Here is a 233,914-nt window from a genome sequence, read left to right on the forward strand (position 1 = left end):
CCTATGTGTAATAGGTAAACCTTGAAACAGATTGACTTAGAATAATTAATGTTTACCCGGGCAGGTTTAGACCAAGGCTGCCATTTTACCCCTTATCGAAAACAAAGGGTGCTATGTACCCATATGATGATGGCCTCGTTGGCGTAATCCCAGACTGCCGGTCTGTTGGTCCCGGGTTCGATTCTCGCAAAGACTATAAAACCACTTGACTGCGCATACAGTGCCCCGACGCTCGCCAAAAGTTAGTGATTTTGCGCGTACTATAAGGCTACGATCAGTACGATCCTTTAGTAGCGACCGTGAACTGACCAATAGTAGCCGCGGATTATGCCGCGTCCCCCCGCCCGCAGTGGTGAGTCGTGTTCTTAGAAGAAATTGGCGAGTGCGCTCTCTAGAGGTTATTTACTTTATGGATTCTCGGTACAGTCAACATTTCTGGGATGAACATGCTTGTTAACTGGTCTGGTTGTTTTAATATGTATTTATAGGTATGTATATGTTGTGTATATGTAGTTCATCACTTGTGTAGGCACCCATAACTCAAGCGGCTAAATAGCTCACCATAGGGCTTAACCTGTGTGAACGTATCGCACTATTTATTTATTTAAAGGTCAGAAGTAGCCTCTTTCAAATAATTTCCTATACATGATTAGTGATTTCTCTCTCTGATGGAGTTTCTCTTTCTAGCCCTGTCTTTTTCGTACGAACACACTACTCAACTGAATTCATTATTTTTAACTTTCATAAGTCCTTTATAGGCCTGTAAAGGCTTTAGTTACTTTACACTATCTACTTATCTACAGTTAGTGACGGCAGGTCTTTTCTACCTTTAGTTATCAATGCAAATACTGGTTCACTCTTTTCGTGAATTATTATTTTTCATGCAGGTGGGGGAAAGACAGAAATCACAGACAGACATACAAAAGTTACTTTATTACATTTGGGTTACATTTACATACATTGATAATATTAAGAAAGAAAGTGAGACTTTTTAAAGTCTGATACTACGGAACAGCTACTTACTCTGGAAGCTCACGTTCATCTTCAACTTCACTAGCCTGTAAATAAACAACATAATGTTAATGTACAAAAGTAAAATAAAGAAAAATACCTTATCATACCTTTTCTAGCGGTTGGACTTCAATGACTAACTCAGACTAAAAGCTTCATAAGAAGACGCACCGGTTTGAAGGCATCCAAAGCATCCGAGGCCGATTTCGGCCACTGAGGCTGGTTTATTATAGTGCACAAGCACTTGTGGAGACACAGGTGCACTGACTATTCCTTCACTATCATAGCCGGATGGGACGGTAATCAGACAGATCAGGCTCATAACTGACATTAACGTGCTCTCACTGCTAGACAAAGGCCTCCCCCAAGCTAGGTGGATTTGCCTACACTTAACCGTGCTGGGAATGCGTGTGTTTGCCTACCTGAAGAAAAGTAATTTCACTGTCCGTGTTCACCAGTAGATCTGCCAGATATTGAGTGACATGATCTTCCCGGTCCACTATATCAACATCTTCGTTCGGGATGGCCAGCCTTTTCTTGGTTTCTTCTGTGGGCAGTGGGACTGCTACGGCAGCCACTGTTGCTCGTGTTGTTTCTACTTCTGAGAAGTTAATTGACGTTGGTTAATTATATTCTTTTTATTCTGCGGCAAAATATTTACTGAACTCACATACAAATATTTACAATGAAAAAAAACTAAAAAACGTCACAATATGCGCCTCCATCGCTGTCTACTGTACTTTACCGTCATGCTAATCCTTTATCTCATAGTCAACCAGACGCCTAGGCAGATCAAAAAGGTCAAGGTAAAAAAAGACATGAAAATCTGCAAAGAGGAAGATGTCCTGGATGGACAAGAAGTGGAAGAAGATGATACGGAAAGCGGACCCCGTCACAAGGTGGGATAAATACTAAGAAAAATAAAAATATTCTATACCATTACTTCAGACAGTTACCTAAACAATAATAACCATGGAGTATCTTATCCGTTCCTCTCCATAGAAAGCTACTTTTGGAACAGGCAACTAGAATCAAACTTATTTGTATTTTTGACATTCATAAGTGCTTGTAAAGGCCTAAATGAATGATAATACAAACCTGCAGAATTTTTGTCGTCATATTTCTCAGCTTTGATCTCGATTTCGTTTCTCTTTCTTGAGTCTCTCTCGAGGTCTCGTTCGTGGTTACGTAGCTGTTCTAAGACATCTGCCGGTTCCTCTTCAGCATCAGACTTCGCCAAGTGGCTTGGTGCCTGGAACTGTACAAGAAAAGATCCGGCTACGGCGACTGTTCTCATATCAGGAGATTAGCCAACTGCGCAGGACATTATAGTGAACAAGCATTTGCTTGGACACAGGTGCACTCACTATTCCTTCACTCTCGTAGCCCGATGGGATGGCAATCCGACACCACCAAAGAGAGATCAGGCGCAGGGCCGACATTTACGTGCTCTCTGATGCACGGGTGTATCAATCACCAACTTACAGGCTCTGGACTGCTTTGTGAAAGTTTCTAAAATTCACAAACCGATTTCGGCTCGACATGGGAATCCAACAAGAGACCTCGTGCTCAGCAGTCGCGTTTGCGACAGCTAGACCAACGAGGCAGTTGTGCAAAAATAAGATATCTTCTTCTTATGTATAAAATGAATTGTTGTTCGGATGTCTCACTAAAACTCGAGAATAGCTGGACCGATTTGGCTTATTTTTGGTTCTAAAATGTTTGTAGAGGTCTAGGGAAGCTTTCAACTATACGAAGTTTATTAGGGCAGGTAGTAATAGATAAATAAACTTACGTCCTGGTCATCATCATTGTCGGGGCTGGATTGGACGTAGCTGATTCTGGAGAGTGCCGTCGCGACCACAAGCATGGCCAACTGTGGGCCAAAATACATTATTTTTGTCGATGGAGCTAGAGAAAGGAAAAAAAAGTATTTATTCTTCAGTGAAAAAGTCTTGTTCAAAGAATTTTTGAAGTAACAAACGACAATCCTTTACAAAGTAAAAAAAACACCCAAACTTAATTATTTGTAATTAATATTTGCAATTAATTATTATTATTTCTTAATTAATTTATAACATTAGAAATAATTTATATTTTAGGAACTGAGTATAATAGTTTACACACTTTACTACGTCAACTGCTACCGCTTACTACTACATTAATGAACAATTTTACACCAAAAAAATCTATTTATCCCATGCCCTTTGATATTAGGACAAATACCAAAAAAAATTGCTAGGAATTTAATAAATCTTACCATTAGAACTACGTCTGTTTGTGAATGCTTGACTCGCTAGTACATCGAATGACAACTGCGCGGGCGATTCACAACATAAAACAAACCGGGCTGCGATTATTGAAAATAAACAATGCTATTCAGGCTGGTTTGTAAATGTGCGACTTTTTTCTGCGATTGTCGCAAGAGTAAGTAGCTACTTATTTAAGGAAGTTTTACCATCTCAAACTTTAATTTTATTTGTATTAATATTGTGTTCTACTTTGTTGGAAATATTAAAAAAATCTCAATCATGGTTTAGCAGTTTAACACATCTAGTTCTTACCCAACTCTTTCTTGCATTTATAATATGCAATTTTAGCAAAATTTGGGTGGAAATGTACGGAATCCGCTGATCTTTGATAAATAATAATCATTTTGTGAAAACATGACTACATCGGATGAAAAAAATAATTGTAAATAAATTAAAACTATATAGCCCACACGAAAAAAAACAAATAATCTACTAGGTACCTACTACACATTACCTATTAAATAACTTTTAAATTGAGGACAAATTGTATAAGGAACATGAAACGAATCCCTTATAAGCCTCTACAATTTAAGAAAAAAATACAAAAAAAAAATAATACCTAATAAATTGTATTAATTTACGCAACTGACATTTGACAAATGAGTTGTACCCAAATTCATCACCAGGCGGATTAGTTACAAAGAAATAAAAACCTTCAATCTTATCTCAAGAGGATTCCTTTGTTATCAAGTTCATTCTCCAGATTTTAAGAAAAGGAAATTTGGTTTACACGCCGCCTGAAAAAGTTAAACAATTTATATTTCTTCCTGTTGGGATTTTGGGAAATGAACGAATTTTGTTGTCAGGTCACGATTTTATCAATTCTTTACTTAGTTTGCAGGCTTGTTTTATCAAGTTCCTACTTATAATAAGACAGCGTTTTTAACTGACTTCATAAAAGGAGGTTCTTGTAACCTGTATGTGTGTTTGTGTGTGCGCAATTCTCTCACGTTCAAATGATTTTGATGCGGTTTTGTCAGATTCGGAGGGCACGAGTAGGTCTCGGCTGTCATTTGAACATCTTTGGCAGTCGTTGCTGGTGGAAGACAGTAACTCTGACCACCAGTCTTACCAAGCTATGGTGTTGGATGGCCGGGTAACTGGGTTGAGGAGGTCAGATAGGCAGTCGCTCTCTGTAAAACCCTGGTACTCAGCTGCATCCGATTAGACTGGCAGCCGACCCCAACACAGTTCGGAAAAGGCAGATGATATTTGTCGGACTTAGGAGGAGGTTTTAGGTAGGTACATACAGGATCGAATTTTATCCAGTGCGCAAACTTTGTCAACTTGTAGTGAAATAAGTTTTATAGATACGTATATTTTTATTTTGTCGTGTTTTAGTACAAAAAAGAAAATTTATTGATAGCGAAAGAGGTTTATTTTGTAACAGATTGTACGGTCAAAGTCGTCATAGTAGGCACGGCGAGCGCTGCTCCAAGCGCGTAAGAATAGTTGGTACCTATCCATATTTTGCTGATTTTAATGCGGACAAAATAATGAAAAATTTTTAAAGGAATTTGTAAGGATTCTTGATTACTAGTCGAATTGTAATTGAATATGAACGGTATTTCACAAACGATATGTTCGCAAATTAATTGTCAATATTCCAGTCGTTATTTGTAATATTCGAGTTTATGGCATTTCTATTAAATACTAAGCTGAACCGAGAAATTAAATCTAAATTCTGAATGGCAGAAATTAATTGCTAAACTGTAAATTATTATGAACTAGCTGTTACTCGTGGTTCCAAGCGATCGCCTGGATTTGTACCTGTAGGTACCTATATAAATCGATCCATCACTCTTAACTACTTAAAACCGACTGAAAATCCGTGCAGTTTTTTAATTTAGTTTATCGGGAATAGATAATCGTAGAGACGTGGCGGAGGACTTCATTATCGACTTCAAAAAAAGGAGGTTTTCAGTTACACACGGTAGGTATAACATGTATGTATGTTTGAGCTCGATTATCTCACTTTTGTTTGAACCGATTTTGATGCAGGTTGCATATAATTTTTCATACTTAGGTATGTTATAGAAGTCGGTGTTATTTTTTGCAAAAAGTGATGTGCAATCATGATAATGAGGATTATTAGGTACATTCAGACTATAAACAAAATTATAGTTAAGTCTATCTAAGTTTAACAGGACAAAAGCAGTTTTAAACTCCAACAATGCCTCTGAAAGTCGTCGAGACAGTAAATTCTTCACTGAGATCGGTTTTTCGACGATTTGTCTCGAAACTTTTTCAGCGTCTGTGCCTTGGTAGACAGATAGACGTAGTTTGCCCACAAAACAATGTGGAATGACAGGTTACAAAGAAATGTCTAAGTCTACTTGATTTACGTCAAACTGTTGTGTTAGCTGAAGGTTTTCAAAACCATATAACGGGTGATTTTTTTGCTGGTATCTTTTTGGGAACACTGTTTTGGCAGATCACGCGTGAATCGTGTCTTGTGTCATTGTCAAACTTGTTCAGTATGGTCTATAATTTAACCATGAATCGACTTACGAACGAACAACGCTTGCAAATTATTGAATTTTACTATCAAAGACGACAATGGCCGAAACGTTACTGTGAATGGCGAGCGCTACCGTGTGATGATTGGCGATTTTTTTTGCCCAAATTGGAAGAATTGGACATGCCTGACATGTGGTATCAACAAGACGGTGCCACATGCCACACGGCACGCGAAACAATGGCCCAATTGAGAGCCGCCTTCGGTGAACAGTTTATCTCACGTTTTGGGCCCGTCAGTTGGCCGTCTAGCTCGTGTGATCCAACGCCTTTGGACTATTTCTTGTGGAGCCAGCAACGATTGACGCACTGGGAGCCAATATTGAAGCATTTATTCGTAATATACCGGCTGATATGTTGGAGAGAGTGCCGAAATTGGGCCTTGCGAATGGGCCATCTAAACCGGAGCCGCGGCCAGCATTTGCATGAAATCATCTTCAAACATTAAATTATATTGATCGTTCTATCGATTCCAATAAAGATTTCATCAAATTTTTCAATTTTTTTGTGTTTTTTTTGAAAATGAAATCCTATACCTCTTAAAAAATCACCCGTTACTTAGGTTTAAGATTGTTTTTTTTTTATATAATGATTCTGATTATGGAATTTGTAGAAAATTGAGTAGGTACTTAATTTGTTTGACGGACTTGTGTCTTCTTAGCTCAATCATCATCATTATCTGCCTAACCTTTTCCCCACTATGGTGGGATCGGCGTCCTGTCTAACCATTGGACACCTACAAGAAGACTGGTTTTCAGACTTACTGGCTTCTCCGTCAAGCCGACAGGCTACACCCTCAGCGGTCATTTGATGATTTCCCTTCAAAAAAATAAGTCGCATCGCATACCGACAGCCTTATGTCTTGTTGATCTTTTACTGGTTTTGTTTACATGCTAATTGTTATTGTTTTTCATAAGCATCACCAAATAATAGGCATTCAAGCTATTAATTTCTAAAATCTCTTATTCTTTGCGCAGATAGATGATGATTATGCCTTTGTTTTAGCCATAATAATAGGTAGATCCTACTAGAAAACTCGCTTTTATTATTTGTTTATTTTAGTATTGTAAAAAGGTAGGTAACTAAAATTATAGGCAGTGCTTCTGTTGGCGGCGCCGGCGCCCGGTAGGTTACCGGCTGCAAAGGGTGTGCAAACGATTTAGGTCTTTCTTGTAAACGGTTAGTTTTTTATTTCTTTCGTGTAAATAAGGCTAGAATCATCATCAATACTAATTTTTACCTAGGACCAACGGTTCGTCGGTACAATTGGCTATCTAAGTCTGAAATATTTTTTTCAAATCAGTAGTGATTACCGAGAAAACACTGGTACTCAGCTACATCTGGTTAGACTGGAAGCCGACCCCAACATAGGTTCTAACCCCAACATAGGGCTCGGACTGTTCAGATAAAAACTCTTCAGCTTTACATGATGTGACCCCAGACACAAAATACATAGGTACAGAAGTCAATCTCATGTATGTACTTTACTTTTCATGCCTAAACTCGGCGGTCGCGCTAGGGTCGTCAACTTTTTATGCGCATAAAACTAACGTGGTAGTGGTACTCGTATCTAATTATTTGATTTATTGTTGAGAATAAAACAGGAAAAATGAAATATAAACCAATAATAATAAAATATTTAATGTGGCATACATGAGGTTAATAAACACTTTCAACGGAAATTCGTTTGAACGAGATAGATAGAATATTCTTTATTGTACACTAATAACAAACAAACAGAAGGACATAACAAACAAGTAGTAAACGAGTACAATAGGCGGTCTTATCACTAAATGTGATCATACCGAACTTTTTCAGAAACCGCAATTTATAATTTTGTTATTCATACATATACTTATAGGTACTTACTTATTACTCTTTACTTGCGAAAAAAATATTTTTGTATGTAATGGGTTGGTACAGTCCCTGATCTAAGCTTGCTTCTACCTACAAAAACCTTGATTTGCGAGTTTTATTTCGTCTACCTTACAACATACTCTCGCCATGAATTATCAACTCCTACTACTTAGTAATAATCTTTGAGGGTAGGTTGGGCGGTTCGCCTGGGCCGACACTAGCAAAACTTATTACGGCATTGGGCCAGAGGCCGCCAGGGCGCTTACCTACCCACCTAACTGTACCTACCTACTGCGTTTATTAAAAGAACCATCGAAATATGAGAAAATAAGTAGGTCCAAAACGACAGTTCACTGTTTATTGTTGTATTCAAACAACCGTCCACAGAACAATTACATATAATACGACTTTTTTTGTTACTCCATTATTACTTTTTCTTTTGTTATTAAAATTAAAAATATTACAGTCAGGTAGGTATCAAAACGCGTGCACATTTATTTACCTTGTGTGTGACGCGCGTATCTCAAGAAAACGGCAGCCCCGCTCGCACTGTTTTGAGTTGTTTTGAGACAGCGCGTCTGTGAACACGCACACATAGACACCTATGTCTGCGTGACTCGAACGCGCTTTATATGTAGATTGACTTCTGTACCTATGTATTTTGTGCCCCAGAGAAGACAAAATATTTATTTTTACTGTAAACTTGTTTAGTACGAATAATCTGGATATTTCTCATAATTAAGACTTGATCATGACCCAGCCTTGTGCAGACTGTGATAACGAATTATATTTATTTACTTTATTAACAAGTAATAAATAACAAATTCAGTTGTCACGTAATACTTAGGAAAACATAATTTAGTAACGTTCCTCGTCCCCCGAACACCCGCATGTTGTCGCGCTACTTTCTTAGGAGATTTTGCGTTATGACATCTCCGCTAGTCATTTTGTTCTCCGAGTTCTAAACATATATACACAATACCTACAATACCTACCTATACGTTCTCACCCAGAAAACAAAGCAAATTAACAGATACCTAACCTATTAACTTTCTTCTACATTAAGATATTCTCTTGCAAGATAGTTTATGTAATGCACTCTATTTCACTCTGATTTCTCAAACAACATATTTACGATGTCTCATAAACAGTATTGTTTTGATGGACACACGTAAAGGCCAGTGAAAGATTGCATTCCTTAATTAAAGTTGAGTTTTCCTCAATCAGAGAGTAAAGAGACTGTAATTGACTTTGTTATATCTTTCGCAAGCTGTTTCACCCGTGTCTTGTGAGAACTGCTCCACGTACCTATAGGGTTGCCAACTTTTTTTACAAGAAATAAAGTATATTCAGGTCTATGAAGATTATTAAACAGTATTTTAGCAAAACAAACAGTATTTATTTATTATTTTAAAAAATATATATAAAAAAAAAATTGTGAGCGTCTAAATGTAACACACAATAATGTGTCTGCATTTTGATGCTGAAAACAGTATTTTGTATAAGTACTTTTTTTTTTGTTAAACAGTAAAAAGTATAATTTAGTGAAAAACAGTATAATACTGTTTAAAACAGTATAGTTGGCAACCCTACGTACCTACCTACCCAGATAAAGTAGCCCTAGGCACTTCCTCAATACAAAGGATACAGATTATAGAAACAATTTTTCAAATCTGACTTGTAGTTTTTGAGATTTATTTATTTATTTAAACATACATACACCATCATTACATGAGATGAGAATTCTTCTGCTTTTTAATATATGTAAGTAGGTATAGGTATCTTGATATATTACGTAATTATCAGGAGCCTTTTGGTAGCTCCACCGAGGATCAAAAAGACTTACTACCAATTTTTCAAAGCCAGTTGGACAAATGAAACACCAAAATGTATATCGGTTTTCTTTATAACATAAAGTTAAATTACAGATATATAAATAAACTTCTTATTTTTACTATTAGGTAATGATAACATAAGAGTCCTTTCACAGAATAACAGATATTCGGCATTAACTTCACTTTTAGCCGAATCACTTCACATCACTCAAACAACGACGAAACTTTTTTCTTCAATTTCTTCCCTTTCCCATCATTTGTCACTTTACATTTTCCATAATTTGGTGTTAAATAAAACAGTTGATCACTGACTGCATCATAATATATAACATTATTGTAATTATCGAATACTGTTCTGAATGGCGAGCCGCTACCAAAAGCCCCAATTTCGGTCAGTCTGCCCGTTCGGTAATCAATTTTGTACAACCCTCTAGTTTCACTCTGAACAAAATAGGCATTTTCATTAATATCCGTAGTCAAAGAGTATATAATATTCGAGAAAATTGACGGCTTTTTCTCTCCTTTACCCAACTTATAGACGGTAAAATTGCTCATGAAATAAATATCATCTCTCTTGTCGACTATAAAATCATCGATATTGTAATCTTTCAATGCCGCTATGGTCTTCGATTGTTTCTTTTCAAAAGTATACAAGCCTTTGGTCATAAAAATAGTGTAGTACACTTTTTCTTTGTACTGCATATGCCAGATAGTCTTATCAGAAAGACCATATAAAGTAGTCTCATTCGTAGTAGGGTTGTATTTGTAAATGCCATTCGCTCCACCGATATAAACATCTCTAGTTGCCTGATCAACAGCTCTAGCAAAAGAAAATTGAATATCTGGTATAAAAAGCAATCTTACATCGTCTAAATCGAAAGCAACACTGTGGTCTGAAGGCCGTGTATCTTCATAGTGAAAATAAATAACGTTGTCAACTCTGTCAATAGCTAATTGTCCGGATATTGGATAGTTTTGAAATATTAGAGCTTTGGAATAACAAATGCCGTCGAAGCAAGCGTGACAATGGCTTTTGCCGGATATTAGAGTCGTTAAAGCCGAGAGACTAAATAGGATTATGAGGTTTTTCATTTTCTTTCTGAAAGGAAAATAAATAAGGTTTAGTGCGTGGGTCTTCGTGCTAAATCATGTGAATGGGGTGTTTTAGAAGTTGAATAGTGTAAAGGTACATTACTATTACTTAGATCTATTAAGCACTTAGGTACAAAAGATTTTCTTTAATATTTGAAAAAACCGTGGATATTCGATATTATGTATCATCAACCAATTATATTCACAGTTAATCTGAGTCTAAGGCAAAACTTAATAGTTAAAACTTACTTGTATTATCAAATGTTTATATAATTACCTACACATATAAACAACATAAGAATATCATAAAAAAACAACGATAAAAACAATGGTCACATATTATCTCGTTAGTTCACATTAAGAATTTCTAGAACTTTCGATTAACTTTGAACTTACTTTATTATAAAACCATACTCGTAAATCAGCCAAACTTTTTAATTGTAGTTTTTACAATTAAAACACTATAACAGTATTTTAGCCAAACTTAACAGCTTAAAACTTTGGTTTTAATATAAATTCTCGGTTAAAAGTCACAGTCCCACAGTTTTACGTATTTACTACACAAACTTTAACATAGAAGTGATAAATATGAGTTATTTCAAACATATGTTGCCTTATCATTATCAAATTGAGAAACAGTGTCACAGTTTGTAAATAGAGGCGTATATGCTAAAGTTGTAATTTCCAGTTTGTTCGGATTTCGGACTAGATGTGAATTTAATTTTGGATGAGAAGGAAAAGATGAGGTCAGCTTTATGTATGTAATGAAAAGGGATGGAATACCTAAAAAGAAGTGTCAAGCTTCGTCAAGTATGAAAATAAATTACCCCTTTGGTCGAGTGGTCGCAAGTCGTGCACAGGGCTCCGGTTCCATTCCTGCGACAGGCTGTTTTAAGATACCTCCACAAACCAGCCTAATCTGGAAGTTGTGGTATTATCTACAGTTGATCCCACAATCTCAGTCTGGATGTGTAAAACTGCTATTTCGAGGCTATGAGAGTGAGGTACAGATTGTTTGAAAATGGATGGATAGGTGAAGATGTAGAGAAGGTAGCAAGGCTATATGAATGAACGCAAAGAAAGAGATATAACGAAAACCACTAATAGATTTTGGTAAATGATAGAAAGCGGGTGGATTTCAATTCGGACTTACCTACGTAGGTACAATGGTCGTCCAAACAGCTTGAAGAATACCGTAAAATAGTAAATATTGTGGGTAGCAGGTAATTATGAAGGTCTTAGAATGATGTATCGCGTTCACGCGTTTAACACGCTCTGCCGTTCCTTCCTATGGCTTCTATGAAGGTAGGCTTCGCAAGATTATTAGTTGGGTAAATAAATTGATAGGTAGATGCCATACTTTTCTACATATAACAAGCAGATACCTACTATAGTTTCCATCCGCGTCCCGAGGGAACGGTTTCCATGAACCGGTTCAGGCGTTTAGAGCGACAAAGTAAGACAGGGAGATATATGTTATTATTTTACTTTCGTATACAGCTGAAGAATATAAATACCCCTTTTTTTTAAACACGTCAAAAATCATCAAATGATCCCTCCCGCTGACTCTTACTGACTTAAAAACCGTCGTGTTCCGTCGTAGGCCTTTTATGTACCAGGGCCGCGGTAACTCTCGAACAATCCCGCAGCCCCGGCAGACCTTGGCCCCGCTGTTATGAATACCCCTTGGTAGAAAATAAATAGCTGTCAGACTTTCTGGCTTCTTAACGTAGGTAACGTGACATCCAAAATACGGGTAAATTCGAATTAAATTATGATTGTTAAAATGCAGTTTCGCCACAATTAGCTACGGCTGTGAAGTGTGCACTTTATATAATGAGACCTGACCTTTGCGACCTCATGATTTGCACTCGATATATTCACAAGAGAAATGTAGGTATCAAACCTTTGAACCCTAACAATATGGGCTTACTATGGTTCTATGTCTTTTGGCATAGGCTATATAGTGTTCCTTGGCATAAGGAATACCCAGTAGGTATACTTGATGACGATTAAAAATATAACTTAACTGTATCATAATAAAGGTGAAATTTCAATAGCAACAGTTGTTAGTTAAAAATCCACTAAGTTTACAACAATAAAATTCAGCCAGCGGCACAGGTGCACTCACTATTCCTTCACTGTGCTATGAGAATAGCCCGATGGGACGACAATCCGACACCAGAGAGAGATCACAAGCAAGACCGATATGATCTCAGTTTCTATCAATGTATCAATCACCAACTTTAACACTCTTGCTTTTACAAAGTGTATAAGGCTTAGTAATAAAACAACAATGTTCCATATTAACTTTTATTCTAAAACACTTTGAGCGTACAAAGTAAACTTGATAATAAAATACAATAAAAACACCCAATTCTAAACGTATACATATTCATAAAGGTAAAAATATAAATGGAAAATATCTTAAAATTATCAAATATATTGAAAAAACTTCTATAAACTCTGGGAAAGTATGTCAACTTATTATAATTTAAGTAAACCAACATTTTATGTACTACTGATCAAATTTTAAGGCATATACATAATGTAATTCCGACATCTATACAATATTCAATTCTTTTAACGTGTCTGTGGAAAAAACTCAAACAAGGCATTTTAATTAGGTAACAGGCTTGGTCTATGGTCAGTAAAATAGACAAATGTGCTCAGAAAAGGACATAGTGGTATCATTTGACAATTAGATAATATTTTAATGTTACTAAATGTACTTAAAACACAACTATCTCCGTCATGACTGACGCGACAGTCAAAACTTCACTTTGCCTTATATGAGAGTCTGAAAAGCCTACAGACAAAAATATTAATAAATAATGTATTTTTTTGCGTTTCAAAAATTTTAAATAAAAAGCCTCCATTTTAATTTGGTATAACAATACTTTTATAACATAGCCTTCGTTAAACCTTAAAGTTAATTAGGCCCAATTTAAATTCCAATAAAACAGTCTTATAATTTACAAAAAAACTATTTTTTTGGGAAATTCCAGCCAATAAAAATGTAAAACAAGAATAAAATTACGATATAAAACTTAAAACTAAGGTCGACAAAATATATCGATAAGGGACTACACTATTATCGATATATCGACAAAATTATGTATCTCAAAAGAAAAATAATCAAAATTATATCAAAGAGAATATAATAGAAAAATTATGTTTTTTTCACTTGCTATCTTATAGACAGATGATATTAGACTTTTTAAGTATTATAGAACATTATAAGCTCAATCTAGACTCGATATTTATTTATTTATTTATGAAACTTGATAAACATTTTAAATATTTATGAAATTACTATTTTATGATACTTGTCTCAGTTCAGACGATATAAACTTGGTTTCAATTTAAATATTTCAGTACCAACTTTTTTTCTTTTTTTTTTTACTTTAAATTTTGCAAATATTTAACAACAAACAAACACCGTCTGAACCAGCATTACTTACAATATTTTTCATATAAAGATTTAAATAGTTTACGATATTTTAACAAAGTCTTATAAAGTTACAAGAAAATGCAATTTGTCATGATATAAGTTTACGATAAAGACACCATTCACCAAAAATAGTACGTTATTATTTAAAATACAACATTTATATGTTTAAATATAATTCAGTCCTTTATTACACGATCCATTGACGACTTTAATTAATTTACAAACTATGTTAAAAGCCTCTTTTCCAAAAAAATATACCTAATGTCTTTGTCTTTTAATATAATACTTGCGATTTTTTTTCACAAAACAATTTGTCTTTTATAGAGCCTCAATCAAAAACAAATAAATGTAGCTTCATTATTTTTAAAACACATCTTTCATTCTAATTAGAAAGAAAAAAAACGTTTATAATAAAATTCGCTGCAAAAAAATACAAACAGCTACAAACAAAACAAAAAAAAATACTAATAATTTCTACAGCCCGTCCAATACGGGTTTTTCAGTCTCATAGTTACAAAATGTTATACTCTATCCACGGAAGCAAGAGCTAAAAGGTAAACAAAGAATGACACTTTTTCAAGATGGCGGTATAACCCGACCGATAACAAAATCACAGATACTGCGAACATTTTACACAAAAATGTGACGTTTTGTCATCGGTCGGGTTATACCGCCATCTTGAAAAAGTGTCATTCTTTGTTTACCTCTTAGCTCTTGCTTCCGTGGATACAGTATAGTATAAAATTGTCAATGGATTGCGTACTAAACCCAAGATTTTTGCAGCTTACATCGCCGATCCATCCATATAGAGTGAATAGGGGCGAGGGATTGCTTCTGCAGGGTCGCTAGCCAAGGCCTAGGGCTTTGCTTCTGTCTGAAAAATTGATAATTAGTGCAAAGTCAATTAGTGAGTCTAACTACGATGACGGCTACGTATAGTGATGGTTACTCTGAAATATAAAGTACGATAAATTATTACACTAAAACTAAGAGCTTTGTTTTAATACTACTTATTATAAAGATACTTCATTAAGTATTTATTTATTTAACAGTTTATGTACACAGTATATTAGGTATACTATAACAAATATTTTGTGATAACTCAAAATCTAACAAAAATGTGACTCAGGCCCTCAAGACTGGCCAATTAATATAAAAGTCAATATTTTTAGGTCAATCACTGATAGTCGTAGTACAAAAAAGTTAAACAAACGTTTGTGAAGTTTATAAGAACATGTTATATGGAGAATTTTCTTAAACACGCGACGAACATCTTTTTAACTTTTTTTTAATAAGACCAAGAATGTCTAACAACTAACACATCCAAGTTCTATACTTCAACCAACACTATCCTGATATTTCTATCGATATATTTACCGCAACACTACTAACCTACTCCAAACATGATTATAATGTCAATTTTCTAATTAATCGTAATATTTAAAAGACAATACGTACGGTGCACTCTTTTTCCTCTGGTTTCTTGTTTGCCATCGTCTCCGGGTTATACTCGTTCTCAAGACCGAAATGCTGGAACATAAAAAAGTATCTTTAAAAATAGTTTAAGTTTAAGCATCGAAATACAATTTGCTTAATCAAAAATAGTGTTTGAAAGCTTGAGATAATTTCTACTAAAATAGTAGTTAAGATCTACCAATCCTACCCTATCACAAATCTTTAATCATTGTAAAATTATATAATGATAATAATAATAAGCCCCGCAGGGCATCTGAGGCGGATGACGGGGAGTAGCGACCCCGCGGGGCTATATATCCGAGTGCTCCAGGGAGAGTACTCTGTCCCCCATCTCCGGCTTGCCGGAGTGAAGCATGACGGGGGATAGGTCTCCCGCCTCTTGGCTTGCCTTCATCGGCCGGTCAGAGTGGAGTCGCTAGAGCAAGGTTAGTCCTGCTCGGAGGGTAGGTGCCTCGTGGTAAGTGGCGAGTGGGCCGGTGATGCTGGACCCACAGGGAGCGCGTGATCTGCGTTTAAAGTCCGCCGAGGTATCCTCACCCTTCTCAGCCGCTCATGTACCTGTTGCCCTCTTGTTGCTTTTCAGTGACTGATTCCCGGGGGCCCAGTAAGTGAGTTGGCGAGTCTCCACCTGCCATTTTTACGTGTATTTATTACATTGTTATCGGCAGGTGCCATAGTTCCCGTAGTTTCCCCATTCCTAGTCCATTAGCATCCCATCACAATAGCCCAAGTAGTTTTCATCCATAGTTAGCAATAGTTTAGCACAGAACCGGGGATTGTCCTTGGGTACATTTCTATAGTGTATACAGGGATAATCGTCGGTTTGTGTCACCATTTCATTAAAGTTGTCTCAAAAGGGCTTCAGCGTGTTGGCTTCGGCCCCACGTTCGCCTCCCAAAAATCCGGGACTCTATAGTCCCGAGGTCTGGTAGAGACATACAAGATAATAATAAATAATAAAAACTTTATTTCGGACAAGTCCATATGAGCGATACAAAAACACATGTAATAAGTTACATAGCAGTATGTAGGCTAATCCAATGCCTCAGTAATGGTGAATCCCACCTATCTGTTAACACGTTCAGGATACTATTGGAACTGGTTCGCACTCGGTGTAACAAAGAAGCGCATCGCTTTCTAATGATGGCATGAAACCCGTCAGTGTGCGCGTCTGCGAACATGCCCGAGGCACTACAATACCGGGGCAGGCCCAACAGTACCCTGAAAGCGTTGTTGTATTGCACACGCAGGGCGCTGTACGTCGTCCGCGTATAGTTAACCCACAAGGAACACGTGTACATTGACTGGCAATACGCTTTAAAAAGCGTCACCTTAACCGCGTTACTGCATCGTTTGAACCTGCGGGCCAACATATTGCATCGAACCGCCAGCGCCCTACGTTCCCTCTCCATATCTCTATCATCCTTCAAGTCTTCTGAGACCCAGTGACCAAGATATTTAAAGTGAGACACTTGCTTCAGCTCGTTACCACTTAAGGTGATAGGTACTGGGGTATAGCTTTATTACCGGCTTTGAATACAAGTATCTCACTTTTTCTTGAGTTATATCTCAGTCCATGACACTCCGCATACGTCTCACAAATTCGGAGTAACCTTTTCAGGGCTGAGATTGAAGGACTCAGCAGCACCATGTCGTCCGCGTAACTAATGTTGTTGACACTGACTCCATCAATATGACACCCGACGCCAGTGCTGCTGAGTTCACCAATAAGACCATTCATGTACAGGTTGAAGAGGCGCGGTGAGGTCAAGCCACCCTGCCTCACACCACAATCCAACCTGTACACATCTGATGATGCCCCAGCCCATCTTACAATATTTGTTTGTCCATTGTACCAATATTTTAACATATTTACAATTTCTTGTTCACAAGATGTCTCCCCTTCCAATTTTTCCCATAGTTTCCTGTAGGACACAAGGTCGAATGCCCTTGACAGGTCCAAGAAACAAGCATAAACAGGCGTCTTTCTGTTTACATAGTACTGGACAGTCTCCTTGAGACACATGATAGCACTCTCTGTTGATAAACCTGACCTAAAGCCAAACTGCTGATCATGAAGGTTTATATGCTCATTCAAGTGTTTATCAAGAAGACTGTCCAATACCTTGGCTATAATTGTGGCTAAAGATATAAGATAAGATTTGGACATCTTTGGCAGTTGCTATGGGTAGTCCGAAGCCACTAACCTGACAACCATTCTTACCAAGGGATATTGGATTGCCCCAGTAACTGGATTGAGGAGGTCAGATAGGCAGTAGCCTTGTAAAACACTGGTATAACTGGAAGCCGAACCAAACATAGTTGGGCAAAGGCTAGGCAAATGATGATAGGAACACAAACCTGCAGAATGTCCTTATTGGACAAATGATCACCGGGTCCAGTCTGAACAAAATGGCGGAGCAACTTCCCGCCCTTTTCAACCAGCACGGCGCCTCCAGTTTGGACCCAATCGCCCTTCAAGTCGCCCCCTAGGCCTAATTACAAAAAAGAGAAAAGAAAAATAGACAAAAATAGACCTCTAAAATGTCCGTATTTGGATGTCTATCCGCCGGACCGACTTGCACGAAGTGGTATGACAATTTCCCGCCTTTTCTGACGAATAACGCGCCACCATTTTGTAATCCGTCGCCGATTAGGTCCGTTTCGAGGCCTGCGATGTATTTCAACGTTATTTTTATTGTGAGAAGAATTTTCTAATAGTTCTAGAATTTAATTACGATGATATTGGATTGGTGTATCGGCAACGGATTTACAAAATGAATATTAGACAAAAGAGACCGATTAGTTACACGGCGAATCGCATTGACGGTAGAACAACATTTGTATTAACATTTACTTGTGCAGTTAGCTTTCTTTTTGCATTCACTGAAAATTTTCGCGAATAAAAAAGGTCAGTTTTGTCTAATAGCAACTAAGCTATATGAATTTAACTATTATGTATGACTGTCGCTAAATATTTTACGTTTAGTTCACGCCAACCTCGGAGCTTGTAACTAAGTTTGACACAAACTATACTTACCATACCAATAGTCTCCTACGCCCTGCCTTTATACAGGTTTAGGGAAAACTTTACTATTTTGTATTTGTCAGTTTCCACGGAAATAACGAAAGACTAACAAAGGACATTTATGATAAACAAAATGTATGTACAGAACACTACTGCGCAAATGTGAGGCGGCTAATAGCCCACTTCAGAGCGGCAAACTTATATGACGAACTCTGTACGTTAGCTAACCACTAACACAGATGATTTACCAACTATACTTGGAATAATCTCCAATCTTACCCATTCCACGGCCTTTGAAGATGGCGTCTCTGGACTGCTTCCAGAATAGAGACGTGAGTATGGTGACCACGTTGAATCGCTTGAAGCCAAGAGTCTGGTATGTTGAGATGTTTTCCACGTAGTATAGATCTGGAAACATATTATTAAGGCTTTAGGTTTTGTCAAATTAATGCAAATCAAAATACCTTTTTATTTTCAGGCTACATTGGTCCATAGATGTAGGTACAGGTTGTTACAAAAGGACCCATAAAGCCGAAAGGGGGTTAAATGGCCCCTTATATATAGTGAAATAACCATATTTTACGCACTTTACGTTACGTTCACAAGGATACTTCAGTTGCCAAGTTTGATCAGATTTTTGCAGGAACGTTTATATAGATTCAAGATATATTGTGGCTAAACCGTCGACATGGTCTTAAACTTCTTGAGTACAGTCAAAGGAGAAAAATACATATTTTTAGTGAAAGATTAAGGATCTTTACTAACCACTTCTGTACTTCTACTTCCTGAGGAAACTACCTACTAATTAAATAAGATAAAAAGAATATTAATTGTTACCTCCATCAAAGAATTTCCCGTTGACAAACTCCTTAGAACCGGCCTCTTCTACGCCAACGCCGATCAGCTTTATGTTGTGTTTGTTCAGCACTGGAGCTATTTCACCAAGCTGGAAAACATTAAATATTCGTTTCAGATAGGAAAAATTACGTATAATCGACGCCTTAGAAAGAAAACTTCGTAAATGTAAAAAAATATAAACATACACACACATAGGTAGTGGTGAAGGGTGGGCGTTTTTTAAGAGCTTTTGTCTTTTGTACATTTTGACCTTAAAAAGTAACGTAACAGTTGAATAAATAATTTAGAGTTTGAGTGTAAATACGCAACATTTACGTCGGTTGGACCATTTAACTACAATAACGTTAACTAAACGTTCAGGGCTGAAAAAAAAAAACTATTTAAGCAAAAATGCATTTCCCACGTTGTCAATCTAAAAGATAGGTATATTATGTCGTTTAAAGCGCTAAGCATCCTATATACTTATTCGGCGCGAGTCCACAGCTGGAATGCGTTTACGAACAAAAGCAGCAATTTCGTGGATATTTTACAAATATTTGCACGAAATAACATTAAATTAAATTTGCCATTGATTGCTAATGATTAGACTAGAAGATACATCTGTGTGCGACAATGCCGCACGTATCGATTGAATCTCGCCTTTACATCTAGCTTCAGCATTTAGTTCCAAAGTACATTTTACCCTAACGCGTCTACGGTCTAACGATCTTGCTTAACATAGTGAAATCTTATCTACACCTGATAACATGGAATATTTGGACCGATAAAGTCAATCCGCTATTATCGGGCGTCAAACATCGGGTTCATGAGATAAATACATATATGAAAGACGAAAATATATTTTATGGTAGGCATCACGGAATTCACGGACTACTAAGTACAACCAACTTTTCAAAGTATATCTTGGCTCCAATGACTGATTAAAAGTGAAGGAAAACATCTCGAGGAAACCTGGACTATGAAGTCGGAAATCAGCAACCCGCACTGAGCAAGCGTGGTAATCAATGCTCAATCCTTCTCCGTGTGAGAGGAGGCCGCGGCCGAGCAGTGGGACGATAAAAAGACTGATGATGAATGATGAAGGATCAAATTTTAAAAATAAAGAACTTGGAGGTACCATGACGTGAAAGTATAGCTCCTCAATTATTTTAGACTTTAAAATGATTGTTTTTGCGATGATGTTTTATATTTTTTGTCCTTAATTTAAGACATAGTTTATTTGCTTCCGTAGTTCGGCCTTATTTAGGTACCATTTATCAACATGAAAGATAGGTTAATTACTTCCATAGTCTAATAACTACTAGACTAGTATTTTTTTATCTAGGAAAATAATTATAGCACACGCAGATACAACGTGTAAGTAGTTAAGTAGGATTGAAACCTATTTACTATATTTATCTCGAAATAAAATCACGTAACATATATCAATCAACCTAGTGACTTTTCAAAAATTTTATCATTATAAGTTATAGGTATAAATAAATGATATTTATCACTTGGATATAGGTAGTCAAGATGAAATACCTATTTAGAAATACAGGGGCCCGATTCTCCTAATTTTACTTTAGCGCCATTCGATTCACGTTCGACTGCGATCCAATCACGCCTCGATTACGATTGAAGCGTATGTGGCATTCCGCTATTTTTTCTTTGAAATAAACGTTTTTATCCTTTTCTGTCATTCAATTCGATTGTTGTTCGATTCAATTTCTATTCGATTTTGATATTATTAACATAAGAGAATCGGGCCCCTGGAGTCTCGTAAATTCTATTTCATTCAAAACCCCCAGTTCCTCAAGTATAGAAAAACAAGTGCGAATCGGATTCGCGCAAGTTTCCGTACCATTTTCTAAAATGGACACAAAATCACGCCTGTTATGTGGAGACTTGGGGAGTCATAAAATTTTATTTTAATTTATTACAGTTTTCTTTTCAATACTTGTTCTTATCGCAGGAACACATTTACATCATCTGTGGAAATTTTAACTGTCTTACTATTCCTGTTCATTCATGAGGAGGACAGACAGACAGCAAAGTCTTTGTAATAGGGTAAGTTGTCCATTTGGATACTGTAACCCAAAAAAATACCTAGATTCAATCTGCTTAGCCTCCTATGCCATAGAATATATTTAAAAGTGTTGGAACCTACCTCCTTAGCCCACAATCTGCACAGCATGCATCCCCATCGTCGGAAAAATATGATCGCCACATTCTGGTCATCCCAAAAGGTTTTCAACTCTACGCTCTGAAAAATAAAGCACATTTCACTATAATACTGTACTCTGAAAACTATAATAACCAATACCCTAATTAATATCAATATAAACAAAGCATTATCGATATTACTAAAAATACTTTCGCTTTTACTCATTAAAAAGTTATGCATGGTTGAACGTAACAAACAACATAACATTTATTTATTGCAAATACTTCTCTGCTTTATAATAAACTCCTGAACACAGAAAGAGTTGTCTAGGAAATAAATACAAATATAACTTCACTTCCTACACATTCCAATTTGAATGTATGAATATAGATGGATGGAGAGAAAGAGGAAGACCTAGGAAAAGATGGATTAATTGCCTGAAAGATGACATGAATAGGAAGGGAGTGAGTGTCAGTATGACAAGTGACAGGGAAAAATGGAAGAGGATGACATATTGCACCAACCACAAATAAAATTGGGAACAGGGCAGGAGGAAGAAGAAGAAGGTGCCCATCCGAATTTAGACTGATAGTAGTCTAGGAGAAAGATGGAAGATACACATCAACAGAAAGTTTTTATGCAGATTTAGGCCCAGACTTCACCAAAGAGAAGAGCAGAGAAGTTTTTAAGCAACCAATATAATATCTCCACTAAATGGATAACATTATGTTTGAAAAACAATATGCTATTTGTTGTGTCCAGTCTAACCAAGGGGTATTGAGGTTCCCTGGTAACTGAGTTGAGGAGGTCAGTTAGGGCAGTCACTCCTTGTAAAGCACTAGTACTTAGCTACATCCGGTTAGACTGGAAGCTGACCCCAACATATTTGGGAAAAAGGCTCGGAGGATGATAATATTTGTTGTGTATAGACTTTACAGCGTTCTGCAAGTATTAACTTTAAGAAACCATTATAAAAAAATAAGATTTTTTTATATCCAAGCCTGTTTAATTCCACTACAGCAGAAAGATAACCTTTTAAACCCTACAATAATCTTAATGTTTTAATATACTGTTATTGTACTTTTAATGCAGGTAATAATTATTGTTTTATTACAACAGTAGCCTAACAAGTTCAAAATAGTGCAGATATTCAATACCAGTAATATAAAGAGTATGTTTCTGGACATTCTAATGTTAGGACTAACTAACTAAGAGAAATTCATTAAGGAACACTACATTTTATCCAGGTCCAGGCGCTGCGTAGTTCACATGGAACGCAGGAAAAACTTTCATGGTACCAGTCTACCAGTTACAGGCTAATCTGTTTTTGTTTGAAAAGTAACAAATCTATACAAATATTGTAAAGCTGAACAATTAGTTAACTTGAACGCACTAATCTCAGGAACTACTAGTGTGATTTGCAAAAAAACTGTGTTAGATAGCCTATTCAGAATATGCATATGCAGAAATTCCCATGGTATACGGATGAAAAATTTGCAGAAGCTAGTGAGATAATATTATCAAATCCATTCACAATACTTAATGGTCAATCCAGTTATGAAAAAAACAGTGATATTAACTGAACAATCAATGTAATTGCTATCAACTATCAGAAGTAGTTACAAATAATTATAGGTGTAATTAATGTCGGAAATTGAACATATGTTCTGAAGGTAGACAGAGTAGGTATAGGAAAGTATATATTACTAGTATTTCATATATTTATTACTAGCTGTTTCCTCACAGTTTAACTTGTTTACTGGGAGAACTTCGTCCCGTACCCGGATAAAATATAGCCTATGTTACGCGGGGGTAATGTAGCTTCCTATCAGTGAAGGAATTTTTCGAATAGGTTTAGTAGGTTTGGAGACTGTAGGGTAAAAACAAACAAACTTTCCTGTTTATTTTACTAGTATATGTAAAGTATAGATTTATTGAAAGAAATAGCCTAAAAATATTTGTAACTGCTTTACAACTTGGATACTGTGTTTTTGTACATAAGTATGTAACATAAATTCTATTTATAGCCGAATCTTCCACATGACTGGTTCTATTATTGCGAGATACAGTTACGAAACTATTGCTAACGTACGCCGGTTGTTTCATACAAAAACTTATTGTAAATTGTATATAAGTGTAGTACTATGACGCTTTTGTCATGCGATCAAGTAATCCGCAGGCGTTTTCCCTTAAAAACTTTATATAAAGCGCAAAAGCAATTTATTTCGTAAGTTAAATGCGTCGTAAATAAAAAAAAATGTAACAAATCTACAATGAGGAAAAAGTAAGCTTATTTACCTCACCGGTCGCGATGCTCTTTACTTTTTGTGATCCAATATCGTTGATATCTACAGACATTTTTGTGTTTTACTTTTCTACAAACTGTTAATAACTTTTATAATTTCAGAAAAACTCAAAATATTGCAATGAAGCAAGCGAAGTGAACAACATGAATGAAATGAATTGATCTTACTTGTCAAATAGATTGAATGAGTGAAACTGACCTGTAAAGAGGGAAGAGGAGAAAAACCATTTTAGCAGTTTCTCTTTTCCTCACAATTATTTTTACGTTGCGTTGCGTTGTGTGCCATACTTATTTTTCATGCTACTGCTCCATCTGCGTTATATGCTCCTGCTCCATCTGCGTCTTAACGCTTAAAATTTTGGCATAACACAGATGTGGCCAACGTTTTAATGGCATTTTATACAAATGGCATTATTAATAGCATTAAACGTTAAGCGATAACTCGGGTGTCGGTTTTTTGGACACATCAAAGGGTTTTAGTGCGTAGTTTAGCGCGCTAAGTGATGTTGGCTACATTAATACCATCTCATTCATTCAGCAGGAGCATTACATCTTATACATATATTTATTTTTTGTGGTTTTATAAATTTTGGTGAAACATAAGAACACCTGCAATGTGACTGCAAATTAAAATATTATATTCAGTACCTATATTATATTTTATATTATTCATAAACGTTTAAAACTGTGCCACAGTCAGAGTGACATCGGTCTTAAACATCCCCTTGTCAGCGAGATTAAAAATTCATTATAGTGCTCTGGGAGTCAACCCAATATATATTAATTTAAAAGTTTGCTCCACATGGTGCTGAAGAAAATTCTTCTTATGGTGCTTGAAAAACAGTGTACCTAATATCAAGTAAAGCAGTTGCAAATTTTTACATCTCCTATTTTTCTTCTTCCTAGTGTTAGTCCCGTCTGATGACGTCCGTTTTCGTATTCTCTTCGATCACTTCGGTCTGTCCTGGACATCTTCTTCCATTTCACACCTTTCCATATATCTTTACACCATATTTTCACCATATCATTCATTTCAATATGTAGAAATTACCTTATTCTCCAACCCCACTCAAAACTCCGCGATTTTTGTATTGGTGGTTAAAAATACCAACTTTTGAATTGAGAAAATCCTCTTTTTTAAGAAGTTGGTTAAAAAACTCGGTACATAGACCTCCAAGCACACTCTACCTACAAACTCCTGGCACCGCCTCTGTCGCTGGTCACTGTTCTATTGGCGATGGTGAATGAGAACTAGAATAATCCAATCATTCTTTCATTCATTCTATTCTGCCTTGATTGCTTGTCACCGCGTGTTTCACCGTCACCGGTCGGAAAACTTTAATATTTATCTCCACACCTGGTAAGTTTTCTCTTTACCTGTCTTAAATTTAAGGATTCCAACATATTTCCCTCGCACCTGTGCAAATTTTCTTCAACATACTAACGTGTTAATTAGCTGCATTGACCTTGTAGTTTCGAGTCACTACGATTGATTTTTTGTTACGTGTATTAGTCAGTTTTAAGCATTTTATTGCGTTGTTTGTTCGTTTCCCGTGTGAAAAAAGTTATCAAAGTTTCCGGATACGCCTGTATCTCGTTAACAATCGCTCAAACTTAAGTTTTGACGTGAGTGGAGCACCTACCCAGCGAAGTAGGTATGTATGTAGGTACTTACAAGGATTGTTAAGATTCTAATAAGCTTTATTTTACGCTTGGTAGCGTCTAATGTCCACAGTTAAACTAGCTCAAGCACGTACTCACTGATAGTGTCATTTTCGAAAGTGGCCCTACTTTTGAGTGAATTTTAATTTTGAGTTTGAAAATGGGGGCAAGACTTAATGAACTTAGCTGTATGTAATTACAATCAACAGAGAAAGAATTGGGTCATGAAATCATGGCATTTAAACATGTTTTATTATCTGTGAAGGAAATTATTAGGTTCTAATCACTGTAAGGTAGATGATGACATACTTTTTTAGGTCAATGGCACACAAAAGGCCTATTAACACTAAGAATGTGTTACAATGTTTTAATTAAGCTTATATTATGCATTTTGATGATTTATAAGTAACAAACAACAAATAACTGCTCTAGATATCAAATTATATAAAATATAAGCATGTTCTTAGTTTTTTTTTCTTTAAAATGTAGGTACAAGCTTACACAGGTACTACTATTAGGAACTAAATAAAAAGACCTTGAAAGTAATAACTTCATTACCAATCCACTTAACCGTGAATAGTGAAGTTTACGTTTGTGAGTCTTATTAATTTCAGCCTTAAATTTGTTCTTTCCTTGCTAGAAAACTCAAAAACTGTCTAATTGGAAGAATATTTATTTTTGTTGAATATTTTTTTCCTAGTTCTTTGCACACCGTTTGCTACACTCTGAAAAGGCTTGGTAATGAGTAAATTTTACTTGTCAAAGATCTGTCTCATTCCAATCATATAGCAAAATCAAAAGTCATTTATTCAAAGTAGGCTGAAAATCAGCACTTTACGAATGTCAAATTTACAAAAGACAGAAATTTACCAAAACGCCCGCCCTTCACCACTTCCTATGTGTTTTTGCTGGGAAGAAGAAGTGGTGGAACAAACTCCCCAGCAACAATTCTGTCTGTATGGTTTGAAGAACCGTATACAAAAAATAACTTAGCAAAAAATAACTTGTACCATTAATATACTAACACAATTAAATCTGTAATAATCAACATCTAATCAGATAACTTTATCGGTAGATTAATAATGTTTGAGATAGTTTATCAGTTATCGCACAATTGTTCTTGTAAATACCGATTTGATAAGATGTAAGTACATGTTGTGCAATTACTAACATATATACTAGTTAATAAAGGGATCTACATCCTGCACATAGATAAAAAGTAGCCTATATCCTTTCTCAGGTTCTAGACAGCATGTTTACAAAATTTCATTTAAATTGGTTCAATAGTTTTGATATACAAGCGCAATAGAGACTTTCGCATTTAGACTATTAGAAGGACTGCCTCATTGTCGGTCTAGTAGTCGCTAGCACCGCTGGTATGCACGAGGTCACGTTTTCGATTCCTGGGGCAGACAGAAATTGCTAACATGTCCTGCGCAACTGACTGATCTCCTTATATGAGAAGCCCGAAATCGGCCTTGGACGCCATTATTAAGGATGACAATTAATTTGCAAATATACTAGGATTGCTTACAGTCATGACATGGCATAATATGAAAATCTGTTACACCATATTCCTCATCTTTTGCTACTTATACTCAGCTCCACTTTTAGAAGATAAAGTATTTTTATGGTTTTGAGATAAATTGCTAAAGGAAGATAAGATATCCGTGATTCTGCTGTTATTTGAATATCTTTGACAGATTAATTATTTTATTTTTGCAATTAATTATTAAAATTTGATATATTATGCTATATTTTGTACGTCCTTGACGGTAAGTTGTCATGAATAGAATTTTTCAAGCCAAAAATTACCTACCTAACTGCTAATTTAATGTTATGCTAGTTATGGTACTTGGTCACCTTTTCCTAGTACTAATATGAAGATGTTAGCCGGAAAAGCTGAGTAACAACATAAGTACATTTAATCAGTTCAATTATTTCCTCGTACAAGCATTTAATTGCAATTTGCACCCTAAGTTGTTTCAATAGAGTTGATAATTGAATGTGGTATACACATAACTTATTTATACATATGATGACAACTTCAAGTAAATGTATTCACATACACGTTGAAACAATGATTGCTAATAATTTATTCTTGTGTAAAAAAGTATAGTATTGTATGAACAGTTTGTGACGCTTTATATATATTTTGTTTTGAGTAAGTTTTATTGGAGACAACACCGATAAGTACCCTTTCAAACAAAAAAGAATTGTTCCAATAGGTTGTTAAATAATGGAGATATGCGCGAACAAACATACAAATAAGGAACAAAAAAATACAAACACTCCAATTGAGAACCTTCTCCTTTTTTTATTTGACTTGTTCTGTATAAATTCTGGTTCTTCCAACCTAACAGACAGACATGTGTTGCTGGGGAGTTTGTTGCGCCACTTCTTCTTCCCAGCAAGAACACATAGGAAGTGGTGTAGGGCGGGCGTTTTGGGGGCTGTCTTTTGTTTTTGACGTTCGAAAAGTGCTTATTTATCAGCCTAATTTGAATTAACGTTTTTGACTTGAGTTTGAGTTTTTGAGGAAGTTGGTTAAGTAATATTGATTTATTTTTAAACATTATGCAATTTTGTTTTTATCGAAAAACCGTTGCGTGTGAATTGTCGCACCAGACTTAAAATATAAACGACCTTCCTTAAAAAGTACGTATATTTGGTTTGACCTTCACCTGCAAAAGTAACTTTAAAATGTTGTCATCTTTACACGGTGTACGCGACAAAGTCTTAACAATATGACGTTTAAACAACAATTTTGTAAGTCACGGTTAATTCTACTTAATATTGAAGAACATTTAATTTATTGAATACCTATCAAAAGTTACTCATTGTTTCATGTAGAAGCCCAAGGTACTCGCAGTGTTTACTTCCAGTCTTATAAACAGACTCCTAGCTAACGTCTTAGATCGGCTGCGTTCTAGTTTTCCGTAAAAAAAAACAATGAGAATCACAAAATATTGTCATGTCGTACCCGTAAAAAATTCCTCAAGAGAAAATAAAATAATGACATGAGTTAAAAGAAAAACTTTGTCAGACTCTAGACCAGTGGTTCCCAAACTTATTTTGTCTAATGCCCACTTTGAGAATAAATATTTTTTTAGCGCCCCCATTTTTAGCCATTCCGTACCCAAAGGGTAAAACGGGACCCTATTGTTTTCGCAGTTAGAGAGTAAAATTTTTACAGATGATGTATTCAGTGCCGGTTTTAACACTACCAGCGCCCTGGGCGAGATTTCTACGGCGCCCTCCAACTGCAATTCAAACCCATACGAAAAACAGAGACGAGAATTTTTTTTTATAGTTAACAAGTCAAAGCAAAAGTGACGTAAAATGTAGCCCAATCGTACAAAAGTTATTGCTGGTTGGTGAATGCAAAACACGGGAACTTAGCTTCTGATTGCGCGAGCGAAGCGAGCGCGAAAATTTTTGAGATTTGGGACATAAAGTAGTGTTTGTTCGAGAATTTCCCAATTAAACACAAATTAAAAGAAACCGTGACTGAATCGACAGTCAGCTATATGTGTCTTTGTTTCTTCGGTGCTCCAACATTCCGAGTTTGAGCAATCTTTTAATTCATATTAGTGATGTTCACAAATTGTTGTTGAGAGTAAATAAAATTACAAATGACCCCCCAGGCCTCTACACAATGCCCCCATTTTCTTTCTGGGTCTCTTACCGCCCCCCTTGAAACCTGCAGCGCCCACAAGGGGGCGTTATCGCCCACTTTGGGAAAGACTGCTCTAGACGTTGGAAAAATCTTCGAAAATAACGAAGGAGACGTAAATAAAAATAAGAAGTTCCGTTACATAGTCGTAATTGTAACTAGACAAGAGACATCTACAGTTATCGGCACGGAAATTGGGCTATGACCTTCACCTGCGCAGAAGCGATTTATTGGTTTATTGCCTTATGTGTACAGTGCGCAAAGCGATCCCCACTCTTCCGCCGAGAGCCCAATATCCGTGCCGGTAACTATATCAAGGGATTATAAACTTGCGATTGGCATTTGCTATTCAAATTCAAGATCCTACCTTTAGCCTTTTGTCTCATGCGTTTACCCTACTTAAATTGTTGCCATGCAGACATTAGGTAATAATTAACATACCTTCCACACTCCCCATTTTTAAATTAGCCAAAATAGGTTTCCTTGATATACTACAATATTCAAAAAAGTTGGTGAAACTTGGCATAACTTGTATGAGGCCAATGTCAAAATTCTATCTCTAAGTTAGCAAAACCACAGATATTATTATAATATTGGGAGCAGCCGTTTTACTCGATTTAAAAAAAAATTGAAAAAACATACCTTCAACACTCCAGATTTTTGAATCAGCCAAAATAGGTTCCCGATAGACTAAAAACTCAACATAGTTTGGCAAACAGCCAGTCCGCCACGTTATTCCGCAGATCAATAACTAGTGTGTCTGGTTTTGCAATGGCGCTGCCGCCGTGATGATGTCACGTCTTCGTTGGCCCAAGTCCTGAATGACCCCTCAGAATGTATGAATATATCAACCAGTGATACAAGGTCACTGGGGATTCCCAGTTTTTTTAATTGGGTCCTGTATTTGTGTTTTGGACTTCTTCAATAAAAGCGCTGAAGTTTTCAAAAGTATCTCATCTGTGAGGCATTAAAATGTTATTTCATTTCAAATACCCATCTAACTTTTTAACGTTATTCGGCCGTGCCTAGAGGGTGCATTTTTTGTATGATTATAGCTATAAAGCTGGAACTTTCACGAATGATGTATTTCTACCGCTTTAACAACAAATACTAAAAACTATGAATAACAAACACGTATTTTTTCTCGCTTTATACATAGATAATGATATGGAACTCTTCGTGGTGAGTGCGACTCGCACTTAGCCAGTTTTTATCTTTACAAAGCATTGCGTCTGGTTTGTTTTTGTGCATCGAAAGGTGAATTGCTAGGTCATTTAAGATTTCCTTTATCAATAACAAGCTGTTTTCCTGCGGTTTCGCCCGCATCCCGTGGGAACTACCGTACCGGGATAAAATATACCCCATGTTACTCGGGAAGAGTGTAGCTTTCCAACAGTGAAAGAATTTTTCTAATCGGTTCAGTAGTTTCGGAGCTTTTTGGGTACTAAAAACAATCAAAACATGATTCCTCTTCATTAGCATAGGTAACTCATACTGTGACCTTTATCGAAAACATGTGACTAAATGTAAAACTGTAGGTGACCACAACTTTATCTGTTTACACAGGTCTCGGAGTACGGTTCTCGTTTAGGGTTGCCAACCCTACTAAATTAAGGGATCAAATACTATAAATGGCGAAACTACTATATTTTGTGTAAAGCGGAACGCAACCTTTCGCACGAAAGTAAAAGTAACAAATACACAAAAAAGGACATACCGTCGAATTGAGGACCTGCTCTTTTTTTGAAGTCGGTCAAAAATAAAGTACATATTTTAGCCATGTACAATTTTTTTTAAATTCCTATATTTTTTAAGATTTATCTTAGACACTATTGACTGTGTTTCGGATGGCACGTTAAACTGTAGGTCCCGGCTGTCATCGAACATCCTTGGCAGTCGTTACGGGTAGTCAGAAGCCAGTAAGTCTGACACCAGTCTAACCAAGGGGTATCGGGTTGCCCGGGTAACTGGGTTGAGGAGGTCAGATAGGCAGTCGCTTCTTGTAAAGCACTGGTACTCAGCTGAATCCGGTTAGACTGGAAGCCGACCCCAACATGATTGGGAAAAGGCTCGGAGGATGATATTTTTTAAGATTAATAACTTCAAGAAGACTTACATTGGTAGAAAAAAATGGGGAACCCTATTCACTGTGCGTCATTGTGTGTATGCACTCGCGCGCATGATTAATGTTACAATGAACGGTCATGTTTTATGAAACCGATGCTGTCAAACCTGTTAGGTTATAAACAGATTATTATCATCAGCTTGTTGTCCCTCTGCGATTCGCAGGTTTTTTGTAATAAAGAGGAAAAACATTTCTTAGCAAGTAGGTTAGTCAGAAGCATAAAGTAAATAACCACTAGAGAGCGCACTCGCCAATTTCTTCTAAGAACACGACTCACCACTGCGGGCGGGGGGAAGCGGGATAATCCGCGGCTACTATTGGTCAGTTCAAGGTCGCTACTAAAGGATCGTACTGATCGTAGCCTTATAGTACGCGCAAAATCACTAACTTTTGGCGAGCGTCGGGGCACTGTATGCGCAGTCAAGTGGTTTTATAGTCTTTGGTCAGAAGCCAGTAAGTCTGACAACAGTCTAACCAAGGGGTATCGGGTTGCCCGGGTAACTGGGTTGAGGTGGTCAGATATTCAGTCGCTTTTTGTAAAGCACTGGTACTCAGCTGAATCCGGTTAGACTGGAAGCCAACCCCAACACAGTTGGGAAAAGGCTCGGAGGATGAGGATTTTTTAGTAAGACGAATCGGGCTATTCAAGGGATTTTTTTTTTTTTTTTTTATCGACGTAAAATCATCAAATGACCCCTCCCGCTGTGGGTTAGCAGCGGTGAGGGAGTGTCAGACTCTTACTGACTAAAATCGTCGTGTTCCGTCATAGGCCTTTTATGTACCAGGGCCGCGGTATCTCTTTCGAACAACCCGCAGCCCCGGCAGGCCTTGGCCCTGCTGGGCCCCGCTGGGGTTGCTGACATCTCTTTGAGGAGCGCGTGGAACAACGCGCGCCGTCGACACGGGTCTGTCGTCTAGAAAGACAGAGGGACGATGAGCCACCCGAACTCACCGCCCACAGACCCACGCCTACGGTGGCCGGGAGTCATCTCGCGACACCCGGCGCCCATGGTGTCTACCTGGTCCAGCGCGGCGGCCGGGATGAGAGGTGCGAACTCTCTGGCGTTCCGCCTCCTCCTTCTCGAGCATGACCGCAGAAGGAGGCGACGGCATCCCATTCCCTCTCGCCCCGGACCATGGCCTGAACCAGGGCCGGACGCGAGAGGTCGCCGCCGCCCAAAGCCTCGACGAGGACCCGGCGGTGCCCCTCCCATGGCTATTCAAGGGATGACCCGGACAATTGGGTAGAGGAGGTCAGATAGGCAGTAGCTCCATGTAAAACTGGAAGCTTAGATCATAGTTGGGAATGACTAGGTGATGAATGATGACAAACTGATAATCTTGCAATGAAATAACCGTTGTTTAGACATCATCTTTTTATGGGTTATTTTGCATTTACAATTTAAACTTTGCCAGTTATTTGCAAAGGGAAAAAGGCGTGCTTTTCGTTTAAAGAGTTTTTCGCTCATTTTCCTCATACATTGTTGAATCATCATCAATTGTGTCATCTTTAATTTCGAACTATTTTCTGTCGTTAAAATCATTTCTTCATATAAACTAGTATAGAACAATAATGTCATTAGATTGTCAGTGATTGAATGTGTTTCTATTTTTTTCTTTATTATATGTATGATTAATATTAGCTAAGAACAGAAAAATATGGATGAGAATAAGTTCAGAATTTTCGTCCCTAACACGCTGACATAATGTCCCATTTGGACACCAATTTCGAAAAGATTAAGAGAAGAAAAAAATCGGCCTAATATGCTAACGTCTGATATACCTATGATGTCCACGTAGGTATGGTTAGTACATAGATAGGTAGGGTTTTTTTATTTCTGCTCACCACAAACAAATGATAACGTCCACGATAATTAAAGAATAAGAATAATTTATTTGATACCAGTTGACCCTCACTTGTTTACATATTTTGTTTGAATTCCATAGATATTGAGTAGGTACCTATTCCCTATTCGTCTTTCCGAACTTTTGGTAAAACTACGTTAAGACATTTGACGGTTCCGTACCCAAAGGGTGAAACGGGACCTTATTTGCCATTGCTCTCATCACCAGTCCATCATCTCCCGAACCTACAGTTTAACGTGCATCCGAGACTCTGTGATTGGTGTCCAAGACATACTTAGAAAGTACATACAAACTTAGAAAAGTTGCATTGGTACTTGCCTGACCTGGAATCGAACCCACGCAAGTATGAGCTTGAGTGGTTGGTTCTTTTCCCGCTAGCTCATCACGTCATTATCACTTGTACCTACCGATCGTTAAAAAAACACGCGGATCCGTACTATCTACTGCATTGCAACTTTTATCTAAATCAAAATAGACACTAGTCATGCACTCTACATATAATTAATCATAATGACATTGAAAAATACAAATACTCTGCTTCCCCTGAAAAATATTTTCCGATCCGGAAAGACGGGCCAGTCATGATGAAATATCCTACTACCTACGATAATATTTTCTCGAAGCGATGACACTAAACCCGCACCAACTACCACGCTGATTATGTATGACTCAACGAGCTTAATGACGTCAGAAGACACTGTCGAGTACAAACCCAGATGAAAAAGCCACGCGCCTCTACGATGTTATGTTATGTACTTATCCTTGTCACAAAACCAGAATTCGTCCACGCGAAAAAGAAACAGCAACTAGCTTTGGTATCACACTGATGTATATTAACGTATCCGACGTTGCAGCTTAAACTCAGTGTTCTGTAGAACGACAACGAGTGCGGACGTGAGAGTACATAAAAGACGACAACTTAGTGCTTAGGCCGTGTGGTCAGATAAAATCTGTGATACTATTTTGTAAGAAGTAAACGGTGAGTCAAGTGGGACATCTTCGTAAATATTTTTCAACATTTTTGAAATTTTAATACAATACATCATTGTGATTCTTATGTCGCGTCTACAAGTTTTCCATACTGAGGCAGTATAGTTTACAAGTATCTTTAAGCCGGTGTTTGTAATTAAAACACGCTATTTGTCCGTGTAGGCAATACAATGTGATTCTAGTCGTGTCGCGTTATAAAATATCTACGTATTTTAAAAACCCACTCCAGATTTTTCTTTAAAACACAAAACGGTTACTTAAAAACTTAGGTTCGTGAGACGAGTTCATAGTTTCATCAATGATTTTCAAAACTTTTTGCTGTGTTAGGCATTACGAATGTTTGTCTTTGCCGAATTAAGCGGAGATTTTAAAAAGTTGACGACAGTTTTTGTGTTCCCGCCAATATTTTCATTTATTTTATTTGCAATTTTATTACTTTTAGATTTTATTAATGTTTTCGTTATTTCATGCATACTTCATTATTTTATTTTTGTGGGAGGTTCAGAGTTTCATCAATGCTTTTCAAAACTACTACCTTAGGCATTATGAATTTTTGTCATTTCCGAATGAAGAGGTGATTTAAAAAAAAAGTTGACGACTGTTGTTCGCCCGCCAATACCGTACCAATTTGTCATTATTTTATGAATTTTATTTTCGATTTCATTACTTTTAGTTGTTATTAATGATTTCGTCATGTCATGCATACGTTCTATAATTTCAAAAGATTGTTTTTTGTGTTACGTTACTATACTGTTACTCATACAAATTCAAGTGAATGCTGGTATGTGACTAATGTTCAGTTCATATTTTAAGTAGGCGATTTTTTATTGAGTTTTGATAAATAATTAAATTCGAATAGAGTTAGCACTACTTCGCGACGTTTTAAAATGAGGCAACACTTATTAATAAATCGGTTCAGTGTTAGTTATTGTCTAGTGTTTGAAACTATTTTGACAAGAAAATCAGAAATAGGTTATGAGTAATTTGTTTGTAACTACGTTCTTGTCCTTTTATCTTAATTACATACATTTTAGAAACAATGTTTACTCAGAACTTCAGAACGAAGTTGAAAGTAGCCAAACTGACGGGATTTGGAACTTGACAGAATTTTGTGTTGTGTTTAAAAAATGATGATGTCTGACAGAGTGCGATACTTTTATGTCGTGTTCCAGATAATGTACCATATTTTATTGTTTTTATTAAACTAAGAAATAAAAAACTGCTCTGAGTGAGCAACATAGCCATCTAAAAGCTTTATTGCATCACAACAATGATTATGCACATGCTTGATGATAAAATTTCCTTGTTCCAGCTAAAATGTCGATCCACATCAAGGACTCCGATGACCTCAAGAACAGGCTGGTGGAAGCCGGTGACAAGCTGGTAGTCATCGACTTCATGGCCACTTGGTGCGGACCCTGCAAGATGATCGGGCCCAAACTAGACGAGATGGCCAATGAGATGGCTGACTCCATCGTTGTTCTTAAGGTAAGGAAGTTACCTGATAAAATGTGAAAAAGCTGCTTGGGTTAGACTGAAAATTTACACTTTTTGAAAGTCAAGTAATACGCAAAATGGGTAAGGCCGACTAAGGCCGAACGTCATACGCCTTACAACAAATTCTATGGGTTTGTTTTACCGAAAATCAGAACTTTTTAAAAGTAAAAACAAATATATATTTTAAAAAAATCCATTATCTATTCAAACGTCAGAAAGTCTGACGACCAGTCTCTTACCCAGGGGTATCGGGGTGCCCAGGCAACTGGGTTGAGGAGGTCAGATAGGCAATCACTCCATCTAAAACACTGGTACTCAGCTGCACCTAACCCCAACATAGACGGGAAAAGGCTAGACAGATGATGTAATATTCAAACGAATAGGTTTCATAAACTTCAGTACCTATGCATACCATTCATAAATTCAACAAACATGGTTATCGTTTCCTTCCTTTTGAGGTTAAATAATTTTCCATTAGGTAAATGAATTTAGTAGGAAAACACACTAGGTACAATACATACAATGTGACAGAAGTTCATAAATAATAGTGTTAGTCATGTGTAAAATAATATCATCAACATAGTACATTAATTTTAATTTTCCAATTTTCTTGATCTTTCTAGTATATTTTGTTAACTAGCTGTTGCCCGCGACTTCGTTTGCGTGGGCAATATAGAATTTCCAATTTCGTTTATTTAATCGTTCATTGCTCAACCCCCGTGGTTGATAGCGTGATAATATATAGCCTATGTGTTGAACCGGCCCCCAGGTAATAGTCATGCAAAATTTGATTTAAATCCATGCAGTACTTTTTGAGTTTATCCGGGACAAACATACAGACAAACAGATAAACAGACATACAGACAAAAATTCTAAAAACTACATATTTGGGTTCAGAATCGATTATGGATCACCCCCCAAGTATTCTTTAAAAAAATATTCAATGTACAGTTTTGACTTTCCTATCATCATTTTATTATATTATTATGTGTAGATAATGTAAAGGAAACTTAGTAATATTAAAAAAGATCATATTTGTTCGTCAACCATGAGTGAACTGAAACTTGATGCATTTTGTATCCTTTTATTCAAATGCGAGAAGTGATTCCCTAAGAAGTATTCCAAAAACTAGAGAAATAATTTTTCTATACTTTACGAACAATCTAGGATGACTTGAAAATATATTTTTAAGCTATTAATTCTGAAACAATAATATTATGGAGAAGTCTTCATACATTAGGTTTCTTCATAAAAATACCATAACTTATGTAGCAAGCAATAGTCACATAGGTAATCTACTTCAAGAAAGAAAAATCCATCAACACAGTACTCGCACACTGCCAACTTTTAGTCGGCCGATAGTTTATTCGGACTCCTAAATCAGTATGAAGATGAATGGTAGTACGCACATTACCAAGATCATGTATTGAGCTGGTATCAGACCGACCCGTTTTGAAATTTTCAATGAAAGTTTCGTGAATTCAGTCAAAGTTTTTAGTATGTCTGATACTGGTCTAATACCTGATCGTTGTCACGTGTGTACTCCCATTCATCTTCATACTGATTTATGAGCCCAAACAACTATCGGCCGACTAAAAGTTTGTAGTTTGCGGGTCTTAACTGTACGTGTTTCTTAGTTACGGTAGAACGCAAACAAAGATATAAATACCGCTCAATATTGCGGTATTATGTTTCTACCGCATTGACCATGCATCTATACATTCAAGGTTTTTATGCGGTATGTTATATATTTTATAGCATACTTTGAACAAGATTTATTTAGTTTAGATTATCTATTGCCGGTAGCTCCGTTGATGGGTATATTAAATTGACAAGCCTGTAATTAAGATTTATTTATCACTGTAGTTAGTAATAATTATACTTTAGAAATTCCTTCTTACACAGAAGGTGCAAATTCTGATGAAATTTGATGGCAATGTGTAGTGCAGTACATAGCTTTATTTAACCGACTCCAAAAAAGAGGGTTCCCATTTTGACTCGTATGTATGTTTATGCGCGATTATCTGAACTGATTTTGATGTGGTTTTCAGCAAAGTATTTTAAATAGTAAATTCTTCCCACCATTTTCAAGTCTGAAAACTAACTTTCTATGTACAAGTTGTAAACTAAATAGAATTAGTTTAATCGACGCCTTATCTTTGTATCAGATAGGAATGTTTATATACGCCTATAAAAGTATAGAAATACTGATAAGACCAACCTGTAGTTTAATCGATGGAACGAGCAAATTGCTTGAAAATATGTTTTATTGTTAGTGTGGGCATTTAAACGGCTGTTCCACGAATATGCCAAGAAAACTGCGTAGTTAGGTAAAAGCCTTCAATTAATGCCTGTTATTATTTAAACGACCCTCCTTGAGGTTTCTATCCCAAAAATTCATAGTTTTTAAAATATCCCGTACCTACTGTAAAAACTAGATTTTTTGTCCTGTACTGTAAAGGACGAAGTAAATAGTGAGTAATTTGTGGTACAGCCAAAAGGCTTAGAAATTGGTCTATGTCTTCCGATGCCGGAGCAAAAAGTATCCAATCTAGACCAGAAAATAAGTCTTTAAAACACCTAAAAATAAGAGGAAATGACGACCAAAACCTGCATGTCTCTTAATCCTTTTTAGCAAAGTTATTAAAATTCAAGGTGCATTCTTCTAATCTTACTGTGTGGTCGTTCCCCTAATTTCAAGTTTAATACGGTCAACTTCAGATGTGAATTGGTTATTAGGTAACCACTCATGATTCGTTGTGAATGACTTCATATTATGAGAAAACCGCAATAACCGGTTTCTGTTTTATATAAAAAATATGGATCGTTTGTGTGTAGGTTTTTCTTCTGAATGATATGAATGTCTTAAAGGTCATTTGTAAGTTCAAAGTTGTTTTTGTGTAGACAGGGAAAAAATGTTTGGATATCGTTTTTAGGTATTGTAATTGAAAGTTCTAGATGGTTCAGGATATAACCAAGATTGGATGTTTTAGCGGCATCTTCCAGTGAAAATTTTGTCCTGACTATTTTAACAGCTTCATCATCCCCCGAGCCTTTTCCCAATCCTGTTGGGGTCGGCTTCCAGTCTAACCGGATTCAGCTGAGTACCAGTGCTTTACAAGAAGCGACTGCCTATCTGACCTCCTCAACCCAGTTACCCGGGCAACCCGATACCCCTTGGTTAGACTGGTGTCAGACTTACTGGCTTCTGACTACCCGTAACGACTGCCAAGGATGTTTAATGACAACCGGGACCTACAGTTTAACGTGCCATCCGAAACACAGCCAATGGTGTCTAAGATATACTTAGAAAGTACATACAAACTTAGAAAAGTTGCATTGGTACTTGCCTGACCTGGGATCGAACCCGCGCCCTCATACTTGAGAGGTTGGTCCTTTACCCACTAGGCCACCACGACTTCCTATTTTAACAGCTTCTGACCAGTTAAATATTTTTTCAAATTGGTCCAGCTGTTTCGAAGCTTTTTAATGCAAATTTTAGACATTTTTTATTCATTTAAATTAATTAAAGATCTACGAAAGGACTGTATTCCAAGTCTTTTTCAATCATCATCACAAATGATTATTATTTGCGGAAAACCCAGCAATTTTCTAGAACCCCATAGAAGAAATATTCACTTATAATACCACAAGAGTATGGTATTCGGGGGATTATTTTTCCGTCCCAAATGTCGGCCACAACCTGTCAGTTTGACATAGCAACGACCAGAGAAAATATTCAAAAAAAATTATCACTTATAATACCACAAGAGCTTCAAAATTATCGGGTATTTTCCGATAGGTTCGTTGCAAACAAATGAAGGAGTCAAGTTTTTCAGGTTAAAAAATCACGAGCGCGAAGCGCGAGTGATTTTTCCTGAAAAACTTGACGACTTTATTTGTTTGCAGGGAACCTTGAGGGAAATGCCAGATAATTATGAAGCTCGTGTGGTATTCGGGAGATTATCTTTCCGTCCCAAATGTCGGCCACAACCTGTCAGTTTGACGTAGCAACGACCAGAGAAAATATTCAAAAAATTTTCAGTATAATACCATGTAGGTTGTACCACGTGACGTCGAATGGTGCAATTCTATTGGTCGATATTTGGGTCGGAAAAATAATCAGTATAATACCATGTAGGTTGTACCACGTGACGTCGAATGGTGCAATTCTATTGGTCGATATTTGGGTCGGAAAAATAATCATACCAATACATTACCAAACTATCCCGATATGTGCTTATGAATAATTTATCGATGACGCATTCGCACACAGGGCTAGGCATAGACTGTACTCATAACTTTAAATAGGTACTGACTCAGTGATAAATTCAGGAAAATATTATCTAGTCAACGGGAAAGCCCAAACAAAAATCTTGGCACCAACTTCGAAAAATAACAGGGAAAAATATGTATTTTTTGTAATTGTTATTCTTCAATTGATAAAAAGAAATAGGTAGCCATTTTAAATTGCATATTTTACTAGTGCAAGTGGTTTTCGTCATATGTGTATACTGTTTTCTAAGGTCCCGTCTACCATCCCAGTTTCTTTAAAATTAGGTAGCTATCCATTGCAACAAAAATGCATTAGATATTTTAATTATTTGGCTGATTCTCATCGAATGGTACCACCGGAAAGGTATCGATATCTGACCAAAACATAAAAGGAAGCTTAAATTAATGTTTATTATTACATATGTATATGATATGGTTGACTGCGTTTAATAATACAATAATATACTTACCTACAAATAAAGTTGTATAGCATACCAAGTCACACATATTATGTTTTATCACTTCAGAACATGAAATATTATACCAATGACTGTGCAGGTGTTAATTATATACGATTAGCACCCAGAGTACGCATTTATGTATTACATAAATGGATTATCAGACTAGGAGGGGCGTTGTTAATAGCAGGCCCATCCCTTTTTGAGCACTGTAACTTAACGGCGATCCCAATAATCTATCCATGAGTTGTTTTGTTTACTTATAGATAGGAATTTGACATCGTTTTTAGGGGCTAATGTCAAATTGTATCGGTAAGCAAAACAAAAGGGGCTCGATTCTGCAAATTTTACATAAGCGACGTGTACGTACGATTCACATCCGACTGAGATCCAATCACGACTCAATTACGATTGAAGCGTATGTGGCTTTCCGCTATTTTTTCTTTAAAAAATAACGTTTTTATCCTCTTCTGTGATTCAATAAAATTCATATTGTCTGCAAATGATTTACGATAATGAAATGTCATAGGAATACGATTGGTCTTATATTAGTAACAGAATGCCCACTAAGTTTAGAGTGCTATTGCAATTAAATTTTGTCATTATTAACTTAGCGAATCGGGCCCCAGATAGATAGACGGCTGTTAAAGGTGACAAAATACATTGATGCAAATATCATTGAAGGTCGCACCAAACAGATCTTTATGATAAAGTAACTGCTATTGTTTTGGTTAGTAAGAATACGTGTAACTGCATCGCTCGAGGCCACGCATTCGATTTTTGGTCAGGCCGTCACCGAGACTGACGAAAATAGGCCGATGATGTTGTTAATAAAAATAATTAGGCTTTGTCATGCACTTGTTCAATCAGTAATGGTTCTTACTGAAATAATCCTAACTTAAAGTTGTTGGTCTAATAATCATCTGCCTAGCCGCTTCCCAATTATGTGAAGGTCGCATTTTAATCTATCTAGCTAGATACAAGAGAGTACCAGTGATTTACAGTGAGCAACAGCCTATCTGACTTCCGCATCACAGGTTTAGAAAGTAGACACAGATAGCAAATCATAGATATTTTTGAAATACTACCCACGGTCTTATTTAGCATTTTTTATGCCCACACGTTTGCCAAATGTAAGAATGACAGTCTTTTATAGTTTTGCCTGAATTAAAATCTGGTATTCTAAATCATGTTTGTGGGAAAAATATAAGACATCGTTTGGTGCCAACATAAGTTTTTTTTATATGAATAGATGAGTCAAAGAGATGAATGTCATTTGTCGATTATGAGATCACTGGCCATTGTTAAATTAGGTATCCCACACAGATCCATATTTTCTTTGGATTTAAGAGATATTTTCAAAATTTGTTTAAAAAAATATGGATGTATGTATTCACAGTACTTAATTCATTAAATATTGTTGGGAGTTTATTTTCCAGGTAAATAAAAATGTTTTTATAAGTGACATTTACCTAATTAGCTCATAGCGTTAGAATTTGCAATGAAACGGCAACAAAATGATCGCTTGGCGATACTTAATGATAAGACCTTATCAAGCTAATAAATGAAACAAGAGGCGTATTATTAGGAAACATACTAATGTGCTTTAGTTACAGTTAATTAGCCTGATTACACGACCGGCTTGTTCAGACTTTTATTTCGAGGATAGAAAAGTCGTAAAAACAATATTTTTTATTGGAACGTCTAGTCTGGCGACCTTGACCGTGTTACAAGCGTGACTTATCTCTCAATAAAATGCTTTTTACATAATTAATTTTGTTTTTCTTGTTTTCAGGTCGATGTTGACGAATGCGAGGACATCGCTACCGAGTACAACATCAACTCCATGCCTACCTTCGTGTTTGTCAAGAGCACGAAGAAGGTCGAAGAGTTCTCAGGCGCCAACGTCGACAAACTGAGGAACACTATCCTGAAACTTAAGTAGACCTGAAAGGAGCATTGTACGCTAGCCAACCTCCGCGGACAAACCTTGGCATTTTAACGCATTTTTTTCCATAAAATTCTATTTATCTATCGACTTTTATATCGGCATGTTTAGTTGCTGGTTGACTAATTAATACCTTTGTACGTAATAGTTTCATACAGAGCTTTAAAGTGTAGCCGCTGCCCCAATTTGAACATCTAAAGACTGTTTCGCCCGTTCTGTATGCAAACTTATAAAATGCCGGTTTTTTCAATGAATTATATAATATTTGCGAGGTTTACCGTCGGAGGTATTGCAGTTGGAATAACAACTTATTGCACACGGCACTAATGCATAATAATGTTAATTTCTCAGCCATCAGAAGGATCACAATTTTTTGTTTTAAATAGTTTTGTTAAATGAAATGTAAGTAGATGTATTTTTGTAATGCGAGTGTCTTATTAGCACTGTGTGCTTAAAATTTAGCACGTTTTACGTCGGTTTAGCGTACAAACTCTATTTTCGTATTATTTGCCGTGTATTTTTCATTATATGTATGTTACAGAGTATTGTTACTTCAATAAAATATTGTGTAAAGTATGAATGCTGTTTTCCTTGTTTTACTAACCTACAGAACCACTAAAATCCAAGTTTGTAATTTGGTATAGATGTAGCCACGTTGGTAGTCAAGTTTTTGTAGGAATTTTCGTGAAAAATCAAAATTTCTCTTTTCCAAAAATCTTAGTTTATAGACATCTTGCTAGGCGAGACGCTTCTTATGAGGTATCGCACTACACTCTAGTCAGATGAGCCACAAAAGGCGTCGTAAGTTAATTAGGTACTTGACACGAAAAGGGATTGGAGAACAACACGGCCATTCAAATAAAACACTAAATAATTGAAACCAATTTTAATCGAAATAAAATTGCTGAAACCATAATTACATATCTATAACTTAAAATAATTGCGTGACAATGTTCTGTACAGTACAAAAGCATATGTCCAGTTTCTTATTGCTATGTGAACATAATAACTAGCGTACTTACTATACACCTTGGAAATCTGAAACAAAGAGAGATAGAAATTAGTTATAGAAAAACATTTGCAGTAGGGAACGTCAGGAATGAAGTTTCTTATTGAGTATCTAAGTAGAACACAGAAAACGTTATTTTACTACTCTAATCATAGCTCTTCATTCAAGTTGTGAGCATTTGTGAATTATTAAAAGTTAATATGAGGAATTTAATTTTTTGTAGAGTCGTTTTTTAGTACCAGTAACTTCACACTAATACAAGGTACAAATTGAGATTTAGTGATGATAGACTTTCTGCTTAGCCTGAGGGTGATTTTGGATTGGATATATTTTTTTTTTAACGACGTCAAAAATCATCAAATGACCCCTCCCGCTGTGGGTTAGCAGCTGTCAGGGAGTGTCAGACTCTTACTGACTAAAAACCGTCGTGTTCCGTCATAGGCCTTTTATGTACCAGGGCCGCGGTATCTCTTTCAAACAACCCGCAGCCCCGGCAGGTTTGGATTGGGTCTGACTTTGAAATATTGAGAACCTCCTGCTTTTTTGAAGTCAGTGAAAACTACATAATCACCTTTAATCCCTGCGCTTCTTGCCATGAGTGTCGTGTCTGTCGTGGTGGTCACGTTTGCGGGTACTCTTGTCGGCTCGCTTGGCCTCGCTCAAGAACCGATCCAGACCGAACGGATCGAAGTCTGCGTCAGGCTGGTTGCGGGATTGTGACTGAAAGAGAGGTTAACAAAGATCTGTGAGATTGGGAATATAGCATGGTGTCCTAGCCGATTGTCGGCCACGGCGGCAGTTCTCATAAAGATCAACCAGCTGCGCAAGACCTGTTATAGTGCACGAACATTTGCGCAGTCACAGGTACACTCACTATTCCTTCACTCTCATAGCCCGACGAGACGACAATATGACACGGTCAGAAAGAGACCAGTCACAGGTCTGACATTTAAATACTCTACTATGCACGGCTGTATCCAACCATGCTGATGTAACCAACTTCCAGACTCTAAGCAGCTTTCTGAAAGTTTATCAACCACACAAAGCGGTTGCCCAACCCGAGAATCGAACTCAAGACCTCGTACTTAACACTTACTGACTACTAGACCAAGAAGGTACTTTGTAAAGTAAGTATAAACGATACTAACGGGTTCATCTCTGCTAGAGTGTCCGTCCTTCTCAAACTGCACGGGACCAGCTCGGGTGTTGCTACTGCTGGTGCCTGCGAATTCCTTGTCAGCCACGAATCTGTCGATATAACACGAATACTAATGTTATTAACAAGATATATTTCACTGGGCTAGTTAGTTATCTTATAGTTAATGCTATCTGCCAGATAAAGCCTATTATTTTATAATTTCTGTCCGATATTATGTGTCAGATAAAAAAGTTGTTTGTAATCATGAGCAGAATCACGTGTTCTCGTATCGGTCACTAATTACACTGGTCAACAAGTTTTTTTCCATATAAACCAGGCTACACTTTTTGAAAAATTTCGGTCAACTGAATCTAAATCTGACTGCAGAATTGTTCTATTATTAGCTCATGATTTTGAGATATTCTAACCTAAAAGTGCGAAATACACATGCTCATGATTTTGACCATTTTTAAGGCCTATGTAGACAGGCAAGTTTTTTTTACCTGAAAAAGTATTCAAGGGGTCTCAAAGACCCCTCTTCAAGGGCTCTCGCCGGTCTACATAGGCCTTAAAATGGTTAAAACAGTGTTTTTCTCACTTTTAGGATAGAATATCTCAAAATCCCGAGCTAACAGAACAATTCTGAAGTCAAATTTGGATTCAGTGCACTGAAAACTTCCTAAAGAGTGAAGACTCATTTCTGTGGATGGAAGTTGGTCTAATTTTGTTGATCAGTGTTACCAGTCATCCTTTTAGTTTCGCTTATTTATTTATTTGTGAGAAATGTACATGTTGAAATTAGTAGGGAATTGAAAAGTAAATATAGAAAAGGTGTAATTTATGTGTCGACTGACTGCAAGTTAAGACAGTCAAGAAGATGTACTGAGTACACCATCTCTTGGTTCGCCGAGGCTTCCGGGCCGTGCTCCAGAACTCCCTTTCTAGAGCCAGTTTTTCATATACATACCTCCTAGTATTAACGATAGCATCAATATCTCCGCCGTAGTTGTCTTTGTCAGCATTCCGTGAGGGTCTGTAGATGTGGGCGCCGACGTTGTCCTGGTTGCGCCACGGCTTGTCGTACACATTGTACGCCTCGTCGTCGCCGTAACCTGGGAAATTGTGATATAAAGGAAAATTAATTATGTATTCTATGTGATGCAACTGTAAATTATATAAAAAAAACGGTATTTTTTATCATCTTAGATTTAGTACTAACAAATATTACAACACGTACATCTTAATGTTAAATACAATAGTTCTCGTTAAATAATTTTGTTGCTTCCAATTATTATTTTACGCGTGAGTTCAGTAAGTTTATCAATTTACGAAAATGTGGACGTAAAATATTACAATTTATCTCCCGTTTAGTTTAGAATCTTACGAAAGTTTATAAACTTCCTAGTAAATTTATAAACTTACGGATCTTGTTATTTTCCGGTGACATATAATATGTATCGAAAATGTTTGTTAGGTATAATAACGCCATCAGACTTTCAGATATACAGTTTCATTTTAATATACCCATAAAAACAATAACTAAACACTACTATTTCTGTGCCTACATCACCAAAAACGAATTATAATTTATTCGAAATTAAGTCTCCAAAATTAGCTGAATTACTCCAACAAGTAACAAACTTACCGCTATCCATTCCCTTGCTGTTGTTAAACAGTCTCTGGTCGAACATGTTCTCAGCGCCCTGGTTGGCCTTGGCGGGCAGTCCCAGCGCGATCTGCTCGGAGATATCACGCTCGCGGTCCTTCACTAGCTTCGATCTGAAAATATTCATATAAAGAATTATATTTTTTGTCAAAAATAGGTGTTTTTAGACAGGTTTACTTGACTATGTAGGAAAAGGGAATATAATTACAAATGAATCTTTCAACTGTGTATGTGAAGTTCTTTTGTGAGTTCACGTTTTTCGTAGATTTTTGTCAGTTATCATTGTAACTCTGACAACCATTGCGACAGACGGTAACAGTTGACAGGACTGTTCCGACCACGGGAGTGTCACTAATGACCTGGCCAGCTCGTTACTGGGCCATTTATATCACTTATTTAAACTATTAATTTACCGCTCTGGGTGTACCAGGACTGCGTAACTTGTGCAAACAATTCCACAACTCTGGATCTAAGTCATCCTTACGTAACAGATCAAAACTACACAAATTTGGTGCCTAAAAATATCCATTTTTGTACATGACGGCGCCACCGTCGATGTGTCAACCGTCGATCTGTCAACGGTGGAGCTTATATAAAGCGGCGCGCGCGCACGACTCGGGTCATTCGTTCGCCGACCGTTGCCGAGTGCACACCTCCCACAAATTCGTGATAATTTATTTCGTTAATATTAATTGTAGTGACTAATATTGTGTTAATTGGAATAAACCAAGTGATTGTGTGAGAACCCCTTTGTTTTATTTAACGATGTCGGATCCTGACGCCGACATATACATATTTCATCATTAAATAGTATATTTACCTCTTATCAGGTCCTGCTCTGGCCAGGTTACGTTCCCTCTGCCTCTCCTTGTGTCTGTCAGCTCTCAACTTGTCTCTCTCAGCAGCGGTCAGACCACTCTCGTCTACTTCATTGGTCTCTGTATCATCATCAGGGGCTCGGATACCTGCAATGTGAATGCTGAATTGAGATAATGAAGTATGTTGGTCTGGTATATATGTATATATTGTTGAGTTTATATGTTACATAATATGAGGTGTTGGTAAGTATAAGTACGTATGACTAAACATTGTTTTTCTTAGCCAGACTACATAGTAGGTACCTAATACACATAGGTAAGACTACATAATTGAGATTGGATATTTGACTGGTTGATAAGCAAAGGAAAGGAATGTTGCAAACATAAATATTCTTCAATGTTTGTTACTGCAGAGGCAACAATAATATATTGTCTGTGAAAATTTAAACTGTTATAATATTATCATGGTTCATGAGACCTGTGAGACGCACGTACCGACGGACAGTAAAGTCTTAATAATAATTTTCCGTTTTATCCTTTGTAGGGTACAGATCCCTTAAAAAGTGCATTTACTTTCACCCATACCAGCATTTGATTCACATCAAAAAACACAAACTAACCAGCTCTATGATCTCTAGCCCTCTGCGCCAACATTCTCAAATGCTCTTCTTTCTTCTCCTTCTCTCTCTGCGCCAATCTCCTCTCAAGCTGCGCCCTAGCTTCCACCGCTTCTCTTGCCTTCCTGTCGGCTATGTATAGGGCTTCAGCCAGCTTGGAGAAGTTCTCATTGATGTGGACCTGTTGCAGGCCTCGGCCGTCCGCTGCGAGACGCTTGTCGAGGGGTATTGTGTAACCTGGAATGGAATTATGGGTTTGGGTTTAAGTGTGTATTAAAAGTTGTAAATAGATAATGGAAGAATAGGGTTTATCTTCAGCTTTACAGCAGCTGTACAGTTTTAACTTAGGAAACAACATCTTACTGTAGGAAACCTTCCCATGTAAAAGTTGAGTTTTAGAATGGAGGTTTGATAATCAAGTTTGTTGAGCAATCCTGAACATTAAACATTTTGACCTCTACTACACATTTTGAATTTCCAAATGATGTTAGTTTTGTATAATTTATCAATACATAGGTACATATTTTAATAAGTTTTAACCCCATTGTACATACATAAACTTCTTTTAGGGATAGTTAATCATTATCTTCATCATCCTCCGAACCTTCTTCCCAACTATGTTGGGGTTGGCAATAAACTTCTAGATGAGTCTCGGGGTATCTTGCTGGTTCATCTTCATAACATTCTTGGAATTGTGCTAGCTAAATTAGCTTGAGTTTTTACATGCTTAATTGCAAATGCATATTCCAAATAACTTTAAACATTCTTCCAGTGTGAGACATAGGGCGGCACATATGGGGGTACATAGAGAGGCCTTTATAAAGGACGTAAGTAATGTTACCTTTAGCGTTCTTCCAGTGCGACACACAGGGCGGCACCTTCCAGTCGCGCTGCTGCTTGACGGAGACCCGGCGCGGCGGCGAGTGCAGCACGGGCGCGGGCGGCGACGGCGCGGCGCGGGGGATCTTCTTGTTGATCTGGAAGCGCGGCGGCTCCATTGGGTCCGACTGGGCTTCTACCATCCTGGGAGAGTATACATCAGAATAAAAACCATAGTTATGATGGCCCAACTAAATGAGAATGCCGACATGAAGTGTGTTCATTAGAAAAAATATTGATATTCTTAGAGATCTGACCTTAACAGGTTGCCACTAAACTGTAAACTAAAAATTCCTTGCTATTTTTATAAATGAAAACAATTTTGTTCATGTTCATAGTTTATGTAAAACTTTTTTATGATCTCTTTGAGTGAAATCTAAGAAGTAGAATAAAACCTGGACAGCTGGACTTGATGATTAAATACAAGTAAAACAACAGTATGAATCTTATTACAAACCACCACAGGAGGCAGATTTTTGTAGGTCTTATTGGACTTGATTATAGGCACAAAAAAGAGCTGTTACGAACCTGATAACCCTCTGCTTAGCTCCAGAGTTGAACTGTCCTCCTTGCTGCGCAGGCGTGTACCTGATGTATTGTGCTGGAGCCTACGAGCAGAAAGTACTATCAGAGTGATTGATAAGGCTGTGTTCTTCTCTGTTTGAGAAGATTTGCAGGGTAACAAGGTATATAATTATGATTTGCTACCTAATAGGTGAACCAATTAAGATAAAATTTGGTATTGGAATATGGATTCACTTCTTGTTTTGTGCTACTAAACACAAAGTTTACACTTACTTTCACTGTTTACATATTACTTATGAATAGGAATTCAACTCACAGCTTTGGGAGCAGCTTTCACGGGCAAGGCAGCAGATATCTTAGCATTGGTAAGTTTCTCTAGCGCCTGCTTAGTTTTCTCTGTGATATCCTGTATGTCTTCATCATCTGGCTTCTGTAGTGTCGGGTCATCTTCTGCCAATACTTCCGATGGTAGCAGGTCTGTCAGTTTTGAGTATATTATCTGGAAAAGATAGATAGATCTGTTATTTGGAGAGTAAATAAATATTGTACTGCTGAAATCAATGTATTACAGACATAAATAGATTCCTACATAACATAGATCTGTATCAAGATATGTGAATTAAGACAACTGCTTATGTAGACTTAAATATTATAAAGCTTAAGAGTTTTTTGTTTGTAAATACAAATTAATCATAGGAACTAAAAGTTTGATTTGGAATTTTTAAATGTCAGAAAGCCTGATTATTATGAAATACATTTTATCCAGGCACAGGAAAGCAGCAGCAGTTTGTCAAGTAAAATAAGTGAATACAGCATGGGGACAGAAGTTTATATCAAATATTCTTAATTATAAAAATCCACTTTTTATTATGTGGATAGTTTTTATAGTCATTTATGTAGACCACCCAATCTTACCTTATCAGCGCTATGTCCTTGTCTAGCTATAGCAGAATATTTAACTCGTCCAGACTCATCGAGCTGGACCGCTAAGGCATTGGAAGTGCTCTCCTTGCCCCTGGCTCCCATACCCAGGGGGTACTGGGCCACGTGTATCTCGGGGAAGGCACCTCCATCTGGAAAGATGATAAAAGTTAGTTTACTAGTGTTGTGTAGTGAGAAATTAAGTTTGTGTATAGTTGTTTTGAGGCTGGTGTGGTAACTAACACTCATTCCTTCTCTGTATGAGGAAAGCCTGTGCCCTGTGTTGGGGCAATTAAAGACTGATCATGATTATAGTTGTGTGCTCTTTACTATCAGAATAAAATATGCATTTAGTCTATAGAGAAGTCTGGAAAACAAGTTCTGTATTCAGTTTAGACATGTTACCAACTAACCATACCATAATTCCTTTAAGATTAAGAAAATTAAGCACATGAATCCACTGGTGTCTGGTTTTTGGTCAGTGGGTCATCTTAAGGGCGTTTAAATGATTTGAAAACACTACTACACCACCATCGTATCGCATATACTAAGTTCTACATAACAAAGATAGTATCTGACCTCCAAAGTCCTCCTCAGCCCTAGGTATCCATCCTTTCCTCTGTCCATAAGGTGGGACACTGGTTTGTGACACCACCAAGGCACTGCCGACGCGTTTGGCCTTCCTCTCGTCATCACGGTCCCACACCTGCTGTGTGGGGGCTGGTAGAAGGCTGAAAACGGAGACATCATGAAAATAAATTTGAAGTTTATATGTGAATGTTTTATTCGCTTCTGATTAGGTTATCTTCAAAATTAAATAATAAATCTGCTGGATTGGGGTTACTAACATGTGTTTTAAAATTCGTGGCGTTGCCTCAGTGTCGAAATTTAGATTTCACAAGCTGTATTTACAAAGGACAACAAAATTTTATCAACACGTTATAGTTTGCATGGTCCCAATCGTCGTTCACGGTAGGATATTAGATTTAAAATATTATCGACACTGTAGCTTTGATTTAGAATAACTTATTTATAGTTTCCATTTGGCATATAATTATTAATTTAAATCAAAAATAAATAAAAATCTGCACAACTCACCTCGATAACGACGCCATCTTATTTTGTGACTTCTTAAGAATTTCGTCCAAGAATTGCATAAAACATAAATATCGTTGATGTGCTTGTTAGTAATTGAAATGTTAATAAAATATGTACTATTCTATTCTTTAACTTTTATTCGAAACAAAGATTGTATAATGAAGTTACATAAACATTTTTTAAATTAAGGAAAAGCATGGAAAATGATTCATTTCAAAACGAAATGTGATAAACTTTTTAAAATTAATATCAACTCTGACCAAGTTCAAATTCATTCAGCCAATTTAATTATAAACAAGGTTTGAAATGGAAATAAATTAAATACCCAATGAACTTTCCTTGTTTAGACTTTGCGATAGTTAAAATGTTGTTACTCATTATTTAATTCACTCATCACTATTGTGGATTACGTGGATAATCATAAATTGACCATAAAAAATGGTGGAGAAACTGTCAAATTCGTATATAAATGAAGTGGGCAGCGAACGTCCCCCTTTTCTAACCTCAAAAATGCGCGAGAAGTGTTAACATTCTGATGGTGAAGTGAGCTAATTTTATCATTTAATTGGTGTTAAAGTGAACGGATTGCCACAATGCCTTCCAAGAAAAGAAAATACAATGCAAGGTTTCCAGCCGTAAGTTAAAAAACCTTCAAAAACGACAGTAACAAAGAGAAAATTGGTTTTGTTTTCGTCAATAATTTTGAGAGATTGGTGATATCATGACATTGTTTGTTTGTAGGGGCGAATCAAGAAGATTATGCAGACTGATGAGGAAGTGGGGAAAGTTGCCCAGGCAGTGCCAATCATAATCTATATCCTTTTTAAATAGCACTGTTATATTGTTGTATTAGTCGTTTTAGAACACGTATGTATTTACATTGTTGGAATGTTCATTTACTCATTTTGGCTTTCATTAGCTCCATACGTTACAATTTTAATTACTAAGGACAAAATGTTTAACTTGTCCAAGACTACAAAAACCTTTAACCAACCTATTTGGTGGTTTACATAATCACAAACTAGTTTTAGAGAGGTTTGTTTGTTTTATCTTGGCTGTATGAATTCAATGTTGTTGACAGTAAAAAAGAAAATATTCACATTTCTCACATTCTCTGGGTCTATGAAGCTAAATCTTATTGGATTTTTAAACAAATTGAAACTTTATTTATGAAATGCTGAAGATTTGATAATATAAACAAACACTGACCCTAGCAGGATTAATACCAATAGCTTATTATGATTCAACTATGCATTATTGGTTACAAATTAGTCTAGGTTTTAAGACAAATATTACTAAAAAGTAGGGGGAATATCGTAAAGAGTTATTATTATACAATCAAAATCTGTTACAACGATATTGAAGGAACTGCCCATATTTACTCGTAGAACCCAATAGTTGTAATAACCAGTGAAAGGAATAGCATCGAGCTAGGACCTTTGGATATGGGTCAATTTTACCAGTATATCGTTTTAAATGATGTTGCCATAAACAGTTTGACTGTATTTAATTTTCATAAATAAATTGTCTTTGCGCGTAACTTGGTCACTGGTTTCCCTTTTTAGGTTTTGATACCCAAAGTTAAATTATGTGTTTCAGAAACATGAGAAACATTAGGTCCCGTCTATCGTTTGAACATCCTTGGCAGTAGTCACAGTTAGTCAGAATCCAGAGAGTCTGACCACCAGTCTTACCATGAGGTATTGGGTTCCATGGATAACTGAGTTGAGGTCAGTTAGGCAGTCACTCCTTGTAAAACACTGCCTTTCTGCTGCATCCCAATAGACTGAAAGCCAACCCTAAAACAGTTGGGAATAGGCTAGGCAGATGATGATGACCTAGAGTTTAATTACGAGACCCTATTCCTCCGATTTCACTTTTAAGTGGAAGAAACTAATCCACGAAATAATATAATATTCGTTTTTCTGTGAATCTGTAGATATCCAGGAACTATGCTCGAAAATTATGAATTAGTAGCTCTTTTCATGCGCCTCCCATGGGGGATAGTGAAAGTATTTTTCAAATCAGTCGACTAGTTTCGGAGTCTTTACAGTACAAATAAACAAAAAATGTTTCCTCTTTATTGTAACAGTATATTTAATTATCAATTTATCTACTTAACTACTAAAAGGAGAACAATATTTTTAATTAATTAAATTAGTAACATATGAGTCAATATTAGCAGTCTGCTTCATTAATTACATTAATTGAGATGGCTTTGCCTCAGTGTTTGATTAACACAAATAAATTTAGCCAATTGTATGTCTGTGTTTGACCTAGGGCTGCGTTGCCCATATTCAAAAAGGTTCAATTGAGTTAATATAGATATTGTTATGATGTACATAATGTACTTTTGTATTTTCTATGGTCCTGGTTGCCTGAAACAAAGGAATAAATACAAAGGTCGAGAAGTCAGTCCCACTTTCACCATTACATTTGCATTGGCTGTCGGTGTTCTGCAGGGATCGATCCTGGGGCCGCTCTTATTAGATGTAGGTCATGACAGCCTTAAATTGTGGGTCAAGGTTACGTTTAGAAAATCACTACGAAGCCAGAAAGTCTGCCAACCTTTCCAAGGAGTCAAAAGCTAGATGGATAATGATTCTAGCGCGGGAAAGGAATAACGCTGTTATATATTAGTTGGTATACTCTGTGACGTTGACGACGTGACGTGAGACGAATATTGATATATATTACCCATCCAGAAACTGACTGCACAAAGCGCATTTTAACCTTTGACCTTTTGCTTATTAGCTTTTCTCCTGTACCTGTGCGATTTTTACGAGAAGAACTGAAACTTACATAGTAAATAATATTACTTATCTAATTACACTGATTCTTGACCTTGCCGCAGAAAATTCTAGAACAATGATGAGTGCCCAAGTTATCTCTGAAGCTAACCTCATGCCCTATAAAGGATGCAGTACATTTATGTACTGATGTCATCGCAAAAAAGGAAGTTAGAATTACGTGTGTGCATTTTGATGTCTGCTGTATATTTTTGCATCTATATGTACCCAATTATAGGAGATAAAGAGTATTCTATTTCGAGCTTAGCAACTCATGTTTCAGTGTTTGCGTAGGTAGGAAGTTTAATATGATATGTTAGCTAGAATGGAGTAAAAAAATGTATGAATCCAGTCAGTCTGAATTAGCTTATCTATTTCTTATACTGCATAGCTATTCGTTACAATGTCAAATTATGGAGTGAATTATTCAGGATTTCCATTTGATTTTCCATATGAACATACTCTTGGCCTATGGGCTCACAAGTTCTCCATGCTAAGAATAAGTGGCTTAATTTCCACCTTGCCAGGGACCTTTCCAAATTCAATCTTGTCCACCCAAGTATGGATGTGGATTTTTGGAATTTAATATCTGGAAAATCGAAGAAAATTTGTCCCGAGACAGTCATACTATATCTCATATCCTGAGAGCGTCAATATGCCCCAAAATAGCCTTGTCTTCCCACATATTTTCATCCTGCATGCAAGATATAAAAATGTACAGTGAACAGTGCAGCGATCCTGTCTGGCAATGAATCGTGACGTCAGAGGCGTCGCACGGATGATACAATTAGTCATGTGTACCAGAATAGGACTATTACACTCAATACAACACGAATACAGTTCGAGATGTATCACGTTGCTTCTTCCTTGTGCAGGATGAAGATCGTCTTAAATGGCCGGTTTCTGAGCACTCTTATCGATGGTTCATTTTAAGGGATATTGGACTTATGATCATCATCATCATCGGCCTAGCCTTTTCCCAACTATGTAGGGGTCCGCTACCAGTCTAACTGGATGCGGTTGAGTACCAGTGTTTTCAAGGAGAGGCTGCCTATCTGACATCTTCAACCCAGTTTCCCGGCAAACCCAATACTACAGTTTATCGTCCTATCCGAAACTATATTGGATGATCTCTGGGTTTCATGTGGTCAACAGCCTAATGCCTGTAGCACACCTCCGCTGCGAAACCCAAAGGGCGAAACCGCCATAGTTTCGCTGTGAGTTGTGAGTTGTTGGGCGGCGAAACAATAGCGAAATTCCCTGCTCTAACGTACAAAACTGACTATGACGTTTTCTCCTTCTAACATGATTTCGCTCATTTGCTTAGGCGCCGTCTACATCTCCGCCCTGGCGGACAACTGGCGGACAACGGGCGGAGATGTAGACGGCGCCTAAGCAAATGAGCGAAATCATGTTAGAAGGAGACAACGTCATAGTCAGTTTTGTACGTTAGAGCAGGGAATTTCGCTATTGTTTCACCGCTCAACAACTCACAACTCACAGCGAAACTATGGCGGTTTCGCCCTTTGGGTTTCGCAGCGGAGGTGTGCTACAGGCATAAATGAGCCATCAAAGGATTTCCTTGCACCAATGCACTTTGCATTTTAATTGTCATCCAACCACATTTTAGAGGTTCACAGGAGTGTTTTTACACCCTATTATCTTATTTATTTCTGCGTTATCATTTATCACGCAAAAATGCGCTGTATGCGTTGTTCGATGACATGCTGAAAATATGTTCCTTTGTTCGAGTAGTCAACACAGATTTAGTTTTTGATAAAGCTTTGAAAGTTTCGTTGTAGGCATAATGAGAAGAATGATGTTGACGAAAATTATTGATTTCTGATGATTTAAGCGGGTTTTTGATCCTGTAGGATGTTTATTATAATAATATAAGTAGTTTGCCTTGCTTAAGTGGTTACTGGCGTTATTAGACTTTATATTAGAGAAAATGGATCTGTGGTTAAGATAGTTATCAATAGTCAAGGAAAAACCCCAGATTGTAAACATTAAACTTTGCTCTCAAAACATATATTGTAATGTATTAAAAATTGACCACGAAACGGAAGCAATCTGTAATCGGAAAAACCGTCAATTTGTGTAAATTCGGTTTCTCCGGTTTCGGTGATAGTTATCATGTAGGTATTTAAATCAAGAACAAGAAATTATAGTATGTATGTAAATTGCCTTAGCTGTGGTACACAGTAAAGAAAGGTAGGTATTTTGAAAATAAACTAAAATCTGGAGGTCTATTAATTTTCTTCCTATGGTTCAACATTCTGAAATTAAAATATTTGTTACCACAGCAGAAAAGAATTCCTCACAATAATAAGTCGTTCGTAAATAAAGTTGAGAGTTTTCAACTGCAATGTTGGAATACATACTCACTGCACTGGGCATGAGTGCTGGTGAGCGCAATAGGGGATACTTTTAAGGTTCGGAGATGTTGTTGCCCTTTCTCCGAAGACATCTACAGACAGACATGTGTCATCATCATCATCACCTCAGCCATAGGACGTCCACTGTTGATCAAAGGCCTCCCCCTTAGATCTCCACAGATACCTGTTGGAGGCGACCTGCATCCAGCGTCTTCCGGCGACCTTTATAAGGTGACATGTGTCACTGGGGACTTTTTCACACTTTTTCACTTAGAAAGTGGTGAAGGGTGGGCGTTTTGGGCTGTCTTTTGTAAATTTTTGACGATCGAAATTGCTGTTTCGCAGCCAAGTTTGAATAAATTATTTTTGACTTTGATATTTAATACCTATTCCACTAGGCCGGCACCAAATGGGATATTGTGGGATTTTTGTATAGGTGTATTTTCTTCAAAATTGTTCCCAAACTCCTTAACTCAGCCCTATTATAACCAACACCGCGAACATTGGAGCTGTTTGTGGAGTCTCTGCTCAGCAAGGCAATGCAGGTGACGATGGCGCGGCACGCGAAGACCCTCAGCCCTTCGCACGTTAAGCAGTGCATCCTGGCAGAGTCCAGGTTCGACTTCCTTAGGGATCTGGTGAGTAACTTGGAGAAAATCTTGTAATATTAGGGAAACTTTATTCTTATTTTTTCTTAGTTCTGTACTATCAATAAAGTCCTTTTGGTGGACCATTACTTGTCCTCAGAATTATTTCTATATTTACAGTGAATTTCATGAGTCCTATCACAGCGCCACAATTTTCTTTGTTTGCGAAGCCTATTAAATTGTCTTTGTTATTACATTATTTTTATGAAACAAAGAAAGAGTCCTGGGTAATTAGCATAGCCTCCCTTAACAGATATGCAATAGAGAGTGAACTAAAACGCAATGTTTTATCATTTCCAGGTGAAGAATATCCCAGATGTCTCAGTGGCGGAAGAAAAAGAAATGATGAGTGCTGAAAGCTCTCCGAATTCTTCTAGGTAAGTCTTTATAGCTTAGCACTGTATTAAGTGGCAGTAAATACACCTTGAACCTGTAAAGGATTGCAACATTTTCTTAATTTCTCAACAAACAAACTCATGTCTTCAACAGATTTTCGGACATGCCCGTCCCTCCCCGGCGGATAGCGCGGGAAGATTCCAACAGTTCGAGCAGTAGTGACGTCAAAATAGTACCTTTACAACCGCCCCGGGACCCCGTGCGGAGAGCACTGTCCACCGAGACGGAACCCCCAAGCAAACTAGCGCGAACCGAGACCGTCACCTCAACCTCACTAGATACAGCCATAGACCTATCAAAGAAGTCAACAGAAGAAAAACCGGTTGTTACCGCAAACTTTTACCAAGAGACGTTATTAACCGACGAGGTCCAACACAGAAGTGTGATCAAGCTCAACCCTACGTACTCAAGTCCTCAACCGTCAACGAGTTACACTCCCGAACCTCTTAAAATAGACATGGTGCCAAAGCCAGCGGTGATAGAGAAACCAATTGTAGCACCTAGGACTCCTGTCACGCCAATCACGCCTATACTAAATATAGATTTTACGAAAAATTTAACAAATCCAGAGATAAAGTTGCTCGACACTGCTGCTATAGTCAGTGTACCTAAAAAAGAGAATTCTTTACGACAAATCCATAGGCAAAACTCCAAATCGGGTAGGCCCGAAGTGAAAAAGATTGAAATTAAGCCGATCCAGGCGCCCCCAGTTGATATAGACAGTTTGAATTCTGGAAATCTACAGATCGATGAAGACTATGATACCTGAGTATGTATGTAATTTTGTTTTTGTTTTACGTTTTTTTTGGTGCGATATTTGTTGTCCGTATTCGATGTTTTAATGTTTAGGTTTTAACTAATAGTTATGTACTCAACGACTTATGATTTGACTTGTTGACACGGAGTATTAAAGAATGGAGTGCCAGGTTCTAGGTACATGATATTTTGTCTTGAAAATAAAAACGCCTTAACTTTTCATTTGGTGTTAAAGTCGAACACTATGTGTCCATAAAAAGCCCAATGCGTTAAGTAAAATAATAGTTTCTCATCTTTGACTTTAATACTTTGCAATGTATTTTCATGATGGTTGTCAACAAGCTTTTAAATCGCTCTATTTTATTTCGTCATTCACAAAAGGTATCGAATATTTGTATAATGTTTATAAGGATTTTTATTATCATATTTGTAATGTGTTATTTTTTTATTGCAACAAATAACATGATTGTTATTAAATTTATTTTAATTGCGGATAATGAATATCGCGGTCCAGTCAAGTTGTTTACCAATTTAGATTTATGAATGGTAAGTTTTCAAATGTAATATGTTTTTATAGGCGATAGAGTGGGGTATTCGTAAATATGTGATTTTCAGTTTGCCTAGTCTTTTAGTAGAAGCATTAAAAATAAAGTTGCTTATTTGAAAAGCACCTTTTGCACTATCAGTCGTAAGATTTCAATATACTGCGATCGCTCAAGTTAGGGTTAAGCAAATAAACATGGGTCTTTTTTTGAAAAAATAATAAATTTTACGAATACCCCACTTTTTCGCTATTCGCGTGAGTAACGTTTGTTTTCTCTGTCAGATTGAGATTGTTTATTTTAGTATCACATTATGTCTAACGTATATGTTTCATTGTAAAATATTATATGTCATATGTGAGCTTGATTATGTAACGATGACATTAAAAAGGGACTGTTATGTAATTTATGTGTAGTATGAAAGATAAAGTAAGCAAATGTGCAAACATTTCAAAGTCTTAAAACCTAAGAGACAACTTCCTGAAAGTTGGGTAAAAAAAGTTTTGTAAAGGCGAATTTTTTGCCGATTGTACGTGCTGCATTGTTAAGCTGGCAAAATAATTGTAAATAAAGAAATAAATGCTATAACAAAATTTTAGTTTTTTGTTTATTAAGCCACAGAGTAGTTAACAAATGGATGGTGCAAATACTTGGAAACAAATAAGTAAATGTGAATCTGTATAATACTGTTGATTCCATAGTCATACATTTAGCTTGGTAAATACGACAGTTTCCATTGAGCACTCCATTTGTTATTTATTCCGTGTTGGTAGAAATACAAAGAAACTGGAATTATTTTTGTCTCGAAATATTTAAAGTGATTGAGACATAATTCACATTAAAGAAACAAGCGCCCAGTTTTATAGAAGGTTAAAATAAATTGTAATGCGAATGAGAGTGAAAATGTTTATAAAAGAATGAACAAGATTGTGTCGACAATATATTGTGCAGTCAGCATCAAAACCAATAGTTTTAATGTCAACGAAAACTTACTAATAATTATAAAAAAATGTATTTAGAACAACGATTGCTTCCTACTAAAATCTTCAAAAATGCAAAAAAATGCTGTTGACTGTACAGAGAGATAAAATATGAGATTGGGGAAGAAAATTGTTGGAAAAATGTGTGATTAAAGGTGAATTTTCAGTGTACTATGCAAAGCCTAAACTTCTCGAAAAGATAATAGATACAAATTACTGCTAGTCCTAATTTGCATCACAGGCGAAAATTCGTGTACATGTTTGTTACATGCTGTTGTGCAAACAGCTGAACGGATGATGATGATGATTGGCAGTAATGTAGCTTATAAATCAGAATAGTATATTGGCTACTATTTATCCTGCCAGAGGAAGTAGTTCCCTCAGGAAAGCGTAAAAACGGCTGGCGAAAGACTAGTTTATCAATCGAAATAATTTCCTAACTCTGTTCACTTTGCATAGTTCTACTGAAAACTCACAAACTGCCGAATGGTCTGAACATTGTGTGACAAAATGTATAACTATTGTATATTATACTGTTCTGAACATAGTTTGTATAACAGAATGTTAGAAGAACGTGCTTTACTGATTATAAAATTCTTACCTGCTGCGAGGCCAAATATGCACGAATACTTTTTATATTGCTATACAGCATAGCTTTTTCATGAGACCACAGACTTAGGGTCCGTTCAAACAGACCGGCTCGGAGAGCATCGGCGCGCATTTTTCTTTTCACACAGACCGGAATCAGCTGAAAGAGCATGCAATCGGAGCCAGACATCTGAAAGACCGAGAAAAAGTACGCGATCTGAGCCGGTCAGCTTCTCTTATCATTTCACACCGAGCGCCTTGAGCATTCTTAATGACAAAAGCAGTGCACATGCAAAAATAAACCTTACTACAAATACTAAGTACCTACTCAATTTTCAACGTGTTAAGAATTTGCTCTCCTCTCCGAGCCTGTCTGTCTGAATGGACCCTTAGGCTGCATTCAAACCAAACTGACTGTCAGTCGCCGAATGTCAGCGTCTATGAATATTAGGTACGCATAACATAGGTATCGTCGGTTAGATATGAACGAAAAAGTGAATATGTATAGAAATACAATAAATTGCGTAACGTTCGCTCACATTCGTCGGCTGTTAGTCAATTGGGTTTGAACATCCTTAGCTGTATTTTTGTCATAGGAATGACCTATCTGTTCAATTTCACAAAATACCTACTAGGCTTATGGCTGGTGTATTCTAAGAAAAGCTGTGGTCTTATTTTCGTATCTAAATGTTGTAAAAACATGACTTATAAAGGCTACTTTTAGCTTCTTAAGTATTTGAGATTTTTATCACGTTATTGCGTTTTCATTTTTGCAAATATCCAATTGAATGAATTATTTGAAAGATTTTCATATTTTAAAATGATTCTTGCATGCTTTTTGGCATACATTTTCCCGCGAAGTTTTCACTTTTTTACAAATCTTGTGTATAAAATAGGAATCTTTACCTTAAACCCCGTTTTGAATGGGATCTGCGTCCAAAAATAAGCAATATGTATAAAAGTGTGATTGTACGAACGTTAGACTTTGTGTACAATGCTAAATGTATGTTATATGTTGTAAATTATGATTAGAAATACAATTGGTGATACGTATGTACTTGTGTTTTTGTTTCAATTCCTTACAATTTGACGTTTTTTCTGTTAACAGGAATCATCGTTAATTTGACGCTTTGTGGTTGAGCAGTAGACCTCACGTATTATTCATACAGTTCGGCTATCCCATTGCCACTAGTAACTTACACGGACAAGCAAGCTTCAAGACAAGAATAACTACTTATTCAACATGGGTCCAAAGATAGTACCTTGAGGAACTCCGAAATATCAAATTCTTGATTTTAATTAGAATTTATGGAATCAAATGAATAGGTTCATTTGTATTTTTTTAATCGTGCATTTATTTAACGGGAGCTTTTTTACCGGCCATAGGTGCCCGACTTGTGTGTTCTGGCCTCGAGAAACCTTATCAAAGGCTTGACATAGATCCACCACTAAACATAAGTGGCTCTTGTATAAATGTCGGAGATATAAAATTATGTAATTGTACATTTTGTGATATGGTTTATTGAGTGTGGGGGTGAGTATGAGTATGTGTCAAGATCAAAATAAAACTGAAAATTTCATCATGTACAAAAATATTTCATTTTAATGTCGTTATTTAAATTAAATTATTGTTACTTAACAATAACAAGTACTTAAATTACTGCTTATAAATACAAAATTTGAATTTTTGCTTAGTTAACCTAAGATTTAGAATACAAACGAAAGCCAAAAAATATGGAATATATTCATTAAACATTTATTAATGAAATAGTTGTAATAAAGTATCAGGTAAACTAAAATGCATGATTCTTAGATAGTTCATTATGATCAGCCTCTAAGAATGGCCTGGGGAAAGGGAATCTAAAATTGACTGCTATCAAATTTTTAATACTTAAAAAAAATACTTTATAATGTGAAAAAGTATTCCATGATAATAATACTTATTTTCCGGTAGTATTATTGGCAAGATCAAGGTTTAATTATTTTAATAAAATACTTACTATAGCACTGAATTTCCAATAATATTTTTGAAATTATTTTTTTTTACTTTTTAGCCAATTTTTAAATAAAAATCCTGAAATATTTATAATGAGACTTTAAACTGTTCGCAGATTTAAGAGGTCCACAATTTTGAGATTCAGTAATCATATCAATTAACCAATGAAAAAAAAACACTAAAATAACATCTTAATAGCTACATGGAAGTAACAAAATGGACACATTTATACCTACATAACAGTCTGTTGTCGTTCTATCACTTAAAGCTATTATATAATATAAGATCCCGTAGTCGAAGCATGGTTTGTCGCTTAGTAAACTTATTTATAATATTTTTATGTTGTATTTTTGTATGAAAGTTTATTTAAATCTGTCCAGCAGTAGAAGATTGATTGATTTTCCAATTTATTATGCAATTATATGATATGAAGAATTATTTCGAAAAAAATCAAGTTTTCACACTGGGGAACTTACATGAACATTATAGTTTTTTTTAAATGATTATGTTAAAACTCAATTAAGGTGATGTTTTACAATACTTATATTCAATGATATTAAAAATAAGTTTACCAAACAGCAATAATATTTTATTAATATTATAATGTTGATATAAATTAGGATATTGTATTAATACTGATTACATTTACTTATAAAATGGTAATTGATGGCATTTATGTACATCATTGTGGCATGGAATATAATTTAGTTTTAAACAAAATGTATTAGACCCGCATTTTATATGCAATATCGAAACTAAACATATGTATAATACAACCGAATAACTAAAAACTAAAATAAATTAATTCTAAAAATCATCTTAGACTACTGATAAACGCTATTATGCAAAATGGTTGCACTAAATATACTATATAAATATTTTCTTGAAAAGCACTTTATTTCTACATAAAAATATTATTACTGAGCACCCTATTTTACATAACGGTAAGGCACATTATTGGGCATTTTTTGGAACACTGCATTGCAAAATTTTCAGCACAAAATATTTAAAATATCAAAAATATTTTTCCAGCACAAAAAGTTTAACACCAAAAATATTTTAGTTTAACTATTTTTTTGTACATTAAATAAGCACAGTGTCCCAATATTTAATCATATTGCATTAAAGGAACATACTCTAAAAGGAAGACTGAGTAACACATAATTACAGATTAAACTAAAATTACACATAATATTACAAATGTTACAGCACTAAAAGTTAATATAAATTAATTATAGCTAACTACTACACATAACTAAGCAAAGTTTGGAATGTTAAATGAGTTGGCAGTCTTTGTAGATAAGATAGTTTATTTCAATGTAAGAATGGAATGCTAGACCTTACTTATGACGTCATATGTCATGAAATTATGATTTCGAGATTTCTAAGGTCAAAAAGTTCGAATTGTGTTGTGAATTAACAACAAGAAGTTGTTTACTCAATATGCTTGCAAAATCCCATTTGCTGTCTAAAATCGAAACATTCAATTACAGATGGCAACATTTTAAATCATATCTCGTCTAAGTCTAGCATTTCTTTAAACTTGTAGTTTGCTGTGAAAAATTCAGGACATGATTTATTGAATATTCAGCTAAACTCATTACCTTCATACAAACTTTCGCAGACCTCTAACAATCTTAGCACGGGACTTATATTGTATGGGAACAGAGACTTTGAAACCAGTCTGCTGATCTGTAACCTCAATCGGATCAGAACCCTCATCGTATCATCCAGACCTCTGCTGCCCCCAGAGTCCGCTTGCTGGCAAGTCTCCAAAAACTTCGGCCAGTTCCTCCTCACGTATTTCAAGAATCGCAACAGATATAGCAAGAAACATGTCTCGTTGCTCACTAAATAATCAAGTAACACATCGCTATCATGTGACACAACCTTCAGGAATTCTATGAACGAAGATATAGGGTTCAGCATTGGTATTAGGTCAGGATACATCGAGTTTCTGTACACAATACCAACAGTAATATCAAGAGTACACACCATTGATTCAATCAAGTAATCATCCTGCTCGCTAAACAAATGTATCAGCATTTTCGTAAAAGGAGTCTCTGGATGGAATTCTAAACTATTTCTGATAAAAACATCAAGCTTTTTAAGAACATCGCGAATAGATCTTTCGACAATCTGCATATCTTGTATTGCATTGTAGTCTGAAGAGTCTATTGAGCTGTCAGAGGAATCACATCGCATTTCTTTTACAGTAACAGCTACAGATTTCAGTACTAATAGTGACATTCTCTGTAGCATTGTTTTATCAACCTCACTCCTTGATTGCGATTCGTCATGCTCATCCTCATCCTCCCCATAGTTCTGGTCTACCAGTTGTATTGAAGACGACAAAGGTGCAATTGCTGGTGCTAATGAATAATCTCTTAGAATTGTGCACTCATGACCTAAGAATCCAAAACCACTTCTACTTGTTTGTACCCTTACATCACTTAGTAACCTGAAGTCTTTGACAAATCTCACGATAGAGTGTGCCAGGCAGCATATCTCCTCAGGCAAAATATCTTGAAGTGCTAAAGTAGAGCCATAACACAGAACTTCATTGAACAAACTTAGTAAATGAGTATATATTAGACTGGGCAGCACGGTATTTCTTAACAAGTCTACAAAGCCCTGCAAGTCAGCATAAAACGGTTTAGTGTCTATAACTGAGAGATTCGCTTTCACACTTATAATATTCTCCCATAACGAGAAAAAGGTTAGTATACAATTTTCAGCATTTGCTAAATTCAGGTACCTTAGAAGAAGAAGCTTCATATTTTTTACTAGCACAGGCCAGTGATGCTCTAGCGTTTTTATTGTTAGGCATTTTATGTGAGACGTGTCAAAGGATTCAGAGTCGGTGAGTATGACAGTGACACAACCATGTTCGTTCACTCTTTCTATCCTTGACTGAGGAGGTTCAGGTGACTCAGATTGCTCCATCTCTCTTTGGTCAGGAGATGACAGCTTTAATACTGGCTCGTTTAGTCTGAACGTTGATGAACCCTCCTGCTCTGAAGATGTGGATGGTGCACCATGTGTTTGTAAATTAGAAAATGCACAATGCAAGTTACTGTGGGAACTTGAAGGCATGTCACCACTGCTGCTACCACCATAACCAACACTACTCCTAAACGGATTATCTTCTTGAACTTGCATGGTCCCTGCTGAATTAATATAACTACTGTCTTCTAAAGGATGTTGTTCCACATCCTTCCACTCAACTATCCTCTTTATAATATCTAGACTGAAGTTAATTTTTTGTACTGTGATCCTGTTGATTCTATCAAACAGGTAAATGTTTTCAGCAATTTGTTGTAGCCAGTTCTCATCCACCGTGTCCTTGGAGACTATTAGAAAGCTAGCTAATACCCTACAAGCTACAAATGTTATGAATTTACTCTTATGATCTGCCAACTCAACAACCTCCGTTATCCAATCGTGCCTATTTCTAACAAATATGTCACATGCTTGCATTATTTTTGAACAAATGGTGCCTGTACTGTTTTGTTTTAAATATATATCGAACATAAGCTGCATCGTAGATAAATATGTGAGCGAACATGTCAGAGGCCAAGAAACAATATTGAGTTGTCTGTCAAAGAGTTGAGTTACTGCAGTATCATTAAATCTACATAAACACTGACCAACAAGAGCATCCTGTAGTATTCTCAACTCGGCAAGCAGTTTATCATCTTCCGAGCTCCAATGTGGAGTTGAATTGGAACAGGATGGTATAATTTCCACATTGGTGTCACTGGGTAGTCTCAGGAGGCTGGAACAGTCAACGGCATCCTCGCTGACGGTTCCGCTGTCAGGTGACTCACCATTCCTGGATGGGAACTCCTCAGATGTTTCCGCTGGGGTAGTCTCAGCATCAAATATGTCAGTGAGCACATCCTCTGTGGATCTATCGCTACCCTCGTCGATATCTGGCGCGTCTATCCTCTGTTTCTTCTTCACAGGTTGATCTGAGGCCATACCTTCATCTAACTGTGGTCCACAGAGATGCCCCCTCAAAACCATTAACACTTGTCCTGGTTCGCAGCCAAAACTATAATATGCGTTGCTCGCGCACCACAATTGCTTTTATATAAAGACGATCATCGTTCTGAAAACAAAAAGGTGAATATGAATGCATGACCTTTCCGTTTTGCTACTCAATTACGCGGGCGACAAAGCCTTCGGATTTTTGTATGATTACGACATAGCACGTTGCAAATAACTTATGGGGATCACTATTTGAGACGTAATTAAGGGTATTCACGTCAGATTATGCACTTATATTAGATCTAAAAGATAAATTGAACGAACTTTCCAAAATATTTTGATGTCACACATACCATTGATAAAACGAGGTTGTTTGAAAGCTTAATAACGCTTATGGTATCCATATATTATCTATAACCATTCACTGCAATCCAGTAATACACAATAACAAACAGTTTTATGTGATATTTCGTCCAAAATTATATAATTATTTCAATTACAACTTGTCGAAAAGAACATCGACTCCATTACGTACAAATGACGCTCGATCAATGGAGCTACTTTTTACAAAGGAATTTATTGCATTTTGGTAAAAGTATCGCTTTAAATGTAAACATTTGTAATCAACAATTACTAAAATAAATTATAAAGTAGCATTTTCTTCATATAATTGATAAATATTAGCAATTAGTTTAAATAGTAAATTAAAAGTTTTAGTATTTTAAGTATTTCCGTCTCTACATCCGGTAGAGACGTTGCCAGTCTGACGACTTCTGTGTTTAGCAAACAGTGGCACATTTTTGAGTTAATTCTTGCTCGATTTGTCATTCTTAGGATTAAAATGTTATTATCAGTGAAAATGATACATAAATATTTCGCAAAGAAAGCGAAATAATTTTAATCAGTGCCTAAACTTTTATAAAGCATAAGGCACGATCCATTTATTAAATTGCATTTTTTATATAATTTCAAATGTTTCAACTTGAAGAGATTCGATATTCATTGTATTTCATTTTTTTAGTCTAAATTAATTTACTCGACCATTATTTACTTTGTTATGAATGTAAAATTGTACAAAGTAAAAATCTTATCTTGTAGATAATTTCCATTGGATGAACTTGTTTATTTTTACAAACTTCTCATTTCTTCAACATAGCAACACTGTCAGTGTCCCGAGTAAAATGTCTGCTTCGAAAGGATCGAAAAATATTTTAAACAAAATGATTTAGTAGCCATAGCCAAAATCAATTAAAGTTAACGGAATATCCAGGTGAATATTATAAAGCTGTTGTTGTGGTGTTGTATAAAAGTGTAAACGATGACTCATCTAAGTGTTTTTGCATAACAATCGATAGAAAAAATATAGGTTAAGATCTCAGTGGTATTGTGTTCGGTTCCGAGCGATATAAAAATATAATGAAAATAGAAATGCATCAACGGGGTGCTGCATTAGCTGCACGCAAGTACATGTTATTGTTTATTTATAGTCGCGATGCGGAAATCGTATCGATATGTCACGGTATTCATTATTCTTTTTTTGGTATAAAAATGTACATAAAAGTTCATTTGTAAGGGATTGCGAAAGCGCTCTGGTATTGTGTGACACCCGCAACCTTGCAATCAATGAATAGAAAGCAGTTGTCGCCTTTTGATTTGTTAGACAATGGCTAAAATCGGTTTTAATTTCCTGTTGACCCTAGGCGAGATCGTTAAAGGAGTTGCACTCACGGCGCCGATACTAATAAACGACTTACAACTATTTATACTAGTTACTGTTTATTTTCCTGTTTAGAACTAAACTTAGCTTTAATTAAGCTATTTTGTGAGTCAATTTTGCGCAAAGAGAAATCTTAAAATAATTGTTTATTTTAAGAGTCATACAAAGAAATCGTCTCGCATTTTTATTGGTAGACTTATTTCATTTTTTCTTGAGTCATGCTCCTTGAAGTGCAAGATATAAAGATTGCATGTATGTGTGCATAAAAAAGTAAAAAAATATAAACAATCACAATTAGTAAATAGAATACAGTAAACACCTTATCAGCAAGATAAACCAGCTATGTTAATTTTTTAGATAACAATAATTAGATATGAAAGTTTCACAATTTCTTGAATGAGGACAGTATTACTACACACTAGGAATCTATTTTTATGTTATTAAAACATGGAACTATTTATAATATTGGTGACCTTCTGTCTTGATGTGAAAAGCTTCAATAAAATTCTATTTTAATATTATTTTAGATTCTGAAGTTATACATTCCTAGTTTTTTTGTTAAAATATGTACCTTCAAATATTTAAAGTAACTGGAGGTACAATAAAAAACTCTATTGTAGGTACTTCTGAATAGGAAAAAAAATATACCTACCTGCAATCGCTTTTAATAAAATAAAAAGTTTCTTAAGCACATGTACTAAGTCTAAATGAAATAAAAACCTTTGACATTGAAAAGAACAAGGCTCTTCTATCAAAAGAAGCAACCTTTTAATTCTAGAAAAGCTATTGAAATAACATCATTCAGCCAACACAAAACCTCTTTTCCAGATGCTGAAGAAACAACAATGGAACACATTGACACCACAGATAAAACAATAAGCTGCATGCCTTAACTTGTTTAAAAAAAAAGTAGATTTTGTACATGAATCTCTTAGGACATAGTGTTAGTGTAATATGAAGTGTTTTGTCTCCAAGTGTTGACATTTAGTGAGTGATACTCATGGTTGATGGTGTGAACGGTTCCAATATGTCTGACGAGGAGGACTCTTCACCGGATAGGGCTTTAGGCCCTTCCAATAATGTGCCAGGTAATTATTTTCTTATATTTTTTAGCAGTTTTGTATATTCTGTGTAGAAAAAAAAAAAAATTTCACTATGTACCTTCAATATATTTTTAAAAATCTTACTTTCATCACTATGGTAAGTAGATCAATTAGAAATAAGTCTGAATCTCTAGTTTTTGTAATTTTGGAACACAGTTGAAAATTATCCATTTGAGATCTTTTTACACAATACATATAAAACAAATAAACTATTGCTTTATGCTGCTATTTATTGATTAAGCAATTCTTTGCATTTTTTATGGACTGAGTTTTGAAATAAAAAGTTGTATCCCAATTTTAAGTCCCTCAAATCAAGTATGGTAAATACATAGGTATATCAAATGCAATATCAATAAGTCTTCAACTAACATTTGAAGAACTAAGTATAAAATATGCAACAACTTAAAATAATATAAATGTACCTGCAAGCCAGCCAGACTCACCCAGGCATGTTAACTAGATAGAAAGTAAGTGTAATTTACAACTACTGATCTAGGTGTTAATTACTTACCACTGTCTCTTATTTAATTTAGTCTAGTCTCATCCTACTGAAGTTATTTTGTAGATAGAATGTCTAGTTTGTATTTGGTGGCTTATATTTGGTCATACTATCAACGGATCAATTCAATTCAGATCGGAATATACTCTCTTCTATTCTAAAGATGATGATGCTGATGAAATCCTGTTAAGCCTCAGGGACATAGGGCTACTTCTTATCTAATATCAAAATGAAGTTTATAAGTTAACTACTTAATGGGTACTTTTTGGAAAGTTATAGTAAAAAATGTTCATTACTTTATTAGCTTGCATAATTAGTTAAATATTTACTATTAGAAAATTGCATTATTCAGTTTTCGTTATCTGTCTTTACTTATAAAAGTAAAGGCGAAACACAAGCCAAGGAAGTGATCCTGCTCTAATAAATACTATTCGATAAAAAAAAAACTTTATTTTAACAATGCAATATCAATTGTGTCTATTTTAACCAAATACTATTTTAGCTAGCTGTCTTATACAATATTTCCGAGATATAAGTTTTATCTCCAAAACAAATAATAGTTGGTCATCAAATAGTCCTATTTGTTTTACATATACATATTATTTGCATAACAGTTAACTTTTTTTATCAATGATCAAGAATTAGAATGAATTGAGTAAATATTAATGTTTATATTATCATGGCTAATATCTCCCATTATTTGTATTGTAAACATAAATGTTTGCATTTACATAATACGCCTATTTAGTTATCTTTTATTGAAATAGGATTTTAATTTAGTATTTTATACATAATCTTCACTTTCCATCAGAATAGTGAATGTTTAGTCTTAAATGTTGAATAAAAAATACTGAATGGATTTGGATAATATTGTTTGGAAAACACCACTTTTATTGTTATTTTTTTTTCACCATTGGCACAAAAAGAGGGGCGTTATAAGTTTCAAGTGTATTTTGTTGCTCGGGAAGACTGGGTCGAGAAGATCACTTAGGCAGTTGAAACATTTTTACTCAGTTGCATCCAGTTAAGACTATAAGGGGACTCCACAACATATTTTAGCTAAGGATCAGTCCTTTTTAGGCCGGCTACCACAAACGATTTTCATTATGGAATATGCTAAAAAACAAACAGAATTTACAATTGGCACCTTTTCCAAGGCTGCTTCAGTCATACAGCCAATTATCTATCCCACCATTGTAAACTAATTAGCATTGCAAGCGTTGATTCATAGTGTTACTATGTGCGTTTATGATGTACATATATGTTACATACTTTTTAGTAATGGGATGTCCTTTTTAATTTAGCCATGTTGCTTCCTGTATGATTGTTTGTCTAATGAAGTTTTTTTTTATGTTAACGCTCTGTGTTAGTTCATCGACTTTTTAATGGGATTGTATCATATTCTATACTAGTTGTGTCCGCGGTTTCGCCCGGGTCCTGTAGGTATTATTTTCCGCACAAGTATAAACATAAGCTTATAAATACTTCAATCTACAAAAATCCATTAAGTAGGGTTATTTTGAATGAGTAACAAACAAATATTAGGTACAAAGCAGAAGAGTTTGTTTGATCGCTTGAACACGCTAAAACTGCTGGAAAGATTTGAAAAAAATAAATCAGTATAAGATAGCCCATTTACCGAGCAAGACTACTTTAGGTGCGTGAGGTGGTTTCCGAAATATGTGGGTGAAACTGCTGGCGGAAGCCAATTTGTTACATTATATTGACAAAAACAAAAAATTTGGTCACTCTAGTTTTCAATATAATGTCGTCCACTACCTTCATTCTGCATCATATTTTGGCATAAAGCTCTGACAAGCTTTTGGTTTGGGGTGTATCCAAATTGGCATTTTACCCTTCATGTTGTAAAGCCTTTGGGCGCCAGCCAATTCGGTCATTTACCGGCCTCCTGAAAAATGGAACACGCTTTGCCGTTTAAAGAAAGGAAACCCATTTTACTCTCTTTATGCAACTTGGCAGTTTGAACTAATAAACGTAGGTTGAATGGTTTTAAGCATAACACATTAAATAAGTCCCAAGAGGGCGTGTATTTTATATTTGGGTGTACTACGCCGAATCGAATAACAAATAATCGAATATCAATTGATCGACCACTATAAATCGAAATTCTAAATACTCGAACATTCATAATATCGAATGGTTATTAAATCGAACATTCAATACATCGCGCAGTCAATACATCGAGTGTTCAAAATATCGAATGTTTGCTTGATCGAGCGTTAAATGCATCGCATACTCATCCTATCGAAAAATCTGTATTTTTTATGATTATAAGAAAAACTCAAAATTTTATAATAAAACAGATTTTAATATAGTTTTTATTATTATTTAATATTTTTTCAATCGCATTATCATCCCTTTTGCCTCTTCTTTGTAAAGTAGGTCTTCCCAAACCCGCGTTTGCCTTTTCAATTCATACAAAAATTTAAAATGTACCTTTAGAAGATAAGAATTAAAGATTAAAATGTGATTTATTATAAAATTTTGAGTTTTTCTTATAATCATAAAAAATACAGATTTTTCGATAGGATGAGTATGCGATGCATTTAACGCTCGATCAAGCAAACATTCGATATTTTGAACACTCGATGTATTGACTGCGCGATGTATTGAATGTTCGATTTAATAACCATTCGATATTATGAATGTTCGAGTATTTAGAATTTCGATTTATAGTGGTCGATCAATTGATATTCGATTATTTGTTATTCGATTCGGCGTAGTACACCCTTATATTTAAGAAAAGGGGTAACATAAGATCACTTTTTGCCTTCATACTACTTACTTTTAAAATAATTCCGTAATGATTTAATTAAAATAAAATGGTGCACAGATAGCCTGTAACATGAGAAAGAAAATTGGTTACTTTTATCCGGATGTCTGATGCAGTTCCCTCGATATTCTGTGTTAAATGTAGCTAGGTAATTAAAGCTGAATAGAAACCGCGGGCGGATCTTAGTAAAAATATGAAACTACATCGGAACCCCCATTAGTCCGGATAAGGACATTAGTGGCGCGAAAAACCAATGCGTAAAGTGGCAAATTGCACATATAGGAATATTATAGTGTTCAATAGATTCGCGGAAGGAAAAACGTTTAGTAATGCATCGGATATTGATCCTATTGTTTCTGATATCCTAGTACCTATACCTAACCCAATATTATAAACGCTTGGAATGTCGTCAATTTTCTAATTAATTTGACTGTTCAGAGGATAAATGACGGTAGCTTTTTGGAAGACCAGAAAATGTTTCTACATTTGCAACTCCAAAAAAAAAAGGATTTCAAAAGTGCAAAGTTATTTGACGATTACATTGCAGTCTTTCCAAGAGTTTAACACGTACCAAATCTGGCTTTCATAAACCATTTAATCCTATCGTAATCTATTGTTTGTATTAATAGAGTAGCTGATTCACCTCGTGTAAATATGCCACTGCGTAGTCTTATCGGTCAATCTATATCTTCGAGTAGAAATTAATCATTTTATGGCTATTGTTTCACAAGTGTCGTATTGAGGCGCCTACTTAAAAACTAATAAAAGGATTAGATGGGCTTTTTAAATCTGTGTATTTTTGAAAGGACAATGGGCGATTCCGGTCCAAATGTCCACCACGAACGAGACCTATATGGCTAGATAGCCCGTTAAATATAGAACATTTTTTGTTATGAAAGTAAAAAAAAATATAACTAATGCCAGAAAAAAGTTATAGCAAAATCAAATACAACATTTTACAGATTTTTTCAATTTCATTTTTTCAATTACTTTTCGTGATGTTCGATTTTCGTACTTTCTGTAACTTCTGACAAAATAGAATTGTTCATTATTAGAGAGAAGACACCACCAGTTACCGCTGGAACCAGGAACCGCTGAGTATAGTCAAGCACTTCTAGCGCCTCAATTGGTTAGTGATTCGTACATCCATTGGGCAAAAATATGGACTGTTTATATGCAAATGTGTCTTACTCATCTTAGTTTTAGATAAAGTGCGGAAATGGAAGTGGAATAAAATAAAAAATTATAATGATAACATACAAAAACCTCCGAAAATTGAGAATACATTTTTGGCTATAACTTTTTTTTGGCATTGTTTTTTTTTTTACTTTCTTAGTAAAAGTTACTCTAAATTAAGTGGACTATTTAATTACATAGGTCTCGTTCGTGGTGGACATTTGGACCAAACTTCATACATTCTTGCCCAATCTCCTTTCTTGGTTTCGAGACAAAAGGGTGACTGGTCCTTATGGAAATAAGTATTATGTTCAGCAGTGAGCGTCGTAACTCTGAGAAGATGATGATGATAGCGCCAGTGGGTTTAATGTTGTAACGAAAGATTCAGAATATTACACTTTAAGGTGCTCAAAGCTTAAAGCTTCTGCTCGGGAGGAAGAGTTCAGAATTCAGACTGGCAGTTGCTCCATGTAAAACCGGCCCCATAGTTGTGAAAAGGATAGCCTGATGAGTGGCATATTAAAGAATATACTATTTTTTGTTTGGTAATTAGGTAATTTGAGGTTTATATTTATGAGAAAGCGCCATGATGTCACAAAGGAATCAAACTCACATCGTCCTTCATACTTTTGTTGATTTAATCCGAATTAAACGGAACCAGAATAACAGATGTTTTCTTTTTAAATAAACTGCACAAATTCAGCGCATTTGAGTTATTAGTAAACAGGCCTGTGTTTACAGCGAATACGAGGAAGAATGATACTCAAAGTGATATGTTCACTCACGTTTATAGATGCGAGCGTTCATTTGTGTTCGTAAATCAGCCGTCTAATGGTTAGGCTGTCAATCAAATTGTAGACTAATATATTTGTCTGGAATCGTATGTTTAAGATTTAAAGAAATTAGTTGATTCCCGCGATTTTGCACGTTGTTCGGAGAAACTGCTTTGCAAACCCGGCTTTTTAACTAAGTTCTTAATAAATGAGCTATCTAACACCAAATCATTTTTTTTAATCGACCAGTTGTATCTGACATTAACACGTTGAAACAATCAAACAAAACAACTCTTTCGTTTCAAAATATTCGTATCTATATTTCATCTCTCTAATATACATCTGCACTTTGCAATTCATTAACTACTTTCTCCTATTACCTTTCGTCATTAGCCCGTTGAATAAGAACCCTGCCAAGTCGATCTTTTACACATGTACCATATGTTACATCGCCCGACCTTCAACTTTGCAAAACAACTTATTTCTGTCGGCCTTCCTTATTGTTCTAGCAAAAATACAGCTACGTTACGAGTTTTATTTTTAAGGGAAATCATCAAATGACCCCGCTGTGGGTGCAGCGTGAGTGTCAGACTCTTACTAACTAAAACCCACCATGGCCCTTTATGTACCAGGGCCGCGGTAAATCTTTCGAACAATCCCGCAGCCCCGGCAGGACGTTACGAGTACCTACAATCAAAAGTTTTATTTTTAATCATTGTATAGGATTTATTGTTCATAATAATGTAGGTATTTGTTAATTTTTCCTGTGTACCATTTTCCTATTAGCTATATCATCCGCGATTTGGTTTAGCGTAGTTACCATTGATTGATGAATAAATAATGTTTAATATCCTTATTTTAAATAGTTTAGCCAATTTGGTCTGAAATCCGGTATTTCCTGAGTCTAGGTACTATTGTTAAACTTTTGTTCAGATTTTAAACTAACTATTAATATTAATGTAAAGGGTATATTTTCAACTGTGTTCCTACCTATATAATTTTAATTAGGCTAATTACTTAAAAAGTCGTGGTGGCCTAGTGGGTAAAGAACCAAACTTTCGAGTATGAGGGTGTGGGTTCGATTCCAGGGTCAGGCAAGTACCAATGCAACTTTTCTAAGTTTGTATGTACTTTCTAAGTATACTTAGACACCAATGGCTGATAAAAAGGTGAAGGAAAACATCTTGAGGAAACCTGGACTATAAAGTCTGAAAGCACCAACCCGCATTGAGCAAGCGTGGTGATTAATGCTCAATCCTTCTCCATGTGAGAGGAGGCCTGTGCCCAGCAGTGGGACGATAAAAAGGCTGTAACAGTAATTACTTACAGTGTACACACCCTAAAATTGATGACCGAACTCTCAAACACAGTCCGATGTTGACATCGAACATAGGTGGTACATCGCGTTGAATGTATGGAAGTGCCTTTAGTTTCAAACCTAGTTCCAATTTTTCTAAAATTGATCCTTAGTTCCTATAATCAAACAATTTTAGAGTACTATAAAGTAGATTTTAATGTCTTCTTTTTCTCCCCAGTGCTGGGCATCAAACGCCTCAAACAGATCGAGACGATGTTCATATCCCGGCGGCTGCAAGCGCCCCGCACCCACGGCCTCAGCGTGGAAACCCTCGTGGATATGCTACTTGTCTTGTACGATGAGTGCTGCAACAGTAGCCTCCGGAGAGAGAAGGCCGTTGCTGACTTTATATCTTACGGTAAGTCTTGAATAAACCAGAAAACCTCTTACCTAGGGGTATCGAGACGATATTCATATCTCGGCGGCTGCAAGCGCCCCACACCCACGGCCTCAGTGTGGAAACCCTCGTGGATATGCTGCTGGTCTTGTACGATGAGTGCTGCAACAGTAGCCTCCGGAGAGAGAAGGCTGTTGCTGACTTTATATCTTACGGTAAGTCTTGTATAAGCCAGAGAACCTCTCTTACCTAGGGGTATCGAGACGATGTTCATACCCGGCGGCTGCAAGCGACCCGCACTCACGGCCTCAGTGTGGAAACCCTCGTGGATATGCTGCTGGTCTTGTACGATGAGTGCTGCAATAGTAGCCTCCGGAGAGAGAAGGCTGTTGCTGACTTTATATCTTACGGTAAGTCTTCAATAAGTCAGGAAACCTCTTACCTAGGGGTATCGAGACGATGTTCATATCCCGGCGGCTGCAAGCGCCCCGCACCCACGGCCTCAGTGTGGAAACCCTCGTGGATATGCTGCTGGTCTTGTACGATGAGTGCTGCAACAGTAGCCTCCGGAGGGAGAAGGCTGTTGCTGACTTTATATCTTACGGTAAGTCTTGAGTAAGCCAGAGAACCTCTCTTACCTAGGGGTATCGAGAAGATGTTCATATCTCGGCGGCTGCAAGCGCCCCGCACTCACGGCCTCAGTGTGGAAACCCTCGTGGATATGCTACTGGTCTTGTACGATGAGTGCTGCAACAGTAGCCTCAGGAGGGAGAAGGCTGTTGCTGACTTTATATCTTACGGTAAGTCTTGAATAAACCGGTCTTATCAAGGGGTATCGGGTTGCAAGGAAAACTGGGTTGAGAACTTCAGATAGGAAGTCGCTCCATGTAAAACATTGGTACTCAGCTGCTTATGTTTAGACTGGACCCTATCATAGGGAAAACGCTAGGCAGATGACGGTGACTCTTAGAAATCTTCTCCAGGTTCTATTATCGGCTAGTATCTTATATCATCACTAACCGCTTTCCCGCGGTTTCAACCTCGTCGTACCGGGATAAAATATGGCCTATGTTACTAGGGAAGAGTGTAGCTTTCGAACACTGAAAGAATTTTTCAAATCGCTTCAGTAGTTTTGGAGCTTTTATTATTATAGATTAGACATACATCATACGTTTATATGGGATTGGAGGGTAATTAGATAGAAAGATGCGTTGCTTCTTCGTCTGTGGCTCCTGACTTGATGATGTTACATATAACTCAATAGATTTTTCTCGCACTTTGTGAAGTGAAATACAAAAGTTGTCGACACTATTGTCAAGTGGTGCTATTCGATCTCTATTTGACCCATTTCCACTGTCACGATGCGCGGCGATCAATTGTGCTATCAATTGAAAATTGTGTCGAGTTAATAGACAATATTATGTGTACACCCTTTCTGTGTCATAATATTTATAGGTAGGTCTTAATTTGAAAGTAAAGTATGGCCAGGAACGTGACTTCTAACGGGAAAAGTTTTGCACCCCTTCACTGGGTCCGAAATAGTCTGAGTACGAAGTTATTTTTGGTAAAAGAGTTACGAGAAATTTAAGATTTTATATAACCATCTTGTTGCTTTAAGTTAATGGTTTCGAGTCTTCCAAACCCAAGATCCTGAGTTCGATTTTCCGGTCGCGCTTAGTTTTGTATGTTTATCAGGAGCAGTTTTTAATCTGGTATTAATCCCAATGTATGGAATGTGATTCACTTAAGAACTTTTTGAACATGTTTCATTGCCCTTCGGGCCGTGATATTATGGTTACTAAGCTAAGTAAACAAGCTCGAAAGCATAGAATCTAGGTCGGTTACATAATAAAACTTAATACATTCTAAGTTATGAATGTAAGCCTTGCGAAGTAAACAAAAGTGTATATAAAGGCTGTTTACTTGACGGTAGTCCAAATCTAGGCTAATATATTCTATTTACATTAAGTTATTCTACATAAACAATCGTTTTTATAGTTCGTATTCCATTTAATAGCTGATTATGAATAATGAATACCAAAATTCATTGGAAAAGCTTAATTAATTGTCAAATTACATTATAGGGGTTAGTTTAATAATTCCCGTGTTCAATTTCGCGAACTTTCGTTCCAAAGTAAGTAAGCAATCTTGATAGAACTTTATATACAAATGCATATTTAAAAAATAATAAGCAATCGAATAAGCAATTTTTACTATTGAATTTACATGATTTTTGGCTACATTTTATTTCTAAACGTGAGTTTTTAAATACAAAGTCCTATCAATATTGTTTGACTTTAGTTAAGTACCCACTCAAACGGGGTGTAATAACTTCTAAATCGATCACAGGTAAACTAGGAAGTTCTATGTATGAATAGGTTTCTAGTGTCTACGGCGCATCCTCAATGGTTATTGATTGATAATATTTATAGGTAAACCCGTATACTGCTTGTTACGTAACCAGACGGTTTGACTCGGCAGTTGCACCCTTGCATTTTACTCAGTAATACGTTTTCGAAGTCTGGGGTTTTATTCGATTCTTTTTGTTATAATGGCGTTGATATTTGTGAAAAGTTTGAAGTGGATACGAGTGTTAGAAATTGAGTTGTGTCGGTTTTGGTTGCATTGGAAGTTTTTGAGATACGCCAAAATGTTGGATTTCTGGGTGGTTGGATTTTGTCGTAATGGGATAAAGAGGTAAGTTTGTAATGTTATAAGTTGGAAGTGAATATATGTTACGTCTAAAGCCAGAACTGTTTCTACACTTAGGTGCAACATCACTCCCGGTTATGTTAAGGATGACCTATTTTTCATTGGTTAGACCTAAATTTTCGATTCAGTTAAATATTTCAGCTTTGCATTGAAAAATTAAAGACAAGGATGCTTAAGTGAAATTTTCGTAAAGGAGTACGTAGGACAGTAAACAAGGGTGGTGAATATAGGCAGTACATAAGGGAGTACATTGGGTAGTACATAGAGGAAGTAGGTACATAAGAGAGTCCATAACGTAGTGAATTATATAACCACGATTAATTACATTGTCTTGTATGTTTGTTTTGCACAGTGAAACCTGTAGCCACAGCGTTGAAGAGGCTCCGTCTATCCCGGGACGACTTCGAGCTGGTGAAGGTCATCGGCCGAGGGGCTTTCGGCGAAGTGTGCGTCGTCAGGGCGTCTTTTATGCAGGTGTGTATTGTGTTTTAGTTCTTTTGACTCAACAGTAAGGTGGATTTGGCAAAACTCTGCCACCATGGCTGGTTAGGTGATTAAAACATGCCACTCACTCGATTAGATGGAGGGAGTGGTGAAGGGTGGGCGGATAAGATGGAGAGAGTGGTGGTCTCTCAGCTTACTTTGAATGAACACTTATTGATTTTGAGAAGTTCTTACTAGAAATGACATCATCGACGTAAATTTTGCAAATCTTAGATATAAGTACTGTATAATATAAAGTGTAATATGTATATTATTTTGCACCTCAGGGCACGGATGGCGGCGCAAATATGGCGGCGGCGACCGCCGGGACCACGGGCACTGGTGAACGAGTGTACGCCATGAAAATACTCAACAAGTGGGAGATGCTCAAGGTAAGTTGTGTCATCATCATCCTCCGAGCCATTATCACAACTATGTTGGGGTCGGCTTGCAGTCTAACCGGATGTAGCTGAGTACCAGTGCTTTACAAGAAGCGACTGCCTATCTGACCCCCTCAATCCAGTTACCCGGGCAACCCGATACCCCTTGGTTAGACTGGTGTCAGACTTACTGGCTTCTGACTGCCAATGATGTTCTATGACAGCCGGGACCTGCAGTTTAACGTGCCATCCGAAACACAGTCAATGGTGTCTAAGATGTCCTTAGAAAGTACCTACATACAAACTTAGAAAATTTGCATTGGTACTTGCCCGACCTGGGACCTACAGTCTAACGTGCAATCCGAAACACCCCTTTCCCTTGTTAGTGCTACTCTCTGATGATGTATATTGTTGTTTGTGTTTGCAGAGAGCAGAAACAGCATGTTTTCAAGAGGAGCGCGATGTTCTCGTGTTTGGTGATAGAAGGTGGATCACCAATCTGCACTATGCCTTCCAGGACGAACACAATTTGGTAAGAGAACTATTTTAAAATGTTGGTTGTTTTCTATTGTTGCTATTTCAGCCAGATCAAAATTTGAAGTTCCGAAAGCTTTACCTAAAATCTACACTTTTGCTGAATGTTATTGACTTTTAATCGAAGATATCAAATAATCTATGGCGAGTTTTGATGGATTAGAAAATGGTGGTGTTATTTTTAATAAAATATAATTCAAAATTATGATTTCATTTAGTAACATTCGTTTTAATTGTCACCTCCTTAGTCGATTCTAAGCAACGGGTTAAATAAATTGTACATCTGATTTTATCTATGTAAGCATATGAACTGCACGCAAATCTATATTTTTTACCTTTTACTGGCAAAATAAGGAATAATAGATTTTTACTCTAATCCCAATAAAAATCAAGCGTGTTATTTACCTCACAAATACCATTTCCAGTACCTAGTAATGGACTACTACTGCGGAGGTGACTTGCTGACTCTCCTATCAAAGTTCGAAGACCGTCTACCGGAAGATATGGCCAAGTTTTATATTGCGGAGATGGTGCTCGCCATACAGAGCGTGCACGAACTTAGATATGTGCATCGGTGAGTTTTAAATAATAGTTTATATTGTAAATATAGGGAAAATAATACATAGAATATGTGTCAGTATATTTAGGACTAAGTTGGCGGAAAAAAGCACTAGAATAGTAGTTATTTTCTTTATGCTATTTGCCTAATTTTCGACGAGCTATCCTTTCGTAAGCGAAAAATTGCCTAAAAAAATCCCACAATAGCATATGATGATGAATTTGCTCAGCAACTTTCCAAATCAACTTCTGGATTAACAAATTTAAATACGGCTGAGCCGAATACAGCCTCAATCCAGTTACTTTGGGAATCATTTATCCCTCGGCAAAAGCACTTTCAAACGAGTGAATTTTCCGCCCAGTTTTTGGCAGTTTCCACTGTGGTAGTGTCTGCGCTATATTATAACTTTTCTTTCTTTCCACAGAGACATAAAACCAGATAACGTGCTATTAGACGCGAGCGGTCATATCCGTCTAGCTGACTTCGGCTCGTGTTTACGCCTGGGTGACGACGGCAAAGTGCAGAGCAATGTTGCTGTCGGCACACCTGATTATATATCGCCGGAGATATTGAGGGTATGTTCAAATATTTAGTCTAAACTTCTATACTAATATTATATTTATTTTTTTTGGTTTCATTGTACCTAAAGGTCCCAAAAGTACTTGACGAAATTGAGAAATTCTTTTACTTTTGGGAAGCCAGACTAAGTAAGAATATGTGGTCCCGTAAGTAGGTATATGTGGTCCGAGTACCAAAATAAGTTCCCCCAGGACGCAGGTGAAACCGCAAGAAACAGCTAGTGAATGAGCGAGCGAAGCGAGTTATGTGATGGTCATTTTAACTTACTTCTTAACCGTTTTACAGGCTATGGAAGACGGTCAAGGCAGATATGGTCCAGAGTGTGATTGGTGGTCTTTAGGTAAGTTGGTTTAATGTAAATTATCCTATGTCACTTGCAGTCTAAATGTGAGCGGTTTTTGTCTCTTACCATTGATTGGTGATTGTTTTAGCTAAAACAAGGTTGAGGATACAGTATGTCTGCTGTACCTTACCAAATTTTTCTTTCAATTGGTTCATAATTTTATTTCTCACTTATTTGCAGACAGAGGTCCATAGTGTTAGTAAATACATTAAAACTTATTAAACTATGTATTGTTAGTAGGTTCACATACAGAAACAAAAATAGCTACACAATAAATATTTTTTAAATACACTCTCATCCAACTCCGACCTGTGTGTGCAGTCTCACCCATCGGCCTAACATTGGACAGTCCCACCGATCGCTCAATGCTCTGAGTATGTATTTAGAATTTTACTTTATTTATTTCCTTATTTGTCCCCAGGTGTATGCATGTACGAGATGCTGTTCGGCGAGACTCCGTTCTACGCGGAGTCGCTGGTGGAGACGTACGGCAAGATCATGAACCATGCCCGCTCCTTCCACTGTCCGCCGCCCGATGAACATGCTGCACAGGTATTGTAAATAATAATAATAGAATAAAATTATGTTAAAGTACAAAAAATAGGGAGCAGGGTCCATGTTGTTACCGGTAGTTAGGAATCCAGAGACAGAAACCTTTAAAATTATCTGCGCAGCCTTCTCCCATTTTAATAAAAGCCTGCTTTCGATGAAACTGGATACATATAAATAACATTTGATAATGTTGTTAGTCTTTTTGACTTGCATTCCCGGAGTAAAGTAGGTACTTGTTCATAAAGATTGGAATAAATAAGTAAAACATGAATACATTAGTATACAGTTACCGGCGAATCTTGATATTTTATTATTTTTCTTACATATCTTTAAAAACCACAATTGTTTTTCCATCAGGTATCGGAAGAGGCGAAGGATCTAATTCGCAGACTGATTTGCTCTTCAGAAAATAGATTAGGAAAAAATGGACTGCAAGACTTTAAGGTAAGATTAATCAGATATTGTATTGTGGAGTTTTCATACTTTAAGTTAGTCGTGAAATATTTCTGGTAGAACTGAATTTCCTTCAATTCTGTTTTAGTACTTGTTTACAGATTAATTTTGGATAAATGCCCTCATTGATACTGCAAATTTACAGCACATTTATTTAGGCAGAGTTCACTAGTGTGGAAACGTTCTACATGTTTTGGCATTAACTGTACTGCCTGCGCTAATAGATATTTTTTTCTGATCGAACAGACTTTTGAGATTTTCTAACCGGTTTCATTTAAATAAACTGTATATTAACAGGCCCGCCGCTAGCTGTTTGTTCGCCCGCGTGCAAAACTGATTATGCCGCCCTACGACTACATACGTTTTGTCAAAAAATATAGCGGATCCAGGTGCTCCTGCCTATGTAGTTTCTAAATGCGCGAGCGAAGCGAGCGCGAAATTTTATCGGACTTAAACCAAATATGACGTAAAATTTAGCCCAAACGTACTTAACTTTTTGCTTGTTGACAAATGCAAAATTAAGCGCCTACAGTTTCTGAATACGCGAGCGAAGCGAGCGCGAAATTTTAATTATTTTTTATTTAAGACTCAAAACCAAAATTACGTAAAATGTAGCCCAAACATACATTTTCATAAATGGGGGGGACTAGGTACGACACACTCGATATACGTCCATGCGAAAACCCCCCTCGCAATTATAAGTCTATAAAAATAAAGTTAGATAACGTCGTCAAAGTAGCAACGTCGCGAAGCTAAGCATCGCGGACCACTTGGAATGCCTCCAGGGACCACCGGACCACCACGGTTAAGAACCACTGACTTAAACTAACGCACTTAAATATCTATAACAATGTTTAAAGTCAGTAAAATATGTTATTTGGTGGGTTTCCCGTTGAAAAATCAACTTATAAGACATGTAAGGAAGCGCGAGGGGAGCGAGCGCGAAAATTTTTAGTCTAAGGACACAAAACAAATAAAAACCACTGTAAATTAACAAAGCAAAGTCAAAAAGTAAGATATGCACAGAAGCGAAGTGCAAAAGCCGCGAGCGAAGCGAGCGCGATTTTTTCCTTAGAGTTTTCATGAAGTAAACATATCATAAAAAGCCATAACGGAGGTGCGCGAAAAATATTTTTTCGGAATTGAATGCCTCAACAATTAAACAAAGATAAAACGCGATATCTGACATGGAGCCGCGAGCGCAGCGAGCGCGAATTTTTTTGGGGATGCAAAGGGTGAAACAGTCAAAATTGATAGGAGACGACCAAAGCTAGGGCGGCTTTTTCCGAAATTTTAATGGTTTAATTTTGCCGCCCCCTAAATAGCATTTGCCCCACGCTACGCTACTGGTTGATCTTAAATCGTTTTTAAGAATCTTTAATTTTGAAAATGTCCTTTTAACAGATGTACCTAACTGAAACCGGCAGTGTAAGTAATATTCCTAGCTGTGTTCGGAAATATTGAAATCAAATCATTAGTAAAAAGATATTGTATTTTTTAAATATTACGTGATAAGTCGCTCGATTTGCCGCCCCCTATGACGTGCCGCCCGCGTGCGGTGCACGCGCTGCACGCCCGCTTACGGCGGGCCTGTATATTAATATAAAATAATTATTTCCCTACTAGAATCACCCGTGGTTCGCGCAGCTGGAATGGGAGAGCGTGCGCGAGATGCAGGCGCCCTTCGTGCCCGACGTGTCCAGCCCCACCGATACCTCCAACTTCGACGTCGATGATACTGATATCAGGTTAGTTTAACTATGTAGTGCACTGACTGTTTTCCCGCGGTTTCACCCATGTCCCGGAGAACTACTGCTTGTTTCGGGATAAAATATAGCCTATGTTACTTGGGGACAATGAAGCTTTTGAACTGTGGAAGACTTTTTCAAATTGGTTCAGTAGTTTCAGAACACTTTAAGATACAAAAAACAAAAAAATATCTCCTTATAGTATATTAAAAAAGATGTATTTCATTAACCGTATTAGGTCGTATACATGTATAGCGTACGATACGATAGTACAATACTTTGTTGATCCCCAATCTACATCTTTAACGAATTCCAGCTTATTCCGTTGAGCAGTTAAATTATGATTTGTTTTGTTGCGATTTTTGGCTGTTCTTCTTTCTAATGAACATTTTTATTCCTAAAATTGTGATGTGTCTCCCATTTGCAGACTATCAGAAGCCGTCCCCCCTCCTTCAGCATCGTCAGCGTTCTCGGGCCTGCACCTGCCGTTCGTGGGCTTCACGTTCACAGCAGGCTCGCGGCTGTCGGACCTGGGCGCCGCCGCCAGCCCGCTCAGCCCCGCCAAGAATGCGCCGAGCCAGGTCTGTGGAACATGTACCAGTATGTGCTAGTGGGCTTCACGTTCACGTCGCGACTGTCATTTGATCATCATTGGCCGTCGTTACGGGTAGTCAGTAAGTCTGACAACCAGTCTTACAATACAAGGTAGGTTGCCCAAGTAACTAGGTTGAGGAACTCAGGTAGTCGCTCCTTGTAAAACACTGATTGATACTCAGCTGAATCCAGCTAAACTGGAAGCCGACCCCAACATAGTTGGGAAAAGCCTAATTTATAACCTTATGTATTTATAAGAATGTAATAATAATATTTATTTGCAGGCACCATCAAACGCCGGCGACCGAGCAGCGTTAAAAGCGTTAGAAAGAGAAAACGCCCTTCTCGCACAAACTATTGCTGAGTTGAGAGCGGGTGGATCTGCGGTAGATGGCGGTAGTGGTGAGTTGAACTATTATTTAATTTCTTTGAAACCTTTTGAACCAAAAAACAATTCATTATTTAAAAAAAATACATCTGAAACAACAACCAAATCAAACCATTTACGTAGAATTTGGCACGCAGATAATTTAAACTCTGAGAAAGGATCCTATTAATATTATAAATGCAAAAGGAATGTATGGATTTCCTTTAGTTAGTTCCTCTTTTACGAAGACTTAGTAATAAATAAGTAAAATTTGCGTTGTGAGATCATATAAAATGTTTGCTTTTGGCAGTAATTACTGAGTTTGATAATTCACGCCATTAACCATTATTTACATTATAATGATGTTAACTTATTACTCATGCATCAAATAAAAGCACATTAGAATATACATTTTTGAAATTGGTGCAGTAGTTTCCGAGTTTATTCGTTACAAATGTTCTGTGAGCTGTTTCCTCTATATTGTGTTAGTATAGATATAATTTTGAGTGCTCATAGTTATTGTTTTGCTGTAAGTGTCACTTGAGATAACAATCCAATCAATCAGTTGTAACAAAATTTCAATCAACATGAAACAAAAATTTACCTGTAAAATAATACATTTAATATTAACAGCACAGCAAACTTGTAACGCCCGTATCGTTTAAAACTTCCGAGGACCAAGATTTAAAATCCAAAATATACCAAACCAGTCCAACCGTTCTCGAGTTTAGTGAGACAAAGGAAAGTAAGAAGACATTATTATTAGACTTAAATATTTATATTCGCAGAAGACATACTACAGTTGAAAGAAGAAATGGCGGCGTTGTCCAAAAGGAATGGCGAGTTGGAGGCGCAAGTACGCTGTTATGAACAACTTAATACTGGCATTGCGACACAGGTATTTATTAGTATTCGATTATTTTATTTGTTTTGAGCTTTTTATCATAGTTTAAAATGAGGTTTGTGAGGGTTATTCCATTGTGTAGGGAAAACAATAAGCTTTCACATATTTCTCTTTAAATTTCTTCACTTATGCCAAATTCTATGTTTCTCATATTTCTTATCAGGTGAGTATTTTGTCTGTAATTTACTTTTGTGTTGTCTATGCGTCATGTACTCGCCAACAAATGCATTTTCTTACTTTCTTATGGCAAGCCCTGCCTGTCGGCCTGGTTGGAGTTTTTTGTATAGTGAATCGTAAACGACAATGACGTGACTATGGTCACACTTATTAGAAAATAAAAGTTTATCTGTACAACAATATGTATACAATACAGTTGCTCTAAGTTTATAGTATTTCATATAGATATATAAATAAATATAAATCATGTAATACCAGGACATGCCAGCGACGCCACAAGAGATGGCGACCCGTATCCGGGAGATGGAGGTCATCATACAAGCTCTCAACTTGGAGAAGGAGGAACTCTTGAAGGATAAAACTGACTCCGTTGAGAAACTTAGACTGCAGGTATGTATAGCATTATGATATAATGCTGAAATATTAATTCCATCGTCATCATCCTGCCCTTATTATAATTTTAAATGATGTCGGCGCAGAATGTTTTCTTCTTCCATACTTTTTTGTCGGCCGTAATCTACCAAGTAACATTATTTCTAGCCATATAGATTAAATATAAAAATGCTGAAATATTAATTGCAATTCATCATTATCTTGTTTTTAACTGTCCCTCTTTGAGATACATTTCTCTTATTTTGAGAAGGATTGAGTTTTGTAATTGCATATGATTACTTGGCAAAAAAAGCATTTTTTTGGAAAGGAACATTCTTTTCATGAAATTATGCTCTTTCAAGGTCTATTTTACAAAAGACTACTTATACCTTCGTGCTTGGAAGAATAAATTCAATAACATACATTCATATCTTTTTCTTATTTTCTAGGACAAAGAGCTAAAAGACGCGCTATCACAACGCAAGCTAGCCATGACTGAGTACAACGAGGTGACGGAACGCCTGTCCGAGCTCAGGCAACAGAAGCAGAAGCTTTCACGGCAGGTATGTACAACAACTAGGAACTATTCAACGCACTTGGATAAAAAGTAGCCTAAAGCCTCGATAAATGGGTTTTTAATGGGTTAAAACTAACTTTTTCCTGCGCTTTGAGGGAACGAGTATCCGTACTTGGGAGAAAGTAGCCCAAATGTTGTTCTGATACTGATACTTATATCCAACCAGTAGATATTTTGAGTTTGAGCTTGAGTTTAGATTTGAGTGAAAAAGGGGTAAATAAATCCATGCATAGAAACTTTGCAGTTTATAAATATTAGTAGAAAATATCGCCACTGTCAAAGACGTGTGCATGTCAAAATATTGGACTTCCAAAACTAAAGTTTTATCTCCAATCGACTCCCAAAAATAAGATTATTTTGCATACCTTTTTCCCATTATTTTAATCTGTTATCAAGTAACTAAAGCACTAAATAAATAACTTTATTCACAGGTCCGTGACAAAGAGGAAGAGTTAGAAGTAGCAATGCAGAAGATTGACGCGCTAAGACAGGACATACGACGCGCGGAGAAGGGACGCCGGGAGCTAGAGGCTAGGCTTGATACCGCCATTTCTGAGGCTACTAAGGTAATATACAGTTTGTGTTATTTGAAACTAGCAATAAATGATAAATTACGTTTTATGTTCAGACAGAACTGTATTACGATTTGCATCGTTTATGTGTATTTATCAGGTGATAGGTACATGAAAAAAGACAAGTACAAGTACAGGTACAAGTCGTGGTGGCCTAGTGGGTAAAGAACCAACCTTTCGAGTATGAGGGTGTGGGTTCGATTCCAGGGGCAGGCAAGTACCAATGCAACTTTTCTGAGTTTGTATGTACTTTCTAAGTATACTTAGACACCAATGGCTGATAAAAAGGTGAAGGAAAACATCTTGAGGAAACCTGGACTATAAAGTCTGAAATCACCAACCCGCATTGAGCAAGCGTGGTGATTAATGCTCAATCCTTCTCCATGTGAGAGGAGGCCTGTGCCCAGCAGTGGGACGATAAAAAAAAAAAAGGCTGTAACAGGTACATGAAAAAGATTTAGAATGCTAGAATGTTAGTTGTGAGATTATGGCAGATAGAAGAGTATGAAAGGAGAAAAAAAAAGGAAAAACACACTGCATCCAAAATAAAATGGAGATGAGGGCAGGAAAATGATGAATTATCAAGGGCAAAGTCAGTTTCAACATCAACACATTTTTGACTAAAACATTTGTTTCACAAAGCCAATTTAAAAAAATCCTCTGCGTCATTCTATGGGTTCTTATAAGTTGAACATTCACAACACATTTATTTAAAATAAACTTTTAATATGCACAAAAAATACCTGTACGTAAACCGTACATATATAAATAACTAAGTAAGGAATAGTTTGTGTAAATATGTGTTATTATCTCCCAGGAACGTAAGCTTCGCGAAGAGACGCTACGGTCGCAGCGCGTGGAGTCGGGCGGGCCGCCCTCCGCCGCCGCCGACGTCGCCCGTCTGCAGGCTGAAGTCGAGACGCTAGAGGTAACTACTTGTCGCATGTGGATATAATATGATATAGACTGTATGTATAGACTGCTAGCCCACGTCGGATAATCGGTGACCGATTTTTTGTAAGAGGAAAATAGAACATTTTGATAGCAATAGTGCAACACATACGTCCTAGAAAAGGTCGGTCAAAAAATCCTAGTCGAAAAGTCCTACAAAAATCGGCCCGATTATCTGTCCTACAAGAAGTTTCTACAAAAAGTATCTTCAAAATCCGTTCAGCTGTTTACACATGAAGAAGTAATCATAATTATATGAAAAAAAAGTGTGGTAAAAGCCTACTATAGGGATTAACTGCAATGAGCACCACAATTCTAAAATAGATGTTCAACATTGTCTTGACTTGAAAGTATGTTTCAAAATTGACTGGGATTTTTTTACAGACTGGAGTAACTTCATCTGCTTGTCCCCAATTTAATCACAAAACTTATCATTTTAAGAGGAATTCTATGCTAACATCTAAATGGTATTGTGACAGATGCAGTACAAAGAGTCTCTAGCACAGCAGCAGGCGCGGTTCCAGGCGGAGTTAGCCGCTCTCAACGATCAGCTGCAAGAGGGAGATGCGTTGCGCAATGTTCTTAATAGAGAGGTAAATATTATATAATAGATATATAGAAAGAAAAACAATTGATTACACTAAGGACAAGGTAATATCTGTCTAGCGTTTCCCCAACATAGTTGGGCAGTTTGACAGATGACAGATGTTCCCCAACTGTATTGGGGTTGGCTTCCAGTAGTCGGACAAGCTGTGTACCAGTGTTTTACATGGCAAACTATAACCAGTGAATGACTAACCTTATCTCCTTAACTATGTAACCCGGGCAACACAATACTCCTTGGTAAGACTGGTTGTTAAACTTGCCTTCTGACTATCCGTAACGACTTCTAAAGATGTTCAAATGATAGCTGAACCACCCATTTAACTTACCTTCAGCAACAAAAAAATGTGGCTATGATTAACTCTTTAACTCATTTACTGGTAAACAAATCATTCTAAACTTATAATTGTTTGTTACAGCTACAAACATCAAAAGAGAAACTCGAAAGCCGTCGCATAGAACAGATGTCGGACAGCGAAGACAGACAGATGCTACTCAACGAGAACCGGAAACTGGCCAAGGATCTGGACGCTGTGAATAGCAAAGTTATTGTCTTGTGTTAACCCTAGTTTAGCGACCAGTTCCCAGTTAACTTACCTGCCCCTTTGTGTCTGTGAGATTCATTGTTTTAGTTGGGTTATGGGATACTTTCATATGTTTTAAAAAACTATCTTAGATGCGGTATCAAATGACAAAATGTCAAGTTTGTAGATGGTTTAAAACTTTAATAATAATCATTAATTTAAAAACCTGAACGAAATAGAAAATTCAGAGGAAACAGAGCGTAGAATAATTTAACCAGCAAAACAACATACATACAATTTTCAAATTTCGAATTCTATAATTTCGCGAATTGCGCAGTATTTCCATTTTAACGGAGCTGATAATTAAAACAAAGTGAGTTATAAATTACTTGGTCTAAAATTGTAAATAAAAGTCGTTAGTATATGGCATGGCATATTATCTGCATATTTTTATATCGTTGATAATTTTTCCAAAAATTGCAAATCATGTGTCATCTAAACCGACAAACACCCGTGAAGCAAAAATAACAAAAAAAAGGATGTTTTACCTAACAAAAGATTCTCTTGCCAGTTGGCAGAAAACGGCAGAAGATGGCAACAAGAGAGAAGACAGATGGAGATTGAGTTGGAAGAGTTGAGAGCCAAGAGAGAGACGATGCAGCACTGGGAGACACAGGTCAGTGATGTAAGTTCAACCCTCACTTTATATACCTTGTTACACTAATTGTTTGTTTGTCAAGTATGTGTGTGAAAATCCCGGTTTGTATGTTACCCCAAGCTGGTTTGGAGTGTACTATTCTGCTGGTTTGTAAGTAATTCAAAACCATTTGGCTTGTATTTTACCCCACTGGTTTGTATGTTACCCAACCGGTTTCTATGTTACCCCACCAGTTTCTATGTTACCCAACCAGTTTCTATGTTACCCTATCAGTTTGATAGTACCCTATGAGTACATATGATCGGATTTTCTTCTCGTCTTCCTATAGATAGCAGACATTATCAGATGGGTGGCTGACGAGAAGGAAGCTCGCGGCTACCTGCAGGCTCTCGCTACGAAGATGACTGAGGAATTGGAGTACCTTAAACATGGTGAGTTTATTGTAGTAGAAAATATTTTTATAGGCTAGGTGTTTTGATCCGCGTTCCGGGGGAACTTCTACCAGGACGCGGACAAAATATTGCTTTAATGTAAACAAATATGTACTCCGTTATATACTCCCCTTATATGCTATGGTATATAGTCAAGGGAGTATGTACCACTATAATAAGGATATACATTCCTATAGTCCCTCATGAATGTACCTGAATATAATCAATATGAATATCAGATGAACTGGTTCCGCCTCTGTTAATGTCAGGGTATTTTTTATAACTTTCTGTTTTGTCCCCACTTTTAGGCTGCCCGTTCACCGCCAATTTTTGTAGGAGAAAAATAGAAAACACTGATAGCATAAGTGTTACTTCAGAAATATTGTCAGAAAATATTAGTTCGAAAGTCTTATAGCAGATTTTTTTCTGCCCGATTATGCGTCCTACAAAAGGTCTGACATACGCGGGCAGCCTTGCTGCTATTGCTTAAGTCTTGTCAAGATTGTTGACATGTTTATTTGACATTCGACGGGTTTCAATGACTTTTGTTTCTGCGTTATCATTAACACTTTGTTGTATCATCCTCAGCGAGCGCCTCACGTTCCTCGCTGGTGGTGGCATCATCCCCGCCATCAGGTCCGGGCGGCCCCGCGCCTCCGGACGGACGCGCGGGCGGCTGGCGCAACCGCCGCTCCCAGAAGCTGGACAAGATGGAGATCCTGACGCTGCAGTCGTCGCTGCACTCCGAGATACAGGCCAAGCAGGCCGTCGGCGAGGAGCTCAGCCGCACCAGGGCCGAGCTGCTGGCTAGTCAGAGGTATGTCACCATGCCTACTGCCCACAGGCGATAGATGTCCACTGCTGGACAAAGGCGTACCCCGGACTTCGCCACCTGCTCGGTCTTCAGCAACCCCACTTCGTCGACCCAGTTGAAAGACCGAGTTGTTAGAGGTTCGGTGCCAAGTGGTAGATTTACCAGTGAAAGAATTCTTATTTGACTCCATGTACATGAGTATATTACTTAATGAAATAGACAAACAAAAAGTAAATTATTGCCTACAAATTCGTATAAAAAAACTCTTCACTTTTGAAGAAAATGTACTGATTTTCTGTTTTCTGTAGTTATGTTCCACCGTGGTGTCGGGATTCTCCCAAGTAAGCCTATCTACGTAACACCAATAAGCTTCTATATTGCCCAATCTTCTATTTAACTACAACTAAGCTTCTGAAGCGTAAGCAAATAAAATTGAGTTTTCTTGGACATGATACTGAGGCATGACACATTTGGATTTCTCATAATAAATTATACAACTTGTGACAGCTGTCAAAATTTATGACATTTGACAGTTATTAGAATGGTTGACAAAAAAACTGAAAGGCATATTTTTGAATTACAGATTTCTAATTTTTTCTTGTAACGTATGTAATGCAGTTGGTTCATATCATAAAATGGATATGGAGTGACGAGCGCGTTGATTGAATGACATTACATAGTTAGTCACATTATTAGAGATATTATGCCTATATTATAATTATGTAGTTTCGTCATTTGTTTGAGAGTAAGAAGATATTAACAGTTGAAGAGTAATTTTTTTGGTTTGTAAACTTCATCAAACCTTTTGTTTTACAAAGTACAGTGTGTGGGGTTCTTAACGTTTGTTTTTCGTGAATATTTTGTCAGTTTTTTTAAACATTTTGTGTGAGTTTGAAACGGCATTTTTGGACTTGGAACTTGATCATTCACGAAGACATCAATTTTAGAATTTTAATAGATCAACTTCTCCCAAAAACGGGGTCAATAAACTCATGTTAATTGTTCCATTCCACCTTCACCTAGTTTTACAAGATGATAGGCCTAATTTTCTCCTAATTTGCGCTAATTATAGGTTAATTTAGGACTTCCATAGTTTGAGTTCAAGTATTGTTTATTGGAATTTTATGGAGTTGTGCCGTGTAAAGAGTTATTTTTCTCTCAATTTGTAGCACTATGAATTCAGGTCAGTTTTAAACCAGCTTTAGAATTATATTGTTATAAGTTTTTAGAAAAATTACTTAGTAAAAAGTCTATCAAGATTTTTTTTAATCTTAGTATTTTTCAAATTCAAAAATTATTTGCATTTGTTAAAACAGTGTTAACAAAATATTTAAGTAGGCAGGCAGTGATTACATTTATATACTCGTACTCTTGTATTTACTTTTTCCAAAATAATTCCTTGTGTGTAACAAATAAAGTTCACACCAAAATAACCCTTATTCCCATACAAATAACACTCACAATTCCACAGAGAGCTACACGAAACTCGACAGCGGTTGGACACCCTAGCCCACGACATGAAACGCAAAGAGCAACATATACGCGACATGCAGGCGAGACTCGACGCGCCCCACCAGCCCGGCAACTCCTGTGAGTATAACATGTGTGTTTGTGTGACTGTCTGTTTGTGTAGCCCGTACGGGGTAAGCAGAAAGATAGGTCATGCTAGTTCATGTCTCTACTGTATGTCGGAGCGCAAATATACGCGAGACACAGTTTTTCTATTGTTTTATAATTTGTGACATACAAGAGGTTCATATTAGTTCATGTCCCCGTTGTATGTTGGATTGCAGATATACGCGAGACACAATTGATTTTCCATTGTTTTATAATTGGCGGCATACAAGTAGTTTATGTTCGTAGTTGGTTCATAGAGAACTGTTCATTTTGTTGAGATGAGTTGGGATAATTTTGGGGCTGTGTTTTAAATGTGTTTGAGTACAGGGGGGTAAGATCTGTCTGTAAAAAAGGCCTTTAGTGTTATAGTTGAGGATAAATATGAAAGTTAGCATCAGCGGTAGATTTACTTAGTATTTTTCATCATATGCGCCATTTCATTATACTAAATTGCTATAGCAGTTGGTATCGTAAAGCTAACATCGTTTAAGAAATATTCGAACTTATGCTTACCTCGTACGGGATAGAAGGGGATACTATTAATTGGGAATTTATTTTATTTGAGACGAAACGGAGTTGAAAAGAGTATGCTATGTATTTAACAAAACATGCTTTTGGGTCGCTTCGTTTTACACGTAACTGTCAAGTACGGTCAGTTCCAAAAATATTATGTTATCTTTATGTGGGTAAAAATACACGCTTCAAATTGAATGCACATTTATTTGGTGTCGTATTATGCATGAAAATTGCGTAAAAATAATATTGTCTCTTCTCAACTCCTTGGTATTGCTATAAAAGTGAGAAGTTTCTAAGGTAGAATAAAAACAGTTTTTTTTTTATATATTTTGTTGTGTGTAATCTTCTTATTTTTATAGCGCAAAAAGATACTCAAGCACCACGTATCTTAAATGGTTTTCTAAATACATTTGCAGCACAAATCTTCTATATATAAATAAATATGTTTATTTAGTGCACCATTTCTTTTTGTTTTCGTTACATGTAACCGCACATTCCTACCCAATACACATATGAAACTTACCGTGACAACACTTTTTACGACGAACGCACTTTTATCGTCCATGGAAACTTGGCTCCCACCACAAAGTCCAACGTCGTCCGCGACGAAAAAAACGGAAATAAACGAAAAAATAAAAAAAAAACGCACATCACTATTTTCTAAAAAAAATGTGAATATGGACCCTATTGTGTTTGAAATTGGAACTGTGATTTGTTATTCCAAAAAACTAAAATGTTAACGAAATTTTAAATTCGGAATTCTTCACCTTTGTTAACGAACATGTATTATCTGTGGCATTTAATGTTTTTTTTTTTTTTGTATATTACTGTCGCGTCTAACGCTACACTTCTTTTTTTGTTTAAAAACTTATATATTTGTGTTTTTTTTCGTGTATTTTATTGTGCTGTTGGTATTTCTGTTCGATGACAGTTCGCATCTGGTTGAGGAGCAACATACCACTGTTTCTAGGCGTGACCTCCTGTATATGGGGTGTTGCTATACTTGTGTATCACCATATATACGACTGATACATGGTGATTGATTTCTATAGTCAAGGCTTATGTAGGGATAATGTTTTATGCAGCTATTTATTTTTATTTTTTAAGTTCTACCAGTGTCCTTTTATAAAATGGTTTAATTCTACAAAAATACTCTAAATAATCTCAACTTTAATATATATTTTTTTCTAATCATTTTAAAACTTGGAGAAATCAAGACATATACAACTGAATAGGCAGTTTAAAAACGTATTTTTTAAATAATTAAAAAGGTAGCTCGACGTCTTGGCTATGGATTTCAATTCAAATTATACGTAATACAATTTTTGGTCAAAAACTAAATGTAAATGCCAAAATTAATCAAGTCTATATTATTTGGAAGAAATGACAAAAATATTAGTGTTTGTAGACATTATTAGTGCTCAAAATTTTTACAGATATTTTTTTAACTTATTTTTTTCTAACTACGCCCAATGCTGTACTTTAATCTGTAAGCTCACCAAAGTATATTTATTTCTAGTCTTCAGAAAAATTTGTCTAGTCGAAAAACGATGATTGCCAAAGATTATTTAGCGATAGTGTTGTGCCTTAACCGGTCGAACTAGTCATTATTATCGATACGGTCTTATTACGTGCGTGAATACTTTAATGATTAACGACCCTTCCAATATTCTATCTACTGTTAATTTGCTTGACAGAGATAGGTTTGCGTCATTAGCCATAATGTCATCCTAGCCGATTATCGGCTACGGCGGCTGTTCTCATGTAAGGAGATTAGCCAACTACGCAGGACATATTATAGTGCACAAGCATTTGCGCAGACACAGATGCAATCACTATTCCTTCACTCTCATAGCCCGATGGGACGGCCATCCGACACGACCGGAGAGAGATCAGGCGCAGGACCGACATTTACGTGCTCTCCGATGCACGGGTGTATCAATCACCAATTTATATCTAGATAGATTATTGGAAACGGTAGTTAATCCGTATAGTGCGTTAGACAGAAATGTCGGGTTTTTTGAAAAGCTTTTGCGGGATTAATGCTTGGTTTATCCATATTTGTATAAAGTTGTGACGACATACGACATCATATTTAATAATAATTAGTTTTTTATTCTTTTTTTTTGTAGAAACAAGTAAAAATGTTAAGAATTTCATTACTGAATCTGATTTTGTGTTTTTACCTGCCTGTCAGAAAGGGTATGTTTTTTATAGATTATATCATTTAACATATATGACATTATGATCTGAAATCGTTTTAAAATAAATAGTCAACGCACATGACATGTTTCGATAACTTTTTTTATATCGATAAACGATCGATTGACAGACATATTGACAGCACAATTGAGTTTTTTTTTATTATTATTTATTGCTTAGTTTTAGTTTTTTTTTTCTATTAGATCAGTTGTAGAATCTCAACCAGTGTTTTTTTATTATTACTATGTTAAGTTTTAAGACCGTATAAGATATTAAAAAGTGATTAAATTATATTAAGAAAATAGTAAAGTATTTCCTAAAAGTTGGCATCTAATATTTAAAAACGTATGGTCTTAAAACTGAGCGAGCGAATCTTGACTTTTTTCGCGTTTCTTTTTTTTATGTTATTATTTTTTAAGTTACTTGTCAGCACATTTAATCTGCATTTAACTTTTTATGTTTACTGTTAGGTTATATTTCTCTCAGTGCATAACTGTACGTGTCTAAGTGATAGTACATTGTTTTGTACATAAGTTATTAAAAATTCTGTTGTAATTATGTTTTTTGTTATTTATTTTTAACGGCGTTTCTTCTGAAAGTTGGTAAACGGCTATATTTTTACACCGCTGACATTTGGTACTGAAATTCAACGCTAAAGAGTACCTGGCAATAATTCTTGTTCAAGCACGTGTTAATTATCTACATATGGTTTAACTAGATACTGCCGAACTACCTTGGCAACAGAACAGGCTAGTTTCACTTGATTTTTATCACTAATACACACAACCATTTTCGGCCACACAACCATTCAAAATTGAACTCAATTTCAATACAATTAAAACACAAAGTTATGCGCAAGCAGCGAGGCAGGGATCGGCGAAATCTTCGACGTATTGGAGCGGCAAAGAAGAGAACGGTTCGTTTGTCTTAATATTAGCTAAACATCCTAATTAGAAGTAGACTCATCGTATGTGAACGTGTAGAGGTGGGTGGTTGCGAATCGAAACATCGATTTTTTATCGATAGTTTTTTTTAAACTTTGTGATTGACTCGATCTAAACTCTATTAAAAAAAAAGAGTAAAAACTATTATTATTTCAATATTAAATTGTTTCTGCAAATAAAACTTAATTTTATAATTATTCTGTTTCATTTTCAAAGTTCGATATCTATTCGATTGCGATTCCGATGAATCGATTCATTGGGTTGACGTGTAATATCGATATTTCGATTCGCAATCGTCTTCCACTAGATTGTGTGTTATTTTGTCCCTTTAACATTATCTGTTGTTATTAGAGAACGCTTTGCTGTGAATAACGTTATTTTTTTTTCCAAAAATGCTTCTTAAATCATCTTGTGGTGATTGGTTTTCTAATTTCCTAAACAGTTTCCTAATATTTTTTCTTATGTTTAAAAAAATACCGTTTGTGATATTTTTTTGTATTTTTTTTTAAATAGTTGTGTAAAATGTACAGTCAGTGACAAATGTTTGTGCAAAGCATTTTTTTAAATGTTTTTATTTTTTTTATCAATAAAATATAACGACAGATATTGTTATGTTTTTTAAAGGTGTAAGTTTTTAGTCTTTGTGCTGCGTACGTAGTTTTCTATCAATTAGTTTCATTTTGTCTATGAGGCGTCCATTGTAAATACGAGCAAGTGTAAAGGGAAAAAGTTTTTTTTTTATCATTTACTAAATTGTGTCACTGTTTTGTGGGTCTTTTTTTACTAATCAGTTTTTGGAATATTTTTGTATTGGTAAGTTGAAAAATAAACTTCCCGTATTTTTTTTTTTTCAAAAATTATTCAAACTTTTTTGTCTTTAAAATTACAAAAAAACGTGGGTGGTGTTTTGGAAATAAGTTATAAGATGAGAATGATTGAAATTAAAAAAAATAATGTGACTCCGAAACAGTGACGAACCAACATTTAACAGTTTTGTCAAAATTTTGATAACAATATGAAACGATTCTTCTTTTTTATGCAAATCGCTTCGCTTTTGCTTGAGCTTGTTGCGGTGGCATGGATGTGACAAAAAACTTGCGCTCTAGTACTCAATTTTTACATCCATTGCTCCTTTACAACTGAAATACTTCAATTATAATAATGTACTCAGCTGCATCCGGTTAGACTGGAGGCCGACCCCAACATAGTTGGGAAAAGGCTACGCAGATGATGAAAATAATTTGGAAAGTTGAAGTAATATTCGTCAATGTTTAATAAAATTGATAAATTGTGTACTAAAGCTTTATTGAAAAACCCTGGTTTTGTGAAGTCCATGCACCACATAATGCCCTAAAGCGATTGGTTTTTTCCTTTAACACTTGTTTGTATACGCACATAGGTATTTTGACTAATCTGTTTTGTTTTTCTCAATTGTAAAACTACTTTTCTACCGTAGTTTTTTTTTTGTAAGCGTCCTACGTCAGCACACGAGCCGACATTTTGAATGTTTTAGTTATAAATTTAATTTTTAAATCTTAAATATAAGTTACTCAATTTACATTATTATTTATATTTAATGTAATATTAAATGGAAAGGGAAATAATATGGATATATTTTGGAGCCTGTCGGGATTCACCATTTTTTTTTCGTTTCTAAAATGTCTCGGTGTCACCTATTTTAGATATATTATTTAATCATATTTCCATATAGAGTTTATTTATACAAATAATATTATGTTGTATTTATTTATTTTTATTTTAATAATGAAATGTTCTCGTGTGCTGAAGGGTATAGTTTGTACAGAGTCAATTGTATTCGTCCTATGTGCATGTCATAGTCCCGGTCTTGTGCTGACTAAATGTGTTCTAGTACAGTCGAGCACAAACTTACAAAAATCATAAAAAATATAAATTTAATAAGAAAAAATGATAAAAAAAAATTGTGTACAAAAATTTTTGTCCTCGACTGTACACAAAAAAAATCTAATAATTGTAACGTTTTTTTATATTAATGTTTTGTGAACGTGGTTTGGGTTGGGATTGGTTTATGTGTTATTTATTATTCTATCTACATATTTTTACATATTCCCCGTTTTTGTCATAGTGTTTCTCTATATTTTTAAGGGTTTATTGATTTTTCTAGTGTCTCGTTCTCCTGCAAACATTTTTGTACAATGTGGAACAGTGTTTCTTGATATGTTATTTACAGAAAAAGATTAATAATTATTAAATAGCTCATGGGAAAAAATATATTAAAGAACGAAACACTAGAACCAAAAATCCCAATATTTTCTACCACAAAACTGACATTATCCTTTTATTTTTCAGTCCTGGACCGGCCGCCATCTCAAATGAGCTATCTAGACCAATTTCTGAAGGAAGCGCCGACGGAGCGACATTACGACAATGTGGCTTCTATCAACGAGCAGAAGGTAGGTTTTGCAATGGCAAATGTGACTGTAGTGTTAAGTAGAAGACGGTAGTCAGAAGTATGTATGCAACTTATGTAGGGAGATATTAGTCACCTTTTCATGGGATTCATTTATTTTGTAACTTATTGATTACATTTTTATTCTAATTACAAAATAATATTAAAGTAACTTGGTTCATTATAAGGTACACTTCTTGTCAAATAACTTTGCTACTTCGAAGTTAGTTTTTTTTTTAATATTCTCATAACAAAATAATATTAAGTAAAGTCGGTTTATTTTTATACCTACTTCTCGCCAGTTAACTTTACTATTTCGAAGTAAGTTAAGTGACACGAAAACAACACTACTTACTGCAACTGACAAAATCAAATAATTTTTAACAACTTTTTGTAAATACACATATTTTGTTAGTTTTCGACCAGCCTTATTTTCGTTTTCATTATTTACATGTAAATAATGCAAATAAGACGTATAATATGTCTCTGTTTTTCAGCTGTGCGTAATAAGTGTTTTATTTAACAATGCTTTTGTCATTCATTCATTTATATCACTTTTTTGTTCCATCATTATTTTGTAGAACGTGGTCCAGCATTGAAATAAAAAATGCAGCGATTTAGAACATTTTTTTCTTGAATATAGGAAGCTGATATTTTAATTCCTGTTGGACTGCGTTTTAAAGCTTAAATTATGTGACTAATTTTGTCATCAAGGTGAAAGTTTAATTTCAGTCACTGAACTGTATTTCATCAAAGCCTTTTTAACCGACTTCCTATCACTTGTCATACTGAAGTCACTCCCGTTCGTGCCATCTTTCAGGCAATCCATCCATCTGTTCTTAGATCCCTTTCCCTCTCCATCCATATAAATTCATACTTAGCATACACCTTGAATACAAAAAAAAATAGGTATGATAAAGTACAGTCAGTGACATAAATTCATGCAGCTTTTATGTTTTGTTTAGCCATTTTGTTTGTTTGCTTATCTGTCAGATGTCGCCGCAGTACCGTTACAGAAACCAGCATTGTTGCAATGCAAAGGTATTTTATATTTGTTTTTATTTATTATTTGCTTTATTTATTTTTACAAATCCTTATTTAAAGTTAACTTCTGTGCATAATTTTGAAAAAAATTGTTGGTAATAAAATGCACTCATTGGTACAATTTATTTCATTTTCTTGTACATAATACGCAATTGCTTACTCCATCACTAACCTTTCATTCGCCATTTAAATTTCACTGAACATGTATTTATTGTAAAAAGAGTTCCTACGTCGTTCTATTGGCATAATTACCATATTTTGACATCAAAACTAATTTGTTACATCTAAATAATATAAGGATATATTTGAATTTGTTTTTAATTATTGATTATTTTTAGTATATTATTTTATTTACTACTGTTTTAACTTCTTACACAATTTGTATCACACAGCTAATGTACGGGTCCCAGCAATCGGCCGCACTAAGCGGGTCCGTGGAGCTGCAAGATGAGCTGGAGCCCCGGGCGTCGTCGCCCGCCTCCAGCAAGAGCTCGCCCAGTGAGATGTCCACTGTTAGCATAGTATGTATTGTGTTATATTGTATAGCTAATGTACGGGTCTCAGCAATCGGCCGCACTAAGCGGGTCCGTGGAGCTGCAAGATGAGCTGGAGCCCCGGGCGTCGTCGCCCGCCTCCAGCAAGAGCTCGCCCAGTGAGATGTCCACTGTTAGCATAGTATGTATTAGTTTATTTATCACTTTATTATTTCTTCTTCAATAAGGACCCATTTAATCATCAGTCAACTTCTATCTTGGGAATAAATATGGCGGTTTGACATCATCTGTCAAAACGACATGTCGGTGACAGGTAGGGTTGCCAACTTTTTTTACAAGAAATAAAGTATATTAAGGTCTATGAAGATTATTAAACAGTATTTTAGCAAAACAAACAGTATTTATTTATTATTTTTATAAAAATAATATTTTAAAAAAATTGTGAGCGTCTAAATGTAACACATAATAATGTGTCTGCATTTTGATGCTGAAAACAGTATTTTGTATACTTTTTTTTTGTTAAACAGTAAACAGTATAATTTAGTGAAAAACAGTAGAATACTGTTTAAAACAGTATAGTTGGCAACCCTAGTGACAGGTGTCAATCTTGATTTTTAATATTCACAGGTGTTTTAACTCATGTACCCCCCTGTAAGGTAAGACATACTTGTACTACAGTGGACACTCCCATCTTACCAAATAGGATAGTAAAAGAGCAGTAAGCGCCGTTATTATGCAAAAAATCATCAGTGGTCAGGTGGAAAAGTCCGTGGTAGTACATAAATCGTGGGTCATGTGGAACAAGCAAAGGTCTGCCATCTTTTTAATCCATCAAGTGACCTTGCTTGCTTGTTCCACATCTATAGTCCCATGCAGCTTTTCCTCCCATTTACCAAGTATTTCAACAACTTTTATCTTCCATTTAATTTGAAATTTTGTACGCCATCATAAGGTAAAACATGAGTTAGTACTACTCATTCTAAGACCTATACTTTGTACCATGTTTTACTTAATAAAGTATCTTTATCTCTTTCACCAGGACCCGTCACTCGGACCGTCAGTGCCAGGCAAGCAGAAAGTCCACCAGTTCCTAGTGAGGACGTTCAGCAGCCCCACCAAGTGTAACCACTGTACGTCGCTTATGGTGAGTATATCTACGTTTTTGTAGTTTTGCTTAATGCAGGTTGTAGATGACAATATGGTAGTAGTATTAAAATTAAGTGATGATTTGCTAAACCCACATGTTTGTTTGTAATTTTTTTAAATATACAATTTTGGTATTTCTTTCTGATTCGGATTTCGGAATGCCATTTTTACATTTATGTACGCCGTGTTATTTGTAACGTCAACTGTGGCAATTTTGTTCTGGCGATACGATGGATCGCATGCGTTTTAAATAGTCCGTAAGTAAAGATACCGTCATTGCAATAGTCGCGGGGCGGGTAAATGGATGGTGGGTAACACGAATACGTTGTTCTTGACATTGGCGCATCTTGTGCGATTGGGGCGCGTGAGCGGGACGAATTCGTGCGGCGTGAATGGAAACCATGTCGCGTTACCCGCTAATGCTCGCCCCGCGCACATTGCAATTGCGCCTTATTGTTGCACCTCGCGCGAATAGCATTTGATGCGTCGCAGATGTAAGTAATTAAGCCTTGAGATGGGTTGTCGAATGAAATGGAGAGGTTTTTGATGTTTTTTTTTTCTAGTTTGCATTTCCTAATGTGTTTATTTCTTCGTAGATTGGTCTCACCCGACAAGGCGTGGTATGCGAGACCTGCGGGCTGGCAGTACACACGTGGTGCTGCGGGCGCGTGGCGCCGCGCTGCCCGCTGCCGCCCGAGCGCTCGCGCCGCCCGCTCGGCATCGACCCCGCGCGCGGACAGGGCACCGCCTACGAGGGATACGTTAAGGTGAGTGTGCTCGCACAGGTACACACGGTGCTGCGCGCTGCCCGCTGCCGCCCGAGCGCTCGCGCCGCCCGCTCGGCATCGACCCGCGCGCGGACAGGGCACCGCCTACGAGGGATACGTTAAGGTGAGTGTGCTCGCACAGGTACACACGGTGCTGCGCGCTGCCCGCTGCCGCCCGAGCGCTCGCGCCGCCCGCTCGGCATCGACCCGCGCGCGGACAGGGCACCGCCTACGAGGGATACGTTAAGGTGAGTGTGCTCGCACAGGTACACGGTGCTGCGCGCTGCCCGCTGCCGCCCGAGCGCTCGCGCCGCCCGCTCGGCATCGACCCGCGCGCGGACAGGGCACCGCCTACGAGGGATACGTTAAGGTGAGTGTGCTCGCACAGGTACACACGGTGCTGCGCGCTGCCCGCTGCCGCCCGAGCGCTCGCGCCGCCCGCTCGGCATCGACCCCGCGCGCGGACAGGGCACCGCCTACGAGGGATACGTTAAGGTGAGTGTGCTCGCACAGGTACACACGGTGCTGCGCGCTGCCCGCTGCCGCCCGAGCGCTCGCGCCGCCCGCTCGGCATCGACCCGCGCGCGGACAGGGCACCGCCTACGAGGGATACGTTAAGGTGAGTGTGCTCGCACAGGTACACGGTGCTGCGCGCTGCCCGCTGCCGCCCGAGCGCTCGCGCCGCCCGCTCGGCATCGACCCCGCGCGCGGACAGGGCACCGCCTACGAGGGATACGTTAAGGTGAGTGTGCTCGCACAGGTACACACGGTGCTGCGCGCTGCCCGCTGCCGCCCGAGCGCTCGCGCCGCCCGCTCGGCATCGACCCGCGCGCGGACAGGGCACCGCCTACGAGGGATACGTTAAGGTGAGTGTGCTCGCACAGGTACACACGGTGCTGCGCGCTGCCCGCTGCCGCCCGAGCGCTCGCGCCGCCCGCTCGGCATCGACCCCGCGCGGACAGGGCACCGCCTACGAGGGATACGTTAAGGTGAGTGTGCTCGCACAGGTACACGGTGCTGCGCGCTGCCCGCTGCCGCCCGAGCGCTCGCGCCGCCCGCTCGGCATCGACCCGCGCGCGGACAGGGCACCGCCTACGAGGGATACGTTAAGGTGAGTGTGCTCGCACAGGTACACACGGTGCTGCGCGCTGCCCGCTGCCGCCCGAGCGCTCGCGCCGCCCGCTCGGCATCGACCCGCGCGCGGACAGGGCACCGCCTACGAGGGATACGTTAAGGTGAGTGTGCTCGCACAGGTACACACGGTGCTGCGCGCTGCCCGCTGCCGCCCGAGCGCTCGCGCCGCCCGCTCGGCATCGACCCCGCGCGCGGACAGGGCACCGCCTACGAGGGATACGTTAAGGTGAGTGTGCTCGCACAGGTACACACGGTGCTGCGCGCTGCCCGCTGCCGCCCGAGCGCTCGCGCCGCCCGCTCGGCATCGACCCGCGCGCGGACAGGGCACCGCCTACGAGGGATACGTTAAGGTGAGTGTGCTCGCACAGGTACACGGTGCTGCGCGCTGCCCGCTGCCGCCCGAGCGCTCGCGCCGCCCGCTCGGCATCGACCCCGCGCGCGGACAGGGCACCGCCTACGAGGGATACGTTAAGGTGAGTGTGCTCGCACAGGTACACACGGTGCTGCGCGCTGCCCGCTGCCGCCCGAGCGCTCGCGCCGCCCGCTCGGCATCGACCCGCGCGCGGACAGGGCACCGCCTACGAGGGATACGTTAAGGTGAGTGTGCTCGCACAGGTACACGGTGCTGCGCGCTGCCCGCTGCCGCCCGAGCGCTCGCGCCGCCCGCTCGGCATCGACCCGCGCGCGGACAGGGCACCGCCTACGAGGGATACGTTAAGGTGAGTGTGCTCGCACAGGTACACACGGTGCTGCGCGCTGCCCGCTGCCGCCCGAGCGCTCGCGCCGCCCGCTCGGCATCGACCCCGCGCGCGGACAGGGCACCGCCTACGAGGGATACGTTAAGGTGAGTGTGCTCGCACAGGTACACACGGTGCTGCGCGCTGCCCGCTGCCGCCCGAGCGCTCGCGCCGCCCGCTCGGCATCGACCCCGCGCGCGGACAGGGCACCGCCTACGAGGGATACGTTAAGGTCAGTGTGCGAGCACAGGACAGGACATTGGTCATTTGTCACACCACCACCCCCCCATTTTGTAACCCCTTATGTTGAACATACACCTCCTCTCCCATTTTGTAACCCCTTATGGTGTAAGTACACCTGTCAGAAGCGACCGCGACCAACAATTCTCTGAGTCGAACGCGTTAAAAAATTCTGCCATACACACTGTCAGTAACTCGAATCTGGTGACGTCCCGTTGTAACAAATCAATTAATGTTCTTTTTGTAAACTCTGTCCCCTATTTTACTGGTTTGTAGCTCAGGAATAGGATCTTATTTCTCGTAAACTTTTTTGGATACCGTCTCAGTCGAAAGAGGTCCAATGCTTTACATAGGCCTTTCCCGAAATTCTCCACTTTGCTCGATCTTTAGCAACCCGTCAACCGTCAAAAAACCCTAAAAGACCAATCGTCTATGCAACTTGTGATTCTTTGATTATAACAATGTTTAATATTGTGCACAGGTCCCGAAACCCGGTGGCGTGAAGAAAGGCTGGATGAGACAGTTCGTGGTCGTGTGCGACTTCAAACTGTTCCTCTACGACATATCACAAGACCGGTGAGTACACCTACACAAGTTAAACGGCTTGAAGAATAATGTCGTCAAATATCTGTGTACTTCATAAGTCGGCTTTTTGACTTCGATCGCATTTGCTGTAGTGTTTTGTTTATATAATACGTCATGTGTTTTCTATCTGGTTGTTTCTAGCGGGATTCGGGTTATACGTAATGTGTGTTTATATTTTAGATTTTACGAAGTGATAGTATATAGTTTCAGAAAATATTTATTTTGTTTATAATTAGAGAGTTACAAAGCAAAGTCGCCTTTAGTGGTACAGAAATGAGGTCGTATTTCAAGCAAAATCGAGCTGTTTTTTTAGTAGTTTGTCATATAGTATTGTTTTATAAGTATTATATAATGATACATTTGTTACAGGAACGCGTTACCTTCAGTATGCGTCAGTCAAGTGCTGGACATGCGCGATCCGGAGTTCAGCGTGACGTCCGTCAAGGACTCTGACGTCATACACGCCAACAAGCGAGACATACCTTGTATATTTAGGGTAAGTGTGTAACACTCGCGTGTCCGTCAGTGTGTGTCCGTCAAGTGCTGGACGTGCGCGACCCGGAGTTCAGCGTGACGTCCGTCAAGGACTCTGACGTCATACACGCCAACAAGCGAGACATACCTTGTATATTTAGGGTAAGTGTAACACTCGCGTGTCCGTCAGTGTGTGTCCGTCAAGTGCTGGACGTGCGCGACCCGGAGTTCAGCGTGACGTCCGTCAAGGACTCTGACGTCATACACGCCAACAAGCGAGACATACCTTGTATATTTAGGGTAAGTGTGTAACACTCGCGTGTCCGTCAGTGTGTCCGTCAAGTGCTGGACATGCGCGATCCGGAGTTCAGCGTGACGTCCGTCAAGGACTCTGACGTCATACACGCCAACAAGCGAGACATACCTTGTATATTTAGGGTAAGTGTGTAACACTCGCGTGTCCGTCAGTGTGTCCGTCAAGTGCTGGACATGCGCGATCCGGAGTTCAGCGTGACGTCCGTCAAGGACTCTGACGTCATACACGCCAACAAGCGAGACATACCTTGTATATTTAGGGTAAGTGTGTAACACTCGCGTGTCCGTCAGTGTGTGTCAGTCAAGTGCTGGACATGCGCGATCCGGAGTTCAGCGTGACGTCCGTCAAGGACTCTGACGTCATACACGCCAACAAGCGAGACATACCTTGTATATTTAGGGTAAGTGTGTAACACTCGCGTGTCCGTCAGTGTGTGTCCGTCAAGTGCTGGACGTGCGCGACCCGGAGTTCAGCGTGACGTCCGTCAAGGACTCTGACGTCATACACGCCAACAAGCGAGACATACCTTGTATATTTAGGGTAAGTGTGTAACACTCGCGTGTCCGTCAGTGTGTGTCCGTCAAGTGCTGGACGTGCGCGACCCGGAGTTCAGCGTGACGTCCGTCAAGGACTCTGACGTCATACACGCCAACAAGCGAGACATACCTTGTATATTTAGGGTAAGTGTGTAACACTCGCGTGTCCGTCAGTGTGTGTCCGTCAAGTGCTGGACGTGCGCGACCCGGAGTTCAGCGTGACGTCCGTCAAGGACTCTGACGTCATACACGCCAACAAGCGAGACATACCTTGTATATTTAGGGTAAGCAGAAATCTAGCTAAAGCAATAATGAAAGAAATTCTGGGGACTAAAAATGCACATATTTTAGAAAAAATATTGTAAACAAGGGGGAAATTTTATGCTGAACAATGTGCTACTTATTTTAGCCGCATAATAAAAATAAACTTCCTTTTTAGGAGTACTGATTTTTGTGTGTTACTTCTGCATAAAATAAATAAAAAATATATTTTATGTAAAGAAGATATGTAAAGCCACTGCCGTTGGCTTTGCTAAAAGCTAGGCATCCATTTAAAGTCGTATGTCATCAACTTTTCAAAAACAATAAGTTGGTTTGCATTTGGAGGTGTCGTAAATAGATCGTCAATGTAATTTGCCACGATTAAGATTTATGTGTATTTATTTTGAATAAGATGCTATATTTAAGTACATTGTGTAATTAATTTAAACTTAGGTAAATTACTTAACTAAAAACAATATTTTTCTATTAGATATCAACGTCACAACTGGAAGGCGGCAAGCGGTCTCACACACTCATGCTCGCGGAGTCGGAATCAGAGAAGACGAAGTGGGTGGTCGCGCTAAGTGAACTACACAGGATACTTAAGCGTAATAACTTGCCGGACAAGTGTGTAAGTTGGAGTTTTTGTTTATATTTTGTCTTTGTGTGTGACTTTATTTTAGGGAAATAGGACCCATATAAATTAAAATAAATCTATTATGACTACTACCGCCCTTATGCGCTTTCTTTAGAACCTGCTTAATTTTTGTGATACCAAAAATCTTTGACTCAAAGGTCCCGAACGTCGCGTTAGTTTACTCGTAACAAAACGTTTTGTTTAGTCATGCCCAGTGTACGTATTTGACCTAGGGAAAGGTGCTTGACCCTACTTATTCTATGGCATCTCCGCTCAATTTTCCCTCCTACGAAGGAATGACGCTACGTCTCGAGCTCGTCACATTTGTGACACGAGGCAGGGATGAGCTGCAATTGTTAGACACACGTCCTCCGGGGCCCATTAAGCTCCCATGTGTCGAGTGGTCTCACCGTTTCTTTACATCTCAAATTCGGCGATCACACTCTAGCCCAAATATTTGACCTAACATGTTACTTTCTCTCTAGGTATACAGCGCATGCGTAGTCCTAGACTCGACGGCAGCAGCCACCGTCCGCAACGCCCTCTGTGCCTGCGTGTTAGAGCGTTCCCGTATCTGCGTGGGCGGTGAAGCGGGATTAGCGCTCATAGACCTGGAGCGAGGCGAGGTGACGCCTCGACGTGCTCACGCGCCGGTCTCCACCATTGCTTATGTGCCCCATGAGCAACTGCTGGGTAAGTGTACCAATATGGTCGCAAAACTCTTGTACTTGAATGATCTTTATATCCATACCGTCATAAGTGAAAGCTTCTTTAAATCTATTGCTGTCTCTTCCTCTGTCAACAAGATAAAAAGTGTTAGCAATAGATTTAATGAAGCTTTAATTTTAATGGAGCTTTGTGCAACTGACGGATAATGCGTTGCCTAAAACTATACATCCTTTAATTTAGAAATAAATGACTATGTTTATGTACCGTCTATTATTATATACTTTCTATATAAATATTTGTATCACTAAATTGTTAATTTTTACTCTTTTTCAAAACTGTTGTTGTTATGTATGTGGTCTACGATAGTTCATCATCCTCCGAGCCTTTTTCCCAACTATTTTGGGGTCGGCTTCCAGTCTAACCGGATGTAACTGAGTACCAGTGTTTTACAAGGAAGGATCTATCTGACCTCCTCATCCCTCCCTCCCTCCCTCCTCAAGTGTACCAACATTACCGCAAAATACCCTGAAAACTTGTAATTGGCTATATTCTACTTATAATAATTACTATTGTATTACCTAGCTGTAAGATTTCCTAAAAATGTAAAAGAAAATACCTCAAAATATCCGAACTCTGAAACACAAGGAAACTTCAGAACGTTTCAATCAGAAAGTGTCTGACCTTCTTCAAAATATTTACCTCATTTGTACATGTTTTAGTCACTTTTACAGGTTATAACATATTTATCTCGAACGAATACCGGAAGATACTCCATTATATTCGATTTCTATACGTAGAGGCACTCATGCAGTACTTCCCCAATGGGATTACTGCATGAGTACCTTTAAATATAGATACTTCTTCAACAAGATCGTCGATATAGAAGGTTCAACGTGAACGTCGTGCGGGTTCGGTGAATGCCAACGGATTTCATAGCTACTAGCTATGTGAGGAAATCCGTTGATATTCACCGGTATCGCGCGATGTAAATCTACGTGTCATCGAAGACCAAGATCAAGAACGCCCAAGAAGAATTTATAGTTTTATAAAAATTATATATCATCATCCAGTCCTTATCCCAATTTTATTTGTTTCGGTTTCTGTTGCTGGGGAGCTTATTCCACTATTTTATCCTCCTAAAAAAAAAACACTTATGAAATGGCGGGCCTTTTGGGGGCTGTTTTCCTTCGAAAAGTACTGATTTTCAGCCTTCTTTGAAGAAATTATCCATCCATCTTTTCTTCACTATATCCGTCCACGTTCATGCCCAAAACCTTCCTTACAACGTGACTTTTAATTCCTCCGCATCACATACCATGACAGCCTATGCCATGATAGAATTTAAAATATACATACAATGAACAATCTGAATGTCTTGAATATATGCCTTGCTTGTTAGAACATAAGATACAATTTTGTTTGTACTATGTGATGTGCCATTAAAGGTCCATTTCCAAGCGTGTCTGCGAACGGCAGTGTGTGTCGTTATAATTTTCATACTCTTATTATTTATCCACTTGCCACATGGCTTGGAAATGAAGCTTTACCAATATAATGATGTATGTGTGTTGTTATTTATTCTGTAGATTGTCTTTAGATATCAAATTATATCGTGTTACTTGTAAAGTGCGAGTCACTTCGCAGAAACCATTTTTAGGTGTCAATAGCTGAGAGGTGCAAGGCCACTGTGCTTTGGCTTTGAATTTGTCATTGAGTTTTGTAAGAACTATGTATGTATTATGCCATGTACATGTGTAACTATACTTGTATAATACCTATATTATATGTTTTTCTTGCCTTGTGTAATCTAATGATGTTTGTCATAAAGAATCACATCACACACAGGAGGTGGTGAATCGCGAGCATTTTGGGGACTGTATTTTGTAAATTTGACCTTCAAAAACTGCTGATTTTCAGCCCACTTTGAATAAATGACTTTTCTGTATCAAATATTAACATACCTTCACCATTTTTCTCCACAGTGGTAATCGCAGGCCGCGGCCGACACGTCCGTCTAGTCCCGATCCGAGCACTGGAATGTGCTGAGGTAGAATGCGTGAAACTAGCTGAAAGTAAAGGCGCTCTCGCACTCGCCGCCGGCCCCCTGTCTCATGCCGCTCACGGCTTCGCTGTGTTGTGTAAACGACAGGTAAGTCAGAAAAGTGTGCCAATTTACAAAAGTTATAGTATTTTTTTTTTCACACACGTAATAAAGAAAGACGGCAGGAAAGAATAGATATAATATACAAAGGTGATGCTTATTTCTAAAGAAATCTCTTCTAGCAGGTATTTGTGAAAGGAAAACGAGAATAAAAGAGATGTAGACAGTGTGTAAAAAGAAATGGAAGCAGAAATTAAAATGAAAGAAAACAGCTGTACATTATACCTACATAAACAATACGTGCATATTTTGCGTGTTTTTAAACTGTTATTTTTATTTTATACTTTTTCGTATTCCTCACAGCAAACCCTTTCATTTGATACTCAAATCATGGGGGTGGATTTCAAATAGCATTTTGGGGAGGCCGCCATATTTGATTTGTAATGATGTTTTCTAGATAGTCAGTTAAAAACTGCTTATTCTGAGTTTATATGTTGGATTTTTGTATGTGTGTCCTCTAGAACGCGTACGTAGTGAACGTGTACGAGATCACCCGCACTGTAGCGCGTCGTGTCCGCGTGGCGGAGCTGCGTGCTGCGGGCGCGGTGTGCAGCGTGCAGCTGTGCGGCGCGCGCCTGCTGCTGGGGTACCGCGGCGGCTTCGCGGCGCATGCGCTGCCCGACCCGCGCCGGGCTACGCTCGACCAACCTGCCGTCTGTGAGTATCTTAGTCCTAGTGAAGGTTTAAGATCACGCGCAAGGTGCCCGTCTGTCGGGGCTGCGGGTTGTTCGAAAAAGATACCGCGGCCCTGGTACATAAAAGGCCTACGACGGAACACGACGGTTTTTTAGTCAGTAAGAGTCTGACACTCCCTCACCGCAGCTAACCCACAGCGGGAGGGGTCATTTGATGATTTTTGACGTCGGTAAAAAAAAGGTGCCCGTCTGTATGAACCTTACCTACGTCGTTACTGCCTTGGTCTAGCTGTCGCAAGCGCGGCTGCTGGGCACGAGGTCTCGGTTTCTGGGTCTTAAAAACTTCGGTGGGTTTTAGTAACCCGCATAGCAGCCCGGAGCCTGGAAGTTGGTGATTGATACACTCGTGCATCAGAGAGCATGTAAATGTCGGTCCTGCGCCTGATCTCTTGCCGCTCGTGTCGGATTGCCGTCCCATCGCGCTATGAGAGTGAAGGAATAGTGAGTGCACCTGTGTCTGCGCATTTGCTCATGCTCGTGCACTATAATATCTCCTGCGCAGTTGATCTCCTTAGGTGAGAACAGCCGCCATAGCCCATAATTGGTTAGGAGGTCATCAATATAAACGTAGAATGCCTAGAAGCTGCAAGTAATGGTGGTGCGGAGCACTGTGACCAATAGAAATGGAGCTAACTGAGGGGGCCGAAGGAATCGCTTACGTGCACTGCGCACTGTGACGCTGTGCGGACGTGAGATGTGCTCGTTACTTTCGTACTTTTATATTTTGGATGTCTAAAGCTGCGTCTACGCTAGGAGAACCGAGCACGAGCCGAACACAATTCGTCTAATGTGGACCGACTTACAAGCCTCTAACGAGCGCGCTGCAAGCATTTCGTGCGTGCTCGGCTGCGTTCCGCCTGTTGTCGGTTTTTGACGAACACAAAGAGATTTGCTAACAGTGATCTTTGTAGGTTCGTTGTACGTCCACACTTGACGCCGCGAACGACATGCCGAGAACGGCTCCTCTTGTGCTCCGCTCGTGCTCGGTTCGTCTAGCGTAGACCCGCCTTTATTTTCAATGACTTCTGAATTCAATGACTAATTGTTAATATTGTTTTCACAGCTCTAGTCCACCCCGAGAACCAAGTGAACGTGTTCCTGTCCCACTCGGGGGCGCGGCCGCTGTGCGCTGCGCCGGTGCCGGGCTCGGGCGACACGCTGCTGGTGTTCAACTCGCTGGCGCTGTACGTGGACCGGCACGGGCACCGCGCCCGCGACACCGAGCTCATGTACACTGCTCATCCGCAGCACCACGGTGAGTGTAGTGTGTTCCTGTCACACTCGGGGGCCAGGCTGCTGTGTGCTGCGCCGGTGCCGGGCTCGGGCGACACGCTGCTGGTGTTCAACTCGCTGGCGCTGTACGTGGACCGGCACGGGCACCGCGCCCGCGACACCGAGCTCATGTACACTGCTCATCCGCAGCACCACGGTGAGTGTAGTGTGTTCCTGTCACACTCGGGGGCCAGGCTGCTGTGTGCTGCGCCGGTGCCGGGCTCGGGCGACACGCTGCTGGTGTTCAACTCGCTGGCGCTGTACGTGGACCGGCACGGGCACCGCGCCCGCGACACCGAGCTCATGTACACTGCTCATCCGCAGCACCACGGTGAGTGTAGTGTGTTCCTGTCACACTCGGGGGCCAGGCTGCTGTGTGCTGCGCCGGTGCCGGGCTCGGGCGACACGCTGCTGGTGTTCAACTCGCTGGCGCTGTACGTGGACCGGCACGGGCACCGCGCCCGCGACACCGAGCTCATGTACACTGCTCATCCGCAGCACCACGGTGAGTGTAGTGTGTTCCTGTCACACTCGGGGGCCAGGCTGCTGTGTGCTGCGCCGGTGCCGGGCTCGGGCGACACGCTGCTGGTGTTCAACTCGCTGGCGCTGTACGTGGACCGGCACGGGCACCGCGCCCGCGACACCGAGCTCATGTACACTGCTCATCCGCAGCACCACGGTGAGTGTAGTGTGTTCCTGTCACACTCGGGGGCCAGGCTGCTGTGTGCTGCGCCGGTGCCGGGCTCGGGCGACACGCTGCTGGTGTTCAACTCGCTGGCGCTGTACGTGGACCGGCACGGGCACCGCGCCCGCGACACCGAGCTCATGTACACTGCTCATCCGCAGCACCACGGTGAGTGTAGTGTGTTCCTGTCACACTCGGGGGCCAGGCTGCTGTGTGCTGCGCCGGTGCCGGGCTCGGGCGACACGCTGCTGGTGTTCAACTCGCTGGCGCTGTACGTGGACCGGCACGGGCACCGCGCCCGCGACACCGAGCTCATGTACACTGCTCATCCGCAGCACCACGGTGAGTGTAGTGTGTTCCTGTCACACTCGGGGGCCAGGCTGCTGTGTGCTGCGCCGGTGCCGGGCTCGGGCGACACGCTGCTGGTGTTCAACTCGCTGGCGCTGTACGTGGACCGGCACGGGCACCGCGCCCGCGACACCGAGCTCATGTACACTGCTCATCCGCAGCACCACGGTGAGTGTAGTGTGTTCCTGTCACACTCGGGGGCCAGGCTGCTGTGTGCTGCGCCGGTGCCGGGCTCGGGCGACACGCTGCTGGTGTTCAACTCGCTGGCGCTGTACGTGGACCGGCACGGGCACCGCGCCCGCGACACCGAGCTCATGTACACTGCTCATCCGCAGCACCACGGTGAGTGTAGTGTGTTCCTGTCACACTCGGGGGCCAGGCTGCTGTGTGCTGCGCCGGTGCCGGGCTCGGGCGACACGCTGCTGGTGTTCAACTCGCTGGCGCTGTACGTGGACCGGCACGGGCACCGCGCCCGCGACACCGAGCTCATGTACACTGCTCATCCGCAGCACCACGGTGAGTGTAGTGTGTTCCTGTCACACTCGGGGGCCAGGCTGCTGTGTGCTGCGCCGGTGCCGGGCTCGGGCGACACGCTGCTGGTGTTCAACTCGCTGGCGCTGTACGTGGACCGGCACGGGCACCGCGCCCGCGACACCGAGCTCATGTACACTGCTCATCCGCAGCACCACGGTGAGTGTAGTGTGTTCCTGTCACACTCGGGGGCCAGGCTGCTGTGTGCTGCGCCGGTGCCGGGCTCGGGCGACACGCTGCTGGTGTTCAACTCGCTGGCGCTGTACGTGGACCGGCACGGGCACCGCGCCCGCGACACCGAGCTCATGTACACTGCTCATCCGCAGCACCACGGTGAGTGTCGGCCTAGGCATTTCCTAAATGGGTTGGTTTTCAGTGTCATTGGATGCAGCTGAGTCCACACTGTGGGTCGTCACCCGGTGAGAGCAGTGGCCTCGCTCGCAGTGCGCATGCATCGCACGCCGCGTACGCGCCGTGAGTCCGCGCTAACCAGACACAGCGCGTCCAGCCCGCTCTACACTGAGCCCGCTAAACGCGCACGATAACAGCAAAATGTGTTTCGAAGAATACGCGAAGCGGCGTGCGCGGCAGATCGTGGGGCGGCCGCGAGCGGTTACATGACTCGCTCTGCCTATACTGTTCACACTGATATAGCATCTGCATTATATTATATTATATACAGGGTAGCCCTTGAAATAGAAGATAGGTTTTTTTTTACTTTTACTTTTAAGCTTTTTTCAAAAATTACTGAAATTTGTCATATTTTAAGCCATCATTATTTTTCCACATTCTCAAATTCATAAGCCTCTGTTCTATTCTTACAGAGACAGTTTTATATGACACTCATTCGGACCCGCTAGTCCAATTTGTTTGAGGCCTAACACGTGTCCACAGTTCGGAATAATTGCCACTAATTATCCCATTAACTAATAAGATTAATTATTTCGCAGCGATCAACGAGACGCACTTGCTAATATTCACGGCGACGCACATCGATGTGTACGACATCGAGACCGGAGACTGGGTGCAGACTATGAATATACGTGAGTCACATAACTGGATTTATCTATATTATTGAATGGCCTTTTAGTTGTCTGTTGTAAATAAGTCAAAAAGTGCCCTATGTGAAGTATACTATGTAACTGTCTAACTTGTAAATTTTTATTCAAGCAAAATTGTACATTATTTATTTAAAAAGACCTTAAACTATTTGAGACCTAAATCATGTAATTTTAATAATTATTCACAAAAAATAACAAAAAAAGAAAATTCGAGCAGCCATTTCATTACGTAGCAAAAACTCCTCAGAAAAAAATCGAGAGTGTGTGTAAAATTTCATCCTAATCGAAGATCGGGAAGTGGGTCAAATTCAGATTCCAAGATTTTCGTACATACATAGTTAGTTACAAGTGAAGCGTTTTTTGACAGATATCAAATGCATTTATTATTTGTTATTTCTTTTAATAACTATTATTCCTGCTGTACAGCAAACTTACCATCATACAAAAACTATAATTTTGTATATATTTGCAGCAAACGCCCGACCTCTGGACGAGTCTGGCTGGATCTGCTGCGTGGGCGGCGGCAGTGGGAACGGCTTCCCCTTCTCCAGCGACGCCGCGCCCTTCATCATATACCTGCGCCCGCTCATGTCACGTAAGTTATCACCTAACTCGTCAAATCAATTGAACACGCCCGTCCAAGACCGATTTCTCTTCACTTCGCATATTCCATGAGAGATATTTGATTACCGGTGGAAAAACCCCAGGCTTTTTGTCCGATATTAAACTGTATCAGCATGTATCCACATTCTTCCTTTAGGAAAACATCAGGAAAACAATTTTTTTTTGTTGGTCTAAGTGGTAAAATTTTATGATGTGGTTTTAAATACCTATGTGTCCTGTCCTAAAAATATAAAGTACAGTCAACGACAAAAGCCATTAAAACAATCAAAATTACAAAATACACATTAATATGCATATAACATTGAAATCTAAAATGAAAAAGGTACATCCCACCACCTCTGTTCTCCAATTTTATACTGGTGATCGTTGCTTAGGTCTTATTTTGGTAATTTGTATACCATTTTGTTTTGATCGTTTTAATGGCCCTTCTTACATAATCTTCTTTTTCCCCCTGCCCTGTTTTATTCTGGTCTTCTGGAGTCCTGTCACTTGTCATACTGATACTCACTCCCTTCCTATTCATGTCATATTTCAGGCAATCCATCCATCTTTTCTTAAGTCTTCCTCTTCCTCTCCATCTTTCCTCATTACATTGATCTTTGATTCTTGCTTAATGCATGACATCATGATGCAAAAAATAGCATTGACTTCCAACAGATCCCCGAGCTTCAGACCCGCCGATCTGCGTAGATACATCATTATGGGGCACGAAGCGACGGTTTTCCGTACGAGAACAGTCGCACCAGGCTATTGAGGCGCATAACCGATTGTGAGTAATAACTTATTTTTATTTTAGCAATATAATCGCCCATTGTACTATAATTAGTGTATATTTTTTAATGATGATGTAAAATAACGACTGACTGATTAGCATTGTTTTCATTCTCCAACTTGGATTAAACAAACAGCTAGGTTTTACCAATAAGTAAAATTGGTCAGTCAAATGACATGTCATAGAAGCCTTGTGGCAGCACAGAATATTTTAATATTTTTTAATCGGGCAACACCGAATTCAGAATTATTGACGTTTCTTGGATTCGACTTTTTTTTACTATGGTTTTATTTGTATGTACCTAACTACACACGGGAAGGGATAGGACGCGCGGGGGTACTCAGCAGTTTCGATGCGCCTCGCGCGGCCGCAGTGGAGCGGAAACTACAGACAGAAGATTTCAGTGCGTGGTCAAGCAGTTGCTCTTTTCGTCTGTTTTGCCCAAAATTCCTCACTAAAACATCAGCTACATAATAAATATAATTTACCGTTGTGCCAACAGATCAGAGCGTCGTTCGCGTCTAATATCGGCCCCCACGAACTTCGCCCACCTGTCGCACATGGGGCCGGGCGACGGCATCCGCTCGCAGCGACTCCTCGACCTGCCCACCACTGTCGAGACTGCTGACGAGCATCCACAGGTAAACAGTACAGTAACAGGACCAGAATTATCCCACTAAAAAATCATCATCATCAATATTTTTATAAAATGCATATTTAAACAATGAGGAATAATCGTTTGCCAGGGTAATTGGGTTGAGGAGGTCGGATAGATAGGCAGTCGCTCCTAATAAAACACTGGTGCTCAGTTGCATTCGGTAAGGATGGAAGCCGACCCCAACATAGTTGGGAAAAGACTTGGGAGATGACGATTATCAACATTTTTATCGTCTCACTGCTGGGCATAGACCTCCTCTCACACGGAGAAGGATTGAGCAACTTTTCTAAGTTTGTATGTTTGTACTTTCTAAGTGTATCTTAAACACCATCTTAAGGAAACCTAGACTTGTAAGTCTGAAATTACAAACCTACATTATTAGTAACAAAGAAAATCATCATGAACTATGTATTTTAGCGAGATGACTAAAGTGTGTGATTAAGACCAGTAATTAATGTACGTTTTGTTGCATTTTCTAGATGTACAGCAGTCGAGAGAGCAGTAAACGGACGTCACCGTTAACGATATCGCACGGCACCGGATCTTACAATGGTACGTATAATTTATATTAGCTTAAAAATACATTGAATGGTATACGCCCACAGACTACGACCGCTTGTACAAAATAGGTCGAATATTCACCAGCCTTTGGCTATTCCCTTTTCTATGATATATCTATACTAATATTATAAAGCTGAAGAGTTTGTTTGTTTGTTTGTTTGAACGCGCTAACCTCAGGAACTACTGGTCCGATTTGAACAATTATTTCGGTGTTACATAGCCCATTTATCGAGGAAGGCTATAGGCTATTTTTATCCGGGTTCGTGCAGAGGTTCCCACGGGATGCGGGTGAAACCGCTGGCAGAAGCTAGTAAAATATATTGGTATGGAAATTTTTTGATTTTATTTTTGTGTTCCCAGGGTCATGGCGGCGCCGCGAAGCCCCCGGGTCGCCGCCGCCGTCGCCGCCCGCGCGGCCCATGGACCGGTCAGTGGGCGGCGGCTCGCAGGGCAGCGGCTCCCTGCTGCTGGAGCGGTCCATCACGCCGCTCAGCCTCGGCAGCATGAGCTCGCTGCACGACGTGCTCAAGGTATGTACACATGTGTTGTGTCACAAACATACTCACCCATGGAGCCCTGAGTCGCAGGTAGCTAGGGAGATTGTAGCTTTTACATCTCAAAGATTTCTATCGTCAATATCAGTCGATTTACTCTACTATATTTATTTTAGATTTATAGTACTAGTCCACCGTTGGAAATGAGATATCTTATATAACTCATCATATCCTGCCATTTTATTTTGTATTTGAACTCAGGTAGGCTTATAACCGTGTTAGAACTTATAATTTATGCTAAATATGGTCTGCAAAGTTATATATATTAAATTCCGAGCACAAAAACACACTCGTGTTCCATAATGACACAAGTTTGGCGAAAAATATCTCCTTTCAGTATAAGGGTCAATTCCTACTGAAAGAGCAGCGGCCGGCAGCGGCCGTAAGAGCAAGTAACTGCGAGCAAGTGAGCGCGAGCGCGGCGCCGCGCTCTTACATTGTCCGTGCTCTTACGGCCGCTGCCGGCCGCTGCTTTTTCAGTGGGAATTGACCCTAAGACTCCTGTTATTTTCATGTTTCTCCAAATTGACACTATGTCTATATGTATACTAACCTGACAAAGTATGTCCCGGGCCAGGTGGGCACGGAGCTGGGCGACGCGCTGCACTCGGAGGACAGCAGCTGCGGCGCCTCGCCGCCGCATCCCATGGATCCCTGATGGTGAGTATGTGTGCTAACTTCTGACAGGCTTTACATGTATCCCGTGGTAACTGCTGCCCGTACCGGGGTAAAATTTGTACGCGTTACTTATGAAGGGTGCAGCTTTCCAACCATGAAATAATTTATCAAATCGGTCCAGTAGTTTTGAAGGATACAAATAAACAAAAAAAATCGATCTTTATTAGATTGATATAGTATAGATAGACTACCCTACCTTCCGTCATCGATCCGAGAGAAAAACTTTTCCGTCTTCGGATGGGTATATTAGTTCTATGTTAGTTCCTGGTTTTAGCTACATCCCCACCAATTTTAAGCCAAGTCAGTTCATCCGTCATTGATTATCCTGTAAAAATCGATACTCGATTAATTGACGCTTTAAATAAATGTAACGAAAGTAGTAAAAATGGTGAAGAATCAGATAAAGTAACTTACAAAAATTTCTATTAAAAAAAAAACAACTTTAAAAAACTTATTTGTGTATATTTCTCCGTAGAAACCAACCGAACTCATCGTGGACACAGGACATGTGTCGTTTCTACGCTTGCTTCTGTTGAGTAGTATAGTTTGCGGGGGCCGCGCGAATACATGCCGTGTGTCGACCACACAGAGTTCAGTCTGCTCTACGACATGCTTTAAGTATTTCATTAAAACGCCTGTATTTATGACAAATATCATCACTTCAAAAATCGACAAATAATATATCGATATGATGTCACATCACTATGTTGGTGTTTGTCATAAACACAGGCGCAATTAAATTATAATTAATTATTATCAACATATTTGGTTCCTAAAAGAATTATATGGAAGATTTATTTTGCAATGTTATTAAATTATTTATCAGAAAAAAAACTCATATAGTTAAAATGTAATGGTTTTCTGCATGAGTAATACTAAACCTTCCATTAAACGATAATAACAAATTTAAATAGATATTATTAAGCTAAGTGCACACTGGTAGGATATTAGGCGTTAGGAAAAAAATTAGGAATTTTTAATTATTCGCGTTTTCGACTGGTATTAGTAATTTTATTTATTGAGTGGGTTTTAAGTTAATTTTTAATTGTGTTGTAGTGAAAAAAGGCAATGAAAATGTAAATAAATTAATTGACTTTTTTGCCACATTTTGGCTACATTTTATGACTTCCAAAAAAGTATGAAAATTAGGCTATTATTGAAAAAAATGCAAGTATTACAATTTTGCCAAGATTAAAATTCTTATGACCATTATTTTTTACTAGTGACGTTCAAAAAATTTTGAAAATCATCCTAATATTAACTAGTGTGTGCTCCGCTCTAGTTATATAGACCCAATGTGGCTTGTAGGTCAATTAGATTCCTCTTAATATAAACTACGTGTTTTATATCCCGTATGTAAGCCGTTGCCGAGTTTGTGTCTATAGTTTATTGTAGGATTTCAATGTGCTGTGAAAATGTCAGAAAATCTCTTTAGGTACTTGGACATTCAATAAAATATGGTAGAGGGAAATTAATATACTTGAGTTAAAATTGCATTTTGAAAACTGGAACTGATTACAATCATTTTTCATTATTCTGAACGATCAGACTTTTAACTTTACAATTTACTAGGGGACTGTTTTATTTACTAGGGAAAATCTTATGTTCCTTATTCACTTGTAATATGGCTATATGAAAAAAATATTAAGGACCTTTTCAAAGCACATTCAATCCTGACAATAAACTATAATCCACCGATGAGTAAAGTATATAATATATAAATAAATAGATTTAGGATTTTATTAACCAAAATGTATTTAATTGCTTTTATTTTTAATACTCTCTACGCCATCTTAATGACGTAAGCAATCCGCCGACAAACCCGGTCCGGGTTTTAAGTTTTAATGAATTTATATTAAAATAAAAAATAAAACATGAACAATTTAATATGTGATGTCTTAAAGTAATAAAAAAACTGTGACTGTGACGTTGTTAAAATCTATAAAGCCAAATGTTTTCATGTGTATTTGTGAATATTGCTTAAAATTTTGATAATGTCAGACATTTTTACATTCGCCCAAAACTTCGTATTAAAGTAATAAGACAGATTAATATGATAAAGATTTTAAATAATATTCACAAAATAAACTAAAACAAACACTGCCATTCCTGTATAGGTAGGTAGTCTATAACTCCACAGTGGAACAAATAGTAAAAAACTCTAGATTTTGTTACCTGTCTCTTCGTGTTTATATCGATATGTAATTAAATCGACTACTCGTCGTTTTAAGCGCTTATTATGTCGACAATCTTCAAGATAAATATTCATTTGTGTTAAATACGACGATTTTAAAAGTCGATAAATCAGCATATCGATAAATGGAAGCCCTATTTATCGATAAGGTATATCGACTTTCAAATTGTAATAGGATATAGATTGATAATCTATAAAATATTATTTCTAACCCTTTCGCTAGAAATGTATACTGTATACATAAGTTTTGTATATTAATAAAGTAATGTGATTATTTCCATTTTTAATGAAGTTATAAAGTATATTACCAAAATAATCGTCACATTTAATGTTTAAGTTAATTATTTATATACCTTCATACGTGAAAATGTCGCTTTATTTTAATGCTTTGTGTGTAAAATGAAGTTCATAAACTGTATCACAAATGTCGATGGATAAACAGAATTAGAACAAAGAAATACAATGCATTTTCCGTAGATTTTGTTTGTTTGTACTTAGAAATTTCAATTTCTGTTGCATTTTCTCGAGAATTAGCAATCAAATAAATTAATCTATACTGCTTCTAATTTAACTGCATTTTATTAAACTAAAACTCTGGTTTAAATTAAGCTACCATATTTTTCTTTAATATCTATCGACATTTTTAGATACACGTAGCTTTAGGTATTACCTTATATTTGTAACAAATCTCATGATTATTTTGTGATTATTCATCCCTAACCGTAAGCAATATTTTTTTTTGTAATAATTGTTAATTTTTTAACAATCTAGTCTCTTTTTTTTGTTTGTTTATGACCGTAATGTATTATCGCGACTATGATTTTGTCTTCAATGTATTTTTTAAGATTAAATTAGTTGGACTTAGACAATGAGATTTTTTTTGTAGGTTAGATTTTTATATGTTTTTGTCTATAGGGCTGTACCTATAAAAAGGTTAGGTTAATTATGACTAAATTTCAAAAATAAAAATGTTTGTGGAAGAATCTCGGAAAAAAATGAACTGATGTGAGGAGTTTTGACTGAAATTATTTTGAAATCCTATGTTAACTTAATGAAACTTGTAATTTAAGAAATGTTAGTCATGAAATACCTAACCTAGTGTAGCGCCCTCTATCTTCGGATTTACTCCATTTTGTATTTTTTTTATAAACTTCGATGAAATATAAGTTTTCCAAAGATCTTTCTATCGAAATACCTATGTATGTTTACTTTCAAAATTGAATGCGTAAATTACTGCGCAGTGCAGTAGACTGAAATATGAAGTGCTTAAAAAAGTATTCGCTCATCTTATGAAGTGTATTTAGAAATAATAGTATTTCTACTGGGCTCTGTAGTTATTTACGATTTAAAGAGTAATTTTTACTACTTACAAAAATTGTAACAAATTATTTTCGCATTTAATTTTGAATACAGATTAATTTATATCTAAATTACCACTGATATGAATGTCCAATTTTAAAATGTTTATTTGGTGAAAAAAAAAACTTATATGCACCAGAAAGAACTGAATGTATATTGTTTTTTTATATAATTGTGTATATTAATGTAATCGTATGAACAAATTTTGTGTAATACCCGCTTATTTGTAACCAATTTTGTCGACAATATTAAATGAATTGTTGCTTATCACGTTAACGAAATCAACTTATTCACTATCAATATTTAGTTCCATGAAATATCTTCGTTAAAGTAATAAACAACAATCAAAATTAATAAGTATTAAATCAAAAACATTCCGTTGGTTTTTATATGACTACACAGAAAAATCGCATATCGGTAGTTTCGATAACTCGCTAGGTGAACTATCGACAAGTGACAACACTACGCATCACAGCATTTACCCTTGTCAATTGATATTAATTAAATTATTATCGAGGATACGTAAATTAACGATTGGCGTTGTATAACCTAATAAATTGTATATCTCAAAAATTTGTTGATCGAGAAATACGCTAGACTAAGATTATATGAAAATTGTATTTAAAATAAAATCCCCAAAATAATATGCAACGGGTTTAGAAACGTAGATTTTGCTAAAATTGATATTTATATTAAAATACGCTTGTAATGGTCGAAATTGTATCGTTTTTTATTCACATTTACTGTTGCGATGTATAACATAATTGTTTTAGACAGTAACTCTTTTGGCACTCCCTAGCTTTCGAGTTTTATAATCTGAAATATTAAAATGAATATTTTACGATTATCTCAATTTTCTAGCCTGTTCTTGGGTAACATATCAAAAACCGAACTGTATTATACATATGCACTTAAAAACCTGTTTTTATAATAGCAGATCTCAATGCAATATCCAAAACCAAACTTCACATTGCTATATCACGGTATTTTGCGGTAAATATTCACAATACCCAGCAGTTTAGACCACTAACCCACTAGCTAGTGCTTACAATAACCAATGTTTATAAAATATTAGCCAAACATATTTTATCCAGCTACAGCTCTATAAAGTTTATTATTTCATTGTAAATCTAAATTATCGTCTAATATTAAATTGCATTATGTGAATTATCTCAATACTTAATTATTTTATGTAAATATATCTGAATAAAGAAACATTTGAATGAGTTTTGGATTTGATTTCCTATTCCCTCTAGATTGAACGATGTAATTTCAAGTTTTTTTAAGGATCAGAATAAATAAAACAAAGCCAATACAAATACAAATTTTATTCAGCAAGTCACTAGGTCAATAGTTAATATAAACGCAACACTTAAAACAATCTTAAGTCTTTGTACAAGGCAATTTTCATGTTAACAATGACAATACCACACCGAGCCGGGATAACTGAAACTTTGAATTCCAACCATAAAATTCTACGCTGAAAATGGAATATTACAAATTCAGAAGAAAAAATAATGATTATATATTATATAAACACTTGCTACTCGTATTTGCAGTCGATATAAAATACATAATACTCTGAAAAACTATAGTTTACTTACTACTGACAACTTGCTTCAATCGACTCTGATTTTAACGAGTAACAGTTATATATCGCATATGGGCTTATGCTGTCTTATAACAGTTACAAACTCAAGTTCTAATTAAAATTAGAGCCCTAAACTAAAAAGCTAAGCTCTAAATAATATACTTGAGTGTTATAATTCTGTAATATAGACTTTAATAATACAGTTTCAGTTATCCCTTCTCGTTTTCGATACAAACCACCACAGCGCTCCGTTCGTTACAATTTCAATAACCCTAATGTTTCGTGTATTCAAATAATGTATAATATAATCATCATAATACATAAAACCATAATAAAATATAAGCGAACATATAATTTGAGTATTGCAACAAATAAATAAATATTACTTTTTGTAGAACTTTTAGCATTGTATGTGTAAGAATCGTTTTTTTTTCTTCACTTTAGCTGTTTTACTGTCTTGTAAACGTTATTTATATATTAGTTCTTCTTTATTATAATGCTAAAAGTGACACAACGTGAGGCCTAATACATAATTCTAATCTCAATAAGTACGTAGATCGATACATTGTATATTATTGAGCGCTCAATTCATTACTCGCAAGAGGAATGTGATTTTCACCGCGCTTAGAGCGAAGAGGCGAAGCAGATTACATATAAAATTAGTATTATCCTTCAATTGATCGAGAAAATAATATTTTTAAGGCTGTAAAATAATTGTTAGCCTCCATAAAATATATAAATGATATATTAGCCTCGTTATATAAAAAGCGATAATATAAATACTTATAATAATTATTACTGCTTCACCACTCAACTCAAAACACGATGGGCATGAATAAAAAAATCTTGAATGAATATTTTCACATGATTTCGTTTAGTCTCATTCCATCCAATTTTCTTAAACTTTCTGTAAAAAATAAAATAAAATCGTTGGCGTAATTGCTTATGGAAAGTTAACTTTCGTTGTGGTAATTTCATAACTACACATTTAGGGCTTTTTAGGCTCAGTTGGCAATAGGACAATGATGTAGCTTTCTTGTTGACAGTGTTGTGTATTTTTTATTGTAATAGGTACCCCTGTATCTACATAATATAACTTATTCTTGGCCATAAGTAAAATACTCTATTATCCAAAAACTAACAATACATAAGCAAACTACCCAATGAATACAAAATTACGTTAAAAATAAAATATACTTATATAATACTTTGATGAAAGTCTCAAGTTTTATGATTTAAATAAAAGTAAAATTACACTAAATTTGGTGCAAACTAAACACTCTGTGATTGATAAATGCTATGTGAAGGATTTTTATGTAGTTTTCTGTAAATAACTTTAGCTAGTAAATGGTCGATAAGTCGAAAGTATAGATCAAGACATGATTTTTTAACAAAGAAAGTGTTGAAATATTCATAAGATAAAAGATGAGATAAAAAGATATAGTGTATGTAGTCAAATATTGCTCAGTCAGTCGGTGGTAGCAGGCTGACTGATCAAAGCAAGCTTGATACATAGTGATTTAATTTTATGATCTTTTTAACCGACTTTCCAAAAAGGAAGAGGTTTTCGTAGGAAGAAATAGTAGTATTGTTTTTTAAAATACTATATAATGCTAAAGTTATTTACCAAAACTACATCAACCTTCACTATAAAAGACTGTGAGATTACAAAATACTAGTGAACGTCGAAATGCAATCAAATTGAGCCGTAACGACACTCATTCATACACTCACACCAAACACCCGAACAGTAAATAATATAAAGTAATAATTTCGATTTAAATGGTCGTTGAAAATGAGGACATTTTGGAAAAAGCAACGAAATACAATATTTTGTACACTCATATTATATTGTAATAAGAACAGTTCGTATTTTCGTACATATTTATATGGAAAATTAGACCTTTTTGGAGTTGAATATTTTTCATATAAAACTTATGCCAACATGTTTCTAGTATGTGAGAAAATACGAATATATCTTGTTTAATGCTTTTTATGGAATGAAATACTATAAAATATATGAATAAAAAGATTCAGCTTACTTGAAAAGCAAAACATTTTTATAGAAAAAATATTGAATAATAATAATTATTAAATAATAAATGACAGTTAAAAATAATGGGAAGACAACACAGATAGAATAATTTTAACATATGTGAATGTTGATATTTAACTACTATTACTTTCCAAGCATTAACTCAATAGTTTATATCTAAGATGTTGATAATGCTAATAAATGCATGTAAATGGCAAAAAATTAACGCTGAATACATAAGATACCATATAAAATTATGGAATTAGGCGTCACTGAGGGAATCCATGACATAAAATGTTAGGAAAAATATGTAGCGTTAATTGCCGCGAGACAGTTAATCGAGGGTTTGGGTACTACATATTTTTCCTAACATTTTATTATATAGTTTCTAGCCATTTTTTTGTGCTGATGTATGTTTAATCTTCATTACCGTTTAAAAATAAAAATGAGTTAAATATCAACACACTACAAGAAATACAAATGGTATGAATCGAGCACTACAAACAATCTTTACTTTTACTTTTCTCATACCATAGTGTTATAGGCCGGTCGCGAATTAAGATACCAGTGTTGCCAATGTTTCAATTATTTTATTTCATGCCATGTTAATAGTGTTGCCAGATATTTCATGTACATTATAAATGCGAAAGTTTATATGGGTGTACGTTTTTATCCATGTGCGGGAAAGTTTCCTCGGGACGCGGGTGAAACAACGGGTGGAAGCTAGGTGATATTTTAAGGCAGGCTTTTTTTTATCTGGCAACCACAATTAACATTGCAAATACTAAAATAAAGATTATTTCGTTTAATTGAAACTGATTACTCAATTCGCGACAATTAGTGACCTTGAAGGTCAAGGGCAAATTCTCCTTGCTAATAAGAAACCGCTATAAGGCTTCGCTTTTTTTCTGACCTCTAAGGCTCAGGAATTTTATATTTACGCTCTAAGAGGTCTAACCAACTTTATAATTCGCTTGTTGTAAGTCGATTTCAATATTTTCCGATAGTGTAAGTAAATTATATTATTTAGATTTTATAATTTATTGTGTGCGTGTTTTCAATATTTTGTATATTTTATAGTAGATAAGAAATTCACATAAAAAAGGGTTCATGACCTTACGAAGTCATATTACGGAAGGCGACGACCCCCCGAACCTTATTGGTATATGAAATTAGCATAAATAGAATCTCCTCTAGATACCTAACAATACTTAAACTGACCAAACAGTGTTTTCGTTACATATTTTTTTACTAAAACCAACATTTTGAAAAAGCACACTATCAGAAAATACGTTAACCGGCGTTGTCTTAGTGTTGTTGTGTAAAGCCGGCTACAGACCTTCAGTTTTAACTATGATAGTTAATATTGATAACGTTTTGTCAGTTTTACTGTACATTTCTCAATTTTGGCTTAACAGTTCGAGTATTTTGATTACAGAGGAAGGAAAGATTAGCGGAGATGTCATATCAAAACCATCAGAGCAGATCGAAAAAGAAATCAGTTACTAGAACCAACGAAGCGTTCTACTTCCTTGTCAAACTAAGACCAATCTGTCAAAGATTGCTCTTGATTGAGAGGTGATTTGGTTCCAAAGAAGGCTTGTAAGGGCGGAGCTAGTAACGTTCCTCGTCCCCCGAACACCCGCATGTTGTCGCGCTACTTTCTTAGGAGAATAATTTGTGTTATGACATCTCCGCTAGTTATTTTGTTTATTTTTTTATCTCTGCAGTTAAAACTGTAGGTCCCCGGCGTAAGCAAGTGTGTGGGTTAGACCCGGGCGGTCGCCTAGTCGGCCTTGCGGGGCCTGCGCTTGCGGACCTCGCCTCGCTCGGCGCCCGCGGGGGCGGAGTCGCCGCCCGCTGCCGCCGGCTTCTCTTTGTCTTCCTCTGATGACTGTGGAAGAAAAATAAAATGTTATAAGTGATAAGGGTTAAGGATGTTACCGTGGTGCAGTACGATAGTTGTCTACGTTCGTTTTAAGTAAGCATTAAATTAAGATAAAAAAATTTCGATGTGACATATTATTTAAAAAAAGGACGATTATTTCAAGCTCTAGTATATTCTTCAGTATGTATTTGTGTATGAAGACACTCAGGATTATTTGGAGTGGCTATTAAAATGGAGTTTAGCTACTTTACCATATAGAAATCTTTCAAAAAATTAACAATTGCATCAATTAACGTTGCTCGTATGCAAAGCCCCTGAGAATTAGGAATGTATCAAGTTCATTAACTTTTAAAACTATGGTTTACTCACATCGCTGGGTGAATTCTTCTCTGCATCGCTGTTCTTTTCATTGTCGTCGTCATCCACGATGTCGTCGTTGATCAGCTCCTACACAAATAACAATTTTGGTTAACAACTCATAAAGTACCAATAAAAATATTTTATTCTTATACGAAGCAAACAGTTGTATAATTTGCATGAATATGTCAATAAAACTATGTGGTAAGTCCCTTGTTGGCACGTCATCTTTCACGACGATCAAAAAATTTTATTGTATTAAAGCAGAAATTGCAATTAACAATCCAAGGGTCTGTTTCTGGATTATAAAATGAATCACCTGATTTTCAGGGACGCGAGGTCCCTTAAGCCGAGTGCATATCAATGCCAGATAGTCTGACAACCAGTCCTACCAAGGAGTGATGGATTGCTCAAGTAACTAGAGGTTGTGAAGGCCAGATAGGCAGTTGGATCATGTAACTCCATCGTGACTGGAAGCCTATCAGAAAAGAAAAGGCTGGGCAAATGATAAAATGGCTGCATACCTGATCATCATCGGACTTGTCCTTAGCATCCTGGTCGCCCCTTGCCCGCTTGTCGAGCTCCTGCTGCGAGACGAACACCTTCTCCCCGCGCCGCGGCGGGTACAGCAGGTCTATGATGCACACTAGGATCTGGAAGATAAATCATCATATTACAAACTAGCTGGTTTCCAGGCAAATACTGTCCATACAAGGATAAAATATAGCGTAAGGTACAGATAGCGCGCGAGTTGAATGCAGTCGGGGTCTGAGGTAAAGAGCGGGAGCACCTCCCCCCGCCATCCGCACGCCCCACCTCACGCGCCTGCAGTGTAGTGCTGTGCCATCCTTGTCAACTATCATACCGCATTCCTAAGCTCTGCATTCAACTCGCGCGCTATCTGTACTCAGGAACATTGTAGCTATGTATCAGTAAAAGAATTTTGGAAATCCGACCAGCGGTGCCAAAGATTACCCCCTTCATATGAAGTTACAAATGTTACCTCTTTTTAATATTAGATAGATGATATTAAAAGTGAAAGATTGTATGTATGGATGATTGTTCTCCTTTCACGCACAATCTCTCAAAGGATTTTGATGAAACTTTGCAGTAATATAGCTTACTTACGACCTGATGATGGAAACCCTGAGAAATCAAAGGCAACTCTCGAATATTTTAGGTTTCATTCAAAAGCTAAAAATAAAAATACATAAAAAAATGTGCATACCAGTCCGAGTAGTGCTCCAATGAATATGGTGGCTAATGCGAAGATCAGATAGGAACCCCATGTAGGCAGCCCGTATGTTTCCATCAGCATGTTGTGCACACTCTGAAACATGACATATTCAAGAGGTTTAAAGCAGTTTTAATATTATTTTTTCAGTATTTCTGCAGTAATATGATCTTAGTGTTGCTAGTAGCTCTGCCAGCGGTTTAAAGAATTTTTTAAATCGGAAAAGTACTTACTGAGATTAACGCTGTCAAACCAAGTCTTTAGCTTTATAATATTATTATAACGAATTACCAGAGATATAACACAAGCATCAACAAAAGTGCAAAGGATATTAATAAGCCACGTACCCTGAGCGCTTGACTTAGTTTAAAGAACTCAGCGACCAGAGTCATTTGTATGGAGTTGGGCGCCTTCCACGATGGGACTGGTTCCGTCTGCTTCCAGCGCTGGTCTTCCACGTAGCCCAGCATGGAATCCACGTCCCGGGGACCCTTGTATTGGCGGAATTCACCGTCGATCACACTGGAAATAGAAGAAGAGCGGGTTATTGCTATTTAAGCGCATTGTATGTAAGGTGGTTAGATAATGTGTAATTGGCGCCTGATCTCTCAACAGTCATGTCGGATTGCCGTCCCATCAGGCTATGAGAGTGAAGGAATAGTGAGTGCACCTGTGTCTGCGCAAATGCTCGTGCACTATAATATGTTCGCTGCAGCTGGCTGATCTACTTATATGAGAACAGCCACCGTGGCCGACAGTGGGCTAGTACCCCATTATGAATAGTAAGTATAATTCTCGGAAAACATTTTGTCATCAATGAAGATTTTATTTTGATTTGAATTCTAGGGTATCAGCGGGTAGCAACACATTCATGGGCTCGTTTGGACAATTTAGTTTCAGAACGAGAACTAAACCAACAGGAACCGTACAGCCTTCTCCAGTGTCCCTCTCCCCAAAAATCTTTACGAGTAAAATCTTTGAAAGGCAAAAATAACTAATACTTACTGGAAGATAGTAGGCAGCGCAGTGACCACAAATCTCCCGCTAAGTCCAGGAGACTTGGTAACGTCTACCGCCGCAGTCCGCACGCCGAGGGATTTGCGCGTGGCTCGCGTTGATAGCTCTCGCCATGCCGGGGATAGGGCGTTGCACGCTGGACACCAGGGGGCGTAGCTGCGCAGAAATGGGGAAATTATTAAATGTTAGTGAAGGTTTTATGGATGTCTTTGAGGGTGAGACTACAGGGTTAACTAGAAGATCTATACTCCACTTGAGCACTCGCGTAAATACGGGATCCTATTACTAAGACTCCGTTGTTCCTCTGTATCCATGCAGATTTGCAGAAGAAATCACAGACGATGTATTTCTTTTGCTACTATAACAACATACAATTTGTTGCCATCTCTTAGTTATTAATAACACTACAAAAACCAGATGTTTGACAAGTTTTTTGCATTGTGTTTCATTACCATATGTTTATATTTTTATATCATAAAATAGAACAGGTATAAAAACAGCATGTAATATTCTAAGACAAGAGAGAAAACCTACTATGCACTTTATACTAGTGGAGTTTCTTAATCCTAAATTCATCGTCATCTTCCGAGCCTTTTCCCAACTGGCTTAGGCTTCCAGTCTAATTGGATGCATCTAAGTACCAGTGTTTAACAAGGTGCAACATTAATTCCCTATCTGATCTCCTCTACCCAGTTACGCAGACTACCCAATACCCCTTGGTAAAATTTGTTGTCAGTTGTCAAAGACGTTTAAAGAAAAATATTAGATTCAGAACTCAATATATCAAAAACTAGGTGTGGTTCATATTTATATAGCAAAGCATGATGAAATGGTTGTTGTCATCACAAATGACATCATACCTTTATTGTTTACTTTTAACAACCTGTTGACTGGTTATTGCTTTTTTTATCTTTTCTCAGTATTGTCCACATAGTTGCAAACATTATACAGTGTAAGAGAAACTAGATTTTTTACGAACAGTGTATTTAAGCATGTATTTAAGTAGCATAGTACTTCTTTTCATATCCAGACTTTTATAAATACTCATAGATGTCTTCTAGCTATACTGTAAAAATAATACTCAATTGTTTATTAGCATTCCATATGCTTTATATTGTTATTATTTTACAGTGCAACCAAACATACATAAAAGAGAAGCATTATTTATTATTATGTATCAAATTACAAATACCAAGTAACATTATTGGTTCAGTGGCTTTGGCGTGAAATCGGGAAAGACACACAATATTTGAAAACATTGGTTATGAGAAACAAAATATTTACCCAATTATAGTTATTTATTTATAGAGTTCATGATACTATACAATTTTCCTGAAGAAAATATATGAAGTATCTATATTATCCATTTAATTCTTTGTACATCATTAAATGATTCTTTTGTAAAAGGATACAACTATTTATGAAAACACAATGGTCTTTATCAAAATCACATCCAAAATCACTACATGTGACATTCATTATGATAAAATATGCAAGTCTGCATCACAAATTGCATTGAGCATGTTTAATAATGCATTAGCATACATGTATGGGCTAGTGATGCAATGTTTGTGCATACAACTTTCAAAACTATGACTCATAGTTCCAAATTGTCTATTATCTGTCTATGCAGCCAGTAAGTAGTTGTATTAGACTTTTTTGTATAAATCTTGTTCTTCAAACCTAATAGACAGCCATGTGTTGCTGGGGAGTTTGTTGCGCCACTTCTTCCCAGCAAAAATATATAGGAAGTGGTGAAGGGTGGGCGTTTTGGAGGCTGTCTTTTGTTTTTGACATTTGAAAAGTGCTGATGTAACAGCCTTATTTTAATATACTTTGTGAGTTAGAGTATTTTCAGATGGTCTTAATTGAATGAATTGATTTTGGTTAATGGTAGTAATAAAACAAAAATATTGTTTTTTTTTTTAAATCAGAGATGGTGCTGTAAGAAAACTTGACAACAGTCCATATTTCATCAAGGTTTAGAGATCTTCTAAGTTTAAGTTTAGGGTTTCATGAAATAAATTTAAAGTAATACTAGGCTGAAATTCAGCACTTTTAGAACATCAAAAAATATATACAAAGACAGTCTTTTCAAATGCCAGCATGTACATGTCTAATCTGCCATCACCTGCTAAACAGTTATTTAGCATAGAGATAATTAACTCACTTGTGTAATTAACTAAGCAAAGGGCAATGACCATAAATTATGTGTCTGCTATAAACCTCTTTAGAGTTAGTTTATGCCTTAGAAATATATTTACTTAATTAATTATGTACTTTTGAATTTGAAATCATATAAGAAATTATAAGTTCAACCTAGAGAGAATATGTAGTAGGGATGTATTAATAGGCAGTTACTTATACTTAAATGTTTTAGTTTATATTATATTTTCAAGGATAAAATGAGAATAACAGTCCATTCTGTACATTGTATTATTTTCCTGTTTCCTTTTGACCTTTTTGTCACGGTGTACTACAAAATGGAAGCTGAATTTCACACGTAATTTGAGTACTTAGACATGTAACAACAATAGACAATGCGTCACGGTTTTCAAAACGGTGCTTTTACACAGACCCTAACGACCTTGTAGTGGTTAATGAACCCAAACGAGTGGGTTGCTCCTGTCGCTAATTACGCCATAAATAAACAGCTTCTCAGATAAATAAGGCGACCAACACCTAAAAGAGGTCTTCCAGCAGCTTCACAGCCAATTTCAATGAGTAATACCGATTATTCACACCTAAATAATGAATGAAAAAATTTGACACGTTCCCGTAAATTGGTTGACACCGGCTACAAGGAAAAGTACTCACAATTCGACCATCCATTCTCCCTCAAGGATTTCTATCCAGTTGTCTTCATTCAATTCGCGATTGGCACTCACAAAACCAGTAAAACAACATAAAATAAATGAGAAATAAATGAAAAAATGAAAAATTTGCGGAACCGTGTGTACGCGCGCCATGTTTGATTTTGATTTAATGTTGCCAATTTCCAAACAGTTTTTATTACTTAAATCATTGCAGTGTTCTAGGGCTAAATATTTTATTCTACCTTTTATGAAATAAATTTGAAAAATATTATTTATTATAAAGAATACAGTCATAGTTTTTGCTAGTAAAAAGCTTCAAATAAATTTTTCCTATTTTTATGCACATAAAAGCCCCTCCTGCTGCCATCTATAACGCGTCACAGTACATATCATAAAGGTTAGTTTTTTGGGTTTCACATTAGATGTCGCTAGTAATCCACAACAGAGGCTGTTCCTGATGATTATCTTTTCTTTCTACCCTCTTTTTTAGTACACACAAACTTTGCATAAAATCGTAACATGTGATGGTGATTATATTCTTAATAAGCAGATAGGCTGTTTATTATTATCAATAACCTGCTTTCGAAACTGAGGAGTTTGGGCCTTCAGCCACTGACTTTGAACCTAGGAAACAGTTTTCGATTTTATTTGTGTTTCGTGGAACTACATAAGTATGATTTAAACTTACCTAGCAAGGAGGATCTATCACATTCACTTTTAACCATTTAACCCATTGTATTTACGTAAAAGTTTCGATGTACCACCCTGTTCCTCTCTTTTATGATTATTTAATAAAATTTTAAACAATTTCGGCAGTGGCGGATTTACAAATTTGCCGCTAGTAGGCCATTAAATTTTTGCCGCCCCTAATGATTGTGAACTTAATGATATTTCTGTCAGTTCCTAGATTATTTTTGCAACCCGCTATGTACCGAAGAGTTTAATGTTGACATAACAAGTTTATTTGACAGCGACTTCAAAGCGTAAAACCTCTGTAACTTTTAAACGGCTCAATTGATTTTCATCAAACATGTCTAAGAACAATCGCCCGTAAAACACCTGTAATACAAAAAAAAAACTAAATTGAAATCGGTTCATTCGTTCGGGTGCTATGATCAGTGGCGGCGTAGCATCGGTTGGCACCCGGGGCGGACTACCTATTGAGCACCCCCCAAAAAATACGACGAAATATAATAAGGGACTACAATTGTAATTGAAGTACTTAAAAATCGTGTAGCAATCATTCATGGTGCTTTTTGCTAGGTTTTACATAAAGAAACCGGAGACAGATCAGTGCAAAATTATAAAGCGCTAGCTAGTATTATAAATACCAGTGTGAAGTGAAAAAGCCGCGAGCGCAGCGAGCGCGAAATTTTTTGATTTTGGACCAGTAAAGTATCAAAACGAGTTTAAAAAAACCGCCGTAAAGTAAAATGTCGCGAGCGTAGCGAGCGTAGCGAGCTCCAAATTTTTTAGTTTTGGGACACAAAAGTACAAGTGTGAGTAAAAACCTCTGCAAAGAGAAAAAGCCGCGAGAGTAGCGAGCGTGAAATTTGTGATATCAGGGACGCAATGATACCTAAAGAAATTAGAAAATAGATACTGTCAAGTGAAAAGCGCGAGCGCAGCGAGCGCGAAATTTTTGAGTCTTGGAACACAAAAATACTCAAACAAGTTTGAAAAAAAACCAGTGTAAAGTGAAAAAACTGCGAGCGCAGCGAGCGCGAAATTATTGAGTTTGGGGACAAAAAAGTCCTCCACCTCCTAAACATCTTAGAAATCGTCAGCGTAGAGCGTCAGTTGTTTTTGCTACTTCGGTGCTTTAACTTTTTGTTAGATTGAGAACTCAAAGAGCGCAAAATAAACCAGAATTATTAAATTATTGAAACCCTATTGGAATATTTTAAAATTCATGATCACATAAGCCTAAGTACCTATATATTACAAGGCGTTTATTAATCGTTTATTTACATATGGATTGTGTACAAAAAAAATCTGAAAAAAAAAGTAGCTAAATTTGCCGCCCCTCTAAATCTGCCGCTCTAGGCACTGGCCTACTTGGCCTATTGGTAAATCCGCCACTGAATTTCGGAGTACCTAAATTGAGTAGCATTTTCTTGGGACCACTAATTTCTTGCTCTATTTCCATTTGTCATAATGACAGAAGATCCAAATAATATGTTTTCCTTGAGGTAGAAGGTTTAATTTCTTTCTTTATGTATGATGCGAAAGTAACTCTCTCTGTTTGTCTGTGCAGATACTCTACAGCCTGAGAAAGGAGATAAATAGCAGGATACTCTTTATAAGGCTGCAAGAAGTAGGTACGTAAATACCTCGGGACGCGTATGTAATCGCGGGAAACAATTAGTTTTCTGATAAATATATTTTCTACCCTGTTGGTGAAAATGGGCCTCACGTTTATTAGGTACAATTTACAGCAGACGTAACAAATCTCGAAAGACACAAAATATCTTTTCAACTTTAACTATTCCCCGTCATAAAAATAGAAACAACAAATTCCCCACTAATTTAACTAAGTAAGTATAAAACGTTAAAAACGGTCGTGCGGCGCTCACTACAGCGGTGTGGATGTCACACTGCTAGGGTTTCGCCACGGCTTCGTCTACAATCGATCGATTGTACGTCCTCTGTAGAAGTACTAGGTTGGGTTCTAAGGACAAATGTAATTGTTGTAAAAGTAGTTTAACAAAAAATTATGACGAAAATGCTCAACAACGAAAAGTTTCTTAACAAGACAATACCAAAATTCTAATTTTAATTGGAGTCGGCACAGCGTGTTTCCTTCCAGTGTGACTTTTCTATCGGTCGTCTACCTATATGCCACAAGTAACATTAACTGAATAAGTTCATTAAGTGAATACTTATTTATGTAAGTCTTTCGTGAAAAAAATGTTGTGGACACTTTAGTGGTTAACACTAACATTTGCATCGAGATCAATCATAAAACATCTAATTTGAAAGGACTCATATGAATAAAACCTTTTTTCTACTTCTTTTGCCTTCAGTTAGCACCGAAAAGTACCTACTAGGGGTGAGTAGAACTAGTTCACAACCAGTCCTACCAGGGTTTATCCTGCTATCTTCGTTGTTGAAGTCAGATAGGCAGTCCCTCCACATAAAACTCAAGTAATCACTTAGGTTCGAGTTTTGCCGACCTCGGGAGAAAGGATAGACCGACAATGAGGAACCAACAAAATACTATCTCCAAAAACAAATTTAGATCTAGCTACACCGTTTCAACTACAATAGTTACAAAGCAGAAGTAAGTTACATTAAAAAAAAACATGGAGTCCGCTCCGTAACGTTACGTTTAAGCATTTAAATAAATAAATAGATATCGATCAAATCCGCCGTGACAGTTGTCAAACATCAAAATATTTTACGCGCGCTTTTTTGTGACACGCTGTCTATGGTCAGGGTTGGTATTTAATGATTATTTTTTTATAGTGTTAATTATTTTAATACCTTATCGTCAGATTTTGAGAGGAGAGTATTAAAAGGTAGCGTTATATGATAGGACTGAGTTGTTTTTCAATTACTGGTATGGTACCGCATATGGCTCTAGACATACGGACTGCATTTCGACTGCAATCCAAATGCAATTTGCAGTTCAAGGGCAGTTTGAATGCAGTTAACACGACTGCAATAGAACTGCAAATCAACTTCAGAACACGACTGCACGCAGACTGCATCCCAACTGCAATCGGAATGCGCGTTTGATTTGCAGTTCTATTGCAGTTATATCAACTGCATTCAAAGTGAAAGAACTGCAAATTGCAGTCGAAATGCAGTCCGTCTGTCTAGAGCCTAAGTGTAATAAAGACAAAGAACTAGTGGCGGGCGGCATAGCCACCACGAACACCAGGTAGGATATTGATATTTGAGTAAAGTGGCAAACCTTGGGAGAGGCAGCAGCCATTATGACGACTTTCTATCAGTAGGCATCTCAAAAGTTTGAAATACCTCTTTATATCTCTCCCTTATTTTTAGAATTCTATGTCTATCCCTTAGTAAGGCAAAATCCTTGCAAAGCACTGCCACACGGAAAAACCATTAAAAGTTCTATAGCAATTAAAAACACGACGAAACGCTTACGAAAAACAAAACCAGCACGAATTTCCGATACTGGCAACTGACAACCCTAACTGCTGCCCTAGTTTTTCGAAATTCGAACGCCGTCGTGTCTATGAGCGTTTTATTTTTTCAATTTTCAAATATCGAACGAATGGAAGCTTCGAATCAGTTGTTTATTTTCATAAGTATAATGGCATTGTTTGTGGACAAGATTATTTCGTATCTCGATCAATATATGGCGCATTCATTTTTATTTTCGAGTGTTTGATACGTAACATTGATTTTTTTGTCGATAACTGGACGTTTTAGGTTTGCTGTGCCGTCTTTGATGTGGTGATAAGTTTTTGTAATAAATATCTTCCTGTTTGGAGTGCATCTGTGTGAGGTACTTTCGAAATGAGTATAACTTTAACGGAAATGTCTATTTCATGATAAAAGCTTATTAGAAATATCTATAGTTATCTAGTTTTCCCACTATTTTCCAATTTTCTTTTCAAAGAAAACTTCGGTTACAAAATAGCATCTTTTTGCAAATCACGCATTACTTTTTCAGGATTTCACATTACCTATTAGCCATTTAAATCACATACATACTACGTCGAACGTTTTTCTAATTGAGTCTAAGGTTGTTCTAAGGTAAGCGCATGCACGCTTAAATTACCGCCGTAGCTTTTTCAACATCAATTTACTGACTATAAAATAGAGCACTGTCTCTGCCTAGCCTTTTCCCAACTATGCCGTTGTCTACTTCCCTGAGACTATAGACAGCATGAAATTCCCAAAATTCTATCGCAAAAACTGTCCAGTCACTTCAAAAACAGAAGGAACGTAGATCTGTTTATAAAAACAATTCGATCTACGATACGAGATCTATGGTCACATCGCTAGTCATGGGATTAATACTGTGTGGTCTATGACGTGGCGTGCGTGTGCGCATGGTGATTGGAACACGGGAGAGTGTATTTACATGTACATATTGTCGTCTGCATATACCTAATATTAGAAAGTTAAAGAGTTTGTTTGCTTGAACGCGCTTATCTAGAGAAGTCCTGGTCAGATTTGAAACATTCTTTCAGTGTTAGATAAGCTGTTTACTTATCGATACGAAGGCTACAAGTTTCCAAATAACGGTTTTTTGAGTGCGAGGTGTAGTTTCCACGAGACGTGGATGAAACCAATATCGGAAGGTAGCGTTGAACATTTACATAGAATTCAGTATTCCTAAAAACAAGTCTTCAAAAATCTCAAATTCCGTAAGTCTGTACCTTAATGATCATCATACGAATAAGCAAATAAGGGGGCTTCTAACAGCATTCTACCCCTATCAGCACCCTATTCTACGGTCCAATTGTACCATGACTAAATACTGCAATCACTTGTGTTCTACCCTCAGGATTATAGACTTTGTCTTTGGTACGAGTGGACATAATATCGCTCTTGACTTTTAGAGGTCTGAGAATGATTATGATGATTGTTGAAATTCAATATAGTTTGCTAGACATCGGGTTTATACATATGTACATGCATTGTTAATTGACTGCATAAGTTCATGCACAAAAAATGGTCTGCACAAAATATGCGCGGGATATCGATATGCACCATAAAAATTAAACACAATTATACAAATACAGAAAACTACTAAGAAATTATATACGAAACCAATATTCTTAAAAATATGTACTGTGAACATCTATCTGTCTGCCTCACTGCTGTTGTACCCGCTGTTTATAGGTTAGGTTAACGTTGCTAATCTCATTTTAAGTGAACCATGTTCTTATGAGAAATACAGTTCTTTAAACCTAAAATCTACTATTTAAATTGTTACTTAACCTGTTATGTATCTACTTAGTTTAGAAAAAAATGCCCTTGGATTAGTGTTTGTAAGATACACAACACAAGAACATGCGTGATACAGTTACCTACTGAAATGTGTACGATTAATAACAAACCACCAAAAGTATGCCTGTTTTATGAATTTTCATATGGCTGCCTAATTCGATATCTTTTTAATGCCTACCTTTCTACATTTATGTGTGAAAATTACTGTAGGTCCAACATACATAATTGAAAGTGAGTTTACATAACAGTTTGATTTTTACAAGAATGTCGGCATTTGCAATGTTTGAAATATTAGCCTTGTAGATATTGTCCGAAGAAAAGTGTCCTACCGTCCCTATTTTATCAATTTTACTAGATTTAATGAACGCTTGAAAAAATTAGACAAGTGATGATTGAGATGATATTTAATCTATGTACGTATATATCTTGATAGTTAGTTAATTAAGCCCGATCAGTTTTTTCTTAGTATACAAAATAACAGCGCATGCAACAAACAGTCTAATCCCCGAACCAGTTGAAAAATATTTGTGTAATCAAAAAAACAAAATCTAATCATAATTTTCGTTGAAATTCTACAATGGAGCATTAAGCCATTTCATCGGTGTACCTTCGTATCGAAACTGTCAAATATATGAACGGAAATGTGACACGAATGTCAGGTTTTTTGTCATTACAACATGCAGAGGAAGATTGGGTGTTGCTATGCTTTGGGGTTTATTTTACCATTGTTTTTTGGTAAATTAGGATGGTGTGTAATCGTGGTGGCCGAGTGGTTAAAGCTCTCAAACCAAGGCAAACCTCAAACTTTCTGGCTTCTGGCTACCCGTAACGACCGCCAAAGATCGAAAGAAGAAGAAAGAGAAAGAGAACAACCGTATTCACCAACCACTGTCTGAGAAAAGGTGAAAGAAAATATCTTGAAGAAACCTCGACTTTTCAAAAACTGATTCGCCGATCCGTCTTAAGCAAGCGTGATAAGAGCTTATTCCTTCTCTGTATGAGAAGAGGCCTGTGCCCTGCAGTGGGACAGTAAATGCTGAAGAGTATCTACTTTGTTTCACTAAAGATCACTATGTATGTCTGGAGTCCCCTGTAAGGGGGTAAACCCTCATCAAGCGGAATCTGGCAACACCATCACAATTTTTTCATGCAACCGCAGTTGTCAAATTAGACGGTGTTCGATATTTAACACTTTGACACTGGCAGCTAATCCTCTCGGTCACTCCTCTTTTTGTCGATGGTCTCAAGTGTCATGGCCGCCTTGGAATAATCCTTTTAAACGCGCGCTCTTATTAAATAACCTGTGTCGTATTTCTGTGCTTATATGCTCACATTTTATGTAAAAAATTGTAATCGGAAACTTTATTTTTGGGTTTCTTATACGGGTAAGCACAGAGAACAGATATAGATAGCATTAATAGGTAGGTACTTTCATCATTGAAGTCCTAACAATAGATGTAGCAATTACATTCTATAAAGAGCAAAACATAAAACTTATGATAGAACAGATACTTCTATCGATTTCGATATTATTATGCTACTCTTAGATTAGAAACCTAGCGAGTTTATTTATTTGAAAGCGTTTATCTCAGGAACAACTGAAACAATTTGACAGCCCTTCTTTCACGAATTTAATCCGGATGGGGAATAGTTTTCATGGGATGCGGTTGAAACTGCTGGCAGAAGATAGTAGACGCTCATATCTCTAACGATAGAGATACATTACATGCCTCTTGTTTGCACAAGGTGCAACTCCCAACTCCCAAGGCACGATCTTAGAGGATTCACATCAAAAATCCTTATCATTTCTTTGAAGACAAAGTTAAAAGGCGTGCGTGACATTTTCACATGCATTTGAACGATCAAAATATAGTTTTTGACAAGTCATACGTAATATTCAAAGGTTCACCCATGTCAAAAGTAAAAATGGCTACCCAAGTAGTCCATTGTCGCGTTTATTGCTAAATCATTGATCGTCGATAACTGTGGATCATTCACGCGACGCCCGACAGGTGGCAGCACTTGCTATGTCATAGATAGAATCGTCTATTGAATTAGATTCCTTTTTTGAAAAAATGTCATGTGTCATGTCGGTTTGGTTCCGTGAACCAATTTGGTCGAAAACTAAAAGTTTGTAAATCAGCTGCAAAATGGGCCGAATATTTTTGATAATTTTAACAATAATAAGATAGGTAGCAGTACCTAGATTAATTGGACACAGTAAGTACTTAGCTAGTTCAGGATATTGGTTAAGAAATCCAAAGAATAAGTAATTTAGGTGTAAGTGCCAGTATTCTGGCATAACTAAAAAAAATATTCTGACATCTTATTCAGAAAGTTGTGAAAACCCTGAAAAGAAACTGGCTCTATGTACCTACTTCATGTTAAATAAGAACCTATGTATTATTAACTAAAACATAGCTTGCACGGTTCGCCAACAAAATTATTTATTAACTCACGGAACTCCAAAAGTAGACAGTAACCAACGACAAATATTTTGTAGGTGCGTTCGACGTTGTTTTTTCGAAATTTGAATTTGGAAGCCCCAGGTTCAGTGTGGCCAACCAAAATGCGTTTGTCGTGTAATCCTCTAGGGATATGGATTATTTTTTTATATATATTCCTTTTCAATCAATTATTATTTTTTTGGAACATTGCTCTTTGCGTGGGATATTGAAACGAAGGCATGTTGGGAATTTTATACGGTTTATTAATTTTCTATTAGTTATTGTAATCTTGTTTTTTTTCTTTAAAAATGTCACGTCGATCGAAACCAGAGATAATATTGAAGATGCAAGACGAAAGAGCATTTATTGTGACGAGACTTTTTATATATTTTTTAGACTTATACTTAATAGAATATAATTTTAAACAGTAATTAAACACGCATAAATTAATTTAAATGCAGTTAGAGTTTACAAAGTAAATAAGTCTAAAAGTCTAAATTGTATGTTAATCTTTTTCCGTTTTTGGTGTGCCATAATGAGTTCCAGTTATAATTTCGCCGGCTAAATACTTTTTTTTACACTGCGTACTCTGCCCGTGTCAGACTTTGTAGGGCATATAAATAATCAGGTTCCGATATTTTGCAGGACCATGTCTATATCTATAGGATCTTCTGTTTCGGAGGGCACTATAAACTGTAGGTGCCGGTAGTCATTTGAACATTTTTGGCAGTCGTTACGTGTAGTCAGAAGCCAGTAAGTCTGACAACCAGTCTTACTTAGAGGTATTGGGTTACCCGGGTAAGGTTGAAGAGATCATATAGGCAGTCGCTAGTCGTAAAACACAGCAGCATCCTGTTAGACTGGAAGTCACAACATAATTGAGAAAAGGCTAGGCAGATAATCAACACAGGGCCAAAAACATCCTCTTTATTCATTAATTGCATATCCAGGACTGATTTCCAACTAATTTCCTTCACAAGACGTTAAGCTAACGTTTCTCCATTAATAATGTTCACCTACTATTAATGTTCTTGAGTAATCCTCAAAGCATCTGTCCGTTAGGTTGGCTCCACTGGGACTGTTGTGTTCGCTTTGTTATGTTGGTAGTTAAAGGTTGGAGCTGTTTTGTTTAGTTTTGTTTTGGAGCAAAGGTTGATTATGCCAGTTTTATTTGGACTGATTTTCAGTGTTCCTTATTGACCGACTTCAAAAAAATGAGGTCCTCAGTTAGCTTATCCTGTAGCTTAAGCGGTGTTCAGCGTAAAGATTAGTTAATATAGTAGAGAAGGTTTTAGGTACATAAAATGTATTATAGAATTGTTATTCTTTTTTGAAAAGTTTATGTTTATGAGTCGTTTCAAACGAGTGGTTCCGACCACATCATGGACTAAATTCGCTGTAACTATGTACTGCAGCATATAAGTTACCTTCTAAATGTTACACTCTGTCTCCAGTAAGTAAATAATACAATGGCTCCACTAAGTAAATAATACATACATAAATATACAATATGTAAAGTTTTTTTAAAATCAGGCAGGCACAAAACAATAGCGTTCCTACCTATATTCTCTTTTCAAATACAAATATCGAACGATCTGCACCATGGAATAGCAAACAAATAGCATTTGAAAATTTGAAAAAAGAATCAGTAACGACCGTTTACACGCAAAAGCTTAAATCTGTAAAAAAATAAATTTGCTCGATGGAAAAAAAGCGGCGATGGATTAAGGAGCACGCTCCATTGCCGATTATAATTTTCGCTCGGAAGAATCGCCATTCCTTTTTTATTTTTAGACTAGGGCTGCTTTTGGGTATGCTTGCGTTTTCGAAGAAGATTTTTCGAGAAATATAGTGTTATGTTGTACTGACATTTTTACCGAGATTTAAACTACATATATGTGAGGTTGTATTAGTGTAGCTAGGTTATAGGAAAATAATATTAATTTTTCGACATCAAAAACGCAAAATGGAGAAATTTTAATGACACTAGGGATATTAACAATTTTTGACGTAGTATATTTTTATCGTAGCGCGTAGCAATGCTACGCGTGCTACGAAACCTACGCAAAATAATACCGATTTATATTACGAACGTTTGTACCTAGTATATTTGAAAAAGGAACAGACAAACTGTCATTCATACTTTCGTAGACCATAGTGTCTTCGCGAAACTTTTTTTTTCAACCGCCAGGTGGGCACAGAATACTTTTTAATTGGGACGTTTGTGCACAAAGGTTGTGCAACCCTTAAGATATTGTTAAAGAATTTGTGACAATAGCACTACGTGGTACTATCTTGGTGCTGGTGTTAACAGTGGGAGGTCGCAGTTGAGGGTTAAACTAGGTTTTTTATTGGAAATTTTCGAAAAAGAAAAAACATCGTTGTCTATTTTCTATACATTGATATGGGTATATGTGTGTAATGTGATCTCTTTATTATTAAAATATAATGAATATTTAAATGTTGATTAGAAAAGAACCTTAGGGCTAACATAACCCTTTTATGGACGTCATATCAGAATAAAAAAATAATTAAGTCATTTTTTACCTATTGTGTTCTAACGTAATTTAATTAAATAGCTCACTAATTAGCACAATGTAATTTGTTCACAAATTAACTAAAGATTTTTTAAATAACACAAAAATTTGCTGGAAGTCTCTTACGCCTTATTTTTGTATAACGTCATAAAATGAGGAATTCGAACCTACACAGCTACCATAACTATTTCATTGCTTAAATCCAAATAGCTACTGCTTTTGCTCTATTTCCTGTCCAAAACAATTAAAAACATCAGGGCATCCGTTTTATTATATTTGTAACATTAAAGTTCCGTCCGATTATCCCGAACGACCTGTAACTGAATCAATTATAAAAAAATCTATCCGAATAAATCCCTAGCCATAAAAAAATATAACAGTGACCTTCCGATCGGTCGGGAAACCAAAAAAATCCTTCGAAAAAAACTATAAAAGGCCATAATTCACAATTAAAAACGGCTACTGGTCATGGCCAAAAGTATACATAATAAATTTCTTCCTTAAAAAGGTCGAATGAAAGAGGCAGGATACTGGCACAAAGGCGGGACAACGTCGGGCGCAGCGAGAAAAAAATAAAAGTTGTTTATGGTCATTTTGCCGCCAACGGCCGGAGTTTTAAATTTAGAATTAAAAGTTTTGAAGCGGTAGCGATGTGTAAGTATAATTCTGTATTCTGTTGTGATTCATATTATAATTTTATTCTTTGCTCCTGTGATGATGTTATTCAGAGGGAAATACATATTTTAGCCTTATCGAGTTCAGTGTTGTGTACCTATTCCGTCTTTGTATCCTAAAGACTATCCTACCACTTTTTAGGCAAATAATAATGATTTCATTTCATAGATACCTAACGGTGTTGCATTTAATAGCTGGAGGATCTCATAGGTCATCATCTCCCGAGCCTTTTTCCAACTATGTTGGGGTTGGCTTCCAGTTTAACCAGATGCAGCTGAGTACCAGTGCTTTCAAGAAGCCACTGCCTATCTGGCCCAATATCCCATGGTAAGACTGGTTGTCAGCCTTACTGGCTTCTGACTAAGTACTCGTAAAGACTGCCAAGGATGTTCAAATGGCAGCAGATCAAAGTATCAATGATGTTATCCGTTTAAATCAACAAACTAGACTTACAAGTCTATTCGTAACAATATCAAAATGTTTCCCATATTTATTTAGCTACCTTCAAATAACTATACAGTGACGGATCGGGCGTTTTACAAAATACCAAATAAATACACCTGTGCTAACATCGATTCGAAAAAAAAAAACGACAAAACTCCATTCATAGAGAACGGAACTGACAAATCATGGACAATAGATGCGTCTGCCCGTAGACAAGTTCTCGCGTTTTTTTTGACAATGACCACGGTAGCAAAATTTATGATGTCTAGGTGCGAAAAGGTTATGAAAGGAGGTTAAATATGGCTTTTGAAAAATTGTGTTTTGTTCTGTTTTTCTGTGCTAATGATTATTGAGGATTGCTAGTTTTGAGACAATGGTATTATTTATAGTTCTTAATTATTATTCGGCTTAATTTTATGGGGGTGAAAGTTACTTGTTTTTTTAAAAATAAATATTTGTAAAAATAGAGAGTTTGGAAGAAGTGTTTTCAACTTTTTACATTTGTCATGCATGATTTATGTTTATGTTTTGCAATTTTCCCTAATCAGTCAACAGACAAGGAGTACGTACTCATGGGGCTCTTCTTCCCGCACCTGGATAAAACATAAATACATAGCACATATTCAGCGTTGAGGATGTAGCTTCCAAACAGTAAAAGAATTACATATTAAAATCGGTTTAGTAGCTCCGGAGCCTTTTCGATAAAAATCAAACGAATAATCAATCTTTTCTATTTATGTACATCAGTACGATACTATTCAGTAAAAAATAAGATATTCTGTAAGTATCATTAGGTATCACTGCAAATTAGTTGCAAGCAAAAAGTACCTATATATCTTACATACCTACGCAATCTTGACATGTAGGTAATACCACAGATTATATAATAGTTACTACGGTAATACAGACTGATACATAATAAAAATCACCTCGTAAAAACCCTGATAATCGTTAATTACATTAAAGATTAATGATAATAACTTAATCAAGCAGTTTTCAGTGCATTCGTTCATGAAATAGGTGTAAGTATTGTCAATTGCTGATATTGAATATCCGGTCTCTGTCAATTTGGGATTTACAGAAGATTTTAGAAGATATAAAGTAGGTATTTTCCGATTCAATTCGTGCATTTGTTGATTTTAATATATTTAGGGAATTGTAGTTATTTGTTACAATTGAATTATTTTTTATGATGTTTGGCTCGTGCCTCAGTAAAAGTCGCAAGGGATGACCGATCTTAGGAAAAGAAGCAATTCTTGGGGCAGTCAAAACCAGAAAGACTGAAAGGGATGTTGGGTTGCCCGGTTGAGGAGGTCAGATAGGCAGTCGCTCCTTGTAAAACACTGGTACTCAGCTGCATCTAGTTAGACTGGAAGTAGACACTTGCAAAGTTGGGAAGTAGATAAGTCGATTATGATGAGGAAATTGTAGTTATTTAATCAATTAGATTGGTATTAGATAGATAAATCATACCAATACTGATCTTCACAAATACTAATAAAAAGTGATACCTAATTATTGAAATTATCTTTCTCACAAACCAACGATTAATTACCAACCATATTAAATATTTTTTTTACCTCCCATTCAAACACTACAATAGCGCGAAAAGTTTTCATTCCAAAGAGGTTCATCGCATAGAGATAGCATAGACAATTGATAGAGCCTCGTGCGAGGCACGCGGCGGCAGCAAGTGGCGCAAATTGAGTGCTCCAATTACGGTGTCGGGTTGACATTATACAGGGTGATGTGGTTTAGAATTTGTCAATTTTGACAAGTATCTGTAATTGTGCTGATTCAATATTAAAAGAAGTATTTTCTGTTAACTTTGTAACAGTTTTTTAACCGACTTCAAAAAGGAAGTTTTCAGTTTCAGCAAACATACATACATACAGGTCACGTATGTATGTCATACAGGTCATGTATGTATGTATGTTCATGCCCGTTCACCTAACGTTTGGTTGGACCGATTTTGAGCATATTGCATATTTCAGCGTACTATTTGTCAGACTTAGGTTCTACATATGTTCTTGTAGAAGTTTTTTTTGGTAAACCACTTTTCAGCATTGTTTAATATTTTCAACATTTAATCTTGATGAAGTGAGTAAAATAATAAATCAAAATTTTTCGTGTTTTAGACGTAAACAACATTGTAAAAATTTGAATTTAGTTGGAATGTTACGATAAAAATTGAATGATACATTATATGACGATTATAAAGATAAAGAGATATTAATTATTACCTTTATTAATTGTCTTTTCTATCCAGTTTGAATGTCTCTAAAGAGATAAGAATTTGCACGTAATACTAATAGCTCATTGTTTATCTGATATTATTAGAAATACAAACAGCAACAAACAGTTGAAAATATTCAAGTAACTCTGACTGTTCCTGTCTTGCCATCACGCTAAAACGGCTGAACCAATTGATTGAGATACAGAGAGAAGTGGTACTGAAACCTTAATTTATTGAAAACTAGCTGTTTTCCCGCAGTTTCACCCGCATCCTGTGGGAACTACTGCCCGTACAACTAGCCGTTTTCCCGCGGTTTCCCCCACATTCCATAGTAACTTCAGTCCGTAATGGTATAAAATATAGCCCATGTTAATTGGGAAGAGTCTAGCTCTCCAACAGTGAAATATTTTTTTTGAAAATCGTTTCACTAGTTTCGGAGCTTCTAGGGTACAAAAAACAAACAATGAAACATTTGTTTCTTTATTATTATAGTATAGATTAAACGATCTTAAAATAATAAGGAATAGTTAAAAATACATTAATACCTAACTCTAAAACGGCAGTTAGGTACAGATATAGGCTATATCTTGGCGACAGACTGACATTTTGACCGCGAGTGAAACCACGGCTGGTTAAAAACAGTACCAAAACCTCAATTTATTGAAACATTACCCGTTACAAATTCCCCACACACCCTGTACACATATTTCACCAACTTTTCCCAACAATGGCGGCCATATTTGCGAAGCGCACGTGCGTTGTAATGGCGCCGTTCGGAAATCGAATAAATCAAGAGGATTGGCGGGTAATCGTGCTAAAACATCCGTTATGGGTAACGAAGTGTCTTGTGGTACAAATTAAATGTAAATAGAGGGTAGTTTTAGGTAGTTAGTAATTGGTGTTTAATTGTAGAATTATTATGTTGAACTTATTTCTAATTTTATGCTACGCAGAGACGCTTTTTTGCATGAGCTGAGTGACCAATAAAATAGAGAGAAAGAAAGGTGAAAACCGCATCAAAATCTGTTTAGGCAAAAGCGAGATAACTGCGTTCAAACATACATACCTACAGGTCAAACTGAAAAATTCATTTTATGAAGTCAGTGAGAAACGAATAACTACTAGCATAGTGGAGTTAAACTAGTGACTTTTCAGTTGTGTGAATTATCGAACTGTCTTCAAGAATTTCTTTGAACTGGGATCAAATGCTTCGGGCGCTTCGATCACAAACGGCTCAAAAGAATAGGTGAGTACGTATTTCAAAATGGTTTGAAAATTCTTGTTTCGAAGTTTATACTTTTCTAGGACTGTTGTTTGACCGGGTATTGGGGTTGCCCGGGTAACTGGGTTGAGGAGGTCAGATAGGTAGTCGCTCCTTGTAAAATATTGGTACTCAGCTGCATCCGGTTAGACTGGAAGCAGACTCCAACATAGTTGACCTTATAAAGATCGCCGGAAGACGCTGGATGCAGTTCGCCTCCAACAGGTATCTGTGAAGATCTAAGGGGGAGGCCTATGTTCAGCAGTGGACGTCCTATGGCTGAGATGATGATGATGATGAAGGCAGATGACCAAGTTTCCATTCTGAGGCGTCGACACATGTTTTTTTTTATACCTAAAGGTCAGAATACCTACTTGTAAAGCAAATTGCCAAAAAATATCCTTCATTAATAAAACATTTATATTCAACGTGCTATTTAATTAGCATATTGATTAATTCAATCTAGATAATGATGCAGTTTATATTATATTTGGTTGTTTGACCACTTGTCTTATGGGCGGGGACTGTTTTGGTATTTTTTTGTTTCTGTCTCTTTTTGGCTGTATAAGTAGTTTTTAAATAGGTAGGTAGAGGTACCTATTGGTTTTCAAAGCAGTGTATTTTTAAGAAACTGAACGACGTGGACGAGTTTTCGTCTGAAATCGATTAAATATTTTTATAGGAACATGAAAATATTATGTAAAAACCTAAATATTCTCGTAAATAATTATTCTGAAAAACGAATGTAGGTACCTAGTAAAACACTTTTAAGAACATATACCTACTCAATTTTTAAGATTTTTGAAAATTATTCCTGTCTTGTTGAAACACACGGTACTTTCTTATAGCAAATCATACTTTCTTATAGCAAAAGTCAATATGTTTTGTTTAAATAATAGTTTCGTAAAAAAAAACAAAAAGGCAGACACATTGGACAGTTCCCCATGGTTTCAAAAACCTTATGCCACTAAACTAAAATAGAAAAAGTATGTCAACTAACTCAATTTATTAGCCAACGACCCCTCTAACACACAAAGTACCATCCCTATACATTCTCTTTACTAAATCAAGGGCCTAAACATTCCTAAACGAAATTATATATGCCAAGTAACCAGTTTCTGCTTACACCAATCATTTTAGAACTGATAAAAGGGGGAGGCAAATTGAAAAGTCTCGTTCCGTGTAATCGAATGATGAATATGAGGCCACATCAAAGAAATTTATCAATTTAATTCGTAAATCGACTAAAAATTACGTTGACAGCGAATTTGGCGCCAATCTTGACATGGAAACGTCATTTGGGGTTTTGTTTTCGCGCGCTTTGCTGGAGTTTGAATTTGGAAAGTTTAGTGGCTTGAAAGAAAATGATCCTTGGAGGGAAATTGTTTTTGTTTAAAACATCGAAGACATTTTAATTGAATTCGTATAGTCTATGATTGCAATATGAAATTGGAAAAATTACGATACGAAATTACCACATTTTAATGGACAAATAAACGCAATATAACCTAGCTACTTATTTGAAAACTTATTCAACAATTTATGGTGATTGGTATCAATTAAATTGCGAATAAGAAATCGAATTTAAGTAAGTAAGTACCAACCAACATTTCGATTAAGGAATTCGCAGTTCGAAATTCAGCATTAATGGCGGGCGTTCGTTAACCATGGAGAACAAAATGACTAGCGGAGATGCCATAACCGAAAAACTGCTAAGAAAGTAACGCGCCAAAATGCGGGTGTTCGGGGAACGAGGAACGTACCTAGCTCCGCTCTTACACGTCTTCTTTCGACCTGTCTATTATTTGTAATACCAAAAACCGTTGACAGATGTCTCAAATGACCGAAACTCTTGTAACTTCAATAGTAATAGTAACTGACCGTTTTGATCGTGTCCACCGCATGTATTTGACCTAGAAGAAGGCACCCGACCTACCGTCCTTATAGCATATCCGCTCATCTTCCCTAACTCCGTGGTTAACCGTTACGATTCGATTTGTCGCCATGTTAGGTTAAACCGAGTCCGAAAAGTAAATTTATTACATTATTCGCGCGTCGGTACGCCCTCGTTTCCCTTCTTTGATCTACAATTTGAATTTTCTCTTTTTTTTCACCACAAACGGTCTGATTGCTTTTTATGTCATCGAGAATTTTCTAATTCGAGCTTGTCTATGGTTAGGTGGAGATATTAACCTTTTTGGAAATTGATTTATGGTTTTAGTAGTGTTCTTGAGACTTTTTGGGGAGCCTACTGTTTTAAATCGATATTCACAAGTACAGAAAATTAGAAGAATGCTGAGTCATAGATAAATCGTTAGTGAATTTAAGTAGCCGTGTGTAGTGTGTTTATCCACTCTTCGGTTTTAAACATAAGCCTTCCTACTGAATCATTTTAATTATTGCTGAAAACTACTGGTTCAAACAACTACCTATGTTGATATCCTTTCTAAGGTATTAGGTACATATGAAGACATTATCTTTCTTATGAAAAGTTTTAATATCCCTTTTCTTTATATTCTATACTTTTTGTGGCAGCAATAAACCGCGAAAGAATTTCAAACAAATAATTATTCAATACTCCAAAACGCGACCCCAAAAATAATTTCGCGTGTAATATCGGTAGAAAAAGCTTAAATCCCTCTCTATGGCCACCGAGGCAGAAGAAACACTTCCTAGGACCAAATGTCCGATTGAAAACTCCCCTACGAAACTACCCTCTTTCCCTCTTACATGTTAAAGAATCCATAAATAATAGAGTTGACGTGCGCACGGATTGTGTTACCGAATCACCCCACCCCTAGTAAATAGCGATTCTTGTCTATGCGCCTAATGCCTCTATTGTCTGTGGTGCGGATTTATTATTCATTTTCTTTACATCTGACGGTTATTAGTTTCGTATTGGCGATTTTGTTTGTAATGTGATCCGTCAGTGTTGGGGATATTTTCTGAGATGCATTTTGAGTAGCTTCAAAGAATGGGTTTTCTTAAGTTATCTCCTAAGAGACTCCATACACTGCAGACTAAACTGCCAGCCGATAGTTGGCCTGATAGATGACTGAATATACCTAAACGTGAATCCAAACCAACTTTTTAACTTATTTTTGATACTGGCCGGATACCAGATCTTTGTGAAGTGCTTACTGTTGTCAATCATCTCTATAATGATATGTACGAAACCAGATCAAACTATCGGCCACCTGAAAGTCTACCTTATGTAATTTCCAACGTAGTTTTCTCCTCCGTGGCAAATACCTAATTATAGAAAAATATATGTGTAGGAATAGGTAAACAAAAGGATAAACAAGAGGCGTTTATTAAATAATTCAAAACAAAACGAGACCGAGGTAATATGAATTTAATATAAATGAAACTGTAATGTCATGATTTTTTAATATTAAGTGACCTTTAACTTGCGGAATAATGATAAAAACCTTGACTTTTATCTTCATTTGAATTACATTTATCTACCTACGTGTGTCACGAAGATCACTGCCTACAATAATAGGTACTTTGTACATGGACTAGCTTCTGCCAGCGGTTTCACTCGCATCCCGTGTGAACTTATACACGAGCTCGGATAAAAAGTAGCCTATAGCCTTCCTCGATAAATGGGCTGTCTAACACTGAAAGACTTTTTCAAATTGATTCAATAGTTCCAGAGATTTATCTTACGATAGCGGTTGAGCCATATACTTCGGTGTAGGTACATTGTACATGTATCTACGCCTGAATATTTCCTGAGATATATCATCTGTAAGTACTTATTAGGAATCTACGTCATACTAGTCTATTGAATCTTAAGTCAGGTGATAAAACCCATATAGGTATACTTGTGCCAACAAAAACTGATGCCTAAGTGAAACTTTTGTAATAGGAACCTTATCACAGAAGGCTATTTAAAATATCATCGTCACTAAGTTCAAGCAAAGTCCAAAACAAAAATAAACCAAATCGGTTTAGTGGTTTAGTAGTGAAAGTAGAGCAAACATACAGCTTAACTTCGCATTTGTTAACAGGGCAGGATTTTAAAATATGATTTGGTATATGGGATCAGATCGCGTATGGTTTTCTTTCTTTGAGGACCCCTTATTTTAGGCAAGACAGAAAGACAGAAGAAAACCTTTCTCGGGTCGTGTCAGATTTCCGTCCCATCGGACTATGAGAGTGAAGGAATAGAGAGTGCACCTGTGTCTGCACCTGATAATAAATACCTGCATAGATGGCCATGCAATAATATTTATGACCCCAATATGTCCGAAAATCCTTTCATCATCATCATCATCAGCCTATCGCAGTCCACTGCTGGACATAGGCCTCTCCAAGTGCACGCCACTGAGATCCTCCTAAAATCATTTAAAACTGTCAAAATAATAGGGTGGAAAAATCCTCTATAGTGCATGCCGAATTTAGATTTTATTATACTCAATAGGGTTGTTTCCTAGTATTCAGTCAATTAAAAATAGGTATATCCACCGAAAGTTCACAACACTAGAAACACAATAAGCTATATTATATTAATAATAACTGACCACATATTTTTTAAATAATTTATGAAATTTAAATTTATCGTCTATTACGTCACGCCCTTGAAAACGGCGAATCGAGTCCGATGTCGTCACTTTACATTGACAATGACAAGTATTTGACAGTGACAGTCTATGACAGGTATAACCTGAGAATTGATGTGTTGTTTTCTTCAGTTTTTATTTGTATTTGAGCGAAAGAAAGTTAGAAAAGAATTATGGTGAAAGGATTTATGAAAGCTGATAGTTTTGTTGTTGCTCAATTCTTTGCTAATAACCAAGATGACACAAATATAACCTAAATAACAAACACAAACTTTACGTTCCTTTGCACAGTTTTATTTTACCGCGTACACAACTCAAAATATTACAGGTATTTTCTTTTCTGCCCAATGTTTAAAAATAATTTAAATGTTTAAAATATTTGTTTTTGTGTCTATATTATAATAATACATTATTAAAATTTAAAAATCTATGAGTTCTTTCAATTAGTTTATTCTCTTTAGATGTGCAAAGTGTAAAGGAATACATAGTATACTCTGACGTCACAGTCACGTGATCGAGCGTTTTCTGGACAATGTTTTAAGAAAAATAGAAAAAAATCGAATACATAAAAAGTAAAGAGATTTAAGACGCAAAATTATAGGAGGGGTGATCTTTAAAGTATTTAGAAGCTATTTAAATAGATTTTCGAAAATTGGAAACAACCCTATTGTCGTAACCAAAATTTGCTTAGCCTGCGTCATAAGTCACAAATGTCATGATCATGAAATTCAGCGTCAAAGACAAGATTTACATTGGAAAATTCCATCCATTAATAACTTTCTTTTGTGATATACAAAAGAAAATGAGCACTTTGCAATGAAAAAGAAAAACATTATGTGGGTACCAAAATACCCTAGAAGCTACATGGTGGGTTTTCATGACGTCACAACTTTTTATATTTGTGGTAGATAACTTCCCACCACTTTATAAAGGAGATTTTAGTCGCAGTGGAAAATTTTGGAAAGCATAATGAAAATGAAATCTATTGTTAATTTTGATCTGTATACAAAGAAGAATTCTCGAAATACTTTTGAACAGTTAATTCATTTGACCTTTAAGAGATCCTTGTCACGATTTTTGGATCAGGTTTTTTTTTATTGGTAATTCCTATGTGGTTTCTCAGTGTTTTTTTAAACATCGTCTGCCTTTCAGTTAGTCACTCTGACAATTAAATGCTTATGAATCTGATCCCGAAGAGCAAAATTGCCGACTTTTTGGCTACCATTAGTTTGATCGGGCTCATAATCTGTATATGAATATGAATGACAGTGCACACATTACAATGACCAGGTATCCGGTTAGTATTTCCTTCAAAATAAACTGTCAGTGTAAGGGGACCCTATCTTTTGAAAACATCAAAATAACATGTTTGACATTAAGGCGCTTTGCCCACGGAGCAACTATTGGAGCAACTGGCAACTGGCAACTAGCTGTTTACATATATTTCAATTGAACCGCGCACACATAGCAACTCGAGTTTCGAGTTCCGGTAATCGTCAACAGTTTTCAGTTGCTGTAATCGATGACTAAGATAGTTCCTAATTGCCGCAACTAGCAACTGTTAAATATTATTCCGTCTTTGTTGGCGCCGTCGACGGCGACGACGTAATAAAATGAGAGCAAATGCTGCTTCCTCGATATCCACTGTCACACTAAACGCTGATCGCTGCGTAGATTTAGCAACTCGGCTATGAAAGTTGCTCACAGATTGCCATAAAATTGCGGCAATCGTAAACGTTATAGCAACTATCAACTTTTTACAAGAAACTTTTAAAATGTTGATAGTTTCCTCAACTTAAGTTGCTCCGTGGGCAAAGCGCCTTAATATTACAAATACAACAATGTTTTAAATCAAAGCCTAGAATCACAATAAAAAACAAAAGCCAGTCACTCCCAAAGGCCAATTACCGCCACTAACATCCCAAGTGCGACCCATAGACAATAGAAACCGGTGTCTGGCTTGCGAAATGTCAGGCTGCGCGCCATTTGTTTGAATTGCCATAGACTAGAGTGGCGCCATGCCGGCGTTTATAAAACAAGCGCCATGACACCCACTTGAGGTTCTAAAGAGGTTGGTTTCGAATGATGTATATTAAATTTTTGTTTGAACGGCATGGAGGGTGCTTGAGGTTTTAGTAATTAAAACTTGACTTGTTCTGTCCTTATAGTTGGTTAGAAGCTAGCTGTTTTAAGCAGTTCCATTCTAAGCGAACGAAGTATTTGTTAGGTAGTCACTGGAGAAGAAGCCATAAGTCCTTCGATTCCAATTTGGGTTTTCCATGCGATAGATTCGATATCCGGAAATCGATTTTGTCAATTTATCATGTAAGTGTTGTAATAAAATATCTATTAATTTGTTAGTCTAAATAAGTGCTATTTAATATCTAGGGGTCATATTTTATTTTCTTTAAGCACCAGTTGCTTTTCGTACTTTCACGTGCATTCTGAAGAAATTTGTCAGACAGATATTTCACAGAATGCGGAGATAGATACCCCTGTCTCCCGACAGTACGTAAATGAATAAGAGCTATAGAGAAAAAATAATCGCTGAAGAACTGCTTTGTTCTATCAATCACTTTTAACCCCCAGAAAACACATAAACTACATACGAAACTCCCATAACATTAACCCAGTGACCTGCACTGTATGCACACTAACTATTGCAAGGTATTATTCCACCATATTGTGCATCGGTAATGCTGGACTGAGGCGCAGATTATCTCGAACAGTATGGCCGACATTACAATGATTTATAGTGGTGAATATGCTTCTGTCTTTGGGTGATGATGTTGTAATCATTATGTAGTGCTGTAGGGCGTGTAGGGTACATTTCGTAGAACTATATTGAGAACTAACTGTTTTTATCCATAGTTTCGGAGGGAACTTAGGTACAGGGAAAATATAGCTTCTTTTCCAAATCTATTCAGAAGTTTCACAGCGTTTAGGGTACAAACGAATAAAGATAGAAGTATAGATTAAGACAAAAAGATGCATCTGTAGAAGAATTATCAATACAGAGCTTTTGCCAACTACTTATGTTGGGATTGTTTACCAGTGTTTAATATAGAGCATCTGCCTATCAGATCTTACCCGGGTATTCCGATACTACTTGGTATGACTTTCTTGCTTCTGACTATTTGTACCTATTGCCAAAGATGTTCCAATAAAAGCTTGTATTAAGCGTGTATTTAAATTATTTTGTTTATTAACATTCGCTGAGAGTATTAAAGTTTTTATAGCTGTAATAAAACTATTGATTTAGAATCTATAAAAGCTTTTATCAATAAACAGATCTTTCGGTAAGTGTTTTGACATTATCTTAGCAAAGATTACCTATATTAAGGTAATATTTCATTGTTAAATAGATGTGAACTTTAGTTGAATTTATCCTATTGTTAATGTTTGCACCTTTGTTTGTTACTTATCTTTTATATAAATACATAAAAATTGAGATTAACCTAAGTTTAGCGCAGTCGTTTCGTGGATGGATCTTGAAATGACGAGTTACCTACGTATGCACGTTAAATTGGTGGGTCCTAGCAGTCATTTAAACATCTTTGGCAGTCGTTACAGGCAGTCGAAACAAAGTAAGTAGTTTTAAAGAACATTGGGTTGTCCGGGTTGTTCGCAACCCAGTTGTTGAGGAGTTCAGATAGACCGACACTCCATGTGGCACACTTTGATTATATAAAAGGTGACACATTGATAGTCAGCTGCTTATGGTTCGACTGGAAGCCAACCCCAACATAGTTGGGAAAAGGCTCGACAGATGATAAGTTTTACTATCTTGCAGTTTCTATAGCATAAAAATATTTCCAAAAAATGTGTCTACAGCCTGGATATTGGTTTGAAATTCAGTGTTGATCGATTGTCCTTATATAAGGCGCGTATATAGCTAGTTGTATGTATGCGAGACGGAGAGCGAGTGCGCTTGGACGCTCTTCTTGTAATATATAGCTTGCGGGCGCATTCTGAAACATTTTTGAAAATGGGGACTTTTAGGTAAAACGTGGTTGAGCTTTTAACTTCAAACTTCAACTTCAAATATTTATTGCAATCATGAGTGTTACAAGGTGTTATAAAATGTAGAGGTACATACATGATACCCTGTTAGGGCGCAGCAATTTTAATATACAATTACTTACAAATTATTTAGATAACCGATTGCAAAAAAGAGGTTTTCAGTTTGTGCCAGTATGTATGTACTTTTTATATGCGACTGTCTCATGTTTAGCTCATTGTTAGATTTTCTAAAAACTTTATTTATTTCTTCTGAATTTATTATTCATCGACTTCTATAGGTATTCAAGATGATACAATTTTGATTTGATTATCATAATATTTGCTGTAATCTGACATTTCGCAACCAATCAAATTAGGCTAAACAGATACAGTTAAGACATAATTTATTTGACAAAAGACGTAGGTAAGTATTTGTTTTTCAACCGTGTTCTTCAAAATACCAAAAATGTATTCCAAACTAGTTTATTTGGCCTCTAATTTTGTAGTTGCCAGTAATAATTACAAGCTCTACAACAATAAATCAGACGCATTTTACGACTAACTATTATAATACAAAATAAAAAATAATGAAAAGCAAACGGATTGCAGAATGTGACGTTACGCGCAGCAGCCGGGGGGAGGCGCGCGGCGTGCGGGCAGCAGATAAGCGGCTTAACTCCGCACCCGCCTGAGACAGCATCATACGACCAACCAACAAGCTAGAAAGAGACACAAATAGTTTACTATATACAGCTGTAAACGTTACTGCGTACGCTCGGAACGGGGCGTTCTCAATTCAAACGTACCAACTCCACTTTCCCGCCATGTCATTTTGACGTTTAACGTCAAACGGTAAGCGCCATTTTTGTTTGAACGCTCTCAGTAGGTTCGAGTAACCGGGGTGGCCACAATAAAATAAAAATACATTTTCCAGGGAATATCTACGTGGGTACAAGTAAAGTTTGCGTTTGTAACGTATAGCTATGTGTCGCACAATTCAGGCCCGTCTAAACAGCTAATTTTAAAGAAGTCCAACAGTGTTGGGGGCGAATTTCGACGACATTTTTTGTGTGACAGTAGTTTTTGATATGTCTTTGAATAACACTTGCGGGGTTATTAAAAAACTGGGGATGTCTATAATATGAAGATCTGCTGGATTTTGGGAATACTTTTATTGCAACTGCTGTTATGCTTCAATGAATACTCCAATATTCATTTTTAAAACATTCAATTGATTCTAGTTTTCATTTTGTCATGTAGGTAATCGATTGTTAATACACTTATTTTGTTTCTAACACGCTCATATTAGGTCGACCTGTATTTAACTAACTATGTAATGGAATCTAAGGTAACTTATTTAACCATCTTCCAAGGATGGCAGCGTTATGAAAATTGGCAGCAGCTGTACCTTTGTACATAATTCAGATGACAATACAATAACATGGTACTTTCGAACTGATCTGATGATGGAGCCGGAAGATATGTAGTTCAACTTCATATGTGTTTGATCTTGTTAGAAAAGTCTTGTAATGATTTTTACTGTTACTGTTACAGCCTTTTTATCGTCCCACTGCTGGGCACAGGCCTCCTCTCATACGGAGAAGGATTGAGCGTTAATCACCACGCTTGCTCAATGCGGGTTGGTGATTTCAGACTATATAGTCCAGGTTTCCTCAAGATGTTTTCCTTCACCTTTTTATCAGCCATTGGTGTCCAAGATATACTTAGAAAGTACATACAAACTTAGAAAAGTTGCATTGGTACTTGCCTGACCTGGAATCGAACCCGCGCCCTCTTACTCGAGAGGATGGTTCTTTACCCACTAGGCCACCACGACTTTTTAATGTAATTTTTACTTAAGTTTATAAATGCGTGTCTATCTAGTGCTTCTTAAACTAGATTTACATACAGCTCTTTATACTCCTACACTTAACGTTAACTTTAAATAAAGGTAACTACAAACATACACTTCTGTCTTTAACCGAGAAATAAAACATGGAAAATTCCCATACTTACCTACGTACAATTTTTCTGAGAATTTCAACTGGGTCTTGTTTCTAAGTATTCACGTTTGTTGCTACTACGTCAAGGAGTCAGTAACTTGTTAGGTTAAAGTAACTGTATGGGTTAGGTTTTGAGAATAGTTTATTATACTGTAGTTTAAGTGAGTAAGTCAGTTGTTATGTTATGTCATATTGTAGGAGTTAGCTGTATGAGTCAAAAGGGTAATCTTTTGCTAAAGTATAGACGATATGACGCCTGATTTTTGTAAATAGGTACTCGTGTTTTGTAGTCATTGTTTTTTTTAATTATTTTAACATTTTAATTTTGATAACTTCCCTGTCCCTCTCTGCATCGTGCACAGCGAAGTGATCGATTTGAAAAAATCTTTCACAGTTCTGAAGATAGGCTATCCTTGAGCAACATAAGTTATATATGTTATCTGGATGCTGGCAGCATTTATGACGGGTTGCAAGAAAAAGCGCGGAAAACAGCTGGTTTCCAAAACTTACGTTCACTAATAGATAACCATTATCTTCTAGCAAGCTATTGAAGTTGGAGGAATATATCTTGCGCAAAAACTCAATCGATTTAAATAATATTCGGTAAATATGGTTCTATAAAAAAGTGTTATCCTTCCTTCATTCTTCAAGTGAAATCGAGGGATGTAATCAATTGTTTTGATAAATTACACCTAAGTAATTAACCAGTTGATAGCGAAAACGCATACTTACGATACAACGAATCTTGCATATTATGTTAATTAATTTTGTAATCTATACGACGGAGGAATAAGGACGGATTTTTTTTTGTTTGTTGTAAGGACTTCGAATCTATTGAACCGATTTGAATACTTTCAATTAAATATTTTATTCCGGTACAGGGAGGAGTTCTCTCAGGACGCGGATGAAACCGCGGGGAAACAGCTAGTGGTATATACTTGTGTGTAGAAAACGATTTCAAGCTTTATATGGGTACCTACTTAGGTTCAAGGCATTGTTTAATAATAAATAACTAACTTTTAATTATTTTTGTTGTATTGGTAAGTATAACATTGTCTGGTTTGGTCCAAGATATGTATTAGGTTCTTAGCCGACGGGTTTATTAATTCAGGGTACATATTTATTGGCATCTTCTGAACCCACTTATTATTCTTCATTAAATACCCGCTCTATTTTTTGATTTGTCAGATCAATGCAAGCTTTAGCAAAAATCAGACTTTGACTAACTATTAAACATTACTGGTTTGGGTATACAGACCATGATTTCACATTTTATTAAATCATAGATACTTACGATCAAAAACCGGACGAGGTAGCTATTAACGTACTTACGAATGTTTTCCTACTGTTTTGGAAAATCCTTCAGGCAACCTACGACATAAGTTGCATACAAACCATGCATTATCACCTTCACCATTTACCAGATTACCTAAAAAACGTTCACCTTCACAAATTACGTCCAATTACAGTAATTAGAGAAGTCTTTTCGTCCTAGTGACGTCATGATGCTTCGTCCTACAGCCGACAGCGGGGCTTCAGTCGACGAACTCGGCTCGAGTTACTCTACCGCAGTGAACGAAGCACCGGGTGGTTTGGAATTTTATTACGTTTGTCCGATACGTTGTTTTTTTTAAGGGAAAATCTATAGTTGTGTGTTTAAGCGTGGTAATGTCTGGACTGGCCGGTCTAGTAGTTAGATATATATGTATATAGTGACGAATGATGTGCACGGGGTCTCTGGTACCGTTTCCGTTTTAAGGCACTTTCTCAAGTCAGCACGGAGTCTGGAAGTTGGTCAGCATTGATTTGACTTCCGTGTGTCGGAAAGCACGTTCAATCTGTCCTGTGCCTGATCTCTCTCCAGTCATGTCGGATTGCCGTCCCTTAGTACTATGAGTAATATGTCCAGCGTAGCAAGGTGATCCCCTTTGTTTCAAGAACAGTCACCGTGGCTGAAATTCGGTTACCTATCGGACTATCAGTCCGGAAACTAAAGTTTGAAGAAACATTTGTTTAAGCCTCCATTACTGTTTTTTTTTGTAATTTTTCAGCTAATCACATTATTACCTAAATATGTTTTTATAAAGCTTTTAAGAACGTTGTGATTTTGTTTGTAAATTATTACAGACCACTGCGACAAGCGTGGTAAATCGTGATTTGTAAAAAATTTCGATTTTCCCACGTTTTCTTAGCTCCTTTTTGTAACAGAATGCTTGTTTTAGTTTTTATATCTTTGAAGCAAAAGTGATGCATATTGCAGACAAACCATTTCATTCAAATAATATATGTCTAATGTCTAGCTGACGACACGGTTCAAAGTCAATAGAGAAAAATACTGCAGTTTCCCTGTTTATCCTACAAAGGATGTTATAAGTGTGACCAATATGTGTGTTTGTAGCAACGTTGTAAATGGATGCACCGACTTGGATGCGTTTTTTTATGAATGCTGGTAAGTATTCTAGCGATGATTCTTGATTTTTGAATATGTTTCATTAAAATCGTCTCAACCGTTTTAAAGTTATTTGCTGTTTTCTTGTGTTTAATTGTGAAAGCGTCATACACCTTTGTTTCTTTTAGTTTTTGTATCATTGATATAAATATTTACATTATCTACTTGATTTATTTTCTTGTGTAAGTGTAGTCGGTGATTTGTAGATATAATTCATACCACCTATTCTTAATTGTAACAGGTTCAAACACAAAATGAAACACAAAAACGTGTATTTTATATGCATATATTCGGATTCAATATTTCAATAGCTATCAGTTAATAATTAATACAACTTAACTTAAAAAAAATACACTGACTCTTCATAGAACGGTACAATTACTGTACTTAACTAATTTAGCTATGTCCAAGCTTATTATTTACTATAAATTACAATTTCATTACATTTAAAAACTACGACGGGGAGTTTTGTTTTCGACGCTGGTATCACTCAAACATCGATTGTAATAAAAAAATAAAATTATACTACTCTTGTTTAAAAATAAAATTAAATAAAGAATTTATTCTGTTTTAAAAGTAAAAATAAAATACTCTATGATTTTTTCGCCTTTATAGGAGTTAAAAATATCGTGATTGGTGGAAAAATAAGACGATATTCGACGTTATAAATTGTTCTTGTTTACATTTAACGTAATTATCCGTTATCAGAGGTAAAGGCGAATTAACATAGAAGGAAAATAAAATAATATGAACAAAAATATTAAGAGCTTCAATGTTTAAGCAATTCCAATCGCGCGGTACTTTTAGTCGCTAATAAATTAATTAGCCGTTTTATTCCCGCTCAAAACTTTCCCATTTTATTTGTAAAATAATATAAATTAACTAATAATCTCATTAAATTACTCTCGTGATTTCATTGGGCTCGAAAACGCGGTCATCGAGCAATAAACATTTTTAGTATTTAAGCGCCATTTTTGTCGGCAACTGTCATGGATGCCAATTTTTCTCAGCCGCCATCTTCGTTCAGAATTTTTATATCTTTATTATTCGAACAAATAAATGTTAAAACACCACTCGATTGTTCCATAAAAGACTTTAAACATAAATTATAGTGTTTTTGTAATTTCAAATGAAGTAATTTGCAATTAAAATCAGAGTTAAAACTTTATAAATAAAATCCCGAATCCAAGATGGCGTTGGAAGTTTATTTTCATTGTTTTACGAATTAAATTATTTGTATAACTTATGGCAGGGTTGTCACTGGTCTAAAAAATAATAAAAAATACGATCGCTTAAAACTAGACAATAATAACCCACATATACATTCGTAGCACACACATATACAAAATAAAACTCTTAACGTACAATTTATTTACAATATAACTATGTAGCGTTACTTATATTAAAACGTTTAGGTAACAAAGGATCGTTAAAATAAATTACTTGCTAAAAACAAATAGCTTCTTTAAGGTTTTTAAGATTTTTTTATTTTATTTTTATAATTAGGTAGCCATTTTGCTAAAAACCTCAGCCAAACATAAGTTTGTTGTCTTATTTTTGTAAAAAATTGATGTTGTTTTTTATTGGAGTGGTTTTAATATAAGTAACGGCATTTTATTTCGTTAATTTAGCGAATTCCGTCACTAAATTTAGCCTAAGTTAACTCGTTTTTTTTTAAATATAATAAGTGATATGATTTTGGGTGGTTTTTACACAGGCGCGGGGAAGCAAATTGTTGAAAAAAAGTTATACACTTCAAAAGTTTTTTTTTTCGAATTTTTGCAACGGCAAAAACGAAATGATGACAATTAATAAAAAATGTGAAACCCGTTTTTGGGTTAGAATTTATGATAAATTATGTATTTTTTTAATAAAATGAATATTATTTTTGGCGTTTATAAAATAAGAAAATAATAGGAAAGTCTACAACAACGTGTCTTTCGATACAAACACTTAGGCCTCTTGACAGTTTAGTTTTCGTTGAAAAACATTCGATAGCGTTTGATGTAAAAAACTTTTTTTAGTTATTTTTGTAAATTTTAATTTCAACAAGACTTGAGGTCATATTTAGTTTTATAAGTCGTTGTTTTTTAGTTTATTGCTATTTTAAATAATAAATAATTTTGTTTATTTGTTAAAGATCTCCAAAATATGATGGCAAGTCTTGTTAAAATCTTTATTTACAATACATAACGCTTTCTACATTTCGAAGTAAATACAGGCGATTTGAAGAGAATTTGTGTGTTTTGTCAATGTATAAATATGTATACGATTTTCTTTGATATGTACTTACATCGTATTTAAGTAAATTTTCACATTTTATTGTATAAAAGTGAAAAAAAAAATTCAGAACCTAAAAAAATATAAAAAAATAACAAAAATACGAGGGGAAAAGTATGGACAGAAAAAAATATTAAACGAAAAATGATATTCAATTACACAACAACGCAAATCTAAAACCATTTCCCATTTAACACTCTAAAAAACAAAAAAAAAAACGCAAAAATAAGTACCAAAAACACACAAAATCTCCACAAATCGCCCTCACACCTATACAAGTAAAAATATTTACAAACTACAAACAAAAGACTAGATAAACTAAACCATATTTATGCCGTATTTCTCAGGAGCAAAATAACTGTTCCCCGAATTTGAAAAGTTCGTTATTTGCGAGGCCTGAAGCATGCTCAAATGGGGGGAGTTTTGGGACTGGTTTTCCGGGGACTCGGGGCCAGAAGACAGGATGTTGTGGTGGGAAGCCCAGGCTCCTGGAGGGGATGGGTTGCCGAAGGAGACCTGGTTGTAGAGCTGGTTGCCATTGGCGGTCAGGTTGTGGCCGTGGTGACTGCCGTGCGTTTGGTTCACTGATGAACCGTTGAAGTACTCCATCTGTGGGAGAACTTGGTATTAGATTTTGGTTGTGACGTAAAAATACGAGAATGGTATGTTTTTGGGCTTGCATCTTTGTATTATACAATGTGAATAAAGTAAATAAAGAACTAAGAACTCAATTGAGTTCACATTTATTTCTAATACTGTTGTGCTCCCTCTATCTCTGACCATTCTATATTTTTATAAGTCTTGCCACGGGGCATTTAATTATTTTTTAAACGTACCTTGCAGCTGTTTTAAAGAAATGTCAGTCTATGTTATTAAAGTATACACCCCAAAGAAAATATTAATAAAGTAAACCATCTTAAGCTTTGCTTTTTGATTTGCTCGTGCATAATAATTAAATATAAGATTTTATAAGTAGTTATATCAGAAACTCACCTGACTAGGATAATACGGGGAATTATACGCGCTCTGCCCGTAGCCCTGATGATGGTGCGACGTCGAGTAGCTCCGGATATAGTCCGAACTGCCCGGCCAGTGGAAACTGTTGTAACTATCCGGGTGATACACGTTCCCCGGCCCATTGATGCTCTGAGGAGTGATCGGGGGAGAAGGAGTCGTCATGATTGAAGAATTCGACCCCAAGGGCGTCAGATTCCCCGTTAACCGCGAGCTATACTGATCCTTCACCAAGTTGCTACCGAATTTCTCCGTATAATCCAACTTGCTAGCGTAATCCAACCTCTTTGGACTACTATACAGCTCCTGTTTCGGCGTCACACCATAACCATGTATGTTTGACACAGGATCGGAAGGCGACGACTCTTTGCCGCTCAATCTGAGCTCATTAGAATTATAATGAGTTAAGGATGTTAGGCTATTGTTCTTGTTTAGAGGAGAACTCTCGTAGTTCGATCCTGCTGACTCCTTCTTGCATATCACATTAATAGGAGGACTGACAGAAGTTGTGGGTGTTATCGGCAGATTCGGAGATGAAGTTGTGATGCTAGAATTCTGTGTTGTAGGTACATTTGAAGAGCTGGTCAGGGCTTTCGAAGTGGTGATCTTAGTGGAACTGGTGGAAGCCTTGATGCTGCTGTTGGAGACTGTAGTCTTGGAACTGGAGGTGGATTTACTGGATATCTGCGTGTTTGTTTGCTGTTGAAGCTGCTGCCGACATTTCGCTCTTCGGTTTTTGAACCAGACCTGTTGGCAAAGAAAGAATGGTTGGTTTAAGTGACAGTATCGAATAGGTGAGAAGCAAATGGACTGAACATGATATGGAAAATAAAGGGATTAACCGCTGGAAAGTGAGAAGGGTAGCATTGAAAAGCTTAGATATTGAAGTAGATACTATTAAAAAATAATGCAATTGTTCATATATTTTCGTTTTATTGTCTTATTTACTTTCAAATCACAAACCAAGAAAACAAAAAATCTCTAACATACAATTATTTATATCACTGGTATTTGGTGTAAATTTTATATTACCGATATAGGTAAATTTTACCTAACCAACAAAACCATTTAACCAACCAAACAAATACAACTGAACCCTACTACGACTACATACTACCAACTTCCCGCATCTACACACCACTCATGCGCAGCTACCTCTCGCGTTCGTACACCGCGCGGATTACAAATGATTTATTATAAGTACTTACTTATAAGTAAACGTGATTTTCGCACTATGTTATAAGTATTTGTAAGTAAGCGTGAGTTTTGCACTGTTGGTAAGGGTGTTTTCTAAATGGTCCTTTTTGGTTTGTGTACTAAATTGTGGGATGAAAGTTTTGGTTGGGTTTTTTGAGTTAACAGCTGATTGTTATTGTGAAAATTTGGTGTTTTAGACGTGTTTGCTAAAACAGGATTGTAATGAGTATCAAAGATTCTTTGTAAATTAGCGTTGTGTTGTCAAAATTAATAAAGTAATAATTTTCAGGTTTATATGTCACTTTTTCAGTCCGCTATAAAGACAAGAAAAACTACACTAACCGTTGCGCGTCGTTTATAAATTTCATAGTTCATTATTTTAATTGCCTTGTAAGTACATATGTTAAGTTTAGGCACTCAAAAAATAAGGACATGAAATAAAGCTTTTTACGTTTCAAAACATATTTTTTTACAGTCTGCATCTATTTGCAATTTTAGCTGTTTTTATAATTTTACGAATTTGTAACATCACACTACGCAACAGGAGGTTAAGCATTAACTTAGTGCACTATTGTTCGTGCTTACCCAAGTAAACTGCGGCTTACCGCCCTCGTCTAATAATGAGTTAATAACGTTTTTTATATAAAAACTAACCAAATGTAGACAGATGTTATACTCATATTGTTAGGTGGAACGTTTATAGTTCTTTTGTGACGGTGAATTTGGATGCCATTAGGAAATCGCACTAGATAATAAGTATTACAAATGGAAGTTGGGTTGTTTGATTGTTACTCTTCTATGTAAAAGCTACTGAACGGGTTCTGGTGAAACTTTACAGTAATTAAGGGTATACCTAATTACCTACATATATCAGAATCAAGTATGTTATTTTAAATCGGGTGGGAAATGAAGGCTGTAGGCGGGTGAAACCGCGTTTGGAATGTTATGACTTTAATTCAGCTTTTCTTTGTTTAAGTCCTTAAGGATAATAACTAGAGGAGTTACGTCTAGTTATTAAGAAATAGTCAGTCAGTCACCTTAACTAAAAGACACCTATTTTTTTATTTACTTTTTCCTACCACTTTTTAATAACCAGCATGGGCACTGGGCACTACACTGATTGTCACAAGACACCCGTCGGCTAAACGACAGTCGCTTAACTATACGCCTAGCCGGCTCATTAGCTAGCAAATAAACAGATCACCCAGTGTTAAGCTCCCTTTGTGATAAAGGCCCTATCAGACGGTTGCATCTAAACGCCCAATTATAATGTTTGAACTTTAATGTCTGTAGGGACATCTAATGGTTAGTCTTTTACGGTGGGTAATTGGTGATGGGTATAGAGATAAATATAATGAAGATTTTGGCAAATGATACTTTGCTTAATTGAAATGGTTAGTTCTAGATTACTGGTAATCTATCATTCTAGCTTTTTTTGTCAATGTCAATGAAATATAAATCACTTAATGTGGAGAAAATATATAAGCCTCCTTTTTATTAAGTCGGTTAAATAAGCCCTAAAGTTAGACGGACTTGTAGTCGGGAAAACTTGATCAATTACTTAAGTCTAGAGTGACCCAGGCCTTACTACTGGTTGCTAAATCTTATACTTGATTGTTTTACAAAGTAACTCTTTGTGAGCAAAGTTCATTGCCCTGTAGTGAAACATTAGCGTATTATGTACTTGATTTAATATTCCAGTTTGCTGCCCTTGGACAGAAAATATAGAAAATAGAGATAGAAAACAAAATTATGACCAGCGGAGATGCCATAACGGAAAATCGCCTAAGAATATAGCGCGCCAAAATGCGGATGTTCGGGGGACGAGGAACGTTACTGTCTCCGCCCTTATACGCCTTCTTTGGACCCGCCCATTATTTGTAATACCAAAAATCGTTGACAGTTATCTCAAAGAACCAGAACTCCCAGTTAATACATTCATAACTGATCGTTTCGGTCATACCCATCGTATTTATTTGACCTGCATTATGGCATCTTCGCTCATTTTTCCTTACTCCGTGGCTAAAAGAAAAAACCGTTATGGCAAAATTACCGTTCCAATTTTAACACGAACATAATTTTTCAAAAATTCACACCCCGTTCTCAAAACATTCCATTTTCGAAATCTCCATTTTACCGCCATGTTTATTACAATCCTTAAAAGCTTCGTAAGTACTCGACAACACCCGTCGACGCAAAACAATCGAATCATTCGATTTTCAAATTTGGAACGTAATTCGATTGGTAGCGCTAATGCTCTATCCGTGTTGGTATAAATTGAACGTTTGAACGAATACGGTAGTTTCCAACGAGTCAAATTCATTACTTTTATTTAACTGTCAAAAACTGTCACTTTCTTTGCAATATGTATGAAAGCGCAACTTATGACGTCACAGATTTTTCACATCAAACTGGATTCTTATTTAGCTTATATTATCAATATAAAAATTTAATCAATTATTCCATCAAAACGATAAATGGAAGTGACATTATTTTTAGATGCTTCACTAAATGAATATGACAACGTAATTTATTTTTGACCTAGTCATCCACCCAATTAGAAATCAGTCGAGCGTTGGCTCCCGTCTACGGAGGCCGAGGTTCATTTTTTAATGGCGGTTTGGGTGGCTCACATTATGATGGATTATTCACGTATTAGATGCGCTATCTAGAGTTAATTGAAAGTTAATAATCTACGGCTTTTCTCCGCTTGCTTGATAAGACTGATGGTAATTTTATAATGTATTAACTAGATTTTGAATAAATTTTTGTTGCGTAAGCCTGATGGAATGTTGATTTAGTGGTTAAATATGAAAATTTTGTTTAGAATTACGTGTCTTATGTATTGTTAGCGAAGGTTAAGGCCTTGAATTAAAGAATGTTGAGGTAAAATGGATAACCTCATTACTTTAACATTACACAACGGTAGCCAAAGAATCTCATACTATTGAGGTCCAAGTTCACCGACAACACATAGTCAGTTTTCTTAAAACAACTGTTTACCTAATGTGAATTTCACGTTAAATCTTCAAAGTAAACAGTCGTTTTAAGGAAAACAAATATTTATGTTACTGGTGAAAATGTGCCCAAGTGTAGTGTGTTTTAAATCAGTTTGATTTTAAGCCTATCGGTTTCTCCACTCATACTAGAGCTTTAGGTAAATTTTTTATGTTACAACCATCCCTAAGTACAATCGACCCCGTTTACTCCTAATAAGAAATTCTTTTTTTTTAGCCGACTTCAAAAAAAGAAGGTCCTCTGTTTGACCCGTGCGTTTGCATGTCACGTTTTTCAGAACCGATTTTGATGCAGTTTTCAGCACAGTATTCGTCGGACTTGCGAGTTTTATTTTATTGTAAACGTGTTTTTACCCATACCTGCACTCTACTCTCAGGAAGGTTAATCTTCAGAGCCACCTCCTCTCTCATGAAGATGTCAGGATAGCGCGTCTTGCCGAATAGCGCTTCGAGCACGTCGAGCTGCGCACGAGTGAATGTCGTGCGCTCTCGTCGCTGTTTGCGCGGGTTTACGCCTGTGGACAACGGGAAATGAATTAAATATACATATATGTAGTATGGTTTAGTTGAAGGAATTAACTATACTTAAAAGAAAGGGGAAGAGTTTGTTCGTGTATTTAATAAGATTTGAATGTTTTTGTCAGTGTTATAGTATAGCACAAGGAAGGCTAGGTGTAGGTTATTTGTCCGGGTGCGCAACGAAGTTCGTATAAGTTTGCTAAACATTATGCGTGACATCAAATAATGACTAACTTCAAAGTGGTGAAATTATTTGACGAGACGTTTAATTTCAGGTTTCCTTTCGATTTTAGGCTGTAAATATGCCAGATATTAAATTTTGATGAATTAGGTAGCCGGACCCTTACATTAAATCACTTGCAAATCCCAATAAAATGTGAAAACATATATTTAAGAACTAATTAAGAATTTTGATTACGAACATTTTTGCGGTCACCAAATAAAATTAAAATCTGAAGGTTTGATATTCTCACATTTGAATAGACACATAAAAATCGTAAAACTAGAGGTGTAAAACTAAAATATGGCGACAGGCATAAATAATGAAGACATATGGTACTAAAATATTTGATAGATCGCCGGAATGTCGTAGATAGGCATAATTATTATGATAATGTGTGATTCCACCACAGATCTAGGGGACTATGTATAGGTATTCAAATACCTGTACATACTGTAAAATCCAAGTTATCAATAACTTGCATTTTCTTGTTTATGAAAGAAATTTTATTTCCCCAACCCAATTAATTGTGTTTCGGGAGGCATGTTGAATTGATTGATCCCGGCTGTTATTTATCAGTCAGTCGTTACAGAATTCAGAAGCTAAAAAGTCTGACAGCTAATCTTAACAAGGGGTATTGGATTGCCCGGGTACTTAAATGGGTTGAGGAGGTCGCATAGGCAGTCACTCCACGTAAACACTGGTACTCAGCTACATCCGGTTAGACTGGAAGCTGACCCCAACATAGTTGAGAAAACTAGGCAGATGAATTGTAAAGTAGGCTTCCTCATATCTTGGGATATAGAAATTGATCCAGCGTTTCTTAAGTTAGAACATCAAATCAAATCAAATCAAATCAAATCAAATCATTTATTTCATGTAGGCCTTTACAAGCACTTATGAACGTCAAAATTATAACTAAGTTTGATTCTAGTTACCCATTCCAAAAGTAGCTTCCTATGGAGAAGAACGGGCAAGAAACTCCATGGTTACTCTTTTTAAAAACATAATAGGTGTTACAATTTGTATGTATTGATACATACGACAATAACATGAAAAAGAAATGTTTACAATATTTTTTGGGTTGACTTTGAGAAAGTTATACAATGCAAGTTGAACTAGGAAGTTATTAGAGAAAATTATTATACAAACTATTTTAAGAAGTTAATAAATTAAACAAACCAAGTTATATAAAGCAAAAGAAAAAAAGAAATAATAATAATAACAACGTGATAAGAGCAAGAACATTAATGAGGACAGAGATATTCCTAGACAGCCTGCCAGTCGCCAGGGAAGCCACTTGTGCAATATAGGACTAACGCCATACATCCTTGTCGTCAATATAGTCTTTGATTTTATAGTATGCTCTCTTAATAAGAGTAGACTTGACGACATTCTTGAATTTTTTATCAGTAAGGTCTGTTACACATTTAGGTAGCTTATTGTAAAACCGAACACTATTCCCTAGAAACGATTTGTTTGTTTTGCTTAATCTAAATTTTGGGACGACTATTTTATGCTTATTTCTAGTATTAATATTGTGAATGTCGCTTTTTACCTCGTACCGGTGTAAATTTTTTCGAACAAACATGATGTTTTCAAGAATATAGAGAGAAGGCAACGTGAGAATATTGATTTCTTTAAAAAACTCTCTCAGTGATTCGCGAGGTCCCATATTATATATAGCTCGAATTGCCCGTTTCTGAAGTATAAAAACAGATTCTACGTCAGCCGCTGCCCCCCACAGCAAAGTGCCATAAGACATTAGACTGTGAAAGTAGGCGAAATATACTAGCCTAGCCGTTGCTACATCCGTAAGTTGCTTTATTTTTCTTACTGCAAAAGCTGCAGAACTAAGTTTAGCCGACAAGGCGGTAATGTGGGCACCCCATTGTAATGTTGAATCTAAGGTTATGCCCAAGAAAGTGGTTTCTTTAATTAAGTCTAGTTTATTACCCTCAAGCGTGATGTTGAGATCAGCTTGGGCTACATTGGGTAACGCGAATTTTATACATTTTGTTTTGTGCTGTTTAGTAATAGATTATTGGCAGCAAACCATTTTGAAAGAGTAGCCAGGCAATCATCTACATGTACATGGCTAGATTCTTTTCTATTAATTTTAAAAATAAGGGAAGTGTCATCTGCAAATAGAATTACATCTGCCAAGTCAGACATCATGTACGGGAGATCATTAATATACGCAAGAAATAGAAAGGGGCCCAGTATTGAACCTTGAGGCACGCCCATTTTAACTAATGACCCTGAAGATGTTGATCCGTTTATATCTACTTTTTGCTGTCTGTCTGACAAATAGGATAAGACAAGTTTGAGAGCTTTACCACGAATTCCGTAATGGTTTAGTTTACAAATAAGAGTGTTGTGATCCACGCAATCAAACGCCTTGGAAAGGTCACAGAATACACCTAAAGCGTTCTGTGAGTTCTCCCAGGCTTCTAGGATTTGAGTCACTAGCCTGACACCTGCGTCTGTAGTACATCTACCCTTCGAGAAACCAAACTGGTGGTCATGGAATATATGATTGAGGTTAAAATGACTGGACATCTGATCTAGCATGATCCGTTCAAAAATTTTACTTAGCGCGGGAAGAACAGAGATCGGTCTATAATTAGAAGGGTTTTTCTTACAACCTGACTTGAAGATTGGAATAATTTTACTGTGCTTCATGAGGTCAGGGAAGATACCACTGTCAATGCAAAGATTAAAAATATCACTTAATATGGGGGCGATGCAGACTATAATGGAATTAAGGGCTTTCACAGAAATTCCCCATAGATCTTCCGTACTTTTTGAGTTTAAGCTCTTAAATGTTCTTAAAATAGTGTGCTCCGTAATACGATTAAATTTAAAGTCGGGTAGATTTTTAGGAAAATTTGTTTTTAGCATTGATTCAGCCGTGTGAGAGGACGAGTTAAGTGATTTTGTTACCTCTACCGGGATGTTTGAGAAATACGAATCAAACGCGTTGGCAACTTCTGCTTTATCGGAGACGATAACATTATTAATAATTAATCGGGGATCATTGTCACGTGATTTAGTTTTACCTGTTTCAGAGTTTATAATACTCCAGACAGTTTTTATTTTATTGTCAGATTTCGCAATTTTTCTACTAAGTGATTTGGATTTAGCAAGGGTACATACTTTTTTGAATATCTTTGAGTAGTTCCTTACATAGTTATGGAAAGAAGGATCAGAAGTCATTGATTTTTCGTGGTATAAGTTGTATAGGACATCTCTACTTATTCTTATTCCTTTGGTAGACCAATCGCAAAATTTAAGTTTCTGTGAAATTGTAACTTTTTTTCATCATAAACAGTCAAACAAAAATGGTAGCACACTTTTTAAAACTTTTACGACCGATATTAATTTATGACAAATCTTCTAAATTCTGATATTAAACAGTATTAAGTTATGCAACAAAACAAATTATTTATGCTACATTTTATGTTTTTAACGATATCAATAAAAAGTTATAAAACTTTTCTAGTTATTTGTATTCATAGATTCGAACTTTAGTGATGTGTGCTACTGGATTTTTTTAATCTGTGATATACAGTTTGATATTATAAATGAAAATATTTTAATGACAAATAAAATTAGACTAAGCTCCATTATGTAGAAGAAAATATTAGAAACGAAGGTTTTATTTGTACTAATACATATACTCGTATAAAAGGAATGATTTTACTGTTTGTATGTTTGGCTTCGGATCTATTGAAATGCTTTGAATAATTATATCAGTGCTAGAAAGCCACATTTACTGCACTGAATATAGGCTATGTTTTCTAAAATTTCTTGGGGATGCGGATGAAAATGCATGAAACAGCTAATTGTTTTATATTGAAAATGTACTGAGAGAGATTTATATCCTTAAAAAACTGTAAAAGATGATATTCATATTTTTTCAGTCACTGTATGGTTATTAAATTATTTATGTAATACAATGTGTTTAATAATTCATATTCACAATGATAAACTAAGACAACCAATAGAGTTATCAACAATAACCTTCAATAAGAAAATCATAATTTACTAAAGATATCAATTAAAATTTTATATGAAGCGATAAAAATCACTATCTACAACTTATCGATAATAATAATCGTATCGATCTTTTAGTCGATAATCGCGTCCCATCTCTATGGCCACTGGTTTTTCCGTTTCCCATGAATATTAATTAAAATATGACAATAATTGTTCCACTCATCGCAACTTAATAAAATGAAACGGGTTTTAAAAAGCTTTTTAAATATTCTATCAATCAACTCTCTTGAGTTTATGGCGTGAATTAATATAGTATGGGAATAATATTTAACGTCATGCCTGAGAAATGTATTTAATTTTATTTAAGTAAGGAAATTAATTATATGGTGTATTCTCTCGTTTTGTGTATTTCTAAGTACCAACCCGCATTGAGCAAGCGTGGTGATTAACGCTCAATCCTTCTCCGTGCGAGAGGAGGCCGCAGCCCAGCAGTGGGACGATAAAAAGGCTGTAACATCATCATCATCAACATCAAGTAGGTACCTATATCTTGGACACCAATGACCGCGTTTTGGCCGGCACGATAAACCGTAGATAGGTCCTGACTATCATTTAACATCTTTGGCAGTCGCTACGGGTAGTCACCAGTACACCAGTTTTACCAAGGCATATTGGGTTGCCCAGGTAAATGGGTTGAGGAGGTCAGATAGGTAGTGGCTCCTTGTAAAACACTGTTACTCAGCTGCATCCGGTTAGACTGGAAGCCGACTACAACATAGTTGAAATCAGGCTAGGCAGCTGATGATGGTGTGTATTCTCGCTTTATAGGAGTCATAAACATTCTTTGTGGATTAAAAACTATTGCTAAGAAACAGCATTATGTCTAAGTTGAAACTTGACCCACTTTATAGGCTACCTCCTGTACCTTTACAAGAGGCGTAACAAAACAAGATGTCTTCAAATATATGTCACATAACAGCCAAAAGGAATTTATCCCCCATTACTCAAGTAAACAGAAAGACAAAGAAAGGAGGTCAAACCTTCATAATACCTTGTAATCCCCATAGAAATTAAAAATCATTAACAAATCCTGCCATTACTCATCTCCAAATTACATCTAACTTAAAACTTTAATGATAAATTGGTTTGACGCATGTTAAACTAGATGTTCTCTTGTGAATGGTCAGAGATAGACTGCGTGTCGCGCGCTCGTGTACGCCGCTTTTGTTTGCCATAGACAACGAGAGTGAGCATAGAGTATTAGAGCAATTGTTTATTTTTGGTTATGGAATGTTACGTCTTTTGTGGTTGGGATTAAAATGTTTGTTTTTTGAACTGATTGTAGAGGTTGTAAGATATGTTTCTGTCAGTCCAATAGACGTAGTAGATACTTAGATGAATGGAAATAACTGAAATATCAAGGAGTATTTAAGTCATAAGTATAGCCTCTTATTGTTTTTCATACGACATGTTATTTTCATAATTTTCCACCCTAGGGCATGATTAAGGCCGTGTTTGTGATTTTGACACTTAAAACCAGCTAATTCTATATTTATTAATCGAGCTAATTTTTATTTTAGTTTCTGTTCAGCTCTTTAGATTAATAGGTACTATTGCATGTAATACAGGTACAGGTGTATTGTAGGTATTATTACATACTACGATTTAGCGTTTTAAATGATTTGTTATAATAGCAATTAAGATCGAGCGATAATTTTGCAGTCATTTAAAGTGTTACGTATTCGAACATATCAATACTGTCAAAGATAATAACATTAATTATAAATGCATTAAGATATTCTTGTTAGGATCTGTACCAAGTCCTACCTGTATGAAAGTGGACTAACTAGACCGGTGCAAGAGTCTGACAGTTCCTGTTTCATATATGTTGCAATATTGGAGATATTTGCAAGGAAAATGTGTATTTGGTTAGATATACTACTTAGAAACTTAGGTATATCTTTTAATATGGGAATTGTGTAAATCATAATAAAGTGCCTGTACCGAATATTTTCTGCAGTTGACAGCTGTCAATTTTCAGTTAAATTTTGACAGAATTCTCACCATCATCATTATTCATCAAAAAAACGATCGGTGTATAATTATTTTGCTAATTTGAGGCACAATAATTTAGTTAATTTGAAAATAGGGCCTAATTACTAGTGTCAGTATGTCCCAAATATTAAGCTTAGACATTTAGTCTAAAAATAACTATTAAAATCCAATAAGAACTACATACCTAACTGTGACAAATTAAAATTCAAAATAAAACATCACATATTTCATAGAACTATCATTTGAATTCGCAAAATCGGAACGCATTTAGAAATAGAATTCGGTATCAAATATCAAAATGCACTTTTTGATATCGCGTTTAAATATCATACAAACAAAATTCAATCTAGTACAACAATTCCACGAATATTGATAATAGCTCTCTCCGTGACGGATTAAAAATACAAAAATAATACAATATCCATTTTGAAACTCACTCGCGCCATTGTGAATATCCAAACAAATACGAACGATCTGTCACATGTTGAAAAGTGAAAATGTATTCGTATGTGCGTCTCTTTTACTCGTATGAAATAGGGTCGTGGAGGAGCAAGTTGGATAGATTTCAATTGTCATTTGACAATGGGTATCGCTAATCCTTGTGACATGGCCGGGTTTCGGGGTTCCGTAGTTGGAGACTTTTAGAGATCCGCACATGGTTTGTGAATATTTCTATTTTGTAATGGCTTTTATTGTAATGAATGTGGGGCACGTATGTTTGTGATACTTCTCTTTGTTGTCAGGTAAATAGGTTGTCAGGGAACGGGTTAAATATTGCTCCTTTCTGTGTATTTTAGGTTGAAATCGGTTTTAAGTTAATGTTTCTATTAGAGAGTTACCAACTGCTCAAATGTAGGATTCTCAGGTTTGATTTTATATTAGGTATTTTTATTTCTCAAGTTTACCTTTAGTTATAAAAATCTTTAAGCTGCATACTGAAATTGCCATCGCAAATCCCTGTATTTCATAAAACTACTTAAATGAGAATCTTCTGTTTTTGAAATCGGTTAAAAATCGTCTCTATTCACACATCTGTATCCTTTATTTACTCCATATTTGTTATACTTATATTTTTTCTTTCCGATCTTATCACGACTACTGGGTTGATTTCCGATAGCCACGGCCTAATGGTGGAGTCATGTTTGGGCTCCTGTGTCTAAGCTTAAGAGATTGTGTTGATAATCGCTCACTTTTTGTAAGGTGGTCAAATTACTGGCATTTTTGGTGTGCGGGTGAGAATTTGGAACATGTTTTTTTTTGTATATTTGTCAATGTATTGGGAATTATTGATGCTAATATGATGACGAGGAAACATTTTTTCCTTTGTTTGTTTTTGTATCCTAAAAGCGCCGAAACTACTGAACCGATTTGAAAAGTACTATTACAGCTGAAAAGCTATTAAACTCTTCCCGAGTAATTTAGGCTATATTTTATCCGGATACGGGAAGAAATTCCTACAGGATGCGGAAGAAATTGTATATTGTAGCTATCCTGTGGTTTAATATACTTGATTAAAGGATGTGCTTAAACAAACAACTTCGATTATTTTTTTACTAAAAACTTAGTTTTTAATGCACACTTAATTTAATTTAGTTCAATACGTGTAAAAATCTCTTTTTAACTTATCCAAACACAAAAAAAGGTCTTAAAAACAACAGCAACACCGCACCACATAAAAATAAATGGTTAAGCTAATTTGTTGAGTACATAAAGGGGAGTAACGCATTATTTTTCCGTTTTCCACGGCATTTGACCCTCAACCCTGGTGTCTGGGGAGTAGGGACTCCTAATGACGTGTAAAATACTTTGAGGGCACAGCTGCAGCGGATTATAGGATGTCATCATTGAAATCTATAGAATAGAAGCTGTTTTAGTGTCGCCATTTGCATTTTTAGAGCAAACTTTTTAGTTAGACGATAGTTTGGATCGGGCGCTCGGTAAGTACAAAGATGTTATATAACAACGATTGGGTATTATTTGACCAGTATGAAATCGTCTAAAACTATGATTAAATTCACGGTATTGACTTAAAAAAAAAAAACAACTTTTTTTTAAGTCAACTTTCAGGTCAACTGTTGGCCGACTGTTTAATATGCAATGTGCATTTTAAGCTAAGGGTAATGGTCAGCTACCAAATCTATTGTTAGTTGTTGTTAATAAAAAAATAGCGACAAAATTAAGTCTACTTTCTATTACCATAATTAAATTAAAGATAAAAAAAAATCAATAAAAAAAACATCACAACGAAAATAAAGAACGGCATTCAAAAAGCTTTCTCAAAATGGCGGGACGCGTCAACTGTCAGTTTGACATTTCGGAGGGGTCTTTAATGGGCGCGTTCGGATTTAAACCGGATTGTTATTTTAGAGGAGTATTCTAAGAGAGGGTAAGTTCCTAACATCCTATTTGATTTGTAACGTTACTTTGCTACAATGATTTTGATGCGTGAACAACAAACATTATTGTAATTGAAAAGGATAATTTATTTATTAAGGCGGTTTTAATCGTTTTAGAGGCATTGTGGGACGTGTTTTTTGGTGGAAAGAAAATGGGAAATACTAAATTTATAACATAAAAGCTCTTTCGATACGTCAAGCTAGTTGCACCGTTCCAAGGAGTGGGTCTCATGGAGAAGAACCGGCAAGAAACTCCATGGACACTCTAAATGCTAGTAAAGGCAAGTACTTTATTGAGTTTGGACGTTTGTTTCTCAATCAAGCCTAAACGGCAAAAGGGGCTTTGATGAAACTAGGCAGTCATGTAGCTAATACACTAGTGTAACATTAGGCTACTTTTTATTCTGGCACTGAAAGTAATTCCCCCGGTACGCGGGTGATCTTGAAATTCATTACATTATATATATCACACATACATTACTTACCTACATAACAAAATAGGTAGCAACACCCACTGAAACGAGGGTTGCCAGCCTATAAATCATGTTAACACATAAATTGCGCTGGCAACACTGCCACAGGGGCGCGAAACATGACAAGTTGTGATAGATTACCACGGAGGGAAAATAGCAAACTTTCTCGTTCAATTTTGAACCTTAAGACTTGGAAGTTAAGGGTCATGGTTGATGTTAATGTGGAAAGTATGCGTTGAGTTATTTTATTAGCATGATAATGTAGCAACCCTGATGCAGGGGTGCTAACCGAATTGTAGGAGAATTGAAATATATCCAATAAATTATTGCTTATTTGTTGCAAGGGTAGATGGACGGTAATAAATATATTTCATGGGCGTGAACAGTTAGTGGTGATTTCTGTAATTAATTGAATAATTCACTTGCAAAGGTCTTTCTGTTCCATAGCAGTCTCATAGAACTATTGGTTGAAAGCACAAACTAATTGTTGTAGATACTTGGATGTGAGTTCTAGGTGCATAATAATAGCTTTTCAGGTTTGTTATTAAAGAACCTACTTTTCAAATAGATAGTGTTATATAGCAACGTTAACCTTAACATTTCATCATCGGCTGACTTGGTAGTAGTAGTTTTTCAGTACAATTCCACTACAGAAGCCGTCAGGCTGATTTGAGAAAACTTTGACATTAGGGCTTGTTTAGAAAATCTCTGCTCACGCTTTAAGCAAACTTATAATAAATGTGCCTTTCGAAATATGGCACCCATCCACAGACTGACCTTGATAAGCGTTGCTTAACCTTCAATCGTTTGACAGTTCAGCTGTTACTAAGCCACGACCACCTAGATTCTTTCCACTAATTTTCAGATCTTACTTAAACTTCCAAGAAAAGACTACTACTTTAAGGGCAGAACAAAGAGATCGGATACGCCTATCTCCTTCTCCCATTGCGTTAAGGATTAACTCGACGATAAACATGTTAGGAGTGGCCAGTCGAGATAAGGGGGTTCGATGCTCGGTTACAATTTATTTCTTTAATGACTGGGGGGCGGTTTGTTTGTCTGTTTGCGATGTTACGGATATGGAGCCATTGATTTAAGTTTTTGGTTATTTTGGTGGGTTGATATGATTTTTTGAAAATAATTTCGGATGTCTTTGATTGTCAAAAACGAAAAATAGAAAACTACTATTTCTTAAGGAATAATTAATTATATTGTTTAAAATTATGTATAAAAAAAATGTGAGATAATCTTGTACCTAATAACTATCTACAAAGGTAAGTACCCTATTATCAAGCATTCAATAATATAAACATGGAAAAATTGCTTGATATTTATATTTTATTTACGTACCACTTACGTATGCCTTTTCATGGTGAGTAACACTACCCTCGAGTACCCACATAAATATTTTCTCAAAATTTAAATTTCGAAAACCGAAACCTCATTATCTATGGTCGTTGTCGTCAGTCGTAAGTGAGCGAGCGTGGGGCGCGCACGTGTCCGCCACGCTTGGCCTTTTTATCTGTTTGCACAGCAATTCGCACTGAATATATTAATATATTTACGGTTAATAATTAAGAGGATGACTTGATTATTGATGTGGAAACGCGCATGCGTAAATAAACAACTATATGTGTGGATGATTTTTACCGTTTTTCAGAAAAATCTCAAAAAAGAATATTCTGATAGAAAAACTTATTTATGTTAATCTATACTTCTTTATGTATTACTACGATTACTGTAATAAAGAAGAAAATATTTTTGTTGGTTGGTTTGTACCCTAACGGCGCCGAAACAACAGAACTGATTTGTAGGATTCTTTCACTGTTAGGAAGCTAGAGTATCCCTTATTACTGAAACATAGGCTATATTTCGTCCTGCTATAGGAAGAAGTTCCACCGGGACGTGGGAGAAACCACGGGGAAACTGCTAGTATATATAGCAGCTTCAGCTATAAAGCTGAAGAGTTCGTTTGCTTAAACGCCACTATTACAGGAACTACCTACTGATCCGATTTGAAAACTCATTCAGTGACAGATACCTCGTTTACCGAAGCGGGTTATTTTATCCGGATGAGCAGAGTAGTACTGGATGTACCTACCCCCAAGAAATGGGTGACACCAATAGTGGAAGCTGGTTAATAACGACTAGCGCTTCAACACAAGTGGCTACTTATTGGCACGTGTCGTGACGTACCGTGTGACCACTCGGGGGGATTTGTCTAATTGAATTATTGTTCATACATAAGAACTTATATTTACTCGTGCTCAAATTCATATTATGTGAGAAGAAACCTTTTGTAAGACTATTTTTATTATATTGGAAGTAGCTTTTGCAACGAAAAGTAAGATAGTATATTTCTTGTCAAATATCTTTGCTGCCCCGATGTCATCGAATGGCCGTTCCTTATGAATATAGCAATATATTGTTTTGTTTACTAGGTCTAGAATTGTGATATTAGCCTCATTCGAATAATGTTAAAGTCCTATCTCTGGTAAGGAAAACAACTGAATACAATATTGGGAACGGGGGTAAATGACGATAGTCTAAATACTTTTGCGTATGCAAGTGGTGTTAAAAGACTAATTTATAATTAGTAAAATTAATTGTGGATAAGTGTAGTAAGTAGTTCTCAAGAAAAAGCTGGTTAAAGTTGTGTATTAAAGATAGATTAGGTAACCATGCATTTGGATTATCAAGAGTGAATAAAATATCCTATATGTCAGGCTCTTTGAGATTTGGTTAAGGATTATTAAAACCTCTTATGATTGCTTGTTTAGGTTAAAATTTGGAATGAGTTATAAAAATATGAAAAGATGGTGCAAAAATTGAATTTGTTAGTCAATATTTTGAAAGCAAGGGAGTAAAATTATTTTGAAAGGCTGAGGGTATTGAAATAAAATCAAAATGAATGAAATGACTTACTCCAACTCCAGGGCTTTTCATATTGATCTGAGGATGAAGGAAAAATAGAGATTATCTTCTGGTTTTAATTACTGTATTAAGTAAATTAGTTAATTTTACATCTAAATTTAGATAACTTTGAGGAAGATTAGACTTTATTGTTAAAAAAATGGAAGTTAGTAAGTTAAAACATATTTGGAGACAAGGTAAGTAGTGGAGTGAGTTAGGATTTTTTTTTGCATAAGAGAGAATAATTTAATTAAGTATGATATAAAACTATATAGAGTCGTTAGGTAGGTACTTAGAATATTAGAAAAGCTGCTCAAAGACAAAGCAAAAATATATGTTGTGTCCTAAGAGATGGTTGGCAAACATTTTAAAAAAATCTTGATTCCGATCAGTTTTCAGTCGGTCTGATACCGGCTAAATACCCGACCTCCGTAATGTGCGTACTACCATTCATCTTCATACTGATTTATGAGCCCAAACAAACTATCTAATAGGCCGACTAAAAGTTTGCAACGTTCTCCTCGATATACCACTCAAAAATATTGTCTCTCACTTCACACCCTCTCCTAACCCTCAGGATGCACTTCCCAAAAAACACAAACAATCACTAAAAACAGTTTTCTGAGTAAACAACGTGTTGACTTTACAATTAGCAGTCGAGGGTTGGGGTATAAAGTAACCATAGCCTTGAGGGTTGACTGAAATGTTTTTCGCTTTTTGGCACGTGTGTGTTAATTGTGGATATTGTTTGTTGTAATTTTTGATATAGTAAGCTAAAAATATAATGAAATTACTTAAAATACAATTTTCCGGTAAATTGGAAAAGACATAATTTTCTCATTTTTTTCAACTATCCGCGACAAGTGGAAACTACTGACCGTACCAGGATAAAATATAGCAATATGTTACTTGGGAAGAGTGTATAGCTTTCCAACAGTGACAGAATTTTTCAAATCAAGTCAGTAGTTTCGGAGCCTTTATGGTACAAGCAAAACACTCTTTATTACATCAAGTAAAGATATTGAAAGTTCAAGAAAAAAGATATGTATATCTGTCCAAAGTCATCATCATCTTCATCTTCAGAGCCTTTTTCCCAACTATCCATAGCGACCATAGCTGAGTACCAGTGTTTTATTTTATCTATCAAAGTAAATTAAACATTAATATTGACCCAAAAACCACCAACTTATTTTTTTCACTCCAACATAACCCGCGCGTGCCGTAGGTGGGTCTTCTAAGCCCAGAGCATAAATAAACAAAGCAAGTGTTAACTTTCGCACAGCGCCCCCTATAAACAAACTAGATGTTTAATTGAATAATAATGAGTGGGTGATGATTTGTTTTCTTAGTTTCTGAGTGGATATATTGTGGGAGACAGTTAAATATTGATTTCAATTGGTTAGTAGATGTTTCTCACACTTTAGCTCGAAAGGTTTGTGAAATATTTCGCGCAATCTGTATTTAATATTGAATTGTGAAGCTAAAAAGATTATCGGATTGTTTGACTGAACGCGCTTATCTTATGATTGGTCTGATTTGACAAGTTCCTCCAGTGTTAGTTAGGCTATTTATCGAAGAAGGCTACTTTTTACCCGCGTGCATGCAGTAACTAGGTATTTTACAGTAGTAGTAACTAGTTAAAACAACACATAAAATATCGAGGTTTAAGTCTATCTCTTATTTTGTTGTTTAGATATTATAGTTTGGAACTGTAACAAGCAAACACAAAATGAAAAACATTTACGAAGTTTCCGTCAAGCACTTTGCAGAATTCTAGCGTCAACACCATGTTTAACGTTAAATAACATATAATAGAAAGATGTGGGCGTCACTCAGAAAAAAAATACATAATAGATTTTTAATAGACAAAGAATAAAAAATTATAATCTTGTTTCTTCTGTTTTATCGTTATTAACGTGAAAATAATGAGGATTTTCCCTAAATCTAGTATTGATGACATAGTGAACGTATTTTTGTAAATTATTTAAAAGCTCTTTTGTGAAGCAAATCATTTAAAGTTAGGTATGTCATTTTATGAGGGAACAACAAAAAATATACTACATATAATAAAAATACACTAAAAGTTTTGTGCTCTCATCGCTACCACTTTTCAAGGAAAATACCGTTATTTTAGCAACTGTCAACTGTGCCAAAAATGGTCAGATGTAAGAAAAATATGACAACACAAGTCATCTTACCATTGAGTAACAAAACAAAAAAAATAACTTCCAAGCAACAACAACCGTTTCCCTTTAAATTATTCAAAATAACAAAACAATAAGTGCGAAATCAGGCGGAACCAACCCTCAGGATGTCGCTGCGACAAATGAATTAACCCTCCAAACGACAGGGACGCGACGGGGGCCCCAGAGACCCGACCGTGAAAAACCCGAGTGTCGGTTTTCACACGGTTTCATTTGTGTTTTTCTTTTCATGCATAAAAGATTTTTGCTATAGAGTTTGCTGTGCCTAGTGGATTGAATTTTAGTCATCTGTATTAAAGGAAAAATGAAACGGTTATTTTTAGAACGCAATATTTCTGTTTAAATACTAGCTACGAATATAACCCGCGTTTTGTGGGGAACTACTGACCATACTGAGATAAAATATAGCCTATGTTATTCAGAGAGAGTGTAGCTTTCCAACAATGAAAGAATTTTTCAAATCGGTTTCAGTTTCGAACCCTTTTGCGGTACAAAACAAAACAAAAAAAAAATTGTAGGTATATTAGCATAGTTTATGTTGATTCTTATTCACACGCGTTTTATTTATAAATTGAATGTTAATGTGGACTTTGATTTCATAATCTTATCGACTCGATATCGATATAATTTACGTAACCACATACTTAATTATTTTTATGCTTGATATTGTAATGTATGTCTTTGTTACTTAGGCAGAAATTGCAAAAATAACCAAAACTCCGAATAATTTATCAAAGCGGAAATGACTAGATTTTTCTTTTTCTGACTTTAGTACAGCATGAAATCTTAGCGATAACAAACTTAAAATAACAGTAAATTAAAAAATAAATTAAAAAATCAGCCTGACATTTTGAGTCTGGGTTTAGGAGGTCAGATAGGCAGTCGCTCCATGTAAAGCACTGGTACACAGCTGCATCAGGTTAGACTGGAAGCCGACCCCAACATAGTTGGGAAAAGGCTAGATACATGATGATCAGTCTGATGCATGAGTTAGCAACTCATAAAAGCATCTGGAACTACATATGTCATGCATGGCGACAACCATTAAGCATTTGCAATAAAATAACTATCAATAAAACCTAATATATCATATACAATGACAAATTAATTACCGACAACAAAAAAACATTAATTTCCATAATCGTCAAGTTAACTGAACTGCGGTTTAACTCACAAAGTTATCTTAGAACCACTGTTATCGGGAAGGAGGTAGCAAAATTTTTTACTTGTCATTTTAGTGAAATGACAAGCTTGAGATAGGAACTGACGTATACAGGAGCATTGCATTAAGTTGAAAAAAGGTTAGGTGTATTAATAACTTAGGTTATGGTTCCGTAGGATTTAGGTTGAAGTATTAGGAACTTACCTACTTCCTTATACTTTATTAAAAGTAATTAGAAAAGTAGGAAAAATTACAAGTACGAAATACCTAATTTGTGGAAACTTTTGCGGTTTTATTATATAGATTTAATTACGTACAGATAGAGAGTCTTAAGATCAAGAGAGAAAAGTCGTGGTGGCCTAGTGGGTAAAGGACCAACCTCAAGTATGAGGGCACGGGTTCGATCCCAGGTCAGGCAAGTACCAATGCAACTTTTCTAAGTTTGTATGTATATTCTAAGTATATCTTAGACACAATTGACTGTGTTTCGGATGGCACGTTAAACTGTAGGTCCCGGCTGTCAGTGAACATCCTTGGCAGTCGTTACGGGTAGTCAGAAGCCAGAAAGTCTGACACCAGTCTAACCAAGGGGTATCGGGTTGCCCGGGTTTCTGGGTTGAGGAGGTCAGATAGGCAGTCGCTTCTTGTAAAGCACTGGTACTCGGCTGAATCCGGTTAGACTGGAAGCCGACCCCAACATGATTGGGAAAAGGCTCGGAGGATGATAGAGAGTCTTAAGATATGAAGGTTTAGATCAAATAAACCATCTTCATTAGGATAGGAGCATTCTTTAGCATGCTGCTTTAGCCTAATTTCTCTATTAAACTATAATTTGTTAGAATAGATAACATACCTAGGGCAAAAGACAATCCTTTCGTTGCTCTCTCTAAAAAAACTAGGTTAGGATTTATCACACGTGAAGATGAAAAGTCATGTGTCAACGTTACACACTCAGCTACTTAGAAAGTAAACGAAGAAAGTTTTATAAATACACCTACAACTTGAAAGGTTAAAGTTGATTACATTCTAAACTTTACATATAAGTCCTACTTGGTTCCAAGCTTATAGCATCGCATTCGAGTCTAAAATGATCATAAAATAAATGTTTAGCCGTTAATATTTTACGGAACCCTAAAAAAACAAAACAAACATGGCCGCGGCAAGATGGCGGCGCGTCAAAGGAACGCCGCCGGTAGCCGCTCGCCGCTACGGAATTCATAAATGATAAATTTAATATAATTTATTACTCTTAGTCCATAATTGGAGCTGAGGATATGTGTCCAAGTAGCATTTTGGTGTGACAATCTATATTTTTTTTTGATACCAGTAGGACGGTAGTAAAATTTTTATAGCGATATGTAAATTCTAGATTACCTATTTTGTATTGAAATGTGCTTATTAAGTTCGTAATGTGAATGTTTTATGTTTTTTCTTGAATTATGTTTGAGAGTATGAGGTACCAGTAGCATTTGTAAGCATCTACTTAGCTTATAAAATTTTATTTTTATATTTTTTACAGAGTAATCGAAACATTTACCGGTTATATTATACTTTTCAAACCCGATTACGACGAACATCAAAAATGTAATGTATTACTTACGGCGATACTTGACACCCATTGCAAAGTTCTTAAAAACTTAATACTCAATTAATTATGAATAATTCAAGAGCATAAACATTTCAACGTTTCTAATGGGCGGTAATTAATCAAGCAATCATTAAGAATGAGAGGTAATCAGATATAAGTATCAACAACCATTTTTTTTGACAGTTGACCCCGGCGTCTATAAATTGGGTGTCAAAAATCAAAACGCTGACTGACATTACAAACTAACTAACAAATCAACTGACAGATTATAAATAACACACAAAAATAATATTTTAAAATACAGTTTTACGTAATACGTTTATTAATCAAGAGGTAAAAACTAAAAAGTGGTGTCAACAGCTCTGTATATTTCTTTGGTTTAAGGTTATATAAAATATGATGGTTAATTTAACTGGTCTTGGCGACACTCGGTGACCTCGATGGTGGTGTGAAGGAACTCACGTTAATCGCACCTTCGGTTTTGTTAAAGCCTCCAAAATGACCATATTTTTAGATTTTTTCCTTTTGGGAACTGGGAACTGAGAACCGTAGCACAGCGGCAGTGAAAGGGTTAGATTGGAAGTTTGTTGCTGTATCTGTGGACGTTTTTTTTTGTCTGGTCGGTTTTTGGTCTAAAAATCGTGTTTATTGTGGCTTGTTCAGTGACTATTTTTAGTTGGTAGAGCTTAGGATTCTTAAGGTAGTGTAAAAAATAACTTTGGTAGGCCTTGCCAGGATTGAGACCAGCTGATGATTATGAAATATTTGTACCTAGATCTGAGCCTAATTCTCAATGCAGAAGAACGAAGATAAAGCCAAAGTTTGTCGACAGCATGCAAACGACAGTTTTCTTTTCTTAAAACAACTGTCTTTTCTTAAAAAAAAAAAACTTTCATAGTAAACAATAGTTTTTTGATCTATATGATCTTTCACAAATCAGGTAGGTTACTCTATCTACTGGCGCATAGTAGGTAAACCAGTTGCGCAGATGACTCATCTCATTTCAATCTGAATCTGGACCTCGGATCGTATTAGTCATAGTTTTGGATTTACATACTGTGTGCTTTATCTTATACATCTTCATAATATTTAATCTACACAAATGAATATAGTAAACACAAACGTAGTGTAGGACGTCCTCAGGCACGGTGGAGTGATGACTTGCGCAAGACGGCTGGCAGGAGCTGGATGCGAGCAGCCGAAAATCGATCTCAGTGGCGTGCACTTGGAGAGGCCTATGTCCAGCAGTGGACTGCGATAGGCTGATGATGAAATGAATATACAACAATTTAATTTGTGGTTTTTTTGTTGATTATATGATAATAATAAGAAATCTATACAAATGTAAAACGGTCAAAACTTTATACAAAACACTATATTATATAATAGGGAGACGAAGATGCATACTATGTATTTCTTTTACACCTGCCTTAATATGCAATTGTCAGCCATGTCCAATCTAATAATGACATCAGAATGGGATATTATAAATTGCATATCAAATAAATAATCGCCTATCAATAAATACTCATCATTTATATTCTTTTTTACATCAAATAACTTACTTCACTAACAAATAAACTAAATGTTTAACAAAACTCAAACTGCAGATAATTCGAAATTATACATCAATATGACATTACTTTTTTCTTTATAATGCAATACAGTTAAATTTATTCTTGTACAAAAATACTACATACAAGCATTAAATACTGACTGCACAGCAAATTTTCCATATTTCATAGCTAAATAACTATCCCAGTCGCATATTAACCAGTAAGTACAACAAAACCTGTTCATCATATTTGTCTTAATTTTCAAGAAGCCATGCTCGGCAAATTTAATGATTATTATAACAAAAAAGTCCTGTCACATTGCATTATTTCTAAAAGCAGAACAAATTAACTGAAAAATTGAAGCTAGTAACGAAAACGAATCGCTGCAAAACCGACTCCACGTAGTCTTGTTTGCCCTACCCCTAGAGTGCAATTCAAAACCGCGTAGGCGCGGAGGGGCGAGGCGGCCTGCGAGCTGAGGCGCAGGTAGTTTTAACGCTCGCCGACGCGGTTGAGGCTGGCCGGCTCTGCCGGCCAGTAAGCCGAAGCTGCGGTGGTGAGCGTGATAACCATCTGCGACGATAAGCTCGCATGGGACCGCCGGAGCCACGAAGCGCCGGAGCCGTGACAGAAGCCATGCTTGCTGCATGTTGCATGCTTGCTTCCATGTTGCATGCCTGCTTACATGCTGCATGCCTGCTTGCATGCTTCAGGCTTGTGTGCATGCTTCTTACAGGAAAAAAATATTCCAAAACTATGCCAAAAAATTATTCTGACTATAAACATTCTGAAATATGATAGTTCTGCGTTTTAATGACTACTTATGAAATGTATGCCAAAAGGAAGTACTGACAATGACTAAAAATGCACCTGCCCCATTTTTTTAAGAACTATATGTGCAAGCATATCATCGGACTTGCGATCCGACTCAAGTACGTGGCGCCACCGGCAGAAGCTAAAAATGTGCCTATTGGGCAAAAAAGGAAGCGTGGACGCTTATTAATAATTCAAAAAATTACAATTTTGTATTGAATTTTATATTTTTTTGCTGATCTCATTATGTGGTAATTAATAAATAATAAGATGACTGTGACTAATAAAATGCTGTTTTATTCAGAAAAAATGCTGTAAATTATATAAAAATAGAAGCTATATTTAAAAGAAAAAGAGTTAACATGTATAATGTGCATTAAGATTGTTAGCTGTGCATTGATGAAAAAGTTTTTGCTTTAGGAAAAATCGCTGTACGCTGCGAAAATAAATTGTAGTGTGTTTAGTGATATTTTGAGTTGAATATTTTGCTGTGCAATCAGTAATTTTGATGGGAATTCGGAATTTTATTGCATAGAAAAAGGATATTTTTTGATTTGCGTTTAAATACTACCCCATCAGAATTCGTCCGTTGTTTCTTGGGCTCTTTCAGATTCAAACAATTTGATCGATTTGACGCTAGAAAGTGTGCTAGATTTCACAATATTTCATGAAAGGAATTCTCAAATTCCGCTTTATTATAAATGCCCTAATTAATTGTTCTTCCAAGGGTATTTTCCTCCCTGACAAAAGTTAAGCTTGATCGTCAAAAAGTGTCGATCCACCACCATACGGCTTCAGTCTTACTGACACAATGGCCTCTATATCGATTTAATGCGAGTATATCGAGTATTATATTACACTCGATACTAACACTCGATCGGCTGTTTGGGGTTTAACTTGCTTTGTGAGATGCGGTTAAATCTGATAATTTATATATGAAATCATGGATGGTATCCCTACTTATATTATAAATGCGAAAGTAACTCTGTCTGTCTGTTACGCTTTCGCGTCTAAACCACTGAACTGATTTTAATAGAATTTGGTACAGAGATAGAGTTGTCCTTGAGAAAGAACATAGGATAGTTTTTATCCCGGACTTTTGAAGAATTCTCTTGGAAAAGCGATATAACCGAACTCTACGCGGGCCAAGCCGAGGGCTAGAGCTAGTGAGTAGATAAAAAGAACAGAGTTTATAAATAAGTGGTCCAGGCTGTCATTTGCCAGAAGTCAACCAAAACTGTCTGACAACCAGTCTTACTAAGGGGTTGCTCAGATAACTGGGTTGAGGAGGTCAAATATGCAGTTGCTCCATGAAAATTATTGTTACTCAGTTGCATAAAGTTAGACTGGAAGCAGTTTCGAACATAGTTGGAAAATTTTTAGGTAGATGACGTCATAAGTTGGCATAGTATCATCAAAATATGAAGTTTGTAATGTCATGAATTTTTAATTAGACTAGAGTCTAGTCACTAGACTGTCATGAACTTGTTATTTTCATCAATGCTGACTATTGGCTATGTGCGCGACGGTGGCGACGCGTAGCGTTTACAACATTTGCGGAAGCTGTCAAATAATAACCATGTAAACATTATAATTTTCTTTGCGAATATAAATAAAACCAAGGATTAAAATAGTGTTGTTGACATTATTTAAGTGCAATTTATTCAATAGTTTTACTGTAAAATGAATATAATGATAAAAACCGGGTTTGAAACATCCGCATTTGTTTCCAATTTCTGCCGTGTTGTGCGTTGCGGTCGTTATTGTCCGCCGCTGCTCGCTTTGCACATAGCCAATAAATGAATATTGAAAATTAATCAAATCAGTAGCATATTTTATAGTGTCGGATATTTTAATCTTAATACACTGGATTAAGTGATAAATCAATGTGCTGTGAGTTTGAACGTAAATAATTGTAAGTTCTGATACATATTGATTTGAAATAACTTTTGATTATTAAAGAATTTGCTGGGCAGTTTGTTCCACCACTTCTTCTTCCCAGCAAAAACACATAAGAAGTGGTGAAGGGCGGGCGTTTTGGGGGCTGTCTTTTGTTTTTGACGTTCGAAAAGTGCTGATTTATCAACGTAATTTGAATAAAGGTTTTTGAGTTTGAGAATAAAAAATGGTGACAAGATTACATGAAAAGGAGCTCATGGCTAAGTAATAGCCATATGGGTTGATTGATCATAAGGTTAAGCAACGCTTGGCGCGGTCGATCTGTGGATGACCATCTTGTCATGACGAGTTCTTCCGTGTGTCACTAGCACGTTAAATTAGTGGGTCCCGTCTGTCATTTGAACATCTTTGGTAGACAAGCCACCAGAAATTCTGACAACCAGTTTTCCCAAGGACCATTGGGTTGTCCCGGTAACTGAGTTGAGGACGTCCGAGATAAAACACTGGTACTCAGCTGCATCCAGCTAGACTGGAAGCCGACTCCTGTACACTTGGGAAAAGGCTAGCCAGATGATGGTAGACCGCTTGACATCATCTTCTCCTGAGCCTTTTCCCAACTATGTTGGTTTTGACTTCCAGTCTAACTGGATGCAGCTGAATACCAACGTTTTACAAGGAGCGACTGCCTATATGATCACCTCAATCCATAGGCTACACATATTACCCGATTTTTTAGCTACATCAAGTTACCTATTCTATTCTTTCTTTCGATAGTAAAACATTTAAAAGCAACAACCCAGCGGCCATATTGATTAAAGAAACCTTCTAAGTATAATCCTGTCACGGCACAATGTCTGCGTAGCTTTAGTTTTTATACCGCGTGAGGTTACAACCTCCTTTGGGAAAATAATAGTTTGTCTATGGTTTGAATAGCTTCCCGCGGTTTTATTAGATGGCTTGAAGAAGGTTTATAGTGTAAGGTTGTAGTAGAAAAGTATTCTGTGTTTTCATCCTGTTTATGTTTATGGAATCATGTTTATTTGTTTTTCTGTTAATAGACAAAGTTCTATATAATAAAATTTATTGTGTAAATATGAACTTCTTCATACCTGCTACGTACAAAAAATAATCTATTTTCTTAATAAGATTTTTTAGTCTTTGCATAATGTAGCGTAATAGTATCTATGAAATGTGTGATATCATAAATGATATTGAATAGGTATTTTCGCTATGGAATAAAATACTCCAGGTGAGTAAGGAAAATAAATACCTATGTACCTAATAAATATTGCTTAGGTTCTATTGTAAATCGTATTTCAAGATAAAATATTTCCGAAGTCCAAATAACTAAAATCGGACCCAACGCTACAATCTATTCTCCTAAGCTTCTAAATAAATACATTTACTCAATAAATAGATAAAAATCAACAATCTAACAATAAGCATTATATTCTATATCCGGCCAAAGTTCCGATTACTATAAAGCGTAGAAAAAAAAAAACAAATTAATTATGCCCGCTAAAGATTAAAAGGCAACTGGCCATAAAATTCTAAGGGATGCCAATAAAAAAGCTATACAATAAAAAAAATGAAATTCAAAAAACGAATGGCCAGCTGCCATCGAGAGCGAGACAGCGCTATAAGAAAGAAAGGGATGGAAGTAAGGATTAAAATTGGAAGGCGGATTAATTTTATTGGAAAATTAAATTTACAATATTGCGTTTAGTAGGTCGCTAGCAAGTCGTGGTTGCGTTTAGTTTACAGATTTTCTTTTTTATTGGTACTTGGATGCGTTGGTAGAAATGTAGTAGGTTAATATATCTGTAATTAAGATGTACCTAAGTAACTGAACATAAGGAGTATTAATAACCTACATAATATAATGGAGGCATATTAAAATATACGCTTCAAGTTGTATGAGTGATGTTACTCAATTGATACTTTAAGATTGATATTTTAAGGGGATTTTAAATATTTAAGAACACGTTTTCTACTACTAGTGTAAAATGTATTTTTTTCATGTAATATATTATTAAGAAAACACGTAGATAAGATATAAAAAGTCGTTGCGTATCTATCGAGATGACAAAAGTACCTTAAGATTATATCCATTATTTTTTTAACAAAAAAAATCTGTCTGTCAAATATCTTTCACAAATAATGTCGTAGTGAAAAAAAAAACGGTTTTTTAAGAAAATAAAGATGGCTACCTGAATCCCACACGCTAAAATATCGCCGAATATTTCCTGGAACAACCCTTTTCGGGATTAACAACCCATTTTTTTATAAATCAACGAGACGTTAGTACTTACTTCTTGTACTTTCAGAATTCCTTTTACTTATTTTACTTCGGTGATTTCGTAAAAAAACTTTGTATTTTTTTGCAAAAAAAAGTTAAAAAATAAGGATAGAGATTTAGTTTTTTTTTTACTTCAAGATTCTGTCAATTACAGTAGCAAGATTTCTTCAAAAATTACATTGATTTGACTATATTGACAGTTCCATATTATATAGGTACCTATACTAAAGATCAATAAAATATATTGTATCAATAAAATATCTTTACTTTACCAAAAAAATAAAAAGGACCTGAGATAAATCCTTGTGGCACACCGCTTCATTTACTGAAAATTTTTCCAACAAGAACTCAAAATGTTGAACAACAAATGTAATTTACCATTTTCTTACCAAAGCAATATTTTAACATATAAATAAACCAAGTTACTTGTAGCTAACAACAGTATTTTTATATTATTTCTATGTACAACCAACGGAAGAAGGAAAGATAGCGGAGATACCATAAGGAAGGGAGGTCAGGCGCCTTCTTGTAGGTCAAGCAACGTGCGGTAGGCGTGATCAGTTGCTAGAACTATCGAGACGTTCGGATTAATTGTCAAATCAAAACCAATCTATAGAAGATTGGTCTTCAATAATTGGTGATAATGGGCGGGTTCTAAAGAAGGCATATAAGGGCGGAGCTAGTAACGTTCCTCGTCCCCCGAACACCCGCATGTTGTCGCGCTACTTTCTTAGGAGATTTTCCGTTATGACATCTCCGCTAGTCATTTTGTTCTCCATGGTACAGCCATTTCAAATGCCAGTATCAAAACGTTTTTTTCCAAGAAGCGAAGGGAGTTTAATCCTCAAGATGCCTCCCTTCTGAATTAAAAATGTCTTTCCATTTTCTTTTTTTTTGAAAATTTAAATCTCTGTTGTGATTGGTCAGTTTTTTTTTTCATAAAGACGACGAGGTTTTAAAGCAATTTAGAATATCTTTTATTGCGTAGTTTTTTTTGTTGATGGATTCATTTTCTTTAATGGGAAGGTTAATTTTAGGTGTTCTCTTCAGTTTGATATTGTTACTAGCTTGATTTAGTATTACTAAAGCCTAATCTACTATGTACAAAACTAAACGTTTCACCCGCGTTCCTTGAGAACTGTTGCCAGTACCTACCGAGATAAAATATAGCTTATGTTTCTTGGGAAGAGTGTAGCTTTCCAACGGCGAAAGAATTTTGAAACAGGTTCAGTAGTTTCGAAGCCTCAGTAGGGTACAAATAAAAATGTTTCCTATTTATTTTATAAATATAGACAGTACCTCGACAGCAAGATAATGATAAAGTTAAATTGCACTAAGTTCCGCAAAAATACCATCAAAGTAAGTCAAAAACTTTATCCAAAGAAACGTCCATTATCCACCGGAAAATTCCTCACCAAAAACGTTTCAAATCGAAAAAGGGTCTAAAAACACAAAACGCTAAATGTTGCCAGCATCAAAACTCAAACTTGTTACTAATTAAAGCGAACTAACAAGCGACTTCCCGTTTCTCCCACATTTCGGGGGTAGCGTGGCAACACTGGGGGTGGGGATAAGCGGCTTATGGAGGGAGATGGGGGGAAAGGGGCCTGTTTTGATTATTTCGCAAGGATGTCTTCTTGGTACGTAAATTATGCAACGTTCCTTCTCGTTGTTTTGAGGAAGCTTCGCTTGTCAGGCCGGTACTTGTTTGTGTAGACACAATTTGTAATTTATGTTAGATAAATGAGTTATGTACTGTGGAAAGTAATTGGGTTAGATTTTATAACGATTTTGTTGCAGTTTCTAGAATATACAAAGATTTACCCAGTAGCTCGTTAAAAATCACAGAAATTAATATGTTTAAAAGGTATTTACCTTTTAAACATATTAATTTATTAATTTATTTAAAAGTGGGTAAAGATCCAACCTCTCAAGTATGAGGGCGTGAGTTCGATTCCAAGTCAAGCAAGTACCAATGTGACTTTTCGTACTTTTCTAAGTTTATATGTAATTTCTGAGTATATCTTGGACACCAATGTCTGTGTTTCGAAGGGCATTTTAAACTGTAGGTCCCGGCTGTCATTGCACATCTTTGGTGGTCGTTACAGGTAGTGAGAAGCCAGTAAGTCTGACAACCAGTCTTACCAAGCCCGGGTAACTGAGTTGAGGAAGTCAGATAGGCAGTCGCTCCTTGTAAAACATTTGTACTGAGCTGCATTCAGTATGACTGATTGCCGACCCCAACATAGTTGGGAAAAGGCTCAGGAGATGATAAAATAATTTATATACTGTAGAGAGAGTAACTGGGTTAGATTTTACACAACGGTTTTGTTTCTAGTACATAGAATGTTTGTTCAACTGAATTATTCGATAGAATACGTAAAACCTTTTTGGTATCGCAAAATATTTGATAGAGGTCAAATAAAAAGGCATGTGAACGAAAATACGAAGCATTTTTCGATGATAGATTGCAACAGATATTTTAAAAGTAAAATTGAACATTAACGTTTAAATATTAGAATACGAAAATGCAAATGGCGTTGTATATTTTACACGTTTTGTCAAAACTTACAAATTGTGATCATTAGTTTGACAAATTGAGTAGGTATCGCTTTTATGTTGCCGAATTTAACTGGATACGAATTCTCATATTTTATCACCTTGGTTTTATTCTTGATTTTAATACGTTTTCTGTGTAAATTCGTGAGAATCATAATTATAAATTAAAATGTAAACCACTGTATTTTTAAGATTGTAACTTTAAGTAATTACTGTACTAGTGTATTTTAAGTAATATTCACAGTTAATCTTAAACTAAGAACTTCTATTTTTTTTAGAAATTAACATTTAATAATTTGCAAAAACCTAATCAATAATCGTGTCTACCATCTAGGAAAGGTTTCTGAGTAGCTACTGACTGAAATAGGTTTTTTCGATTTTTTATTCTGTTTTGGTCTTCTTCGATCTTGTCAAATATTTTAGTCTGTCATAGATGACTTAAGTTATTTTTAACTTGATTTATTTATTTGTAAAATCTTTTTGCATTTCAGAGAACCTAATCCTTTGTTTGCATAAAATATGACGTAGGTAACGTATTTACAGTCATTGTTAAAAAACAAGTTTTATAATTGGAAAAATCTTTTGCGTATTATTATATGGCATACTTAATCATAAAAGTGTTAAAAATAAACTCAAGGATCGATTTTATAAAGCTATTACTTATATTTAGACAGTTATCTAAAATACGCGAATTCAATTTAGTGAATATTACATAATAAAAAACTGTTTAGACTGATGAATGATGATTAAGATGGACGTTTTAAATATTATTTAATTTTGAATTTAATGCTGAAATATGTCAAAATTGTTAGAGGCCATGATGATGATAAAAAAAAAATCTTACCTTGAGGAAATCCGACAGCTTCTAATCCGTGCGGCGTTAACCCAAATGGGCCCAAGCCTCCTAGGGGCCCGGGGCCCATCCCCATGTGATGGGCGCTCGAGTGATGAGCATAGGGGTTCTGAGCTAAGGGAGATGGCTGTTTCAAGTAGTGGAAGTAGTGATGTAGCGGCGTCGCCGAATGGGCCTGGGGCGCCGTGGGCCCGCCGGCCGTGGGGCCCGTGGCCGACGCCGAATTCGTCAGCAACGCCATTTTAGTTTTTGACGAAAAGTTATTTAGTCACCGCATCAGCCTTTTTCGTGTGTGTATTAACATTTTTGCGGTTTGGCTGTTTTGTTCACGCTAGTTGGCCGGGTGACATTTTGTTTTTTTGTTTGTAATCTGTAACAAAGAAATGATAGGGTTAGTATGTATAGAAAAGCTGAACGTTTTTAAACTTTGGCAAAAAAACAGTATAACTAACGGGATATAATTGTTTGTATAATTGGGCTTGTTACAGAAATGATTAATTGTTTCGCAGTATAATGTAATACAAATTACAGCTGTCTGTAATTCATAAACACATAGTTATAGTCATTAGTTCGCTAAACGCAGACGCAATACAAATGCGAACTTAAAGCGTCTATCTTTTTTGCTGAAATGTAACATCAATTTAATAAAAGATACATTGCTATTTGATGAGAGTCAATACGTCTTCAATTTTCTCGCACAACTGAACATTAAACGCAACAATTATTTACGGCTCATACGTTCATAAATAAACAGTTTACGCACGTCTATTTCAATTAAAAGCAATTCCGATAGATTTTTTGTAACAACCTACTTATTTTTCAATTACCCGTAACAATGGTAGATTTTCTGCATTATTGCAACACTAAAAACTAAGTCAAACACGTGGAACGCCTTCCAAATTTGATATTTGAATGAACTTCGAGCGTTCCATTCGTCACGATTCGGGAGTTCCAAATTCAAAGGTATTCTTTTTTTGGTTCGTTGAAAAAGGTTTGAGCATTGCAAAAGTGATTCATTCTTTATAATAATTTGATGGCAAAAAATAGTGTATGGGGTATCCTTTTTGAGATAAAATCCGTTTGGAATTATTCTAGGTACTGTACGTCACAGCTAAAGTAGTGGGTTTCTGGACTCCCACGATTTGCTAATATTGTTTGCTACACTACACTATTCAGGAATTATAAAAATACCTTCCACCTACTTACATACCGAATGACTACATTAAATACGCAATATGAAGTGAGGTAATATAGTTATAGCAAATCTTAAATACAGCAAAGAAACCAATAATTTCAGTAATACACAATAAACCCTAACGAAAGCAAACGCACACAAAATTCATACATTTAACTAGAGAAAAAAAAAATGCATAGACCGTGTTGTACCAAAGGATATTTTTTTTCTAATGTTGGCAAAGGTGTAGTAGGTACATGTTTAACATCATTTTGTCACGTATAGATACTTTTTTGCTTTTACCTGAGTTCTGCCAAATTGAGGGGCTATCACGTGTTCTCTTAAAAAAAAGGTGACGAGTGATGACATATGAAATGTTAAGAGTATGATATGTGTTTGTATTGTTAGGAAGACTGGATAATAGTTCAATTGGGTGATTTTGTAGGTAAGGTAGGAAGATTATTTCATGATGGTATAGCATCATCAACTCCCGAGACTTTTTCGAACTATGTTGGGGTCGGCTGCCAGTCTAACTGGATGCAGCTGAGTACCTGTGTTTTACAAAGAGCGACTGCCTGTATGACCTCCTCAACCCAGTTACCCGGCTATTATTATATTTTTTTGATGATAAAGCTATGAGTTCATTTAAGTCTGATACAGAGTTATCTTTTTTTAAAGGGGCATAATAATATTTTTCTTTTTGCAGTTAGGTACTAAAACAATACTTAATTCTTAGGGCCTTATATTTCTTCGCCATGACAAATAATGTTATCAGAAATCGTCAATGGTGTCCCAAAACCACAGTTTGCATAGTAAAAGTGAAATAAAAAAACTATTTGTCACTTTCAATGTCCTCAGCATTAGTTCGTGGAAACCACACAGTCCTCTCACTTAATCTATCAACAAAAGATTATCTTTAATCCTTCTGATACTATCTACAGCATCCAAGAATTAGCCTCTTGAATAACCAACTCTATACTTTACATTTTAAAGTTGAGATTTCTTTAGTTTATTTCGTCATTTTTGCAAAAGGATTTCCGCTTAGGTGTTATGTTAGTTTGCCGCCCAAAACCCTTAAAAGGTGTTCAATTGTGTAACTTAATGTAAATTTTTGAAAAAATCGTTCGTCGGCAGTTCTGAAGAGTTTTCACGTCAACGATTTTTTGACAATTACTTATTCGTACTTATTTGAGAGTAAATATACCTACCTATGTAGTTTTTTTTCTATTTCGTCGAAGTTAACAATAGGTTGAAGCAAAACCTCGGTTTTGCCAAGTAGAAAATTGGTGCGCGGTAGACTTTCGCACGTACTTAGAAAGTTTTTTTGGACTGGTTTGCAATAGTCGTATTGAGAAATAGGAATGTAAATATAGCTTTGAAGTTATGTCACATATTATGTATCTAGCCTTGAATGAATTGGGCATGACGATCTAGAAAGAGCATAGTCAAAAATAATGATGGCAGATTTTTTTCTTGATTTATAGCTACCGAATTTAGTGTGCCTCCTTTTCATAAAACTACGCGGATCCTTTGTGGCCACAAAGTGAAACGTGTTAATTCTCACAAACTTCCCTTACGAAATAAAACTAACAAAGCCATTTAAAAATACGGGTGTCGATCTCCGTAAATCTATTTGTCAAAGCGCAATAAACGCCATAAATAATAACATTGCAAACATCGTCCATATTGTGTGAAGGAAAACAAACATTCGCGCCCTTGTGTTTGCACAGTTGGCAACACTGACTGTCACTGTGACAAATTGAGAAAGCGCGCGCATTGAGGGTCAAAAGTCATAGATATTGTAGGAAAAATGATTTATGTTAGCCATTTTTTATGTACTTTGTGATATTTCTTCATCAACACCAAGTGTAGTTATCGTCGTAAATGTGTTTCATGCTTATTGTAATACATTTATTTCATCGACTATTTAACACTCAGCTGCAATCGTTTAGACTGGAAGGCGACCGCAACATAGCTGGAAAAAGGCTCGAGAGAAAACGATATTTGATCGACTATTATTACGACTGAAGTTTCTTATGTAACTTTCATACAGATTAATACAAGTATCGCATCTGAAAATCGAACAATACCGCTCTTACTTCTCTTTGCTAAAATCTTCCCATTCCCTCATAAAATTGATCTAAAAACTTCCTAGCCCATCTATTTTCATTGCCCGTATCGCAACCAAGCTGCGACCACGCCATGTTTTGACAAAGACATTACACACGGCGTGATAATTGCCTGCGCAGGGGCACCCATTGTGACAGATTTCGCGCATCGGAACACACTATTAACTATTTCTATGGCAGACATGTATATTTTTTCTGAGTAACCATTTGTCAGACCACAATGGATCTGTCGGCACTTTTTGTGGTGGCTGTGGGATGATGGTATCTAGGGTTTTTGAAAGATTTTAAAGGGAAATTGACGTAGGAAATAAGAGAGGGCGTGATGATAGTAATGTACTTAGAATTCCAGTTTGTACAATAGGTGTTGACTTCAATCATATATAGTTATAGCAAAGGTATGAATTCTAATAATATTTCTCAAAAAAATTATATGAGTTAGTAATGAGTACAAGTAAACATGACAGCTTTCCTATTAATTGTGATTATTTAATTAGTGAAAAACGTACTATGTACTTGTAGAAATACTCGATGACTTAAAAAAAAGAGAGATTGTTATAAAATAGACAGCGTTAATATTTCAGAACTGAATATAGCTAGAAGGCATTTCAAACTATAAGACTAAATTTGTATAATCGTGACTAATCTATTCCAAGACAAAGTGTACTCTAAGTCTAATTTTAAATACTTAGATTAAAAGCTCAATCTAAAATTAAGTTTGGAGCACCTGCAAAGCTTTTAATATCTTCAAAATAATTCAACAATCAGTTCTCAGAAATTAAAATATTTTAATTTGACATCCAAATCAACGGATATGTCACTGGGCCTCAAATATTTTATTTCTTGTACCCAAACATCAGAAAAAAAGTTATTGGACGCATGTTTAGGATGAAGGCACAACGTCTCCTATTGTCCAACATGACAGTTGCCAAACATTCTATATTTGAATGTAACTTTATTTTATATTGTTGGGTTGGTAGCAATAGTTGAATAAAATGTTTGGTTATTTAAAACTAAGTTGGAATAGTTTGTTTTGTTGGGTTTGCTTTTAACAATATCATCTCCCGAGTCTGTTCCCAACTATGTTAGGGTCGGCTTCCAATTTAACCATATGCAGCTGAGTACCAGTGCTTTACAAGGAGCGACTGTCTATCTGACCTCCTCAATCCAGTTACTAGAGCAGCCTAATACCCTTTGCTAAGGGTGGGTGACAGATATACCGGCTTCTGACTACCCGTAATGACTGACAAAGATATTCAAATGCCAGCCGGGACATAAACACGGCACCAAAACAGACAGTTTACAATATCGAATCTAATATTTCATAATCAAAATCTAAAACTTAGCTAATCCCAATCAAACAGAAATCAGCCATTATTTTACATTCTTCTACAATTATAAGATAGCCAAATTGTTTTTTTCTATTCAAGGTCAAACAATCTCAAAGATTTTATTCAAGATTACTTATATTCATAATTATCTAGATTATAATCTTAGTTGCTACTTGTGATACGTAGATTGGATCAACTCTGATATTATCTGCATCAAAGATAAAATATCAATCTTTCAGTAGAATCTAGAATGCCTGACTCATTGCATGGTTTTTATCAAATACTTCTAGTTTGCAATGTGCTATCTACCAACGTTGATATCGTGCGTAGATCAATGATACATTCATATCATGACTTAAAAGTAAACAGAATGAGTAACTGTGACAAAAATATACAATGTTTTCCTTAAATTTTAAGAAATTTTGCAAATAATGCCGTATTTTTTATACATAGATGATGTAACAGTATTGTTTTTTTTTATTTGTTTATTCATAAATTCACTTTTAAGTAAGTCATATCTGTAGCGACTATCTATAATGTTAAAAGCCATGTAATGATGATATTAAATACTTAACGAGTAATTTTCATTGCAGATAGTTATCAAATCATCGACGTAAAGATACGGCAATGTAATTAATTACAATTTGAAATCCAAAATTACATAACATCAATCTGTTCTAATATAAAGAGGATTTTTTTAGTTTGTTTGTACTCGAAGACTCTGAAACTATTTCTCTGAAACTGATTTGAAATATTCCTACACTGTTGGAAAGCTATACTCTTCCCGTATAACATAAGCTATAGGTATTTCATCCCTGTACTAGCAATAGTTCACATGGGACGCGAGTGAAAAATACCAAAATGTAATTAATAACAATTCAATCAAAAGCCAAAATTGCATAACATCAATAACAAAAACGTTTTGCCAAAAGAGAGCAATTCCCTTGGGTCTATAGAAAACAATTACCCGCACAGTGGGTCGAACATAATATGCACCAGACAAAAAGTAAAAGCAGTTGATACTCAAGGGACGTAACTCGATACAGTCATTACTTGTTTGATTATTGCTCCAGTTTTGGGGGATGAAAGATTTAAAGAGGGGTGTGGTAGAACTGATAGATGTTTGATGAGCGTAGTTTTGTGCGTTTTTATTGATGAAGCTCGTGTTACGTGTTGGACCAATGTTTTTAGTTTGAGTAAACAATGATGTAGTCAAACTGTGCTCTTTCACATTTTAAGAAATCTGATTTCTTAAAAAAAATATTGTATATTTTCAAAAGTTTTTAACAAAAAGTGCTATAAAATAAAATACAAGAATTAAACATTTGCAGATAAAAACATTGCTACATGAGCACTGTTTAAATAATGTTTCGAATATATTTTACTAGCTGAAAAAATTGATATTATTTAAGAATGATACGATTATCATCGTCGTGTGTTACCTTCAAATATCACGCGTAGTAATTGTTTATTTCTTAGAATTCATTCAAGCGTTATCAAACATGATATTAGAAAGAGGACTATTTGATAATGATAGCAAGCGTATGCGTATTATCAAGATTGTTATGTTCTGCTGTTGAATTGAGGAATGTCATCATAATTTCATTTTTTAATACATTTATCAATAAAATTATTGGAACGTTTAAGTTTATAACACCTGTTAAACTTATCACTTGAAAAAAAAATCCAGACTACAAGATAAAATGAATTCCGAGTATGTACATCATTTTTATTTTATTTTATTTATTTGGCTCACCAACAATCGTTTACACGATACAATTATTGAATACAAAAATCATAAAAATGATAGTAATATACCATCTCAAAAAACCAACACATGGCCATATTAAAACACCAAAAAACACAAGTAGCAAACACTTACGGACCACAATTCAATTTCTAAGTTAACATCTGCATTTAATAACATACAGGGCCAATATCGGGCATATTTCAACAAAAACTGCTACCGCAGACTCTAATTGCGGCGAAGCCCCGGGGGGCGGAGTCCCCGGGGAGTTGGTAATGGCCCGTGTTAGCAAATAGCCCACTGTGCGATGAGCGGCCTCTTGGCTTGGCTTTTTGCGTTTAAGGCGGGGTTTGACTAATTTGTATTTTGGGAGTTGTTAATGTTTTTTTGTATTGGTAATAGGTGGTTCTACGAAGGTAAATATCGATACTTGTAAATATGTGTGTGTGTTATCGATAAACTCAAAAATAGGTACCTAATTTTTTTACGATAAACTCAAAATTTACCGGACGAAATATCATGCGTTTTCCTGTTTAAATGTAGTGATTCATGAGGAAGGTTTAGGTATCGCTTTTTTTCGTAATATTGTTGAAGGCTGAGTTTCTTTGTCTATTTATTTCATAACGATGACTGTGCATAAGGCTAATCGGCAGCTCAGTAACCCGGCGATTTTGTAACTGTAGGTAAGACCAATCCAAATTAAAAGTTACTAAATTCAGGCAAATTTACAAAAATTGATATCAATTCTCGGCTACCTATAACTCGACCCAAAGATATCATTACAAAAATAATACCACCAAATTCAAACAGCTAATATTCCATACATTAACATGATTACAATCTCAATACCATAAGGTTTCCCATACAATTCATATCAATACGTTTCATATTTTCTCCATTGTAATTTTGGCGGGCGCACGCATTGAACAATATGCACGTGGCCGCCATTGTTACTAACCAGTGTTGCCAATTGATTATACTTACTAATTTGGTAGAGTGCTCTTGATTTTTAGGGTCTTATTTTGGGAGTAATTTTCGGTTTGAGGACCGTGGTATTAGGAGCTAATTTAACAGAAAGGTTTAAAAAAAGTTATCAGCGGGTTTCCGGGTCGTCGTGAATGGAAAGTATTGTATAAAGTATCTTTATTTGCGATAAATGTTAATACATATTTTGATTATCTTACGAAGCAATTCAGGGCAATTCATTAAAGTTTGAAATTAACAAAATACATATAGTTTGCTGCAGTGGGTCTGCAAAGTGCATAAATTTCGTATTATTTGCAAACGAAGCTTGCTGATTTGGTGTTCAGACAAAGCCTAGTTCAAAATAATAGATGTTAACACCTAAAATAACACAAAATGTGTACCTTTTGTGTTTGCACTGTTAAAATTCTTTTTTAGCAGAATTTCAGCTTGAATTTCAACAATAAAGGCCAATAATAATATTTTTACTGCCTGTTCGGAGGTAACTTATAATATGATCCTGTTTACTATTGTACTTTACCAATAAAATCGTATAACGTTTTATAATCCACATATCACAAACAGCAAAAAAGTTAAAAAGCCTATCATATTTCATAGCAAAACTGATACCTGAAAAAAAAGTTACGTAAAAAACGTCAAAAACACAATTACGCATAACCCTGCCATGTGCGGTACACACAAGTTATTACAACGTACCCAACTAAATATAGCTACGGAATTTGGTCGGGTAAACAAACTTCAGTAAATCGATAGTGGGAGGGAGACAGCAGCACTATTTATTCGAGATAGAAAAAGATAGGTGCAGAGGGAGTTGGTAAGGCGTGGTTACGGGTCTGTGAGAATGCTATGAGAGTGAAAGAGACAGGTATAAGTTTGTCGTTTCGTTGGTTTTGTGCAAAGAAAAGAGGTTTTATTTGAAATGTGAATGTAAATAAAACATATGACTTATGAAACTGTTTTTAGCTTCGCGTCTGTTATTGGAAAATGCTTTTTTGAATTATTATTGCCAGGTTGATTGGTTTACTTACATAAGTAGGAGAAATGTATAATGTTTTTAAACAATTGATAGTAAAGTACATATTCTGTGGTGTTCTAAGATGTTTCAAGTTGGTTCTATGAAAATATGTAATACGATAGAAAACAGTACTTAGGTACAAATATGTAAATAATAAAATCTTTATTCGAGTAACCATGACAAAGGCAGGAGGTTTTGTTCTTTACAGTAAAACTTAGTTAGAACTTTGTTTCACAGCACGGTTTTGGAAAATTGAAAAGCCATGTTGGCGGTGTATATTGTGAATCAATCTAAATAACGATGAACCAGTTCTAGCTTAGGACGCTGGAATTCTGGTAATTGATGTCGGAAGTTCTCAATTCTTTTTAAAGTACCTACTTATTCAAAACCAAAATAACTTAGAAAATAAAGTCATTGCAGGCATTGAAGAAACCTAACAGCTACACGCTAACATCATTCTACAGTCAATTGAAAGAAAGTACAAACAAAAAATATCCATTCAAATCAAAACACAACGAAACTTTTTTCACGACTAAAATTTTAGATTGGCAACCCGATTCATGCGTACCAACACGCACATTCTAATTAATGCATCCTCTACGTGACTTTGAAAATAGAACACTAACAAAAGTTAATTTATAGCGTCGACTTTGTGTTCGAACGCTTGTACGTGATTATAACAAATAGTTAGGTTTTATTGTGTAGTGGCTACGTAAAAAACCTTTTTAATTTCGATCGTTATGATTTTCGACGTGTGTGGGAGGTTTTGTGAAATTAATGATTGTGAATGGGAGGTTTTAAATGCTGAATTTTTGGTGGCAGGATTGGCAATTGTGATAATAATTCGTAGCGACTTATCTTAGTATTTTATTGAATAAGTATCGTATAGTAGAGTATTTTCTCTGTACTTACATGCTGGGCTCATTGTGCTCACGTTGATTGACTTAAATATAAATGATTTTAATTACATATTCTATATTGAAAACAGCCTTTTGTTAAATAATAGTTCCTAGTGATTGGCGGGTCTACAAAAACAGACTTTCTTTAGCCTTACATACGAGCATGATCATGTTGCATAAAATTGAAAAAATATACCTACTAGAAAGAACAAAAAAATCATCCAAATACCATGACTTATCTGTAGATCTATCTATCTTGTCAAACCGCTATAATTATTATGATTACAGTTAACGAAACGGGTGTTGAAAGTTTTTTTCTATTATATATAAAAGGGGCGTAATCTCACCCCTGTTTTTGAAAAACAGGACTACTCATTGTCAAATTGGCTATGTGCCATATAGGCATTATGTGTTCGGAACATCTGCCTGTTGAAAAAAAAACTGCAGTTGTTTATGGACATCAAAATGGCGGGCTTTTGTTTAGGTTATAAACCCTTTCGTAATTTTATTTTGGAAATGACAATGCTGCGGGGTGATATTGTTTGAAATGATTGCGTATGAATTACAAATGGCTTTTTGTTCTACAACGCTGCCTAGAGTTTGCGTCAACCAAGTCGACCTGAGATTTATACCAATCTCATAGGATGTGAATTAGGTATATTTACAAAAGAAACGTAGGTACCTAATGTTCTTCCAATCTGACAGACAGACATGTCATGTTTCTTAGAAGTTAATTGCGCCACTTCTTCGTTTCGTTCGAAGGGTGGGCGTTTGGGGTCTGTTTGACGTTCAAAAAATAATGCTGCTAATATTATACGATTTATACGTATGGATGTTTGTTCCTCATTCACGCAAAAACTACTGAATGGATTTGTTTAAATCTTGGCAGTAATATAGTGTAAGGTAAACGTGCCAATAGTCGTCGGATTTCGGAAATCACTGAATTTGAAGCGCTACTGTGTGTTAAATATTTAATAGAAAAATGAAAATTTTTGCATGACGTGATAGAGTATTTATTCATTATTCTAATTAACTAATGTTTTTTTAATCATTTTGATGGGTTTATATACTTATTAAGGCAAAAGTAAAAAAAGGGCGATTTGTACCAATAGTCGTCTGATTTGTACGGATACTCGTCAAATTATCCCAGTACTCGTCAACTTTTAATGCTAATGTAAACTCTCTGCTCTTGAATATAAGGTTCAAGTTATGTACATTTTTTTTGTGCTTGAATTTGTTAAGCGTACTTGTGCTTTTGAAACATCAGGTAGGTAGATAGATAAAAAACCAAATTCCTATTTAGAATAGCAGGTCATAATCTGTTAGAAGAGCAGGTATTCAATAAAACAGATACATGGTTGCATTTTAATTTATATTCCTATCTATCAAACGCTTGGAATCACAAAACCAGTCTATGTATAAAATATCTATATAGTTATCGGCACGAATTTTGAGCTCTGACCTACATCTGCGCAGAAGTGATTATTAGCAAAGAACCAATCCCGAGGGCCAATCACCGCTTTAGCCCGTCCCCGCGCCTCACTTCATACCACAAAAGGGACCCAATAAATACTTCTGCGCAGGAGTAGGTCAGAGCTCAAGATTCGTGCCGATAACTATACTAATATTATAAAGCTGAAGAGATTGTTTGTTTGAACGCGCTAATCTCAGGAACTACTGGTCCGATTTGAATATTTATTTCAGTGTTTGATAGCCCATGTATCGAGGAAGGCTATAGGCTACTTTTTATCCCGGTACGGGAAGTAGTTCCCACGGGAGCGATGAAACCACTGGCAGAAGCTAGTATGTTATATTTTTAATCATAATAACGATGCAGTCATGTGCATATGTAGCACGAGTAAAATAATTACTTTTAAAATATTTAAATTGTAAAATAAAATAAATAGTATTCACAAAAAATAAAAGCCACATTCATTTATATAACCGTTCAAACTCAATAATAATAATATCTAATAAGCCCCACAGGGCATCTGAGGTGGATGACGGGGAGTAGCGACCCCGCGGGGCTATATATCCGAGTGCTCCGGGGAGAGTATACTGTCCCCCATCTCCGGCCTGCTTGAGTGAAGGTCTCCCGGCCATTGGCTTGCCTTCATTGGCCGACCAGAGTGGAGTCGCTAGAGCAGGGTTAGCAGCCCTGCTCGGAGGGTAAGTGCCTCGTGGTAAGTGGCGAGTTGGCCGGTGATGCTGGACCCACAGGGAGCGCGTGATCTGCGTTTAAAGTCCGCTGAGGTATCCTCACCCTTCAGTCGCTCATGTACCTGTTGCCCTCTTGTTACGATTTAGCAACTGATTCCCGGGGGACCCGTAAGTGAGGTGGCGAATCTCCACCTGCCATTTTAACATGTATTTTATACATTGTCATCGGCAGGTGCCATAGTTCTTCATCATCATCATCCTCCGAGCCTTTTTTCCCAACTATGTTGGGGTCGGCTTCCAGTCTAACCGGATTCAGCCGAGTACCAGTACTTTACAAGAAGCGACTGCCTATCTGACCTCCTCAACCCAGTTACCCAGGCAACCCAATACCCCTTGGTTAGACTGGTGTGAGACTTACTGACTTTTGACTACCCGTAACGACTGCCAAGGATGTTCAAGGATAGCCGGGACCTACAGTTTAACGTGCCATCCGAAACACAGTCATTGGTGTCATTGCAGGATATACTTGGAAAGTACATACAAACTTAGAAAAGTTGCGTTGGTACTTGCCTGACCTGGAATCGAACCCGCGCCCTCATACTTGAGAGGTTGAATCTTGGCCCATCAGGCCACCACGACTTTTTTCCAGGTGCCATAGTTCCTATAGTTTCCTATATCCAATCAACATCCCTCGCAACGCAATAGCCCAAGTAGTTTTCCTCCATAGTTAGCAATACTTTAGCACAGAACCGGAGATTGTCCTTGGGTTCATTTCTATAGTATATACAGGGATAATCGTCGGTTTCGTGTCACCATTTCATTAAAGTTGTCTTACAAGGGCGTTTTAAATTTTTTTGCTGCATCTGATGTTGTGTGTGGGCCCTTGATTTACAGCTTTTATGACTTTTAAAAGGCCCTCTTGCTTGTAGTTTCTTTCAGTCATGATCTGCTATTAAAATTACGATCATGCAATCACTAAATACAGACAATTTTAAATAAAAAATCTTACTTAAGATTGCTCAAGTAAGATTTTTTATTTAAAATTGTCTCTTTACCCATCAATATCGAATACGACAAGCAAAGAAGTGACAGCGATGGAAGCTATGTCATCTTAGTTTTAAAACTGATTTTAGATTTGTAGAAAGTGCATACTTATAGAAAACAGGGGATTTAACCATTAAGAAACATATTAATTGAACCGAATAACATGAATGTGTACGTGCATCTAGAACCAGCAGAGTAAAATTTACCCCTAAGAAAAAGCTTAAAAGAAACGCAGTTTTATGAACAAATGTAATCTTAATCTTAAATATGTTTGTTCTAGACAGTTATCAATTTTGTAAAAGTCCCGATATTAGCTATTTATTCGCATTTTGTACTGTAAAACACAAAATATCCTCATTATGACGAGTTTAGGTGCAACTTTTGAGCATGTCAGTAGTCGTCATAATAATTGTAAAATTGACGGGTTTTGGGTCAAATGGGAGTTTTGAAGTACCAATAGATGTCACATTAAAAAAATATATCTTCTATGTTAAAAGTATTCCAAATTGCATATTACATCGCTAGCAAATAAACTTAACTATCTAATTGAACAAAGAAACATACCACAGACCCCACTGGAGTTATGTAAATCAAAACACAAAACCACGTGCTGAGTTTCACTTTTGACAGCTGAACTTCACGAAAAAACGATTTTGTTAGGGCACACACGTTTGAAATAACATATCTTAGAAGCCGTGACTGTTAAAACCCCGTATTGTTATTTCAATTGTGCAATATATTATCAAGAATATGTTGATATATAAACCGGCCCATTTTAAGTTCAGTAGAAAATAATAATAAAAGTTTTAAGATTAATTGACGACTATTGGGGCATGACGACTTCACCCGCGTTTACCTTACATAACATAGGTACATAACGTAAAGGCAACTTTTTTTTATTAATATGTGGTAATTAGTTCCTGCGTGATACTGTTTTCCCAATGTTAGTGTCCACACTAAGACCGGTTAAACAATATTGAAGGCAAAATCATTTGTCTGGCGCCATGTTATTACAAACTTCCTTCAAACCAAAACATGAATGACGAAGCCCAAAGCACAAACAAAAATACACATACACATACATACATTATACATTCTATTGTGTATCTCTAAGCCAACATACACGTTTCTCTAATTGGTAGTCGGTAGTGATTCAGCAGAAACCATTGTTAGCTACCGTGTTACGTACAAACTTGTTAACGATATGTTTTTCAAAGTTTTTTTTTTGTGTTAGTTTGGACACGGAGGAAGGAAAGGTAGCGGAGATGACGTAAGGTAGGTCAGGCACCTTCTTGTAGGTCAAGCAACGTACAGGCGATATCAGTTTTTAAAATCCATTTCACAAAAGAAGTCCCGCCGACGCAGCGCTAGTGTCTATGCGATAGCTCAGTAAATACACACAAAAATATATAGTTCCACAATTTTCCCCGGGACTTCTTTCGTGAAATGGTCTTTAGAACTAACTTTAGGTTCCTTGTCAAATCAAAACCAATCTGTTAAAGATTAGTGATTTTATTTTGAAAATAATGAGCGGGTTTCATAGAAGGCGTGTAAGGGCGGAGCTAGTAACGTTCCTCGTCCCCCGAACACCCGCATGTTGTCGCGCTACTTTCTTAGGAGATTTTGCGTTATGACATCTCTGCTAGTCGTTTTGTTCTCTATGGTTGGAACCTATTTGGTGAATCGACAGTTCTGTTTGAACTAGCTGTTGTTCCGTGACTTTGTTTGATATTAATGGTTGTTTAAAGTAAAAATAATACTCTGTATCATTTATGTGAAAAATTTTACGAATATCTTCTATGTGGGTTTCAGCGAATGGTTCAAAAACTTTTGTTATTGTAATTTTGTTTTTGTAATAAATCAATTTTCGAACTATTCCTTATTTTCACTATCTTTTGCAGAAAATATAAATTTACTTTAAGATGACTTTCTATGAATATCCCACAAACAATTCTTTAAGAACAAAGTTTACACCGCAGAGTTTACAAACAGATAAACAGTAATTAAACTTCACATAATCTGTATTTTATATCTAGTCATAGTTATAGCATTGGTTGCTTAATGCTAGACAATTTTATTATCATTAGGAGTTATGCTTTGCTACACTAAAAGCTACGCGCTACGAGCTACGGGCTACGATTCGTAGCAAAAGACGTAGGCAAATATCTTTTGTCTCTAGAGATTGATTCCACCCAATAAAAACGTATCTAAAATCTACTGCCTTTTCCCAGCTATGTTGGAGTCGGCTTCCAGTCTAAATGAATGCAGCTGAGTACCAGTGCTTTACAAGGAGCGACTGCTTATCTGACCTCCTCAACCCAGTTACCCGGGCAACCCAATACGCCTAGGTAAGACTGGCTGTCAGTCTTTCTAGCTTCTGATTACCCGTAACGACTGCCAAAAATGTTCACACAGTTTACCTAAGGGAAAAAAAATACCTATCGACAATAACTTTTTGATAGAATAAATATTGAAATCAAACTGAATTTCTACGTCCTTATCGAAGTTATCATTTGGCGTGTTTCATTTGTAGGGTTTGTACCAGTAGTATTATTTTCAATGCGATTCTACGAGCAACCATGGGATTCCCAAAAAAACTCGCTATAAATGTTCCAAGATAACAAATTGGCTAATCTTTGTCTTATCAACGACACCAATATTGACGTAAATCCACATTAAATTACTAAAAATTATCACAAAACGAACCGGATTTAAACATCGGAATTTAGATACAAAATACCCAATTAAAATCAAATTGTTCGTATATCCGTGCTGTAAATAAAAGCTATAAATATTGTTTTGTTTATCGCTTTTCTTTTAGTGGATTACATAATGTGATTGAATTTGAATTAAGATAAGTATGGTAGTACATTTGAGTTTTGAATCCAATATGGCGTCTATAGAAAAGGCTTGGGAGATGATGATGATAGCGTCTGTGGGTTTTTGTAATTGAGAGTTAATTATCATTGGAATTGCATTACTATTTTGCTAAAAGTTTGGGAAAATGGTAAGTTTGTTGTCTTATTAGAAAATGTATAAGGTAAATCATAGCGATCGTTAATGTGACGAACCGGACCGAAATAGGTACATAGAAGAGATAAAACCTAAAGATATACATAATACACAATAACCTGTATGTATTGTGTACCTATACTTGATATCTATATAAACAAAATTACAAAACTACTCTATCGTATGCATAGAGTTTTTTTATTGTTTGGTTATAAGGAGTTACTTCTAACTAAATCTACTGAACTGATATTCAAAATAGTTTAAAATGAAGAAGTAAATTATTAACACCAACGTAATGAAACCGCTTTTATATCAAATTGTAGGTAGGTATACTTATATTTACAACCTTTGAATATACCTACGGGTAGATATAGGTAATATAGATAACCAACGTTTTAAGTTTATATGTACTAATTTCCTTGAGCCTACATACCTTTAAGTAATTCTCAAGTAAAGAGGACTGTATGCCTAACAGTTGTAAAACTGAATTGTCATAGAGGCCATTACAATAAGATAGCAATTTTATCTGTGAAATAAACTCATGAATGATATGGCATTTGTTTATGAAAATTATGTGCCAATTGTTAAATAGAAGACTGAAAGTCATACCTACTTATACATATAAATTATGTTCCAATTTTAAATAAACTACTGAAAGTCATAGGTACTATACATGTATTTTGTTATGCATAAGGAGAAAATGCGATTGCATACAATATGTTACGATAGGCATATTAATCTATTGAATCGAATATGACTAAAAGAACTTAGGTATAGGTATTATACCAGGCGTTTTTCCACGGTTTCACTCGCTCACAATTGCTTCACACACCTATTTCGGGATAAAATATGCCTATGTTTCTCGGAAACAGTGTAGCTTTCCAAATGTGGAAGAATTTTTCAAATCGTTTCAATAGTTTCGGAGCCCTTTAGGTTACAAACGAACACAGAAAAAATGTTTCCTCTTCATTATTTTTATTTTATTTTCATTCTTTAGCATAGATCCTACTAATATTATAAACGCGAAAGTTTGTATGTATGGATGTATGGATGTTTGTTACTCTTTCACGCAAAAACTACTGAATGGATTTTAATGAAACTTTACAATAATATAGCTTATACATCAGAATAACACATAGGCTACAATTTGTAAACATATTGTTCGAAATACTAAACCTGCGCAGACGAAGTCGCGGGCACCAGCTAGTTAAGACTATATTTATTAAATACAAAGGACATATTAAGGAATTATTTCTGATAAAAATAGACAAAGGTACAAAAATATATATTTTTAATAGTTTCAAGCAATGTCACATACCAAAACTAGTTCCAAAAATTATCTTTAGGAAACATACAAGCATTGGAATACAATTTAATACTTGACTCGGGTGTTCAATCATGATAGCTTATCTGCGCGATACTGTCCAAATTATCATGTTTTTTAAACGATTTCAGCCTGAACGTGACCTCCTTGTTATTTTGTTGATTAGTTTCAGAACGAAACAGGATAGAAAAAAAATGTTTTCTTTTTTGGAAGCAAAAATTATAGGTGCAAGTCTCAGTAGCTGCCCAGCCTTTTCGGCCTTGTTGGGGTCGGCTTCCAGTATAACCGGATGCAGCTGAGTACCTACACCAATGTTTTACAAGGAGCGACTGCCTATTCGACCCAGTTATCCGGGAAACCGTATCCGTAGATCAGACTGGTTATCAAAATTAACCATATGTATAGAGTTCATATTTAATTCTTCACTCTATTAATATTTTTTTTATAATTGATTGATAGTCTTGACGATCCCTAAGACCGCTCACATATTGCAAACTTGTAGTCGGCCGATAGTCTCACTGAGCTTACAAGTCAATATGGTGATTGCTACAATTTTAATTGATTTAAATTAAAGATTAGCAAATGTATCAGCTGCTAGTATTGAAGCAATCGTTTAAAAATCGATTACGTCAAAATTGTTGATAAACGTGACTGATTGTACTACTATTTATACATATTAATTAATCGAATTCTCAAAAAGGAGGAGATTTTTAATTCGTCTAAATCTTTTTATTCTTTCTTACAAAACTTCATTGAGAAAAACTGATTGGTATATAAGTATAATACATATTTATATTTTGATTACTAACTATATATTTTCAGCACCTATTCGTCAATCAATGCATCATTTTATTACTAAAAGTTAAAAATGCATCATTCTTTTCTGATATAATATAACTTAACAAATATGTATATTGTAAGTTTATCGTAAATGGTATAACCTAACTTACTGCATTTCACGTTCTATTGCAAGATTTCTGTCCATCCTCTTTTATTTAAAGGCCATATCAGATCTAATCGTGTAAATAACCTCTATATCAACAAATATCAAGATTAAATACATTAAATTTATCGTAATTCAAAGAAATCTAAATTATCATGCGGAAATTGTAGAGAGTAACTCAACAATTATTCATATTTATTACACTTTATTAGCATGCAATAATTTTAGATACGTAAGCCATTTTATGACTGTCTTATCGTATTGAAATAAATTGGTGGTTCTTATCGCATTTAAAGTCATACTTTTTCTTTAAGTACAGCTATTTATAATACCTACTTCAATATTTGAGTGGTTTAGTTACAGTTGCATGGTTCGATCAATCAGAAGTTGCAACGTTACGGAAGGCACGTTAAAATAGTGGATTCCGGCTGTCAATTGAACATCTTCGGAAGTCATTACGGGTAGTCAGAAGCCGGTAAGTCTGACAACCAGTCTTACCTAAGTGCATCGAGTTGCCCCGTTGTCCGTATAACTGGGTTGTAGAGGTCAGATGGCAGTCGCTCCATGTAAAACACTGCACTAACTCAGCTGCAGTTAGATGGTAAAAGGCAGATATCACACATACTGAGATAAAAACTATGTTTATATCGACACCGTTTTCATCCTAACTGACGACCGATCGGATTAGTTTTCATTGCCATTGAATCTTTTTCAGAATTTCACAATTCAGGTGATATTCTAGTGGGTTTTACATTTCAGGACTAACGGTCTATCTTGAACAACCAATCCGACGTTTGAAGACGTATCTACGAAGCTTCTGATTGGCTTAAATTCTTGCTTGTCAGTGCAGCTGTCAAATTCAAATCTAGCCAGTCGTAGACAATTTTCTAAGTTGAAGTTTTCAAAAATGGGTATGATTTCTGACTTTGTAGTTACAGAGAATTGTATTCAATAGTTTTATACTCTCCATCATCGTCAGACTTTTTATTTTCCCACTGCAGGGCACAGGCCTCTTCTCATACAGAGAAGGAATGAGCATTAATCACCATGCTTGCTAAAGGCGGATTGGCGATTTCAGTCTAAGTACAAGTTTCAAGATGTATACCTTCACTTTTTCTAAGTCATTGGTGTCTAAGATACACTTAGAAAATACATTGAAGTTATAAAAGTTACATTTAATGGGTTCTAGTGTACTTATTATGTGGAAATACGCATTATGAAAAGACACGCCGTAGGAAAAACTATGACCAGGAATGTAAGTACATTTTTGTCGGTATCCGCAATAATTATAGGACCCAATAAACTATTATATAATATCGTAAATATTTATCAGCTTTAACTGTAGATTAGATTGCTATCAGTAAATTGTATCTTGAGTTTATCTCTAACTGAATTACTCCATTCAACTGGTTTTTTATTTGGTTCGTTTTTCCTTTTGATTGTGGCTATTTCAATTACCGATCTATTGGGATTTGATATTACTTGTGTTGGTCTTATATGTCAAACTGCTATGTTTCTTTAAGAAGCAAGAGACAGGTGGGGTATTGAAAGTTTTCTTTACCTAATTTTTATTAAAAAAAATCTCAATTTTTCCATCATCTGCCTAGATAGTACAAAAATATTTATCATAGATTATGTATGTATGTGGCTGATTTCATTGTATGTATTACATGTTATATATCGTTAATAATAAGTAGGTAATTAATAAATTAAGATATTGAGATAAGGACTATTTTAAAAAACCAAAAAGTAAGTACATAGCTTATGCAATACTGAAACGAAATCACCAAAAATCCCACCATAGACAATTAACAAACTTTCTTAATCTAAATACCACAAAATAGGTTTTAATCTGACAATATTACAGAATTACGCGTGTTATTTGTTCAAATAATAAAAATAAATCGTATCACTGAAACAGGTATATATTTTTTTATCTGTAATTACTGAAAATTCTCGATAAGACTACTGATAGGGTATGTAATGCGTACAGATAATATCACAAGTGTCAGGATATAGATTATAACTTGAATTGATGATTTATTTTCGCTAATCTAATTACGAAATGAAAATCCAATGTTAATTTTGATTAGGTTTAGGTATTTACTTTATGGGGTTGAGTCACGTGAGTTTCATTGAGTAAAGTGAAATAATTGAAAAATCTATTTAGCTGGTTCACTGTTTTGTAAGTGTAAGGTAATATTATAAAGCTGAAGAGTTTGTTTGTTTGCTTTCAACGCACTTATGTCAGGAGCTACGGATCCGGATTAAAAAAAATATTTCAGTGTTAGATAGGCCATTTATCGAAGAAGGCTATGGGCTTTTTATCCGGGTTCATGAAGAAGTTCCGACGGGACCACATGGTTTTGTATCTCAGTAGGTAATTAATTAAAGTTCTTTGTTTTGTGCTTGATATTAGCATAGATAGGATTTAATTAAATTAGTAAATAAATACCTAGGTATAACATTAATCAATCTAGACAAGCAGGGTTTTATTGAATAGGTACTTATTACTTACCTATTATGATACCTATGTATTTAATTTTAAATTCCTACTTGATCATTATATACTGAAAATGTGTGGAAACGCAAAACGTTACACCAAATAATAATTCGAAAACGTTTCACCTTTCAACCGAATAATTGGCAACATTTACCAAAACGAAATTATTTCACGTACTTAGGTAAATTACGAACGTTATTACCATTGAAATTGTTTGTTTAATTACACAAATATTCAATATTAATTAACGTGTGCCTCTAAATTGTAATATAACGTAACTATCATTAGTTTTGTAAGCTGCTTGCTAATTGGCGGTAAACGAGCCGTCAGCCATTTTGTGCGCGGGAAAATTGACGTTTCAATTTTGTTTGTCTGTGGTTTATTGAAGAGGTTGTGTAGGGCTACCGTGACATTAGATACATTGCAGTTTTATCATTAATGTTATATTGATTTTCTATTCTAATATAATAAAGAGGGAAAATTATTTTTGTTTCTATTTGAAGGCTCTTCCATAGGCTATATTTTATCTCGGTACGGGCAGTAGGTAGTTGCTGCGGGATACGAATAAAACGCGAGAAAACGGCTTGCTTACTATAAAATTCTATAAGATATTTTTAGTTTGTATTATTACAATTCATAGAATCGTTATAATTTGGGTTTTAAGCCATAGGCTAGTTTTAATCTCCATTTCCGTGAAACTTCAAAGACAATCAAAGATATTCTTTCCTATTATCACTAAGCACTTAGTCTTTTATTGTCCACAGATAATCCAAAATACACCCTTTAAAATAATTCACGGTAAATCAACCCTTCGTTTAGGTAATCTGCGATTAGATGCAAAGTGCAGTAAACAGCCAATTAGCCGATGATTTGTTTGTTTGTTAACAAACGGGGATGCAACCCTTGCTAACGAGCTGCCTAATTAACTGCATATCGATGTCAGATAGTGAAAGGAGAAATAATGAGGCGTTTTACTAAAAAGGTTTGTTGAGCCAATGAGTTAGAACCTTTTTTGTCTAATAATAAGTGCTGGCTGGGTTTGAGTGATTTGAATTTAGAATGATTTGTTGTAAAAAAAGGTTAGTAGAACATTTACCTCTATTGATTACCTATAAGATTTTTTGAATTTAGAATGTTTTGTGTTGTGTATTCTGCATTGAAATGTTTTGCGAAATAGGTAAGTTATTAATTTCAAAACTGTACTTAAAACAAACCATATTTTTTATTTCACCAAATTTCTAATAAAAAAATGGTAATTCGAACTATGTATACCTACCATAACCAGCAAATAAATATTTCTAGATTTTATAATATTTTAGTTTGGTCACTACTCTTTGTTATTTAATCTAAAGGTACTAATATTATAAAGCTGAAGAGTTTGTTCGTATGTTTGAACGCGCTAATCTCAGGAACTACTGGTCCGATTTGAACAATTCTTTCGGTGTAAGATAGCCCATTTATCGAGGAAGGCTATAACTACTTTTTATCCGGGTTCGTGCAGAGGTTCCCACGGGATGCGGGTGAAACCGCTGGCAGAAGCTAGTTAATAAATAAAAATATTTTCTATGGAACAACCTGATCATTGCTGAAAGCATAAATACAGTTATTTACCGTTACTTTATTTAGTAGTAAGTAGTTAAATTAATATTTATAAATAAGTTTCTCAGAAACCGATTTCATTGGTAAAGGCGTTAAGTTTTAATTTTATAGGCTTTTAAGCGCTTGTTCTAGTCGTAAAATTTTGGAAAGCTTGAAAAGAAAGCTGGAAATTCTATTCAAATATCATGTTTAATCAATTTATTCAATACATTTCATATTCATTATTTTACCCATTAGGTACATAATATTCATTATTTTTGCCGTTAGGTAGGTAAGTAAGTGTAAATTACTGTTTACTGAAAGGCTCAAAGCTAAAGTTTTATAAGCGTGTAACACCTCAATAGTTTTCAGGACTACATACTCTTCTTACAAAGTCGGGATAAATTCTAAGACACCTTCAGAAAAATCTATTGAATAGATAGGTACCTATAAATACGATAGACAAATTATAATGCAAGAAGGTATGCGCAAGTGACATACCTATAGCTATATAAAAAGAACATAAGGGTCCCTTGGTCATAAGAACCCTTTTTCATACTAACGAAAAAATAATGTAAGTTAGATAGGTACATTTTTACACACAATCTTAAGTGTACATTATTCTTTCAAAAACTAAAGTAAAATAACCTAAAATATAAAGACAGTCTGTACCTAAAAACTCATAAAAAATATTTGAACTTCACCCTACTAACTTGGGGTTGCTCGAAATGTTAATAAATCGAGGGGGCGTGGTCTCAAGCCACGCCCACAGGGGTGCCAGCCCTGTGTTGCCATAATATACGCACTTAGTGGTAAGTGGTAGAATGGTATGGTAGTTGAGATATTTTTTATTGCCATTTTTAGGAAGAAAAAAATTGGTAAGGGTGTTTTTTGGGGATGGTACTGTGTCGTTATAAAATGGTACTGGTAATATTATTTTTGTATATAGTTGCTGTTATAAAGTAAAATGATTAATAATTGTATAGTTAAGCATTTTTTGTTCCAGACATAAATTATTAGGTAGTCAGTAATTACCGAGTTGAAATAAATATTTATTAAGACGTTTATTACACTGGAAATTTATCTAAGTATAATTAAGACGTATTTCATGTAATTACCTACAAAACTGAATAATGTTTTCCACTGTATTTCTTTTAACAATGTATTCAGGATGGTTTTTCATACCATGTAAATAGGTACATACCTATAGTTTAGCCTACCTATAGTTTTTCATCATCTCACGGACCACAATTAGGTACAAAGTATTAAGAAGTTTTCTTTTGTTTTTATTAAGAACAGTTTTTAAGTGCTAGGTAATTGAACCTCAATGTCTAGACTTTAAAAAATACTGTTACTCGCATATTTAAAAGAAAAACTTGTGGCTACGTGTAGACGATTTTTTTTTTAACACTGGTAGGCACTCATGGTTTTTTATAATTATAAATATATATCTAGGTACTGAGTGCATAATAGTATTTGATTTGTAACATGTTTGGACATTAAAAGAGACTATGACCCTTGAGTTTGTTTCGGCGTTTCTTCTCAGGGATCAGTCAGTTAGGAAATGCCGACCTCAGCGTTCTTAAAATGACGTGTAAAAGTGATGCAATGTCCAACTTGCAAAATAAACGATTTCATTTCAGTAAAATAATGTTTTTTTGTCTAAAAACAGACCATTTAGAAAACTGTTGCTATCCGTACTACTTTTAAAGTGTCTTACTTATAATAAAATCGATGGTGTTTTTAAGTTCACAAAATAGAAACTACACCCAAAAAATATTCAGCAAACCTACTATTATTACCCAGTATTCTTTACAACGCAAGAACAGATTAAATTCGTTTTCAACAATAGAGGTGCACCCTAACGCGTCTACCCAGTTGTTACACCCCTATAGTTGCCACACGCGAAAATGATTTAATATACCATAGAGGGCGGGAGGCGTACCGGATATTGCTCATATAAATATATTAAGGAAGAAGGTTGGTAATAATTAATTTAAGTTTAATGTGGGTGTCTGTATGACTGGTGGTGAGATACCGTTTAACTGTATGAGAGATGAAATTGTATTTGTAAGATTAAATAAAGTTTTCTAAGGTTTATTTGTAGGTAATTAATTCACAATGTTTTGGAAACCATTGCGACAGAAAAATCTGATTTCAAAAATGCTGTTTTAATGTGAGACACAGGAATGTTACCTAAGGTAAACGACGGCAATTTAAAGAACTAAAGAATTGTGAGCTAAAATAAGAACAAAGCCTTTTGTCTAAAATTATGTCTATTAGTTCCTAAATAATTAGAACACACTAGGTATATTACCTATAAATAAAAAATAAAGTTTGTAAAAATACCTAAATCATGATTTTTTGGCAAAAGTAAATCAAATCAAAAATTATAAACATTTAAACTAAATTATTAAATCAAATCTTATTTACCTATTCACATCAAATCCTTCAAAAATTAAAATTAATTGAATTTAAATATTCACTAATAAGCAATATCACTGTATAATTAAGGAAATTACAGTTCATCATTATAAATAATTCGAACCGCGGCCTCGCGCTTAAAATTCAAATAAATTATATTTTTATTTATAACCATAACCAATCTAAATATTAAATGCAAGAATTTGTCTGTCACACGCTTGCCTACAAAACTACTAAGCATCATCTCATCTGCCTAGCCTTTTCCCAACTATGTTGGGGTCGGCTTCCAGTCTAACCAGATGCAGCTGAGTAACAGTGTTTTACAAGGAGCGACTGCCCTATCTGACCTCCTCAACCCAGTTAACCAGGCAACCCAGTACTCCTAGTAAGATTGGTTGTCAGACTTGCTGGCTTCTGACTACCCGTAACGACTGCCAAAGATGATCAATTGATAGCCTATGGAACTACTAGGCGGATTTCAAAAAGCCGTCTTTGTACTAGGTACATAGAAAATTGAGCTACATACCTACATACTTTATTTGAAGTAGGCACTTAACTAAAGGTAAATAATCTTGATAGAACTTTTTATACAAATACATAGGTACCTATTAAACAAATAAACTACCTACTGCTAAAGGTAATTGTTGTTATTGAATTTACCAACATTAATTTTATCCGCATTTTAATTTTAAACTGAGTTTTTCAATGAAAGGTCATATAAAAATTGTTTATCCTAAGTTAAATGTGTTCCTCAAATAGAATATAGGTACTAAGTATCATCCTATGATATAAAGGAGCTAGGCAGAAATACAGTCGGGATACTTTATCGACGGCCACGGATAAAACCGGGAGTCAAAATAAATGTATTAATAAAAATATGCCTATATCAACATTAGTATCTATTATCGTATCGATTTGGACTATAAAGTATTTTTTTGTCAAAATACAAATAAAGAAAACCTTTTGTGTCATCACTTGACCTGATTTATCATTTATTTTATCTTTAACTACAGACTCGATAGGGTTTTTCACACAAAAACTGTATATACCTATAAATATCTATTAAAAATAGCTCTATTTATAAATGAAAACCACAAGAAAATCCCTGCTGTAGTTTTAAAGATTTTCGCAAATTGACAAACGCGGCGGAAGATTTTTTTTTTTTGAGAATTAACAGTAAAAAATAACATTATTTAGTACATGTAGACTTAAATTAAACGCGTACATTTTTCATGTTAAATAATAATAATAAAAAAAACCATTTGATTCACCGCTAGATCGCTTTTGTTGTTTTTTTTCGTTTATTTCTATCGTAAGTGGTCACGCGATCATACACATTAATAATATCGAGGTAGCATTGACAGTTTCCTTGAGTTTTTTTTCTTATTTTTATTAAAGTATCAAAGAGTTTGGTTATTAATTGAAGGCGAGAATTTTGGGTAGAAATATGTAGTTATTTTAAGATTTTAATACCTATAATTAAAGGTTAACAAGAAGTTTGTGAAATTATTGTATATTTATATAATAAAAAAAATTGAAAATGAATAAGAAAAATACAAAAATATATATTTATTTTTTAACTAAGTTTTACAATAATGCATTGTTTAACAATTAAACGAATAACAAAAAGATATCTAAACACTATCGCCTAAAAAGATTAATTTATTGCACTATACAACTTTTTTTACTAAGTACACAGATTATGCAATTAAATAACTTTCGTAATTCCTAATTCTACAAATATTAATCGTTTGATACGCTTCGATATCAACATGTTATCATGCAACTGACATTGTAGATAGGCCTAAACTAGCACGCGACGTTTCACACTTTTTGCTACTTTTTACCACTTTTTTATAAATATTCATTCATTTTCACTCACTAACAACTTTCTATTGTTTGCGTAAATAAGAAAAAAATTATAAAAAATAACTAATTGGGGCGTGTTGGTATTTTTTGCTGTTTGTCGCGATTATTTTCTAAGTTTTACGCTATGTCTATATTTCATAAGAGGGTATTTTAAAATAAAATCTTATCTCAATTATTAATGAGGGTGTTACCTACAATTGTAGGAGGTTACTGACACGGCAGAAAAAAACCCACAATTATCTGTCTAAAAACCCCTCTGCATTGTTTTTTAGGCAAAAATCATTAATATCGAAGTAAAAAGTAATAAAAATTAATTAAAAACTTACCTATTAACGTCAAAATCCAAACTTTCAACTGTTAAACGCACAGACTCAGAAACTTGATAATGCACTCGACAAAAGACAAATATAATACAAAAAAAAATCTAAAAAAATCCGTCTCACAACACGAACAGAACACGACTGGGAGTTAGAACAACTATCTTATCAAAAAAACACGTTAATTACGATTGTAAGTCCGTATTTCGTTGTTGACTTAGGCCTTCCGATATCACTACACGTCTCGTGGTAATGTCGACGCGCGCGCTGGCGTGGTCGATCCGAGACTGCCGCAAACCGTCGCCCCTCGCGTCCCACGCCCCACCCCTTCGAAATTTTCAGGTAAAAAAAAACGGGAAAAACAGATAAAAATTCTGTTTGTAACCTATTTGGTGACAGTTTTTACCTGCGTGAAGGTTGTGTAGGCACGCTGGTGGTCTATGGTGGTATTGTTTCGAAATTTTATGGTTCTTTTGTTTTGTGGGCGTTTCTTAGTTTTTTGGCGCCAGGCACGTGCTGTTATTGTTTTTTTTTTATTATTTAGGGGTTGGTTATTGAGTTAGGTTAATTAGCTACCTATATATATCTGTGTTTTAAGTAGTTTTATTTAATAATAATTCAGTAATTAATGATTGTCTCATTTTATCATTTTTTTTAAATGGTTTTTTGTAACTGAACATCTTAGGCAGTCGCAACGGGTAGTCAGTCCTCAGTAAGTCTGACATCCAGTCATACTTAGGAGTGTTGGGTTGCCCGGGTAACTGGGTTGTGGAGGTCAGATAGGCAGGCGCTCTGGTACTCCACTGCATCCGTTGAGGCTGGAAGCCGACCCCGACATAGTTGGGAAAAGGCTAGCCAGATGATGACATGATAATTTTTGTAACTACTTTTATTAAATTTATACATGACCAATTTGTCTTCTAGTAGATAATTTATGTAAAAATAATTGAGACATGGATAATAATTGTCAGACATACCTTTCGATAACCGATAGGTATGTGTTGATAATAATTTATATCATCAATAATGTTTTGTAATTGAGTAATTTTATATTCGGTACTGTCATAGAAAAACTTGAATAATTACATGTTAATGTTAACTATGGTGTTTGCGTGCGTGGGAATTTGCATATTTACGTAAACAGTGAATTTTAACATAGAAAAAAAATGTATAAAAGAATATTAAGCAAGTACTGAAATATTTTTATGTTTTTTTTTTTTTAACAAAAACCATGAAATAGATTGACTATTAAAAATCAAAATAAATATAATTTAGTAATTACCAACCAACTTAGTTGTCTGAAAGTTAAACGTACATTCGGAGTGCAAGACAGCACTGTAAAAAAAAAAAAGTTAGTCACAGTAATTTCTTGGTCAACGGGATAATCATTGACAATATCATTACTATGAATAATACCATGACACCCAAAATCTATTGTTTTCCATTATTTTCCATAAAAGTGTCATTATTGTCAAAAATAGTAGCTTCTTAAATCCAGCTTAATATAATCCCTCCTTTTATTAACAGGTTAAAAACATAAAAATGGCGCGCAAATAGCAACTTTTTTTTTATTTCTTCTAAAAAGGTTGGATTATGAAATACTTAGTTGAAATTGTCTATGGACTAAGTGTAAGTTTAAAAAGATTAATGTTATCTTTTGCGTTTTTGAGAAATTGATTTGTTCCTTGGTTAAGATGGTGTTTTGGATATAATTGTTATTAGTTATTACTAGGTGTTTCTCGCGGTTTCACCCGCGTCCCTAGACTACTACTGCTTTTAGATTAATATTCTTAGTAGATTTTTAATTTTATTTTACAGAGAATACTTCTTCTAACTTATAACCGGAATTGGTCCAGCCGTTTACGCATGATGTGATGACTATAAGATATAGGGGGTGATTTTTATAAATTATATTATTTGATAGATATAGATTTTTTAAGTACCTATAAGTAATATAGATTACTCCCTCAAAAAACATTAATGAACAAAGTTAGTTCATGATTCGAGAAGAATTTTGTAATTGTGTGTTTATAATAACAGAATAAGGATTAAATATTGGTTACAAGTGGAAAAAACATGTTCTGAAAAATGAATTTTTTGTCTTCGAATAAACATTGCATGCGTTGAAATCTTCTAAACCTACTACGGCTACGGGCTACGAACTCCTACGAAATATATTATTATTGTATTTCATCTGCAGCTTAGAAACTTCTCTCATCACCCGGGTAAAAAGTGACCTATGACCGTTTTAGGGTACTGCATCTAACAGTGGTCTAAATATATCGGGTGTGTCGTTCATAATCACATTAAATTAAATGCGTTAATATACTGGTTAATATATGTCGATTAACACAAAGATAAAAGGAAAAATACGTAAAAATAAAAAAATGTTTTTTTCAAACAAAGTAAATGAAATAAAAATGTGCAAAAATTAGAACACCATATAAAAGTCAGTCATTACAAACAACTGAAATTCTCCCTTGAAAACTGACAGCTGTCAACTGATCAAAACATACGATACTCCTAACTTTATCTCTGCTTTACACATGATGTTGTAAATTATAAAAACGAAAAATGACTCCTGTGGTTAAACCACTGAATGGATTAGGTTATTTTTTTTACAAATCGCCATAGAATATCATAAAGTATATGCGATATGATTTAATGTGATTGTGAACGACACACCCGATATAAATCGGTTCAGCAGTTCACTTTAAAATATAGATTTTATTTAGACAAGCTGTCAAATGACTCCTCCCGCTGTGGGTGCAGCGTGAGGGAGTGTCAGACTCTTACTGAATAAAACCCATCATGTTTCTCCTGTAGCGTACCAGGGCCGCGGTATAAGAAGGAAGATGATATTTTGTATATAAAAGTAACATTTTAAGAAGTAGCTCGCAAGAGTGCTTTCTAAACTAAAAAACGTCTGTTTCTAAAAAAAAAAGGTTCTAAAATCCGGCCCCACAGCTAGCTTATCTAATTGATATTGCTATCATAAATAAATTCAATATGGCTACCGTACGTCTGGCAGTAACTATATCGTTAAAGGATTAGAACATATAAAATAGGCTGTAAAAATAAGTAGGATACACGCGGCTTCGTAGCTATTAGCTTGAACCGGGAATCGAACTTTGGACTTTTAGAGTTTCATGTATTTGATGATGGTAAATGGTCGTGGTGGCCTAGTGGGTAAAGAACCAACCTCTCAAGTATGAGTGTATGTTCGATTCCAGGTCAAGTAAATACCAATGCAACTTTTCTAAGTTTGTATGTACTTTCTAAGTATATCTTGGACACCAATGACTGTGTTTTGGATGGCACGTTAAACTGTAGGTCCCGGCTGTCATTTGAACATCCTTGGCAGTCGTTACGGATAGTCAGAAGCCAGTAAGTCTGACAACCAGTCTTACCTAGGGGTATTGGGTTGCCCGGGTAACTGGGTTGAGGAGGTCAGATAGACAGGCGCTCCTTGTAAAACACTGGTACACAGCTGCATCCGTTTAGACTGGATGGGAAAGGAAAGATGGGAAAAGGCTGGGCAGATAATATTTTTTTGTATTCTCAAATTAGAAAATATTTTATAACTGTAAGTTCAACAGGTCTTAGCTATAAAATTAATAATAAAAAACAACTGTATTAGCAAAAGTTACTTAGAGAACATTTCTCCATAAAATATTCAGTATTTTACTTATTTCTTATAAATATTCATTCAAAATTTGTAATATAATCATAAAATTAATGAATTTACTGCGCAGTTTTCACTACAAATGCTAAAGGTACGTTTTGAATGCTAGCTGCGACCCGCAACTACCGACCGCACATGTCGAGACTGCATGAAATCGGCCGCACTTGCACTATTTGTTTCTATATATTTTATCTACAATATTTACACGAAATCGTTTTTAATCGAAGAGGCAGCAGCACGTGCAGTAGCCCTCAGATATCGATAGTGTTCATGCAGTCGCGGTATGTGCGGTCGGTAGTTGCAGTCATTAGCTAGCATTCAAAACGTACCTTTACACATTTCGAAGCGGCCACCGACCGAATTCGAATTTCGAACACCGTGCGTGCCTACTCAAATGTCATAAGATTCACACCTGTCTTAAATGCACGAAGATACAGTAATAGTGACATACGAATATAAGCCTTAATGTTCAATAATATAGTTGTATTTCCTTTGATTAATTGTGTAGATACGACGTTCCGATTTCAAACTGTTGAGTGGTAAATGTCAATGGTTTTGTCCGACTAATGAAGTAAGAATTATATGGATGAGATTTTTTAATTCTGTATTTGTAACTGATTTCAAAAAATGAGGTTCTTATTTTGACTTGCATGTGTGGCTGAACGGATTTTGATGCGATTTTCAGCATAGTATTTGTCAGAATTAGGAGAAGGTTTAAGGCATACCTGTAATTGTTTTTTTGTTTTTTTTTTTTTAATCAATATACTATGATGTTTTACAACAGAAATAAGATAATAGCATGTATTTTCAGCTTTCAATATCTTAAATATTGAATGTGATGTAAATACATGAGATACATGCTTATTTATTTTTATTTTGAACAATCTTTCAGATTTATCATAAGTCTTAGATATTTTTATCTCCAAACATTTCTGAATGCTGATAACTTATGAGAATTTGATAATGTCAAGGAAAGTGTATCCAAAAACACATGTTTTCTGATTTTTCACGATCATTACATCCAACTTTTGTTATCTCTAAGAGAACATTGTATTGAAGAATTTGTAATCTTGCAAATTATTTTGTGGATTGGACGTTTATCATAGTTTTTACACTTTATCTACTTATTTATTTGATTCAGTCGACTGCCGAGTATGGCATATCGCATTTTTTTACATCTTTAAATTAATGTGTCTTATCAGTTTAAGTACAGCAATCAACAACTTAAATTGAAAATCATAATACAAGTCGAAAAATTAAAGAGACAACCATAACATATGTTTTTATCCCATCTTCTATACTAATATAAAAAACAAGTTTTTTTTTTTGTTTCTTGGTACCCTAAACTACATAATATATAGTACATAATTCATAGTATATATATAACCGATTTAAAAAATTATTTCACTGAGAAGCTAAATTGTCCCCGAGTAACATAGGCTATATTTTCTCTCCCTACAAGAAGAAGCTTCCCCAGGAAAACAATTAGCTTATTAACCTCCTGTATATCGCTAATTATAAAACAATACGTACAACGCGTTAACCGACTTCCGACTTCGAAAAAAGAAGTTCTCAACTTCCATTTCTAAAAAAATTAAGTCATATCCACACTAACCTCACCCACCCAAAGTGTTCCACGTTTAAATATGATATTTTTTTCTAGTTTTCAGTGCGTCGAGCACAAGCGCGCCGCCATACAGCCACAGCACCATGCAGGTTGTATTTATTATATGTGTTGCCGCGTAATTTATTTATTTTTATTTATTCTCTGTGGTGTTAGACGGTAGTGGACTGAGGTTTATGGTAGCGGGGACTGGGAGCTACTAATTTTTTTGTAGTTGTTGAGGAAAATATTAAAATAAGGAATAAGGCAAAGAATAATTTAGTAGAAAAAATCTCTCCGTAGTTTTAATTCAGTGCTGTAGTATATTCGTAGAAATATAATAAATAGTAAGTAGTTGAAAGAATCTAGCAGTCATGAGATCTCAGGTTTTGTAAAATCTATCATTGGTATATTTATGGGGCACTTCCATTCAGAAGTTCTCATAAGAAGTAAAAGACTGGACTTACCTATTGTAATAAAAGTTGCTTTTCTCAATTACACAAAAAAAATATCCTTTTAAGATTGGATACGTTTATCACACTCTAGACCTAAATGACCAAAAATGATAAAGAAACGAGTAACTTGTACTAATATTTTTAATCTAGTTTTAATAAATTACTACGACTACAATTTTTATGAATACTTGAGTAACTTTATCACCTTGGACATTCTAAATTCCTTACCAATATTCACTTACCGCATCCACTTGACATCGCAGCTCCACATTACCCGAGTACGCAGGAGGTCTGATGCCCTGTTAAATGGTTCATTTGAGTGTTATACTGCATATCTGTAGCCCCGCCATCTATTAGAGACCTTTAGCAATACTTGCTGGTCAAATAATAACCATATATGTGCAATTTTTTTGCTGAATTTGATGTTTTGGTTAATAAAACATAAGATATTCATTCAGTGCTTGGCTTGAAAACAGTTCTAGCTTAGGTATGGGTTAAGAAGAATAATTAATAAAAACAGTTGCTTACAGAAAAACGTGTTTGTTTCATTTCCAAAACTTTTCAAAATATAAAGTCTAGGTACTACTATCTAGAGTAGACCCCTTTTCACTATTATATCTACTTTGGTTAAGTATTTAGAAGTTTACCTAATTTTACAGTAATCTGTATGTGCTACATTTATTATCGTCCAATATCTTTGCCGTTCTAAAGTTGGGTACCTATTGGTATCTTTACTATAGAGGTAGTAATGTAGGAACTAAAAACCAGCCTCAAAGCTCTTGAAACTAAAACTAAATGTTTCTAACCATGAAGTCTAACACAAAACAGATGGTATGACAAACACACTGACCACTGATGTACCTGTTGACCCATTATGAGAGGGTCATGGATGTATTTTTCATTAAATTTTGACATAATTATAAATATCATTATGGCTGTGAAGTAAGGCGAGGCTATATAGAAAGAGTCAGCGGACAGTCCATGTCTTTTTATCAGTTTTTAAAAGGACTGTTTACTGTGAACTTTGACGTTCAATTTTCAAAGTAAATACCTACCTAGTTGTTTGAGAAAAACAGACTTTTATATTACTGGTGAAAATGGGAATAAAATGCTTACTTTTATCTAGAAAATATTTTTTACTAATATTGTGATAGTCAAAAAAGACCAAGTGTCTCCAAAAATGCGCGTGAAACTGCAGAATATTTTTGTAGGAAATTCTTAGCCGTATGATTACAACTACAAGCAACTGATTACTTCTTGTCCTTCCTTCCTTAAGTCCTTCCTTGCTTAATTTAGGTACGGTAGACTGCACATCAGTGGTAACTGTTATGCACCTTAACTCAATAATAATAAGTACGATTTTCCTGTATATATGACTAAAAAACTGTTACCACTGACCTGAAGTTGACTGTACCTATTGCACCTTTTCCTTTATTAAAAAAAAAACTCTTATGACACACAATTCTTGCTCACATTGTCACCTCGCCTTACCCTTACTCAGACGAACACTATAAAAAGCCGACGATCACATTCGTGACCTTAAACTCACTAAAAACAACCTTCATATACATTGCGCGTTTTAAAAGATTTCCAAATAAAATTTTATACAAAACAAGCAATGTATGACAAAATATTAATAATCGTTGAGCGACCCATTCGAATTATAAAGTTCAATAATGGTGGGTCCACACGATACCAACTTCACACAGATTTTATAGAAAAAAGTCTTTATGATAAAAAGTTTGGGTTAAAAAAATAAATAAGTATCTATGTATGTAAATGATATATTTATAAATTAACAAATTCGCTAATATAATACCTACAACAATTCCACTATTTTTAGGTTATAACTGTACCCGAAAAGATTCACTACAATTGTATGTGTAGGTAAAAAAACTTTCGAAAATTGGCACGCTTCGATTAATTCAAGCAAGCCAATGATAATTCTGCACACATATTGTCATCATATTTTAAGTTCGTACGTATATTTATTTGTACAAACTCAGTCTGTATCGTGTGGAGTGGACCTACCATAATGGAATCTCACCGCCCGGAAACATATAAAAAGCGCGGCAAAACTTTTTCAAACCCCGAACGTTGAATGGAACGTCATTTTTTACGTCGGTTAAAGATGTCGCAATGAAAAATGATATAATTTATATCGTTTGGTAGCGGCTACCCGTTTTGTTAAAGCTAAAAAAAATATGTATATATTACAATATTTTTTACTCTTTTTACTACTAATTTAAAATGTTTCCTTATCAACGCGCGGCGCGTTGCGACAAAAGGTTTAGTGATGCGACAGTTGATCAAATCAAAATTATCGATATCGATATTTGTTTGTAACTAAACTTTCGGTTTCGCGGAAGTCACGCAAAATGCTGATTTGGTCTATAAATATCTCTATCTATGACAGGATTATAAATTAGGTATCAATCAGTAGTTTTTATTACGCTTGCTAAAACTAGGAAAGTAATCGGATTGTAATTTATCCGTGGTATAAATTACCTCTGTTAATAATAGTACTCTGTAACAGCATAGTATTAACTTTTTCTAGTGTTTAATTACTCGTCTAAGTTACAGAAAACTTGTTCGTAATCAATCTTTTTGTTGCGTTAAATCTAGATTTTAACTTTAATTCACTAACAGCAAAAACTTTTTAGCATAATTATTTTTTGTTACTTTCCAACACTTTCTTTTAGATCGGATAAAAATATCGATATATTATCCCATCCCTATGTTACTCACACAGTCAAACTAACAACACAAATCAAAGCGCGCGCGTCGTACCAGCGAGAATGAAATATTCAAATTTGGAAGCTGATTCCGTTTATGGCTACTTAATTTGGGTGATTCGATTTGAATATTTAAAAAAGGAACGAAGGAAAAAAATGTACGGCCATAGACATTCCTTGAGCGAGTGGCCACGGAGGTTTTAATGTAGCAGATTTTAGGTTATTTATTGTCTGTGAGCGGTGCGTAAGATCTGGGTTAAGTTAAGGTCTGGATTTGGATGGGTGGCTTGTATGAAATGTAGAGTTACTTCTGCGAAGTCGGGTAAGTTACCTACTTTAAACTTTTGAAGGAATATAAGTTTATTTTGACATTGTTATTGCTTATCGTTGCGGTTAATTCATTAGTCATGCTACCTGACCGTCCGTCTCGTTATTTAGTGTGAAATTGTAGTTTAGAAATATAATAGCCATTCATACATCATTCGAACGTTACGTTTGTGATGGTTTGATGTTTCGGGATTTTGATGAACGTGTTTCTTTCAAAAGTTTTTTGCTTTCGTTCCCGATATGTACAAAAGAGTATAAATTCCGGTAGCTATGGCCAAAACTCAATCAATGAGTGATTGTGTGTGTTGATATCATTTTACCGTTTGTGAAAACAAAACACCTATACAAGCAGTAAGTAGGTATGTATAATGTAAAATAGCATGAACTTAGGTTGAGTTGTTGAGTTGCACCATTTAAGCAGGTGGAATGATAACCGACCCATAACCAGCCATTAAATGACCGCCCATTGCTCAAATCCTCAATTAAGGCAAAGAGTTTGGTTAGGTATTGTTATACCTGTAGTTAAATTGTGTAACTCACCATTAATAACGTCGTTGGCCATCACGCCTTTTGCAAACAAATGAACATCTCAATCGGATTCAAATAAAGAACTCCTCAAAAGTTCAAACGAAAAAAACGAAGATGGCAGCCGTCTCCAGTGCTACCAACATTGACACATCTAAGCTGTTAACGGGCCGTTACGATTGGCTATTGCAGTCAGTCTTGTGGTGTCCGTCGTAGGCTTAGCACGTCAATATCGTGAGGGATAGTCATCATTCTAGAGATCTAGCCTGTCTGGACCTGTTTGAGGGGAAGAAGTGTTGGCTTAGATTTGTTGGGTCATGATAGTTTTGACACTCGCTTTTGAACTTTGTATGATTCAATTTGGTTTTGGTGGGGTAAAAGCAGTATTTTTAACTATGTAGACTTTCATGATATTTATATTTGCATATGAATACTAGATATGATATGTATTTTTCTTAAGTTTCTATATGACATGAGCTTCTCTTATGGAAGTAGTTCCACAAGATACTCTAATACCATAAAGAAAATTAAAAAAAAATCCTAGTACGGATTATAAATAATATGGGGCTCTCATATAACTTAGGGATATTTTTTATAGGTACCTCAGGATATAAAATGTTGATTTCGTTAGAAACATTTAAACAAAGATTTTTTACCTACTTTAACAATAAATATCTTCCTTAAGTTACTCTAACTTAAATTCTAAATTTCTGACATCCCATTCCTTCCCATTCCTTGTTTTTTCTGTCGCCGTCAGAATTGCATCAGCTGCCTCTTCGCGTGCGTGTAACGGTGCACGTCAGACCAAGTGGCAAGTCCATCAGACTAATTAACCCCTTTTTATTTCTAACACGTAATTACATAGTGCTGTATTAAGTAAGTTATTTAATTCTCACTTGAATTATGTTGTTTTGTTACTGAGTATAAATAACTATAGTTGTAGGTAGTATGAGC

General features: G+C 36.2%; 10 protein-coding genes across 14 annotated transcripts; 3 read left to right on the forward strand and 7 right to left on the reverse strand.

The window, feature by feature from the left end:
• Positions 1 to 915: 915 nt before the first annotated feature.
• On the reverse strand, positions 916 to 2,329 carry LOC110382633 (uncharacterized). Its single transcript, XM_021343292.3, has 3 exons — positions 2,110 to 2,329; positions 1,434 to 1,612; positions 916 to 1,058 (listed from the first exon to the last, which is right to left on the reverse strand). The coding sequence occupies exons 1-3, from the start codon at positions 2,306 to 2,308 to the stop codon at positions 1,020 to 1,022; spliced, it is 417 nt and encodes a 138-aa protein (XP_021198967.3). The 5' UTR covers positions 2,309 to 2,329; the 3' UTR covers positions 916 to 1,019.
• Positions 2,330 to 9,585: 7,256 nt separating this feature from the next.
• On the reverse strand, positions 9,586 to 11,228 carry LOC110382635 (ommochrome-binding protein). The gene is made up of 2 exons (XM_021343294.3): positions 11,021 to 11,228; positions 9,586 to 10,631 (listed from the first exon to the last, which is right to left on the reverse strand). Exon 2 carries the CDS (start codon positions 10,622 to 10,624, stop codon positions 9,737 to 9,739), a length of 888 nt encoding a protein of 295 aa, XP_021198969.3. The 5' UTR covers positions 10,625 to 10,631; positions 11,021 to 11,228; the 3' UTR covers positions 9,586 to 9,736.
• A 1,695-nt stretch (positions 11,229 to 12,923) lies between these two features.
• On the reverse strand, positions 12,924 to 30,010 carry LOC110382629 (prostamide/prostaglandin F synthase). Of its 2 annotated transcripts, none has more exons than XM_064042276.1 (7): positions 29,872 to 30,010; positions 21,590 to 21,685; positions 19,420 to 19,528; positions 18,862 to 18,990; positions 17,916 to 18,049; positions 15,537 to 15,608; positions 12,924 to 14,952 (listed from the first exon to the last, which is right to left on the reverse strand). In XM_064042276.1, exons 2-7 carry the CDS (start codon positions 21,614 to 21,616, stop codon positions 14,935 to 14,937), a joined length of 489 nt encoding a protein of 162 aa, XP_063898346.1. In that variant the 5' UTR covers positions 21,617 to 21,685; positions 29,872 to 30,010; the 3' UTR covers positions 12,924 to 14,934. The 2 variants fall into 2 exon arrangements, with proteins under 2 accessions (XP_063898346.1, XP_063898345.1); XM_064042275.1 differs by lacking the exon at positions 29,872 to 30,010 and adding an exon at positions 23,885 to 24,058.
• On the forward strand, positions 25,093 to 42,964 carry LOC110382630 (thioredoxin-2). Of its 3 annotated transcripts, none has more exons than XM_021343286.3 (3): positions 25,093 to 25,251; positions 35,523 to 35,698; positions 42,236 to 42,964. In XM_021343286.3, the coding sequence occupies exons 2-3, from the start codon at positions 35,528 to 35,530 to the stop codon at positions 42,383 to 42,385; spliced, it is 321 nt and encodes a 106-aa protein (XP_021198961.1). In that variant the 5' UTR covers positions 25,093 to 25,251; positions 35,523 to 35,527; the 3' UTR covers positions 42,386 to 42,964. The 3 variants fall into 3 exon arrangements, with proteins under 3 accessions (XP_021198961.1, XP_049707758.1, XP_021198963.1); XM_049851801.2 differs by lacking the exon at positions 25,093 to 25,251 and adding an exon at positions 25,359 to 25,546; XM_021343288.3 differs by lacking the exon at positions 25,093 to 25,251 and adding an exon at positions 34,044 to 34,199.
• Positions 42,965 to 43,259: 295 nt separating this feature from the next.
• Positions 43,260 to 51,101, reverse strand: LOC110382634 (puff-specific protein Bx42). Its single transcript, XM_064042435.1, has 13 exons — positions 51,060 to 51,101; positions 50,541 to 50,692; positions 49,956 to 50,113; positions 49,357 to 49,539; positions 49,044 to 49,123; positions 48,478 to 48,659; positions 47,640 to 47,873; positions 47,022 to 47,166; positions 46,181 to 46,314; positions 45,503 to 45,647; positions 44,546 to 44,645; positions 43,969 to 44,117; positions 43,260 to 43,426 (listed from the first exon to the last, which is right to left on the reverse strand). Exons 1-12 carry the CDS (start codon positions 51,074 to 51,076, stop codon positions 43,971 to 43,973), a joined length of 1,677 nt encoding a protein of 558 aa, XP_063898505.1. The 5' UTR covers positions 51,077 to 51,101; the 3' UTR covers positions 43,260 to 43,426; positions 43,969 to 43,970.
• Positions 51,102 to 51,341: 240 nt separating this feature from the next.
• On the forward strand, positions 51,342 to 61,188 carry LOC110382632 (uncharacterized). The gene is made up of 5 exons (XM_021343291.3): positions 51,342 to 51,694; positions 51,801 to 51,873; positions 56,722 to 56,864; positions 57,174 to 57,250; positions 57,363 to 61,188. Exons 1-5 carry the CDS (start codon positions 51,653 to 51,655, stop codon positions 58,036 to 58,038), a joined length of 1,011 nt encoding a protein of 336 aa, XP_021198966.1. The 5' UTR covers positions 51,342 to 51,652; the 3' UTR covers positions 58,039 to 61,188.
• A 1,014-nt stretch (positions 61,189 to 62,202) lies between these two features.
• Positions 62,203 to 66,671, reverse strand: LOC110382631 (protein lines). Its single transcript, XM_021343290.3, has 2 exons — positions 66,478 to 66,671; positions 62,203 to 66,245 (listed from the first exon to the last, which is right to left on the reverse strand). The coding sequence occupies exon 2, from the start codon at positions 66,158 to 66,160 to the stop codon at positions 63,719 to 63,721; it is 2,442 nt and encodes an 813-aa protein (XP_021198965.2). The 5' UTR covers positions 66,161 to 66,245; positions 66,478 to 66,671; the 3' UTR covers positions 62,203 to 63,718.
• A 573-nt stretch (positions 66,672 to 67,244) lies between these two features.
• Positions 67,245 to 119,096, forward strand: LOC110380158 (serine/threonine-protein kinase Genghis Khan). Its single transcript, XM_064042438.1, has 44 exons — positions 67,245 to 67,394; positions 68,670 to 68,929; positions 75,722 to 75,901; positions 78,945 to 79,066; positions 79,363 to 79,467; positions 79,883 to 79,987; positions 80,415 to 80,563; positions 80,973 to 81,123; positions 81,413 to 81,467; positions 81,892 to 82,022; positions 82,380 to 82,466; positions 84,102 to 84,223; positions 84,651 to 84,804; positions 85,102 to 85,219; positions 85,973 to 86,082; positions 86,524 to 86,655; positions 87,087 to 87,200; positions 87,646 to 87,780; positions 88,604 to 88,714; positions 89,217 to 89,330; positions 89,760 to 89,873; positions 90,436 to 90,540; positions 90,851 to 90,953; positions 91,542 to 91,770; positions 93,239 to 93,357; positions 99,375 to 99,478; positions 100,468 to 100,515; positions 100,911 to 101,039; positions 102,052 to 102,156; positions 102,755 to 102,925; positions 105,518 to 105,612; positions 105,991 to 106,117; positions 107,699 to 107,839; positions 108,331 to 108,538; positions 110,497 to 110,663; positions 111,137 to 111,332; positions 112,434 to 114,539; positions 115,157 to 115,249; positions 115,740 to 115,862; positions 116,549 to 116,660; positions 117,166 to 117,304; positions 117,801 to 117,873; positions 118,243 to 118,412; positions 119,014 to 119,096. Exons 2-44 carry the CDS (start codon positions 68,842 to 68,844, stop codon positions 119,092 to 119,094), a joined length of 7,341 nt encoding a protein of 2,446 aa, XP_063898508.1. The 5' UTR covers positions 67,245 to 67,394; positions 68,670 to 68,841; the 3' UTR covers positions 119,095 to 119,096.
• A 4,884-nt stretch (positions 119,097 to 123,980) lies between these two features.
• Positions 123,981 to 133,782, reverse strand: LOC110380159 (thioredoxin-related transmembrane protein 1). The gene is made up of 7 exons (XM_064042436.1): positions 133,607 to 133,782; positions 130,778 to 130,945; positions 130,120 to 130,294; positions 129,767 to 129,868; positions 129,063 to 129,191; positions 128,551 to 128,628; positions 123,981 to 128,187 (listed from the first exon to the last, which is right to left on the reverse strand). The coding sequence occupies exons 1-7, from the start codon at positions 133,756 to 133,758 to the stop codon at positions 128,080 to 128,082; spliced, it is 912 nt and encodes a 303-aa protein (XP_063898506.1). The 5' UTR covers positions 133,759 to 133,782; the 3' UTR covers positions 123,981 to 128,079.
• A 28,649-nt stretch (positions 133,783 to 162,431) lies between these two features.
• Positions 162,432 to 223,924, reverse strand: LOC110380162 (homeobox protein OTX1). Of its 2 annotated transcripts, XM_021340052.3 has the most exons (6): positions 223,640 to 223,924; positions 197,172 to 197,550; positions 182,260 to 182,286; positions 170,030 to 170,184; positions 165,435 to 166,202; positions 162,432 to 165,050 (listed from the first exon to the last, which is right to left on the reverse strand). In XM_021340052.3, the coding sequence occupies exons 2-6, from the start codon at positions 197,419 to 197,421 to the stop codon at positions 164,760 to 164,762; spliced, it is 1,491 nt and encodes a 496-aa protein (XP_021195727.1). In that variant the 5' UTR covers positions 197,422 to 197,550; positions 223,640 to 223,924; the 3' UTR covers positions 162,432 to 164,759. The 2 variants fall into 2 exon arrangements, with proteins under 2 accessions (XP_021195727.1, XP_021195728.1); XM_021340053.3 differs by lacking the exon at positions 182,260 to 182,286 and having other exon boundaries at positions 223,640 to 223,923.
• Between the last annotated feature and the right edge of the window lie 9,990 nt (positions 223,925 to 233,914).

The sequence above is a fragment of the Helicoverpa armigera genome, chromosome 28 (genome assembly GCF_030705265.1).
Source record: "Helicoverpa armigera isolate CAAS_96S chromosome 28, ASM3070526v1, whole genome shotgun sequence".
Classification (NCBI taxonomy): Eukaryota; Metazoa; Arthropoda; class Insecta; order Lepidoptera; family Noctuidae; genus Helicoverpa; species Helicoverpa armigera.

Excerpts from the sequence above, each read along its gene's own strand:
- LOC110380159 (XM_064042436.1), bottom strand. The coding sequence starts at position 133,758 with ATGGCGCGCGTACACACGGTTCCGCAAATTTTTCATTTTTTCATTTAT. Across the intron at positions 129,869-130,119 it reads AACTAAGTCAAGCGCTCAGG|AGTGTGCACAACATGCTGAT; the intron begins GTACGTGGCTTA and ends GTCATGTTTCAG. Across the intron at positions 129,192-129,766 it reads TTGGAGCACTACTCGGACTG|ATCCTAGTGTGCATCATAGA; the intron begins GTATGCACATTT and ends TTTATCTTCCAG.
- LOC110382633 (XM_021343292.3), bottom strand. The coding sequence starts at position 2,308 with ATGAGAACAGTCGCCGTAGCCGGATCTTTTCTTGTACAGTTCCAGGCA. Across the intron at positions 1,613-2,109 it reads TGACGACAAAAATTCTGCAG|AAGTAGAAACAACACGAGCA; the intron begins GTTTGTATTATC and ends TTAACTTCTCAG. Across the intron at positions 1,059-1,433 it reads GTGAAATTACTTTTCTTCAG|GCTAGTGAAGTTGAAGATGA; the intron begins GTAGGCAAACAC and ends GTTTATTTACAG.
- LOC110382635 (XM_021343294.3), bottom strand. The coding sequence starts at position 10,624 with ATGAAAAACCTCATAATCCTATTTAGTCTCTCGGCTTTAACGACTCTA.
- LOC110382629 (XM_064042275.1), bottom strand. The coding sequence starts at position 23,944 with ATGTCTGTAGATATCAACGATATTGGATCACAAAAAGTAAAGAGCATC. Across the intron at positions 18,991-19,419 it reads CGGGAAATTCTTTGATGGAG|ATCTATACTACGTGGAAAAC; the intron begins GTAACAATTAAT and ends ATATGTTTCCAG. Across the intron at positions 15,609-17,915 it reads CCAATAAGGACATTCTGCAG|CATTTCGGTCTTGAGAACGA; the intron begins GTTTGTGTTCCT and ends TTTATGTTCCAG.
- LOC110382631 (XM_021343290.3), bottom strand. The coding sequence starts at position 66,160 with ATGGTTTTGAGGGGGCATCTCTGTGGACCACAGTTAGATGAAGGTATG.
- LOC110382630 (XM_021343286.3), top strand. The coding sequence starts at position 35,528 with ATGTCGATCCACATCAAGGACTCCGATGACCTCAAGAACAGGCTGGTG. Across the intron at positions 35,699-42,235 it reads ACTCCATCGTTGTTCTTAAG|GTCGATGTTGACGAATGCGA; the intron begins GTAAGGAAGTTA and ends TCTTGTTTTCAG.
- LOC110380158 (XM_064042438.1), top strand. The coding sequence starts at position 68,842 with ATGGTTGATGGTGTGAACGGTTCCAATATGTCTGACGAGGAGGACTCT. Across the intron at positions 84,224-84,650 it reads GTCGATGATACTGATATCAG|ACTATCAGAAGCCGTCCCCC; the intron begins GTTAGTTTAACT and ends TCCCATTTGCAG. Across the intron at positions 93,358-99,374 it reads CCACCAGCCCGGCAACTCCT|TCCTGGACCGGCCGCCATCT; the intron begins GTGAGTATAACA and ends TTTATTTTTCAG.
- LOC110382634 (XM_064042435.1), bottom strand. Across the intron at positions 47,167-47,639 it reads GGCTAGAGATCATAGAGCTG|GTATCCGAGCCCCTGATGAT; the intron begins GTTAGTTTGTGT and ends TTCACATTGCAG. Across the intron at positions 45,648-46,180 it reads CAGCAAGGGAATGGATAGCG|GTTACGGCGACGACGAGGCG; the intron begins GTAAGTTTGTTA and ends ACAATTTCCCAG.
- LOC110380162 (XM_021340052.3), bottom strand. The coding sequence starts at position 197,421 with ATGGCGTTGCTGACGAATTCGGCGTCGGCCACGGGCCCCACGGCCGGC. Across the intron at positions 170,185-182,259 it reads TGAAAAGCCCTGGAGTTGGA|GCGTAAACCCGCGCAAACAG; the intron begins GTAAGTCATTTC and ends CGTTGTCCACAG. Across the intron at positions 165,051-165,434 it reads CCCCGTATTATCCTAGTCAG|ATGGAGTACTTCAACGGTTC; the intron begins GTGAGTTTCTGA and ends GTTCTCCCACAG.
- LOC110382632 (XM_021343291.3), top strand. The coding sequence starts at position 51,653 with ATGCCTTCCAAGAAAAGAAAATACAATGCAAGGTTTCCAGCC. Across the intron at positions 56,865-57,173 it reads TCGACTTCCTTAGGGATCTG|GTGAAGAATATCCCAGATGT; the intron begins GTGAGTAACTTG and ends TATCATTTCCAG. Across the intron at positions 57,251-57,362 it reads AGCTCTCCGAATTCTTCTAG|ATTTTCGGACATGCCCGTCC; the intron begins GTAAGTCTTTAT and ends TGTCTTCAACAG.